This window comes from Macaca nemestrina, chromosome 5, assembly GCF_043159975.1.
Source record: "Macaca nemestrina isolate mMacNem1 chromosome 5, mMacNem.hap1, whole genome shotgun sequence".
In the NCBI taxonomy this organism is placed as follows: Eukaryota; Metazoa; Chordata; class Mammalia; order Primates; family Cercopithecidae; genus Macaca; species Macaca nemestrina.
Window position 1 is genome coordinate 105,511,722 of NC_092129.1, and position 243,793 is coordinate 105,755,514.

The window sequence follows — 243,793 nt, forward strand, 5'->3', positions numbered from 1 at the left end:
ATCCAACACATCTCCCAAAGTCTTTCTTTTCCCTCCACACTCCAAAATATCCTCAAACCTGACTGCATAGTCAAAACACTTTCAATTCCAAGTCTTAGATAATTAGATAATAAACCTGGAATAACTTATACTTTTTTAAAAAAGCAAAAGAAAGTGCATTGGTTTATACAACTAAAAAGTTCAAGGATGGTTTTGACTTCAGGCATAGCCAGCTATCTTGTCAAGCTGAGTATTTTTCATGCCCTAGAGGGTATAATTTTTTGAACCAAAACAATTATTGAGAATTGGGGCATATTAATATTTTATTTTTAACAGTTATCAATTTGATATACCTTTTCCTAACACTTTTAGTTCAATTTACAAATCTTACATTCTATTTATCAATTAAGTCAATTTTAATAATGATTTATAACAGAGGTTTTACAGTTTAATTATGTCTACTCCCTTAAATATTTAAACTGTGGTTAAAAATGTGGTACACATTCTTTTTTGAAGTACACCAGGATGATTAAAGAAGTCTTCCTATGTACTTCAGAAATTCTCAGGAAGTTATACTAATAAATATAATGAGCTTTGGGATTTCCCACATGTTGTAATATTTTAAAATGCTGTAGAATTTCAACTAAAAACCAAAATTTAAACAAATTACTCAATTTATTACTCTAATAAGATAAAATCTTCCATAAGCTTTGCAAAAGCTTAAAATGCTTAAATCTGCACAAATTATAGTTTATCACACACACAAAATAGAAGTATTGTGGTTTAGTTTACTTCACCACTTCAGAAATATGATTTTAATTTTCCTTAAAGACACTTAAACCCCTAGGAGGCAACTACCTTCTCAGTTGGCTTAGGCTGGATTTGCTTGAGGATCAGAGGTTTTGACTTGGGTATGAAATATGGAATTGTACACTTCCAGTGTAGCTCTTGTCACAACCTTGGAGGCCATGCAAAACTTATTTTTATGATAAGTGTATCATGAGGTTTGCTCTATGTCCACAAAGTTCACAGCTATCATTCTCTAACTCTTCTACCTTATCCTAGTGTCGCAACATCCTTTGGGTGTTGTTTGGCCAGCCAGAAACCTCTGTGGCCAGCCACGCCTTCTGCCTGAGTATTGCTCGTGCCTGCTGGGCTCATACTACCCACTTAGGCTGGCAGGCTGTGCTCAGCTTGCGCTACCAGCCTAGATCTCATACCTGCCAAGGGCGAGCCAGGCACATAGCAGAGAGCTGTGTGTGGGCAAGCAAGCACAGGGTCCAGTCACTGTCCACAGCCAGGCACACTGGCTGCTATGGCAGGGTGGGCAGCTTCAGGCACCAGCACAGGTGCCAAGTCTGTGCAAGGCTGCAGCTGCATCAGATGTACCACATGTGGCTTGCACTGTGGACACCCATGTCTGGATGAGGGGAATGCAGTGGTGCCCAGGAGCTTGGAGACACCAGGAACTTCAGAGCCCCAAAGAGGGAGTCACAGCCCTGACTCAGGGAACCCCTAGGTGGGGGCTGCCCAAAGGGCCACAGCTCTTCTCTCCTCCTCATCACCTGCAATGTGGTGGCGGAGGGGGGCGGATTGTGGGGTGTGTTCAGCCCTGTTTGTGTTACAGCTCTTTCAGTCCCACCATTCAGCAGGTCCTGAGTTCTTGTCCCCCATCCAGAAAGAATGAGGTACACAACCAACCAGGAGGTGAGCAAGGCAGAGAGGAGCTTCACTGAGCAACAGAAGAGCTCTCATGAGACCAGCAGTGCGTACCTCCTTTCTGCAGGCAGGTAATCCCAAGGAGTGTTCAGCATTCAGCAGAGAGGAGACCCACAGTGGGTAGCTCCTTTCCACAGGCACGTTGTCTGGATATCTTTCCGAGTCTGGCTGAGTCCAGGATTTTTATGGGCTCAGAAGGGAGGAAGTAGGTGCTGATTGGTCCTTGGGTGGCCATGGTTGGGCCTGGAAAAAGCAGCATAATTTCTCACTCCAGGTCAAGGATTCCACACAGAACTGGCATCCTGGTCCACAGGCTTTAGGCCATCCCTGGCTTGAAGGTGGGGTTTCACCAGGGACCTGCCCTTTTCCACCTAGTAAACTGTCTGCCTCCCACCATCAACATGCTGTCCATGGCACCCAGATTGCTCATGCCAAGGAGCACCTGCAGGCCCACAACAAGCTGCCCTCAAGCCCCGCCCGGCCTCTCTCCCCCTGCTCCTCATTGCCAAAGGTTCAGAGTGGTCCAAGGTGGCAAGGAGCACTGGCGTGTCAGCACCGCTCCCAGTGCAGGCACACCAGCGCTGGGTTGGGACAGTGTCCAGGCTGTCCAGGCTGTCCAGGCTGTAAACTTCAGTTACAGTTTATAGCGTCATTCTAATGATAACCACAGAGTAAATTAAGAGTCCAAGGGAGGTCTGTCTTCAGACACAGCTTGGCCAAGTACAACAAAGGCTGTCTCTTTCCATCTCTTAGTTCTGGTTTGTTTCTCTAACTCCTTCATATTTCCTCTCTTTCCCTCTCTGCTAGGTTTATTCTAAGGCGATCTCTTCAGACGTGGTTTAAGAAAAAACAGTGGACAACCCAGTAGCACTAGGCTAGAGTAAATTATTTGGAGTTAGATTCTAAATTAGAATCTCATACCCATCACTAAGTAGCTGAGATTTGAGGCAAGATATTTAATCTGTCGATGTCTTAGATTTCTCATCCATAAATGAGAATAAGAGTTCTTCCAACATATAATTTGTGATAGAATTAACAATGTATAGTCTTTGGCAATGTGGCTGACACATATTTCCACAAAGGGAGGAATGTGAGGGAGTTAGGAATATATATCTAACACAGGACCAAGAGTCTTGTCCACTCCTCCCTTTACCTTATAGATTGTCCCTTTGTTTTACCAGTTTCTTTCTTCTCCTTCTCACAGAAATCCCCAAACCATTTTGATTTCCTCTTTTTTTCACTGTGTTTATTCTTAGCCAATCAAGAATTTTTTATGCTGACTTTTATATTCAGAAAATATAAACACTATAATTTTTAAGCAACACAAATATCATTCTTAGAATAAATCTCTAAAATTCTTTCCAAAATCATAAATTGGATCCAAGAAAAAATTTTAAAAGAGCAAAATTTTTGAATATCATATCCTAATTTAATTTACATTTAGTTGGCTTTCTTTAAAACCATGAGCCTTGCTGGCATAGATGTTTATGGGGTAATGTTAGCCTTGTATCATATAAAAATCACTATTTTTTAGTTACTATATTATCTCTCTCTCTTCCCAGTAGACTCTAAGGAAGTCTACATTGATGTTAGGTACCATGATTTTTATTCATTTTTGTATTTCCTCCAAGACTTTGCACAAGACCTATCACATACTAACATGTGCCTACCACTAATTTAAAAAATGCAATAAAATACAGGTAATGTAGTTAACAAATTTTTAAAAACCTAGAACCAAGAGGACCATTCATTTGATTAACTACAATAAAATACAAAGAGGTCCTAGAATGTCATGGAATGGTGAGAAAATCTTGTAAGATGAAATGTTAAATAAAGTTCTATCATTTAGAAAATATTAAGTATGGAGAAGTATGTGTTTAGAAATCAAAATTAAAACCAAATCTGTAAACAAGAAAAGCTTTTATTCGTGAGACAAAGAATATCCTAATAAATCTTTGGAGATTGGTCAAGACAATTTATTATAGGTTTCTTTATGTTGAGAACATTCCTTCAATCTCTTCCTGCCTGGTTGCCACTCTACTCCTTCCAAACTCAGTCTAAGTTTAAAATCACTTGTCTTAAATTCAGCATCATTTTCTAAGCAGTTTTCTATCTGAGGCCAGTTTTTCCATTAAAGATAAGAAATTAGTTAAGTAATAATATACTTGTATAGCATTTCATGGATTACATAATTGTTTTACAAGTGCCAGTTTATTTGCTCTTCACAGTAACCCTTTGGAGTATTTAATAATGACAACATAATACTCATTTTTAGATGAAAAATTTAAAATTCAGAGAGAATGGGTTTGCCTTAGAGTATAGCAAAAGACACAGCCAAGATTGAAGCCAAAAGTGTTAAAAATAAAGTTGATATTAGACTCCTAATGTGGTGTTTCTTAATAAGAGGGGAGTGAAAACGTATGCTCTCCTGCGGAAATATGGATAGAATTCATTGACAGAAGCACAGAGAAAAGCTTCCCAGAAAAATATACTTTTACTAGCACCAAAAATGACGCTAAGTAAATTATTTACCTTTCAAATGCCCTCATTTGCTTTCTTGTCAGGCCATAAAACTTAACTATGATATAACTAATAAAAAACCAGTGGTAATATACTATGTATCAGCCAATAAAGAAGGTAATAAAATATTAATGATGCAAAAAATGCTTTCTTGAAAATTCGTATTTTCCATATGGAGAGGTTTTTTATATAATATCTACATGTGATACTACTTGAAAACAAATCTAGCCCTATAAATAACTCCATTAAACTAAAATGATATATCGCTATAGTAGTAGTGATCAGTTAACACATAAATAGCTACAGTTGAATTTGAGAGAATTCCAGCATATAATTTGAGGACATGGTTTGGCTCAGATTGCTAGGTTATCCTACCCACAGACGTGACCAGACCATAGGAACTAAGAAACACATTTATCAAAAGTGAAATGTTCAATGACTCCTTTTACTATGTACTGAATACACTATGTACCTATCATGATTTTGAGGTTATGACTGAATGTTCAGTCTCCTGTTTTTGAACATAAACAAAGTTCTTCATTTATATGCCAGATGATATTTTTCAGGTGATAGGTAAGATTTCCTTGAGGCAAGTAAATTGAGAATATATAGAAACCCTTGTAAATACCAGACAATTAGTGATACCAAATCCACCTGTTTTTTCAGAAAGTCATTTTTATAGAAACTCAAGAGAAGTTACAAAGTTGTTAAATAACACACTAGAGGTATACGGGTTGTAGCTGAAGTAATCATTACTTATATTTACTGTAAGTTTTTTTTTTTTTCTCTGTGATTCAAAATACCAAGTCCAATCTGGGTAAGTGGGTCTGACTCATTTCTTTCCTTAATATTAGGTTCCATGTGTGAAAGAAATGCTTTTGTAACATCAAAATACATTTAATGATCATTCACTATACCTTTCCTTGTATCATTTGGCATGGCTGGAAATTTATATTTGTGTGATCATTCAATTAAGTCTTATACATTTCCCTTTTTCCACCAGACTTTTTGCATATGATTACATTCCAGAACATAGCAAAGGTGTTAAATAGGTGGGTAGTCAGAATGACAGTGGACGTGGCTTAAGGTAGGTCTCTGTGCACTGAATGCAATCATAGTACACTGAAGATGGCCCACTTGTACTTGGTAAAAGTGGTGATTGGACCCACAAAGACAAAAAAAGAAAAAAAAAAGCCATATATGTGCAATGTCACTGCACATTAGCGCTGCTGGAAGTACTTATTCAACTTTTTTATTTGCCGTATTTTTTAATATTTTACACTGACAAATAATATCTATTTCTGAATTTCTATAATTGCCTGCGGGAAAGGTGAGGTTGAGGATACTGGAAACTGCAGCAGTACTCATGGAGGAAAAGTAATTTGGGACTTCATGGGAATAAAGAAATGAATGGGTCAACAGAGTCCTGTGGCTGGAGGAAGAACAGGGTGGAGTTTTGTGAAAAACTGAAGCACTGTGTGAGGAATAAAAGGAATCCCAGTACAAACTGTACCTAAAACGGACTGAAGTGGCCTCTGGTCTGCACTCATCTCTCATAAAATGTACAGTGAACTGGAGGAAATCTTCTAGCTTCTATATACTTCAGTCTCAAAATCAGCTGCAGAAGGCATGTTGTATTCCTTATAAAGAGACACAGCTTGTCATTGTAACCCACGTGGTTTCTTCACAATTTTGAAAACCTTGGTGCTGTAGACAATGAGTCCTCCTCCTATAGTTCTCAATTCATTAACCATATGTTTTAAAATAACACATTCATACACAAAAGTTTGCAAGGGTAGTTGCTTGTGCTTGGATCCACATTTTCCCAACCCTGTGCCTTTATTTTCTTTCCTTGTCTTTTACCACTGCAAGGAACCTCCAGCTGCCTCAAACTCACAGTGGGCTCAGAAATCCAAACTTGCACAAGTCCCACACAGATATTCCTATGTCCAGGCTCACAAAATTTTCTTTCCCCTCATATGTTTTATTTCTTTCTATTTTCTGCATTTTCTATTTCTTCAATAATATGTATTATAGTTTTATTTTCTTTTTTCTGTGTTTTCCATTTCTTCAGTAATACGTGAGTTATATTTAGTAGGAAAAATCAAAGTAAAAATACATAATAATAAGTGTCTGTTTAATGTGAAAGTATCTGACTATGTTCAGAGCCTTTACCACCCATCTCCTTGCCAGGGATTCTCTGTAACTGTGCCTTGAAAGGCCTCTTTCTCTTGCATGCCATGGCTGACATTTCACTTCTATCATTTTTTCTCATCCACCGCAAGTCTTTCAAGCTAACCATGGCCTGGCAAGGCAAATGTGCCTGACAAAACACTAACTTAAAATGCCTCGATCCTATGCCCCACCTCAATAAACACTATGAGGTACAATCTTTCTCAATTCCAAACTCAGCATGTTTCTACATAACAATCAATGTAGGATTTACAGTAGGTGAAATAAAGATCTAGGATAGAGTCTAAAATCTCTATTGAATACTTTTTTAAAGGTACTGTGTGATGTGAACTGATTTAATCTTTTCATTATTTTACTCTAACACCTGGAACTTTTCTGAAAATTTTCAAAATACATTACATTTTAATAATTAACAATTGCATGGGTTAGTCATTGTCAAGCTCATATAAAGAAGAAGAATAAAGGGCAACAAAAATTTACTGTAGAATTTAACTATTTTCTTATACATTTTGGAAGTTTAAATTTAAAAAGTGTGAACCATGGCCACATAATTCCATTTTCAATTTTCATAAGGAAACCCTACAGATGATATTACATCCATGAAAAACAAAGTATGACATCAGTTATTTACAGTGTTATCACCTCATCCAGCTTGTGAATTATTTGAAATATAAAATATATATGCCATGTTAGACTACTGCTGATAGATTGCTGATGATTTCAATAATGTTATGAATTTGAATGTTTGCTGTGTCTATTAAAATATGACAGAAAATTATATACTTTCTAAGAAAAAGCAGCCACATTTAAGGCAAACTTCTGTAGATGTTTTCCTCCCCTACTCCTACTTAATTTATATTTTAGAGGTTTATGAACAGAGCTGAGTATAAAGTCAGGTGCTTAGTATTAATTGTCTGATGCTAATCAACAACCCTATAATCTTTTTAACCTTCAAGTGCCAAATTCTTGAAATCATGGCTAAAGCAAAGGTAACTCATGTAGAGAGAGTCCTGGAAATGCTAAGTATGGCAAGATGGAAGACCCGAAGGGACACAGTAACTCATAGCAAGATACTCATCAAAGGGTGAAGCATCTGCCAAACTACAATCACTACATGAAGTCCCTGCCTGTGTCACTCCATGAGATACTTGCTAAGAATTCAAAACAGAGATGACATCGCCAAAATTTCACATTATCTAAGGACCATCCCAAAATCTCTTGAAGGCTGAAATAGAAAATTTCCCTAACTTAATTATTTCACCTTAACCGAAATTACCATTGGGAAAATGCATGACATTAGTAGAACTATGTTTACTGGTGTTGACTCCTATTGATCTGTATGACTGGAAAACATATCTAGAAAATTTTTGAGTAATAAAAGGGGCAGAAAAACACTTTATACTATACTATCATAGGACAAGAGCTAAAATGAGATTTTTTAAATGCAAAATTATTTTCTGCAAGTTTCTTAACTAAACAGGGCTCTGCATCCCTCTTACAAAACACACAACAGCGTATTTTTACACCAGAACCCCTGGAAAAGCTGGGGCCTATCAGGAGTTGCATATTGAGACAATCTGTTAATCAATGTTTAGTTACAGATTTCATATGTTTACCCAGAAAAGCTTAACAGTATTTTCATGTTACAGAATCTGTTGCATATAATTTACAGTCTGGCAGATATTATATTCTACCTTTTAATGAAAGATAATTTGTCAGATGCTTCTAAAGTATATTATTTACTAGATTTTACTGCCTTTCATATTTAATACAACCCAGTCACCTAAGACAGAAATTTGGATGTCATCCCATTTTCTTGCCTTTCTCTCATTATCTATTTTTCATAGATCATGAAGTCTTGCCTGTTTCCCTCGTTAGGATTTCTAAGATCCCTCCTGTCTTCATCCTCACTACCCAGCATGAAATCAGTTTGTCCCTTGAACCATTGAATGGCCTCCTAAGCCTTCATCCTGCCTCTAATATTTCCCCCATTCCTTCCATTATCTATATTGTCCCCCAGTAGAATAGTTCTAGAACTAAAATGTGATTATCTTATCCCTTCATGGTACATTTGATTTATGATATGATTATGCCTGACTCTCAGCTTTCATTCCTGTCTCCCTACACTGTATGCACTACACCCATAATCTACTGAAATTTCTATCATACATCAAATGTACCCTGTTCGCTCATACTTTGCTATTCTCTGTAATGTCCTTCTCTCCATTGTTCATCTTTGCCTTCCAACTCTTGCTTATTTTTCAAAACACTACTCAGAGAGCTCTTCCCTATAAAACCTTTCATGTCCTCTTGTTTTTCTGAATTCGTTTTATTTCCTCTGTTCTCTCAAACCCCTAAACATCTTTAACCATAGCATTTAAAACACTCTTCACTAAGAACTAAGAGAAGGCAGGATCTTATTCACCTGGCTGCGTTCCCATAGCCCATAACATATGACAAAGTAGATACTTAATATTTGCAACACTAAACTGAATAAATGCAGTTGAATATTTTATGAAGACGGTTCTTAAGTAACACCAAGTAAGCGAAACAAACAAAAAGCGATAGAAACAGAAAAATAATAATCGACTAAAACTACAAGCAACTGAAATTTCATCTTCAAATTATTTTTAAATCCATGAGCTAATTAACCTAAGTTATATTCAATACCCACCTAGATAGTATGTCCATACAATACATTTATAGTAAATAAGGTCCTTTTAATGTAAATATGTCTAATGTGTTGGCTGGCCTTCTGAAATTACCATTGTTTCTAGTATCATATGACCTGAATCCTATACCCAAATTCATGCAGGGTCAACAATGTGCCTAAAAACTCAGCCTATTTTTGTCAGTCTGTGATAGCTGTGGGGTGAAGTCCAAAAAGGCCTCAAACTCAACCCCAGATTTCAAGCCCAGGTGCATTATTCCACAGGAAAGCTGTGGTCTAGTTCTTAGCTCCAGCTAATCCTTTTATAAAAGGTTTCCTGAGGTCTTTAGAACTATCCATTCATCCACTAAGTGCCTTCTGACCACTCCTTTAAAATATTGCCAAAAGGAATGCTTTCCAGTACTGCTCCATGATAAATGTTAAGTGGGAGAAGAGCAGACATCTTTCTTCCTGATTAGTTTGTGGCTCAGGATTTTGGATGTCTTTTTAGTAATTTTTTCTTATATGCTGGATACAGAAAACATAGTTGGATACATGACAAAGTTTTAAACTTTTACAAATCTTAATTTTTCTCCTTCTCAATATCTTAATTCCCATCTTCACATAGAACTCAAATCTGCTAGGATCCTCCTTTCCTTATTTGTTTTAGAGTACAAAACTCACCAAACATGCCCTCCCCTCCCATTTATGTACCCTATGGTGCTAAAAGACTCTAGGAGCTACTTTGCAATTATACTTTGCAACCTGAATAGCTCTGAAATATTCAATTTTGTATAATTCACATTTTAAGGAATTTTTAAATAACACCTGTAAGCATTTTTTTCTTTAATTTAATAAAGAAATATTGGTGGGCCAGGTGCAGTGGCTCACGGCTGTAATCCCAGCACTTGGGGAGGCTGAGGCAGGTGGATCATTTGAGGTCAGAAGTTGAGACCTGCTTAACCTAGTGAAACCCCATCTCTACTAAAAATACAAAAATTAGCTAGGCATGGTGATGCATGCCTGTAGTCCCAGCTCCTCAGGAGGCTAAGGCAAGAGAATCACTTGAAACTAAAAGGTGGAATTTGCAGTGAGCCAAGATCATGCCACTGTACTCCAGTCTGGGGGCAACAGAGGGAGACTCTGTCAAAAAAAAAAGAAAGAAATATGAAATATTGATTATTCAGTTGTTCCCTCTGATGTTCATTAATCCTTCGAAAATGTAATAATTCTTTCCAGAAAGAAGTGTATATATATATATATATGTGGGTGTGTGTGTGTTTATATACACTAAGTGCATATATATACTATATATATATACACACACACACAAATCTATTCACAAAAATTCTCACGTATAATTTCAAGTGCTCTGAGGATCTTCTGGAGCTTGACCACACAGTGGACCTTTTTTTCAAAGTTTTGATATCCTTGATTCACTTAATGGGTTTTGGTTCTCAGGCAGAAAAATCCATACCAATTTAGAAAAATTAAAATAACACCGAATTTTAATTTTTTAATAACTGTTTCATTTAGTTGGAAAAAAGCAAAGCATATGGTCTCTGTGAGATAGTGTTGCATAATTGGATAGACATCGACTCAGAAATAGCAGAACAATGTATTTCGAAAATCCATTAGCTGATAAATGGATGACTATTTCTTATTTAAATGCTGGAAGGTTGACTATCTTAGGCTGGGATTGACACAGATCTATTATCTACTTTCTGATTATACTGAGTTCTGGAAAATTACTTCATATTCTGTAAGAATATTTGAATAGGGTTTTAAATTATGACCAGTAATATAACTTTATTTTTTAGATGAGTGAGGAAATGTATCAACCCCTGAGCATGTGCCTTTGGCAGATGCTGGAATACCACCAAATATGCCCAGCAATTATTCTCCATTTCCCAGCTTTGCTGCAATAAGGGTAGCATGTGACTTATTCTGGCCAATGAAATGAGAGTGACCTTGAAGCACTATCACTTCCAAGCACAAGCACTTTCACTGAGGCAGCAAAAAGCCTGTTTGTGAGTATCCAGTCTCTTTTCTTCTCTGCTCTAGTGACTGGGAAGTCACGCTTCAGATGAGGCAACAATAAGATGCTTGAATTTCTGTCAGTTTTGATTCTCTTGTAGAACCCAGGAATTTGCATCCAAGTCCAATCTAGTTTAGAAATCTTGATAGCCTCTGCTTCTACAAAATACCAAAAAATCATGTCTTGTGACTGCCCATTGGATATCTTTTTATTAGCTTTAATGTCACTCTAAAATATTTTAATTTTTTTCTCATTTCCAAACATTTTTGTACCTCTTTGCCTTCAACATTGGGCATAGTTAAGTGTCAAAGGCAGAATCATCTTGAATTGCAACAGTGTCTTTGCATTTTATGTTAAAAAATACATATGCTTAGTGGTCAGATTCTGATTAAATTCTCAATTTTCATATTTTTTTACACCACTGAATCAGAATCCAGAAGCAAATTGTCATTGTCATCAGTGGCTAATCAATGTATGGATTGGTGTTTAGGTTATATAAAACAAATGCTGTGACTATCAGCCCACCAAAAATATTTGCTTATCTTCAAATATGCTAGATTTCCAGAGACTGGAAAGTGGTTGTCCAACCAGATCCCGCATTTCCCAGGCTACTTGGAATTAAGTATGGCCATATCATTGAGTTCCAACCAGTGGACTGTGAATGGAAGTAGTGAGTGCCACTTGCAGATCTAACTCATTCTTCAATATTGTGTTCTTTTTTGTGCTTTTCCTTTATTTGCAGGCTAGAATGAAAAGGATCCCCCAGAGTAATCTTAGAAGCTGCATTTTAAAGAGGGAAGAGACTATACACCTGAAGAACTGTATAAAGCAAGGATGCCCCAATATTTTCACCCATTGAGTACTACTAGAACAAAAAAATTCTATTATAAGCTAAGATTATTAAGTATTATTCATATTTGGGTTTGTTACAGAAGTTAACTTATTTTTGCTAGTATGGAAAAATTTATTTTGTTCAAAAGAAAAATTGCATTCCTTTCTGGAAATATAAATGGTGCCAAATAGATATTATCTTACACCTTTTAAAGTATACTAAATAACATAATATATATTTTAAACTAATTCTTTTTTTTTGAGACGGAGTCTCGCTCTGTTGCCCAGGCTGGAGTGCAGTGGCGCGATCTCGGCTCACTGCAAGCTCCGCCTCCCAGGTTCACGCCATTCTCCTGCCTCAGCCTCCCGAGTAGCTGGGACTACAGGCGCCCACAACCGCGCCCGGCTAATTTTTTGTATTTTTAGTAGAGACGGGGTTTCACCGTGGTCTCGATCTCCTGACCTTGTGATCCGCCTGCCTCGGCCTCCCAAAGTGCTGGGATTACAGGCGTGAGCCACCGCGCCCGGCCTAAACTAATTCTTTAATTTTTTTCTTCTGTACAATCAGCTTTGAGTGATTAATAAAACAAAAATATGGGATGTATTAATACTACTTTATCATATAAGTACCAATATACCCGCAGAAGTGATTCATACTTAGGGTATAGTCATTCTTATAGACTTCATACACAGTAGTTTTCACTGGAGTTCTATCATTAGTCTTTGCTCAAATAATTTTCTAAATTGTAGCTTTTCGAGTACTATTTCCATGATGATGATTATAAAGGTTTAATTAGTTATTTAGTAGTAAGTGCTGTTTGAGGCATTAGAAACACTAGCAGATAAGCAGGTGTTTCTAATCCAGTTTTCTAATAGTTTCTAATCCAGACTTGCTTACAATCTAGCCCAGACAGTTCTTAAATGTCTTTCCACACACACTTGTTCTTGGAAATGTTAATTTTATGTGAACAAAATCCTACTGGTAAAATAAACTTAGGATGCTATTAAGAGCATAAGCTCTGAAGTTAGACTAAAAACCTTTTCCTATCTAACTTCATGACTTTGGAAAAACAATTTAACTATTCTTCCATTTCCTTATTTGTAAAATGGAAACAAATTTTTACCCATTAATTTGTGGGTAAAATGAAAAAATGAATTTAAAGTACTTAGCACAGCACTTGATATATATAAATGGCTCAATAAAAGTACTTATTACTGTTGTTCCCCTTTAATCTCCATATTGGTGAATCACAGTATACAATAGCATAGTATAATAGCATATCTAAGAAATCCTGCAGTACAGTAAGCCATGTAAAAATCCTACGATAAACTAAACCAAACTGTGAAAGAATAAACATAAAATCTTTATATATATATATATATAATATATATATCTCCACAGATATATATATCAAAGGATGACTTTATTGTTTTTATCATTACACTTACTAAAATTCAACAGAACAATTTTCCACAAGCAAATGTTTGGGATGCACTAGTCAATTCATATACGAGAAACGCACCAGCCCAACGCAAAAACAATCCTTTTGGAAAAAGAATGACTTCCAAGTTAACTGCACCTTGAAATATTCCCCCTCCCTCAAGACTGTTAAGTTAGCTGGACATTTAGTAACAGCTAAGTTGGAAAGCTGCATCATGCTCACTTCTGCTTCATCAAAGACCTGTTCCTTCATTCAAATACTAAATATATCTTTGCAAATAACCTCAGGCTGGATCCAACATGAGCTTTCCATGTTTGCTCAGATTTGACATTCTAGACAGTTTTCACCTAATCAGCTCACTACCTCCTCCCTGGTGAGAGCTCCTAGAATGCTTCACTACTCAAGGCCTTGTGTGGTATATTTCATGACATGTATATGTAGTTTACCTTCTAATTTTCTCTTGCAAATTTCCTGGACAAATTTGCAAGAAAAATATTTTTATTAAATAAAGTAGTGTATTTAAGTCTATGAGCATATCTAACTTAGAGTAGACACTCAATAAGTGATCCCTTTTCTATTTCGGGCTCCCTTCATGTATCCTATTAATAATTGCTATAAGGTGATGTCATGATTATAGGAAGTCAATATAAAATAGGTATGGATGATTAAAAATTTAAGAGTTCCTGGTTAACTCCTTTATGCAACAATATATTTTATTATTCAGTTTGGTTAAATGATTGGAATATATTTAATTCATTTTCACTTTATTGAAATTATGCTTGACACTGTCATTATTACAAATGTCAGTTATAGTTAAACACCTGCAGAAACTAATTAAAAGACAGAACTTTGCTACTGAACTAATAAGTCTAAATCACTTTATTGTGACTCTGTTATTATTCATTTCATTGAGGTTGTTGTTGTTTTTGTTGTTGTTTGGTTTGGTGAGACAATTAGTCCTGACTTTGGGGTTGATTTGCATTTTCTTATACTGCTTTCCACATCTATCATCACTGCCTTAGGTATGCCTGGCTATGTATGCCAGCTGTCTCAATTGCTAATTGTGTTTCTAATTTTTGGTTATTTTGTAAAATAAATAACCGGGTTGTTAAACTTGAGGTTTATATGTACATAAATGAGACATGAGTGTGGGCCTGAAATACTACATCTACAAAGTATGTGAATTTTGGGCACATGGGGTTTGGACCATCTTAATATAGCTACCAAAGGTCTCTTTTACTAATGTTTAAAATCTTGGTGGAATTCCAAAACGTGATGTTGCTATAGACTTGATTTGTAGATAGGAGCTATTTATAGTACTATTAATGGAACAGAAACACTAGAATTCAGAGTGATGTAAAATTGGAGTAATTAAAATGGGAGGTATAAGGTTATTTTTGGCGTAACTTGTCTTGCTGTTTTACAGCTAAAAACAAAAACTGTGGGTACTAACCAGATGTGTTTTGTTCCATAAATATGAAGATTTCCTTCAAGGCATGAAGTATCACTATCATTTATAAATCATTTCCCATTTATTGAATATAAACAATGAAAATATGCCTTGAAAGTTTCCAAAAATGTTTCTTATTTTAGTATTTTTTTCAGAGGAAGTTTTATCAGCAAACAAAAGCAGTTTTACTCCTCGCTGTGGATAATTTCCTTTGAATGTAAAATGTTTTAATTTGAAGCAGTAGGATATAAAAACATAAAATATAGTTATCTTGTAACCTATTTCAAAATGTCTTAATGTTGATTATAACTATATTTTGATTTGTACTACATAAAAATTTGTAGTGGAATCAAGTTATTGAAAAATGTCCTTAAAGCATGTAATAACCTCACATTCTAGCAAAGTAAAATAGGGTCAATGATTACTAACATATTTAATTTGAACTCTAGTTGACTATAATTTGTCATATTCCAAAGTACCAATTTACAAAAGAATTTAATTAGAAGGTAAATTGTGAGACAATTTCTACACCTTACTTAAGAGTTTTTATTATCAACTTAGACTCCTTACTATATACCTTTAGCCAGACATTTCTACAACATATTTTAATGACATAAACACAATTAACTATCTTGGAAACATAATGTGGATAATTAGAATAGCCGATTATCTTAAAGATGACTAGTTTTGCTGCTTAGAACTTTGGGGGATTATGTAGCAAATTTCCCATCCGACTATACCTTGAGAAGGAAAAATTTTTTGGTATTTTTTTTTCTCAATATATATGAGACAGTCCAGAAGCAATTATTCAAACTCAGTAAAACCCATAATTCACATGCGTATAATCAAGATTTTACCAATTAATTTATTGTGGTCCTTAAATATAAGTGTTTTGGTAAAGAGCAACAGTTCTAAAACAAATTTTCTGAATCAAACAGTTGCTTTTCCATTTCAGCCATTTATTTCACAAATAATTATAAAGAGTTTTTTACATGCCAGGCATCATGCTGAATTTGAAGATATGTACATGGTCCATACACTCATGAATCATCTATTAGTCAAATGGATGCTCAAACAAGTAGAGATGCATAATACCATGAAAGCATATGGTATCTGAGGAGGCCCTGCCCCACGTGAGGTGGGTGGCAGCAGGCTTCCCAAGAAGATGAGATCTGAGAGGAGTTAAGGTTTACTTGTTTACTTTGTGGCTTTGGGAAAGTTACTTATATTAAATAAGCCTCAGGGTTTTTTTAATCTAAAAAGTAATAGCACCTGTCTCATAAGTTACTGCAAGAATTTGTATTATGCTTATACATCACTTAATATAGCAACTGATATATAGTAAATGACACGATTAGAAAGGCTGTTCCTCAAACTCTTTGCTAGTAATCGTAATTATTTCATTAATAATCAATATCTTAAATTACCATAAATTATAAGACACGATCTAGAGACCTCACTGATTCATACATATTGGCCCATCTCAGACAACTTGTTAAGAAAATATGTTTTCTAAAAGAAGTCAGAAATTTTCATGTACTTCAAAGTATGACCAAATTGACTAATCACTTGGGACAAAATAATGTTGTTGTTGTTGTTGTTGTTTTTAAAAAAAAGGGAGCCTGCAATTTCCTTACAAACTTGGATTCAACTAATAAAGTCACTTTCTTGAAAAAAAATTAGAGACAATCTACGCATAGAGAAATTGCCTTAGGATTCCCTGTTATGGAGTAGTTAAGGGAAATTATTGTCCTCCTCACTATTCTAAGTTCATTTGTCTATGTGACTCCAGTTGTGAAAAAGAAAGTTATATATACAAGTCCCTAAGATACAAATGAGAATAAGAATATGAGAGAGATCTATTTATGTAATGATAAATTTAGTACATGATGCATAATCAATGGCACACTTCCACAAATGTAAAAGCAAGGGCCCTGTAGCAACAAAGACAAATCACTAATGTGTTTCATATCAGCTGTCGAAAACATGTAAATCTGGGCACGGTGGCTCACATCTGTAATCTCAGCACTTTGGGAGGCCGAGGTGGGTGGATCATCTGAGGTCAAAAGTTCGAGACCAGCTTGGCCAACATGGTGAAACCCCCCCCCGTCTCTAGTAAAAAAATACAAAAATTAGTTGGGTGTGGTGGCACATGCCTGTAATCCCAGCTACTCAGGAGGCTGAGGCAGGAGAATCGCTTGAACCTGGGAGGCGGAAGTTGTGTGAGCCAAGATTGCACCACTGCACTCCAGCCTGGGCAACAAGAGTGAAACTCCGTCTAAAAAAAAAGGAAAAGAAAATCCTTTCTCTCATAGTTCAGTGAAATATTTCAAGGTATATGTAATCTTCTGAGTAACTGATAATAATTTGAGGGAAAGTATTGTGCTAAAAGACATCAGAATTATATTTCAGTCCTTATCAGTTTCAGAAATTTCAGTTACACTTAACACATCTCAACATGCATCCAGTGTGTTTAAATTTTCAAATCTACTAATTTCCTTGGAGAAAATGGCTTCATTAAAAAAAATGTTAGATTACACAGCAGACATATCAAACTTACGGTCTTCATTTTAAAAATTCATAAGTAATATTATTTTTCAATCAGAATAATAAGGCTATTAGTTTTTGTGTTGTGGATTTGCTAAAGTGTTGCTCTAGAATATATCCTGGCTTAAATTGGCAGCATGCAAAACAAATGAAGTACAAATGGCTGAATATAATGTGCAGTGATAGTTCATTATTTTATGTACCACAATAAACATTTATCAAACACTACTTCAAGGGCCAATACAAAGGTAAAGGCTGGGAACATATAAACAAATGCCATCTATAAACCTGAGTAACAGTCATGTAAGCATCAGTACCGCATTATATAATCAAGTCTCATTATTTGTGGTAGTTCTCTTCTATAAAATTGTTGAGAACACTGGATTAGCAAACACAATTTATTGTTGCTAAGGGAAAAAAGGGTTAGATTCCTGTGAGTCTTTGATCCCATTATCATCATCAAATTATATTTTGTGTTTTTGTTTAAAGACACTTTAATATATATTGTTGATTCAGTAACATTGAACTCACAGCCAATAGCACTATAACTTCCATCTAAATGAAAGTATTTAACATACATATTTTCTCCATAAGGTGCATCACATCCTTCTTGCCCTTAGAAACATTAGACAGCACTTCAGCACTACACGTGGGGACCATTATTGGGAGCGAAATCTCCCAACAAAAAGCACAAACGGCCGAGCGCGGTGGCTCAAGCCTGTAATCCCAGCACTTTGGGAGGCCGAGGCGGGCGGATCACGAGGTCAGGAGATCGAGACCATCCTGGCTAACACCGTGAAACCCCGTCTCTACTAAAAAAAAATACAAAAAATTAGCCGGGCGTGGTGGCGGGCGCCTGTAGTCCCAGCTACTCTGGAGGCTGAGGCAGGAGAATGGCGTGAACCCGGGGGGCGGAGCTTGCAGTGAGCCGAGATCGTGCCACTGCACTCCAGCCTGGGGCACAGAGCAAGACTCCGTCTCAAAAAAAAAAAAAAAAAAAAAAAAAAAAAGCACAAACATGCAAAAACAAAAATTTGGTACTAAAGAGATCACAAAAAAGACACTTTTTATAAACCTAATGAGATCTGAAACAAGGCAGAGGGTCACTCTGTTAGACCTTAGCTAGTAACATACATGCCAGATGACTCTATTTTTAGTACTCTGTACATATCTGAGAATGACCACAAAATGCCAGGAGTACTAAGTGACATAACACATTTTAGCAAGCAGGCAAATTTGCAGATACGAATCCATAAATAATTAGGATTGACTATAATTGCACATATTAACAGTGGCGTGCAATTGTATGCATCTAGTAATTGCATATGCAAAGTGTTACATAACAATCACTAGTCATCTCAGCTAACAAAATAGCCCAAGATCTTTTCTGCTTTAGGGTCTTCAAAAACACAATATGCTGTTCTTTCTTTCTATAAGGTAGTTCTCCAAACTCTTTGCAAAGTTGCCTCTTCCTCATCTTCTATGTTTCCACTAATGTGTATCTCTTCAGAGTATAGTTCTCCAACAGCCCTATAACATAATTCTATTATCTGTATCCTTTTGTTTTATCTCCCTTATCATACTTATTGTATCAGAGGATCCCCATCTACACTGCATATTTCTGTAGCTTCAGAAGCAGAGGGAGCTTAGATCATGCACAGGGTAAAGTAAGACAATACATAAAATATGTTTCAATACATAATAAAAACTTACTGACTAAAACTTTGTAGATATGTTATAAAAAGTTGTTAAAATCATTCTATCTACTATAAATACCTATAAAATTTTTTAAATGGTAAAAAAAAAAAAAAAAAAAAAAGTGACTTTATAAAACAGGAATTTGTGAATTTGGCAAATTGATTAACCTAAAAAATGTTCAGCGAATCCCCCAAATTTGGAAATTCATGAAACCAAAAAAATGACTGTAAAAGAGATTTAAAAGAAAATAACATAACTAAAAAGTTCACATTTAAAATACCCTGGTTATAATTTCTTAAATACTAGTGTATTAGTTCATTTTCATACTACTATGAAAAAATACTCAAGACTGGGTAATTTATAAAGAAAAAGAGGTTTAATGAACTACAGTTCTACATGGCTGAGGAGGCCTCACAATCATGGCAGAAGGCAAAGGAGGAGCAAAAGCACGTCTTACACGGTAGCAGGCAAGAGAGCATTTGCAGGGGAACTGCCATTTATAAAAACCATCAGATCTCATGAGACTTATTCACTATCACAAGAACAGCAAAGGAAAAACCCAAGCCTATGATTCAATTACCTCCCACCTGGTCCCTTCCATGACACACTGGGATTAGGGGAGCTACAATTCAAGATGAGATTTGGGTGGAGACACAACCAAACCACATCATTCCACCCCTGGGCCCTCCCAAATCTCATGTCTTCACATTTCAAAAAACCTGTCATGCCCTCTCAACAGTTCCTCAAAGCTTTAACTCATTTCAACATTAACTCAAAAGTCCACAGTCCAAAATCTCATCTGATACAAGGAAAATCCCTTCCACCTGTGAGCCTCTGAAATCAAAAGGAAATTAGTCACTTCCAAGTTAAAATGGGGGTACAGGCATTGGGTAATTACACCTGTTCCAAAATGGAAGAAATTGGCCATAACAAAGGGGCTACAGGCCCCATGCATGTCTGAAATCCAGCAAGATATTCAAATCTAGAAACTCTAAAATGATCTCCTTTGACTTCATGTGTGACACATCCAAGTCTCATTGATGAAAAAGGTGGGCGGACTCCCATAGCCTCAAGCAGCTCCACCCCATAGCTTTGTATGGTACGGGCCCCTCCCAGCTTCTTTCATGGGCTGGTTTGAGTGTCTGCAGCTTTTCCAGGTGTATGGTGCAAGCTGTCAGGGGATCTACCATTCCGTGGTCTGGAGTACAGTGGCCCTCTTCTCACAGCTCTACTAGGCAGAGCCCCATTAGGGACTCTGTGTGGGGGCTCCCACCCTATATTTTCCTTCCACACCACCCTAGCAGAGGTTCTACATAAGGGCTTCATCCATGCAGCACATCTCTCCCTGGACATCCAGGCATTTCCATACATCTTCTGAAAGCTATATGGATGATCCCAAACCTCAATTCTTGACTTTTGTGCACCCACAGGCTCAACACCACAAGAAAGTTGCCAAGGCTTGGGGTTTGAACCCTCCAAAGTCACAGTCTGAGCTGTACCTTTGCCCCTTTTAGTCATGACTGAAGCAGCTGGGATGCAGGGCACCAAATCTCAAGGCTACACACGTCAGCAGGGCTGGGGGCCAGGCCTACAAAACCTAAGCCTCCAGGCCTGTGACAGAGAGGGGCTGCCACAAAGATTCTGACATATCCTGGAGACATTTTCCCCATTGTCTTGGTTATTCACATTCAGCCTCTTGTTACTTATGCAAATTTCTGCAGTAGCTTGATTTTCTCCACAGAAAATTGGTTTTTTTTATTGCATTGTTAGGCTGCAAATTTTCCAAACTTTTATGCTCTGCTTTCTCTTGAACACTTTGCCACTTAGAAATTTCCACTGCCAGATATCCTAAATCATTTATCTCAAGTTCAAAGTTCCACAGATCTCTAGGATGAGCACAAAATGCCACCAGTCTTTTTGCAAAGCAAGAACGACCTTTAATCCAGTTTCCAACAAGTTCCTCATCTCCATTTGAGTCCACCTCACCCTGGATTTTATTATCCATATCACTATCAGCATTTGGGTTAAAGACATTCAACAATTTTCTAGGAAGTTCCAAACTTTCACACATTTTCCTATCTTCTTCTGTGCCCTCCAAACTGTTTCAACTTCTGCCTATTACACAGGTCTAAAGTTGCTTCCACATTTTTGGGTATCTTTACAGCAGTGCCCACTCTCTGTGGTACCAATTTACTGGATTAGTCCCTTCACATTCTGCTAATAAAGGCATACCCAAGACTGGATAATTTATAAAATAAAGAGGTTTAACAGACTCACAGCTCCACAGGCCTGGGGAAACCTCAGGAAACTCACAATCATGGTGGAAGTCAGAAGCAAACACATCCTTCTTCACAGGGTGGTAGCAAAGAGAAAGGCCAAGCAAAAGGGGGAAAAACCACACATAAAACCATCAGATCTCATGAAATGTATTCATTATCACCAGAACAGCACAGGAAAAACCCACCCCTGTGATTTAATTACCTCCACCTGAGTACCACCCATGACACATGGGGATTATGGGCACTACAATTCACGATGAGATTTGGGTGGGGACATAGCTAAACTATATCAAATAGTGACTGAAAATATTCAAGAATAATACATTTATGAATCTATTTATAAAGTCTACATTAATGAAATGACAAAACCACATTTAACATTATTCAAAATGACAAGAAAGAATTTATCACAATATTCTAGAGAAAGTTCATTTCTTTGTTATACTCAAAATAATTATTTCCTGTAAAACAATTACTAAGTTCACTAGGGGAGCTTAAAAGGAGATTTGAATAGATAGAATAAAGAATCAACAAACTTTAAGTCCATTGAGATTATCTAGTCTGAGGAAGAAAAAATAATAATAATAGGTAACACATAGGAACACATCATGGGAATAATAGGACAGGGTGAAACAGGCTGAAAGAATATTTGAAAAAATAATGGCTGAAAACGTCCCAAACATGATTTAAAACATTTTGCTATACATTCAAGAAGCTTAGCAAATTCCAAACAGGATAAACTCAAAGAGATCCACACCAAGCACATTTTAATCAAACTGTTAGAAACCCAAGACAAAGAGAGAATCTTGAAAGCAAGAAAGCAGTGACTCATCACATACAAGGGATCCTCAGTAAGACTAACAGTTCATTTTTTCAGAAATCATGTAGGCCAGAAGGCATTAGGTTACATATTTATTTAAAGTACTAAAAGAAAAACAAAAAAGGGTGTCTAACAAGAATTCTATATCCAGCAGAAGTATCCCTCAAAAATGAAATAAAAATTAAGATATTCCCAGATAAATGATATCAGAGTTCATCACTAGCATATCTGTCCTATAAGAAATGCTAAAGGGAGTCCTTAACCTGAAGTAAGAACACTAGACAATAACTCATGTAGAGCTTAGTTATTGTCTAGTGTTCTTTTATTTCACCCTGAAGCAATGAAAAAAACACTGAGACATGTAACTACATAGGAAAATATAACAAACAGTATAAATGTAAATAGTCAATCCTCAGTATCCATGGGGGATTGGTTCCAGGAATCTTTGTGGATCCCAAAATCTACAGATGCTCAAGTCCCTTACATAAAATGGTACAGTATTTCCATATAACCTATACATGTCCTCGCATACACTTTAAATCATCTCTAGATTATTTATCATACCAAATAGAAGCCTACACATTCCTTTATTTGTGAGGATTTAACACAGTACTTGGTACATAGCAAATTCAAAATTTGTTCTTTGCAACTTTACTCTTTGGAATTTTTTTCTGAATATTTTTGACCTGCAGTTGGTTAAATCCACAAGTACAGAATCTATGGATATGAGGGCCAACTGTATTCTATCTTTAACTCCCTTTTTTCTCTCTGATATAGAGAAGAATTACATAAAAATGACAATTATAGGAACAGCTCCAGTCTCCAACTCCCAGCGCCAGCAACACAGAAGACTGGTGATTTCTGCATTTTCAACTGAGACTCCACCTCTGGGGACAGGGCACAGCTAAACAACAACAACAACAACAAAAAGCAGCAGAAACCTCTGCAGACACAAACGACTCTGTCTGACAGCTTTGAAGAGAGCAGTGGATCTCCCAACACGGAGGTTGAGATCTGAGAAGAGACAGACTGCCTGCTCATGTGGGTCCCTGACCCCTGAGTAGCCTAACTGGGAGACATCCCCCACTAGGGGCAGTCTGACACCCCACATCTCACAGGGTGGAGTACACCCCTAAGAGGAAGCTTCCAAAGTAAGAATCAGACAGGTACACTCGCTATTCAGCAATATTCTATCTTCTGCAGCCTCTGTTGCTGATACCCAGGCAAACAGGGTCTGGAGTGGACCTCAAGCAATCTCCAACAGACCTACAGCTGAGGGTCCTGACTGTTAGAAGGAAAACTATCAAACAGGAAGGACACCTACACCAAAAGCCCATCAGTACATCACCATCATCAAAGACCAGAGGCAGATAAAACCACAAGATGGGGAAAAAGCAGGGCAGAAAAGCTGGAAATTCAAAAAATAAGAGTGCATCTCCCCCTGCAAAGGAGCGCAGCTCATCGCCAGCAATGGATCAAAGCTGGACGGAGAATGACTTTGACGAGATGAGAGAAGAAGGCTTCAGTCCATCAAACTTCTCAGAGCTAAAGGAGGAATTATGTACCCAGCGCAAAGAAACTAAAAATCTTGAAAAAAGAGTGGAAGAATTGATAGGTAGAGTAATTAATGCAGAGAAGGTCATAAACGAAATGACAGAGATGAAAACCATGACATGAGAAATACGTGACAAATGCACAAGCTTCAGTAACCGACTCGATCAAATGGAAGAAAGAGTATCAGCGAATGAGGATCAAATGAATGAAATGAAGCAAGAAGAGAAACCAAAAGAAAAAAGAAGAAAAAGAAATGAACAAAGCCTGCAAGAAGTATGGGATTATGTAAAAAGACCAAATCTACGTCTGATTGGGGTGCCTGAAAGTGAGGGGGAAAATGGAACCAAGCTGGAAAACACTCTTCAGGATATCATCCAGGAAACTTCCCCAACCTAGTAGGGCAGGCCAACATTCAAATCCAGGAAATACAGAGAACGCCACAAAGATACTCCTCGAGAAGAGCAACTCCAAGACACATAATTGCCAGATTCACCAAAGTTGAAATGAAGGAAAAAATCTTAAGAGCAGCCAGAGAGAAAGGTCTGGTTACCCACAAAGGGAAGCCCATCAGACTCACAGCAGATCTCTTGGCAGAAACTCTACAAGCCAGAAGAGAGTGGGGGCCAATATTCAACATTCTTAAAGAAAAGAATTTTAAACCCAGAATTTCATACCCAGCCAAACTAAGTTTCATAAGTGAAGGAGAAATAAAATCCTTTACAGATAAGCAAATGCTTAGAGATTTTGTCACCACCAGGCCTGCCTTACAAGAGACCCTGAAGGAAGCACTAAACATGGAAAGGAACAACTGGTACCAGCCATTGCGAAAACATGACAAAATGTAAAGACCATCGAGGCTAAGAAGAAACTACATCAAGTAATGAGCAAAATAACCAGTTAATATCATAATGGCAGGATCAAGTTCACACATAACAATATTAACCTTAAATGTAAATAGACTAAATGCTCCAATTAAAAGACATAGACTGGCAAACTGGATAAAGAGTCAAGACACATCAGTCTGCTGTATTCAGGAGACCCATCTCACATGTAGAGACATACATAGGCTCAAAATTAAGGGATGGAGGAAGATCTACCAAGCAAATGGAGAACAAAAAAAAGCAGGGGTTGCAATACTAGTCTCTGATAAAACAGACTTTAAGCCATCAAAGATCAAAAGAGACAAAGAAGGCCATTACATAATGATAAAGGGATCAATTCAACAGGAAGAGCTAACTATCCTAAATATATATGCACCCAATACAGGAGCACCCAGATTCATAAAGCAAGTCCTTAGAGACTTACAAAGAGACTTAGACTCCCATACAATAATAATGGGAGACCTCAACACTCCACTGACAACATTAGACAGATCAACGAGACAGAAAGTTAACAAGGATATCCAGGAATTGAACTCATCTCTGCAGCAAGCAGACCTAATAGACATCTATAGAACTCTCCACCCCAAATCAACAGAATATACATTCTTCTCAGCACCACATCGCACTTATTCCAAAATTGACCACATAATTGGAAGTAAAGCACTCCTCAGCAAATGTACAAGAACAGAAATTATAAAAAACTGTCTCTCAGACCACATGCAATCAAACCAGAACTCAGGACGAAGAAACTCAATCAAAACCGCTCAACTACATGGAAACTGAACAACCTGCTCCTGAATGACTACTGGGTACATAACGAAATGAAGGCAGAAATAAAGATGTTCTTTGAAACCGATGAGAACAAAGATACAACATACCAGAATCTCTGGGACACATTTAAAGCAGTGTGTAGAGGGAAATTTATAGCACTAAATGCCCACAAGAGAAAGCAGGAAAGATCTAACATTGACACTCTAACATCACAATTAAAAGAACTAGAGAAGCAAGAGCAAACACATTCAAAAGCTAGCAGAAGGCAAGAAATAACTAAGATCAGAGCAGAACTGAAGGAGATAGAGACACAAAAAACCCTCCAGAAAATCAATGAATCCAGGAGTTGGTTTTTTGAAAAGATCAACAAAATTGACAGACCGCTAGCAAGACTAATAAAGAAGAAAAGAGAGAAGAATCAAATAGACGCAATAAAAAATGATAAAGGGGATATCACCACCGACCCCACAGAAATACAAACTACCATCAGAGAATACTATAAACACCTCTACGCAAATAAACTAGAAAATCTAGAAGAAATGGATAATTTCCTGGACACTTACACTCTTCCAAGACTAAACCAGGAAGAAGTTGATTCCCTGAATAGACTGATAGCAGGCTCTGAAATTGAGGCAATAATTAATAGGCTACCAACCAAAAAAAAGTCCAGGACCAGATGGATTCACAGCTGAATTCTACCAGAGGTACAAGGAGGAGCTGGTACCATTCCTTCTGAAACTATTCCAATCAATAGAAAAAGAGGGAATCCTCCCTAACTCATTTTATGAGGCCAACATCATCCTGATACCAAAGCCTGGCAGACACACAACAAAAAAAGAGAATTTTAGACCAATATCCCTGATGAACATCGATGCAAAAATCCTCAATAAAATACTGGCAAACCGGATTCAGCAGCACATCAAAAAGCTTATCCACCATGATCAAGTGGGCTTCATCCCTGGGATGCAAGGCTGGTTCAACATTCGCAAATCAATAAACATAATCCAGCATATAAACAGAACCAAAGACAAGAACCACATGATTATCTCAATAGAAGCAGAAAAGGCTTTTGACAAAATTCAACAGCCCTTCATGCTAAAAACTCTCAATAAATTCGGTATTGATGGAACGTATCTCAAAATAATAAGAGCTATTTATGACAAATCCACAGCCAATATTATACTGAATGGGCAAAAACTGGAAAAATTCCCTTTGAAAACTGGCACAAGACAGGGATGCCCTCTCTCACCACTCCTATTCAACATAGTGTTGGAAGTTCCGGCTAGGGCAATCAGGCAAGAGAAAGAAATCAAGGGTATTCAGTTAGGAAAAGAAGAAGTCAAATTGTCCCTGTTTGCAGATGACATGATTGTATATTTAGAAAACCCCATTGTCTCAGCCCAAAATCTCCTTAAGTCGATAAGCAACTTCAGCAAAGTCTCAGGATACAAAATTAATGTGCAAAAATCACAAGCATTCTTATACACCAGTAACAGACAAACAGAGAGCCAAATCAGGAATGAACTCCCATTCACAATCGCTTCAAAGAGAATAAAATACCTAGGAATCCAACTTACAAGGGACATAAAGGATTTCTTCAAGGAGAACTACAAACCACTGCTCAGTGAAATCAAAGAGGACACAAACAAATGGAAGAACATACCATGCTCATGGATAGGAAGAATCAATATCGTGAAAATGGCCATACTGCCCAAGGTAATTTATAGATTCAATGCCATCCCCATCAAGCTACCAATGAGTTTCTTCACAGAATTGGAAAAAACTGCTTTAAAGTTCATATGGAACCAAAAAAAGAGCCTGCATTTCCAAGACAATCCTAAGTCAAAAGAACAAGCTGGAGGCATCATGCTACCTGACTCCAAACTCTACTACAAGGCTACAGTAACCAAAACAGCATGGTACTGGTACCAAAACAGAGATATAGACCAATGGAACAGAACAGAGTCCTCAGAAATAATACCACACATCTACAGCCATCTGATCTTTGACAAACCTGAGAGAAAGAAGAAATGGGGAAAGGATTTCCTATTTAATAAATGGTGCTGGGAAAATTGGCTAGCCATAAGTAGAAAGCTGAAACTGGATCCTTTCCTTACTCCTTATACGAAAATTAATTCAAGATGGATTAGAGACTTAAATGTTAGACCTAATACCATAAAAACCCTAGAAGAAAACCTAGGTAGTACCATTCAGGTCATAGGCATGGACAAAGACTTTATGTCTAAAACACCAAAAGCAACGGCAGCAAAAGCCAAAATTGACAAATGGGATCTCATTAAATAAAGAGCTTCTGCACAGCAAAAGAAACTACCATCAGAGTGAACAGACAACCTACAGAATGGGAGAAAATTTTTGCAATCTACTCATCTGACAAAGGGCTAATATCCAGAACCTACAAAGAACTCAAACAAATTTACAAGAAAAAAACAAACAACCCCATCAAAAAGTGGGCAAAGGATATGAACAGACACTTCTCAAAAGAAGACATTCATACAGCCAACAGACACATGAAAAAATGCTCATCATCACTGGCCATCAGAGAAATGCAAATCAAAACCACAATGAGATACCATCTCACACCAGTTAGAATGGCAATCATTAAAAAGTCAGGAAACAACAGGTGCTGGAGAGGATGTAGAGAAATAGGAACACTTTTACACTGTTGGTGGGATTGTAAACTAGTTCAACCATTATGGAAAACAGTATGGCAATTCCTCAAAGATCTAGAACTAAATGTACCATATGACCCAGCCATCCCATTACTGGGTATATACCCAAAGGATTATAAATCATGCTGCTATAAAGACACATGCACACGTATGTTTATTGTGGCACTATTCACAATAGCAAAGACTTGGAATCAACCCAAATGTCCATCAGTGACAGATTGGATTAAGAAAAGGTGGCACATATACACCATGGAATACTATGCAGCCATAAAATAGGATGAGTTCATGTCCTTTGTATGGACATGGATGCAGCTGGAAACCATCATTCTCATCAAACTATCACTAGAACAGCAAACCAAACACCGCATGTTCTCACTCATAGGTGGGAACTGAACAATGAGATCACTTGGACTCGGGAAGGGGAACATCACACACCGGGTCCTTTCATGGGGAAGGGGGAGGGGGGAGGGATTGCATTGGGAGTTATACCTGATGTAAATGACAAGTTGATGGGTGCTGACGAGTTGATGGGTGTAGCACACCAACATGGCACAAGTATACATATGTAACAAACCTGCACATTATGCACATATACCCTAGAACTTAAAGTATAATAATAATAAATAAATAAATAAATAAATAAATAAATAAATGACAATTATAAATTTAAGTTGATAGGCATACAATCTATAAAGATGTAATTTATGGCAATAACAATACAAAGATGGGATGCATGCTACATGTATGTGAGCAAAGTTTTTTATATTATTAAAATTAATTGGTATGAATTTGAACTAAATTGCTATAAATTAAGATGAATATTTTAATCTCCAGATGAACTACTAAGAAAATAACTCAAAAAATTTAGTGAAAGTAACAAAGAAATTAAAGTAAATAATATATATTTAATATAAAATAAGGCACTAATAGAGAAACTGAAAAATGAAAAAGACATATGAAATTGAAAGCAAAATCTAGCATATGACCATCAGGATAGATAGATGGTAAAGAGTATGGGGAAAATGATTGTCAAAAATGAAAAGTTTAAGAAATCAACAAATTGCAATGTTAGATATTTTTCCCCCTAACATGGCCGTGATGGATGAAAAGCGTCTTAGAGGAGATGAAGGTCCAGAATCTAAAGTCTCCACTAGGTATAGAAGAATGACAACAGGAGAGAAGGTGACATCAACAAGAAGAGAAAGAGAATGTTCTAGCCCCAAAGGAGTAGGTTGACAGTGACAAAGTTAGGGTCTGGAGCCCTGAAGGGAAGCAAGGAGGACATCACTCATAAGCATGGTCTGTGTGATGTGAGAAAAAATAAGCTTCTCAACAAACCAACTGGAAAGCAAGTCCTCTGGGGTGGGAAGGTGTGAGGTGGGTTTCAGCTAAAGCTAGTAGGTTATGGGAATCTATACACACACACACACACACACACACATTTCCCTATCATATCCCTCTGGTAGCACTATTTTCTCAATGTTTCCTTTTCCACATGCAGCAGTGGTAGGAATTAGGTTCTTCAGGCAATAACCATTAATTAGCATATATATCTATATATCTATATCTATATCTATCTATCTACCTATCTATCTATGGTCTAACGATGAATTTTGAAGACGCACAAAAACATTGAAATAGCATAGGTTCAATCATTAGCATAGTGTTTTAAGTAGCAAAACTAAAAAAAAACTCTGTCATGACATAAATAAATGAGAAATTCTCAAGCACACCTATATTAAGACACCAGCTATTGTAGTAAAAACAAAACAAAACTATTTGGCAACAAGTAGGTATTTCATATTCAAAAGATAATCATGTAAATTTTAATTGAAAAAGGAAATCTGAATAGTAAAACAGTTTGGTACACTGAGTAGTCATGTGGAGAAAACTGCAGTTAAATAAACAAAGGCATTCATTGAAGATGGCAATAATTATGTATTATTAACATTCAAAAAGCTAATCAGCTTAAATGAGCTGACAAGGCTAAAATTGTGCAAAAGAAAAGCTAAGGCCATGCAAACAAAAGGTCTCTGCTGTTCTGAGTAGGGAAACATTTAAATGTTGTCTGCTTCAGTACTTGTTCTTGAAACTCCTAAACACAAATAGCATCAAATCAGAAATGAGTTTTGTTTATTTTCCTAATGAATTATTCAAATCCCAGAATAATCTCCATATCCTAGTGTGTTCTATTCTAATATTGAAACAGCCAGCTTCTCCTCATTCTCTGGTATGATTAGTACTAGAGATGCAATTGCCATCTCTGGTACTTGCAAAGATGCAAGTACCAGACAGGCAGTTGCCATTCAGTATATATGTAACTTTGGTCTAGCTTCTTAACTTACCTAGAACTTCTTTCCTCATATGTGTGATGCACAAATTAATATTATATATCTCATAGGATGTAGCAAATTTTTGAAGACCATCTATCTGACTCAGAGGATGTGGCAAAATTAAACAATGTAATTTATGTTAAATATTTTCAAGGTGCTCAGCACATATCAAACTTCAAATTAATGTTGTCTGATCTTATCTTAATAGACAAATATTTTAATTTATTTTCTATTTTCTTTTTACCTAAGTTGTAATCACACGGCTAAATAACATTTTTTAAACGTTCTGTTCTATTTGTAGACCAATTCACCAAAAGCAACACTTTAGGCCAAGGATAAAAGCTCAATTTAGTGAGGTTACATATTAACTAGTAGATTTTTTTCTGATAGAGAATGCAACCAATTTGATCCAGTGGAAAACATAATATATACAGTTTATTGTCCTGTGGGACATTATGCAGTTCTATATCTGATCCAGCAATCAGATCCTAACATTTCTTTCATAAATTTCCTAACACTGTTTAGCAATTCAAATACCCTTTGTACTGTACCTTACTGGTTCCCTCTTTAATTAATGAATTGGATTAGATATTTGATACATCTTTATGTTTGTTTGAGAGTCATAATTTTAGCTTTTTGAAAATTATACTTTAACACAACTAACTTTAATTATTTAACTATTTCCTCCCGTGGTTATTCAATATACATAGGAGTTATTTTGAGTGCTACTTCTCAATTTATCAGATTTTGATATTATCTAAGGACTTCTTGCTATGACTGATGAGTATTCAGTCTTCTTAGGCCTAGAGGTTTAATGTATTTTTATCTGACTTTATGATATTTTAGCTTCTCTCTGGCTTACCCTTGCAACATTTAAGTAATACATTTAGTTTTTGTTTCTTTAATTTAAATTATCATTTGATCCTTTTACAAGATAAGACTATTAATACCAGGCCTACCCTTCAGATCTTCTTCCCTTTCTACTGCTTTCATATTTTCTCATTATTTAACGTTCAGTGTTTGAATAGGATATCATAGGATTTGCTTTGTATTTCTTCTGCTTGAGGTTCTCTGAGATTCTTTAGTCTGTTGTTTAATTCTTTCATTATTATGAGAGAAATTCTCAGCTATTATCTATTCAGTATTTCTTTACTATGTCATCTTTCTCTTGTTTTGAAATCCAATATGATAGTTTGATATTGGCCCATGCCTCATGGATGCTGTCTTCTTTTAAATGTGTTTTATTTTCGTATTTCAACTTTAGTAATGTCTGCTAAATTATTTTCAAGCTCATTGATTGTTTTCCTCTGCTGTGTAAAGTTTGCTAATAAATCAGTCAGCAGAATGCTTCCTCTCTGATGTTATATTTTTTTAAAATTTATAATCATTTCTATTTGACACTTTTATAGTTTCCATTTGTATTAGTCTATCTTCACATTGCTGAAAAAGACATACTCGACCGTGGGAAGAAAAAGAGGTTTCATTGAACTTAGAGGTACATGGCTGGGGAGTCCTGAGAGTCATGATGTGAGGGGACAGCACTTCCTACATGGCAACAACAAGAGAAAATGAGGAAGAAACAAAAGCGAAACCCCTGATAAAACCATCAGATCTCATGATACTTATTCACTACCATGAGAACAGTATGGGGGAAACTGCCCCTATGATTCTAATTATCTCCCACTGAGTCCCTCCCACAACATGTGGGAATTATGGGAGTATAATTCAAGATGAAATTTGGGTGGGGACACAGAGCCAAACCATATAATTCCACTCCTGGCCCCTCCAAATCTCATGTCCTCACATTTCAAAACCAATTATGGGCCTTCCCAACAGTCCCCCAAAGTCTTAACTCATTTCAGCATTAACCCAAAAGTCCACAGTCCAAAGTCTCATCTGAGACAAGTCAATTCCCTTTTGCCTGTGAGCCTGTAAAATCAAAAACAAGCTAATTTACTTCCTAGATACAATGGGGGTACAAGTATTGGGTAAATACAGTCATTCCACATGGGAGAAATTGGCCATAACAAAGTGGTTACAGAGCCCACACAAGTCCAAAATCCAGCAGTGCAGTCAATTTTTAAACCTCCATAAAGAACTCCTTTGAGTCCAGGTCTCACATCCATGTCACACTGATGCAAGAGGTGGGTTCTCATGATCTTGGGCAGCTCCACCTCTGTGGCTAGGCAGGGCATAGCCTCCCTCTGGGCTGCTTTCACAGGCTGGTGTTGAGCATCTGTGGCTTTTCCAGGCACAAGGTGCAAGCTGTTGGTGGATCTACCATCCTGGGGTCTGGAGGACAGTGGCCCTCTTCTCATAGCTCCACTAGGCAGTGCCCCAGTGGGGACTCTGTGTGGGGACTCCAACCCCATATTTCCCTTCTACACTGCCCTAGCAGAGGTTCTCCATGAGCACCCTGTCCCTGAAGCAAACTTCTACCTGGGCATCCAGGCGTTTTCATACATCTGAAATCTAGGTGGAGGTTCCCAAACCCCAATTCTTGACTTCTGTGCATTTGCAGGCTTAACACCACATGGAAGCTGCTAAGGCTTGGGGCTTGCACCCTCTGAAGCCACTGCCTGAGCTGTACATTGGCCCCTTTCAGCCATGGCTGGAGTGGCTTGGACACAGGCAACAAGTCCCTAGGCTGCACACAGCACATGGACCCTGGGCCCGGCCCACAAAATCATTTTCTCCAAGGCCTCTGTGCCTATGATGGGAGGGGCTGCCGTGAAGACCTCTGTCATTCCCTGCATAAATTTTCCCTATTGTCAGGGATTAACATTCAGCTCCTAGTTACTTAAGCAAATTTCTGCAGCTGGCTTGAATTTCTCCTCAGAAAATAGATTTTTTTTTTTTTATCACATTGTCAGGCTGCAAATTTTCCAAACCTTTATGCTCTGCTTCCCTTATAAAACTGAATGCCTTTAACAGCACCCAAGTCACCTCTTGAATGCCTTGCTGCTTAGAAATTTCTTCCACCAGATACCCTAAATAATCTGCCTCAAGTTCAAAGTTCCACAAATCTCCAGAGCAGGGCAAAATGCCACCAGCGTCTTTGCTAAACATAACAAGAGTCACCTTTGCTCCAGTTCCCAACAAATTCTTCATCTCCCTCTGACACCACCTCAGCCTGGACCTTATTGTCCATACCACTATCAGGCTTTTGGTCAAAACCATTCAACAAGTCTCTAGGAACTTCCAAAATTTCCTATATTTTCTTGTGTTCTTCTGAGCCCTCCAAACTGTTCCAACCTCTGCCTGTTACCAGTTCCAAAGTCGCCTCCATATTTTCAGGTATCTTTTCAGCAATGCCCCACTATACTGGTACCAATTTACTGTATTAGTCTGTTTTCACATTGCTGATAAAGACATACCCGATACTGGGAAGAAAAATATGTTTCATTGAACTTACAGTTCCACATGGCTAGGGAGGCCTCAGAGTCATGGTGGGAGGCAAAAGGTACTTCTTACAGGCTGGTAACAAGAGAAAATGAGGAAGATGCAAAAGTGGAAACCCCTAATAAGGGAATCAGATCTCATGAGACTTATTCACTACGGTGAGAACAGTATGGGGGAAACTGCCCCTATGCTTCTAATTATCTACCACTGGGTGGGAGATTATGGAAGTACAATTCAAGATGAAATTTTGGTGGACACGTAGCCAAACTATATCACCATTTCTCTGCTCAAATATCCTTTCTATTCATGAATTCTGTTCATCTTTTCTCTTAGATTATTTAGTACATTACTTATAGCTATTTTAATGTCATCTCTGTGTATAGTTCTGTTTATTATTTATCTCTTGAAAATGTGTTAATTTTTCATCCTTTTTGTGTCTATTTTTTAATGAATACAGTTCATTGTGTATAGGACAGTAGGGACTGAGTTAAATCATATTTATGTATGTGTATGCATCTTCTTTGGGAGGTTCAATCACTCTATCCAGGGGTTGAGTTAGTTTATAGTTTTGTATTTCTGTCATTACCTCCAGTGCAACACAAGCATCCCATCTTTCCAGAATTGGACTGCTATTTCTTGTGCCCTAGGGTAAAGACTGCAGTGTTTGATTGTTTTTTCTTTTTTTCACCATTTGTGTGTTACTCTAAACTTTCCGTCATCTTTGCACTCCTGGACCCCACAGTGATATCATCTCTTTGCTCTTGTTTTCCCTAAAAAAATCACTACTATTTATTGTTACTCACTGCTAGAATTGTTTTTGGAGGTTAGGGGATTCTCAGTTATGTTTGTCCGGCCTTGGTCACAGAAAGGACATATGAGCCTGGGCCTCGATAATGGAGCTTTCTCAGTATCCCTGCACTTCCCAACTTTACACCTTGTATCTGTGGTGGTTCTTCTGTGAACGTTTTCTGCCCTTCTCTCCGTGGGAGGAAATTTCCGCCTAGTTTCTACTTGGTTCAGAATCTTGAGTCTAAGAGCATTTTCTATCCCTCCCCACAGGTGCAGACCATTTTTGCTTCTATTCCTTTCCAGAACCAGTGGCTATTTACCCAGGGTTCTAGAGGCAGGTTAGTTTTTTTCTGTATCACTCACTTGAGGGTCCTTTTCTTAAGGGTAATAAATTGTCTTTGACCTTTCTTGTGAGAACCTGCTGGGACTCATGGAAAAGTACTTGTAAGTAAATGTGGACTCCCTTTGACCTGGAGCTCCCAGTTATGTTAAACTGTCAAGCTGGCCCACATTCGGCCTTTGAGAGTTTGTTTAAAATATCAGCTGTATTCTTTTTATCTACTTTTATGATGACCACCTCTTCCTCTTGTGCTCTGCCAACTGCAAAACAAACTATGTTTTATTTCTCCTGAGGCATTTGAGTTTTGAGAATATAGCTTACTTGGCTGCATTATAACCTCAGTTTTCTAAGGAAATTTAAAACATTGGAGATTATATGGCTCTCATTTTTAGAGTAAAATCACATACTGTGTTGAGTTTCTACACCTTAAGCAAAGAAGAACTATTACTTGGCTTTGTTTGTGAAAATATTTTAAAAGGTGAATAACAATGTTTTTAATAAGACACCTATTTTCATTGGAAAAGTAGACCTTATGTCAATTATTTCAATGATCTTAGAATTATTTTTTGTTGCCATTAATAATACTGTTACAATTAGTAGATTGGTGCAAAAGTAATTGCGGTTTTTGCCATTACTTTCAGTGACAAAGACAGCAATTACTTTTGCACTAACCTACTATTTATACTTTCAAAACGTGAACTGGTTGCTCCCTGCTATAATATTAACAAAAGAAATTTAGTTTGTATAATTACTTGTATTATACTTAGAACTATTTTTCTTTTCTAGAAACATCCCTCATGTTGCTATTACAATCTTTTAAACAACCTGAAATGAATTGCTAGAGCTTATAAATTTTTTTCTAAAATTATTTTATACAAATTTAAGTTTGTTTTGTTTGCAGGTAAAAATAAATTATCAACAATATCTCCTTGATATTTCTGGATGCTACAAAGGAAGTACCCACTATGCCTATAGTTCAACACCAGTATAACTTCATCTGTGCATAAATATTTCTGATTAAATAAATCAACTTGGAAATACTACTTCTATATTCAGTAAATCATGAGGAATCTTAGATTAATATTTCTTTCCAAAAATTCCTTTGCTTAATCTCCTGTAAAGAATACAGATCATGTTATGCCTGTAATCCTAGCACTTTGGGAGTCTAAGGCAGGCAGATCACCTGAGGTCAGGAGTTTGAGACCAGCCTGGCCAATAAGGTGAAACCCCGTCTCTACTAAAAATACAAAAATTAGCCAGGCACAGTGGCGTATGCCTGTAATCCCAGCTACTTCAAAGGTTGAGGCAGGAATTGCTTGAACCTGGGAGGCGGAGTTTACAGTGAGCTGAAATTGTGCCACTGCACTCTAGCAGCCTGGGCAACAGAGCGAGACTCCATCTTAAACAGAGAAAAAAAAAAAAAAGTCGGGGGGTGGGGAGGGGGACATAGAACAGTCTCCAAGGTGAAATAGATGACATGAAACAAATCTCAATAGCATTGAAAGGATTAAAATTATAAAAGGACATTCTCTGATCACCAGGTAATTAGATTAGAAATCAATTACAGAAAATGATCTAAAAAATCTCTAAACATTTGGAAATTAAATACAGTTGTAAATAATCAATGGATCAAAAAATAAATCACACAATAAATTAGAAAATATCGGCCGGGCGCAGTGGCTCAAGCCTGTAATCCCAGCACTTTGGGAGGCCGAGACGGGCGAATCACGAGGTCAGAAGATCGAGACCATCCTGGCTAACACAGTGAAACCGCATCTCTACTAAAAAATACAAAAAACTAGCCGGGCGAGGTGGCGGCGCCTGTAGTGCCAGCTACTCAGGAGGCTGAAGCAGGAGAATGGAGTAAACCCGGGAGGTGAAGCTTGCAGTGAGCTGAGATCGGGCCACTGCACTCCAGCCTGGGCGACAGAGCGAGACTCCGTCTCAAAAAAAAAAAAAAATTAGAAAATATCTTGAACTGAATGATAATGAAGACTAAATTTACTAGATTTTGCTGACTTGAGCTAAAGATGTACTTATGAAAGAATTACATCAATAAATGCTTACAACGGAAAATTACAAAGGTCTAACATCAATGACTGACGCTTTTTAATGAAGGTTGAAAATTAAAATCACATTAAATGCAAAGTAGGTAGAAATAAAGAAATAAAAACAAAATCAATGATATTAAAAAACAGAAAAATAATCAAAAATCAAAACTGATTTTTGGAAAAGATCAATATAATTGACATACTTCTATCTAGACCTAGCAATAAAAAGGAGAACAAAGAACACAGAAATGGCTAATATTAGAAAGATAAAGAGGAATCTGATTCTACTCTAATATTAAATGGTATTAAGGCAATATTATCAATAATTAAGTCAACAAATTCAACAGTTTAGAGAAAATGGACAAATTCTTTGGAAGATACAAAGAACTGAAACTAATACAGGAAGAAATACAAAATATTCATAGATCTTTAAATAAATTCAACTTGTAATTAAAAGCCTTCTAGCAAAGAAAACTACAGAGCCAGTTTGCTTCACTAATAAATTCTATCAAACAGTAAAGAAATAATAGCAAGCCACTAAAGAATCTTTTGTAATATAGAGAAGAGAACATTTCCAAATAATTTTATGACGATATTGCCTTGATGTCAAGATTGGGCAAATACACAAGAAAACCATAGGCTTCATTAACATAATATGAGAGATGCAGGGGAAAAGAGAGATACTCATGAACATAGATGTAAACATCCTTAACAAAACATTACCTAATTAAATCCAGCAATACATAAAAAGGAATGTATTATTATGAGGTAGGGCTTACCTTAAAAATGAAAGTTTAACATTTGAAAAATATTCAATGTATTAATTGAGTTTGAAAGAATGAAGAAAATGACATCATCATCTTAATACAGAAAAATCACATCACAAAATTCAATCAATATCCATTCATACAAAAAAAAAAAAACTTGACAAACTAGAAACAGAAAAGACTTTCCGTGATATTATATAGAGCATCTATGGAACAACTACCTAAAAATCTTACTTAATGATGATAGATTGAACATTGTTGCCCTAAAAATAGGAACAAGGCAAACATGTCTGCTCTTCTCTTTTCTATTCAACATAGTACTGGAGATTCTAGGCCATACTGTAGGCGAGAATAACAAATAATGACGTACATATTATAAAGAAAGAAGTAAAACTATTGATTTGCATAGGAAAAAATCTTACACCTGAAAAAAACTAAGGCATATACAATCAAAAGCTACTAGTACTAAGAAGTGAATTTATCAAGAAAACAGAATACAAGTTCAATATACAAAACAAACATTATTTTTCATACACTAGAAATCAACAATTGGAAAATAAAATATTTTATCATTGCATGAAAAACACCTTAAATACTTAGATAAACAACAGAAATTGGTGCAAACTTCCACAAAAAAAAACCTACAAAACATTCTTAAAAGTGACTAAAGACCTAGAAAAAAGGAATATATCATAATGAATTGGAAGACTCAATATTATTAAAATATAAAATTCCCCCAAATTATCAATAAGTTCAAAACAATCTCAATCAACATCCCAGCAAGATGCAAATATTCACAAGCTGAATTTAATATTTACATGGAAATACTAAAAACCTAAAACCAAAGTAATTTTGAAAAGAACAAAACTGTAAGTCTTACGGTACCTGATAAACCTATGGTAATCAAGACAGTGTGGCTCTAACACAGAGATATATAGGTAAATGAGAGAATAGAAAGTCTATATACATACACACACTCATGATCAATTGATTTTCAAAAGGATCAATTTAAAGAGGGAGGATAATCTTTTCAATTAATAGTACTGGAAAATCTGGTATCTGTTCACATGGGGGAAAAGTGAATGAATCCTCGCCTCCAATATGCACAAAAACTAACATGGGATCAATTATATATCTCAATATAAAGCAAAAAATATAAAACTGAAAGGAAAACAGAAGAGAAAATCTTTGTGACATTAGGGGAAGCAGGGATTCTTAGCTAGGACTCTGAAAGTTTTAATAATAGAAGAACAAAATTCATAAATTGCACTTATTCAGAATTTAAAACTTTGTTTCTAAAATAAAAGAACAAGCTCTATATTTGGAGAAAATACTAGCAATATATATATCTATTACAACATTGTTATCTAAAGCATAAGAAATACTCTTTAAACTCAGTAAGAAAAACAAAACAAAAAAATGGGCAGCAAATTTTAACAGAATATATAATAATAAAATATAATAAATGTTAAATATTCGTGTGAAAAATTATCATCATTAGTCATCAAGGAAATGCAAATTAAAACTATAATGACATACATCTATACTCTATCAAAAAGGCTAAAATTAAAAAGATTGGGAGGGCACAGTGGCTTACACCTGTAATCCCAGCACTTTGGGAGGCCAAGGTGGGCAGATCACTTGAGCTCAGGATTTTGAGACTAGACTGGGCAACATGGTGAAACCCCGGTTCTACATTTTTTTTTTTTTAAATTAGCTGGGTGCGGTGGCACCCTCCTGTAGTCCCAGCTACTTGGGAGGCTGAGGTGGGAGGATGGCTTGAGCCCAGGAGACGGAGATTGCAGCGAGCTGAGATGGTGCCACTGCACTCCAGCTTGGGTAACAGAGCCAGATCCTGTCTCAAAAAATAAAATAAAATAGTAAAAAATATATTAAAATAATTTTGAAAACTTAAAAGTGTTGACAACTGAGCATTAAGAACTCTCATATATTGGATGATACTACCACTTAGGAAAATAATGCAAAATATTCTAAAAACAATATTAAATATTAACTTGTGATGTATCTCCAGGTGAGACTATTAATCTTTTTTAGGAATTAGTCAAGAGAAATCAAGACATACACACAGGGACTTGTACTCAAATGTTCAAGGCAGTTTTATAATGACCAAAAACTGAAAACATACCAATGTCCATCACCATTTAAATGAAACACATGGTTTCAGGAGACAAAATATGGGGCTATTTCTACAAACTGGCTTAATATAGACTAAATGCAGTCTCACCAAGAAATAGTAAATGTATTGAATGAATCTAAAATCAAACATTTATTGCTTGAGTATAAAGACTGTCAGTAGTATGTGTCGCAAAAAAATAGCACTTAACAGTCCAAGTATAGTGAGAGCCTGAAGTTCAAAATTTTATCTCAAATGTAAGTCCCCATGGGCATTTATAATGCGTACACCAAGTTATGGCAATGATTAATACAAAGCAAAGTGCTATGAATTGTGATCAGTAAAGATTACGTGAGGGCAGTGATGCTAATGGTTATAAAGATTCATGGGCATGAATAGAAGGAATAGATGAACATGACCCAGTGTAATACACATCTTTGTGGAGACTTGACCTTCATGCATCTGAACACACACATTGACACTTCCTGTTAATGCTCAACTATCTTTATTCAATATAAATGACCATCGGTATACCACAAAAAGAATAAAAAAGTGTTTTGAGTTTCATTAAAGGATAGAAAAAGTTTGCTCTTCTGAACTGTAAATATGATTTGTTCTCTCCTCACCTCAGAAAATACCATATACTTTTAAATTATCCAAAACAGTTACTACATGCCATATATTTTCTAACACTGCTTATTTTACTCATTAGCATTTTTACAAAAAGGACAGTAGTTGTCAGGAAATTTCCACATTCCCAGAAATGGCAGGCAAAAGCAGTGGTAAGTAAGGGAATCCAAGTAAATTGAATGAGTCTTATTTCTGTGAGCTATACTCAAACTTATTAGTTCATGTCTATTCACCAGAATCATGATAAACTATTTCATCTAATGCCAATCTATTAAATAATCTCTCCACTAAAATAAACTTGCCAGGCATAACCCAGTGTGATGCCTCAAATTAAAAAAAGGAAAAACTGATTCAGAAGTCACTGGTAGTATAAACAGTCGGGCAACACTTGTAGTCCCTTTTCCCTCATAGTCATGGTGATAGATGGAGAGAACTAAAAATAACTGCACAACAGATGGTAAGAAGCATAGCAACAGCACCTGATTTTCTGCAATGCTTTTCGCAAATGTTAACATGCATAAGGCATAATGAGAGAACTGATGCAACTTCGAAAGAGGCACTGTTTGTAAAATCCTGAATATTAAAGAGTAACCTAATAAACATGGATGCCTTGCCCCTGGCTACTGGCTAAGCTTCTAAATTCCAGGAGCTTAGTAAATCCAGCCAGAGGATGCAGCCTTTCTCCAGTGTCTGTGACAGGATCATGCAGTTGCTCCAGGGAAAGCACACACCACATGATCCATGCGTAGAATCGCATCTTGGCACTACACCATCATGTGAAAATGTAACAACTTTGATACAGCATCCAAGAAAAACATGAAATTAAATGAGATGTAGAAAAACAAGCTTGTGTGAGCATGAGAACAGCTTTTGAAAAAATTAGACTCTTATTTCACAACCTGCTTGGGCCAAAAATCCATTGAAAATTGGTCCCATTGTGACCAGTTTCAATGACAACCCTACTTACTAAATTGTCTAATTTCTGCCTCCCTTCTGCTGTGCTTTCCTGCTCTTATTTGGCCAGAAATATAAACACTATAGCATCAGGACGACCTTGTACTTTGGGGAAAAAAAGATTTATGGCATTTTTTTATGATTAAAAAAGTGCCTGCTAATTTAACAAAGATTGAAATGAATGCAGCTATTTATTAAGTGCTCATTACTAGTCCTATGTGTGACAAATTTGATGAGTGGGAAAAAACTGTACATAATAGTGCAGTTGTTCACATGGATACCCAGCCAAAGGGCAAGTGGCGGCTGAAATCCAGGCAAGCTCTATTTATAGTGCCTTCTCCCGAGATGAAGAGACTTCTGCTAATTTTCCCAGCCACTGGTGGCATCTATTAGCAATTTGTGTGCTTGAGGAAGGATGTCTTTTCCGAATGCACACAAACATACTGGTATGCAGACAGAGACCCCAAATATGAAAAGGAACCTAATGAAATGGAAAACAAAAAACTTGACAGATATGATAATGGTCAAGAAATAAGAAAAGAAACTGAAACCGAAGAGTTTTTATAAAAGATCCAGAAGGCTGTACCTTGAAGAAAAAGCAGGATTGGGTATTAGGAAAAAGACTGTAGACATCACAGGCATTGGAGTTAAATGGGATCGCAACCAGCGTATTCCCCAGGAGCTACATCATTCATTTAAAACTGGGTGAGATTAGAGTTGTGCTCAATAACTGAGAAGACACAACATGTTCTTATTCATGTACTTCCATCACTGTGGAAAACAGTTTTCTATTTTTAAGAAAAATATCCCAAGAAAGAGAAGAAATTTTTATTTGCGTAACAGAAAATACATTTCCACTGTGAATTTTGCTTTCAAATAGTACAACAATTCAGGATTGTGTAAAATTTTTTAAAAATTGTCAAATAATGGATCGATGGTAACTTTTAAAAAAGTACTGATTCTATTGAATCACATGTATTCTAAATGTACAGATTAAATAAGGAAATCACAAAGTATGGAGAAAAAGATAAAACATGGGCCATAAAGACATGGAATGTACCAATGTGAATTTTTTTATTATACTTTAAGTTCTAGGGTATATGTGCACAACCCACAGGTTTATTACATAGGTATACATGTGCCATGGTGGTTTGCTGCACCCATCAACTCGTCATTTACATTAGGTATTTCTCCTAATGCTAACCCTCCCCTAGTCCCCTACTCTTGACAGTATCCAGTGTGTGATGTTCCCTAGCCCTGTGTCCAAGTGTTCTCATTGTTGAATTCCCACTTATGAGTGAGAACATGCAGTGTTTGGTTTTCTGTTCTTGTGATAGTTTGCTGAGAATGATGGTTTCCAGCTTCATCCATGTCCCTACAAAGGACATGAACTCATCCTTTTTTATGGCTGCTAGTATTCCATGGTTTATATGCGCCACATTTTCTTAATCCAGTCTATCATTGATGGACATTTGGGTTGGTTCCAAATCTTTTCTATTGTGAATAGTGCTGCAATAAACATATGTGTGCATGTGTGTGTATAGTAGCATGATTTATAATCCTTCGGGTATATACCCAGTAATGGGGCCACTGGGTCAAATTATATTTCTAGTTCTAGATCCTTGAGGAATCGCCATTTTCTTACACAATGTTGGAACTAATTTACACTTCCACCAACAGTGTAAAAGCATTCGTATTTCTCCACATCCTCTCCAACAAATGTTTCCTGACTTTTTTAATGATCGCATTCTAACTGATGTGAGACGGTATCTCACTGTGGTTTTGATTTGCATTTCTCCGATGACCAGTGATGAGCATTTTTTCATGTGTCTGTTGGCTGCATAAATGTCTTCTTTTGAGAAGTGTCTGTTCATATTCTTTGCTTACTTTCTGATGGGGTTTTTTGCTTTTCTGTTGCAAATTGGTTTAAGTTCTTTGTAGATTCTGGATGTTAGCTCTTTGTCAGATGGGTAGATTGCAAAAATTTTCTCCCATTCTGTAGGTTGTCTGTTCACTCTGATGGTAGTTTCTTTTGCTGTGCAGGAGCTCTTTTGTTTAATTACATCCCACTTGTCTATTTTGGCTTTTGTTGCCATTGCTTATGGTGTTTTAGTCATGAAGTCTTTGCCCATGCCCATGTCCTGAATGGTATTGCCTAGGTTTTCTTCCAGAGTTTTTATAGTTTTAGGTCTTACATTTAAGTCTTTAATCCATCTTGAATTAATTGTTGTATAAGGTGTAAAGAAGGGATCCAGTTTCAGCTTCTTACATATGGCTAGCCAGTTTTCTCAGCACCATTTATTAAATAGGGAATCCTTTCCCCATTTCTTGTTTTTTGTTTCAGGTTTGTCAAAGATCAGATGGTTGCAGATGTGTGGTATTATTTCTGAGCCCTCTGTTCTGTTCCATTGGTCTATATATCTGTTTTGGTAACAGTACCATGCTGTTTTGGTTACTGTAGCCTTGTAGTATAGCTTGAAGTTAGGTAGCATGATGCCTCCAGCTTTGTTCTTTTTGCTTAGGATTATCTTCACTACGCAGGCTCTTTTTGGGTTCCATATGAACTTTAAAATAGTTTTACCCAATTCTGTGAAGAAAGTCATTGGTAGCTTAATGGGGATGGCACTGAATCTATAAATTACCTTGGGCAGTATGTCAATTTTCATGATATTGATTCTTCCTATCCATGAGCATGGAATGCTCTTCTGTTTGTGTCCTCTTTTATTTTGTTGAGCAGTGGTTTGTAGTTCTCCTTGAAGAAGTCCTTCACATCACTTGTAAGTTGGATTCCTGGGTATTTTATTCTCTTTGTAGCAATTGTGAATGGGAGTTCACTCATGATTTGGCTCTCTGTCTGTTATTGGTGTATAAGAATGCTTGTGATTTTTGCATACTGATTTTGTATCCTGAGACTTTGCTGAAGTTGCTTATCAGCTTAAGGAGATTTGGGGCTGAGACAATGGGGTTTTCTAAATTTACAATCGTGTCATCTGCAAACAGGGACAATTTGACTCCCTCTTTTTCTAATTAAATACCCTTTATTTCTTTCTTTTGTCTGATTGCCCTGGCCAGGACTTCCAACACTATGTTGAATAGGAGTGGTGAGAGAGGGCATCCTTGTCTTGTGCCAGTTTTCAAAGGGAATGCTTCCAGTTTTTGCCCATTCAGTATGATATTGGCTGTGGGTTTGTCATAAATACCTCTTGTTATTTTGACATACATTTCATCAATACCTAGTTTGTTGCGAGTTTTTAGCATGAAGGCTGTTGAATTTTGTTTAAGGCCTTTTCTGCATCTATTGAGATAATCATGTGGTTTTTGTCATTGGTTCTGTTTATGTGATGGATTACATTTATTGATTTGCATATGTTGAACCAGCATTGCATCCCAGGGATGAAGCCAACTTGATCATGGTGGATAAGCTTTTTGATGTGCTGCTGGATTCAGTTCGCCGATATTTTATTGAGGATTTTCACATTGATGTTCATTAGGGATATTGGTCTAAAATTCTTTTTGTTGTGTCTCTGCCAGGCTTTGGTATCAGGATGATGGTGGCCTCCTAAAATGACTTAGGGAGGATTTCCTCTTTTTTTATTGATTGGAACAGTTTCAGTAGGAATAGTACCAGCTCTTCTTTTTACCTCTGGTAGAATTCAGCTGTGAATACATCTGGTCCTGGACTTTTTTTAGTTGGTAGGCTATTAATTATTGCTTCAATTCTAGATCCTGTTATTGGTCTATTCAGAGATTCCACTTCTTCCTGGTTTAGTCTTGGAGAGTGTATGTGTCCAGGAATGTAGCCCATTTCTTCTAGATTTTCCAGTTTATTTGCGTAGAGGTGTTTACAGCATTCTCTGATGGTAGTTTGTATTTCTGTGGGATAGGTGGTGATATTCCCTTTGTCATTTTTTATTACATCTATTTGATTCTCTTCTCTTTTCTTCTTTATTAGTCTTACTAGTCATCTATCAATTTTGTTGATCTTTTCGAAAAACCAGCTCCTGGATTCATTGATTTTTTGGAGGGATTTTTGTGTCTCTATCTCCTTCAGTTCTGCTCTGATCTTGGTTATTTCTTGCCTTCTGCTAACTTTTGAATTTGTTTACTCTTGCTTCTCTAGTTCTTTAATTGTGAGGTTAGCATGTCGATTTTAGATCTTTCCTGCTTTCTCTTGTGGGCATTTAGTGCTATAAATTTCCCTCTACACACTGTTTTAAATGTGTCCCAGAGATTCTGGTATGTTGTATCTTTGTTCTCATTGGTTTCAAAGAACATCTTTATTTCTGCCTTCATTTCGTTATGTACCCAGTAGCCATTCAGGAGCAGGTTGTTCAGGTTCCATATACTTGTGCAGTTTTGAGTGAGTTTCTTAATCCTGAGTTCTAATTTGATTGCACTGTGGTCTGAGAGACAGTTTGTTGTTATTTCTGTTCTTTACATTTGCTGAAGAGTGGTCAATTTTAGAATAAGTTAGATGTGGTGCTGAGAAGAATGTATATTCTGTTGATTTGGAGTGGAGAGTTCTGTAGATGTGTATTAGGTCTGCTTAGTGCAGAGCTGAGTTCAAGTCCTGGATATCCTTGTTAACCTTCTGTCTCAATCTAATATTGACAGTGGGGTGTTAAAGTTTTCTATTATTGTGTGGGAGTCTAAGTCTCTTTGTAGGTTTCTAAGGACTTGCTTTATGAATCTGGGTGCTCCTGTATTGGATACATATATATTTAGGTTAGCTCTTCTTGTTGAATTGATCCCTTTACCATTATGTAATGGCCTTCATTGTCTCTTTTGATCTTCGTTGGTTTAAAGTCTGTTTTATCAGAGAGTAGGATGGCAACCCCGGCTTTTTTGCTTTCCATTTGCTTGGTATATCTTTCTCTATCCCTTTATTTTGAGCCTATGTGTGTCATGTGAGATTGGTCTCCTGACTACAGCACACTGATGGGTCTTGACTCTTTACCCAATTTGCCAGTCTGTGTCTTTTAATTGGGGCATTTAGCCCATTTACATTTAAGGTTAATATTGTTATGTGTGAATTTGATCCTGTCATTGTGATGTTAGCTGGTTATTTTGCTCATTAATTGATGCAGTTTCTTCATAGCATTGAGGGTGTTTACAATTTGGCCTGTTTTTGCAGTGGCTCATACTGGTTGTTCCTTTCCATGTTTAGTGTTTCCTTCAGGAGCTCTTCTAAGACAGGCCTGGTGGTGACAAAATCTCTCAACATTTGCTTGTCTGTAAAGGATTGTATTTCTCCTTCACTTATGAAGCATAATTTGGCTGGATATGAAATTCTGGGTTGAAAATTATTTTCTCTAAGAATGTTGAAAATTGGCCCCCACTCTCTTCTTGGCTTGTGGAATTTCTACCAAGACAGCCACTGTTAGTCTGATGGGCTTCCCTTTGTGGGTAACCTGACCTTTCTCTCTGGCTGTCCTTAACATTTTTCCTTCATTTCAACCTTGGTGAATCTGACAATTATGTGTCTTGGGGTTGCTTTTCTCGAGGAATATGTTTGTGGTGTTCTATTTCCTGAATTTGAATGTTGGCCTGCCTTGCTAGGCTGTGGAAGTTCTCCTGGATAATATCCTGAAGAGTGTTTTCCAACTTGGTTCCATTCTGTTCGTCACTGTCAGGTACACCAATCAAACATAGATTTGGTCTTTTCACATAGTCCCATATTTCTTGGAGGCTTTGTTCATTTCTTTTTACTCTTTTTTCTCTAATCTTGTCTTCTCACTTTATTTTATTAATTTGATCTTCAATCGCTGATATCCTTTCTTCCACTTGATCGAATTGGCTATTGAAGCTTGTGCATGTGTCACGAAGTTCTCATGCCATGGTTTTCAGCTCCATCGGGTCATTTAAGGTCTTCTCTGTAATGTTTATTCAGTTAGCCATTCATCTAACCTTTTTTCAAGGTTTTTAACTTCCTTGTGATGGGTTAGAACATTGAATGTTTTTTAATGTGAAGAATTCATGAGGAAAACATCTTTTTTTTTTTCCTTCACATAGATACACATAGTAGTTTAGAATACTGAAAATAATCAAAACATTGACAAGGGATTTCCACATTTACAACTGTGTTAATACTCAAAGCCGTGATTATAACACACTTTAAGTTCACCCATGCAGGAAGCATACTGTTCATTTTCTTTCATACTTTTCATTTTTAAATTATCATTAATCCCTCCTTTTCCACTTAGTGTCTTTATTTTCTGACTGACCACCACTACATTTTCTCCTCCCTAATTTCCAATGTTCTAACTCACTTCCTAACAATGAATACTCTCTTAAAACCCAACTTAGTACACTGTCTTTCTTGCACCTAAATATTTGTATAAATAAAGTATACTATTTGTCACAGAAATAGTTAATTTTTTAGGTTAATTTTTTTAACCTACCAACAGTCCTAAAGTGTAGTCAGACTGGGACAGATATGAAGGGAGCAACCAGGATGGAAAAAACAATATAAATGAAGTTCCTTGAGGAGTAAAAGGGTTCCTGCAGGACCATGAATGTTATTTTCTCTGCTTAGAAAGACATTCCCCAAAGTCACCTCCCAGTTGGCCAGGTTTTTTCCTACCACTCATTCTCTACAACTTGGTGCCATCCTGCTGTGAAGCCTCACATAACTTATTTTGTGAGCCCTCACGGCACTCTACTTAACTCGCTGCTAAAGCAATTACCATGATTCCTTGTAGAAAGGGGATCACGTCAATCCCCCACCTACCACAAAAAACTGGTAGAAATGGAAGAAAGGAGAAAGAGGAAAGGAGAAAAGGAAGAGGACAAAAGGAAAAAAAATAGAATATTGAATTCTAAAGAGAAGCCATTAAAAATATAATTTCTCAAAACATTTAAAGAACTGTCTTGTAAGAAAGAACCCTCATTTCTAAATGGTTTGGAGAACAGAAGAGTGAACAAATGCTAAGAAGAGTTATAGAGTCAGTTTTTGACTCATAAGAATGAGCTCTATGAAATTATAGTTGTCTGAAATGGGATAAAGTACTTCGTTCTTTGTCTCTGGAAATATCCATATAAAGTCTGGAAAATTACTTTCAAGAGATACTGGTATGGGATTTATATAGAGAGTACACAATGGTTGGACCAGATTGACATCTTAAACCTGGATTATATTCTTTCACTGAATTTCAACATCTTCAGGGGAGGTAATACATTGATTAAGTCTCTGTTTTCCTCTATTTTTTAACCATTAAATTTTGCATGGAAAGCATTGTTTTTAATATTTATTTTTATAAATCTGCTTTGGTCTTCTAAAAGTACTAAAAACATTTCATGAAATCCTTATGGTGAGTTATCACATTACACAGATTGACATCTGAAAACAGTTTTAAAAAGTACAAGGCAATGAGACATACAACAAATATTTTTATGTCTACTGTACATGGGAGAAAAACAAATTCAAAATATATGAACCATACTTCACAGAAAAGTGTCTGTGACATATACACAAAAGCTATGGATAGACTATGTACAAATAATTATCACAATTTCTAAATATAGTCATTACACATTTATATCATGTTTTTAGTTTGTTACATGTGGAAATATCTAGATGGTTGATCAAATGTTGTGCAACTTTTTTGCCAATATTTGAAATTTGGCAAAATTTAAATTTTTCCATTATTTATTAGGCCCATATGAATTTCAAGGATTATTTATTAGAATTGCTTGATTCATTTGGAAGGTTCCTAGTGATGGATTTGTTTATAAAAGCATGTTAATGCCTAGAAAATGTACTCAATTAAATACATTTTTGAGGTGAATTTTTCATCAAAAGGAATACTAATTCTGAACTTATCCTAAGAACTTAGATTCTAATCCCTCTTTGGCCATGTTTCCTCAATAAAGCAGCTATTTCCTGAGTACCCACTCCATGCCAGGGACTTTACATTGTACCAAGGAAGCCCTGGCTGAGTTTGTACCTTAAGAAATTTCTTTCTTTATTGAGAAAAGACTAACAAGGAACTGGACTGGGCTTGATGTAGCCCCATGTGAACTAGACAGCTTATGTCCCACAGATGGTCTCACTTAAGACTAAATAACCTAGATTTTGTGGAAATAAACTGATGTTCAATTACCATGGAAACTGGATACTGTACTGTTAATACCATAGGATCAAACAGGGAGTCTTATCAAAATAAAGCAATGATGAAAACCTAGTATTTTCCTATAGACCTTGAAACTATACCTTTCATTCTAAAATGCCAAAGGGTTCAAGACTATCAGTTATTAAAAATAACACAAAAATATCAAGCTGGCCAGGCATGGTGGCTCATGTCTGTAATACCAGCACTCCAGCACTTAGGGAGGCTGAGGTGGGTGGATCACAAGGTCAGGAGATCGAGACCATCCTGGTCAACATAGTAAAACCCTGTCTCTACTAAAAATACAAATATCAACTGGGCATGGTGGTGCATGTCTGTAGTCCCAGCTCCTCGGGAGGCTGAGGCAGGAGAATCGCTTGAACCTGGGAGGTGGAGGTTGCAGTGAGCCGAGATTGTGCCACTGAACTCCAGCCTGGTGACGGAGTAAGACTCCAAAAAAAAAAAAAAAAAAAAAAAAAAATCAAGCTATCCATAAATGTTAATGCCCACAAGCTTCTAAAACTAAAGGAGACTTAGATCTACTCCTTACATATAATGTAGAAGAATGATTATATGAAGATTATATGTAATGTTATGAAGAAATGGAAACAAATGTTTTGTAACTTTAAAAAAAAAAGACTTATTTTCCATGAAAACTTTGTAGTAAATTGATGACCTGACTTTCAATAGAGGTCATCTTAAAAATAAAAATTAAAAAATTAGCAGGTAATTCAATTAAATATTTTGGTCTATAGTTTTTTTTTTTTTTTACCATCTCGCTCCCAAAAAAAATGTTTATAGACATACTAGTGGTATTTTATTCATTGTGGGATTCATGACAGCAGCCATGGTCTGACCACTATACAATAATTTCTATCAGCTACAAACTCAGAATGAGCAACAGAAGTAGCTTTAAATAACACAGTTTTGATAAGAGTCACTACACATAGTAATCACAACTAACATGCAGAATACATGGTAAACTGGGATGTGGACTAAGAGGCTGAAGATTTTAAAAATTCAAGATATCTCATGATTTTGAATATTTCTTTTTCAAGGATTGTTTTACATTTTCCTATCCTCTAAGTTATTAGTTTCCATTTTTATTTATTTATTTTTGCCCTTTTTCTCTTTTTCCTCCCATGTTAAAGTGTTATATGGTCTCTCTGGAAACACAGTCTTTGTAATATGAGTAATATTTAAGAACATGATCTGATTCAGTGACCATGGGATCAGATCCAGTTTTCTATTCATGATTTAATGTAATAAACACCTATTATGTACCAACAAAACTTGAGAAGTTAAATAAAACACCAGGACCAGATCTTGAAAGTTTACTTAGCTATTTTTTAGTCAAAAAACAAAGTTTTCAATGGCATGAACATTCTTCTGCTGCCTCTATATCTATCTCAATTTGCTGAGGAGTTGGGTTGATGGCAGGGAATGAAATTAAGAAAACCGTATACAGGCCATTGCCACTAGCACATTCCTTTGTCTGAACCCTGGCATCCTAGGGACGAGGAAGATGTCTGGACCACGGCTTGAGTCTGTACTTGATTTACTACCCATAATCTTTCATCTTCCTTGTGCATGCTACGCTGACTGCTTATTTTGTCCCTCCTTTCTGTATTTCCACTATATACTAAATTTGTTAAGGCCATAATGGTGTCTTCTTTTTCTTCTGAGTCTTTGTCAAGTGGTCCAGCACTATGCTTTGCACATAAATGCTGACTGAATTATATAGAGTTTGCACTAATGTAAGGGAAATCACAGATAGCATCAAAAGAATAAAACAAGAGGGAAAGAAAAAATTACTTTCAGAAGGATACATGGTCTTAATAGTGTAGTGTCCCTATTAGAAACCTCTGTATTTGTACTTAATTTCCTATAATGTTGTGTGCACAGTAAGCCCACCGGGTATTGCATTTTCTACTGGCTAAATGATGCATGTGTAGTGGCATTAAAACAAATGAGGAAAAGAAAGAGGCACTTTAAACACTTTAATTAAATATTTCCCCTCAGGAAATCTAAAAGTAAAAAAATAAAAAAATCTATTTTTCTTTCAGCATATGTGGTAAATACTGTAGGTTGCTAAGCAAATGCCATTTCCTTCCCCCAGTTCTACTAGTCACCTTTCCCATGACAATCTGATAATGCTAGCTGTTCAATTTACCAGCTTCATTTGCCAGTAGAAGAGCCAAAAGGGGATTCCATAGAGATGCTCTGGGTAACAATTTTCACTCCCTAATTTAAAAAGCAAGATCCACCAGGATGTTCCTCTCACTCAATATCCCCTCCCTTTTTGTCTTTCCATGAATCCTGTTCTCAAGCAGCAGTAGTCATCTTGCAACAAGGAACAAACATGCTGGGGATGAAAGACAACACACAGAGTCAGCAAAGTGAGAACTGAAAGTCTGGGCCTTCCAGTCCTGGATTTCTGATGTGAGACTATACAAATTCCTGTTGTTTAACTGACATTTATCTGAGTGTTCTGCACGTTGTGTTGGGGCTCTGCTAAACACTTTATATGCATCCCTCATTTTATTCTTAAAAAAAACCCTATGGGGAGATATTTAAGCCTGTTTCAATGAATGAGAAAATTGGGGCTAGGAGGCTCAGTCCCATCACAATGCCATACTAAGTAGCAAGCTTGGAGGTCAAAACTAATGCTACCGAGACAAGATAATCTAGACTTTAACTTCATTTTTAACTCTAACACTTATCAACTCAGTACTCTTCATTTGTCAATTTAAAAAGAAAAATATTCATAGCAACTAGGTCAATGCTATGAGAAAGAAAGAGATGGCTTAAGAGCAGTATTAGTGAAACATCTTGGGGGATGCCTGATAAATCATGATACACCATGATGAAGAGTGTGACAACTTCATGTACTATAACCTGTATAATAACATAATCCCCCAAGAGGCTTGAGTTCATCTCAGCCCTGAGACCATGCATTTCTAGCATTCAACAAGGGCAGCTTCCTAGGAGGCACTCAGTCAATATCCATGAATTAATGAATAAGTGAATGAATGCCAACTATTGGGATAAGTGAGGAAGTACACACATGAGGATCAGGTTAAATTAATTGTCTGAGTATTCACCAGAGTCTCAAGTAGCAAGTCGTATGTCAAGTATTTGTTGAAGAAAGGAAGGCAGGCAGAGAGGAATGGAGGAAGAAAAGAAGGCACCAAATAGAAGCCACTGCAATAATTTAATTCCAGCCACATCTGGATATTGTAGCATTGGTCTGGACCCCTCACATCTCATTGATTTTTAGGGTTCCAGCTGTTACACAGACAAAGACACCTCTTGGACTTCAATCTTGCAGTGTCTATCAGTGGGTTTCCTGATCATGGCTTTTGTTTTCTTATGGCTTCAGGTATGACCCTGCATCTAGTTACAAATTGGCTCCTTACCTTTCTCCTTAGGTTACTCCCTTCTGAGGGTTGCTTATAAACCTGTGTCCCACCATTTCCCTAGGTATTCTATCTCATTCCCATCAAGGTGTTGCTTGAAGCTTAAAGCACACTATTACAGTGGTTCTTGGAGTGTGGTCCCTGAACCAACAAAATAAACATCACCTAGAAATTGGTTAGAAATGCAGATAAGATCCGGCATGTTTAGGGTAGTATAAAACCCAAAGGAAGGGATTGAAACTGCCACTGCAAAATTACAACTGAGACAGTGAAAGAGATCTGACCTAACCAACTCCATCTTGCTTCTAACCTCCAAGCTGTCCTTGTTCATGCTTAGGCGTAGGCTGAACTAACTTTGGGAGAAACTTACAGTTTAGAACAAAGACGATAACAGCCCTTTCCCAAAACAAACCCTGGACTCAACTGCCTTTGTAGGACTAATAAATTAGACAAAAGTTTAGAAATTATGGTTTAGGAGTTATACAGCTAGAGGCTGCAAGATTCTGACCCTCCTCATATTGCTCCAGGGGATAAAATTCACTGTTGTAAAACCTAAGACCAGTGCTTGAGACATTTTGCAGACCCTGCATTTGATGGATCAACTGGCACCACCCAGATTGATAACCTGGCTCATCTGCTCTTATGGTCCCCACCCAGGAAATGACTCAGTGCAAGAAGACTCTCTATGATTTCATCTCTGACCTGACCAATTAGCACTCTCAGCTTCCCCACCATCCACCAAGTTGTCCTTAAAAATTCTGATCCCCAAATGCTCAGGGAGACTGATTTGAGTAATAAAACTCCAGTCTCTGCCAAAAAAAAAATAAACTGTTTAGAAATGCAAATTCTTAGGCTCTACGTAAGTACAGTAGTTTTTCCAGGAATAACACCAGGAAGCAAGAGTGAGGAGGCAGGGACAATGAGATTAGGAAGGAGAAAACAAATGAATCCTTGGGGGTCACTGTCATCATCAGCAGCAGTTCAAATGTCTCGTACTCTCAAATAAGTACAAAAAAAAAAACCCAGAAGATTTCATCCAGACTCTGGGAGGGTAGAACACTTATCCACTGATTCCTGTTTACCATTATTTGAGGGTTTGCCCTTGCACTATGGGCTGCACCAGCATGGAACCACAGTCTATTAGCTCTGGAGAGAGCCCTGAGGCAGAAGAGTAGGATGATGGATGGGAGGCACTTGAGGCCGGTGTTCCCTGTACACAGATCTGGCCCCTAAGTTGGGACTGTTATTATATTGGGCTGAGCGAATTGAATATTGGGCACCAAATGCTTCTGATATTGCAAAATATTAGGGCTTTGTCCTAGGAAAGAAAAAATTGTTAAGTTACTGGGTTTTTTTATTTTTTTTTAACTCACAGTAATTTCATTTTTGCTTATATTTGAAGTGATTGATAAGAGGCAAACTTCATGAACAATTACCATTTCTTAAATGAACCATGTTTTACAACTAACTATGGTTATCTGACACATGTTTCACCAACTTCAACATCCAAATTTAGATGCGAGTCAAGGTTTAAGAATATGGCTTAGATAATTGTGGATAGTTACAAAACACAATTAAGAAGTCTGACAATTAAAGGGATATGTTCATTGCATAAAAAAATTCAGTTTACATAGACACAGAGTAGGACCTTTATGTACAGAATTAGAAGAGAAAAATTGTGTTAAATAATTTGTTTCATGTTTACTTTAAAAGTTTCCCATTTACATAAAAAATATGTTTCTGACTTTTGTTTTTCTCTCAAGGAGGAGGCTTATAGGATACTGTTTTCAGAGTAGACATTGTATCTATTTTCTATAAAAAGATAATTTAGTGACACATTATTCATGTCCAGTGATGTAGTTAGTGAACTCACTTCTGCCCCTTCACCCCTAAACTCTGTACACTGGATGCCAGAGCCTGCTGGTTGTCCCATAGCATTTATTTTACCTTTTCTTTACAGAGAAGTCGCAATTTTTAACCAGGAAGTTTAACTGATCACAGTAAAGTATACTACTTATCCCAGCTTCTCTTGCAGCTAGGCATGACCATGTCACTAAGTTTAGCCAATGAGATACAAGTGGGAATGCCATGTGGCAGCTTTTGGCAGTTTTTCTTAAAAATCCAACCTGCATAAAATATACCCTTTTCCCCCTGTTTTTTCATCCCTTCCTCCTGCCTGCTGACTAATGCAGCTGTGATGACTTAGCAATTATTTGATCCTTGAGATGATCTTGGGCAGGAGTCAGCAAGCAATAGCCCTTGGAACAATTCAATTCAGCTGTTTTTATACAGCTGACAAGAAAATGAGTTTTACATTTTCTAGATGCTAAAAAAAATCAAAAAAGGAATATTTTATGACACATGAAAATAATATGAAATTCAAATCATCAATGTCTATAAAAAATTTACTGGGGCACAGCCACGTTCATTCATCTTACTGTTTACGGCTGTTTTCATACTATAGTGGCAGAGTTCAATAGTTCCAACAGAAACCATATGGCTTACACAATGTAAAATACTTGCTATTTGGCCATTTATAGAAAAATTTCATTAACTCCTAATCTTGGCAATGGAGGCCAGACTAGGCAGGGCAATGGTATATAAAATAGGAGTCTCAACCCTTCAAGGCTTCATGGAGAAGAGCTGTCATACAATCCTGGATCAAGTGCCCCCAGATCTTCATATGAAAGAAAAGTAAATTCCTATCTTTTTTTTTTTTTTTTTTTTGAGACGGAGTCTCACTCTGCCGCCCAGGCTGGGGTGCAGTGGCCGGATCTCAGCTCACTGCAAGCTCCGCCTCCCGGGTTTACGTCATTCTCCTGCCTCAGCCTCCCGAGTAGCTGGGACTACAGGCGCCTGCCACCTCGCCCGGCTAGTTTTTTGTAATTTTTAGTAGAGACGGGGTTTCACCGTGTTAGCCAGGATGGTCTCGATCTCCTGACCTCGTGATCCGCCCGTCTCGGCCTCCCAAAGTGCTGGGATTATAGGCTTGAGCCACCGCGCCCGGCCTAAATTCCTATCTTTTAAAGCCACTATTCCATAATGCAGTAGACTGAATATTGCCCTCAGTTCCTCACCTTTCCCTGTATCCTGCCAGCTATGTCTTTACAGTTCCTCCCACAAAAAGCACAGTACACTTCCCTATCCCTTGCCTTTGGCCCTGACAAACTGAATACCAGCAGATAATACACAAGCAAAAGCTTGAAGTGTGTTTGTAATTTAGAGCTGAGTTTGTCCTTTTATGCTACTGTCATTGCCACGAGAAAAAATTTAGCCTAGTAGCCCATTGATTCCTGAAGAATGGGTAATAAATGGATTTGAAGCTCTCCTTCAAATCTGCAATTTAAGAAGAATCACCCCAGCTGACCCACAGACCGTCGGTCTTGGTTTGAATCACTCCAGCTGACCTGTGAGCATAATAAATGCTTGATTGCTGCATGTCACTTAGTTTGGGGGCGCTTTGTTCTGCAGCAACAATTTATGTTAGACATGGTTCTTTTGCCTCTGGTACTTATACTCAAACCGAAGCCTGCACTGTTGTTTATGACAATTATTCCATAACTAAAAAGAGAAAATTCTAAGCCTTCTAAAGATTTGCTAATGCTGTGGAACCTAGTGGACCTAGATTTAAAAAGAAAAAGTCTATCTCTGCCATGCAACATTTGTGCAATCATGGAGATGTTATTTGACCTCTGTGCCTTAGTTTCCTCATCCAAAATATGAAAATTGTTCTATCTGCATCATGGTGCTATTTTATAATTTCATAAAATTATGTGGAAAAACAGTAGGTAATACAATTATAATATTAGCATTTATTGAGGATTTACTATGTGCCAGCCACTGTGCTCAGAGCAAACCCATGGGAAACATTCTGTTTTAATCCCTATTACATAGGAGGAAACTGAGGCTTAGTGGGTTTAAGCAACTTTCCCAAAGATATACAGTGAGAAACTGGGACAGTTGAGGCTCATCCCCTAGAAGTCTCAACTCAGAACCTATAATCTTAACTCTAGCACTTGGCATCTTCTCCCCATTTCCATTCTTATAGTACTCAGCCCAGTTAATATTTACTTTCAGGAGAAATTAACTCTCTATGCCTGGCAAGCTAAGTGTACCAACAGAATGTTTACTATGAAATAAAAAACTTAATTACCATTTTTTAAGGTCAGACTTTGTAGCGCTCAGGTATATTCTCAAATGTTTCTTGGTAAATGTTTGACAACTAACTCACCTCCCTTCCCCAAGACCATTTATAGCAGTTGCAGATTTCTATTGTGTAAATATCACCAGGACTGATTTCATGCTACCAACCGAAGGGTCTCTGATCATGGATTGGAAAGAAATTGGAAAGTACAGTGGATTGCTAGGAGTTGCTCCAGCACACCATTGCCTCAAACCCACTAAGTAATGAGACTACTCATGTCTAGAAAGAGTCAAAAGAATGAGAATAGCATTATCATAAAAACCACCACAAAATTTAAAATGTTTAAAAGTAACAAAATTGACAAATGTAAGTCATTAAAAGTAGTTGTTAGGAAGATTTTTAAGTCCTGCGGTTTTAAAACTTTCTTACAATGTTTGCATTTTAAAGATCTTCTCTAGAAACGCTTTTAAATAAAAGTTTAATTGGAGAAAAATAGAACCACCACGTACATAGGATGGTTAACAAGGTGAATAAAATTCCTAGAAGTCCTCAATCTGGATAATTATTCTTAAACAACATTTTGGAAAAATCAAGTACAAGTATAAACATTGCTTTATTCAAATCCTCAACATCAAATCATTTTATAAAGTCAACATGAAATGAGACTAGACTCTCATAGTAAGATGTTCCTCGAAGTTTTTTGAACCCAGTTCCTGAATCCGCTTGAATGGTCTGAACATGTCTAGCCATACTCCTGAAACTTTTGATGTGTAAACAAGCATACAGTTCAGGAAATCAGTTTATTCTATTCAGGCATCTGTATCTAAATATTTGAGAAGTTTGTTTGCTTTTTAATCTTAGTATCCATAAATCTTTTAAAGTTAGCTGGTTTTTGTTTTCATGACCACTCTGTTTCATGCTGTGAATGGCAGGAGTGTTACAAGCATGTTCTCTTCTCTTATTTACATAAAATTGCTGAAGAAAATTGTTCATTAAAAAGAAAAAGGCAGTTAAAGAATGAGAATAGCAACCCAGCTTCCCTTCAGATGCCAGAGGCAATAATTAGTCTATACGGTTACAAATCGGTAGATATAAATACCATCAGAGTTGAGACAATTAATATGCATGTAACATGGGCAAAAGTGTGAAGAGAGTAGAAACAGTGGGGCCAGTGATGAACCAAAGAGGCAGTGTAAGCTACTGCAAAAAAGCATTTAAAGTCAGTTTAAAAAAAAAAGTGTTGACTCTGCACATTCCTAGACACACATGCACACACACAAAAATTAAAAATCAATAGACTAGATTAAGCTGTGAGCCACCAGTTTTGTATGAGTTTCTGTGACTCAAAAGTTGAGGAATTAGACTATGTTTAAGGATTGTGCACAAAGCAATTATCTAGGAACCTTCAAAATAAATTTTGCTAACATAACCTTTCTCATGTCCTGTGACATTACATTATTCTGACTGTAACAGAAACACTCAAGTGACAAAATTCTATGTATGTCTTTATCTCCTATTGTCCTTATTAACCCCATATAACTAGCTAAAATGTCCAATTTGTATTTCAAGCTGCATTTTTTGATAGATTCTATATTTCTTGTGAACACAAAGGTGCCCTGCTTGAAAATGTTAATCTCCAAAGCAGTATTAGTTACTAAGCTACCAACTCTATTTCTATGGTTTTAAAAAAATACCTCAGACAAAGATTTGGAATGAACACCTCCAAAATCTGGGATCAATCAACTCCCTAAAAATCTTGTTAGCTCCAATAAGTGTTTCCATCTAAAAAATGAGTTTTACTTTAGAACAATTCCAAATTCTCTGAATTAAATTTCCATTTCCTCTTCACTGTTTCAGCACTTCTTTTCATATATGCCTCTTTTTTTCCAGGCTGGCAGATGTTTAAAATTTTTAATGAGTAAATTCAAGTTCTTAAGTTAATTCAGAAGGATAGGATTATACCAATCTATTCTGGCCAATAAATTGTCACTTTAAATTAAAACACCAAGCAACAAGAGTCATATTTCTATACAAATCAACGAAATACACCAGAAATTATCTAAGAATTCCATAATTTTTTTGAAATGTGCTATTGTGAGTCTTCATAATCTATATAAATATGTGGGGTTTTGCAAAAAATATATATAAATATATATATGTACACACACACACAGTTTTGAGTGGCCAGCCGTCTGAATCTTATCAAAGTTACACTGACGAAAAGTGGTATTTATGACATACGGTTTGAAGAATATACAAGACACTCATTCCTCAAATCAGGGACTTCTACCTTGAGTTCTCGGGTTCTACAGTTGGATTTTAAGAACAAGGACAGGCCAGGTTGAAAGATGTCAGAGCCTATCACTCCCACCTAAATCAAGAGAGTTGTTTTACGTATCAGCGTTGGCCACACATTTCAGTTGAAAATAAAGGGGATTCTGATACTTAAAAACTATAAAATTCAGTGCTGTGATAATGCTAAATTTTATGCTTAATTTTGTACTTAAATTAATCCTGAGCATTAAGCATTGTAATTCTTCATGATTACACAATATCACATTGATTCCAGGACAGTAATATTATTTTTGTTTGGTTTTGTATGTGCGAGACAGAGTTCTCCTCTGTCACCCAGGCTGGAGTGCAATGGCACAATCTCAGCTCACTTCAACCTCTGCCTCCTGGGTTCAAGCAATTCTTATGCCTCAGTCTCCTGAATGGCTGGGATTACAGGCATCTGCCACCACACGCAGCTAATTTTTGTAATTTTAGTGGAGACAGGATTTCACCATGTTGCCCAGGCTGGTCTTGAACCCACCTTGGCCTCCCAAAGTGCCCAGCCTGATTATTGTTATTAAGAGACACACCCAGCAACTATACTGTGAAACTCTTAATGCAATCACTGTAAGTAATTATTGAGCTCTCTGCCCACTGCCTATCTTAATGCCCCACATATGTAACAACACTTGAAAAAAACTTTAGAGGTGAAGGATAAGCAAAGTTTTACCTTATGATATTGGAGAAAATATATCTAATCATATAATCGTGTTTCCCTTTTTACTTCTACTTTCTAGAAACTTGAAACCAAATGCATGTCTAAGAGATAACCACTATAAACAACTTTGTGACTTAAGATTCTGTTTCCTCTTTTTGTCTTCATATATTATGTTTCACTAAGCTGTTTTTAACTATTTTGCTCTTTTATTGTATTCTATTATTCAAGATATGAGCTGGAATATTTATAACCGATCTGAATGGCCAGGTAAAAAGGTACTTCTCTCCTGTGAAAGGGATAATGTCCAGGGATTCGGGCTCCTTCAATCTTGCTGCTCCCTCAAATCTGCAGTCTGGTCCTTATTTGCATGGCCTATGATGGTGCACCCACCATGTCCACATCCCATGCAGTAAAATAAAGGCAGGGTTGGAAAAGCAGCACAGACTTTCTTCACAAAACACCACCAGGAACCTGTACCCATCAGTTCCACATATCTCATTGGCCAAACCTAATCACACATACAATCTTTATAAATGTGCCTTCATCTGTGGGTTCTTCTAATGTAAAAAGAAAGCAAGGAATAAATATTGGAAGAAGGAAATAAACTGCTTAGCTTTCTTAATATTATAGCCTCAATCACTGGTTCTCACATGTTAGCATGCACCAGATTCATCAGTAGTCAGCTTATTCGAAGCAAAATTCCTAGGCAACCAACACTGTTTCTGAACTAGAATTTCAAAGAGGCCTGGTAAGCTGAACATTTAACAATCATTTCAGGTTATTCTGATCATTGAGTAAATTTGAGATGCTGTAAATTATTTTTCTTGTTTTCAATAAGATAACTATTCTTAACTAGGTGATTCAGATATAATTATCCCTTTAAATCATGTTGGAGGATAAAAGGCAACAGGACAAATAACATCATCTCCAGTCTTGTCCTTAATATCCAACACATAACCTCCAAAGGGCCTATTCTATTCTCCTGTCAATCTCTCTCTTTTTAATGTATGCCTGCCATTTCCCCCAAATTATGGTTTATGTCACAGTTCTACCTGAATTCATCTCTTGAGCCCTAAATGCAGCTGCAACAGAACTCCAACGTTATTCTTGACCAAATGTAATGCCATGAGGAACAGCCAGATTAATAATTACATGGCAACATGACAGTTGCCATGTTGGAGGCATGTGCAAATTATTCAAGATGACGAATAAAATGGTAGCATCATGAAAGTCTCAGAACGATCCTCAATATTAAATCTAGCTGGGGCAAATGGAAAAAATAGAGAACAAAGAAGCCCAGGTTATAGGAACAGCAGAGTCACAGAAGGCCCAAGATGTGCAAAGGCTTCTTGTCACAGGTCACATCAAAACTCTGATCAGAACCCTGTGGGCCCATACTATAGCCTAATTCCTTCTAATCACTGTCTTCCTGCATTTTTCAAGATGGCTCATAGACTGGCATCCTTCTGAAATCCTCTTCACTGGCTTCTGATGCTGATTTGGTAATAATCAAAATGAATCTTCCCTGTTGAGTTCTTAAGCCCAGCTATGCAAAGAGATCAAGAAAAGTTCTCATAGACAGGCCTTTGAGTATGCTCGCCAATCCTGTGGGTTATACACCAGCAGACATCATGGTCAGAATAAACTGCTCCCTCCTGATGCCCCATTAGCCAATTCCTGGTTTTCTCCAGTAAGTTTGTACTTAATCACATTGATTGTGTGTTTATGATTCCATAGCATTATAAAGCATGTTTATCTCCAGTTGAAAATTCTTATTTCTAACTTCACAAAGAAAGGATGAGAAATTGGAATAATATTACAGAAATGTGTTTAATGCCGCATTTTTAGGTTCACACATCTTCCAGATCTACTGATTCTTGTATCATCAGATTAAAATAACATGCACTCACTCTCCAAACCATACTTACTAGGAGGTTAACAGTGAGTGTGAGTGTGTGTGTGTGTGTGTGTGTGTGTGTATCTATCTATCTATCTATAGTAAAGAGTTAAAACTGTCAATAAACAAGTGATCTAAAGAAAAGCAATTTCCACTATAGGTCTCTTAATGGATCGCAGCATACAAAGTGGTCATAAGAAAGCAAAATCTTCTGAGAAATAAGGAGGATATGGGAGATGAGGTCTGCAGCTACACATTCAGAATAAGCAGGTCCACACTGCCCTTGATTTTAAAAAAATAAAATAAAAAGAAAATAAAAAGAAAAGCAGCTAATGACAGTGTGATTTTCACGTGCTATTGTAACTCTTAAGAAGGTGATAAAACACACAGGCCTTTGCAATAATTAAAGCTGAATCTCATTTTCTACTGAGAATTTGGCATACAATATATACATTAGAGCTAAAATAATTCAAGAATACTTAGCCGGTACTATTTCTGCAATAAAATAGAATGAGTTTTAAAAATTAAAAATCAGAAATAAAAAAGATCATTTTAAGATTACAGAATTATTTATTTAAATAATTCCAGACAATCAACATAAAAATCAGTACACCTAATAAGAAAATGTGGCCAGGCATAGTGGCTCATGCCTGTAAATCCCAGCACTTGGGGAGACTGAGGTGCGAGGATTGCTTGAGGCCAAGAGTTTGAGGCCAGCCTGGGCAACATAGGGAAACCTTTTCTCTACAAAGAAAAAAAAAGTTTACTGACTGAATACCAAAATGTAAAAATAAAACAAAACTTTTACCCATATATCAGGAACTACTGCATACAAAACAAATTTTAAAATTAATTTAAACACAAAATTTTAAAAACACATACAAAATGTTCAGAAACCAAAAAAAAAAAAATTAATTTTAAGAAACTTAGACCCAATAAAAGTTCAATATTTTGGGATTTAAAAACACTTGAATAAATATTGAACCAAATTACGTTCAATGTAGGAACACTCACTATTCCAAAAATGTTGACTCTCTAACATTAATTTATACGGTTATCTAAAATAATTTCTATACAAGTCAAAACAATTTTTGGATGTATTGAGTTAATTCTAAGTTACTTAGAAAAATAAATAGACAAAGAAGAAATTTTGTGGTGAAATGAGCAAGGAAATATTAATTAGCACTTTCATATTTTAAAATATAACATTTTGATATACACACTGAAATAAAAGAATGCTGAAAATAAAATTAAACATAAAGTACTTATTTTTATAAATCAATAAGACTAGTAAATATTCTAACCAGTTAACATAACTGGTTAATAATATTAAAAAAACAATAGCCTTCACAATACTTGCCAAAGATCTCTAGGAGGTTAAAGTGCTAACTGTAAAAATTGAAACCATTTTTCAAAGAGGAATAAACTATGGATAAATAGTTACATAATTTTGGAGAAAGAAAAGACTTTAGAAGCAAAATAACAAAACTTTACTAGTTCTTTACAAAAGTTTTATAGTTCTGTGTATTAAAAAACACAATGAAAACATTAGAAGGAAAATAAGCTGGGGGCAAAACATTCATAAAATATGACTGAAACAGGGAAGTCTGGCATTGAGTGATCACAGGTTGATCTGTAGGTTCAAAATATGTCTATGTACCACTGACCATGTAACTACTACCATATATGAGACAGAACAATTGGAACAGCTAGTGCTTTTCTCTTAATCCTTCTGTCTCCTGAGAGATAAATCATTTTACCAAAACTCAAAGTGACAGCCATTCTCTGCAGTCCTCTGCTACTACCAGGGCAGCTGAGGAAGGCACTGACTCAGTGACCAACTGCATAACAAACCGGTAAGGGAAATACTGAATCACTAGACTTGGGAAAGGATGAAACAGTAACACATAGCTTGGAATCAACCAAAAGTTTATGTCCAATTAATTCCAGGGCTATTGGAGATATGCCTTTTCTGTTGTTGCTGCCTATATTTCTTCTGTGTTAACTGAAGTTTATGTTAAAGAGTCATAAATTCTATAAATTCTACCTTCTATATAACTGCATTTCCATTGCCCTAGTTCAAGATGTCATTGTTTTTCATTTGCCTACTGCCATGACCTTCTAATCTATCTCCTTCCTTCCCTCCATCACATCTCTCATCTAGAGATCTCTAAAGTGAGGCACAGATGCCCTAGGAGCTATAAAGTCAATCTTCTGAGTATTGGAAGAAATATTAGTCTATTTATTTTTATTTTCACCCCAAAAATTCAATGAATGTAAAATTAAAAATAATTTATTTGTATATAATGAGCAGACAATATAGTACTTTTTTCCACAGAGCTGCTGTGAAGATTAGTTAGGGTAGAACAGTGCTTAGAAAACAGTAAGTTGTAAATGAAGATTACCTGTAATTATTAATATGTAAGTCAATGCCAGCCATTTCCTCTGATATGGTAATAATCCTGAGGGCAAAGAGGACATTCAACAATGTAAAATAATTGACAGTTTCAGCATATTGTCTTACAAAGCAGTTGAAGTCAGGTTTTGATTATTTTGTTTTAATCAAACTGGTTGTCATAGAATAGTGATTAAAAAAAGATTTCAGCAACAAAATAGTAAAATAAAACACTAAATTTAAGATAGCATTAAAAAGCCAAGAAAATCACAACACATGCATTTAATCAGCTACATTCTGGCGCAGAACATGATGAACTAATCAAATCCAATATGGTTATGTAATTTTCTCCCAATATTAATATCAGCAACTACAAAACTTCTTACCTATATATTTAAAAACTCAGGAATACATTTTGCTCACCTATTAAAAGTGTTTGCAAATTCTATTAGTCGGTATAGAGCTGATTTATTAAAAATCTGACAACTTCCAATTAATTTGTAACTTCTGTGTGCCATCAGGAAAGATGGGAATTTCCTAAGTTTTAATACAAAACTTTGCATAATTGAAGGGTAAGATTTGAAAGTGAAGAAATATTCTAAAATTGAATAAAATCATGGATACGGAATAAATCTTATAACAATTATGAAAGTAATATGATTAAAGAATCAAAATAAACTGAACTAAGATAAGCACATCACAGCTTTTTCACAAAGGGTAAATAAACTACGGAGTTGTTTTCTTTTTAGGAAATATATTTATTCACATTGTTCTCAATGTAAGCATACATAAATTTTATATAGTGGTGAAACTATTACTATCTTAACTTTATATTAGGAAGCAAAGTATTTTACTGTTAATAAAATAAAATTTAAAAGAATTAAGAGTTGAATCCTATCTTTATTTTCCCCTTTTGTGTAATCTTATACATAACTTTAGTACTATGGCACTAGCAATGTAACTTATAAACAAAAAGTATATGTTATATTATGAAAAAATCCAAAAAGCTGGGAAAACAAACGCTGCTGTAGTCTAATTCTCACAGCTGCTAAAGTTATTCTCTTAACACACACTCGAATCATGACTTACGCTTCTTTAAAAATCTGTTAATGTCTCCCAATGGCCTAATGAACAAAATGCAAACTCTTTAACAAAATATATGAGTGACCGGGTCAAATATTTGCAGTCTAATATCTATGAGGCTTTTCCCCTCTCAGACGTGACTAATTCCCCATATTTCTATGACACTTAACCTGTAACTTTAACATAGTACTCACTTTTCCTTTTTCAGTATTGTTAGGAGTTTCTGTAGAAGGGTGAATAGAGCACTGGACAGAGTCAGGAAATCTCTGGATCCACCCAGCTGTACTGCTGTATAACCAGGAGACACTGATTTGTCATTTTCTGTATCTGAGCTTCAAGTCTTTAAGATGGAGATAATGGAAGACTGCTGGCAATAATTTACCTAAATTTTGGAGTTAAGTCACCTGTCTCCAGCAGTTAGTAAATACTAGTTCATTAAATACTGGTGGACCTATGTGTTATTCAGAAAAATACTAATTTTCAAGTAAATATAATAAAACTAACATCCATAGCTACATTTAACCTTGATTTTCAAGATACATTTAAATTTTATTCCCACTTAACATCTAAAGCATTTGATTATTTTTCCTGTATTTGACTATTTCATTTTAGGATTAATACACATCTCTATTTGGACTGTAAAAATATTCACCACTTCTCACCATTTACTCAAAGGAGAGTTTGGATGCTAAATGATCCCAGAAGTCCCAATCTAGAGTAGAATTTCTTTCTAATGCTTAACACATGGCAGAAATCACTGCAGGTAAAGTTAATCTTAGATCCATCCTAGGAGACTTAATTAATCAAGTAATTAAATGAAATTATTTTAAAGTATTGTGACCATGTAGCCTGGTGAAAGATGGAAGGTTCTGGGAATTGATTCAGCTCTTCCACTGATGTGCATCACCAGAGACACCACCTGTGAACCACATTAATTTGTGAAGCTTTGAGCCTTCTGGCAATCAAAGAAAGCAGGTAAAAGAAATGGGCTCTGAGAAAATTGGATTTGGTCTTTCTCTACACCCTACATATTCAGACCAGAAAGCAATTTCTTAACACACAGCTTTCCCAAAATTCACACATATGTAGAAATAAGGGAAGATACCCAATGAGCATGTGTGTGACTTATAGGACACAAAAAGCTTCAAACTCAGCTGGGCTCATGTTGACAACTAAAAGCAATGTTATGGCATATCAGAATGACATGTCTTTGTATATATTTATATATTAAATATAGTATAATCCATATTTTGAGTAAAAGAATAATAATGTGCATCTACAAATATTCTATGGGCATTTCTCTAGGTGTATTGCATGAATATGTTTCACATAAAGTGTCACAGAAATTCATGTGTGGGTGGGGTCAATACAAAGGGAAAAGCAATAACTCAGTCCCTACAGAATATTGATTGGTTTTAATAGCTTTGTTTGAATCCCAGCCTAGAATTTACTAAAATATTCTGGCTGAAAACATTATTAATAAAATCATTTACCTTTAAATTCTTTCTTGTTTCTAAAAATGCTATAAGATCCTGGGGAGTCCACCACTGCACCTTACTGCATACTTTAGACCTGAGAGTACTCACATTTAGTTACCCATCAAGCAGAGAAAAGACAAACGCTAAAACTCATGAATTTTGGAAACAGAAAAATAATGAGGAGAAATAAAAGTATACAGTGAAGGTCTATGTCATTTATAGGCTCAAACTCTCAATTTTCCTTTCAGTAGGTGAAAAGAAGAATTCTTAATCATTAATTTAAGAAACCCTCTAAGAATACTAGCTCTTAAGGTAAATAATTAAGACTTTTAAAATATTGCAATACTAACCTGGGGGAAATAAGTATTAAGTTTCTGATGCATTCTGATTTTTTAAATTTGAAATTTTCAAATGAATTTGAGCTTGCTGGTGTTGAAAATCAACATGTAAAAACCAGTTCTTTTTACAGAAAAAAGAAATTTGAAGATATTGTCTGACCACCCCTGGCCCTGCCACTGACAAAACTATCTTTTCATGAATAGTTAATAAACAAATAATTTTTTTCTAAAATATATACGGAAGAAAATATCAAGATGGATATATAATGAAATTGAGTTTGAAAATTTTTAACTCACTTTCTGTGACCCCAGGTGTTAATCGTTTGATAAATCTATCAAAACAAGTTTAGTGTAGCAGGGCGGGGTGCCAGTAATGGCATTGTTTAACATCTCTCATGTTGAAATAATTTATGAAATTGAAAATAGTGTTCTTACCAGACGTGCTCAAAATTAAACAAAATGTTATAGAACAAGACTCTTTATGCTTTAGAGATACAGTCAATACTAAAATATTTACTGGTGAGAGAATACACTCCCCAGAATTATCTTCAAAGAAACCCAGACACAAGGGTTAAAGTTGGAGGGAGTAATGGAGGAAACAAGGTTTGTTATGTAAGTGGAATAATAGGTACATGTGGGTATATTATACTATCACTCTCTATTTGAAATGCTACTTAATTGTTTAAATCTTATGCAGATATTAAATATAGCATTGTTGAAGTAAAAGAATGAAAATAAGCGAAATATTCATCAATGCAACTGAGAACTTATAAAAAGGTATCAAAAACTAATATCAAAATCATGCAAACCTCTTAAATGAAAGAGTACATCATGGAAAATGGGATTCCATAAATATATACACTTACTATGTACCCACAAAAAATAAAAACTTTTAAAAAAGTATATCTGCTTCAGCTGTTATGACCATATTGTAAGGGAAAAGTGAATAGTTTTTATTTGTAGAAAAGGTAGAAAGGATTATATATATTATATAATTTATTATAGAAGCATTAGGAAACTAATAAATTTATTTATATCTTTATATCAACATATATGTATGTGTATATAAAATGCTGCTATAATAAATTATTCCAAACTTAGGGGCTTAAAACACAAATTTACCTTATAATTATGGATATCAGAAGTCCAAAATGGATCTTACTTGGCTAGAATTAAGGTGTTGGCTGTTACATTCCTCATGGAGGTTCCAGGGAAAAATTCATTTTCCTGCTTTTGCCAGCTTCCAAAGGCCACCTGAATTCCTCGGCTTGTGACCTCTTCCTTCATCTTCAGCTCTATCTCTGACTGAACCGCCTGCCTCCCTCTTATAAGGACCCTTGTGATTATATTGATCCCACCTGGATAATTTAGGATGCTCTTGCCATCTCAAAATCCTGAGTATAATCACATCTGCAAAGTGTTTTTTTGCCATGTAAGGTAATATATTCATAGGTTTAAAGGATTAAGATATGAACATCTTTGGAATGGGGATGCAATGGGTATTCTTCCTATTACAGATACATATCTTTCTGATGATGCACAAAGTCTGGTAATATTGGATTAATCTAAGGAAGACCATAGGACAGGTGGTCTGGGGTAGAAAAAAAAAGATTCCTATTTACTGTCCTATTCTGCGCTTTGTTTCCCGTGCATATGTATTATTTTAAAGCACCATGTTTTAAAAGTCACCCAAATGGATAACCCATTCTAAGTGATATTTTAGAAAGATATCATTGAACCTGCCAAACTAAGTCAATAGTAAAAATTATAGTTAAAAAGACGACGTTAGTATAAAGAACCTTTTGGGACTGGGCATCAGTTTTAAATATTTCTTAAATTATAAAGTTTTAGCCTATGTCTACATTCATGTTAAGATAACTGGAGTCTCCTTTAAGCATTACTGTACATTTAGAAAATCTAGCCATAACTTTAAAAATAGTCATCATGAGGCTTGCATGTACTTTGTCACTAGCTTCTTTATTAAGTTTAATACATTCAAATGAATATGTTTCTTGGAAATGTGGAAAAAGAAAAACTGACCAACAATACAAAGGGGTTTATTATGGTCTATCCCAGATATCACCTCTTCTCTCAGGTACCATAAGATAAATAGGTCCAGCATTGTAGAAGAGCAGAAATGTGCACTTGTTTGTGGTAAAGAGAACAAAAGTGGCACTCACAGCCACTGTGTGCCATCAAAATGGATAGCATCTGTGGAAGCAGTCAGAGAAGTTGAAGTGAGCTCTTTAATGGCCCAGGATTATAGACAGAAGTGTCAGAACCAAGCATACATGGGCATGAGCACATACTCTGGTTTTTCTTGAGATCATGTAAGGCTTTTGTCTTTTACAACGGGCATGAGCAACAGTGAATAGACAGGCAGCAATACTAATGTATGCCATGTCCACAAGCTTGGTTTGCTAAGTCCTAATGAAAAAATAACCAGAAGACATTTACTTGATTTCCTTTCCTTTAGTTTTCAGAACCTTAGTTTTTGACAATGATCAAGAAGTTGCAACAACTATGTCTTTTTTCCATCGTTTTACTCTGATTTCCCTAGATATTAAATGTTGCAAAAGAAACATCGGTTTTAAAGGTTGCTCTATTTCTGCTTCTGATCATTAACATTATGCACAGCATGCCTCAGGAAGTGTAAAATGAAATGTGCAGATTCTAATTCTTATTGATAAAATAATGAGGGAGCCAGAAAAAGGTCATAGCTTAAATACCAGATTCATGAATGTACAATATCATGTCTCATTCTGGGACTGATATCTCAGTTGCAATTTCTCTTGTTAACTTAATTCTTAAATCTCATTAAAATATTTCTTGTGTTTTATAAAAGGATAAAAATTTATTCATGGATTCCCGACACATTTGTACTTATGACAATTTTCTGTTCCATCCCATATGTGGAGATAAACAAATCATTATTACATTTTTTTTTAATTTATTTATTATTATTATACTTTAAGTTGTAGGGTACATGTGCATAATGTGCAGGTTTGTTACATATGTATACTTGTGCCTTGTTGGTGTGCTGCACCCATCAACTCGTCATTTACATCAGGTATAGCCTCATTATTACATTTTTAAAAATCAGTAACACTTCTGAGATTTTACAACATGACTTATACATAAATTGAAGTTTTCAGTTGAAAATATTTCTGGAGAAAAACACTAAGAGTTTTATCCTATACAATATATAGGGGCAGATGGGCTATTTCTCAGTGGCACAGTTACTCTTAATTGCTATACTCTTTTCTCATTCCTTATTAATGAATTGAGACTATATGGATTTTGCCCTAGAGAAGGAAATAGAAGACTACATTTTGTATCTTTACTGTATGCCAATATTTTCTTTTTCTATGCACATCATTTAATTCTCATGGAAAGCTTGTGAGATGGTGGCAACCTCAATTTACAAATGAGCAGTATAAAACAGAGGAATTAAGTAAATTGCTTGAGAGTGCTCAGCTGGTGACTTAAATGCAATCTAACAGATTCCAAATCTACACATCTCATCTCTACTACAACATACTCATTCCCATAGTACTTTTCATGTGGAACCAGGAATATGTCTACTAGAAATTTTAATATTGTTTACTTATTCAAGATGAAAGGACAGGAGTAGTGTCTCAAACCTATAATCTCAGTGCTTTAAGAAGTTGAGGTGGGAGGATCACCTGGACAACAAAGCAAGACCCATCCCTACAAAACAAAAAGGTCAAAGTGCACACTCGCAAACCAATACAGGTAGTCTTCAAAAACATTCTGCTGTATTAAAATTGTAGAATCTTTGTCACTGTTAAAGTTTTCATTAATAAAATGATTGGAAAACTAACAAGTGTTTAACCTAGATATCACTTTGATTCATTATCACAAACTATATTGAGAGTAAAAGTTACATAAAATCTGAACATAGACTAAAATTAGGTGTCAGTTTGTAAGGTGTAAGGTTGAAAAGTTCAATAGACTGATGTATTCTCTAAAGGGTGTCTTAGTTTAAGGGGCAGAAACTGCTGGCTCCCACCAGAATGAACATGCTGTTGATGGAGTCCCTCTCATCTCTACAGAGGCTATTTGGTTTTATTCCTCCTGTATGTGTGGGAGACTCTCAGCCAACCAAGAGCTGCATGCAGCATGCCACCCCCCTTAAGAAGTGAGCAACTATCATCATAAGATGATTCCCAGCATACTGGAGAAAAAAAATGTTTCAATTCAATTAACACTTAATTGCTATTTTTTTTTTAATTATTATCTTTTACTGTGCCCTTTCCTATCGGTTTCTTACAGCCTTTGAGACAACTTTCACTCAAAGCCTGCTGAGAGAACTCAGGAAAATCACAGGCATTTCCCACAACCAATATGCCCAGAGTGCAGTGAAATTTTACAGCTGAGATCTGAGCTGTAGGCCTAATGTGTCTGCTGGCAAACAGTATTCAGTATTCTACTTTTTCTCATCCCTTCCCTCCTGGCCCCAGCCACACTGTGGAATTCCAAAAGTGTCTCATAACACTATTCAATTCTAAATTAGTCTTCGTAAATCTTTTTCATAGCTTCATCTACTTTCATCAGCAATTTGTGATTGCCCCTTCAAAACCTTTTTACAAATGTCTTTCTCATAGCTGTCCTTATACAGCAATTTTCACTGACAGTTAAGATGGGGAAGACTATTGGACGTCCAAATAGCAGCTCTTCCATCAAGTTCTTTTGTCATCATTGTTACAAACTCATCTTCCCAGCACATATTCTCTGTAGACAGGCCAAAGACGCTAAGATTTCCAAGTGGTATTACTTAGTTGTATGTGAAAGTGATATGCATGCCATTATTTGAGTTGACGTTTTCATAAAAACAATGGTCTGCCTTACATTCGGAAGAGGCTGTCAACCATACTAACCAGTTTAAATAATAGTCAGTAAACTAAATAAGAAGCTGGGAAAACTCACCTTCCAAGCATTGCCGAATAATCAGGTAGGGCTAGTTAATGCCTAATTACTCACCTAAGCAGCCTGAAAAGTTCTGAACCATCAGGGTGGAAGTTCTTGTTAAAAAGGTGTAGGGGTCTGGGCGCGGTGGCTCGCGCCTGTAATTCCAGCACTTTGGGAGACCGAGGTGGGAGGATCACGACATCAGGAGATTGAGACCATCCTGGCTAACACGGTGAAACTGTAAATCGAACCATTGTAAATCAGAAACTGTCTGTTTAGGGTTCAGTACTAGCCAAGATTTCAGCATCCACTGGGGGTCTTGGATGGTATCCCCCATAGATAAGGGGAAACTACTGTACGTGCAGTTAATTATAAATACCATCCCTTAGAACACATGTTTGGCAGTTTTCTTGTTTCCCATAAAGGAAATCAGCAGGTAATTGAAGCCTATAATTTTTTTTCTGAGTGAGTTTTGCATATTGGGGAAGTGGAAAAAAATTATCCCTCTTGCATGATAACTAGCAAACAAATCTTCCTAGGGTCCATAATGCTAATGGGCCAGAGCCTGGCAAATGTATTCATGTACATAAGAGACATGAAAAAGTAAAACTCCGTGCGTTTACTACTCAAACCCACAAAGATTTCAACAGACTTTCCATCATGTTTTGGGTTATGCCAATGCCCAGAGAACACCTACATATAATACAAAGTCATAAAACCCCACACCACATCTGAATGTGATAATTCAATCACAGCCAGATTTCAGGGGTTAGAACAATGTTCTAAAAAGTGGTGATGTTTCTGGTTGCCAACAACTTTCTCCCTCATACTCCAAGAGTAGAGTAGATGAACTAATCTAGGGCTCCTTAGGAGAGACTCCGGTGAAAGAAAGATCAATTAAGCCTTTAATCTAAAAACTAGGGATCTGCCATGGCCTCTAGTAATTGTGCTTAATTACCTCAACAGCAAGGAGTATGCCATTGCCAGAAACATAACCCAAGATAATGGTGCTAGAGTTTGTATGGTTTAGTTTAAGCTTCAGTTATATCATTTACCTACCTTTCACAAACCTTCACCTTGGCAAATTTGGATAAGTCAAGTTGGAATCGAGTTTGCATTAGGAAATCTGTGAAGCTCATGAAGTTTGACTGCAAACACTCTCAACTGTCTTTCTACCATCATATTTTTGTTTTCTCTTTTTTTTTTTTTTTTTTTTTTCCGAGGTGGAGTCTCACTCTATCGCCCAGGCTGGAGTGCAGTGGCACGAACTGGGCTCACTGCAGCTTCTGCCTCCTGGATTTAAGTGATTCTCCTGCCTCAACCTCCCAAGTAGCTGGGACAACAGGTGCCTGCCACCACGCCCAGCTAATTTTGGTATTTTTAGTAGAGACTGGGTTTCACCATGTTGGCCAGGCTGGTCTTGAACTCCTGACCTCAAGTGATCTCCCCACCTTGGCCTCCCAAAGTGCTGGAATTACAGGCGTGAGCCACCGCGTCCAGCCTACTTCTGTTTTTATAACCTTCTTTATAGCTTTGATGAACCTTTGGATTCATTCCATGTACCTAAGAAAAATCTAACTTAGATTTCATTTTTCAGACAATTGATTAAATTGATTTAATCAATAACTTGTTTCTTCCTAAGCAGCTAATATGTTCTGAGTCCACTGGAAGGCACTAGGAATATAATATTTCTAAGACATCATATTACCCTAAAGGACTTTAAGTCTAATTTGGAGGAGAAGGTAGACGTATGAAACAATTGCTGAAGAACAGTGTACAATAAAATGTTAAAGTAACTCATACTGTATATGCAAAAGTACGTAGAGAAGTAGCAAATCAGTGTGAAACTGCAAAGTGGAAACATTTTTGGAAGAGGTGAAACTAGAACTAAACTTTGAAGTCTGAGAAGAATGTGGTATGGGGAGAAGGCATTGTAGATGGAAAATAATTAAATTATGATAATATTTAAATAGAGGCTAGTGAATATAATACCATCCTGCTTAAACAAAATGTGGCTTTTTATTAAGCTTTCATTTCTTCATCTCAAACAATAGTTATATACAATCAGGTGTCACTTAATGATGAGGATGTGTTCTGAGAAATGAATCCTTAGGTGATTTTTGTCATTGTAGGAACACCATAGAGTGCACTTATACAAGCATAGATGGTATAGCCTACTACACACATAGATTATATGATATAGCCTATTGCTCCTAGAGTACAAACCTATACAGCATGTTACAAATTTGTATTTAGTACAGCATGTATCAAATATTGTAGGCAATTGTAACACAATGGGAAATATTCGTGTATCTAAACATAGAAAAGGTACAGTAAAAATATGGTATAAATGATAATAAATGCTACACCTGTAAAGGGCACTTACTATGAATAGAGCTTGCAGAACTGGAAACTGCTCTGAGTGAATTGGTAAGTGAGTGGTAAGTGAATGTGAAGGCCTAGGACATAACTACACTACTATATAATTTATAAACACAGTACACTTAGGATACACTAAATTTATAAAATAATCTTTCACTTTCTTCAGTAAGAAATTCACCTTAGCTTACTGTAACTTTATTTTTTAAATGTCTTCATTTTTTTAACTTTTTGACTCTTGTAATAACACTCAGTTTAACATACAAATGCATTGTACTGTGTTTTCTTTCTTTATATCCTCGTTCTACAAGCTTTTTCTTTCTTTCTTTTTTTTTTTTTTTTTGAGACGGAGCCTCGCGCTGTGTCACCCAGGCTGGAGTGCAGTGGCGCGATCTCGGCTCACTGCAAGCTCCGCCTCCCAGGTTCACGCCATTCTCCTGCCTCAGCCTCCGAGTAGCTGGGACTACAGGCGCCCGCCACCTCACCCGGCTAGTTTTTTTTTTTTTTTTTGTATTTTTAGTAGAGACGGGGTGTCACCATGTTAGCCAGGATGGTCTCGATCTCCTGACCTCGTGATCCACCCGCCTCGGCCTCCCAGTGCTGGGATTACAGGCTTGAGCCACCGCGCCTGGCCTCTACAAGCTTTTTCTAAATTTTTTATTAATAATGAACTTTTTTAGTTAAATTTTTCACAAGCTTTATTTCATTTAATACTTATACATGTTTAATGTCATTACGGTTATTGTCAGTTAAAGAACTGAGTTGTAAGAAGGTTAAGTATTTATCAAATGCTGTTATCTACATTGCTACCATAAGTGGTGAGCTAGAATTTGAACCATTTGCTCTGACCCCAAAATCAACGTTTTAAAGACAAAGTAAAATTATGGGTTATCTTTGTGGCATAAAATTAGGGAAATGGGAAAAGGAGAACATACATGAAAGAAAGGTATGAACTACTATATAATATTTTAAGATTTCCTTCAATACATTCTTTTTATTATTATTATTATTATACTTTAAGTTCTAGGGTACATGTGCATAACATGCAGGTTTGTTACATAGGTATACTTGTGCCATGTTGACGTACTGCACCCATCAACTCGTCAGCACCCATCAACTCGTCCTTTATATCAGGTGTAACTCCCAATGCATTCCCTCCCCACTGCCCCCTCCCCATAATAGGCCCCGGTGTGTGATGTTCCCCTTCATGAGTCCAAGTGATCTCGTTGTTCAGTTCCCACCTATGAGTGAGAACATGCAGTGTTTGGTTTTCTGTTCTTGCGATAGTTTGCTGAGAATGATGGTTTCCAGCTGCATCCATGTTCCTACAAAGGACACAAACTCATCCTTTTTTACGGCTGCATAGTATTCCATGGTGTATATGTGCCACATTTTCCTAATCCAATCTGTCACTGATGGACATTTGGGTTGATTCCAAGTCTTTGCTATTGTGAATAGAGCCACAATGAACATACGTGTGCATGTGTCTTTATAGCAGCATGAATCCTTTGGGTATATACCCGGTAATGGGATGGCTCCGTCATATGGTACTTCTACTTCTAGATCCTTGAGGAATTGCCATACTGTTTTCCATAATGGTTGAACTAGTTTACAATCCCACCAACAGTGTAAAAGTATTCCTATTTATCCACATCCTCCCCAGCCCCTGTTGTTTCCTGACTTTTTAATGATTGCCATTCTAACTGGTGTGAGATGGTATCTCAATGTGGTTTTGATTTGCATTTCTCTGATGGCCAGTGATGAGGAGCATTTTTTCATGTGTCTGTTGGCTGTATGCATGTCTTCTTTTGAGAAATGTCTGTTCATATCCCTTGCCCACTTTTTGATGGGGTTGTTTGTTTTTTTCTTGTAAATTTGTTTGAGTTCTAGTACGTTCTGGATATTAGCCCTTTGTCAGATGAGTAGATTGCAAAAATTTTCTCCCATTCTGTAGGTTGCCTGTTCACTCTGATGGTAGTTTCTTTTGCTGTGCAGAAGCTCTTTAGTTTAATTAGATCCCATTTGTCAATTTTGACTTTTGTTGCCATTGCTTTTGGTGTTTTAGACATGAAGTCCTTGCCCATGCCTATGTCCTGAATGGTACTACCTAGGTTTCCTTCTAGGGTTTTTATGATATTAGGTCTAACATTTAAGTCTCTAATCCATCTTGAATTAATTTTTGTATAAGGTGAAAGGAAAGGATCCAGTTTCAGCTTTCTGCATATGACTAGCCAGTTTTCCCAGCACCATTTATTAAATAGGGAATCCTTTCCCCATTTCTTGTTTTTCTCAGGTTTGTCAAAGACCAGATGGCTGTAGATGTGTGGTATTATTTCTGAGGTCTCTGTTCTGTTCCATTGGTCTATATCTCTGTTTTAAAACCAGTACCATGCTGTTTTGGTTACTGTAGCTGTGTAATATAGTTTGAAGTCAGGTAGCATGATGCCTACAGCTTTGTTCTTTTGACTTAGGATTGTCTTGGCAATGCTGGGTCTTTCTTGATTCCATATGAACTTTAAAGCAGTTTTTTCCAATTCTGTGAAGAAAGTCATTGGTAGCTTCATGGGGATGGCATTGAATCTGTAAATTACCTTGGGCAGTATGGCTATTTTCACGATATTGATTCTTCCTATCCATGAGCATGGTATGTTCTTCCATTTGTTTGTGTCCTCTTTTATTTCACTGAGCAGTGGTTTGTAGTTCTCCTTGAAGAGGTCCTTTACATCCCTTGTAAATTGGATTCCTAGGTATTTTATTCTCTTTGAAGCAATTGTGAATGGAAGTTCATTCATGATTCGGCTCTCTGTTTGTCTGTTCCTGGTGTATAAGAATGCTTGTGATTTTTGCACATTAATTTTGTATCCTGAGACTTTGCTGAAGTTGCTCATCAGCTTAAGGAGATTTTGGGCTGAGACAATGGGGTTTTCTAAATATGCAATCATGTCATCTGCAAACAGGGACAATTTGACTTCTTCTTTTCCTAACTGAATATGCTTGATTTCTTTCTCTTGCCTGATTGCCCTAGCCAGAACTTCCAACACTATAGTACATAGCCTACCAACCAAAAACAATTCCAAGACCAGATGGATACACAGCTGAATTCTACCAGAGGTACAAGGAGGAACTGGTACCATTCCTTCTGAAACTATTCCAATCAATAGAAAAAGAGGGAATCCTCCCTAACTCATTTTATGAGGCCAACATCATCCTGATACCAAAGCCTGGCAGAGACACAACAAAAAAAGAGAATTTTAGACCAATATCCCTGATGAACATCGATGTAAAAATCCTCCATAAAATACTGGCAAACTGAATTCAGCAGCACATCAAAAAGCTTATCCACCATGATCAAGTGGGCTTCATCCCTGAGATGAAAGGGTGGTTCAACATACGCAAATCAGTAAACGTAATCCAGCATATAAACAGAACCAAAGACAAAAAACACATGATTATCTCAATAGATGCAGAAAATTCCTTTGACAAAATTCAACAGCCCTTCATGCTAAAAACGCTCAATAAATTCGGTATTGATGGAACGTATCTCAAAATAGTAAGAGCTATTTATGACAAACCCACAGCCAATATCATACTGAATGAGCAAACACTGGAAGCATTCCCTTTGAAAACTGGCACAAGACAGGGATGCCCTCTCTCACCACTCCTATCCTTCAATACATTCTTACAATAGGCTAGAGAATCTCCTGTTCAACATCTTCATTTACCATTTTTCCAGTTTCTGATTTACAGACCATTCTATTACTCTAGAGTGAAGTGTACAAACCTCCTTCTGTCTTCTGCAGCTCACCAGTCACAGAGCCCAAGACTTTCTGCAGCTGGGTGTTGTTCTCCTCTTTCAGTCTTCAGGGACTAAATTTAGTGCTTAATGAGATGAATTGAATGCACTCACTTCTGCAGGTGATCCATGCCAGAGCTTATGTACATTCATGTAAATGAAGATAGTCCTGGGAATCCCGAGAAATCAGATGATCATGTTAAATGTTCTACATGTTTCCTTAAGAAGGAGTTTACAGTGACAATAAGATGCCTGGACCATGACAAACATTCCATAGGAAACATTTCCAAACAGTTCAGATTTGAACAAGTTATTCTGAAGCAAGTTAAGTAGGTTTTGCCATTGGAATGCAAAGCCATGGGGTCCGTTTTGTTTTGTTTTGTTTTGCTTTAGGGGGGCAGTGGAGGTGCTGCACACTTTTTAAAAACAATTTTTTATTTCTATAGGTTTTGGTATCTCGTTACATGAGTAAGTTCTTAGTGGTGATTAGTGAGATTTTGGGGCACCCATCACCCAAGCAGTATACATTGAACCCAATTTGTAGTCATTTATCCCTCACCTCCTCCCACTCTTTTAATTGAGTCCCCAGAGTCCATTGTATCATTCTATGCCTTTGCATCCTCATAATTTAGCTTCCACTTATGAGTGAGAATATACAATGTTTGGTTTTCCATTCCTTGTAGTTCCATCCAGATTGCTGCAAATGCCATTAATTCATTCCTTTTTATGGCCGAATAGTGTGTATATATATATATATACACGTGTGTGTGTGTGTGTGTGTGTGTGTGTGTGTGTGTGTGTGTGTATCTCACAATTTTTTTATCTACTTGTTGACTGCTGGGCATTTGGGGTGGTCCCATAAGTACGCAATTGTGAATTGTGCTGCTATAAATATGCATGTGCAATTATCTTTTTCGTATACTGGCTTCTTTTCCCAGTAGTAGTGATAGATACCCAGTAGTGGAATTGCTGGATCAAATGGTAATTATACTTCTAGTCCTTTCAGGAATCTTCAAACTGTTTTCCAAAGTGATTGCACCAGTTTGCATTCCCATCAGCAGTATAGAAATGTTCCCTGTTCACTCCATCCATGCCAACATCTATTATTTTTTTATTTTTTTTATTATGGCCATTCTTGCAGGAGTAAAGTGATACTGCATTGTGTTTTTGATTTGTATTTCCCTGATCATTAGTGATGTTGAGCATTTTTCCATATGTGTTTTGGCCATGTGTATATCTTCCTTTCAGAACTGTCTGTTTATGTCCTTAGCCCACTTTTTGATGGGATTGTTTGTTTTTCTCTTGCTGATTTGAGTTCCTTGTAGATTCTGCATATTAGTCCTTTGTTAGTTGCACAGATTGCAAAGATTTTCTCCCACTCTGTGGGTTATCTGTTTACTCTGTTGACTGTTTCTTTTGCTATGCAGAAGATTTTTAGCTTCATTAAACCCATCTATTTGTCTTTGTTTTTGATGCATTCACTTTTGGGTTCTTGGTCTTTGCCTAAGCCAATATCTAGAAGGGTTTTTCTGATGTTGTCTTGTAGAACTTTTATGGTTTCAAGTCTTCAATTTAAGTCCTTGATCCATCTTGAGTTGATTTTTGTATAAGGTGAGAGATGAGGATCCAGTTTCATTCTTCTACATGTGGCTTGCCAATTATCCCAGCACCATTTGTTGAATAGGGTGTCCTTTCCCCCACTTTATGTTTTTTATTGCTTTTTCAAAGATCATTGGCTGTAAGTATTTGGGTTTATTTCTTGGTTCTCTATTCTGTTCTATTGGTCTATGTGCCTATTTTTATACCAGTAGCATGCTGTTTTGGTGACTATAGCCTTAGAGTATAGTTTGAAATCAGGCAATGTGATTCCTCCAGATTTGTTCTTTTTGCTTAGTCTTGCTTTGGCTATGCAGACTCTTTTTTGGTTCCACATGAATTTTAGGATTATTTTTCTAGTTCTGTGAAGAATGATGGTGGTATTTTGATGGTAATTGCATTGAATTTTTATACTACTTTTGGTAGGATGGTCATTTTCACAATATCAGTTCTGCCCATCCATGAGCATGGAGTGTGTTTCCATTGGTTTGTATCATCTATTATTTCTTTCAGCAGTGTTTTGTAATTTTCCTTGTAGAGTTCTTTCACCTCCTTGGTTAGGTGAATTCCTAAGGTTTGTTTTTGTTTTTGTTTTTGTTTTTTGCATCTATTGTTAAAGAGGTTGAGTTCTTGATTTTGTTCTCAGCATGGTTGGTGTTGGTGTATAGCAGAGCTACTGATTTGTGTACATTAATTTTGTATTCTGAAACTTTGCTGAATTCATTTATCAGTTCTAGAAGCCTTTTGGAGGAGTCTTTATGGTTTTCTAGGTATAGGATCATATCATCAGCCATAAGAAACAGTTTGACTTCCTCTTTACCAATTTGGATGTTCTTTATTTCTTTTTCTTGTCTGATTGCTCTGGTTTCTTGTCTGATTGCTAGGACTTCCAGTACTATGTTGAATAGAAGCAGAGAAAGTGGTCATCCTTGTCTTATTCCAGTTCTCAGAGGGAATTCCTCTGAACCTCACAGAAGGTTACATGCTGAACCCCACAGAAGGTAACATATCTCACCACAAATGGTAACATGTCTCAAATGTAGATCTAACCCTATTTGCTTTTTATTTCTTTATCAGAGCAGAGTGTTTTCTCTTTTAAAACAAACCAGTACACACACACACACACACACACACACACATGCTTTAGTTGTATATGTTTTGTCAAGGGTCATATTCTAAGCATCTGGACAAGATTTTAAAAAGCAACTTTGCATAACATGACATTTTCATCTCAAAAATATTAATGCCTTCCTATATACCAGCCATGACACTCAAATAATAAGTTGATAACTGAAAATTTTAGTTAAAACCTGTTTTGGTATCAGATAAAAAAATTAAAATCCAGTTGCTTTTCTGAATTCAGAACCAATTGAGAGGTTAGTTTATTTTTAAAGCTGAATTTTATCAAATAGCTATTTGTTGGAAAATACGCTTTCCAAATGGAACTACTTGTGGGACTAAAGGACACCTTTATTGTGGGAAACTTGGTAAAATGCAGATTCCAATTTAGTAGGCCTGGGGTGGGTCTGAGAGTCTACAAGTCCTAACAAGCTCCCAGGTGTTGATGCTGCTGGTAAAACAGCCACACCTGGAGTAGCAAGACTGTGGAATGTGGAGCGTGGAGCATGCTTTTAAATCTTTCAGAGACTTATCTTCTCATCTACCACCACATTCTGTATGAATCAAGTAAAATATCTACTACTTTAGTAAAATATATCTACTTAATATACAACTGTGCAATGGTACAAAAGAAAAACTGTGACTGCTTAATAAAATGAGTATTGATGGTTTGTTATAATTAGTTAATATTTTTCTCTTTGCGTTTCCTCCCAAATGAACAAGCGGCAGGGTCGGGGGGGGGAGGGGGAAGCTTATTTTGACTGTAATGAACGCTGACTCAATTTCTAACTTTTGACTACCAACAGCTGTCAATCCCACCCACTCCTCGGTTCCTTCTGCCCTACAATTGGCAAACAAAGAAAGCCTGGGTTCTCTCTCATTTGCTACCTGCAGGAAGTTGAAACCAGGTAAGTCTCTGTCTTCCTGGGAACCCTCAACTGGCCCTACACTCTAAACCCAGTAAGCACCCCAAGCCAGTCTCCTTTCCCAGATCTCTCAAGTCATTTTTTAACATCCTTGGGAGTTTCACTGCTGTCCCCATAAAGCCTCATGATATAAGCAATTAAGCTTTTTATACTTTGTGGTACATGTGTGCTATCATTATTCTGGACATATGAATCAAATTTTTGGTGAGGATTCATTTTGTCTCTGCAGAATGTCCCAATAGACTGCCTTCAGACATATGTGTAACTGGTAACAAAACAGAGGAAAATGTTTCATTTGATTTCAAATTGGTATTTGAACTGGAATGGATGGATTCCTAAGAATTAAAAGTAATTTTAAAAAGTATGTAATCTGCTATTGTTTAATTAAAGGATTGGAAGTAAATAATATGATAGAGCACAATGGGAAGCAATGATTTTTTTTAAAAAAGTATGTACCCCCCTTAAGTTGTGGCTTCTTAATTTTATATATATATATATAAATATATATATATATATAAGGAGCAAAAGCAACTTCAGTTCAATTTATTTGATGACTGTGTTTTAAGTATGACAAGATTTGTTTTACTTGAACAAGCACTTTGTGAAAATTAGTGAACAGTATCACAGAAGTCTCTCACGGAAGATCTACATTTTGAATAATAACACAGTCATTATGTGATCTAGAAAAGGGTCAGTTATGATTTTGGGTGATCGATCACAATTGTGCAACCTAAATCATCCACAAATCAAGTTTCCATGGAAGTTACTGGTTTCTTTATATAAATCCAACATATTCATCCATTTATCTCTCACAAAATACATCGTTTCCAAGAATGAGTGTGTTTTCTTAATCCTTACCTCATCTCCAGAACCTAATACAGATAGTACTCACCCAGTAAGTCTCTGTTGAATGAAACTCATCCCACTGGAATTTACTGAATGACTAAATTGTCAGGCAATGTTCCAATTACAGAGGCTAAAGATGTTGGATACTTTAGACACAAAATATTTTAAATTAAAATTATCTGAGTGCATTGGTTATAATAATTTTCCTTTCACTAAGAATGTTCCAGAAGTACAAAGATAGATGGCCAAAAGTCTGACTTATTTCATGACTCCAAATTTCAGGCCAAATGTTGAAAGTGTGAGGTTTAGGCAGCTGACCAAGCCAACCCCATTAGGATTATTCTCCAGAGACTTTCCTAGGGCGATCAAAAGGAAGGTGGCCAATCCAGCTCTGAAGTGGAGAATAAAGGATGTAAAGATCGAGAGCTAGAGATAGTCATGTTCTTTATCCTATGGAGGATAACGACTTTCAGACTACTTGAAAGATGGATTCAACCATACCTTTAGGCCCACAAAAATGACGTATTAATTCTTTATGTTGGCTTTGGAAGGTGTGGACTGGGGAAGGAGAGAGGGAGGTATTTACCAAGAACAGGTGGTGATTGGGAGTACTTTGGCAAAGAGTGTTCCTTTTACACAGGAGGGATGAAAGAGATTGAGTGTACTTCGACCAAGAGAGGAAAGTGCAGCTAGGAGGAAGAAAGATCAAGAGGTTCCAGCTACATAGTTTCTCCACACTCCAAAACTGAGAATTACCCTATTGGTTTTCAGAAATTGTGAGGCCAACAGTACTGGGGAAGTTTGTGGTAAGTGCCAATCTCTCAGCCCTGGGCCCCAGAGATTCTGAATCATGTGACTGGGAAGGACAGGGTTGAGGTGGAGTGGAACAGATGGGCCATATAAATATTATTTTGAGATTTACCTCGAGTATAAGTGATACAGATGATTCACAGATATGACTGGTTCCTGTATTCTTTTCCGTTCTGTTATCACACATGTGCTGACCACAGAAATGTTTGCTTATGATTCCAAACTCAGTCCATTCAGTCAGCCTGTGCCATCCACTCTTTCACCATCCCAAACACTAATCTTATATGTCTCTTTTCTAACAACATCTGTCTCTATTGCTCTTTTATTTTCAGAAAATACACTATACTATGATTTGTTTCTCTTCCCAATTTACTAATAGATCTTGGAGTTCCTTCTACAATAGCAAATATATATATAATATGTATATTATATATATACCATTCTTTTCAGTGGCTGTATATAAATACATAATTGGATGCATCAAATATTGTTTCACCATTGCTTTTGAGATATAACCTCAGAATTTTTTTTCTATTTTTTTCTATTACAAGAAACCACGCAATGAACATTCTAGTACCAGATCTTGATGAACGTAGATAATATGTTCATAAAGTAAAATTTTAGAAATACAAGTTATTGGATTAAAGAATATGGCATTTAAAAACTTCTGAATGTTCAAATTTTTTTCTCCAAAATATTTACTCTAAATCCTATTACAAATTAGAGAGAATAAACATGCCTTTTCCCTTAAGCTTCATCAGTATTGCACATAAACAAGCTTAAGAATTTTACTCATCAGATAAGTTTGAAAAACTCAGTTTTATTTGCATTTATTTGATTATGAATAAGGCATATCCTTTATATCATTTATAAGCCTACTCTATCTTGTAAAAATGTAAATTATATGTTCATATTTGAATGTTTTTCTGTTGCTTTAGTTTGTAATATTATTTTATAAAAGTGCTTAGAAAATTAATAAACTAATTCTTTTGTATGCCATCTAGGCTGAAAACACTGTTCAGAAGCAGTTTTATTTTTTATTATCTGTAACATAAAATGGTCTGTCAAAAAATGTGAAGAGTCTGCAATTCTACCCTGCTACTTGAAAGTTTCACAGAAACTGTGAGAAGAGCTGTGGTTCAGTGGCCCTTTGCTTTGATTCTTCTGAATGCTCACAGTTGCAATTGCCAGAGAAGTTTCACAATATTAAAAGATCTGCTTCTAAGGTCTGCCCATCTTTGCACTATTTAGCAATTTTTTCTATCACTCAATTTAGATTGATATATCATTTTACTACCATAAAAATTGAAAGTTTATTCCCATTAACTGCTAAACATTTAAAACATGTTCCATTTAGACCCATTCCCCTTTTTTCTTTGATAGGTATTTGAATTCTGATTTTTGGCACTTTTAATACTAAAATGTTAGTTGTTATGTTTTTAAATGTAATGTTCTTCAAGAAATTAATTAAAAGTGATGTCCATCAGACCCAAATACCTATCACTCAGTGCTCTTCCCAACTTGTAAAGGTTTACTGGCTTTTTCGGTCAAATTTTTCTCACTACACAGTGTAAAATAGCAGTGCTTCTCCTGAGCAACTGGTTTGTTTTCATCCTATAGACACTGAACCAATAATTCATCATATTGTCCACTCTACCTTTATTACCTAAAAGCTCAAAGACAAATCTATGTCCTACCACTAGGATCTGTAAAGGAAAAACCTCCGTCATGCAAACTGTGACTAACCTCACCGTGTATTTGTTGTTTTTTCATTATTATTTCCTCTTTTGCTTACTTGCTTGTATCACATACTCTTTCATAGAGTGTCTTAAATAATTGTGGAGACTAAGCAGAATATAAATTAATTAATTAAACTCAAGCATTGAGAGAGTTCCCAGTGAACCAAAGTTTTGCCTCATTATGTTCACCTTCTAGTGGTTGACACAAATCATTCTTAAAAATAAAAATGTCCTTCAGTGAACTCTTAGCCACTCATCAAGGCATCAGCATCATTTGTTAAGCAACATAAACTTGAAATTAACATTGTTCCCATTAGCAGCCCACGTACACAAAGTGCGTCACCTCCTTCCCAGGGGCTGATCAGAAATCATTCTGTCTTCCATCTGCTGCTTTTGGCTATTTATTTGATGCTGTGAAGCATACCCAGGAAAGCCTTGAAGCCACAAACTTCTCCCTTTTCCCATTTGTAGCATCCATGATTAGGAAGGTACGAAACAAAAATAAACTAACAAAACCACACAGAGCCAGGCTCCCATGCGGCAGCATTCAGTGCTTCCCTACTTTTGGCTGCTTAGTGGTTCTCGTCATTACCTGACTCTCAAGGGCATGTTTATTTACATTTGGACAGAAAAGCAGACGTTCTCTCAATCCTTTTTGTTTGACTTTCTGGTCTTGATAAAGCAATATATATTAAAAGAGTGCTCTTAGTGTAATATTCATTTAAGAGCAAGTATTTCAACCTGAATGCAAACCCCCAGAAAGGGAATGTATGTGCGCAGATTTCATAAGCACAAACCAGTGCACGTCTTCAGATCAGCATCTCTCCCAGCAATGTACAATTTTGTGACTGTGACTTTGACCCAGGCTGCTAAGGAACAAGTATCTCTGCAGTGACGCAGGAGGCTGAACAGGAAGTGCCCGCTAAGTGTATTTGGTGACTCATATCCATTTGCTCTCCAGCTCACTGCAGTTTGCTCATTAGCATCGGTGCTGGGGGCTAATGGATACTCAGTAGGAAGTAATTTTTCATTGTAAATGTCTAGTGAAAAAAACGGAAATGAAAAGCCAATGAGCACTCGGTTCCTGACAAAGCTTTCCAAGACTGACAGAGATTGTGTTTTGAGAGGTCTGGTTACAGGCTTCAGTAGTGAATTTCAGGTTCTTAGGACTGATTACCTTCATCTTAAAATAGCCTTTCAATCTCGACACACACAAAGTGTGAAATAAATGAAGCTAAGTCAGAGAGTTATATTTATCTCTATTGTCTGTTTCCTTTAAAACTATTAGAGGGAATGTTTTAAATACCATTTATTCATTATGTGTCCAAGCATCCAGTGGTGTGTTGGTAAATGTTTAACAACTGTCTCTGGGTAAAAAGAAAAGGCCCTGATTTCCACTGTTTGCTGATTCCCATGGTGTAAACACTCCCACCACAGCCAGTTTCAAGCTACAACTTGAGTCTCTGAATGCAGAATTGGGAAACAATGGAAACAATTATCACTCCTTTAAGCCAGTAAGCACCAGTTCCACCTTGCCCTGCCACTCCTCTAAATGCAAATGGGGGCTCATCTTCATGTAGAATGAAAAAGCACCGTCCTTTTTCACAGAGTATCCCCCAAATCAAAGCATGATTCTGTTAGACTGCATGCCACATATATATGTATTTATATAATTTTATTTAGCTTCTGCTTTTTAAATTCTCATTCCTGGCTCATTTAGCTCTCTTGGGTTTTTCTAGTGGCCCTAGGAGTAATATTTGAAATGTTATAGGAATAGTCAACTCACTAAAAATAAAAACTGGAGTATTATCTAACACTAAGCAGTTTTTTAAAAATTTCCTTGCACAGTAAGACTTTTGCAGTATGGCACAAAATCATTGATATATTAACCATGCAGAGTACCTTATTGTTTGCCATTGTAAGCTCTTTAGAATTTTGTTTTGTATCCAAATGTTTAATGCTTTTAATGGTGACTATTTTTCTGAGTTATAAGAGAAGATGAAATATTTCTGGGAATACGTCTATACTTACCTTTGGAAAGTGAAGTGAAAATCTTGCTATTTAAATGAATGAAAGTCTAACACCTGATCAATTTAATGCCACAAATCATGAATCTATTGCCTAAAAAACTAGATTGGCTATAGCTAAAGTACTACCAAAATATTCTATATTAAAACTCCAGAATGCACAGGAACTTAAGACAAAAGACATCTAAGAATAAAAATTGTGAGGCATTTTTATTTTGTAAGGCAGTCTAGTTGTATGTTCCTCAAGGCCTGGAACAGTGGGTTAGAGTTTGACTGCTGGAGTCAGACTGCTTGATCTAAAGGCCAGTTCTGACATTTACTAGCTGTGTGGTCTTGGGCAGGTTGCTCAAGAGCTCATCCTCTCCACCACAGTTTCCTCCACTGTTAAGTGGGGACAATAATAATTCACTGGGTTATAGTAAGGATTAGCTCTGTCAATATTTATAAAATGCCTTTATAGGTACATAAGTGTTTGCTAAATAAATTTAAAGGAGAATTTTCAAAGACTAAAAAACAAAAAGAAAAAAAACTAGTGAATTAGAGATCAAATCTAAACCTTTCAAGGGAGTTGATTTATAGAAGAAAGTGTAATTTCACCTAATAATTACATGAATACTCAATATTGCTCCTACTCCCCTGACCATGTAAATTAATGCTAATGTATCATACTGAATTACAAGTAAAAAATTTAACAGTCTAAGTAAAAGAAGCTACATCTTCCTATTTCAATCAGCCTGGAGAAAATCTTCTTAAATGGGAACATTCAAGTAGTCAAAAGGGTATCATTCTGATTATTAATAAAGACATGCATGGAACTATAAAACATTCCCATCTTCATAGTATTTAATGGCAGTGGCAGAGGCAGGGGAGCATGGATTAAGGCTCTAAGGAACTCTGAGGGATTACTGATATCTGAAATATCACTGAAAGTATTTCATGGAGCTATGATTCACAGCTCCTGTCAAATATCAGCGTCCTTTCAAAATTCAGAGTTGGATTTAAATCAGGCATTACTTTCATTCTATAAACCCTGGGTGATGACAATGAAGTGCTATAGTGTTAGTATTGAACAGCAGTGCACTGAAAGGAGACAGGCCTAGGTTCTCTACTGTGTTTGCTCTTCCCAATCCTAACTTGCCCTCTTTTGGTTCCTCCTAGTCTCATTCTGCTGACCTCCCGCTAAGCATCAAATCTTCCCTTTCTCAACCAACGTAATAGACCTGGCCTCTGCCCAGTTTCACAGCAACCTGTTGGCAATATTTCTACTACTATATTGTGTGGCTGTTTAAGTCTTTTTATAGGTCTAGAAGTACTTGTTTTATGAATGTGGGTGCCCCAATGTTGGGTGTGTATATATTTAGGATTGTTAAATCATCCTGTTGAAATGAAACCTTTATCATTGTATAGGGCCCTTCTTTGTCATGTTTAACTGTTGTTGGTTTAAAATCTATTTTATCTAATAAAAGAATTGTGACCCCTTCTCTTTTTGTTTACTGTATGCATGACAGATCTTTCTCTAACCCTTTACTTTGAGTTTATGAGTGTCATTACATATGAGATTGGTCTCTTGAAGACAGCAGGTGGATGGGTCTGGCCTTTTTATCCAGTTTGCCACTGTGTGCTTTTTAAGTGAGGCATTAATTGGAGATTTCTCAAAGAACTTAAAGCAGAACCACCATTTGACCCAGCAATTCCATGACTAGGTGTAATTGGATAAGGAAACATATACACCATGGAATACCATGCAGCCATAAAAAAGAACAAAACCATGTTCTTTGCAGCAACATATATGCAACTGGATGCTATTATCTGAAGTGAATTAATGCAGGAACAGAAAACCAAATATTGCATGTTCTCACTTATAAGTGGGAGCTAAATACTGAGTACACATGGACATAAAGATGAGAACAGCAGACACTGGGGACTACTAGAGGGGCAAGGTAGGAGGGAGTCAGTGGTTGAAAAACTACCTATCAGGTACTCTGCTGATTTCCTCACAGGCTCCCATGCTCCTTTGAAGTTCCATTCTTCTTGTCTAGAACGTGAATACTACACTTAGTGGTAGCATAGTAAAAATGAAAACCATACAACAAGGATGTTGGAGGAAATAAGTGGAAGAAACCCAGTATAAATTTAATATGAAGGAACAGACAAATCAGCTCTGAACCACCTTTCTCCAGACTTCTCAATAAGAGAGAAAAATAAACCTCTTGTTTGTTTATGCCAGTGTAGTCATATTTCTGTTACATGTAGCCAAATACAATAATCTCTTCTATATTTCCTTTTTACATGTAAGAGAATACAAACTTGAAGACATTAAGCAGCATGCCCAAAGTCACAGAGCTCCCAGATTTGCCCTCAACTTGTCTCTTTGATGCAGAGCCCATTCTCTTTCCACTCTTCCATACTATTTTATAGACATACCAATATTCTGTGTAAAATCTGGAAAAGAACTCAGAAAGCATACAACCAAAATCCTCATGTTAATCATGAAAAACTTGGAATCCCGAACAGGTAAACGATCTGCCATTCTAAATTGTGATCAAGAGTGAAATGTAACAATCCGGGACTCTACCACTGAATATACTCAGGAGTCACTGAGACAAAACAGATGGAAAATTAACTTGAAACCAAAATTAAATGTCTACGATTCAGGGAAAAGAAACTGAGATTTAGAATCCTGAAGAACACAAGAAAAAAAAGTTCACTACAACAGATTGTATTGGCAATGGTGAGGCACGGTGTTGCAAGAATCAGGTATTTTGGTATCAGGGAGGAGGATCTGAGGATTTCCAGGAAACAGAAAAATGTAACTGAGGAACACAGCCTCAAAATGACCCAGGAATGAGTTTTGCCATGAAGGCCCTGTTATAAATTTCACTTGCATATTGTTACACCAGGCAAAGTCACTCAAAAATTAGCTTTTAAAATTCAAAAGTCGGCATTTGCAATGTGTCTTTTGAATATGTTTGCAGTCCAAGACCCCTCTGTGGCTTCACAAACATATCACTCTACAAACTCGGTTTTTTAAAAAATTGATTAAGTAATGTACACAATAACACACACTCATAAAGATGCATGTAAGTACATAGACACAGACACAGGAGAAAAGCTGAAAGGTAATACATCAAAACGTCAATGGGCTATTTCTGGAAGCTAGAATCATTAAGTAATTTTTTTATTCTCATTGCTTTTCTGAATTTTCTAAATTTCTATCCTAAATATATGAGATTAATAATAGAAAAGTAAATGAAAACATATTTTAAAATCCATTTGGTGGTTATATCATACTATACTTACAACACTAACAGCCAAATGCAATTTGGAACTTCTAGCTATATTTTCCCATTAAATGTACATTTAATTCTTACAATGAACCAATACATTAAGTGTTCCAATGAAACCATTTAAAGATTAGTTAATTAAAATTTATTCACTACATTTTTGATGGCATAAGGAGTAAAAAAATAGTATCTGACATGGTAAAAAAATGCTTTCTTTAAAAATTGGATCATTATTATTTTGTCCAATTTTCTAAGCTATATGCTAAATTACAATCCTATGTTATATTTGAACACATAATTGCTACACCAGAATTTAACTAGGCACTGACAGTCACTTAAAAGTTTATTTAACTCATTAGTACAATTATTAAGCACTAATATTACTTATTGGTAGCTCCTTGTTTTAGAAAAAAATGCATTTATACTACAAATTTTTAACATAATGTTGAAAAGTAACATTACAAAAAACATACTATCTCAAAATATTTGAAGAAATGTTTTCATATAAACAGTGGGTTTTTTTTTTTTAACTTTTAAGTTGAGGATTACAGGTGCAGGTTTGCTATTTAGGTAAATTTGATGTCACAGGGGTTGAGGTACAGATTATTTCATCACCCAGCTAATAAGCATAGTACCCAATAGATAGTTTTTTGATTATCTTCCTCCTCCCACCCTCTACCCTCAAGTAGGCCCTAGTGTCTGTTGCTCCCTTCTTTGCATCCATGTGTTCTCGATATTTAGCTCCCACTTACAAGTGATAACATGTGGTATTTGGTTTTCTGTTCCTGCATTAGTTTGTTTAGGATAACGGCCTCCAGTTTCATCCACATTGCTGCAAAGGACATTATTTCATTCTTTTTTATGGCTTCATAGTATACCATGGTGTCTATGTACAACATTTTTCTTTATCCAGTCTATTATTGATGGGCATTTAGATTGCTTCCATATCTTTGCTATTGTGAATAGTGTGGCAATGAACATACATGTGCATGTGCATATGTCTTTATGGTAGAATGATTTATATTCCTTTGGGTATATACCCAGTAATGGGATTACTGGATCCAAAGGTGATTCCGTCTTACATTCTTTGAGAAATTGCTATACTGATTCCACAATGGCTAAAGTAGTTTACATTCCCATCAGTAATGCATAACATTCCTTTTCTCTGCAATCTTGCCAGCATCTACTATTTTTTGACTTTTTAGTAATAGCCATTCTGACTGATGTGAGATGGTATCTCATTGTGGTTGTGACTTGCATTTCTCTAATGATCAGTGATATTGAGCATTTTTTATGTGCTTGTTGGTCATGTGTACGTCTTCTTCTGAAAATTGTCTGTTCATGTCTTTTGCCCACTTTTTAATAGGATTGTTTGTTTCTGGCTTGTTAATTTCTTAAAAGTTTCTTATAGATTCTGGATATTAGACCTTTGTCAGATGCACAGTTTGCAAATCACTTTTGAATGTCTATTTTGAAAAATATTTACTAGTAAGAAAATTAACAATAAGCAAATATAGTACAAATATTACTTAAATGCAAAAAAATTCAATTCATAGATTCACAGGTCCAGAGATCTTTTATCTTTAACAAGAAGGTATAAAATACAAGAAAAAGACAACGACTTAAATAACAACTCTTTATATATTGATGCAAGAAAAAAATATGCTATACTTGACCTTTGTCATTTTGGGTTTTCCAGTTGTTTTCTTATTTGAGAGAATCCAAAACTGACTAAAGAAGCCAAAGTGGTTAGACATTTCCTTTCTCAACTCCTAGACCTGGCAAGTCTTGTGCTTTAACTTAGGACTTCAACTCTGCTGCTAGTGACCCACAGCCTCAACAGAGTCTGACATAATTTTTAGTGCCTGCTGATGAATCGAAAGTGCTGTGCCATAACAATCAGTGTCCAAGAGGAGCAAGGTCCATAGTTGGCTGCAGTAAGTGGCCATTGGTGACGGCATCAGTGTTGACATACCAGACAGGCTATGCTTATGGTCGCATCCTTGGCTGGTTTTATGTCCATTAATTCCTGGCTAGTTTCCTAGTCTAGTTAGTTAGAGTTCTCATCAATTTTGAGAACTGCTCAACACATATTATTCTCCTTTTAAGAAAATTCTCATACTTTTTAAATGGGATAGTCAAGACTGAACAATTGATCATGAGATATTTGTGACCATATGACCAAAATTATATTAGGCTAGACGAAAGCTTTTGAATGGGCAAGAGAAGCTGTAAGATAAAAATGTTTATGTTGCTTGGGGAAGCCAAATCTTTGGACTGTGGTAAACATTTGTCATTTCTGAAGTCCAGAAAGCAACACTCTTTCTGTCTGGTGTCAATCCTAAAACAAATGGGATTCAGGACTCCAGTTTCCAAAACAGAAGCCAAAGAGGTTTTTTTCCAGATCCCTGACAACAAGTCCATAAGCCTAGGCTCAGCCAGTCAGGTGTTGCCACCTAAGACTTGGGATGTGGAGATCATGATCCAGAACCTGAGGAAAAGGCACAGGTTATTCATTATAAGTTTAGCAGAGCTGAAAGTACACCCAAATGGCAACAAGTATCCAGGAATGGCAGAATTGATAGTCAGTCATGACAGCTGCACTTCAGTGCAACAGTACCAGTGGTGTCCTGAGCATAGCCATGGAATGATCTTGCACGCTAATGGGCTTTCTTTGCGCCTACCCACTTCCAAAGTCCCCTTGATTTCATGAGCTACCCACTTGACTTCTAACAACATTCCTTTTCCACTTTATTTAGATAGCTGTTTCTGTTGCTTGCAACCAAATACCTTGATTGTTGAAAAGCCAACAACTCAAAATTCCAAAATTTACTAAATATATTTTTCATAAATATTAAGTTTGTAGATGTTAGAGTCAGCATAAAATATTACAGTTATAGTTTTACAATCAGACAATCAAGTGCTGTAACCTCTTCTTTTGCCCTTGCTACACGTATGACTGCACATGAGTTTCTTTACTTTGCTGTACCTCAGTTCCCTAACATGAAAAGTGACAACACTGTCTACCATATGTGCTGCACCACATAGGCAGTGCACAGCACAGGATGAAATGTATATCCACTTAATTTTCTCCTCTAATCACACTTTAAAAAAAAATTGGATTTTTTAGTTTTAATGTTTTACTTGTGTGGGTACATGGTAAGTATATATATTTATGGAATACATGAGATATTTTTATATAGGCATACAGTATGTAATAATCATAACATGAAAAATAAAGTCTTCATCCCCTCAAGCATTTATCTTTTGTAATACAAGTTATCCAATTGTACTCATTTAGTTATTTTTAAATTTACAATTAAATTATTATTTACTATAGTCACCGTGTTGTGCTATCATACACTGGGTTTTATTCATTCCTTTTTTTTTTTTTTTTGTACCTGTTAACCTTCCCCACTTCCCCTCTATACCCCCACGACCCTTCCTAGCCTCTGGTAACAATCCTTCTATTCTCTGTCTCCATGAGTTCAATTGTTTTGGTTTTTATACTCCACAAATAAGTGAGAACATGCAATGTTTGTCTTTTTGTGCCTGGCTTATTTCACTTAATATAATGACATCAAGTTTCATCCATGTTGTTGCAAATGACAGGACCTTATTTTTTTCTGGAAGAATAATATTCCATTGTGTATAAGTAACACATTATCTTTATACATTCATATGTTGATGGACACACAGTTTGCTTCTAAATCTTGGCTACTGTGAACAGTGCTGCAATAAACATAGGAGTGCAGATATCTCTTTCATACACTGACTTATTTTCATTTGGATATATAACCAGCAGTGAGATTCTGGATCAAATGGTGGCTCCAGTTTTTAGTTTCTAGAGGAACCTCCAAATTGTTCTCCATAGTGATTGTACTAAATGATATTCCCACCAAACATGTACAAGTGTTCCCTTTTTTCCACATCCTCGCCAGCATTTGTTATTATCTATCTTTTGATAAAAGGCCATTTTAACTGGGGTGAGATGATACCTTATTGTAGTTTTGATTTGCATTTCTCTGATGATCAATGATGTTTGGCACTTTTTCATATTGCTGTTTGTTATTTGTATGTACTCTTTTGAGAAATGTCTATTCAGATCTTTTGCCCATTTTAAAATCAGATTATTAGATTTTTCCCTATAAATTTGTTTGAACTCTTTATATATTCTAGTTATTAATCCCTTTTCAGATGGGTAGTTTACAAATACTTTCTCCCATTTTGTGGGCTGTCTTTTCACTTTGTTGATTGTTTCCTTTGCTCTTTTCTCTTTTTGCCACATCTTCATCAGCATTTATTACTTGTCTTTTGGATAAAAGCCATTTTAACTGGGGCGAGATATCACATTGTAGTTTTAATTTGCACTTCCCTAACGATCAATGATGTTGAGCACCTTTTCATGCAACTTCTTACTATTTGTATGCCTTCTCTGAGAAACGTCAATTGGAATCTTTTGCCCATTTTTAATCAGATTATTATACTTTTTTCTCATAGAGTTATTTGAGCTATATTCTGGTTATTAAGCCCTGTCAGATGGGTAGTCTGCAAATATTTTCTCCCATTCTGTGGGTTGTCTCTTCATTTTGTTGATTGTATCCTTTTCTGTACATAAGCTTTTTAACTTGATGTGATCCCAGTTTGTTCATTTTTGCTTTGGTTGCCTGTGCTTATGGGGTATTACCCAAGAAATCTTTGCCTAGACCAATGTCCTATAGAGGTTCCCCAATGTTTTGTTGTAGTAGTTTCATAGTTTAAGGTGCTAGACTTAAATATTTAATACATTCTGATTTGATCTTTATATATGACAAAAGACAGGGGTCTAGTTTCATTCTTCTGCGTATGGATATCCAGTTTTTCCACCACCATTTATTGAAGACACTGACTTTTCCCCAATATATGTTCTTGGCATCTTCGTTGAAAATGAGTTCAATGTAGATGTATGGATTTGTTTCTGAGTTATCTACTTTGTTCCATTGGCCTATGTTTCTGTTTTCATGTGAGTACTATGCTATTTTGGTTACTATAGCTCTGTAGTATATTTCGAAGTCAGATAATGTGATACCTCCAATTTTTTGTTTGCTTGTTTGTTTTTGTTTTAATTTTTGCTTTTTTTGCTCAAGACAGCTTTGGCTATTCTGGGTCTTTTGTGGCTCCGTATAAATTTAATAATTGTTTTTTCTATTTCTGTGAAGAATGTCATATTTTAATATAGATTATATTTAATCTCTGGCTTGCTTTAGGTAGTATAGACATTTTACAGTATTTATACTTCTGATTCATAAACATGGAATGCATTTTCATTGTTTTGTGTCCTCTTCAATTTATTTCATCAGCATTACATAGTTTCCATTATAGAAATCCTTCACTTATTCAATTAAGTTAATTTCTAATTATTTTATTTTATTTTAGCTGGTGTAATTGGGATTACTTTCTTGATTTCTTTTTTAGATTATTTGCTGTTATCATATAGAAATGCTACTGATTTTGAAATATTGATTTTGTATCCTTCAACTTACTGAATTTGTTTATCAGTTTTAATAGTTTTTTTGGTGGAATCTTTAGGTTTTTCCAAATATAATATCATATCACCTGCAAGCAAGGATAATTTGACATCTTTCTTTCCAACTGAATACCTCTCTTTTCTAATTGCCCTAGCTAGGGCTTCCAGGACTATGTTGATAACAGTGGTGAAAGTAGGCATTCTTTTCATGTTCCAGATATTAGAAGAAAGACTTCAGTTTTTTTCCCATTCAGTATGATATTGGCTGTGGGTCTGTTAAATATGGCTTTTATTGTGTTGAGTATGTTTGATCTATACCCAGTTTTTTTGACAGTTTTGATCATGAAGGCATGTTGAACTTTATCAAACACTTTTTAGCACTAATTAAAATTATCATGTGTTTTTTTCCTTTATTCTGTTGACATAATGTATCATATTGATTGACTTGTGTATTTTGAACCATCCTTGCATCCCTGGGATAAATCTTATTTGGTTATAATAAATGATCTTTTAAATGTGTTGTTAAATTAGGTTTACTAGTACTTTGTTGAGGATTTTTGCATCAATGTTTATCAAGGATACTGGCCTTTCGTTGTCTTTTTTTTTTTTTTTTTTTTAATTTGTCTTTATCTGATTTTGGTACCAGGGCAATACTGGCCTCATAGAATGAGTTGGAAATATTACCTCCTCCTCTATTTTTTTGGAATAGTTTGAGTAGGATTGCTATTGGTTCTTCTTTAAATGTTTGATAAAATTCAGCAGTGAAGCCCTCAGCTCCCAAGTTGTCTTTACTGGGATACTTTTATTATGGCTTTGATCTCATTTCTTGTGATTGGTATGTTCGGGTTTCAGATTTCTTCATGGTTTAATATTGGTAGGTTGTATGTGTCTAGGCATGTATCTACTTCTGTTAGATTTCACAGTATTGGAATATAGTTGTTCATAGTAGCCATAATGATCCTTTGAATTTCTGTAGTATCAGTTGTAATGTGTTCTTTTTCATCTCTGATTTTATTTATTTGGATCTTCTCTCTTTTTTTCTTCATTAATCTAAGAGTTTGTAAAGTTTATTTACTTTTTTAAAAAAGCAGCCGTTTTATTTCATTGATCTTTTGTATTGTTTTCTTCATTTCAATTTCATGAACTTCTGCTCTGCTCTTTACAGAAAAAAAAAATTTTTCTTCTACTAATTTTGGGATTGGTTTACTCTTGCATTTCTGGCTCTTCAAGTTGCATCATTAGGTTATTTATTTGAAGTTTTCTTCTTTTTGATATAGGCACTTGTAGCTATGAATTTCTGTTCCAGCACTGTTTTCGCTGTGTCTCATAGGTTTTGGTATGTTGCGTTTCCATTACAATATGTTTCAAGAAATTTTTCAATTTCCTTCTTTTCTCATTGACCCACTGGTCACTCAGGACCATGTTGTTTAATTTCCATGTGTTTGGATTGTTGCCAGAATTCCTCATTAATCATTTCTAGTTTTACTCCACTGTGGTTGAGAAGATACTTGAAGTAATTTCAATATTTTTGAGACGGAATCTTGCTCTGTCACCCCGTCTGGAGTGCAGTGGCATGATCTCAGCTCACTGCAAGCTCCGCCTCCCAGGTTAATGCCATTCTCCTGCCTCAGCCTCCCCAGCAGCTAGGACTACAGGCGCACGCCGCCATGCCCAGCTAATTTTTTTGTATTTTTAGTAGAGACGGGGTTTCACAATGTTAGCCAGGATGGCCTCGATCTCCTGACCTCGCGATCCACCCTCCTCGGCCTCCCAAAGTGTTGTGATTACAGGTGTGAGCCACCGTGCCCAGCCTCAATTTTTTTAATGTTTTAAGACTTGTCAGCACTATTCACAATAGCAAAGACTTGGAATCAACCCAAATGTCCATCAGTGACAGATTGGATTAAGAAAATGTGGCACATATACACCATGGAATACTATGCAGCCATAAAAAAGGATGAGTTTGTGTCCTTTGTAGGGACATGGATGCAGCTGGAAACCATCATTCTTAGCAAACTATCACAAGAACAGAAAACCAAACACCGCATGTTCTCACTCATAGGTGGGAACTGAACAATGAGATCACTTGGACTCGGGAAGGGGAACATCACACACTGGGGCCTATCATAGGGAGGGGGGAGGGGGGAGGGATTGCATTGGGAGTTATACTTGATGTAAATGACGAGTTGATGGGTGCTGACGAGTTGATGGGTGCAGCACAGCAATATGGCACAAGTATACATATGTAACAAACCTGCATGTTATGCACATGTACCCTAGAACTTAAAGTATAATAATAAAAAAAAAAAAAAGAAATTTCACTCTTGAAAAAAAAAAAAAAAAAGACTTGTTTTGTGACCTAACATATGATCTATCCTTGAGAATGATCCATGTGCTAAAAGAAGAATGTATATTCAGCAGCCGTTGGGTGAAATGTTCCATAAAATATTTATTAGATCTATTTTGTTTATAGTGAAGACTAAGTCCAATGTTTCTTTGTTGACTTTCTGTCTGGATTATCTGTCCAATGCTGAAAGTAGGCTGTTGGAGTCTCCAGCTATTTTTGTACTGAGATCCATATCTCTCTTTAATTCTAGCAATATTTGCTTTATATATCTGAGTGGTCCAGTTTTGAGTGAATATATATTTTAAATTGTTATATCCTCTTGCTGAATTGATCTCTTTATCATACTATAATGATCTTCTCTGTCTCTTCTTAGAGTTTTTGTCTTGAAATCAATTTTTTCTGATATAAGTATAGCTACTCCTGCTATATACATATATATTTTTGGTTTCCATTGGCATGGAATCTTTTTCCATCCTTTTATTTTCAGTCCATATGTATCTATTGGTGAAGTGTGTTTCTCATAGGCAATATACCATTGGGTTTTGTTTTTTCATCCATTCAACCACTCTATATGTTTTTATTGAAGAATTTGATCTATTTACATTCAATGTTATTATTGATAAGTAGGAAATTACTCCTGCCACTTTATTGTCTTGTTTTCTGGTTGTTTATTTTTTGACTTCTCTTTCTTCTTTCCTTCCTTCTTATCTTCTTTTTAGTGAAAGTAATTTTCTTTGGTAGTATGATTTAATTTCTTGCTTTTTTTGTATATGTATCCATTATATGTTACTCAATTTAGGTCACCATGAGACTTGAAAATACTATCTTGTAACCTATTATTTAAACTAATTATAACTTAACACCGACCACAAACATACAAAAAGAAAACTAATAAAAACCTTACCCTTTAACTCCATCCCCTGACTTTATTATTTTTCCTTCACCACTTTAAATCTATCATGCCCTCTCCTTGCCTGAAAAGTTTCCATTGAAAAGTCTGCCAGACATAGTAAAGCTCTATTGCATGTTATTTTTTTTCTCTTGCTGCTTTTAGGTTCCCTTCTTCATCCTTAACCTTTGAAAGTTCGATTATTCAGTGCTTTCAGGTAGTCTTTTTTGGGTCAAATCTGCTTGGTGTTCTCTAACCTTTTATTTGAATGTTGAGATCTTTCTCTAGATTTGGGAAGTTATCTGATATTATCTCTTTAAATAAACTTTCTACCCCTTTCTCTTTCTCTACCTCCTCTTTAAGGCCAATAACCCTTACATTTGTCCTTTGCAGGATATTTTCTAGATCTTGTAGTTGTGCTTCACTCTTTTTTATTCCTTTTTCTTTTATCTCAACTGACCATGTATTTTCAAATAGCCTGTCTTCTCAAATAGCTGGTGATGCCAGGTAGGTTTGTGTGCTTCCCTTCAGAGCCAGGTTTGTGCACTTCCCTTCAGAGCTGCGTGTAGGTGCACTTCCCTTCAGGCCCCAAGTGTATCCAGAGATACTCACTAATTATTTATTTGCTTGACTAGTTCTGCTATTAAGAGGCTCTGATGCATTCTTCAGTATGTCAATAGCATTTTTAACTCTAGAATTTCTGCTTGATTCTTTTTAATCATTTCTATATCATTGTTAAATCTATCTGACAGAATTCTGAATTCCTTCTCTGTGTTATTTTGAATTTCTCTGAGTTTCCTCAAAACAGTTATTTTGAATTCTCTGTCTGAAAGGTCACATATCTCTCTTTCTCTAGGATTGGTCTCTGGTGCCTTATTTAGTTTGCTTAGTGAGGTCATGTTTTCCTGGATAGTCTTGATGCTTTTAGATATTTGTCAGTGTCTGGGCATTGAAGAGTTAGGTATTTATTGTAGTCTTCAACGTCTGGGCTTGTTTGTGCCCATCCTTCTTGGGAAGGCTTTCCAGCTACTCAAAGGGACTTGGACCTCAAGTCCAATAACAATGTGGTTTTGCAGACTCATAGATATACTGCTTTGGTGGTCTTGGATAAGTTGCAGAATTCTCTAAATTACCAAGCAGAGACTCTTGTCTTTTCCTTACTTTCTCCCAAAGGGAGTCTCTTCCTCTATGCTGAGTTGCCTGGAACTGGGAGTGTAGTGATATAAGCACCCCTGTGGCCACCACCACTGGAACTGTACTGGATCAGACCTGAAGGCAGCATAGAACTGTGTCCTGCCCAAGGCTTACTGTAACCACTACTTCGTTACTATCTATGTTCACTCAAGGACCTATGGCTCTATCATCAGAAGGTGGTAAAGCCAGCCAGGTTTGTGTCCTGCCCTTTAGGGCTGTAAGTTCCCCCAGGTCACAGGTGGGTTCAGAGATCCTATCTGGGAGCCAGAGATTGCAGTCAAAAACCTTATAAATTTGCCTGACATTCTATTCTGTTACACTTAAGCTGGTACTCAACCACAATACAAAGTCCTGCCTGCTCTTCCCATCCCTTTCCACAGTCAGAGAAGATTCTCCCTGTGGCCTCCACCATCACTTGCCCTCGGAGGGTTCTGCCAGGCCAATCACTGATGTTCACTTTTAAAGCCCAATGGCTCTTCAGTCAGCTGTGGTGAATGTTATGAGGCCTGGGACTCACCCTTCAGGGTAGTGGACTCCCCTCTGCCCCAGGGGAGGTCCAAGAGCCTAGGCTTAGACTTGGGGGCCCCAAGAGCCTGATTGTTGCTCTACCCCACTGTGGCCAAGCTGGTACTTAAGGTGCAAGACAAAGTCTCCTTTACTTTTCCCTCTGCTTTTCTCAAACAGAAAGAGTGTCTCCCTGCAGCCACAATAGCTGGGAATATGCTGGTCACTCCCGAAGTCAGCATGTCTTAGAGCCCAAGGCCCACAGCATAATCCCTGGGTATTGCTGCTTGTTATTCAGGGGCCAAGGACTCTTTAGTCAGCAGGTGAAGAATCCTGCCATGACTGGGTCTTTCCCTTCAAGGCAGCATGTTTTCTTTTCATCCAGAATGTGTCTAGAAATGCCATCCATGAGTAAGGGCCTGGAATGGGGGCCTCAAAACTCTGCCCAGGGACCAATCCTACTGTGGCTAAGCTGGTGTCCAAGATGCAAGACAAAGTCCTCTTTACTCTTTAGTCTGCTCTCCGTAAGCAGAAGGAAGGAGTTACTTTAGTTGCTGCAAGGTGCACTGCCTGGGGTTGGGGGAGGGATGGCATAATCACTCCCTTAGTTGCCCTAGCTAGTGTCCCTCTAGGTCACATGTCAGCCTAGTCCACTGGCTTGAAGCCCAGACTAGCACTAGGAGTAGCCTAGGAATTGCAGTCCTTGTGTCCTAGGCTGCCTTTCAAGTTTACCTAGGACCACAGAGCCCTTTGGCCCATAGTGGCGAGGCTTGTGGAGAAACTCAAATTATGACTGTTGGGATGAGCAATTCCCTTCTGGCTAGGGCTGGTCCAAATGCTCTCTCTATGAGCAGGTGCTGGCTGAGCCCAGCATGGCTTTATTCTCCACTGTGACGAGGCAGCACTGAGTTCAACGTAAAATCCCCCAGTCATTGTACTCTCCCTCTCCCAAGAGGATAGGTTCTCTCTCTCTGCGCAGTGCAGCCACTGCTGGGGGATAAGGAAGTGGTATCGGTGATTCAAGCCTGTCTCTCGTACCTACCCTGTTCAATGTCTTTTTCAGTGACATGAAGTTAAAACCGCACACTTGATTTCAGGTGATTGCTCACCTGATTTTTGGTTCTTGTGATAGCGCTTTTCTGTGTGCAGATAGTTGTTAAAATGTAGTGTTCCTGTGGGGGAGACTAATGGTGCAGGCTTCTATTCTACCATCTTGATCCATTCACAGAAATGTCTAATTTTAAATGTCTCAGTAGCCACATGTTTTCAAAGTAAAAAATACATGAAGCTAACAATAAAACTATATTGTATTTGAACCAATATATCAAAGGTATTATCCTTTCAACTAGTAAAAACTATTTGAAAATTAATGACATATTTTGCAATTTTTTACTAAGCTTTGAATTCTATTATATCATATATATATATATATACACATACATACATACATATACAAACATATAAAACACATCTCATTTGAACTAGCCTTCTTCCAAATGCTCAATAGCCAAATGTGGTTAGTAGCTACTATATTGGATAGCAAAGCAGTAGATTAGGTTGACCTTTTAGGTCATTGTAAAGTTTGGAATTTAAATAGAATGAGAATCTGTTGAGTGAGTTTCAGTGAAGAGTAATAACATATAAATTATCCACTGGTAATTGTATAGATTCTTTTTTATAAATTTCAAATATAAGAAAAACAGAAAATATTTGGTATGGTAAATAAACCTAACATTTTTGCCCCTATATATAATCAATTATACTGTGCCACTTATTAGAAATAATAGAATATATGTGGAAACTAACCAATTGTCACCATCTCACCACTGGCATCCTGGTCAAATCTACCATTGCCTCTAGTCTAAATCATAGATGTGCCTCACCACTGCCCTCTTTCCCCTCTGCAGTCTATTCTCAATACAGCAGTCAGAATGATGTTATTAAGATCTAAATAGGATAATAAAAACCATCAATGACTCCCCACCTACATCTCTGTGTGTCCCACTGAGGTCCTACCTGCCCTGGCCTCCTGTTACAACCTTGACTTCAGCTTATACTGGTTACACCCTTGCTTATTCTTCCTCAGCCTTTCTGATCTTGGTCTGAGAACACACTATTCTTCTGTCTCAGAGCTTTGCCCTTGTTCTCTTTCCCTAGATACACAAGACTCTTGCCCTCACCTCGTTTTGTTCTTTGCTACAACATCACATTTTTCAGTGGTGCGTTGCTGACCACCTGATATAAAATTGTACCCACTCCACTCCTGCTTTATTTTTCTGCATATAGTTGATTATCTGAAATATTATATATTTTTAGTTTTTTATTTTGTTTAAGACTCTGTCCTCTCATAGGAATATAAACTCAGGCCAAGGATATTTTTGAGTTCTTTATATAGAAATAATAAATATTTTTAATAAGGTATTATTTTATCAATGTCTCTCATCCCCACTATGTTCTAAACCTCCATGAGGAAAGGGCCATGTCATGTTTTTGCTCACAAATGTATTTCCAAGGACTAGTGCTTAAAAAATATGAATTTATTTTGTGAAAACTCAATAAATATGTATTAAATAAATACACTCATCCCTCCATAGTAGGTATTACAAAGAAAAGAATCAGTATTTTATGATCGTTGCAAACAATTGCACTATAAGAGCAACAGTACTATAAATGGGAATTAAATTGGCTCTAGCACCTAAAAGGTGATTGTGGTTCATTTATGTCAGCTGTTCATTGCTTTGATTAGAAAGGATGAATCTGAGAAATATTAAGTTGGATTTTCTATATTTTTCTACAATTTTGGAAGGCCTATTTCAAGCCTATGAAAATGAAGGTAGTCTCATAGATCACCATCATTCGCTCAGATGCAAAGAATGTATTATGAAACAGGAAGAAAGTGAATACCCCAGGAAAATATGCTCAACTGACTATTAACTATTACTATCTAGACAAGTGAATGATTTTCTTAAAACTGAGGGTATCGCTATACTTTCTTTTTTATTTGTGCCTAAATCTGTTGTATCTCAATGTTTAACTAGTTTAAAATGCAGTCAAAGTAATCTTCTAAGGAGATTCAAATTTATTTATGATTCATGACACTTTGTCACATAATGAATTTTTCAGGAGAGCTGAAAACAATCAAAGATTTAATAATGTGCCCTGTTTCTCTGCCAGTGGCATTAGGACATACATATTGGGTAATTTTTTCCAAGTGTGGGAAGGGATTTGCACTTTTCCATTCACATTGCACTTTGCTTTCAGATAATAATAGGCATTAGTAAGGAGGTTGGCTGAGGTTAAGAGTGCAAGCATGACTAAATAATGTGGCACACACGGGAACGGAATTCATGAATGTGACTTCATTCATATGGTGCGTGAATCACCCCAATTAAACAACCACAGTTAATTAAAGATCTACATCTTTCTAACACTCGCATACCTCTAACTTACAAATCAATCCATTCATTGTCTCTCTGCATCACTGAAACACTTTAGGTTATGAACGGGTTTCATTAACAGACAATATCATAAAATAGACATAAAAATAATGTCATGTAGTTTTTTAATTTACTCAGAACAAAAGCATGCAAACAAAATAGTTGCCTTGCCAAATTGACAATTTCATGAATGACCAGAACAGTAACATTAATACAAAGAGCAGCATGATCTGATTGACTTGAAGAAGAAGCATAGTGCAATAGAAAAGCAAACTGGGTTTCAGATCTTGAGGGTTCAGTTCCTGGCTCTGCCTCTTACTGCCATGTGACACCTGGGCCACTTGGCTTCTATCAGCCATAATTTCCTTATCGAACAAAGTAGAGTAATGATATTACCATTAGAAGTAAATGACCTTATCAATATTAAGTGCCTGGTATATAGTAGTCACTCAATACATTTTATTATTATAGACATATTACTCTGGTAGCTGTTTTAAGTACAGATTTAAAAAGATCAAGAATGGAAGAAGAGGAACTAGTAAGAGGGTCATTGTAGTAATCCTGGTCTGAAAAGATGACACACCCCACTGCCCCCAAAAATACAGATTTGAGAGACATTGAAGAGACAGAATTGACTGGCTTGTGGTGGCAGGAGTGCTGGGGGTAGTGAAATGCAGGGAAAAATCTAGAGTGGCTTTCATGATGAGGATATTCTATAGATTTCTGGAAGATAAGGTGACAAAGCCAGTGAAGGCTACATAAAATATTGTATTTCTTTTTTAAGTGTTAATTTATCATTATTATTATTATACTTTAAGCTTTAGGGTTCACGTGCACCATGTGCAGGTTTGATACACAGGTATACACGTGCCATGTTGGCTTGACGCACCCATCAACTCATCATTTATATTAGGTATTTCTCCTAATGCTATCCCTCCCCCAGGCCCCCACCGCCAGAAGGCCCTGGTGTGCGATGTTCCCCAACCTGTGTCCAAGTAATCTCATTGTTCAATTCCCACCTATGAGTGAGAACATGCGGTGTTTGGTTTTCTGTCCTTGTGATAGTTTGCTGAGAATGATGGAGCCCACTTGATCATGGTGGATAAGCTTTTTGATGTGCTGCTGGATTCAGTTTGCCAGTATTTTATTGAGGATTTTTGCATCAATGTTCATCAGAGATATTGATCTAAAAGTCTCTTTTTTTGTGGTGTCTCCACCAGGCTTTGGTATCAGGATATGTTGGCCTCATAAAATGAGTTAGGGAGGATTCCCTCTTTTTCTATTGATTGGAATAGTTTCAGAAGGAATGGTACCAGCTCCTCCTTGTACCTCTGGTAGAATTCAGCTGTGAATCCATCTGGTCCTGGGCTTTTTTTGGTTGGTAGGCTATTAATTATTGCCTCAAATTCAGAGCCTGCTATTGGTCTATTCAGGGATTCAACTTCTTCCTGGTTTAGTCTTGGGAGAGTGTAAGTGTCCAGGAAATTATCCATTTATTCTAGATTTTCTAGTTGATTTGCATAGAGGTGGGCTTCATCCCTGGGATCCAAGGCTGGTTCAACATACGCAAATCAATAAACATAATCCAGCATATAAACAAAACCAAAGACAAAAACCACATGATTATCTCAATAGATGCAGAAAAGGCCTTTGACAAAATTCAACAGCCCTTCATGCTAAAAACTCGCAATAAATTTGGTATTGATGGAACGTATCTCAAAATAATAAGAGCTATTTATGACAAACACACAGCCAATATCATATTGAATGGGCAAAAACTGGAAGCATTCCCTTTGAAAACTGCCAAAAGATAGGGATGCCGTCTCTCACCACTCCTATTCAACATAGTGTTGGAAGTTCTGGCTAGGGCAATCAGGCAAGAGAAAGAAATCAAGCGTATTCAGTTAGGAAAAGAAGAAGTCAAATTGTCCCTCTTTGCAGATGACATGAATGTATATTTAGAAAACCACATTATCTCAGCCCAAAATCTCCTTAAGCTGATAAGCAACTTCGGCAAAGTCTCAGGATACAAAATTAATGTGCAAAAATCACAAGCATTCTTATACACCAGTAACAGACAAACAGAGAGCCAAATCAGGAATGAACTCCCATTCACAATCGCTTCAAAGAGAATAAAATACCTAGAAATTCAACTTACAAAGGATGTAAAGGACCTCTTCAAGGAGAACTACAAACCACTGCTCAGTGAAATAAAGGAGGATACAAACAAATGGAAGAACATACCATGCTCATGGATAGGAAGAATCAATATCGTGAAAATGGCCATACTGCCCAAGGTAATTTATAGATTCAATGCCATCCCCATCAAGCTACCAATGACTTTCTTCACAGAATTGGAAAAAACTGCTTTAAAGTTCATATGGAACCAAAAAAGACCCCACATTGCCAAGACAATCCTAAGTTAAAAGAACAAAGCTGGAGGCACCACACTACCTGACTTCAAACTATACTACAAGGCTACAGTAACCAAAACAGCATAGTACTGGTACCAAAACAGAGATATAGACCAATGGAACAGAACAGAGTCCTCAGAAGTAATACCACACATCTACAGCCATCTGATCTTTGACAAACCTGACAAAAACAAGAAATGGGGAAAGGATTCCCTATTTAATAAATGGTGCTGGGAAAATTGGCTAGCCATAAGTAGAAAGCTGAAACTGGATCCTTTCCTTATTCCTTATACGAAAATTAATTCAAGATGGATTAGAGACTTAAATGTTAGACCTAATACCATAAAAACCCTAGAAGAAAACCTAGGTAATACCATTCAGGATATAGGCATGGGCAAGGACTTCATGTCTAAAACACCAAAAGCAACGGCAACAAAAGCCAAAATCGACAAATGGGATCTAATTAAACTAAAGAGCTTCTGCACAGCAAAAGAAACTACCATCAGAGTGAACAGGCAACCTACAGAATGGGAGAAAATTTTTGCAATCTACTCATCTGACAAAGGGCTAATATCCAGAACCTACAAAGAACTCAATCAAATTTACAAGGAAAAAAAAAAAAAAAACCATCAAAAAGTGGGCAAAGGATATGAAAAGACAGTTCTCAAAAGAAGACATTCATACAGCCAACAGACACATGAAAAAAAGCTCATCATCACTGGCCATCAGAGAAATGCAAATAAAAACCACAGTGAGATAGCATCTCACACCAGTTAGAATGGCAATCATTAAAAAGTCACGAAGCAACAGGTGCCAGAGAGGATGTGGAGAAATAGGAACACTTTTACACTGTTGGTGCGATTGTAAACTAGTTCAACCATTATGGAAAACAGTATGGTGATTCCTCAAGGATCTAGAAGTAGAAATACCATATGACCCAGTCATGCCATTACTGGGTATATACCCAAAGGATTATAAATCATGCTGCTATACAGACACATGCACACGTATGTTTATTGAGGCACTATTCACAATAGTAAAGACTTGGAATCAACTCAAATGTCCATCAGTGACAGACTGGATTAAGAAAATGTGGCACATATACACCATGGAATACTATGCAGCCATAAAATAGGATGAGTTTGTGTCCTTTGTAGGGACATGGATGCAGCTAGAAACCATTATTCTCAGCAAACTATCGTAAGAAGAGAAAACCAAACACCACATGTTCTCACTCATAGGTGGGAATTGAACAATGAGAACACTTGGACACAGGAAGGGAACATCACACTCCAGGGCCTATTATGGGGAAGGGGGAGGGGAAAGGGATTGCATTGGGAGTTATACCTGATGTAAATGACGAGTTGATGGGTGCTGACAAGTTGATGGGTGCAACACACCAACGTGGCACAAGTATACATATGTAACAAACCTGCACATTGTGTACATGTACCCTAGAACTTAAAGTATAATAAAAATAAATAAATAAATACATTAAATAAAAATACAAAAATACAAATATACAAAAAAAAAAAAAGAGAATGATGGTTTCCAGCTTCATCCATGTTCCTGCAAAGGACATGAACTCATCCTTTTTTATGGCTGCATAGTGTTCCACGGTGTAAATGTGTCACATTTTCCTTTTTGTTGTTGTTTTGAGACGGAGTCTCGCTCTGTGGCCCAGGCTGGAGTGCAGTGGCCGGATCTCAGCTCACTGCAAGCTCCGCCCCCCGGGTTTACGCCATTCTCCTGCCTCAGCCTCCCGAGTAGCTGGGACTACAGGTGCCGCCACCTCGCCTGGCTAGTTTTTTGTATTTTTTAGTAAAGACGAGGTTTCACTGTGTTACCCAGGATGGTCTCAATCTCCTGACCTCGTGATCCACCTGTCTCGGCCTCCCAAAGTGCTGGGATTACAGGCTTCAGCTACCACGCCCGGCCAAATGTGTCACATTTTCTTAATCCAATCTATCATTGATGGACATTTGGGTTGGTTCCAAGTCTTTGCTATTGTGAATGGTGCCGCATAAACATACATGTGCATGTGTGTTTATAGTAGCATGATTATAATCCTTTGGGTATATACTCAGTAATGGGATTGCTGAGTCAAATGATAATTCTAGTTCTAGATCCTTGAGGAATTGCCACACTGTCTTCCACAATGGTTGAATCAATTTACACTCCCACCAACAGTGTAAAAGCGTTCCTATTTCTCCACATCCTCTCCAGCATCTATTGTTTCCTGACTTTTTAATGATGGCCTTCTAACTGTCATGAGATGGTATCTCATTGTGATTTTGATTTGTATTTCTCTGATAACCAATGATGATGAGCATTTTTTCCTGTCTCTGGTGGCTGCATAGATGTCTTCTTTTGAGAAGTGTCTGTTCATATCCTTTGCCCAATTTTTGATGGGGCTGTTTTTTTCTTGTAAATTTGTTTAAGTTCTTTGTAGATTCTGGATATTAGTCCTTTGTCAGATGGGTTGATTGCAAAACTTATCTCCCATTCTGTAGGTTTCCTGTTCACTCTGATGATAGTTTCTTTTCCTGTGCAGAAGCTCTTTAGTTTTATTAAATCCCATTTGTTTATTTTGCCTTTTGTTGCCATTGCTTTTGGTGTTTTAGTCATGATGTCTTTGCCCATGCCTATGTCCTGAGTGGTATTGCCCGGGTTTTCTTCTAGGATTTTTATGGTCCTAGGTCTTATGTTTAAGTCTTTGATCCATCTTGAATTGATTTTTGTATAAGGTGTAAGGAAGAGGTCCAGTTTCAGGTTTCCACAATTGTTAGCCAGTTTTCCCAACACCATTTATTAAATAGGGAGTCTTTTTCCCATTGCTTGTGTGTGTCAGGTTTGACAAAGATCAGATGGTTGTAGATGTGTGGTGTTATTTCTGAGGCTTCCATTCGGTTTCATTGGTCTATATATCTGTTTTGGTAACAGTACCATGCTGTTTCGGTTACTGTAGTCTTGTAGTAAAGTCTGAAGTCAGGTAGCATGATGCCTCCAGCTTTGTTCTTCTTGCCCAGGATTGTCTTGACTACATGGGCTCTTTTTTGGTTCCATATGAAGTTTAAAATAGTTTTTTCCAATTCTGTGAAGAAAGTCATTGGTAGCTTGACGGGGATAGTACTGAATCTGTAAATTACTTTGTGCAGTAAGGCCATTTTCACGATATTGATTCTTCCTATTCATGAGCATGGAATGTTTATCCATTTGTTTGTGTCCTCTCTTATTTCCTTGAGCAGTGGTTTGCAGTTTTCCTTAAAGAGGTCCTTCACATCCCTTGTTAGTTGGATTCCTAGGTATTTTATTTTCTTTGTAGCAATTGTGAATGGGAGTTCACTCATGATTTGGCTCTCCGTTTGTCTGTTATTGGTGTATAGGAATGCTTTTGATTTTTGCACATTGATTTTGTATCCTGAGACTTTGTTGAAGTTGCTTATCAGCTTGAGGAGATTTTGGGCTGAGACGATGGGGTTTTCTAAATGTACAATCTACAATCATGTCATCCTCAGAGACAATTTTACTTCCTCTTTTCTAATTGTATATACTTTATTTCTTTCTCATGCCTGACTGCCCTGACCAGAACTTCCAGTACTGTGTTGAATAGGAGTGATGTGAGAGAGCATCCTTGTCTTGTGCTGGTTTTCAAAGGGAATGCTTCCAGTTTTAGCCCGTTCAGTATGATATTGGCTTCTCTCACTTTATTTCATTAATTTGATCTTCAATCACTGATACTCTTTCTTCCACTTGATCAAATCGGCTATTGAAGCTTGTGTATGCTTCACAAAGTTCTCATACTGTGGTTTTCAGCTCCATCAAGTAATTTAAGCTCTTCTCTACACTAGTTATTCTAGTTAGCTATTTGTCTAACCATTTTTCAAGACTTTTAGCTTCCTTGCAATGGGTTAGAACATGCTCCTTTAGCTCACAGAAGTTTTTTATTACTGACCTTCTGAAGCCTACATCTGTCAGCTCGTCAAACTCATTCTCTGTCCAGTTTTGTTTCATTGCTGGCAAGGAGATGTGATCCTTTGGAGGAGAAGAGGCATTCTGGCTTTTGGAATTTTCAGCCTTTCTGCTCTGGTTTCTCCCCACTTTGTGGTTTTATCTACCTTTGATCTTTGATGTTAGTGACCTACAGATGGGGTTTTGTGGTGTGAATGTCCTTTTTATTGATGTTGATGCTATTCCTTTCTGTTTGTTAGTTTTCCTTCTAAAAGACAGGTCCCTCAGCTGCAGGTCTGTTGGAGTTTGCTGGAGGTCCACTCCAGACCCTGTTTGCCTAGGTATCACCAGTGGAGGCTGCAGAACGGCAAATATTGCTGTCTGATCCTTCCTCTGGAAACTTTGTCCCAGAGGGGCACCTGCCTGTATGAGGTGTCTGTCAGCCCATACTGGGAGGTGTCTCCCAGTTGGGCTACACAGGGGTCAGCGACCCACTTGAGGAGGCAGTTTGTCCATTATAGGAGCTCAAATGCCATGCTGGGAGAACCACATCTCTCTTCAGAGCTGTCAGGCAGGGACGTTTAAGTCTGGAGATACTGTCTGCTGCCTTTTGTTCAGATATGCCCTGCCCCCAGATGTGGAATCTAGTGAGGCAATAGGCCTTGCTAAACTTGTGGTGAGCTCCACCCAGTTCAAGCTTCCCTGCCACTTTATTTACTGCAATTACCTGGAAGAATCTCTACTCAAGTACTTGTTGGAAGTTGAGCATAGAACCACCACAGGTGAGCATAGAACCACCTGCTCAAGCCTCAGCAATGGCAGACGCCCCTCCCCCACTAAACTCCCACGTCCCAGATCGATTTCAGACTGCTGTGCTAGCAGCTAGCAAGGTTCCAGGGGCATGAGACCCACTGAGCCAGGCATGGGAGGGGATCTCCTGGTCTGGCAGTTGCGAAGACTGTGGGAAAAGCAGAGTATTTGGGCAGGAGTGTACCGCTCCTCCAGGTACAGTCACTCACAGCTTCCCTTGGCTAGGAAAGGGAAATCCCCTGACCCCTTGCTCTTCCTGGGTGAGGCAATGCCCTGCCCTGCTTTGGCTCACCCTCTGTGGACTGCACCCACTGTCCACCCAGTCCCAATGAGATGAACCAGGTACCTCAGTTGGAAATGCACAAATCACCCATCTTCTGTGTAGATCTCGCTGGCAGCTGTAGACTGGAGCTGTTCCTGGGGACTTTTGTGTTCCTCAACAGACTCTGAAAACTTTCTGGTCAATTTGAAGCTGGAAGACTCAATTTTGAACCACTCTCAGGCAGAAGAGAAGAGTCACTATCCATTGTGATCGAAAGAATACCTGTTGGCAGACGAGCCACACGCCTCTGTGGTACAGACTTCCGTGGCGACCTCCATGGGCAAGCCTATGCACTAGGTGCCCAGCATGCCCTCAGGAGTGGCTGAGGCTGCTGGCTGTCACAGGGCAGGGTGGTGGGAAGCCTGGAGCTGGCAGGAGGAGCACACCCAGGCAGGACTGCCCCAAGCCTGAGCGAGAGCTACATTAAATATTGTATTTATGTTAAAACCCACTGTTCTTAGACTCTGGGCTCCAAGTCTCTGGGAAGTAGATTTATCCTAAGAGATATGTAAATCTATATGAACTCCAACCTATATTTTTAAATAAAATCAATATGATTCCCCTTGCATATTTTACCACTTTCTTTCTAATTCATGTCAATGTTCCACTGATTAATAAATTACAAATTCTTACATAGAAATTTATAAAATTTTATATATAAATTTATACAATTTATAGCCTTTTATTATTACTTACATGTTTAATTGCCAAGTATTCTAAGTCATGTTTTGGTAGATGGGCTAGAATACAACCCTTTCTTTATATTTTCTTTAAGAAATGTCCTTATTCTAGAAAATAATGATAATTAGTGCATACCCAGTTCTTGATAACTACTTTGTAATTTCAGAAATTTTTCTAATTATTTGAGATTTAATGAATACAGTCATAATGGAGAATTGAGAAGGATGCCATGGAATATTCTGCTGCATCTAAACAATGTCATGTTTGTTTGGTAATTGTTTTTCTTTGCACCGATTATTTTAGTTGCTGTGGCTGTTCCCATAAATATTTGTACACAGCTGGACGTAATTCTGCAGTGCTTATTTCCCTGTTAAAACCCCTACTCCACCCAAACAACTTCCAACAAGTACTTGAGTAGAGATTCTTCCAGGTAATTGCAATAAAATCTGTATTCCCCTGTGAAAGGACTTAGCTTGATGAGTTAAGAGGAAGCTAACATTAATCTGGAAACAGAGAGAAATGCTAAATAGAGAGATGAGTTGTAAACACTGCCTGCATGCCATTTTGACACACCCGAGACATTAGTCATTGGGTCTGCATTTTCATTTAGGTTGTACATAGCAAAGCAAAGTTGGTATTATTCAAGTCAACAAGGACATGGGGAAATAATTGCTACTGGCTCATTTTTCACCACCAACCCATTTCACAGCCTATTTAATAGCTCTTCAAAAAATGAATTAAGAAAAAATATTCAACAATTACTTTAATGGGATGACAGTTTTACTTTTATTTTGTTTTTTCCTGGAACCCCAAGATGATAATTTCTTTCTAGCTTAGGTAAGTCAATTAGACTGTGCATTTCCCTTCCCCACCCACACCATCACCACCACCACCATGACCCTACACACACACATACACCCACACACACACACACACACAGAGGTACCACACTCACTTTTTTACTTAGAAATATATTGATACAGTTTAATCATTTTAAGGCATTTTTTCCACATGGTATATATTGTCAGCTCTATAGCTGTGCTTTTCAAAACCAAGGTCAATGTTTTCAAGGCTGTGGCTTTGTGCTCTTGGTGAAAATAGTAGAGATGAAGTTGAGGCAAGGTCTGACTATTCCACCAGAGGCATAAGAAATAGCAGAAGCCCTAAGTATGGCAGAAATCTTAGAGGACGAAGACTTATAAGGCCAGGTTTAAATGCAACTATACCACAACTGCCGCCTAATCTGAGGCCGGTCATATTGGTAACCTGGGCCTCTGATTACTAACACAAAATGAAAGGTTAACACTACATGATATCTATGGTCTCTTGCAGCTATTGAATTGATTGCATTTCTGAGCTGCTTGCCCATTCACTGAAGGTCCTGCACTTTTGGTATTTTTCCAAACAGGAGACAGCCAGGCTCAGCACCATCCTGGTCCTAAAAAACTGCCTATACCTTACTTTAAAAATACATGTTTAGGGTGGGCTACAGGCAAAAGATAAAAAATTAAAAATTAAAAATAAAATAAAATAAATATGCATGTTTAGATCCTCTTGCATTTGCCTTACAATATGATGAGAACCTAATGCAAACAAATATGTGTAAAAAATGCACATAAAATTGTGAGTAGAATAGTTACATATGTATGCCATATCAAAAACCCTGATTGACTCAACAGAACCAGTGCAATTCCTGGAATATTTATTGAGGGGAAAATTGGAATAAATGACTCATTAAATCAAAAGTACTAGAGAGTTTAAACCAGAGCAGTTACCAAAGTGTGTTCCACAAGATGTTAAATGTGTTCCTGTGTCCCTGTTTGAAACAAAAAGGAAAGGGTAGTTATTGTGGTCAAGTTAGTTTGGAAATGGGTCAGTTAAATAAGTTAAGCAAAAACTTTTTGCTGCAGCGCCTCTGAAAACAAGGTAGAAAGCCAAGCTCACTGACCATGGAATCTTTCTTTCCCAGAATACCTTATGGGGATCACTGTTTAAAAAAAAAAAAAAAAAAAAAAAAAAAAAAACCTATACCGTTTACTGCCTGAGATAAATTAGAGAAATGAATACATTGAAAAAAACATGTCCACTTGCTCTTTGATATGCATTAATAAATTGACATATCATCTTTAAGAGATACAATCAAATGTGACATCTGCTTTAGATTTTATTCAGCCAATAATGAAATTTTTTCAAAATGACATTTGTCAAATGTCTAAACAGCTCTTAAAATCCCTCCAATTATATTCCAACACAAATATGTTCTGTGTACCTTTTGAAAGTGGGCTTTAATATTTATGAACTGATGAGGGGAATAGAAATGGAAGAAAACGATTTTTTTAAAGTGATCTATGTTTGTCTTCCATGGAACCTTTTTCCATCTTTTCAAAAAGAATTCCCTTGGCCAATTCTGGCATCTCTCAGGAAACTACAAGCCAGGGTAAAGCAGGAGCCTGTTGTAACACTTCATTCTTATGCATCATTTAAAAGGCATGCACTCTTTGTGTGATTTCAATAACACTGGACATATTGAGAATGGGGGTTATGTTAGGACCCCATAAATGATGCTTCATCTCATCATTTAAGTTTGATAAACAAAGGAACCCTGTGAAAGAGAGAAGTTATATTTTAGAATGAAGTATCCCAATTTTTCAATAAGTTGAAGAAAACTTCAAGCCTACGATCAAAAAGACAAGAAAAAGTCGATAAAATAACACCCTTACTTTAAAAAAATTCAGAATTTTTTTTTTTGTTTGTTTGTTTGTTTGCAGAAGTGATATTTGGGAAGGCCGTCTCTGATCTGTTAGTATATGAAGTACTTCTATAAAAATGAGAGAGACTTCTAAGACCCCAACTAAAGGAAAAGTCTCAGAGTTACCATAATATAGATTTTATTAGGGGGTATTTTGGGGTATAGTATGTCAGTTTAAGCCTAAAGAACTACCTGTGATTGGTAGGGCTATAAGGTGTGCCTCCTAGGGATTATTAGAGAAGAGACCGAAACTCCTTCTGGGTAAAACTATAGCAAAATTGAATTGAGACACACAGGTTTGGTTCAAGGACTACAAAATCAAAGGCAAGACAAAATTATTGGGCAGTACAATGTCAGTCACTCATATTCCCCTTACTTCAGAACTTGCAGATTCATGGCCAAATACCAGAATAGTCTTGACCAAATACCAGAAGGGCATTGACTGAAGAACAAGTAAAATCAAGAGCGACCAGGACAGATATACAGAACACAACACAACTACAGCACTGGGGCTAATCTCATCCCCCACAGCAGGAGATACTGGTGACTAATGCTAAGACTTCGTTGACACATTTGGCAGTCAGCACTAGCAGCCTGGGAACAGACACTGTTCCTTCTAGAATCATCTCCATAGGATGGCACTGGCAGCAAAGCTGCTGTTTTTTTATACCAGAAGGCAGGAGACATATTACACTGGCATAAGATAAGAGAGAGAGAGAAAATCGAGCATAGGATGTCACTGGGTAGTTAAAAGTCTAAATTTTCTGATTGTAGATGACATACATCTTAAGAATGCTATAATTATTTAATAAAAATGCAAGAGTAATCCAGAGTTCTCACATGGTGAATAGGAGCATGGCCAGAGAAACACCAGTTTGCAGCAATCATAATGTTCTATTTTTATCCCCATGCTGGTGTGGCCTGAGAATCAAGAATTACATAAGAAAGGATTGCATAATATTGAAACTGCTTGTATTGGAATGAAGTGCTGGCTGGCCATGGTAGTCTTTATAAACAATGGAAAATCTCTTTTAATCAAATTGGCTTAGGTTTGGTCCATTGTAAGAGGTTGTGAATCTGATAACCTGTCAAGGTCATCTCCCTAATCACCATGAATGTCCTCAAGAATACTGCATTATTTTCATCTAATTTCCAAAGATTAGTGCACTTTGGCTTATTCTTAGTTAAGATTTATTATTTCGGAGCTGTGTATTCTAGAGTGTAATTTTAAAAATCATTCAAAACTACCATGATGATCATCTGCTTGACTATTTTTAATACCAACAAATAATTTTCATAAAGATAGTCCATATTTTTATAATATGCCAGGTTTTTTCAGTTTCTTCATTTGATCATGGGATCCTATAAGAAGAGCAGATGAGAAAAAATTTGCTGAACTGGCCACGGATAAGCAATTACCGAATGATAAAGTTGGGTCTATACAACTGACATGTCTGGGCTGCTGATTCAAGCCAGCTCACTGAACCATACCACACCACCTTCTCTTCAGCACTTTCTCCCAATCCGTGAATCACTTAGCAAACTCCAACGTTATCCATACTCACACAACCAAAAAAGCTAAAACAATGGACTTCTTTAAACTGTATTACCAAGAAGCACCAGACAGTTAAATCTTCCTAAAGGTTTAATTCTTTTAAAGTAAAAGGTACTCTTTAGACTTTGAGTTTTCAAACTTTGCTTTTTTAGTGTCTTTAATGAAATGAATGCCAACATTGGTTTATTTGTTTCTCTTCTGGATGTTCTTACAAAACACTTGGTGGAGCATTTTCTTCTCCAAGCTGTAATGCTGTTCTTTCCACAGCGTAATCCAACCACCCAGCCAGAGGACAGAAAAGGTGTCCCATACAGAGTTCCAGTTACTCTGTGAATTTATGCCTCTGGCACAAGGAATAACCACATTATGCTAAAAATTTTCTACAGAGTAGAAATAGATAATAGAGAGAAGAAAGGATTTTTATGACAGATAGACAGATTGTTTCTTCCTAGAGAGGCAAATATATTGTTGATCAGTCATACAGACACACACAATGTGTCCAATCTACTTCCTCATAAAATAATTTTATTAGTCTCAATCAAAGAACCCTTCAAATGACAGGTTTTTAATGATCAACTGAAATAACTAAATCTAATATAATTCTACCTAATATTAGAAATTACAAGTGAAGAGAATGCCCATCATGCTATGATATCTGGAAATTCCCAGAGTTTGTGTTATATTTCATTAGTGTAACAATTTATACAACCCCAACACAAAAGAAACTAAATTGTCTTCTCTTTAAAAATGAAATATGCTACAAATATTTCTTTTTCTTGATATCCTCTAGCAGAGGAATAAAGTGATTCATATTAAACTCATATTAGCTTTGCATCATCACATATTTTTATTATTTTTTGCTTCTTCACTTCCCTTGTGGCTATACTTTAATATAACTTTATTGAATTTAGGGGACAGTTTTGGAAACAAGATATGATACATCCAAGAAAACCTTATACTGAATTCATCTGAAAAATGCAAGAAATGACATTCTTAAAGCCTTGCAAAGGGTGCTGTAAATCGTACAAGAGTCTTTGGCAATCTTCATGTTTATATTTGACAAAACTGTCTAAGCCCAAATACCCAAGATAATGAGAAGCTCCTTTGACCTATAATCTTTAAAAGACATTTCATATGAAAATATGAGCACATATTATGTACAGTATATGTGTTAAATATGCGTATGTAGATACTTGCATGCATATATATTTTTAAAACATTATTTTCAGAGTGACCATATCTGTGATATTCCTGATCATATAGAAAATATACATTGATTCTGAACGTAGTAAAAACTCCATTATAGGCCGGGCGCGGTGGCTCAAGCCTGTAATCCCAGCACTTTGGGAGGCCGAGACGGGCGGATCACGAGGCCAGGAGATCGAGAGACGATCCCGGCTAACACAGTGAAACCCCGTCTCTACTAAAAAAAAAAACAAAAAAAACTAGCCGGGCGAGGTGGCGGGCGCCTGTAGTCCCAGCTACTCGGGAGGCTGAGGCAGGAGAACGGCGTAAACCTGGGAGGCGGAGCTTGCAGTGAGCTGAGATCCGGCCACTGCACTCCAGCCTGGGTGACAGAGCAAGACTCCGTCTCAAAAAAAAAAAAAAAAAAAAAAAACTCCATTATAGTGTGAAAAATCTCTTGAAAGATTTCAGATAACACCAAACATAGCAGAAATTTATTAATCATTTACCTAAGCAACAGTTAGAAAGCTAAACTTTTTATTCATTCAAAAATCCCTTTGCCTTACTTCCTAAGCCACCTAGAAGCCTAGAATTTTAGTCCTAGATTTTGAACAGATTTAATGTTTCCACTCAAAATTGGGGAAATAAATCCTGCAGGTACAATCTTTTAGAACTGGTTTTACAGGCACATGGTAATTATATGGCAGAATTTCTACCTCAGGATTAGAATATATTTTTAAAATATAGCCTCGCTTTAGACAGCAACCATCAAGGAAGGTCCGCAAGCAGAAATAGAAAAACTTTAATATCTCTTTTGCTCCCTCTACTGGTTGGTTTCATAGAATGAAGACTGGGAGCTTTGAACTCTCCTTTTTGCCAGCCTCATTACCAGCCTCAAAAACGCTAATATATTTTAATTTTCCGGGACTTTCAGGATTTGGGTGTCAGGACTTGTCTAGTTGATTAATGCTGTAATTGAGTTGTTGGATCACTGTTTGCTTGAATTATAAATGACTAGATAGAAGGATACCATAAATATGGAAGTTCCAATAGATTAACAGTCCAGCAGTTACTGAGCATGACTCAAAAGGGAACATATGACATTCTCGTCTTAAAGCAATATGATCTCAAGGAAGAAAAAGACACATGTATATAATATTACCCAATATTGAGGCAGTGTATAATTCAGGACTAAATTGTATGGTATCAACTGCATGTTCAAAGATTTGAAAAAATTCATAAACAAGAGACAGGAGTTGGGCTGAAACTCAAAAATGACTGTTATAGAACACAAACTCAAAGGTAATAGGAGTAGCTGTTGCAGGAGCAAGATACAGTGTCATCAATAATATGCTGATTTAAAATACAGAATATTGTGTTTTAAAAAACACTGTAATTGTGGAGTATAAATGACTTGTATCTTGAGCAGAAAGACTAAAAGATGAGCCAATCAAAAATAATAACTACAACAGCTTTTCAAGACAGAGAGAGAGACAGCACAATCAGATATAAATAGAAAGATCAAAAAGTTAAAAGGCAGAGGGACAAAATTAAGTGTAGCATTGTTACTAGTTTTCTCTTTGCTTTTTGTAAGTTTGCTTGTATCTTTATGCAATCAATGTTAAGTTGTCATCAGTTTAAAATAATGGGTTATAAGATATTATTTTCAAGCCTCAGAATAATCTCAAATAAAAAACATACAACAGATACACAAAAAAATAAAAAGCAAGAAATTAAAACATAGCACCAGAGGAAACCACCTTCACTAAAAGGAAGACAGGAAGGAAAGAAAGAAGAAAGAGAAAGTCCACAAAACAACCAGGAAACAACAAATAACAAAAATCCTGACTTACCAATAATAACATTGAAAGTAAATTGACTAAACTATCCAATAAAGACATCGAGTGGTTAAACTGATTTTTTAACAAAGATCTAGTGATCTGTTGATTGCAAGAAACACACTTCACCTATAAATACAAACAGACTGAAAATAAATGGATAGAAAAAGAGATTCCACACCAATGGAAAGCATAAAAGCACAGGAGTAGCTATGCTTATATCAGACAAAAATTGATTTTAAGGCAAAAACTCCAAAAAAAGAAAACAAAGGTCATTATATAATGATAAAGTGATCAATTCAGTAAGAGGATATAACAATTTTAAGTATTTATGCACCCAACACCGGAGCACCCAGATATATAAAGTGAATGTTATTAGAGATAAAGCAAGAGATAGACTTAAATACAATAATAGCTAGAGACTTCAACAGTCCTCTTTCAGCATTGGAAAGACCTCCCAGACAGAAAATCACAAAGAAACATGCGACTTAATCTGCACCTAGACCAAATGAACCTAATAGATATTTACAGAACATTTCATCCAACAGCTGCAGAATACATATTCATCTCCTCAGCACACGGATCATTCTCAAGGATAGATCATATGTTAGGTCACAAAACAAGTATTAAATCATTCCAAAAAATTGAAATTACGTCAAGTATCTTCCCTTTCCACAATGGAATAAAACTAGAAATGAGTAACAAGAGGAATTTTGGAAACTGTACAAACACATGGAAATTAAACAACATGCTCCTGAATGACTAGTGGGTCAATGAAGAAATTCAGAAGGAAGTTGAAAAACGTCTTGGAACAAATGAAAATAGGAACATAACATATTGAAACCTGTGGGATACAGCAGAAGTTGTACCAAGGGGGAGTTTATAGCTATGAGCACCTTCATCAAAAAAATAGAAAAATATCAAATAACCTAATGATGCATGTTAACCAGAAAAGCAAGAACAAACTAAACCCAAAATTAGTAAAAGAAAATAAATAATAAATATCAAAGAATAAATAAGTGATGTTGAAATGAAGAAAACAATAGAAAAATAAAAGAAACAAAAAAATGTTTTTTGTGAAGTTAAAGTCAACAAACCTTTGGTTACACCAATGAAGAAAAAAGGGAGAATATCTAAATAAAATCAGAGATGAATAAGGACACATTACAAATGATACCACAGAAATTCAAAGGATCATTAGTGGCAACTATGAACAACTATTTCCCAATGAACTGGAAAGTCTAGCAGAAATAGACAAACTCCTAGACATATAAAACCTGCCAAGACTGAACCATGAAGAAATCCCAAACCTGAAGAGACCAATAACAAGTAATAAGATTGAAGCCATAGTAAAAAGTATCCCAGCAGAGAAAAGCCCTGGCCCCAGAGGTTTCACTGCTGAATTTTACCAAACATTTAAAGAAGAATTAATACCAGTACTACTCAAGTTATTTCAAAAAATAGAGGAGGAGGGAATATTTTCAAACTCATTCTATGAGGCCAGTATTATCCTGATAGCAAAACCAACAAAGACAAATTTTTAAAAGGCAACTACTGGCAAGTATTCTTGATAAACATTGATGCAAAAATCCTTAACAAAATACTAGCAAACCTAATATAACAACACATTTATAAGATGGTTCATTGTGATCAAGTAGGATTTATCTCAGGGCTGCAAGTATGGTACACCATATGATGTCAATCAATGTGATACATTGTATCAACAGAATGAAGGACAAAACCCATATGATCATTACAATTAATGCTGAAAAAGCATTTGATAAAGTTCAACATGCCTTCATGATCAAAACCATCAAAAAAGTGGCTGTAAAACAAACGTGCCTCAACACAATAGAAGCTATATTTAACAGGCCCACAGCCAGTATCAAATCAAATGTAAAAAAAAAAACCTGAAAGCCTTTCCTTTAATATCTGGAACAAGAAAAGAATGCCCATTTCACCACTGTTATTCAACATAGTACCGGAAGAAGTACTATGTCTAGTACTAGCTAGAGCAATTAGACAAGAGAAAGAAACAAAAGACAATCAAGTTGAAAACGAAGAAATCAAATTATCCTTGTTTGCAGATGATATGATCTTATATTTGGAAAAACCTAAAGACCCCACCAAAAAACTATTAGAACTAATAAACAAACTGAGTAGAAGTTGAAGGATACAAAATCAATATCTAAATATCAGTAGCATTTCTATGTGATAACAGCAAACAATCTAAAAAAGAAATCAAAAAAGTAATCCCAATTACAATAGCTACAAATAAAATAAAATACTTAGGAATTAATTGAATTAAAGAAATAAAAGATTTCTATAATGAAAACTATAAAACACTGATGAAATAAATTGAAGACGCACCAAAACATGGAAAGATACATTCCATGTTCATGAATTGGAAGAATCAATATTGTTAAAATGTCCACACTACCTAAAACAATCCACAGATTATATGCAATCTCTACCAAAATATCAATGACATTCTTCACAGAAATAGAAAAAAAAATCCTTAAATTTATATGGAGCCACAAAAGACCCACAATAACCAAAGCTCCTCTAAGCAGAAAAAAACAAAACTGGGGGTGTCATATTATCTGACTTCAAATTATACCATAGAGGTATAGTAACCAAAACAGCATGGTACTCACATGAAAACAGACACATAAACCAATTGAACAAAATAGAGAGCCCAGAAGCAAATCCATACATCTACAGTGAACTCATTTTCAACAAAGATGCCAAGAATATTGGGGAAGGTCAGTGTCTTCAAAAAATGGTACCGATGGTGCTGGGAAAACTGAATATCCATATGCAGAATAATGAAACTGGACTCCTTTCTCTTGTCATACACAAAGATCAAATCCAAATGGATTAAAGACATGTCTAACACTTTAGCCTATTAAACTCTCAAAAAAAAAAAATTGGGGGAAATTCTACAGGGCATTGGACTTCGCAAAGAGCAAGGCACAGAAAGGCAAACTTTGCGTATTTTCACTTATGTGTGGGAACTGAAAATTAAAAGAAGTGAACTTATGGAGATGGAGAGTAGAATGATTGTTACCAGAGGCTGGGAAGAATTCTAGGTGAGTGGGGAAGGTGGGATGGTTAATGGGTACCGAAATATATGTAGCTAGAATGAATAAAATATAGTATTTGACAGCACAACAGGGTGACTAAAGTCAACAATAATTTATTGTACATTGTAAAATACTAAAAGAGTATAATTGTATATGTTCATAACACAAATAAGGGATAAACCCTTGAGATGATGAATACCCCATTTACTTTTATGTGGTTATTACACACTGTATGCCTGTATCAAAATATCTCATGTACCTAATATATACTCCTACTATGTACCCACAAAATTAAAATACAAATAAAAGAGAAGTCAGATAACTATTTTAAAATAAAATAAAGAATCTGCCTTTTGACTTCTCCCCACAACACTGCCTTCTTCTCATACATATAACTTCAAAACAAAGCAATAGCAATGACAGCATACTCAAACTTGACATAATGAAATTATCTGTATTCCAAATGAAAATATATGCATCCTCTTCCTCAAAGTGAATATCCACATTCAGTCACCATAATTATCTCTGAGAGATATTCAGTCCTTTTATATTTAGTGCCATCGCAAGCTAGTTTTGATATCCTGCTATTTATGGATTGCATAAAGTTAATAACCAGTAATACACTCTCTCTAAAATACTAGAGGAAGACAAGAAGACAGACATACTAGAGATTACTATGGGGCGCTTCTCAATGATGTAAATCTTTCCCTTTATTTAAGGAGCTCTGAGTCTATTATTTGATTAGGTCAGGCAGGCAAGTTGGGAGGGACCATGAATTTCCAATGTGGTGCATCACCCAAGTCACTGCCAAACCTAGAAAGTTTTTAAGTGGGACCTTAATGGGTTATTACCAGTTTCAGTTCTAGGATCCTCATGATCAGTTAGTCACTTCCAAAAGTTTTCTCAATGTCAAATTTTATTATCATCACTCTCACCCAGTTGATAATTATGAAAACCACATCACCTAGCTTGACCAATTAAGTGTTGCTGTGTGGCCTCAGTCAATATAGGATGCCACTATATATGGTAGTATCATCCCAGCAAACATACAACAAACACTGCAGTCTTTTTCAAGAATGCTGCATTCCCCTTCTCAATGAATTTCTTAATATCTAATGAAGAAAGTGTTTCCTTTTTTATTTTTATTTTTTAAATTTCACTCTAAGTTCCAGGATACATGTGCACAACATGCAGGTTTGTTACATAGGTAAATGTGTGCCATGGTGGTTTGCTGCTCCTATCAATCCATCACCTAGGTTTTAAGCCCTGCATGCATTAGCTATTTGTCCTGATACTCTCCCTCCCCACCAACCGACAGGCCCCGTGTGTGATGTTCCCCTCCCTGTGTCAATGTATTCTCATTGTTCAGCTCGCACTCATGAGTGAGAACATATGGTGTTGGGTTTTCTGTTTCTGTGTTAGTTTGCTGAGGATGATGCTTCAGGCTTCATCCATGTCCCTGCAAAGGACATGATCTCATTCCTTTTTATGGCTGCATAGTATTCCGCGGTGTATATGCACCACATTTTCTTTATTCAGTCTATCACTGATCGGGATTTGGGTTAGTTCCATGCCTTTGCTATTGTGAACAGTACTTCAATAAACATACGTGTACATGTATCTTTATAATAGAATGATTTCTATTCCTTATAATACCCAATAATGGGATTGCTGGGTGAAAGGTATTTCTAGTTCTAGATCCTTGAGTAATTGCCACACTGTCTTCCATAATGGTTGAACTAATTTACATTCCCACCAACAGTGTAAAAGTGTTCCTACTTCTCCACAGTCTCGCTAGTATCTGTAGTTCTTGACTTTTTAATAATCTCTATTCTGACTGGCATGAGATGGTATCTCATTGTAGTTTTGATTTGCATTTCTCTAATGATGAGTGATGTTGAGCTTTTCTTCATATGTTTATTGGCCACATAAATGTCCTCTTTTGAGAAGAGTCTGTTCATACCCTTTGCACTCTTTTTCATGGGATTGCTTTTTTCTTAAAAGGAACTTAAATTTTTTAAAGTTCCCTGTAAATTCTGGATACTAGACCTTTGTCAGATGGGTAGATTGCAAAAATTTTCTCTCATTCTTTAAGTTGCCTGTTCACTCTGATGACAGTTTCTTTTGCTGTGCAGAAGCTCTTTAATTTAATTAGATCTCATTTGTCAATTTTAGCTTTTGTTGCAATTGCTTTTGGCAATTTCATCATAAAATCTTTGTCCATGCCTATGTCCTGAATGATAGAGTCTAGATTTTCTTCCAGGGTTTTTATGGTTTTGGGTTTTATGTTTAAGTCTTTAATCCATCTTGAGTTAATTTTTGTACAAAGTGTAAGGAAAGGGTCCAGTTTCAGTTTTCTGCATATGGTTAGCCAATTTTCCCAGCACCATTTATTAAATAGTGATTCCTTTCCCCCTTGCTTGTTTTGGTCAGGTTTGTCAAACATCACATGGTTGTAGATATGTGGTCTTATTTCTGAGGTCTCTATTCTGTTTCATTGTTCTATATGTCTATTTGGTACAGTACCATGCTGTTTTGGTCACTGTAGCCTTGTAGAATATAACCACTGACCCCACAGAAGTAGAAACTACCATCAGACAATACTATAAACACCTCTAGACAAATGAACTAGAAAATCTAGAAGAAATGGATAAATTCCTGAACACATACACCCTCCCAAGACTAAACCAGGTAGAAGTCGAATCCTTGAATAGACCAATAAGAAGGTCTGAAATTGAGGTAGAATAAATAGCCTACCAAAAAAAAAAAAAAAAAAATGCCCAGGACCAGACAGATTCACAGCCTAATTCTACCAGACGTACAAAGAGGAGCTGGTACCATTCCTTCTCAAACTATTCCAAAAAATTAAAAAGGAGGAACTCCTCCCTAACTGATTTTATGAAGCGAGCATCATCCTAATACCAAAACCTGACACAGACAAAAAAAAAAAAGAAAACTTCAGGCCAATAACCCTGATGAACATCCACGTGAAAATCTTCAATAAAATATGGGCAAACTGAATCCAGCAGCACATCAAAAAGCTTATCCACCACAATCAAACTGTTTCATCCCTGGGATGCAGGGCTGGTTCAACATACACAAATCTATAAATGTAATCCATCATATAAACAGAACCAATGACAAAAACCACATGATTATCTCAGTAGATGCAGAAAAGGTCTTCAATAAAATTCAACATCCCTTCATGTTAAAAACTCACAATAAACTAGGTATTGTTGGAACATATCTCAAAATAATAAGAGCTATTTATGACAAACCCACAGCCAATATCATACTGAGTGCGCAAAGCTGGAAGCATTCCCTTTAAAAACCAATGCAAACAAGGCTGCCCTCTCTCACCACTCCTACTCAACATAGTATTGGAAGTTCTGCCCAGGGCAATCAGGCAAGAGAAAGAAAGCAAGGTATTCCAATAGGAAGAGGGGAAGTCAAATTATCTCTGTTTGCAGACGACATGATCCTTTATTTAGAAAACTCCATCGTCTCAGCCCAAAAGCTCCTTGAGCTGATAAGTAACTTAGGCAAAGTCTCAGGCTACAAAATCAATGTGCAAAAATCACAAGCATTCCTGTACACCAGCAATAGACAAGCAGAGAGCCAAACCATGAGTGAACTCCCATTCACAATTGCTACAAAGAGAATAAAATACCTAGAATAAATTAACTAGAAATACAGCTAAAAACGTACGTGAAGGATCTCTTCAAGGAGAATTGCAAACCACTGCTCAAGGAAATAAGAAAGGACACTAACAAATTGAAAAACATCCTATCCTCATTGATAAAAAGAATCAATATTGTGAAAAATGGCCATACTAACCAAAGTAATTTATGGATTCAATGCTATTCCCATTCAAACTACCATTGACATTATTCACAGAATTAGAAAAAACTACTTTAAAATTCATATGGAACCATAAAGAGCCCATCAACAGCCATGTCAATCCTAAGCAAAATAATAAATAGCCAAGTCAATCCTAAGCAAAAAGAACAAAGCTGGAGGCATCATGCTACCTGAAGGAACTGTTTTGAATATCCTTTTGAGGAATAAACCTAGAGAGTACCCAGTCTCCCTAAATTCTTTAGATTTATCTTTCTTCAATATACAAATTTATTTCTGTCATTTCAACTTCATTTGATACATTCCACTGATGAGTTCAGGCTTCAGACAAACAACCAAATGATCAATTAGAACCACTTTCAGGTGCACAAGCTGATGCCGTGCATTGAATCTATTTATCTATTTCTACAGATATTGATGTGTTTATGCATTCATTCAACAAGGATTTATTCAGCATTTGCAGGCTATCAGACAATATTGTAAGCATTAATAAAGCGAACAAAACTTCTGAGTTTATGAAGTTTACAGTTGATAGGAGAAGAGTGAAGACAATAAAACAAATAAATATTTTAAAATATGTAGTGCATTTGAAGGTAATTAGCACTCCAGAAGGAAACAGAGCATTCCAAGGAAGGTTAGAAGCATTGAGGTGTATAATTTTACATAAGGGGGATCAGATTAGGCACTTTGAATAAAATGACATTAAGTAAGCAGAGAGAAGAATTGTTCTGTAGGATTTTCTTTAGAAAACTCATAGTTTTAGAAAGACCTCATTTTCCTCATTTACATCCTTTGTTAATAAAATTTGCTAAAACTTACCAACATTTTACATTAACAAATACTACATAGCAACTGGTTTTTCACTGGCCCTCTAAAGTTCATGGAATACAAGAATTCAAACATGTTATTTCCATCTTAGTCAACTCATAACAAGCTTATTCATTGTCTGACAAAATTCTTCCTAATCACCACAAACTATGGTAGAATTATCACTGGGAGCTAGGTGTGTATTATGAAATAGAAATATAATGTTAAGACTTAAGCACCTTGATCAAGGGGAGTTGAAATTTCTTTTCAAATAAAGCATTAATCTTCAGAGAACGCATGAAAAAGCCTAGCAACACCTTCCAACTTGTCAGTAAATATACATGTATTGGCTCTTCTATTTTAACTGGCACACTTTAAAGGAAACATCCAAGTCATAGCTTTTGAATTGGAAAATTAATTACTGATTTGTCTCTGAGCAAATAATTCAATTAAAGCTATTTTCTCAGAGAATGGTTAGTTTAAGAAATTTAATATAGAAACTCATTTATTGTTTAAAGTTTTTGTGGATCACCTCAAATACCAAAACAGGTAACTTTTATGGAAACTTTAAATAGGTTATAATGTAGAATAAGCACACTAATAAGAAGTAACTCCAATGACCTCCTTTTTTTTTAATTTATTTATTATTATTATACTTTAAGTTGTAGGGTACACGTGCATAACGTGCAGGTTTGTTACATATGTATACTTGTGCCATGTTGGTGTGCTGCACCCATCAACTCGTCATTTACATCAGGTATAACTCCCAATGCAATCCCTCCCGCCTCCCCCCTCCCCATGATAGGCCCCGGTGTGTGATGTTCCCCTTCCTGAGTCCAAGTGATCTCATTGTTCAGTTCCCACCTATGAGTGAGAACATGCGGTGTTTGGTTTTCTGTTCTTGTGATAGTTTGCTAAGAATGATGGTTTCCAGCTGCATCCATGTCCCTACAAAGGACACAAACTCATCCTTTTTTATGGCTGCATAGTATTCCATGGTGTATATGTGCCACATTTTCTTAATCCAATCTGTCACTGATGGACATTTGGGTTGATTCCAAGTCTTTGCTATTGTGAATAGTGCTGCAATAAACATACGTGTGCATGTGTCTGTATAGCAGCATAATTTATAATCCTTTGGGTATATCCCCAGTAATGGGATGGCTGGGTCATATGGTACATCTAGTTCTAGATCCTTGAGGAATCGCCATACTGTTTTCCATAATGGTTGAACTAGTTTACAATCCCACCAACAGTGTAAAAGTATTCCTATTTCTCCACATCCTCTCCAGCACCTGTTGTTTCCTGACTTTTTAATGATTGCCATTCTAACTGGTGTGAGATGGTATCTCATTGTGGTTTTTATTTGCATTTCTCTGATGGCCAGTGATGATGAGCATTTTTTCATGTGTCTGTTGGCTGTATGAATGTCTTCTTTTGAGAAATGTCTGTTCATATCCTTTGCCCACTTTTTGATGGGGTTGTTTGTTTTTTTTCTTGTAAATTTGTTTGAGTTCTTTGTAGGTTCTGGATATTAGGCCTTTGTCAGATGAGTAGATTGCAAAAATTTTCTCCCATTCTGTAGGTTGCCTGTTCACTCTGATGGTAGTTTCTTTTGCTGTGCAGAAGCTCTTTAGTTTAATGAGATCCCATTTGTCAATTTTGGCTTTTGCTGCCGTTGCTTTTGGTGTTTTAGACATGAAGTCCTTGCCCATGCCTATGTCCTGAATGGTACTACCTAGGTTTTCCTCTAGGATTTTTATGGTATTAGGTCTAACATTTAAGTCCCTAATCCATCTTGAATTAATTTTCGTATAAGGAGTAAGGAAAGGATCCAGTTTCAGCTTTCTACTTATGGCTAGCCAATTTTCCCAGCACCATTTATTAAATAGGGAATCCTTTCCCCATTTCTTGTTTCTCTCAGGTTTGTCAAAGATCAGATGGCTGTAGATGTGTGGTATTATTTCTGAGGACTCTGTTCTGTTCCATTGGTCTATATCTCTCTTTTGGTACCAGTACCATGCTGTTTTGGTTACTGTAGCCTTGTAGTATAGTCTGAAGTCAGGTAGCGTGATGCCTCCAGCTTTGTTCTTTTGACTTAGGATTGTCTTGGAGATGCGGGCTCTTTTTTGGTTCCATATGAACTTTAAAGCAGTTTTTTCCAATTCTGTGAAGAAACTCATTGGTAGCTTGATGGGGATGGCATTGAATCTATAAATAACCTTGGGCAGTATGGCCATTTTCACGATGTTGATTCTTCCTATCCATGAGCATGGTATGTTCTTCCATTTGTTTGTAAGAAATAACTAAGATCAGAGCAGAACTGAAGGAGATAGAGACACAAAAAACTCTCCAAAAAATCAATGAATCCAGGAGTTGGTTTTTTGAAAAGATCAACAAAATTGACAGACCGCTAGCAAGACTAATAAAGAAGAAAAGAGAGAGGAATCAAATCGACGCAATTAAAAATGATAAAGGGGATATCACCACTGACCCCACAGAAATACAAACTACCATAAGAGAATACTATAAACACCTCTACGCAAATAAACTGGAAAATCTAGAAGAAATGGATAATTTCCTGGACACTTACACTCTTCCAAGACTAAACCAGGAAGAAGTTGAATCCCTGAATAGACCAATAGCATGCTCTGAAATTGAGGCAATAATTAATAGCCTACCAACCAAAAAAAGTCCAGGACCAGATGGATTCACAGCTGAATTCTACCAGAGGTACAAGGAGGAGTTGGTACCATTCCTTCTGAAACTATTCCAATCAATAGAAAAAGAGGGAATCCTCCCTAACTCATTTTATGAGGCCAACATCATCCTGATACCAAAGCCTGGCAGAGACACAACAAAAAAAGAGAATTTTAGACCAATATCCCTGATGAACATCGATGCAAAAATCCTCAATAAAATACTGGCAAACCGGATTCAGCAACACATCAAAAAGCTTATCCACCATGATCAAGTGGGCTTCATCCCTGGGATGCAAGGCTGGTTCAACATTCACAAATCAATAAACATAATCCAGCATATAAACAGAACCATATAAGACAAGAACCACATGATTATCTCAATAGATGCAGAAAAGGCTTTTGACAAAATTCAACAGCCCTTCATGCTAAAAACGCTCAAAAAATTTGGTATTGATGGAACGTACCTCAAAATAATAAGAGTTATTTATGACAAACCCACAGCCAATATCATACTGAATGGGCAAAAACTGGAAAAATTCCCTTTGAAACCTGGCACAAGACAGGATGCCCTCTCTCACCACTCCTATTCAACATAGTGTTGGAAGTTCTGGCTAGGGCAATTAGGCAAGAGAAAGAAATCAAGGGTATTCAGTTAGGAAAAGAAGAAGTCAAATTGTCCCTGTTTGCAGATGACATGATTGTATATTGAGAAAACCCCATTGTCTCAGCCCAAATTCTCCTTAACCTGATAAGCAACTTCAGCAAAGTCTCAGGATACAAAATTAATGTGCAAAAATCACAAGCATTCTTATACACCAGTAACAGACAAACAGAGAGCCAAATCAGGAATGAACTTCCATTCACAATTGCTTCAAAGAGAATAAAATACCTAGGAATCCAACTTACAAGGGATGTAAAGGACCTCTTCAAGGAGAACTACAAACCACTGCTCAGTGAAATAAAAGAGGACCTCCTTTTTTACATAGCAAATCCTTATTGAAAATGCCAGAGCCACAACCTCATGTTAATGAATGATATGACAGAGAAATGATTGTTTCAATAAAGATATTCCTAAGGCAATCAGCTTTTTCTAGGACTAATTATTGATCTATAAAGATTAAGTAAATCAAGATGGAGATGATATAACTTCTTATGGCCCACTTCAGTGGAAAAATTTATTTTCAATGTATTGACTGAAACTAGCGTTTGCTTGCTACCTTCCTGTCCCTTACATTGTATTATTTTAAAACATAATCTGATGTCATCATCACAGAATTCCTATTGAGCAGGTATAATTACACCCCTTTCAAAGATGGGGGATCTAAGGCTCCAAGGTAGATGGACCTCGCTGAGATCATACATACAAGTGATTAAGTGGTAGGACCACAGCTAGAGTTCAAACCCTTTGATCCCACTTTACCACACTCTACACTGCCCTGTGACTCTCTCTCTGCCAGCCTGGCACTAGGATAATCCCTCGTAATACCTTCTTTTCTTATGACCCACCTATATTTACTACATTTTTTTCAGTTTACTATTGATTAGGAAATCACATCCATAACAGAAAACTTATCTGTCATGTTTCAATCACCAAATTTGCCTATAGTAGAGTAAGAATTTAATAAACACATAAAATAGTCACACTTTTTCAAAGAGTGAAAACTTTTTCACAGTCCTGTTTGTTTTTAATAGAACGTGAAATATACACTAATTCATAGAGAAATGTGGGAAGAAGTCTTTTGCTTCAAATACTGAATAAAATATTTCTCTATATATGTTCAGATACAAAGTCTCATAAAATATTAATGTCTTGGCCACAACAAATAAGAAATTATATATAACTTTCTTGTGCTTATATGCCACCATATCATTAATTATATTACAACTAGTGCTATTCCTGAGAAGAACATCAATTCCTTGGTCTCCGATACTGTGATTATGAAGATCCCTAATAAAACTTACACATAATTGAGATATATTGCTTATGTTGTTTTTAGATGACTAAATCACTGCTAAATAACATTCATGGTGCTTAATTATTTTTAAAAGGCCCACCTTAATTAGCAAGTCCTTAATGTATAATATGAATACATTACATAATTTCAGATGTCTCTAAATCTTAAAACTGTAATTTCACAGTCCTGTAATTTCCTCCATGTTAAAAATGCCTGTTCTAGTAACATCGTCTCATTCCAGAGAAATTTCCTCACTAAACAATAAACTTCTTTAAAAGACAAACCACACAAAGAGAGTTCTATCACCTTTGTATAAGAAAACCAGTTTCTCTCCAAAAACAAAATCAAATGGAAAACCGCTTTTCAGGTGAAAAATATTACATTTTGAAAATTTTAATTTGGTCAAGAATTTTAATTTTTAAACTAAATATCTTCCATTTCTTCTTTATTAAATGTTAAAGCATATCTCAGAGTAGAAATTGCATCCTGATACAATTATCATGTTTGAAATCCTCAAATTCTCCTCTTGGGAGGATATAAGAGGCCCAAAATTAAGGGTATGGCTCTTTGAGTTTCCTCACAGCAGTCTCTCCTTGAGCCCTGTCTATAAACTATTCAGGATAAAAAAAGACCAGATTGATGAATAAGTAAAAAGTATCTGAGTGCCACTAACTGTACATGAGCCAGGATTATGCAGGTGTTAAAAAGCAAGTTCACAACTGTGCTCACAACAGTGTCTCACAGCTATCCACACTGCACAGGTTACCTCAATTAAGCTCCCTAAGCAGCCTAAACATTAAGCAGAGCAAGTATTTTTATCCTCATTTCCCCATTAGAAAACTGAGGCTCAGAAAGATTCAAATGACTTGACCAATGTTACTGGCAGTATCAAGGCTTGAATCCAGATCTCTAATTCCTGGTAGATGCTATGCCACTGCACTGAGTCAGATTTTGAACTGAACATGTCTGATACCAAAGTATGTGCTTTTACCACTATATTGTATTGCATTACCAACATATTAATAAACCCTTATAGATATTCTTAGTTCTAGCACTTGTAATCTGTGGTGTAAATTTAGAAGGCAATATTACGAATGATACCATTTCAGTAAAATCAAAGATCACAAATGATATCTGGGTTATATTAAACATCTATTTATATTACCTCTATAGTATTACACTTTCGTATTTTATAAAAACTATCGTCCCAAGACTTAAAACAGTTTGTCTTATTACTTATTTTTGTATTAATATCTAACTTATAAAAGGAAATGTTATTTCCAATGATTTAGAGCTTTATGAAGAAAACATATCCTAGTCATGAATTTTACATGAACATAGAAGAGAAATAAAAAGACCAGAAAAAAATAGATTGTATAGTCTAAACATCACAGATACTGAAGAAAATCCCTTAGGAAGTGAACCTTCACTATTAAAGAAGACCGAGGACCAGTTTAGGCCATTGACAGGCAGCTCAGGTAAGAAAAACCACTTTTTCTCCCATCTTTCACCTATATCCATACATGTATCCCATTTGCATCCCAATTCCCCTAGTTTTTTCATTCTCTCTTCTTGGTAACAATATTTCTTCAGTCTAATGCTTTTGTCTTTCTTTCTATTCTTCATTTCAAATTCATTATTTTTGCATGACTTTATTGTTTCCCAGGCCTTCTGAAGTCATCCTCACTCCTTGTTTAGACCCTTGATCTTTGAGATGTCCATCAATGCTTGACCATGTTTGGAAATATGCCTTGAGATCAAACATGATTTAGTAACCACACACACTTTGACACCTGTGCATGGGATCAAATAAACTGGAGAGAGAAGGAAACATGTGTAGAAATTGGGAGGAGGTATAACCCTTGGGAACATAAAATTTTTACATGTCAATCTGTTACTCAGAATGAGGTCTCAACAAAACCAGCAAAGTATTGTCAAATAACTTTACCTTATTTTCCTTGGAGATAACACTTTCTAAATTTTTCAGATGTGATTTATTTAGGCTAATCATAATTTTTATCTGAATTCAATAAAAAAAGAATTAGTCAAATCAGGCATTATCATTTCTTTTTATCAAAGTAAAAGCTAGTAGTTTCCTGGATAAGAGGATAAGAGATAGAAATAAAGTACCATCCAGTATTAGCCTGACAATAGTGTAAGATAAAACAAATTAGCTTTACTACAAATAATGCTAATTAAAATTTTTCTTTAAATCGATTATTAGCACCTTTTTTTTTCCTTTCAAAACAAATAGACTTATTCAAAACTGACATTATAGATATCAAACACTATCCATAACAAAGGTAACCAAGATAAGCAGTTGTACTTATATAAATTAATGGTGTACATCTGAGTGGGAGAAAACAAAAGGTGTTTGTACTCTATTTCAATATGGTAATTGTAAGTGCAGAGATAAGAAGCACATTACCCTAAAGCCCAGAGGTAGCATTTCTGACAACTCAGATGCATCTCTTCAGGGCAGGTAGTTAAAAGGTGAGGACAGCCCTTCTATTAGACCTGGCAAGTGTGCTGTTAATTGAAGAGTGCAATCCAAGATCTATAATTGCTTCTGAAAAAAAACAGGCAGCAACAAAGTTTAGTATACTAACTGTCAACAAACATCTGCTGAAAGAAATAGTTAACACCACAAGGCCCAAGAAACACAGAGTAGATGTTAAGATCAGCCATGTTGCAGCACAATAAATGCTTTGCTGGGACATTAGACCAACTTACGCTTGTCTGAAAGTTTGCATAGTTAACTCTGCTGTTTTAGAATCTAAATTGACTGCTTCATAAAAGTGTTAAGTGTCAAAAGTTCACACAATTGAGATGTTTCAAAAAAACTGAGGTCATTGAATATTTGCCATCAAATACCAGATATCACATAATGCAAAAGTAATCAAGTAACAGAAAGGGAAAAATAACTAAACAGTCAAAGCAGCCATCACATAATCTATCTCCTAATGCCCTGAAGTTATCTTATAGAGGAAACAACTCAGCATCTGCTTGCTATTATTTAAACACTCTTTCAACAGATTTTTAGCATATAGCTTCAGAGTCCACATATGAAATTGGAGAGTTACATTCAGAAGGGAAAAAAAAAAGTCAGGTGACAGACAATGGCCACTCAGGAATAAAGGAATGAGAGAAAAGTCATAAAAATAACACAAAGAATACAAGTATGAGAGATGGAGTCCACTCAGTTCAAGCAGCAAACTAAACTATTTCACTAACCTTGACTTTCTTGTTCTTGTTGCAATTGTAACACATTGAATTACATTCACACTTACATGTAGCTAATAGCAATAGGATATTTTTAAGAGAGTAAGTTCAGAAAGTTTTAAGAGAGTAAGTTTTGAGAGAGTACGACTTCCCAAGCTAATTGGTACCTCCAGAAAGTAGAAACCCAAGGTCAGGATGCAGCTGAATTTTGGAAATTTCACCTGTATATTCCTCTCTTTCATTGATAAATTACATAAAAATGAGCTTCTCCTCAAAGCCCCAACTACATATCACTAATGAACAGAAGTCTCATTTACAAGCCAAATATAAAATGATAGCATTTGCTCTCAGAGTAAACTGTGACATGTTACATGTGGGATTCAAATAGCCCTACTTGAAGCTGGCTAAAGACTATTGGGTCAGATGGAGAAGACCTAAACTGCACACAGATAGGTAAGAAACAGTTAAACAGCAACCTATAAAGAAGGATAAAGTGGACATATCTTTATCTCCTCTTTATTCCAAGTAACTGAAAATGGTAGGAAAGAATTAAAGAAATGGGTATTTCTAAATGTAACCTACAAATCAATGCTAAAGGGGGGAAAGCTTCTAGATGATGCTTGTCTTTGATGTAATTATTTTACCATCTAAATTCAAGTTATAGGAGCTCTTCCAAATTAAGGAAGTGCAAGAAAGATTTTTTTATATACGCAATAGCTAGAATGCATTCTAACTGAAGCATAGTGTATTTGTCCATTTTTATACTACTAGGAAGAAATACCTGAGACTGGGTAATTTATACAAAGGATTAATGGACTCACACTTTCACGTGACTGGGGAGCCCTCACAATCATAGCAGACAAGGTGAAGGAAGAGCAAAGGCACATTTTACATGGTGGCAGGCAAAAGAGCATGAGCAAGGGAACTGCCCTTTATAAAACTGTCAGATCTCATGAGACTTATTCACTATCACAAGAGCAACATGGTCAAAACTCACTCCATGATTCAATTACCTTCCACCAGAACTCACCTACAACACATGGGGATTATGGGAGCTACAATTCAAGATGAGATTTGGGTAGGGACACAGCCAAACAATATCATTCTGCCCCTGACCCCTCCCAAATCTCATGTCCTCACATTTCAAAACCAAGCATGCCTTCTCAACAGTCCCCCAAAGTCTTAATTCATTACATCATTAACTCAGAAGTCCACAGTTCAAAGTTTCATCTGAGACAAGGCAAGTCCTTTCCACCTAATAACCTGTAAAATCAAAAGCAAGTTAGTTACTTCCTTCATACAAGGGGAATACAGGCATTGGAAAAATACACCTGTTCCAAATGGGAGAAATCAGCCAAAATGAGGAGACTACAGGCCCCATGCAAGTCTGAAATCCAATGAGGCAGTCAAAACTTAGAGCTCCAATATAATCTCCTTTGGCTCCATGTCTCACATCTGGGTCACACTGATGCAAGAAGTGGGCTCCAATGGCCTTGGGCACCTCTACCTCTATGGCTTTGCAGAGTACAGACCCCCTGCCACCTGCTTTTACAGCCTGGCATTGAGTGTCTGAGCTTTTCCTGGCCCACAGTGCAAGCTGTCAGTGGATCTACCATTCTGGGGTCTGGAGGACAGTGGCCTTCTCATAGCTCCTCTAGGCAGTGACCAAGTGAGGACTCTGTTTGGGGGTTTCAACCCCACATTTCCCTTCCACATTGCCCTAGCAGAGTTTCTCTATGAGGGCCCTGCCCCTGCAATAAACTTCTGTCTGGACATCAGGCATTTTCCTGCATCCTCTGAAATCTAGGTGGAGGTTCTCAAACCTCAATTCTTAACTTCTATGCATCCTCAGATTCAACACCAAAACCTAGCTGCCAAGGCTTGGGCCTTTCACCCTCTGAGGCTACAGTCCAAGCTGTACCTTAGCCCCTTTTAGCCATGGCTGAAGCAGCTGGGATGCAGGGCACCAAGTCCCTAACCTGCACACAGTAAGGGGGGCGGGTCTGAGCCCAGACCACAAAACCATTTTTTCTCCTAGGCCTCCAGGTCTGTGATGGCTGCTGTGAAGGTCTCTGACATGCCCTGGAGACATTATCCCCATTGTTTTAGTGATTAACATATGGCTCCTTGTTACTTACATAAATTTCAGCAGTTGGCTTGAATTTCTCCCCAGAAAATGGGTTTTCCTGTTTTAATGCATCATCAGCCTGCAAATTTTTGCAGTGAGCCAAGATTGCACCATTGCACTCCAGCCTAGGCAATAAGAGCAAAACTCTGTCTCAAAAAAAAATTTTTTTTCAAACTTTTATGCTCTGCCTCCTCTTGAACACTGTGCTGTTTAGAAATTTCTTCTGCCAGATACCCTAAACAATCTCTCTCAAGTTCAAAGTTCCACAGATCTCTAGGGCAGAGACAAAATGCCTTCAATCTCTCTGCATAGCAAGAGTGACCTTTACTCCATTTCCCAACAAGTTACTCACCTCCATCTGAGACCACCTCAGCCTGGACTTTATTTTCTGTATCACATCAGCATTTTGGTCAAAGCCATTCAATAAGTCTCTAGGAAGTTCCAAACTTTCCCACATTTTTATATCTTCCTCTGAGCCCTCTAAACTCTTCCCACCTCTGCCTGTTACCCAGTTCCAAAGTTGCTTCCATATTTGGGGACATCTTTAGAGCAGCACCCCATTATTCTGGTACCAATTTACTCTATTCGTCCATTTTCATACTGCTATGAAGAAATACTTGAGACTGGGTAATTTATACAGAAAAACAGGTTTAAAGGATTCACATTCCACATGGCTGGGGAGGCCTCACAGTCATGCCAGAAGGCAAAGGAGAAGCAAAGGCATGTCTTACATGGCAACAGGCAAGAGAGCATGTGCAGGGAACTGCCCTTTATAAAACCAACCACTATCACAAGAATGGCACAGGAAAATCCCACACCCATGATTCAACTATCACCCAGTGAGTCCCTCTTAGGACACATGAGAATTATGGGAGCTACAGTTCAAAATGAGATTTGGGTGGGGACACAGCCAAACCATATCACATAGTAAACCTCCTGCACTGCATGGACTTGAATAGTATCTCATAGAAACTGACATAACCAAAGTATAATTTCAAGAACTGTGTATCACATAAACTAGTTCATTCAGACACTCAGAAGTCTTTCATAAACAGTCCTTCCATAATCCAATAATTTGGAGAAGTTCATTTCATGGAGTATGTAAAGGCTTTGGGAAGCCCTATATTCAAGTAGCCTGTTTACCTTTCTATAATCTGGTGTTCTTAAAAAATTATCTGACCATGGAACTACTTTTTCATATAAAAAGTATTAATACCTTTCGCAATAATGCTCCAAGGAATATAATTTTAAAACCATATACCTAGAGAAATTAATGAAGTTTACCTAAATTCTAAATGTTTAACAACTATAGACATGGAGATACCCTTTTCAATTTGCATATGATACTAAGTACAAGAAAATTATAAGTTCAGTCTGAGCTTTAATGAATTAGTTTGAAATGTGGCATCATTTAAGAAACAAAGTTCTAATTCTGTTTGGCTTTGAAATTGGAAAAGTTACTCTTGATGTATCTCAGTATGTAAGACTGAGAAAATTATTAAGTAAGATTTGTGTCTTAACCATTTTACACTCTATCCAGCACATAATATGTACTCAAAATAGTAACTGTATGATAAGAAAACCAGTAGATAACAAAGAACTGGGTCTACAGACAAAGAAAATGACCTAGATTGAATAAGGACAGAATTTTCCTTAAAAAGTCCACTTCACACTGTGGTACATATATGCCATGGAATATTATGCAGCCATTTAAAAAAACCACAATCATGTTCATTGCAGCAACATGGATGTAACTGGAAACCATTATCCTAAGTGAATTAATGCTGAAAACAGAAAACCAAATATTACATGTTCTCACTTGTAAGTGGGAGCTAAACACTGGGTACACATGGATACAAAGATAGGAACAATAAACACTGAAGATTCCTAAAGAGGAGGGAAAAGGGAGCAGGGAAATGGGTTGGAAAACCACCCATCAGGTGCTATGTTAATTACTCAGGCAACGGGATCTTTTAGAAGCCCAAACCTCAGCATCATGCAATTTATACATGTAATAAACCTATATACAAATCCCTAGAATCTAAAAAAAACTTTTAAAAAATTCATTTTACCAGTACCCTTATAATGAAGAATTGGTGCTTAACAACAGACCAATAGGCAAGCATACCTAAGTGTTATTTATATGTGTTCATTGATTTATGTAACACTCCATTCAGCAAAGTCTTTGAAGTTACTATGTATTCCTGTGTGTTAAAGAGGCCAAGTTTTCTCTTGACTTCTGTCTTTGTCACTTCCCTTTGTTCCCTTGTTCCCTCACCTCTTTCAGAATATTAATCTGTGAGGAATCTCACCTATGAGCCCTTTTGTTGTCACCTTATATAAAATAGTAACAGTCTTCACACACCCACCCACCCACCCAAAACAGCATTCTCTGCTATTTTTCTTTACAAGCACCTAACATCATCTGACATACTGTGTATTTACTTATCTGTTTATTGTCTGTTTTTCCTACAGAATAGAAGGTCTATGAAGTCTCACCTGTTCTGTTCATTCCTGTGTCTTCATTTCCTTGAACAGTTCCTGAATTATTTATTAATTCATTATTATATTAATATTACCTTTATATATATTTATATTATTTTATATATGACTGCAATAGCTATTTTTATTAAAACATTTTTGTTTCTACATTAATCAAGTGTAGACTTTAATTTTTGCTTTAATTGTAGCAATGAACATTTATCCAGTGATATTCAGAGAAATTCCAGTGTTGGATCAGTTTCTGCTCTTAATTTTTTAAAATATATATCAAGTACACATTATGTATATGTGAGATACAGCAAAACACCCATTTCTAGTACATGAAAATTTATGTGTTTATCCACATAACTGTACAATTAAGAATTGTTATAGTTCTGTATGACACAGTTTAGAAATGAATAGAGAACAGAGGCATGGGTATACGTAACTCTTGTGACATTAAAAGATATTAGAAGTGTTCTGCTGTGGCTGAAAGGGGGACATTTATGTATAACAGGAAATTAAAACAAAATTATTGTAATTGATATAAATATTTTTTAACTTTTATTTTTCTTTGAGAGATGGGTTTTTGCCATGTTGGCCAGGCTGATCTCAAAATCCTGGCCTCAAGTGATTCTCCCACCTTGGCTTCACAAAGTGCCGGGATTACAGGTGTCAGTCACTGCGCCTGGCCTGTAAATGATATGAATCCTTAGTTACCCATTCAATAGCCTAAACCTTCTCTCAGGTCTGGGAGTCTAGAAGTAATAGAAATTTATTTTTTCCAGCCATTTTTGTAGCTCAGGGGGCCATGAGACATAATTCTGGAAAATACTACGTAGAAAAAATCTGATTGCTTCTGGAAAATATTCCAGCCTTAAAAAAAGAGATACACAAGTTGAGTGATCCCATTTAACCCCTGCTCTTTCTTTTTTCTCTAGATGCCATTACACTGGGACTAGTGCCAGGAGCCTTAGCAGTCCTCTGTGACTGCACTTGAGCCAAAGGACAAGGCCAGCATCCTGACACAGGCTGAAAGTGCCTGGATTCTTTGCTGACATCACCAAGCTAGTTAACCATTTCCATACAGCCTACTTCTGGGCTTCCTATTCATCAACTTAAACATCCCAATGGTTTAAGACATCCTTAGTTTTCTGTTACGTGTAATCAAAGCAGTCTTTTATTTATTGAGCATCTATTTCCTGCATGGATCTCAAACACAAATCACTTTCCCACTAAAGAAAATGAATTATAAACCCTACCTTCACATAGTGAACCAGAGAAAGTAGAAAGCAGAAAATACGTTGACATAGATACACAGATAAACAATTGTTCAGAGATCTACCAGGTCAAGTAAACACACTAAAATGATTTATTAGGTTGAGCAGTCAGGATTTCTGCAGAGTATATAAGGGTGAAGCAAAGTGATTGTATAAATTAATCGATAAAGACTATAATTTGATCAATTGCATTAAAAAATTAGAATAAAGACCTGAAACTGAAAAGAGACAATTCCAAGATTTCCATGGGATTGCCAGGCAAAAAAAGGAAGAACTATGATAACACAAAAAATGAGAGTCCCAACTGATCAGAAAAGCCTCCTTCTTGGCCCCTCTAGTCTTATCTCCAGTCCCTAGCAATATCATTAGTCCATGAAGAAGTATCTAATTTTTTTAAATTGTGTGTTTAAATTAATTTATAATGAAACTAACATAGGTATTATTCTGTTTTAAGATTTAGGCATATTAAATAAATCACTTCATTAATCCCAAATTCAAACACCGCTGTTTATTTTTTTACATTGGTATCTTGATGGATTGAATTCTACCTAATAAAAATTTCCCTAATTTTGTTACATTTAGTAAATACCTCCTCCCTCTCCAAATTCTATATCTAGATAAAGTTATTTCTCTTATTCATGTCCATTCAGAACATCTCTACCTGAACCAAGAAGTAGAGTTTGGGTCTTATGATAACTAGTTGGGCACTTCATGAAACGTCTGTGAAATGAGGTGTGAGCTCTCAGCCCATAAAACAATAATTCCCATTCTTTACCACTAGAATCAGAAAACATGGACTCATGTTTGAAACATTTCATGAGGTAGAGGAAGAACTCCTAACATGTGATATATTATATCCAGCTTCTTGGTGTGCTGAAGCCAAGATAGATTTCGGAGTTTGTTAAACAAAATTATAATAGTTAGCTGTAGTGAGGTATCAGCCTGTGTCCCAAACATTCTCTCACTTTCTTTCTCACTGTATCTCAGAGCTTGAATTTTCACATGGCAAAATCGAGCACAGAGAATTATTGGATGCACAGTGGAGAGCACTGGAGAAACGGATGACTTCTTGTCTAAGAAGATGTATTATTGCTGTTTTCCTAACTACATCGAGACTATTCAACATCTTTTCCTGGGCATAAAAGGATTATTTACAACACGTATCAGCCTGAGCCACTAATAGAGAAGAGCGAGTAATGACAAAATTTCATTATTCAGAGGTCTCAATCATTTTTTTCATGTCAAATGCAAAATATCTCAAGTTCCAAGCATTTGCATGATGCTTCTATTATTGTAATATGCCCAATTTTAATATGTAATTTAGAAATCTGAAGCTAAAGTCCTTTGTTCTCAATCTTTTATGTCCAAAGTAATTCATGTTATTCAAGTCAAATTTTCCATCACGTAGTGAATTTTTCTACTGCTAAAGGGAACTTTATTTTTCCCATCTCTAGGATCTCTTGGACTACAGTTAAAGTATTAAAAAAATAAAATATCAGTACTTTTACTGGAAAATCTGCTCAAATCTGAGTTCTGGATATGTAAATTCACAAGTATGACATTCAATGACAAACCATTGTCCATGAATCCTAAGAATATCGATAATAAATAGAATGTATTGTAAACTGTGTGCCAGGCACTTGCCAAGCCATTTCACTTGGCAATGTAAATTTACACTTATGCAAGGCCTTTATTTCCAAGTATTTCTACTAATACTCCATTGTATTTTCACTTGATAACTCAAAGGCAAGTATCATCTCTCTTTCTTTTATGTATGAAAAAGCTGTGACAAAGTCCATGCTTCTGTTTATGTAAAAATGAAAGCAACAGCTTAATGTTGGAAGGAAGTCAGGATGGAGAACAAAGTCTGATATCATTATATGCCTCTAATTTTTGCTTAATAAAATATTTTCTCTGAAATTACAATACACTATATATACTGTGCATTAGCATTCTCAAAATGCTTTTTCATACAGTATCTCATTTGAACTTCATAATCACCCTTTAACAGGTGTGTGTGCATATGTTTTTCAAATGGGACAATAATATTTTGGTCATTGTCCAAAAGTAAAAATAATCCAATTTTTAAGATAAAAGCAGATACTAAAAGATGTCAAAGTGACTTACCCAAGTTCACATAGCTTCACTTCTGGACTTCCAGTAGGTACCATGCTCTTCTCACCATAGCAAATCACAACCAAAATTTGGCTTTTTCCTTTTCTATAAAAATGTTAAAATATATTGCTCTCATTTCTTAAAATCACCAAGGAATATTTACTAGACATCAATATTGTTCTACTTCTCTCTCTTTATAAGTTAAAACACCATGAGACTGGTTTTCTAATCAGCATACCAGCTACCAATTCTAAAACTGTCCTTCAAGGCAGTCACCTTGAAAATCTTTAGTCCCATTACAAGCATAACTGACTGATCAAAACATGTTTAAAATGTTTTAGGAGTTACTTTGAAAATCAGGTTACAAGCCACAAAAGAATATCGCTTTCTTTACTTAATAGTTATACCTCATTTTAAAAAAAAATTAATAACAGTTTAATCACTCACTTTCTTTACCAGATGAGCCTCTGATTTCTTTGGACCTTTCCCAAATATAATATTTTTGCTCAAAGCATGAAAAATTTTTACTGTGAAATACAATTTTCAAGGTTTGCATGGTCTTGTGGGACAATTCCACATGAGAAATTCCAAGAATGAGTTGTCCAAAGGCGGCATCCCTGAAATGAGTATGAAGCCTGCCAAGTTGATGACTTTGATGGAACTAACTTTTCCTTAGTGTGTAAGTTTTTAAGTTTTATTTCAAAATAAGTTTTATTAAAAAATAAGTTTGTCACACCTCATGTACTATATGATTTTGTATGCACACAGTGCCTAGGGAGATTTTACATAGATTTTGTCTAAAAAGAGGAAGCTATTCACATGGCTGCCAAAATTAAGTACTCTAGAGGGTGATTTTCTAAACTAGCAATGATTCAACTGCCAAATAACTTCTGTTTCGTACAATTTAGCAAGTTTCAATTCAATCTACCAATTTTCCCATTATGCCACTTTTAAGAGAGGAGATCGTTTTAACCCCAGTAGAGCATTTCAGTAAATTGCCCACTATAGAAATGCTAAGGATATGTTATAACACCTCTTTTCTTCCACAGAAATAATACCTTTCTGACACTTTGACAAGTTAATGAAGCATTTCTCTCCCATATGAAAAAATCAGTTGGCATTCCTTCATCAAGCAAGTAAGCTTCCAAATGTTTCTTCATTTGACCCTCAAAACACCTTTTAGCACTTTTCTTATGAGTGATGTCATCTGGCATGCAAGTCACTTGGTACATTCCCAGACCTTTTAAAAATAATTCCATCACATTGGTTAATCCTAGGGGGTCTCTCTAGAACTAAGTGCACTTGTAAAACTATTCATAAAAAGGTCTCCTATTTCTGTCTCTACTTCCTTTAACACCCTAGTTATATTTTACTTGGACGAAGAAAGACATCAAATTGCAATGCTTAGAATATTGGTCCATTTTTAACTGCTTCAAGGAGCCTGTTCCCTGCACCTTCATCCTTCTTACTAATAAATTTGATTAAGGTAAATCCTCTTTTGTGAAACCAGAAACCAAATTTTTCTGCTATTCTCCCAATGCTTGCATTTGGCTTCAGTCTCCATTAATTAGCCACTTGGATCTTTAAAAGTCCTCACCTCTTTTTCTTGTCTATGTGTACACTCTTTAAAAGCCTGTCAGTAGTCAGTTGAAATGTTTAGTCTTGCTTGAAATTAATTTTCCACTTTTATTGTTCCAATTATTTGGCAGGTTTTATGGCTTTATAATAATTCCCTGGAGCCCTTTGAACCTGTTACGCCTTTTATGTTTATGCTAGAGGTGTTTCCTTAGCAACACGATTCTGCTGACTGTCTGTTACATGACATATAGGTAGTGAACATGTCCAAGCTGTGAATATGAAGATAATTGTCATAGGTTGTGATGTTTTGAACCTCCAAAATAGTTTTTAAATTTTGGTTGCAATCAGAAGATTATTTTTTAAATCAACCTTATATTTCTTCAACCAGTGTGCTTTCTCTGTATCTTTGATTCAGTTCTACTTCCTTTGCTAAAACAAGTTTGCAAGACTTGGTTAATTAATAAGGTCATGGAAATATTTCAATAGGAAGATTTTATCAATTTCAGAAAAATAACAGTTTCTATAAATCCCACTACTTTGGTCCACATGCTTTTTAAACTGGTGAATTGATAATACTAAAATCCCATGATATTATCATTTGACTACAGAAATACTATCTATTCATTCAGTCATTCAACGAATATTAATGTAGCAGTGCTGTATATAGATTTGTGAAATTACAGACTACACATTACTGTAAATTTTGCATGGTCTCTTATAGGCCTTTAGACTATACTAGTATGTATGGCTCCTATAGAATGGAGTCTCTACCTAAACTAACTGCAGTTATGTTTAGTAGTTCTCTAGAACAAAAGCAGTTAACCAACAAATGGCATTCCCTTCTTTTCCAGTCTCTTTGATGATTCAGGGAATGATGGTCACTTACATTCACACACAAATTCCAGTTCAATTATTTTTTATTTTATTTCAAGTCATTGTGTGTTTTCGAGAGAAAGAATGTGATATGGTAGAAAGATCACAGACTCAACAACAAACAGATCTGAGTTCAAATCTCAGCTCTGGCCTTTCCTGTGTGACCTTGAGCAAGTACACAATCTCATCATGGCCCAGTTTCCTTATGTGCAATAAAGGTTATTGTGTAAATTATATAGCATATATAAAATACTTGGTATGTAGTTGGCATTTTTGAATAAACATTTTAATTAATACGCTTTAGGTGCCCATGTTGGAGTTAGAATTTTGTCTTCACAAAAACAGTGTTTATATTAATGGTTTAGATGTCATACATTAATTCCTTCTTATCCATCTGAGCTGAAGGCAAAAATAGAGATTGGTTTATCTAGGAAGGATCTGTAGAACTAATACAGATTTTGGTAATTGGCAGTAGGATGCTCCTGTATAAAACATCTAAAAATCTCATCCATGGGATTTAGATGCTTAAAAATTCAAATAGTTAATAGAATTGTTATTGCGGAGCTTAAAAGTTTCCAACAAAGAAAAGGATTCAGTTGTATCAGTTTTTCCTCAAGTATTTTGAAGCTGAGATGTTAGTTGTATAAACATTTAGAACTGTTTATATTCTCATAGTAGATTGATCCTATCATTAATATGTAACGTCTTTATTCCTGGTAATATTCTTTGTTCTAAAGTCCACTTCAACACTAACATAGCATCTTCTGGCTTCTTTTGACTAGTGTTTGCTTAATACTGTGTTTTCCATTCTTTTACTTTAACTCACCTGTGACTTTATATTCAAAGTGGATCCCTTATAAACAGGACAAAGATGGGTCTTGCTTTTTAGTTAGTCTAACAATTTGCATATTATGTGTAATATAATTGCCTACTTATGTATTTATCAACATATAATTATTAATATGGTATGGTTGAAAATCTATCATCTTTCTAATAGTGCTCAATGCTCCATCTTTTCTTTGTACCTTGTTCCTCTTTTCCTGGCTAGTTTTGGATTAAGCATTTTTGTATCCCATTTTATCTTCACTATTGTCTTATTTGCCATACCTCTTTGTTTTACCTTTTTAGTGACTTCTCAGGGTTTACAACATACATCTTTAACCTATCTCATGCTAACTTCAAGTGATATATCATTACGCAAGCTATAAAAAGTTTACAATAGCACACCTCCATTTCCCTCTCCTATCCATTATGCTATTATTGCTATGCATTTTACTTCTACATGTGTTATAAACCCCACAATCAATTGTCATTATTTTGGCCTTAAGCAATGAAGTATCTTTTAAAGATTTTTTTAAATTCTTTTAGTCAAAAGAATGTAGAGTGCCAGAAATGATGAAAGATTGGTAAAGATAAAAGACATTTTATCTTTAAAAGAAGGGTCTAAATTTTACCTGGTATCACTTCTCTTCTGCCTGAAGAACTCCCTTCTTTTAATGAAGTTCCAAAAGCAATGAATTATCTTGGTTTTTGTCAGAAAATTTTTCTTAATTTTTGGAATATAATTTCATTAGATAAAGAAGTCTAAAGAATTAGACTCCAGTTAAAAGTTCTCATTTATTTCAAATGTGGATTAAAATAATCTACCTTGATGAGAAAATCTTTTAACTAACAAAAAATTCCAGGTCGTTTTCTGGATAATTTTCAAACTAAGAATTGGCTTCCAATTTTTTCCCCATTCTCCACAAAAAAAGAAAAAAAGTCACTTTAGGAATCCATGTGGATTTTGTTTTATCAAATACTTTGACAAGAAGACAGATTATTTTTCTTTGTTGTTGTTGTTGTTTTAAGACAGAGTCTCCTTCTGTTACCCAGGCTGGAGTGCAGTGGCGCAATCTTGGCTCACCTCACCGCAACCTCCGCCTCACAGGTTCAAGCAATTCTCTTGCCTCAGCCTCCCAGGTAGCTCTGAAGTAGCTGGGATTACAGGCACCTGCCACCATACCCAGCTAATTTTTTTGTATTTTTCGTACAGAAGGGGTTTCACCATGTTGATCAGGCTGGTCTTGACCTTCTGACCTCAGGTAATCCACCCACCTCAGCCTCCCAAAGTGCTGGGATTACAGGCATGAGCTACTGCACCTGGCCCAGATTATTTTTCTAATAAAAGAATCTAAGCATTACTTATGGAAACATGCTTGGCTAGATTTCAACATTGCTTAAAACCAGTGACCTTTTTCCCTTCTATCTTCTCTTCTGAACCAGAATGCCTATAACTTTTATATTCTGAAGATATTCCAAGGGAAATGATATGAATTGGGCATTGCTGTCGCTATCATAGCACAGTCAAAAGTATGGTATTCTAATTATGCTATTAAATGAAATAAAAACAGAAACCCCAGTCTTTTGAGCTATAAAGTGGAATTAATAAAACAACATGTAAAATTGTCTAGCACAATGTTTGTCATATGGCAAACTCTCAGTAAAAGTTTTTTGAAAAAGTGCCAAATGAGGAAGGCATTAATTTACTATACTTTGAAGTTTTCGTTATTAGCTTAAAATAGAACACATCAAAAATAAAAAACCTCAATTTTTATTGGAAATGTTAACTTTATCTGAATTATTACTCTAAAATAGAAGGAAAAGATATATACTCTGTTTTAGAACTAAGTGATACCTGGTTTCAGAATAAAGAGGTTAATAAATGTGCATGTCATATTATTTGTTCTCTGTTCTAACTAAGCATCACTTAGGAGCTATGCAAACTATCAAGAAGGAAAGTATAATATTGTGAGTTCAACAGATAGATACCCAAAAGGACTAGCTGCCTACTTCTTGTTTTTGTTTTTGTTTCTTTTTACTCTGGCTTTCTGAAACAGCTGTATTGAGACATAATTTACATATAATAAAGTCCACCTATTTAAAGTATACAATTTAATCATTTTTAGTATGTCTACAGAGTTGTATAACCATTACCACAATATAATTTTAGAACATTTTCATCACTCCAAAAGGAAATCTTTCAACCATTAGTTGTAATTCTCCATTTCCCCCCTTCCAAAGCCCTAAGTAACCAATGATCTCTGTCTCCATGGATTTGCTATTCCATACATTTTGTATCAATGAAATTACATAACATGTAGCTTTTCGTAACTGGATTTTTCCTTAATTCTCATGTCACCAGCTCAAACTTATTTCCTAAAATGGAAGTTGATGGGGATGCATCATGAATATAGAGTTAAAATTATAACATTTTAGACATTTCTCCAAATAAGATATTAAAATAGCCAATATGCACTTGAAAACTGTTCAACATCATTAGCCACCAGGGAAATGCAAATAAAAACCATGACGAGATACCACTTTATCCCCATTAGAATGGCTATAACTTTAAAAAAAGACAGAGACTAACAAGCGTTGATGAGAATATGGATAAATTGAAACCCTCATAGATTGCTGGTGAGAATGTAAAATGGTAGAGCCACTTTAGAAAACTATCTGTAAGTTCCTTAAATGGTTAAATATACAGTTACCGGCCGGGCGCGGTGGCTCACGCCTGTAATCCCAGCACTTTGGGAGGCCGAGGCGGGCGGATCACGAGGTCAGGAGATCGAGATCACAGTGAAACCCCGTCTCTACTAAAAATACAAAAAATTAGCCGGGCGCGGTGGTGGGCGCCTGTAGTCTCAGCTACTCGGGAGGCTGAGCCAGGAGAATGGCGTGAACCTGGGAGGTGGAGCTTGCAGTGAGCCGAGATCGCGCCACTGCACTCCAGCCTGGGCGACGGAACTAGACTCCGTCTCAAAAAAAAACATATATACATATATACAGTTACCATGCCATTCCATTTCTAGATATATTCCATTCCTGGGTATTTAAACCCAAGAGAAATGGAAGCATACACCAAAAAATTGTGCATAAATGTTCATAACTGCATTATTTATAATAACCAAAAAGTGTAAAAAACTCAAATGTCCATCAACTGATGGATAGGTAAATAAAATGTGGTATATTCATACCATGGAATATTATTGGGCAATAAAATGAAATGAAGTACTGATACATGCTATCACATGGATGAACCTTGGACACATTACGCTAAAGGAAAGTGGCCAGTTACAAATGACCGTATTGTCTGAGCCCATTTATATGAAATGTTCAAAACATGCAAGTCTATAGAGACAGAAAATAGATTATTGGTTGCCTAGGGTCAGGGAGATTTGGCCTAAAGGGGATGACAGTTAAGAGGTGTAGGGGCATGAGGTTCCTTTTGGAGTAATGAAAATCTTCTAAAATTGTGATGATGGATGTGCAACTCTGAGAATATACTAAAAGCCATTAAATTATATACTTTAAAAGAGTGAATTATATGGCATGTAAATTAAATCTCATAAAACTATGTTTTAAAAGAAAAAAAGACAAAAATAAAAAGTCAATTTGCCTTTCCTTTAATAAATATGCAATATTGATGAACCAAAATTAAAATTATGACATTTGTATTCAGACTTGTCATATGTTGAAATCTTATTGAATAATCGGATGTCCAATGTATGGCAAGATACACATCATTGCTTGAAAATTTCAGGATATTTCTAACCTTTAAAATAAAATAAGACTGAGACCAGAAGTATGCTCACTTCAGGTCTAAATTAGTTCAAAACAAGAGGACATACATTAGGGAATATTTGCTCAAATCTGGTAAAGTATTACAGAATCACTGGTTATTTTATTTCTGGAAAGAACAGCTGGAAGTAGGTACCCTTTTATCTCCAAGTAAACACAATTATTTTGTCAGTTTCCACTGTTCAGGACATCAATATTTTCCATAATTTCTGTTATTAAACTCACATTCAGCTGATGGATAACTTTTTTCACTATCCTCATAAGGGGATATGGGTAAGTCTGACTTCCTATTTCTACCTTCATTTTCAAAGCTCAAAAAGTCAAAAATAAAAGAAAAATATTTTTATTGTTTGATTAGCCAAACTATAAAATGGAAGTTGAGCTTTCTGGGAAAAAAATATACAGATCTGCCAAATAAATTCACAAAAATTGGCATATGCTGATACATTGAGCAGAGATAATGTACACTATACATTCTCCATTCAAGTCCAGATATTACTTAAAGCATTCAGTGCCAATATTAATTTTGTTTTCTACCCAGAACTTACTGGGTATTAAAAAACAGTTTTATATAGATTTTGCTAAATAATCAATGTAAATAATAGTCACTGAATTATACCTGGTCAATTTTGGTAATGTTATAGTAGAAAATAAATTGAGGGTTGGGACGAGGGAAATCAGTTGACAAGACCAGAAAAGGGGCACAGTATTTCCAGGACTTGATTCTACTGCAAAGATAAGTACATACGATAAGGCTAATATTTTTCATTCAACAGTTACTAACATTGTTCTGGGTGTTGACATACACCAGTGAACAAGACAGACAAAATCCCTGTCCTTAAGGAGGTTTTGTTTCTAAGGTTTATAAAACTAAAACACAAACACAAACACAAATCCATCTCTCTTTGCAGTTTCAAAACATATAATGGAATGTAACCAGGGTAACCATGTCCCAGTTTGACATTTCATCTGGTGCCACTTAGGAATCTTGACATCATGAAAATAGTAATAAATCACTTTAGACCAGTGCTTAGATATGTAGACAAATTAGATGTACTCAACTTGGTAACCACCTCTCTATATTAAATGCAAATCATAGGCCTAGTAACAGTGTAAGGGAAAATAGTAGCAAAACTGTTTCCACCACTGACCACTCAGGAACAGGAACTAGTCTTAGAAGCAACAAGAGTGTGCATGTGTGTGGATATAGTCAGGGGATTGGTACACACACAGATGGGCACTCAGTATTTTGATGTAGTGGAATGGAAATTTCATGGTACTGGGAATCAGAAGACCTGCCATATCTTGTGAAAGTCTCAAATATTTGGGGATGCATTAAATTGTACCTTTAAGGAAAAAATCTGAACTACAGTCAAACTTAGCTCTAAAACTGAGTCTATGATTTCCTATGCAAAACCTTGGGGCTTCAACTCCTGAATTTTATCTGCAGAAAGTCATAGATGGCAGTCTTTCACACTACAGGAAGAAGTAAACAATTAGGTTAAAAAAAATCAGTAATCTCAGATATACTTTTCTTTCTACCTTTCAGTTCCTTCCCATAGCTTGTGTATTTTGAAAGTCGGATCAAAAAACAGGTGATAGGGAACAGAGTTCAACATTAGTATGTGCAGAGGATGAGGAAATTAATTAACAGGAGTGGGGAGTGGTCATGTCAAGGAATCCTTAGATCTTTCCTGAGGTAAGGGAAAGACTGCAGGGTACAAAGGGGCAGTAGGGAAAGTGGAACTATGATAAAAACAGACACAAGCAATGACATGAAATGAAAATCTCCTACTGTGCCTTCTTCATCTCACTCTGTTCTCGTTATTCTCCACCATGGGCCACTTGTTGAGAATCTGTAGGACCCTCTCAAGGATCTAGAGCACCTTCTTGATGCTACCAGCTCCACAGGACTTCCTCCTGTGGCCATTCTCTTTTCCCTCTACCTACCTCCAACTACCATTAACCCTAGTGCAAGCCCTTCCCTAGTATGTTTACCTGAGAATAATCTAATTAATTAATTCTCACTAGGTATTACTGATTAGGCCGATCCTATGAGGCTGTGCATTTTAACAGGCATAACCATCACCCAAAGGGTTGTTAAAGGTGAAAAGGGCCTTAAAAGTACCAGAAACGGAAGGCAGGTCCATCCTCTGCCCTCTGCACCTCACTGGCCTGCTGTACCAGACACACCAGCCCTGATGTTTTGTGCATTAGTTCTTCTCTGTACCATTCTGCCTCAAATGGAGGAGTTCCCAGAACCAGAAGATTTGTGTTATGAAGGCTTTTGAAGCAAAACAGCCTATCCAACACCCTTAAACATTTCCTATAGACTCTCCTCTTTTTGACTCACCCATTAGGCTTCCCAGAGAAAGTAGACAGCAATATCTTTAGCCCTGGATTTAAACACCTGTGTGTAAAGTCAAGCAAGCTCACCATGGTTTTTAAAATATTAAAAACTTGTCCCCAGAGGTGGAGTCTACAGAGGCAGGCAGGCCTCCTTGAGCTGTGGTGGGCTCCACCCAGTTCAACTTTCCCGCTTTTGTTTACCTACTTAAGCCTCAGCAACTGTGGGCGCCTCTCCCGCAGCCACCCTGCCGCCTTGCAGTTAGATCTCAGACTGCTGTGCTAGCAATGACGGAGGCCCACTGGGCGTGGTACCCTCCAGGCCACGTGTGAGTATATAATCTCCTGGTGTGCCGCTTGCTAAGACCCTTGGTAAAGCACAGTATTAGGGTGGGAGTTACCCGATTTTCCAGCTGTTGTGCATCTCAGTTTCCCTTGGCTAGGAAAAGGAATTCCCTTCCCCTGGCGCTTCCCAGGTGAGGCGATGCCTCCCCCTGCTTCAGCTTGCTGGTCTGGATGCACCCGCTGACCAGCAGAGTCTTTCTAACCTGCCCCAGTGAGATGAACCCGGTACTTAAGTTGAAAATGCAGAAATCACTGGTCTTATGTGTCAAGCACAGGCTGGGAGCTGGAGGCTGGAGCTGTTCCTATTCTGCCATCTTGGGTGCCCCCTCCATCTGAGTCCTTTCATGTAAAGCAAGTCCTTAGAGACTTACAAAGAGACTTAGACTCCCATACAATCATAATGGGAGACTTTAACACCCCACTGTCAACATGAGACAGATCAAAGAGACAGAAAGTTAACAAGGATATCCAGGAATTGAACTCAACTCTGCACCAAGCAGACCTAATAGATATCTACAGAACTCTCCACCCCTAATCAACAGAACATACATTCTTCTCAGCACCACGTCACACTTATTCCAAAATTGACCACATAGTTGGAAGTAAAGCACTCCTCAGCAAATGTAAAAGAACAGAAATTATAACAAACTGTCTCTCAGACCACAGTGCAATCAAACAAGAACTCAGGACTAAGAAACTCAATCAAAACTGCTCAATTACATGGAAACTGAACAACCTGCTACTGAATGACTACTGGGTGCATAATGAAATGAAGGCAGAAATAAAGAAGTTCTTTGAAACCAATGAGAACAAAGATACAACATACCAGAATCTCTGGGACACATTTAAAGCAGTGTGTAGAGGGAAATTTATAGCACTAAATGCCCACAAGAGAAAGCTGGAAAGATCTAAAATTGACACTCTCACATCGCAATTAAAAGAACTAGAGAAGCAAGAGCAAACACTGAATATTCAAAAGCTAGCAGAAGGCAAGAAATAACTAAGATCAGAGCAGAACTGAAGGAGATAGAGACACAAAAAACCCTTCAAAAAAATCAATGAATCCAGGAGCTGGTTTTTTGAAAAGATCAACAAAATTGATAGACCACTAGCAAGACTAATAAAGAAGAAAAGAGAGAAGAATCAAATAGACGCAATAAAAAATGATAAAGGGGATATCACCACCGACCCCACAGAAATACAAACTACCATCAGAGAATACTATAAACACCTCTATGCAAATAAACTAGAAAACCTAGAAGAAATGGATAATTTCCTGGACGCTTACACTCTCCCAAGACTAAACCAGGAAGAAGATGAATCCCTGAATAGACCAATAGCAGACTCTGAAATTCGGGCAATAATTAATAGCCAGCACCCAAAAAAAGTCCAGGACCAGACAGATTCACAGCTGAATTCTACCAGAGGTACAAGGAGGAGCTGGTACCATTCCTTCTAAAACTATTCCAATCAACAGAAAAAGAAGGAATCCTCCCTAACTCATTTTATGAGGCCAACATCATCCTGATACCAAAGACTGGCAGAGACACAACAAAAAAAGAGAACTTTAGACCAATATCCCTGATGAACATCGATGCAAAAATCCTCAATAAAATACTGGCAAACCGAATCCAGCAGCAGATCAAAAAGCTTATCCACCATGATCAAGTGAGCTTCATCCCTGGGATGCAAGGCTGGTTCAACATACACAAATCAGTAAACGTAATCCAGCATATAAACAAAACCAAGGACAAAAACCACATAATTATTTCAATAGATGCAGAAAAGGCCTTTGACAAAATTCAACAGCCCTGCATGCTAAAAATTTTCAATAAATTTGGTATTAATGGAATGTATCTCAAAATAATAAGAGCTATTTATGACAAACCCACAACCAATATCATACTGAATGGGCAAAAACTGGAAACATTCCCTTTGAAAACTGGCACAAGACAAGAATGCCCTCTCTCACCACTCCTATTCAACGTAGTGTTGGAAGTTCCGGCTAGGGCAATCAGGCAAGAGAAAGAAATCAAGGGTATTCAATTAGGAAAAGAAGAAGTCAAATTGTCCCTGTTTGCAGATGACATGATTGTATATTGAGAAAACCCCATTGTCTCAGCCCAAAATCTCTTTAAGCTGATAAGAAACTTCAGCAAAGTCTCAGGATACAAAATAATGTGCAAAAATCACAAGCATTCTATACACCAGTAACAGACAAACAGAGAGCCAAATCAGGAATGAAATCCCATTCACAATTGCTTCAAAGAGAATAAAATACCTAGGAATCCAACTTACAAGGGATGTAAAGGACCTCTTCAAGGAGAACTACAAACCACTGCTCAGTGAAATAAAAGAAGACACAAACAAATGGAAGAACATACCATGCTCATGGATAGAAAGAATCAATATCGTGAAAATGGCCATACTGCCCAAGGTAATTTATAGATTCAATGCCATCCCCATTAAGCTACCAATGACTTTCTTCACAAAATTGCAAAAAACTGCTTTAAAGTTCATATGGAATCAAAAAAGACCCAGCATTGCCAAGACAATCCTAAGTCAAAAGAACAAAGCTGGAGGCATCATGCTACCTGACTTCAAACTGTACTACACGGCTACGGTAACTAAAACAGCATAGTACTGGTACCAAAACAGAGATATAGACCAATGGAACATAACTGAGCCCTCAGAAATAATACCACACATCTATAGCCATCTGATCTTTGACAAACCTGACAAAAACAAGAAATGGGGAAAGGATTCCCTATTTAATAAATGGTGCTGGGAAAATTGGCCAGTCATAAGTAGAAAGCTGAAACTGGATCCTTTCCTTACTCCTTATACAAAAATTAATTCAAGATGGATTAGAGACTTAAATGTTAGACCTAAAACCATAAAACCCTAGAAGAAAACCTAGGGAATACCATTCAGGACATAGGCAGGGGCAAGGACTTCATGTCTTAAACACCAAAGGCAATGGCAACAAAAGCCAAAATTGACAAATGGGATCTAATTAAACTAAAGAGCTTCTGCACAGCAAAAGAAACTACCATCACAGTGAACAGGCAACCTACAGACTGGGAGAAAATTTTCGCAATCTACTCATCTGACAAAGGGCTAATATCCAGAACCAACAAAGAGCTCAAAGAAATTTACCAGAAAAAAACAAAAAAACCATCAAAAAGTGGGCAAAGGATATGAACAGACATTTCTCAAAAGAAGACATTCATACAGCCAACAGACACATGAATAAATGCTCATCATCACTTGCCATCAGAGAAATGCAAATCAAAACCACAATGAGACACCATCTCACACCAGTTAGAATGGCTATCATTAAAAAATCAGGAAACAACAGGTGCTGGAGAGGATGTGGAGAAATAGGAATACTTTTACACTGTTGGTGGGACTGTAAACTAGTTCAACCATTGTGGAAAACAGTGTGGCGATTCCTCAAGGATCTAGAACTAGAAATACCATTTGACCCAGCCATCCCATTACTGGGTGTATACCCAAAGGACTATAAATCATGCTGCTATAAAAACACGTGCACACATATGTTTATTGCGGCACTGTTCACAATAGCAAAGACTTGGAATCAACCCAGATGTCCATCAGTGACAGACTGGATTAAGAAAATATGGCACATATATACCATGGAATACTATGCAGCCATAAAAAAAGGATGAGTTTGTGTCCTTTGTAGGGACATGGATGCAGCTGGAAACCATCATTCTCAGCAAACTATCGCAAGAAGAGAAAACCAAACACCGCATGTTCTCACTCATAGGTGGGAATTGAACAATGAGATCACTTGGATACAGGAAGGGGAACATCACACACCAGGGCCTATTGTGGAAAGGGGGGAAGGGGGAGGGATAGCATCAGGAGATATACCTAATGTAAATGACAAGTTAATGGGTGCAGCACACCAACATGGCACATGTATACATATGTAACAAACCTGCACGTTGTGCACATGTACCCTAGAACTTAAAGGATAATAATAATAAAAAAAAAATTTAAACTTTTTGGATAAAAGGCTTTGGTTAAATAATTCATCCTTGTGTTATTAATTATATTCTGAGTTTTAAAAATGCTTCTCATTCACCAATCCTTTTTGTCTCTGAAGACAATCATGTAAGGTGGTTGGAGAGTTTATAACATTAGATGATCATTTAGAACATTAGATTACATAACATTGTCACTTTTGCATATTAAAAAAATAGTGGTTTAGAGTACAGTATCAGGACTAAACTGCCTAAGGATGAATCCTGCCTCTACCACTACTAGTGTGTGACCTTGAACAATTTATTTTACCCATCTGTTCTTCAATCTCCCTGTCTGTAAAAATTAGCGTAAAAATAAGACTTACTTCTTAGAGTTATTTGATAACTAAATGAACTAATGCAAGAATAGTGCTCAATACATTGCCTGACACCTGATAAGTACTCAAAAAGTGGTAGTTTGGGTTAGTATCTTCACCACAACCACCACCACTACCATCATCATCAACATTATCATCAGAAATGACTATGTACCCAGAACAAATTAATCGTTTGATTACCACATCCTTACTTCACTTTGTGCCAATATAGACATTGTCTTGATGTTTCTGCTCACTGCTAACATCAACTCTTTGTCTTCGAAACTTGTTTTCCTCTACTTTTGCCACAGCTGATCTCAAGAAGCATAAAGTAGTTTAATGAAATGAAATGAATTCAATGAGTCATCTTCGTCTCCATTAAAAAGAGGAAAAGTAATATTTGAAACGGCAACATTCTGAATAGATGTATGGAGACTCTCTCCATATCTGGAATGTAATATCAAAATATTTCAGGGCTATGATAAGTGTTGTATTAATAGAAGACCTAAAAGCTTTTAAATATCTTTACATGGCTTTCTGCTCCTTAGGCACTAAACATATCAATAATTCACAATTAGCACAATAATAATTATGACACTGATAGAAATTATATTCATTTAATAAAGTTAGTATTCAATAAATAAGGTTACCTCAACCAATGTTTTGCATCAGGGGTGAAAAGCTTTATGGGAACTGTTTGATTTTTAACACAATTCCAAAAGATACAGGTAACAAAATCCATATCTCTAATGAAGGTAAAATTAGAATATTTACACTTTATAACTTGACCGAAAAAAATTTACCAGCATAATCAAACTACAGGTGACAGCCCATAAACTAAACATCTACTATTTCCATCAAAGACAAATTTCAATTAGTTGCTTTATCCATTCTTAACTAACTACTTTTACTGTAACTTTACCTTTAATGTAAATTCACATCACATCCTCTCACTAAGGAGGGGTGACCCTGACTAGAAACTGTCTTTCTTGACTGCCTTCATTTTCACATAATAATATAAATTCAAAGCCAGTGCCTCTTACCTATTAACAAGAATGGGTCTGATACCTATTCTTCAGGTTCTTTTCAGGAAGCCTAATCTTGAACCTAGTAGAAAGGCTTTACATGGCTATCAAAAAACAAATTAAAAAAAGCAACAGTTATACAATGTTGCCTGAAAGATTCCAGTAGTCAGTTCTACCATATACTCTAAAACCTGTCCTCAGATTAAAAAAGATCAATAGAACATTGCCCACATGGATTGAATTATTAATTTCCACACATCCGCAGTCTCCTTCATACCCCATTGGCTTGCCCTGAGGGACATTCTTGAAAAAAAAAAAAAAGAAAAGAAAGAAAGAAAAAGAAAAAACAGCAACATGGGAAGTACTTTTTACCACCAGAATGTTGGGGAGGTCATTGTTTATTATACGACAAGAAGCTTTCATGGGTAAAGAGGGTGGGACAAGAATTTAAGACAAGCAGTTCAACAAGCACTAATCAAAATAAGTTCAAGATGGCAACACTGCTTGATGTAGAAAGATTCATGTCCCCAAAGGCACCCATCTAGCCTCCCAGAGGGATCATGGCATGTTCATCCCAAAGATTTCTGTTCTGGGCTTGAGGTGCTACCAGAGTGGTAACCCCCCTCCATTGAATTCATTCCTTACCTAGCCTTCAATATGTCCCCTGGACTTCAGGTCATGCTGAAGAACAATCCGGAAGAAAGTTTTATGTTTTTATAAATCTCATCTTATTCTCAGCCTCACTTTCCCATCAGATCAAGCAAGTTCTACCTTTGGGTAAAACTGGATTCCTTACCATATTGTTATAAATTACAATTGACTCAAATCACAGTAGCTATGGCAACAAGGCAAATACCACATTCCCAGATGTTGTGCTTCCCTGTATCTTATGCTATTTACTTTTTCCAACATAGTGACTTTCTCTGGTTTACCATACTCTCACTTCTTCTGGATATCCCACAGTAATAAGATTTTGGTGAAAATAAAATTGTGTGTGTGTGTGTGTGTGTGTGTGTGTGCGTGTGTAGACAGAGAGAGAGAGATAACATAGCATTTTGGGGGTTACTATCTTTAGATGGGTCTGCTTGCAAAATTGGTCTTTGGCTGGCATCTGAGGACTTGGCTTTCAGAATATTCTCTATGTTAATAAGGCTGTTTTGTCTACATGAGTTACTGTACTGTTATTGTACCAGCTTGCCTACACTGATTGTACAAGAAAATGTGATTGATGGTGAATACTTGCTTCCCTTCTGGAAATTTGCTACGTGTGGCTGGCCACACCAGCAAAGGGTGGTTATATAACTAGCCCCAAATATCTGGGAACATCCTGAGACTCTGGACTCTTGAGTCTCAAACAAGGTTTCCTGGGCCAAAACACTGCACATATATTGCTGCATTTCACTGGTGGAGGAGAAGCATTTCTGTGTGATCCCTCTTGACAGAGAAAATGTTGGAAGTCTGTGCTGGGATTCCTCCAGACTACCTGATGAATCTTTTTCCATTGTGGATCACTAAAACAATATAGTCAGGAATACTGTTGCTTCTGAGTCCTGTGAGTATTTCTAATGAATAACCAAATGTATGAATGGGCTTGGAATCTCGGAGTTATATATGTAAAAATTTTAAAATAGGAAAAATTGTTAAACAAATACTTTATAAAAGAAGATACCTGCATGTCAAAGAAGCACAGGAAAAGTATTTCAATGTCATTAAACATTAAGGAAGTATAAATCAGAAGTGCAATGAGATACCACTACACAGCTAAAACTAAAAAGACTGACCATACCAAGTGATTGTCAATAATAGGGAGTAATTACAACTCTCAGGCACTGCTTATAGAACATAAAATGCCACAACCACTTTAGAAAACAGTTTGGCCAGTGATGATGAGCATTTTTTCATGTGTCCGTTGGCTGTATGAATGTCTTCTTTTGAGAAATGTCTGTTCATATCCTTTGCCCACTTTTTGATGGGGTTGTTTGTTTCTTTCTTGTAAATTTGTTTGAGTTCTTTGTAGGTTCTGGATATTAGCCCTTTGTCAGATGAGTAGATTGCAAAAATGTTCTCCCATTCATGCATATGTAACAAACCTGCACGTTATGCACACGTACCCTAGAACTTAAAGTATAATAATAATTAATTAATTAATTAATTTAAAAAAAAAAAGAAAACAGTTTGGCCATTTCTTAAGAAGTGTAACCTACACCTACTGTAAGATCCAGTCATTCCACTTTTAGGTATTTACAAAGGAAAATAAAAGCATATATCCATATAATGACTTTATCAGTAAAAGCCATAAAATGGAAATAATTCCAATAACCACCAACAGATGAGTGGATAAACACATTGTCATATAGCCATACAATGGGGAAAACCAATTAAAAGAAACGAACTATCAATACATGTAACAAATCTCAAAATATTTATGTTCAGTGAAAGAATTAATATGAAAACTTTAGTACATACAGTACAATCCCATTTATATTAAACTCTAGAAAATGTAAAGTAACCTATAGTCACAGAAAACAGATCAGTGGTTGCATGGGGACGAAAAGAGTGACAGGGAAAGGCAGGAAAGAGGTATTACCATGGCACAGGAAACTTTGGGACATAATGAATATGTTCATTATCTTCATTATAGTGATGGGTTCACAGGTATGTATCTATTGCAAAGTATATCAAATTGTACACTTTAAATGTTTGCAGTTTATTATATGTGAAAAATACATAAGCTTTTCTTAAAACTTTCCATAACAAGTCTTTTCAGGCTTAGGTTACAGGCTGTTAGAAACACCACCCATCCTAGGTTTCCTATAACATTATATGCAAATTTGTTAATAATAATTGAAAAGCAATAGGACATAATCTTTAGGAATTTCAGCAATGAGCATAATATAATACCTACCAAAAAAGAATGTATCTGAAAATCAACTCATAAAAAGAGATAAAGGTAAGAAAGATAATGACTGGACATGTAACAGATTCCTAATAAAAATTATGCAGCACAATCATTAGTTACTTTAGGCTACATAAATCCAAAACAATCTTCTAAAGCACTGAGGTCTCAGAGTGTGGAACTTGTCTAGATATACACCTAGATCTATGATATGCACTATAGTGAACATAGGGAGTTCTGTGATTGGGTAAAACCACCCAAGTCTTAGCCATACTCAGAACATTGATGTCTCCAAAACCCTTCGAGAAATGGTTGATTACCAGGTATGTAAAAAAATACATCCTTAAGGGAAATTCTTACAAATTACTTGAGCCATGCTTTTAGAGCAATAAAAGATTAAGTTCAACTGCTTTAAAAAGTAAGAAAAGCTATATATATATATACACACACATACACACACACACACACATATATATATATATATTTAATTCAAAAATGTAATTCAATAGTTCTCTCAATGGTCTTACAATTATGAAAAAAGTTAGGATGTCATAAAATCAGCTCCAAACACTCTAAATGCATTCACAGAATAGAATCTGCTCCCTTAAGTGAGCATTTCTTTTTTTTTTTTTTTTTTTTTTTTTTTTTTTTTGAGACGGAGTCTTGCTCTGTCACCCAGGCTGGAGTGCAGTGGCCGGATCTCAGCTCACTGCAAGCTCCGCCTCCCGGGTTTACGCCATTCTCCTGCCTCAGCCTCCCGAGTAGCTGGGACTACAGGCGCCCGCCACCTCGCCCGGCTATTTTTTTGTATTTTTTAGTAGAGACGGGGTTTCACCGTGTTAGCCGGGATCGTCTCTCGATCTCCTGACCTCGTGATCCGCCCGTCCCGGCCTCCCAAAGTGCTGGGATTACAGGCTTGAGCCACCGCACCCGGCCAAGTGAGCATTTCTAGAAATTGACAGGCAAAATCCTGAAGGTTTTTGTAATTGATATTGTTGAACTTCTGCTATTGGTGATTTCTCACTTGAAACATTCATTATTTAAAAAATTCCAATCACCTAATAGGTTATGTAAACATTTCTGAGCATATCAACATATGGTAATTAATTTCTCCTTATTAATCCTTTAAAGGTACTTTATAAAATAGTTTACAATCCTATCTATGAAGCTGATCCTAGTATCAAATAAATGTTCCAAAATCATTTTATACATTCACATAGGAAATAGAGCACATTTACTGAAATTACAGCAATGTTTGTCAGCACAATATTTTTAGCTGAGAAAAATCAGATATGTAAAATGATATTTGTCTTTATAATTGAGCTTAGTTGCTGGATGGCAGAAACTTAATTTAAGTCAATTCCACATTTTTGTTTTTGTTTTTCCTCAGCCACTTCAGAGTTTTTTGGTCAAGTGAAGCATAAACTCAGTTCTGAACTGACCTTTTCCCTCCCCTGAGGTGTCTAGTTGTGAGAAGTGGGTGGAGGTGTCTGGTGTTAAGTTGGTGGTTGACCTCAGGCAGGACCATCCCTCCACTAGGGGTAACACAAGCAGACACCGTGTCCACCAGTTCTGCAGCCACTAGCCCAACCCACTTCTTAGAATCCCTTTATCACAATGGAGAGAACTCTTCAGGGACAATTGGCTTCTAAATAAACTATTCTCCCTTTTGAGAGCCAAATATATTGGTGCCTTACAATGTGCTCAGGCACAGTGGTGCCTTACAATGTAGTCAGGCAGTGTTCATACTCATTTTTCCAGGCCCTAAGAAAGAGATAAGTCCTCCAGGATCTCATGTTCCAAACATCTCTTTATCTGGTAGGAGTGGAGCCAGAGTAGGGGTGGATTTTATTGTTCCTCTAAGATGCCTTGCCCACAAGAACCTCCAAGTCTTACCCTCTTGCGTTAATTGAAACTCCACCTTGGAATCCCCTCCTCTGGAACTAAGCCTTACCATCTAATCCATCAGTTATGGTTTATAACAAAAGTTATTTCCCTGATATCATCTGTAGGCAATGTATTCAATAAACAATACTTTCAAACAAAATGGACACAGTCTGAATGATTTATACCATAATCAAAGTGCATTCAGTGTAAGTGCCTGATGCAGATTGCCATAAGCCTTGAAAACTGCTAATAAATGGCTAATTGCCTTTATATTTTTCTAAAAGCAAAAGTCATAACCTCTCAGCAAATTCCATCAATTTAACTTTCCAAGATAATATGTAAACACTATTTTTCTCTCTTTTAGCACACAGTGCTTCATACATGGTAACTCTCTGATAGATGATTCCTAGATGAATACTTTTTTCTTGAAGAAATTTTTTCCAAATAATTTATCTTAGTGTTCTAGTCAGAACCTGAACAAAATATATATATACACACACATATATTTATTATATATACACACATATATATGTTATGTATATATATTTTTTGTATATGTCCATTTTTATAGCAATTCTAGTTCGGGGTCATATGAGATCCAAAACAGCTTGGTCGTCCAGATAAACAGACCATCGGTGATTAGGTGTGTGCTCATTTTGTTTAGAACTAAAGCATCAAAATGAAAGACTAGGCATTTCCAAAAAATCCCAAGTGTTTCCAAAAGAGAGGAAATGGAAAAGTGAAGATTCTGCTGTGATCCTAAAAATAGAAGATCTTTAAGAGGCACTTAAAAAATTCACTACAATCCAAGCTATTTTGCCATGTTACTCACATAACCAGAAATTATAGGCATCATGAATTGGAATATAGTGGGTGCCCAATGAGGTAATTATGCCCACTTTCCTATTCATGGTGGCCTTAGGAACTACAATCCTTTCATTAATGGCCTTGGGAACATCCCGAGTCAATATTTTTATTTCCTGTTTTCACCTGCCACTGGTGAGTACCTTTCTCCATTTTCTGAATATATGACTAAATTTAACATGGGAGTTATGACAAGACATGCAGGAAGCTGCCCAGGCCAAATGAACTGAAAAACTCAGAACAATTTTAAATATGCTTTTTGTTTTGAAGGAAGTCTTGAAGTTCTGCAGATCTTCATCATACTTTAATTTTATTTTGATGCTACAATTAAATTTGAAAGAATTTACATATTCCTACAAAAAACTAAAGCATTTCAGTTCTATGAGATTAAGGTAAAACTTTTTATGAATAAATTTTGATAAATGAACTATAAAACATCTGTGATATCAACCACTTTTTACTTTAGCTTACTGGAGCAACATAAAGCAACATCTGTCAGCTAAACTTCAAATGAAATCTTTTTGAGTTCACACTCCTAAAATGTATTTTTACACAAATAATCTTTAAAATATTTGCAGTTCATTTTAGCATCTGTTCATAACCTAAACCCAATTAAACTCAGGAAGGAGTATTAAGCCATCACATGTATATTTTCTCAGTAATTCATTTTTAATCAATTCAACAACATGTAGCTTTTTTATCTGAAATGAAACTTTGCTAGCATACAGGTATGAAGTGTATTGATTTTCATAATCATTTTTGCATTTCCTTTTTTTTCATTTTTTCAAACAAATAGATTTCATAAGGTACATGTAAAAATACAAGCCAGCAATCCTTTCCTTTGTTTAATCTGTCAGAATATTAACCAGAAAATGTCCCCGCTGTGGACTGAACAACCAAATGGTAGAATTGGGTCTACCGTATGAGTAAATAGATCTTCCTTTTGGTGCTTTTTAAAATATGCATTATGTAAATGTGCTTAATTTCTCTGCCAGAGTAATCCAGAAAAGAATTAGAAATGAACAGCTGGGTCAAGGGGAGAAAAAAGAGTTAGGAGGGACGATACATGGGGGTTCCTCCTGGGATAGATAAAGACAATGGCAACAGAGAAGAAAATGTCAGTATAAGTTGCCAATTGTATAGCAGATGATTTGCAGTCGTGTGGCAAACAGACCTTGAATTTCCAGGCACACCTACAGCCAAGGGTTTCTAATAGTCCTGAGCTGTGACGGCCTTTCTTCAATTGCTGCTTTCATCAAACTTAATTTCCATCTACTTCTATCATAAGGTGTCTGTGTGTATTTGTACTTTTCTCAAACTTTACTCATATTTATTTATTTTTGAGATGGAGTCTCACTCTGTCACCTAGGCTGGAATGCAGTGGCACGAGAGGCTCACTGCAACTTCTGCCTCCTGGGTTCAAGCGATTCTCCTGCCTCAATCTCCTGAGTAGCGGGGATTACAGGCGCCTGCCACCAAGCCTGTCTAATATTTTGTATGTTTAGTAGAGATAGGGTTTCACCATGTTGGCCAGATGGATCTCGAACTCCTGACCTCAGGTGATCCACCCCCCTTGGCCTCCCAAAGTGCTGGGATTACAGGTGTGAGCCTCATTTTTTTTTTTTTTTTTTTTTTTTTTTTTTTGAGACAGAGTCTCGCTCTGTCACCCAGGCTGGAGTGCAGTGGCTGGATCTCAGCTCACTGCAAGCTCCGCCTCCCGGGTTTACACCACTCTCCTGCCTCAGCCTCCCGAGTAGCTGGGACTACAGGTGCCCGCCACCTCGCCCAGCTAGTTTTTTTGTATTTTTTTAGTAGAGATGGGGTTTCACCATGTTAGCCAGGATAGTCTCGATCTCCTGACCTCATGATCTGCCTGTCTTGGACTCCCAAAGTGCTGGGGTGAGCCTCATTTTAAAGAACAGGAACCTTGTCTACCCGTTGGCATGGCCTCTTGTGCAGCAACATAGGCTCCTGTTCCTGCCGCAACTCTCTCCCTCCTTCTCTGGCCATCAGAGTCCAGAGTTGGTCCACCATGGCTTTACTCACTGCTGCCACCCAGTTCTTGGGAACAAAGGATGTATCTTGTCTTGTTCTTGCTGCCTGGCATGCCAGTACCTCCTCTAGGAATTTGGAAGACATATTGACTTACCTGATACCCAAGGAGCAGGCCAGAATTAAGATCTTCAGACAGCAAAGTGGCAAGAGGGTGGTGGGCCAAACCACTGTGGGCAGGATGTGTGGTGGCCTGAGAGGCACGAGGGGATTGGTATATGAAACATCAGTTCTTGATCCTAATGAAAGCATCCATTTCTGAGGCTTTAGTGTCCCTGAGTGCCAAAAACTGCCACCTAAGGCTAAGGGTAAGAAAGAACCTCTGCTAGAGGGCTTATCTCAGCTGCTGGTAGCTGAACATATCCCAACAGAGGAAACAGGTATCCTGGCTTTCAAAAAAGTGGTCAAAGAGGGCAGCTCTACCCTCCCATGTGGTCACCATGCTGGACAACTTTCCCACCAATATACATCCCATGTCTCAGCTCAGTGCAGCCTATACAGCCCTCAACAGTGAAAGTAATACTACCTGAGCATATGCAGAGGATATCAAGTTCTGGGAGCTGATTTATGAAGACTGTGTGAATCTGATCACAAAGCTACCTGTGTTGCAACAAAGATCTACCAAAATCTCTACTAAGAGGGCAAAAATGTTGGGGCCATTGACTCCAAGTTGAACTGGTCCCACAATTTCACCAACATGTTAGGCTATACTGATGCTCAGTTCACTGAGCTCACGCACCTGTACCACACCATCCACAGTGACCATGAGGGCAGCGATGTAAGTGCCCATATCAGCAACTTGTTGGGCAGTGCCCCTTCAAGCCCTTATCTGTCCTTTGCAACAGCCATGTATGGATTGACAGGCCCTCTACATGTACTAGCAAATCAAGAACTGTTTGTCTGGCTAACTCAACTACAGAAGGAAACTGGCAAAGATGTGGCATGTGAGAAGTTATGAGACTACACCTGGAACACACTCAACCTAAGATGAAGTTATTCCAGACTGTGGCCATGCAGTATTAAAGAAGACTGATCCATGAGATACCTGCAGTGACAGTTTGCTCTGAAACACCACATACTGACCCCATGTTAACTTGGTTGCTCAGCTACACAAGATTGTGCTCAATAGCCTCTTAGAGAATGGCAAAGCCAAGAATACTTGGCCCAATGTAGACACACCCTGGGGTACTGCTCCAGGACTATGGCATGATGGAAATGAATTACTACACTGTTCGGTTCAGAGTGTCTCGGGCACTGAGTGTACTGGCACAGCTCATCTGAAGTCATGCACTCGGATTCTCTCTAGAAAGGCCCAAGTCTTTCTAGATGGTCTGATGAAGTTCATGGACTCTAAGTTGGGATAAAACTGGAGACTGGGGGGAAAGTGACTACCAGAAAGTGAGGACACTTAAAAAAAAAAAAAAAGTCTACTTTTGTTTTAAGGGGGCTTTAAAGACTTAGAATTAAATTGTATCTGAGGCACTGATAATAGATTTGAGGTTAAAATGTAAATTAAAATTTTTAAAAATGAAAAACCTAACTAACTCCCTTCACTTGCCTAGTATGAGTTGCCCATCAACTGCAGAATGACCACGACTAATGCATGTGTAATGGGTTAAGTCTGGCCCCTGCACCATCTCAGAGTGAGAATCTGGCTCCTCTTTCCCTTGGTCAAAGCTGTTTGCAGAGAATGTGGAGTCACTTCTGAGATTTTGCTTCTACTCTGCCAAGTGCACAATAAGCCAGCAAGCCAGGACTCTTCCCTTTCTGTTTCCATAGGAATGTCGTTGGATAGTCAGCTGTACCGAGTCCCTCAGCCCTCTCTCCTGCACACTAACACCTCCTAGCAAGATCTATTGGTTAGCTGGACATGCTTTGGCAATTTTTTATGCTACCAGGTGAGCATAAAGTAATGATATTTGTTGTAACTGGCACCTAGTGTTTGATTTGATTTCTCTTTTCAAAACTATCCTATTAAAATTAAGGTCTCAGAGTGTTCTGTCTCCCATTACTTTAATACCCCCATTCAGACTTTCTACACCTGTTGCACCTCAAGATAAGGATGTCTGGGACCTCCCCATCTTGGCCCTCACCAGAGACCTCTTTCAACAGATCTGTCTTATCTGTGGTCCCAGTCAATGGGTTTTTATCAGTGCTTAATGTGAACTAAATATTTTACTTCCACAGAACACAAGCCACTACCCTCTGACCTTCCCCTGCCCTTCTAAGGTGCTGTGGGGCATAAACAGGGACTCAGGAATGACAGCATGATAGCTTCAGGGTCTGGTCCCAGGAGTATTAGCTCCTCTTTTGGAGCAAGAAAATGATTCAAGATTGGACATGGTCTCCTCTGATTATTGGGTCCTGGAGTTGAGAGGATTAAAAACAGTAAGCCTTCCCCTTCATCCTTTGCCTCAAGAAAATGCTCCCTTACTTATCAACCTCCTTTTCCTGTCCTGCCTCAAGCGCTCACAATACAGTGTTTGTCTTAGAAGCCCCATTTGCACATGTTTTCAGAAACTCAGAATGTTCTACTGCCTTTTCTTGAAGAACTGATTAAGATACATTCTTTCTGTGCCCCTTTCTTCCTTCCAAATTCCTGCCTGTGTTTCTGTGGATCCACCATCCCCAGAACTACATTGTTGAGATGAACACAGTGTAAGCCCCTAATAACTGTAAGGTCATGATGCAGACTTCAGGTTGCTCTGTATAAAATGCAAAGTAAATGTTTTTATTAACAATGAAAAAAAGAAAAATACCAGACACTCTGAGCTGGCTTTGCAGGTGGTCATATATATCTGAAATAACTTCCCATTATAGTAGAAGACTGAGAAATTATCCAAATAATGCAATCATTTAGGGCGTTAAAAAGAGTTTCTATGTAATGCATTTATAAATGTTATGCATGTATGTAATAAATATGTACTCACAAAAGGGTTTCTCTGCTACTGAGAAAAGTATTTTCACCTACACAATAATAAATAGCTAGTGTTTCTTAAGCACTACTAGATGCCTGACATTGTTCTAAGTGTTCTACATATGTAGTCTCTTCATCTTAACAGCAGCCCTCTAATTTGGTCCTATTATTATCTCCACAGAGCACAGAAAAATGAAGCATTATGTCCAAGGTCAGCCAGCATTCAATCCCAAGCAGTCTGGCTCTGTAGTATATAGTCTTACCACGACAAAATATAACATCTCATTTGACCTCGTTATATAGATACTATTATATCCATTTGTCAGATGAGAAAATTGAGGCTTAGTGGGATTATATAACTTTCAAAGTTCCTCTGCTAACATGATAGATTCAGTTCTAATCTTTCTGATTCCGAAGTCCATGCTTATAGCCAATTATAAACTTATAAAACCACTACAGCCTCCTAAATGCAGGACCACTGTGTAAGATTTGAAAGTTATCATGACCCTCAAAAACAATACAAGTAAAAGGGAACAAATTATATTAGTGACCTGAACCACACCATCTCACTGAGGTGGCTCAGCCCTAGATAGCACCAGGATTTTTTCATCACTAATCACAGGGCAATGGTCCTAGGCCCAACCTCCCATCTGGCTCAGAGCTACTACTGTCAAAACAAAAGATGGCCTTTGTTTTCTGGTCTTTACAAATCCTTGTAGCAGTTTCTCTATCTGTCTCCAGGAGTGGTCACAAGGCTAGCCAGAAGGAAATTCAACCCAGAGACCCAAACCTGGATTCAAAACAGAAACTGCTCGAAGGGTTGAGTCAGGAGTTGTGTCCCCACAGAGCTCTTTGATCCTGAGAGAGGAAATCATTGGCACAAAGGAAAAGAGAAGCAGATTATAGACGAGAGGGCTTTTGTTGCTGAAGGTCTTTTCCTTCTAGATGAGCATTCTGGATTTCAGAGTGGCTGTTTCCTGCTGAGCTTCAATGGGCCGGGCCTCTGCCCCTGCACAAAAGAGTAGGAGAATTTTGAACTCAAACATAAAAGCAGAGCAGCAGGCCACAGCGTCTACAGCTCAGGCCTGCTGGGAGCCGCAGCCAGTTCAGATACCATATGTGTCCTGCTTATCCATCTGGTTCTTTGGACAAGGCCAAACAAAACAGTGGAAATAAATGGCAGAGTAAAGTCTTTTGCCCTGGCCCTGAAGCACATACTGACCTCACCTTGCAGAGTTTTTCTGTAAATCATTTGGATTATAAGTAGTTTGATTTAAAGTATAAGAGTCCAATCTATATAAAACTTTAAAGGGGGAGAAAAAAGTTCCAACATTACATCTGATTAGCAGGCTAATCACCTTATATCTGTCCCTCCATTTACCAATATTACTTCATAAATTAAAACCTGAAATCCAGTGAAACCATAAAAACATGTAGCTTAACCACATGTGAATCCAAACCAAATCAGCCACAGTTTATACAACCACTACAAAAGCTTCTGCATTATTAAACTATATTTTATGAAGAATTGGACTCACTTATTTAAGCAAAAGTCAGCACAGTAAATTTTTATGTAATAAGAAGACTCCATAATCTCTGATAGATTATTCTACATCTTAATTTTCTATGTAATTTCAACTTTGATTAACTGTAGACTCTTCATTGAAACTAATATATCTCTGTGGCTAATACTTTCAATGAACTTAGTTTGTATATATAGTTATGAGTTGCTTAACCACAAGGATACATTCTGAGAAATTTATCTTTAGGAGAATTCTTTGTTATGGGATCATGGAGTGTACTTACATAAACCTGTATAGCAGTGGTCCCCAACATTTTGGGCACCAGGGACTAGTTTCGTGGAAGATAAATTTTCCACAAACCTGGAGGGGGAGGAGCGAGGATAGTTTGGAGATGAAACTGTTCCACCTCCATGATTCTCATAAGGAGCAGCAACCTAGATCCCTCACATGCTCAGTTCACAATAGGGTTCACACTCCTATGAGAATCTAACGCTTCTGCTGATCTGACAGGAGGCAGAGCTCAGGTAGCAATGCTTGCTCGCTGGCCCACTGACCTCCTGTTTCCTGCTTTGTGGCCTGGTTCCTAACAGGCCACAGACCACTACCAGTCTTGATAGAATGGGGGCGTGAAGGTTGGGGACCCCTACCCTACTACACACCTTGGCTACATGGTATAGCCACGTTGTTGCTAGGCTACACACCTGTTCAGCATGTTACTGTAGGGAATACCGCAGGCAACTATAACAATGGCAAGTATTTGTGTATCTAAACATAGAAAAAGTAATGCATTGTCTTGTGACTTCATGATGGCTTCATCACTAGGGGAGAGGAATTTTTTCAGCTCCATTATAATCTGAAAGGATCACTGTTATCTATGTAGTCCATTGTTTACCAAAACGTCATTATATGGTGCATGACTGTATTTCAGTTACTTTCAACAGACCGAACATTAGCCTTGTACTATACCCAGTTTCTTAGTCTCAGCACTATTGACATTTTAGACCAGATAAATCTGTTGTGGGGGATTATCCTGTGCATTGCAGGACTTTTATCGCCACACTTAGTCTCTCACTTAAATGCCACTAGCACTGCCCTCCATTTGTGAAAACACCAAATGTCTCTATATATTGTCAGATGTCCCTGTGGAGTGAGTTGAAATCACCCCTGGTTGAGAACCACTGGTTTATATGATACAGAGAATAACTTTTGAATGCTGATCTGCTCCTTCTCATTTATACATAATCATTCAGTAACAGCTAATACTCAGTATTAAAAATATAAGGCAATGACTAGACCCATTGGATTTTTTAATCTAAGTTATAAATTTATCTTCTGAACTCATAAAAGTAATGTTATAATAGTTTCTAAATATCATGAAAATTCAATCATACACAAAACTCTATGTATTATATAATGGTGAGGTTTATTCCAGGCCCACTGACAAGTCTGTCTTACTTCACTGAAGTTAACCCTCCATACACAGATAATGACAGATGACTGGGCAGGTGGGAAAGATGGATGGGAAGAAAGAAAAAGCAGCAAGAATGTGGAGTCCCGATAAATAAGCAATAACAAGGAAGGGGACCCAGGTGGCAGAGGGCCCCAGGTGAGGAAGAACAATGAACAATTGTTTTGAGAGATGGCTAACCACAAATAACCTGAGGGCACCACAACCTTGCATGTAGCCCCCCTCCAGCAGGACCCTATAAAACTTCCCTCCAGCCCCTGCCTCTTTGCAGACAGCCTCTTCTCTGCTGTCCTGCGTATTGCAGTCTTGCCACATATTTTCATACTTTCTCTAATAAATCTGCTTTTCTTTACCTACAACTGTCTTGGTAAATTCCTTTACTGTCTGCACCACTCACCCTAGATAGTTACTACCCATGACAAAAAGACTAGAGAGCAGGCTATGAACAGTACTGAAGGTGGCTGAAATCATATAAGTAACGTTCCTTAAGAAAACTAGAAAAATACGTTTTCATGCAAAAGCAAACTATTTTAATAATGTACTTAGTTTGAAAATAGTCTTCATAATTAAATACCATGCATAAAATCCCCATTTAATGTTCTAAACGTACTATTTTAACTTAGGACCATTTTTTTAGTAAACCTCTTTTAATGTTGCTTCACTTAAATCATTTGTCTCTTTTTCTCCAGATGTTATGCTTCCTTTAAATAATTGCAAAGAGGTCATATTAAATTAGCCCTCTGTTTCAAAAGTGAAAAGCTCCAGAGAGCAAAGACAAATGTTTATGGCAAATTGGTTAGTAAAATGCTGTCTCATGAGAACTGGACATTAAACTGGAAATGTTTAACATCTCCTTGGTCAATCTCAATTCTTCCTTCAGTCACCGAAAATTATTTTTAGTTTAATCACAACTCATCACACTGTACACATTGAGATTGCTACTTTACTCCTTTAATTAAAAACAAAAACAAATAAAAATATTTTTATTTGGCTTTGCTAAAAGAAACTGGTTTAGTTCTATCACTGTGTATCAGAATTCTACTTCAATCTCAGTGATTATATTTTCTTGACATTTAATCAGACTGTAGTGATTTTCAACCATAGATTTAAAAAAAATGCTTATAAATTAATATAAATAAAGTGCTTAAAACAGTGTCAGAAATAATGCCTTACATAGTAAGAGTTACATAAGTACCTGCTATTATTACTGGGCTCCACTGAAGACTAACTAAATCCAAATCTATGGAGATTAAGTGTAGCCATCAGAATCATCAGAATATTTGGGCTAAGGCACTGGTACTTTGCCAAAGCCCTCTATGTGATGGCAGTGAGCCATCAGCATTGAGAAACATTGATTGTACCGTGTGCCAATGAAGCAAATTTAATAGCTTAAATGTCAGAAAACCTGATCAGTCTCATTCTATGTACCACTGATTTAAAAAAAAAAAAAAAATCTACCATTTTCTAGGCACTGTGCATGTCAAAGACATTGAAAATGAGTAAGACAATCTTTACCCTCAAGCAGCTAGCAATCAGTTAAATTAAACAGACTATGGCCCAATAAATACAGAGTAATTCTTTAAGGGTAAGAATAGTGATATTAACTAAGGGTGTGGGCCAAATAAACTATTAGCCAATTCTACTTGAATAAAGTAAGGAAGGCTCCCAGGGAGAGAGAAAATTGAAGTGACCCTTAAAGGATTAATGAAGTTGTGTTGGGTGCAAAATGAAGGGAAAGACACAGAAAGAAAGGGAAATCACATGTTTAAGAATTATTATGTAAAAGTTTAAGCAGAAGATGTGATGTGGGTGAAACTGCATAGATTCGAAGGGCTTGAAAACCGGGCCAAGAAAGTGTGATGTTTTCCTGTAGGCAAAGGGGAACCAAAGACGCATTTTAAGAAAAGGAGTAAAATGATCATACCTGCAACTTATATCTCTCTGTCTTCATGTACTAAGAGCAGCAATAAACACACCCATACAGACTTAGGTCCTCACATGATCATGCTAGATAGACAGAAACCAAGTTTGAACCTCAGCCAATCTCATTTACATGGCAGAGCTCTACCCTAAAATATAAGAAAGCGAAGCAAGTGGGACATTCTTAGTTTTGTGGAACTTGAAAATCCAGATCTTCCAGTCATTTAAGAAGAGGATGAACCAAAAAGCCTTCCAAGGATCTTTAATTGTCGACATTGGCTAATAATTTCTTCTTTCTAAAGGGAAAATAATAAAAACTATATTCTCCAGAAAGTCATAGATCTCTTTATGCTGTGGGGAAAGTTTTAAGGACATAGCAAGCATAATATTGCCAGGAAAAAGATAATCTAGGATATTCTTGGATGTTGTCTCCAGATGTTGAGTTTTAATTCTATCCTGATTTAGACAGTGAACTATTAAAATATGGAAAATATGATTATAATTTATGTTCTTCCATTATTTTGTTATTAGAGGGGAGCAAAGCTATTGTTTTAAGTAGGACAAAAGCCCACATCTGCTCTTGTGCAAGTTACTCCTGGCTGCATCAGGCTTTCTAAGCATTGACTGTGGATGTGCGTGCAGCCGCACCCTCTCCTGGAATTCCTATTGGTCTCCTCCTTGTCCTAAGCTGCTGCTCAGGAGCTCACTGTAAATGAAACTATGTTGCTGCCGTTTGAAGTCAAAGTGAATTGATAACTGACTCAGTAATTGGCAACTACTCCTCTATCAATGTGTATGCACATGGAGACTCGGACCGTCAGATAAGGGTAAGTGGCTAAAATTTTATCATTGCAATGTGGACTGCTAAAGATAAACAGTGTTTACCGGCCCCCTAAAAGAGTAATCTTGACTTGGAAAAGGAAAATGGTTTCATCTGATCTTAACATGGAAACATTCAGAATAAGCCTCAGCAGAAATGCTCACTTGCAGAGTTTTAGACAAGGCTATTCTAAGGCCAAAGATTTATTTCTGCATACTGCAAAGGCCAATTTCCTGTTTCATGCTCTATATACAGACGTCCACAACAAATAATACCTGATGGAGATCCCTTTCTGTTTCTGAGAAACAAAGTGTTAAGACTGACATGGGTCAGTGAAATCATTTTTTGCTCTAGATCATGCCCCAGAAGAAGAGGATATTGTCTCTCTTCCAAGATTTGAAATCTGTCCTGAATCCGTGGCCCATGCAGATGCTGGTATGCTGCTTGGTATTTGGGGATTTCTTGCTGATGAATATGATATTTGCTTGGCTGCAAAGAGAAACCAGAGAAAAATAAAGAAGGGCTTTTGTTGGTAACATATTGTGGGGTCAGAATGTTGTTTTAGTGACTCACTTGAAAAAAAATGTGGTAGGAAACTAAATTCAACCCCGTGACAGAGTGCTATGGCTTTTGTTTAACAATAACTCCAGCCAACTCACTGGTGAAGACGCTTTTTACATAGGCTGGTTTTACATGATTCCAAAATATCCAGTATTAATTCTAAAATCTAGTTCAATAATCTGGCTATTTTGCTCGAGAAATGTTAAACCTGAAGTAAACTGCTTCGGACAAATACTATATAAAACCAACATTCTGAGTAACAGATTAATTGATTAATGAATAGTGACCTGAAATTTTGGGATGCTTTGGTACTGTATTAGTCTGTTCTCACATCGCTGTGAAGAAATACTCAAAACTGGGTAATTTATAAAGGAAAGAAGTTTAATTGACTCCCAGTTGTGCATTGCTGGGGAGGCCTCAGAAAACTTATAATCATGGCGGAAGGCGAAGAGAAAGTACCTTCTTCACAGGGAAGCAGGACAGAGGGAGTGCAAGCAAGAGAAGTGCCAGACACTTATAAAACCATCAGATCTTTTGAGACTCACTCACTATCACGAGAACAGCATGGGGGAAACCACCCCCATGATCTAATTACCTCTACCTCATCCTGCCCCTGACACATGAAGATTATGAGGATTATAAGGATTACAATTCAAGATGAGATTTTGGTTGAGGACACAGCCAAACCATGTCAGGTTTTTTATAAACAAATTAATACAGCTCACAGTTCCTGGAACCCACCACTTTATTATCATCTCTGCTTCTTGGCCTCTAGGTTAGACAATATATTTCTCAACCAGAATAGCCCCATTGTCATTGGAATACAGGATGAGCTGGTAGGAGGGTATAAGTGACCATCTCAGAGCCATGCCCTCCCTCATTGAGGCATTCTGTCACTCACTTAGTTTGTTTTTGGTTTTGTTAAAATCCCTTTATTAGAGTCTTCATTATAGTCTGACTTTTTTCTTTATACTAATGCATCTTCCACAGCCATAATTCATGACATCTGCATTTCTATCTGCACACTTACCCACCTCTATTACCTTCATCTGATACAGAATTTTATTCCATCTTCATCTTTCAAACATTATTCAGATTTTAAGGTCAAGCCCAAAGCTATTTCTTCTATAAAGAAACGCATACATTCCCTCTTGTTTCATGCAATGGCTCCACTAAAACTATATTTATAGTTTTATTACAGCACATTCTGACTGTGTTATGATTCTTTGTGTCCATGTCTGTGCCACCACTAAATTGTTAGCTCCTTGAGCACTGCACTTCTGTTTACTCATGGGGACCCATTCCTCTTCAATTTCATATTTCTATACCAAGCACAGTTATTCAGCTAGTAGGTGAGTAACACATTTGTTTAATTGATGATGCTCACATCCTTCAAATAAATGTATCAGATGACAAAGTGGTGTGGGGGTAGTGGGAAAGAAAGAGGGAAATGAGGGAAAACAAAGAGAGAGACAATGTCAAATTGGAAATTCAACCTGATTTAACATCTAATACATAATTACTCATGTTGGCAAACATCATAAGGAAAAACTCAAATGTGATCGCTCCGCATGTTTTCCTTTAATATATTTATTCATGCACAAACAATATCAAGGTTTCCCATGATTAAAACATGGATATTTCTACTTGGCTTCCTTTTGGACACACTGCTTCAGAACAAACCAAGTCTGATAATAAAGTAAATCTTCTCACTATGCCTTAACAACAACCCCATCCCTTGTTTTAAAACAATAATTTGCTGTTGAAATACTATACTTCCCTCAAGGAAATGAAAGGAGAATACAGAGCCAGGGCACACTAATGTAAAACAGCACCACAAGTTAAAATGCAATTCACATCAGCATGGAAATTAATGAGTGGGTGGTTACTGCTACAAAATAAAAGGACATAGTAATCAGAAATTAACTATCTATACCATAGGAGTGAAGCTTTTTCATAATGAACCTATAAAAAAGGAGTGAGATTTTTGCATAATACATTTACAGAGGGAGTATTCTATTAAATGCATTTTTTTCCCAATAAGATTCAGTATTCTTGGGAAATTCAGGAAGGATATTGGTTTTTGGTGGCCATAACTGATCCACTGGGAATTTTATATTCAATTTTGGGAATGTTCAGGATTTGTGTTTTACTATCTATATAGATAGTTGACCTTGCTTTTTTTTTTTTTTTTTTTTTTCCCCCAAATGTATGACACTGGAGGTTTAAGGGTCTTGTCTTTTTAACAGAGATTTAACTGGCCCCACCATTTGGATTTGGTTTGACTATTAAAAATAGAATCTAAAGATTTTACACTATGCATCCCAAATTGTGAACCTTTGTTCTCTGCCAATACTATACTTAAGATTTCTAACACTTAGCAATTTTCTAACATTGTGGTTGAGGTCATCTTTGAAAAACCTACATTTATATTTTCCCCTTGTGATGCAGAATCAATACGTTACTGGCTGAGAAAAAGTGAAACACTCCATTCACGTTAGACTGTTGAGTGAAAATGCAAACGAGCAGGCAGCAAATCTTGCATGTTATGCAAACACAGAAGCTAAAAAAAGTATTTCTGATCACTGGCTCTCTTGTTGGAAATATTAAATTTGTCCAGGTTTCAGATTTTTTAAGTCTCAATATCCTGCACTTTTTAAAAGAGGAGTTTCATAAAGAGCATGCATAATTACCAGAAGAAAACCTGTACTAATCATGCAACACTTCACATAAGAATTTCCATCTAACTTTCCACATGCTTTCTACAAAGCCAAGCCTTTCTTTTCTTCTTCTTCTTCTTTTTTTTTCAGGCCAATAAGACAATCAAATAATATCCACCTTATATAGCCATGAAAATACACATGACATAATGGAAAATCAATTGAAACACCAGGACTAAAAGTAAAGTGAAATCTCTAGATTTTAGGATTTTCTTGAAAAGTTACCCACAATGTCAAAACATTTAAATTTGGTTTAGATGTGGAGAGAACTGTTTGGAATTTATACAAGAGAGCTTGAAAATTTAATAATGGACATCAGTGTATTTGTTTTTTATAAAGGACAGCAGCACTCCTCACAAGACACTTTTGTTTACTTCAGCCTTTCTTGCTGCCTGTCACGGGATGCTACATTCTTAGTGTTTCCTTTCAGAACAGGAATTCTCAAACATAAGAAAGCCTCCAAGTCCCCTGGCGGGCTGGGGTCCAGCTGCAGATTTCTGATCCAGTAGGTCTGGAGTTGGGTCTGGAAACTGCATGTCTAACAAGACTCCAGGATTACTGAGCTGCTGGCCTGGGGACTGCACTTTGGACTTCTCTGATTTAAGAGGGGGCAGCGTGAAGAAGCTTGGAAGCATGAGGGAGAAGGAGGACAGGAGCCAGGAGAGAGATCTATGGAAAGAAGCTGAGTCTGTGAAGCTGTAGAAACAAGGGGCTGCCTCAGTAGCTAGTCTATGGAGAGTAGGGTCTTGAAAATACTCCATGTGGTCAGACTGAACCAAGAGATATGAGAATGAAGTAGCCTACAGAATAAGAAATAAGTGCCAGAAAAAATTTAAAAGGGAAAGATAGATCATAGACCAAGCCCTTTAAAAAATGACAACAACTAAGACAGATAGATTACAAGGAAAAATCATCCTGCATCTTAAAATATGATCATTTTCCAGTCCTCCTGTCCTCTACCCTAATGGAAAGTGGTAGAAGCTTCCCCTACAAACTAGCAAAACAGGTGTGAATTTCATTCCACTGACTGTAGTGGACAGGAAGCACCATTCTCCTGATTATTCAGTACTTAACTTTATTGCCTAATCCAAGTGCTATCCCAGCTTGGAAAATGCAGCCTCAGTTATTTTTGAAGTGTCTTCTCTCCTCCAGGTTGGGATGTGGCTCAGAAATCTTAGACTAGTCCCAGGCACAGTGTGGAGTTCAATGTTACGTGTTCATCAAGTATCAATCCTCAACCCACATGAGTCATCCTCAGTATGTCCGTGGGCTTTCTCCCTATCAGTTGCTTCCTCACACTGTTACTATGAGACTCTCTTATGAAGCATCTATGGCTCAGTCTGACTAAAGGCACTGCAGAGCAACTCCTTGCTAGATTCTTCTGGGTTCTCCATCCCAGGAAGCAGAGTTGCCGCTGCTCCAGCACTCACAGACTATTTGCTCCTCTCCCCCTACAGGCTGGAGGGGAATCTCATTTCAGTTTGTGACTGGGGTCCCCTAACTCCTCGGCTTCTACACATAATTCTCTGGGACTTAAAAATGTTTTTCTCACTTTTACTTATTTCACAGTTCCCCAATTTTTAGGATTTAGGCACAAATGTCTGAGAGTCCGACACTTATAGGAGCCATAGGGACAGAATACATAAGAGAACCAAGTTGTAATATAAAAAAGACTGTTTTTATAAAAAAGACTGTAATATAAAAAAGACTGATAGTGACTGATAGTGGGAAGGGAAAGAACCTCAAAAAGCATTAATATTAAAAAATTTTTAACTGTGGAGGCCAAACAACACACTTATTTGGGTCAATGGTACAGCAGGCTTCGCATTTGTGAGCATAGTTGAGATTAATGGAAAGCAAAGATGTTTTCTGCTTTCCTCCTGGCTATTCATGAGGAATTGAGTATAGTGCATGCTCTATTTTCATGAAGACAAGAATTGTTTTGCTAGTCTTGTTCACAGTTGTATCCCCAGCAGGTAAAACAGTGCTTGGCACACTATAGATGCACTCAGTAAATATCTGCTGAATGGCTGAATAAATAAATAACTAAATACGTAACAGAAACAAGTACATTATGATCTTAAAATATTATCCAGCCCTACTATCTTTAGTCTGTGCAAATCACACTGATGATTAAATGCCACATTGTATAGAAGATATGTGTGTGTGTATATATATATATATATATATATATATATCTCCAAGGGCCCAGCCCTTTTCCTTGCTGATATGGTTTGGCTCTGTGTCTCCACCCAAATCTCATGTCAAATTGTAATCCCTAGTATTGGGAGAGGGACCTAGTGGGAAGTGATTGAATCATGGAGGAGGACTTGCTGTTCTCGTAATAGAGTTCTCAAGAGATCTGGTTGTTTAAAAGTGTGTGGCACTTTATCCTTTATTCTCTCTCTTCCACCTGTTCCAGCCATGTAGGACGTGCCAGCTTCTCCTTTGCCTTCCACCACGATTGTAAGTTTCCTGAGGGCTCCCAGTCATGCTTCCTGTATAGCCTGTGGAAACGTGAGCCAATTAAACTTCTTTTCTTTATAAATTACTCAGCCTCAGGTAGTTCTTTATAGCAGTGTGTGAATGGACTAATACACTTGCACTACCCCCCATACCACTCTCTGGACACAGCAGTAAAACTGTAACTTCCTGATAAAATGTGGAATGTACTGGACTGAGGCTAAATTAGACAAATATGTTTACATCTGATATGTGGTGGCTAAAATAAAACAGAAGCTTAGGGTATTATTACAGATTTCCGTGGTTTCAAAGAAGGTCAAGAAATAACCTGAGGAACCCAAGCTTAGAAGCTGATAACTTGATCTGAACTAATTTGTACTGTGCTTCTCTTATTCACTAAAAAGCTGTTTAATTCCCTTGGGAAAAATATTATCATTATATTTCTACCACTTATTCACTTGTCTTCTACAGTCAGGCTCAGGAGTTCATGGCTTTCTGCCTGCAGCTTCCTCTTTTATCTGAGGCTATTCTATGAGGTCCCAAACCACTGGAAAGAAAGAAAACTAATCTTCTCTGATCTGCACGGTTGCTTCCACCCATGAATTGCTTCCCTTGGTGAAGCCTTAAGCATTAAGCCAGGAGCACATGAGCTCTGATAAAACACTCTGGAGGAAGAGATTTGCTATTGCAGCTGTTCATTATTTGTGAACTTCTCCAGTGTTTGTCCTATTAATATGTCCAGTTCTAGGAACATTTTGATAAGAGAAAAGAACATTTTGAAGTCCATGTGCCCTTAAGCACGAATAGTCACTGCTCATTCCTACTTTGTAGTAAGGATCATCTCCAACTATTTGGGCCTCATGGCCTCCATTTCAATTTAGTGCACTTTATAACCTCCCTTCTCAGGTACCCACTAATCCAGGACTTTTCATCCTTTCTACTGCTGCTGTTGGGAGACAATATACAAGAGGTGTGGCTTGCAGCATACTGTGATAGAAAGAGCATGACATGTGAGGTTAGGAGATCTGGGTTGGACTTACATTTCTACCAGTTACTCACATGGATTTGTTTAATTGCCAACCTTCTAAAACACATGCTGTAGTGAAAACTGAAAAAATATAGCAGGATGACTGTGAGGTGCACATGAGATAAAAATATGAGAAGGTACTTTGTAAGAAGTAAAGAACAATAAAAATGCTAGTCATTGTTGTTGATAATATTAACACTCTGAGTAGGAACAGAGTGGGAGGCAAGAAGGAAGATGGTGAGTGGGAAATTAAGTGTGCTGGTAACAGAAAAGACAAAACTGGGAGTCCTAGGACTCTTTGATACATGGTAGTTGGTTGGGGGAGGATGTGGCATCAGAGAACAAGGGCTGACTAATCATCATGTGAGTAATCTTCTAGTTATTGCCCCAAAAGAAGAGAATGAATGACTTGGCCTGCAAAAGGGAGGGTGTGGAAAGATGAGGCATTCAATTTGAGACTTTAACAGTTTGTGCCCTCTTTTCAACATAGCAGCCACCCTAACATTGCTGGAGGAGGAGGAAGAAATTTGAACATAATATAAAGAATATAATAAGTAAGCCTGAGATAAAATGATGACTGAGACCATGCTGGTCCTTCCTGTAGTTTATGGTTAATAACAGAAAATACTTCTTAATCCCTTCTGCGGTCTGCCCAGACTCACCAAGACCTAGGTTGTGACAAAGATAGCCAGTTGCCTACAGAAAGACCTGTTCTCTCCTATCCTTCTCAGTGTCCTTATCTTTCCCTGGGTATATTGCCACCCAAAACAAAAGGCTACCTACCCAGACACTCTTACACTTGGATGTGGGGACAAGGCTAATTTCTGTTCATGACATATAGTGAGAATGTTTGTCAGACTTTAAGTAGGACCCTTTTATGGAACTGACTCAGTTGGGAGGGTTTCTTTCATGGCCTTTTGCCATTCTTCCTTTCTCTGGCCAGCTACATGGACATGATGTCTGGGTATCCAATCCTCTACCACCACTGTGCTGTTTCTTACATAGTTGAGCTCCCATCAATCAATCTACATTTGCTCAGACACCATCCCCAGAAAACAATAATGTATTATTACGCTATTCTTTTCTGGGGATGGTGTTTGAACAAATGTAGACTGATTGGTAGGAGCTCAACTATGTGTGAGCATAATGACCATCACACTACTCGAAGCAAAACCAAGGCAAAGGGAAAAAGATCCTTGGTGGCAGTATGTATCTTACAAAATAGAGCTTTTCCAAAGATTCAGGTTATGAGGATAAGAGAAGATTTATATATCTTCTGTAGATTCTGACAGAAGATAATTACCTTAGTTAGGTGAAGGCTTTCTACAATCTAGAGATTAAGATGGGTACCAGGTCCAACAAACATCCTTATAGTCTTATAAAGCAATGCATGAGATAAGAAAGAAATAGACCTTTGAGTCTGTGATGGTTAATATTGAGTGTCAACCTGATTGGATTGAAGGATGCAAAGTACTGTTCCTGGGTGTGTCTGTGAGGGTCTTTTCAAAGGAGATTAACATCAAAAGGTGTGTCAGTGGACTGGGAGAGGCACTCCCACCCTCGATCTGGGTGGCCACCATCTAATCAGCTGCCAGAGTGGCTAGAATAAAGCAGGCAGAAGAAGGTGGTAGGAGCTTACTTGCTAAGTCTTCCAGACTTCATCTTTCTCCCATGCTGGATGCTTCCTGCCCTTGAACATCAGCCTCCAAATTCTTCAGCTTTTGGACTCTTGAACTTACACCAGTAGTTTTCCGGGGCTCTCGGGACTTCGGCCATATACTGAAAGTTGCACTGTCGGCTTCCCTGCTTTTGAGGTTTTAAGAATTTGGACTGGCTTCCTTGCTCCTCAACTTGCAGACAACTTATTATGGGACTTCACCTTGCGACTGTGTAGGTCAATTCTCCTTAATAAACTCTCCGTCATATAAACATCTATCCTATTAGTTCCAACACTCTAGAGAACGCTTATTAATACAGAATCTGAAGACAGGAAAGAGAAGTTCACCTCTGACAATTATCTACTATAATGCACAGAAAAATACCTGAAAAATTAACCAATTTTTTTTTTCTTTCTTTGCAGGGATTTTTGTTGTTGTGGGGGTTTTTGTGTTGGTTTTTTTGTTGTTGCTACTGTTGTTGTTTATGCTCTTGTGGTGATACTATTGTTTTTCTGACTGTCATCCCCCAAAAGATACAAAGAAGGTAGTCTCTATGACACAGGAGTAGAAAGCTATAACAAGTGCAAAAGTTAAGGTGTAAAAGCTTTAGAATGAGTTTTAAAATAAATACAATAGGAGAGTTTCAAAAAACTTTAAAACAGTAGGGTTCAAAAAACTTTAAAAATAGTAAAAAACTGTAAGCCACATTGATAGTGGCAAATAGTAAAATATATGCTGGAAATTGAAAAAGATGATATAATAATAATGTAATAATAACACATTTAAGAAGCTCTCAATATGTAGAAGCTGAGGAAAAAGAGGAAAATGATAGAGGAAAGATAATTGATATGGCAGACAGAGACTATGGAACCAACATTCAAATAATTGTTACTAAGAAAAAAAGTAAATAAATTGACAAAAACAATAATCAAAGATGTTACAAAATAAAAGTTTCCTGAGTTTAAAAAAAGGGCCATGAAAAAGAGAGAAATAATGATATATCATACCTATTTTTATTTTTAAAAAGTAGTGTATAAAAGTCTAGGTACAAAATATATATACATGTAATACACTCAAGCACAAAAGTGATACTGGCCTCAAATTTCCCCTTTAAAATACAAAAAGCTAAAAAGCGATGGTGAAAATGTAGTTTTTTAAAGGCTATAAAGATATAATCAAATACAACATTTACCCAGCTAAAAATATGGGGAAAGGTATTCCGATATGCACTAATTGAAATTAAATAATAAGGAAGAAAATTACTATAAAGGAAATATCATGTAATTACTGTGATAATAAGATTACAACAGTGGAAAAATGGAAAAATCTAGGTTAAATATAAGATTATCTAAGACATTATCAAAATTATTTCAAGGAGCAAAAATATGCTAATAACCATGAAAAATAATGAAAGAGTTATCAAAATGTACCTCTGAAATAACCACTGAGACCAGTAAATTCAATATAAAATTTAATAAATAAATATCATGCTGTTTAAATATTTTCAGAATACATAGAATAATTTCAACTTCCCACATCTTTATATAAAACTAGCCATAACTCTGGTGGCAAAATTGTTATCAATAGTTCAAATAGAAATTATAATATAATGTGTTATAAACATATACACCTAAATGATATAAAATTTTAAAGTAGTTACACAACTCTAAATAAATGACATAAAATATATTTCAAGATAGATTAATGTTTTAAATTTTTAAAAAATTTAACCAAAGCAGTATATATCCACAGTAGAAAAAAAATTTTAAACAATTAAACGCATATCTGCCTGTCTCATAAAAAAAGATAAAAAGAAAAACAAATGGAAAAATAGTTTAGACTTCCAAGGTGAGATAGTAGAGATAAGCCTGATAAAAGAATGTTCCTACCCCAACGCTTGATGAAAGGAACAAGAAACACAAAAAACAAATTTTGAAAAGAAGTGCCAAACGAATGAATAAAAATTGCTTTCTTGGTTCAGGAAGTTTTTAAACTTATCTGCATCTTTCAGAAGAAATGATAGGAAAAGTAGATAATTAATCAATGCCTCAAAAGTCTTAATGGTATTCCTAAAAATGAGGAGAAGCTGAAGAAGTGAGTTGTTGGAAAAAGAGTCAGGAAAATAGCTATGCAAGCACCCCTACCAAAGGTACTAAATAGAGGAAGAGAAAAATTTCATTGACTGTCATTCTACGCTCTACTAGCAGGGGAGAGGAAAAGAGAGGGCTCTGAAAAACACCAGCAATAAGTTGCAGAAATGAAAACAGAAGAGTAGATAAATAGGAACAAACAAACAAAAACCCTGTGAGCACCAAAACCTGACAAATTAAGCAGAAGATTATGTCACCTCTACCCTAATTAACTGTAATGTAATCAGAAGACTGAACTGAAGTGAGTAGGAAGAGAACACATCCCTAGTTTGGTGGAGTTGATTGTAATACAGAAAATTTGCTCAACTCAAAGAAGAAAAAGTGGAGCCTAAGTTTTCTGCCTTCTCCACTCTCATACTTGAGGCTAGAGAAAAATTCAGTGATATCAACACTCAGGCATCAGAGTACAGCTCTGAAAGAGGCCAAACTGGAGAGACCTAGTGGCAAAAGTATCCTAGAGAATTCACTTAGACACACTTTCAGAGCAAAAAGAGAGTTTGGGAACTGCCCACAGTAAGCATGAGCAAGGCTAAAAGAAATGACATTGCAGTTATGCATAACTACAACAAAAATGCAGAGAGGAAAAGTGACATGGCGTAGGAAAGAGACAGCAAAATTTGAGACAGAAATAAACCATATTTAAGAGCACAATAAACTCCTTGAACTTGCTTCACAGTGTGCAAGAACTTAGAATAGGAAGCCAAAAATATGAAAGCTCATAAAACAACAGAAGTAGATATAAAGGAAGATGACAGAGATAAATTGAGAGTCCAACAACATCGTTAGAACCATTACATGTCTCTTTGATAAATTAGAAATAGCAAGAAAAAAGACAAGCAAGCTGAATGTCATATTAATGGGACTGAGGAAAGGCCTGGGATAATATTAACAAATTAGAACTAAACTTATAGAGGGCAAAGTAACAGGATACTTTATGTCCTTATCATTGTAACCCAAGAAAATGAAACAAGAAATAAAAATATTAAAAAGAAAAGGCTCTGAAACTAAAGAGAAGCACAGTAGGGGACAGACCATGTCACCTAGGAAATAAATGTAGACAGAAGGATCAACCTGGCAGCCTATCCTGGTTAAGTTGTTAAGATTCAAGGAGAAGGAAATATTTTTTTCAGCCATCCAGACAGAAAGAGCAAGTCAAATAAAAGAGAGGAAACCAGGTTGGTTGCTGACCTCCCCACAGCAAGAAATTAACCCAGAAAATACTAGAACAAATATATAGAATATATAGAAAGTAGAAAAGTTCCTCTTCAAAGCTCGTCTTGGTTTAAAAATGAAATAATAGACACTAGAAATAATAGCTTCTTACTCTAAAGCCTCCTATCAAATATTAGTTCTTACACTTTAGCACAGTTAGTTGCTTTGGCTCACTCAGGCATGTCTGAATAGGCCCAGACAAGTCCTAGCTCATAGCTTATGTGTCTTCCTCTTTTGGAAATGTTATTGCTTCCTTAAACCTTTCATAAGCAACTTCCTCTCCTTCCTTGTTCTCCCTTGCACTTACCTATTTAGGAAAGTTTTAGGTTATTAGCAAATTGGGTATCAGTTTAAGACTGTGAGGTCCAGCTCCAGCCAATGGATGCAGGACACAGCAGTAGGGATGACCCAAATGCGTAAGGGATAAATATGTTGCTTTTCCTTTGTTGAAGTGTGCTCTTGCCATTGTTCAATCTACAGAAAGTAAAAATGGCCTTGCTGAGAGATTGTTTGTCTCCATGCTGACTCTTCTTAACAGCACCAATTATCTATTTCTAACAGAATATCCTGAAGGAAAAAAAAAAATTCAAGACATATTGTAGCCAGACATGTTAGTTTAGGAATAAGGGCAACACTCAGACATTCTGAAATATAAGAGAACTTAGGAAACATTATGCATGAGAACTTTCTGAGGAAAAAAAAAAAATGCAAATAAAGCCCACCAAGAAATGACTGGAAAAGCCATAGCAAAACGACTAGTTCAGTACTCAGTGCCATGAAATGATAGTGCAATGTCAAAAAAATTATAAGCCTGGAGATGCCAACTCTAATGCCTATATGGGTGAGATATAAAAGTAATTGAAACAGGTTGGATTCAGTGAAGTGGAGAGCATACATGCGCTATCAAAATGAGGTAGCCACAGACAATTTTGTGTTAAGAAAATGAAAAATGTAGTTAACAAGATGTCATATTACTACATCGTTGATTTTTTTCAAGAAAATCCAGAAATCCAAACTTTGTATTAATTCTCCCAACTTTTGAATTCCAGCAACAAAATTAACTTTATTCAATTTTGTTGGGGAAAAAGTTTATCTGTTGGCTGGACAAACTGGTAAGTGACTAGTTTGTCACCTGTGGAAAATAAAATGAGACCCCAAAATGGTGCTCCCAGTCAATCTAACTTTGAAGAGAGACAGTAGACCCATAGCCACCAATGTGAAATAATTCAAAAGACAGCAATATTTATGGACCTGCCTTGAAAATTCTACTTGATGATAGAAAGTGGGCAATAAATGAAATGGAGAAACTGTGATAAGACTGTTGGTGAACACTAAATCAATCCAAATATAGAACTAAACTTAAATGACTATAGGAATTATACTTACTGAGAAACAATACAAATATTGACAGTGTAAAAGCAATGTTTATATACATATATGACTAACAGGTGGTGGGAAGAAGTGTAAGCATACAAGACTAATCTATAATTTTTAGAAAGATATTCCAACATCCTAATGTTTACACAATCACTTCTTTCTTAACCCTTGAAAGAAACTCAAAAGTTAAGGGATTATAATATATTTTGGTAAAGAACCTGTTATGGGCTGAATTGTGCGTCCTTCCCCCCCTCTAATCTCAGAATGTGATTGTTTTGATGGTAGGGTCTTTAAATAAGTAATTAAGTTATAATGGAGTCATTAGGGTGGGCCCCAGTCCAGTATGACTGGTGTCCTTATAAGAAGAGAAGATTACTGCACTCCAGCCCGGGCGACAGAGCGAGACTCCATCTCAAAAAAAAAAAAAAAAAAAAAGAGAGAAGATTAAGACACAGATAACACAGAAAGATGACCAAGTGAGGACACAACAAGAAGGTAGCCATCTTCAAGCCAAGGACAGAGGCCTCAGGAGAAACCAAAGCTGCCAACACTTCGAGCTTAGACTTCCAGCCTCCAGAACTGTGGGAAAGTAAATTTCTGTTGTTCAAGCCACCCAGTCTGGGGATTTTTTTCCTGGAAGTGCTAATGCAGAACCAGAGTCTGATGTTGAGCAATCTATTCAGTTTTACTTAATTTATCATCATTTCTTAAATGCAAAGAACAAAAAAATTAAATAGCATATAGAATATGATTAAAATTTTAAAGGTATTTCTACTCTCTTACTCTATTCCTGATACTATTACATAACACCTCAGACTGAGTGATTTATAAACAAATTTATTGCTCCACAATTGTGGAGGCTGGGAAGTCCAAGATCAAGCCACCAGCAAATTCAGTATCTGGCAAAGGTTCAGTCTCTGCTTCCAAGGCAGCACCTTGAACAAGGGGCCAAAAGCTTTGTCTTCACATGGTAGAAGGGATCAAAGGTGATAGGTGGCTCCCTCAAGCCTCTTCTATAAGGGCATTAACTCCATCCATGAGGCTCCACATAATCACCTCCCAAGGCCCTTGCCTTGGAGATTAAGTTCCAATGTATGAATTTTGGAGGGACATATACAATATAACCATAGTATCTGTTCATGTATCTTTCTAATTATATGTTTACTATACATAAGAGATATATGGAATGATGTTCACTTATTGTTAGCAATGTTCACTTCTGGGTTGGAATATTAGAAGAACTTCTCATATTGAGTGTATGCAATTTTTAGCAAAAAAATCTATAACATCATTTTTCTAAAAAATAATAAAGAAACAAATAATATAATCTCTATTTATCTGGAGAAACCTCATGCTGTAGTTAGAGCATAGATCTTTCCAAATGTATGTATACACATGCATACACACACACAGACCCACTTATTCACACACAAATGTGTCACAGACCTACTCGAACACTTACACACACACATACAAATGTGCTTTTAATGAGTTCATTTAATATTTACTACTCTTTTACCAAATAATATAAACATATTAGGAAATATAGCTTTATAACATCATTTTGTCTGCTTATTCTCTGCTGGGGATATGTGCCTTAATTTATTTAAGTAATATCTAGTTTGGGACATTCAAGTTGTTTATAAATCTTTGCTTTCATATATACTTCTGCAATAAACAAACATTCTTGTAGCTACATCCCTGCCTACATTATAATTAGGAGCTAGTTCAGCAGAATATTAAACAAATAAAAACCTAGGGCCAGAAAAGATTTAAAAGAAATGTAATAATGACTTAATATGAATAAATATATTAACATAATTTATCATATAAGAGATTTAAAGAATAATCATATTATGATTATATAAGCTAAAAAAGCTTTGGTCAAGCTTGATATCCAAATGCCCTTAACCGAAAGAACAATCTTTTCCTGGAATAATATCTGTCTTAACTGAGTAACTATTACAATTAACAAGTGAAAATAACTAATAGGTAACTACTAAGTAAATACACAAAACTGATAGTTTTTTATATGCCAGCAATGATGATATAAAAAATTCAAGAGAAAAAAGATGCTTTTCACAATAGCAGCAAAATATAAAATAGCCAGAAAATTTTAATAAGAATGTGTAAAACATAAATAAATAAAACTATTAAACTTCCCTGAGAGATGTAAAGATTATTTAAGTAATAAAAAATGTAGCATGATGCCAAATAGCAAAACTCAATGTAGCAAAAACAAAAAATTATCCCAAATAAATGTATACAATGGGGTTATTTTGGAACCTAAGTAATACCAAGTATTTTGTAGAATGTGATTAAACAATAATTCTTATGTACCTGTGGTAGAAGTGTACATAGAAATAATCTTTTTGGAAGATGATAATGAAATTTATATCAAAAGGCCTTTTTAAATGTCCATGTCTTTGCCCATCTATGACAGATAAATTTATATGTATGAAGAAAGATTTATTCAAAAAGCCTACTATTGCATAGAATGCAAAAATAAGCATTACACAGTAGCTATGCTCAAAAATCTCAGATCAATACTAGAAAATGAGGTATATACATAGTTAACTGAGGTATATATGTATGTGTGCATGTATATTCGCACACTTAAGTATTATAAAGAAAGTAGTGTAAGTTAATTTCCTCTGAAAGACAGGTGCAAACAACATACTACGAAGGTCTTTATAGAGAAAAAAGAACACATCATTAGAGAAAAGGGTGGGTCTGGGAGTAGAGAAGTGGATTTACTGTGAAACTAATGAAACCAAAACCTCGGGATTCCTCACACACACAGGATCCCTCCAAGGCCCTGGGAGTGGGGATTAACAGTGTGTTCACATAGTCATATTTTTAAATAAAATTTGCAAACATGGCATATTTTAACCTCAATTAGTAGGCCTTCTACCTCTTTCTGCTTAGTTTCCCTGCTGGCTAACTTCCCCTCCTCATGGGAGTGGCTATGAGTATTTGTGGTTCAGTTCAGTTAAGAAGTTGGGGTTGCATTTGTTGGGTTTACTAGGCTATATTTATGTGATTCACGGTCACTTCTATATATTGTTAAGAATAGTGCTCTCCTTCATAGCATAGAAATGGCTCCAAATACTCCTCTCATCCATTGTGCCAACTCGATTATTATTCTGACACAAACATGTAGGCTTATAGGATACAAGCATTCCCATGGCACACAACACAGGAAATATGTGAGTCATACAGGGAGAAGAAAGGGAAATGTATAGACTCAGTCTGCAGTCAAAGATTATACAGTTCACTAAGGAACAAGAATTGAAACCAAACACACACACACACACACACACACACACACACACACTTAAATAGTTATAGAATTATGAAGAGTCTCTCACTTATGGTTTCTGGTTTTGCTTTTTCTTTTTAATCCAGGCAGAATGCCAACAACCAAGGCAAGAAGAATGTGTAAAAGGATTCAGTATGTTCAAGAACCCCAAGCCTGGTAAGTTCCTTAGTGTACACCATTATTTACATAAACATCAATAAATTCAGAAGATTAAAGATTCGAAGCAATAGTAAAAAATGACCATTGTTAAATATGCCTATTAAATTAAAAATAGTTACAGCATTATTGAAGTTTTTACCTAAAAACATAACAGGAAGTCATTCTAGAACTTTCTAATATAGACGCCATTGTAAAGCTCAGACATAAGATGGCTGCTTTAAATTTTCACTGAAAACTCAATACATGAAAGCTGGTTGCAATTACTTTAATGTTTTCCAGGATTAAAAAATAATTAGTAGTACAAAAAAAACTACATGTACTTATAAAATGTCAACATTTAATATTTCTTAATTATTTGAGACATCAGTAGCAAGTAGGATTATGCAATGCCAGGATATAAATGGCTCAGCTACTCTTTGGTGTATTTTAAACCTATCTTCTACTGTTTGTTTAAAAGACATGTTATTATCTAAAAGTCACATGTGGAGGTCTTAAATCATTGTATCTACAACTTCAAAGAATAAGATGTTTATTAGTGAAGAAGTCATTTAATTGTATACGTTCCAAGACATGAAGTTTCCAGCTGGAGTTGTCTAGTCCATCACTCTGCTTCAAAGAGCACAGAAGCTCAATATCTAGTCTGGAATGGAGGAGGATGAACAGCAATGTGTTTGGCTAGATGCCACATCAGGAAGCTAGTGCAGTTTTGAAGTTACCTATATCCTTCAAACAGCATTCACTAAGTAGTAACTGAGCATCTACTATATCCCAAAGACTGAAAGAAGCTGAAACTAAATATATATATGGGGAATGTACATTTTCAGTTAGGTGGGACTGGCTCTGTCACTTACAACCCTAGTGGCCTCAGATAACTTAGCTTCTTGGGGACCTGATTTGCATTTCATAACCACTGTTAATAATATCTACTAAGGAGTGTTGTTGTAATGGTGAAATTATTGATATAAGTTTATCAAAACAAACCCTCAAAAATGGTTTCATCTATTTAAAAACTGTGCTTGAATATAAGCCTAACAAGAATCAGACTCACCATTACATTTGAGTGCCCCCATGATTTCTCCAGAACAACACACTGAGTAAGACCCAAACTAAAATTGTTTCCAGAATTTGAGATGAGAAAGTGACCACATCGAAATGGAGAGAAAAGTAAAAGGTGGGTGAGAGAGATAAAGGCCAGACATTTTCTTTTGTTCTATCCTGTGGCATTTCAAAGCAGAATACTATGCCTCTAACTGTAGATTATTCTCATCTGTAAAATCTGGAAGGAGAAATGGCAGCCACCTTCCAAAGTCTATTCACATGCTGTGGTAAAATATATGCATCTCTGTGGGACTGACTGCAGCCTTTATTAATGTGCTCAGATTTCTCCTTGGAGTAAATGCTTATTAATACATAAAAACCTGTTGAAAGCTCATAATTATCCACATATATTGCACACACTTTAAAGACCATCCACAGAATATTCAGGCTGGCTTTGCTCCAGGAACTTACCACAAATATGGCTAACTAACAACTGGTGCATTTTCAAGAAGCCCAGATTTCAACATCAGCATAAGGCAAAAGAAGCTAAAATGAGTTTTACAAAATCAAAGAAAAATGATTTGAGAGTTATCCATTAATTGTATTTATCTATGCCAGTAAACTCTTCCCTTATTTGAATAATTAACCATTGTCATTGTTTTGTTTTGTTTTTTCTCTCTAATGTCAAATGCAGATAACAAAAATTACTTCAAAAACTGGAATTTAGAGATGGCCTATTTGGTTTTCTGATACCCTAATAGAGTTCTTTTCCCTTCTGGACCTCTTCAGATTGTATGTAAATATGTGTGTGCAAATGCTTGTCGGTGGGTGAGCCTATACAACATCTCAAAAGCTTTTCTTAGTCTCTAAGTTCATTATTTTAAAAATAATTTTAATTATTTTTAAACTACTACTTCTTATTTATCCCAAGGTTTTAGTGCCTTCTTTTTTCGTATTTGATTGCCAGGACGAATGTAATAAAGCTTTTTCACTTTGTTTTACTAGCTGTCCTCTAAACTTATTGTATTTTCAAAACTTAATTTTAGAAAATATACGACAACGAAAATATCACTTAAATCAGACTCCTGCAGAAAGGATTTCCTGGCTACAGAAGAAATAAATGTAAATTTTCCTGTAAAACCTTGCTAGCCTTGAGAAATCTCTTGAGTTTGAAGCATGCAAATTCATGCATCTTGTTCATAGAACCAGCAGCCTTCAAACTTTTGTTTAAGGAGCGAAAGTTTACTATCTGAATAGCACAAATTTGCAATAACTACAGAGCATTCAGAGAAGTTGGTACCATTTCTAACCAAATATGATTAGAAAGCAGAGGACGCACCTGAAGTGATGGTGAAAATATCTTCACTTTTCTTGGAGTAAATTTTAGAGCTGGAAGGCTAGAAAATACATTAATTAGACATTGCAATGTTCACATTTAGTGAAAACTGAGGCCTCTAAAATTTAAATGAATTTTCCCAAAGTTTCATTGTTTGTTAGTGTCAAAACTCAGGACTATAACCCAATTTTCTTCCTTCTAGCCCAGTTCTTAAAATTTAAAATATTGGAATAAAATATAGTCAAAGATAATGTGAGCCATTATTAATGACAAAGATTAGTAATCATTAAATTCATTTCTAATCAAGTTTTCCAAAATCTGTTTTTTGAAATTAAAATTGTAAGTACATATTCTGCTCCAAACCACCCAACTTCTTAGAAAATGTAATATCTGAACACCATCTTAACTTTTTCTAAACCAAGAAACTTAAGCCTACTAGCTACTGATTCTATTCTTGTGACCTACTCCATGGATTTTCTTTGGCAGCCCAATAAAAACCTCACATGTTGAAATAATTTATTTCTGAACCTAATATCCCTCTGCAAATTCTTCCATTTGATTAATTTTTTTCACTTTATCATTATCTCATAGATATTTTAACAGAATAGGAAAATTGCTCATTTCTCCAATTATGAAAATAAATTAAGGAATTTGAGAGAGAAATGGAGAATTAACTTCTATAAATTTCTTGGATATTATACAAGTTTTAACTAATTTAAAAACAGCTTCTTAGGGTTTTTACTTGTAATCTAGTTACAATCTGTTTAAGAATAGGTGGGGTTCAAAATAGTTGTTTCTCAGCCATTTGGTTAAACTTTAAAAATAAACATCTATAAGCAGTCCCTAAAGCCCTTGGCTGGTGGGTGCTGGCAGAGTTGAGCCTTTGCACTGTGCTGTAGGTATTTTTTTATACCTACAAAGTTTTCAGGTTAAACATTTGTAAAATAAACTTTTTTCTGAGTGCAAACAAGGGACAGGGTACAAGGCTGATCTGGTGGTAATTAAGGGAAATTAACCAGGAACAGATGTAGGCATCAGTTCTCCCCCTTGTCCCTGACTTTCAGAAGCATTTTTCCACCAAGACAGAAGTGGGCAGTGCCTTGCACAGACATTGCTTGTTTATCTTATCTTCATTGCAGCCACTCTGGAACAAGAACGGAAAGGAAATCCCCTGCTAGCTCTGTCCCCCAACTCTCTAGCTCTCAACATCACTGGTGGGAATGGAATAGCAAGAGAGGCATTACTGAGACCAAACTCAGTCATTCTATGGCCCATGGAGTACCATGGCAAGAACTGGGTACTTAGCACCAAATGACTTAGTTTTGAATGGAATGAATTGGCAGTACTGAAAAGGGAGAAGGTTGTTTATAAATATTTGATGGAGTTAGTGCAAAAGTACTAAAGAGAAGCAAACAGTGTCACAAAATGCGCCTGGTAGACATGATGCACCACCTGAGGCATTTTCAGTTAGCTTTGCCTTTTTGTACCTTAGGTTCTAGGAATCAAGTAAGTTCTTTTCTTTTCTCATTATTGTTGGTAGATTCGTTTCACTATTTACATTCCCATCACCAAACATGTTTGGCTGATGCCTTTTTGTGAGAAACCAAGAGCACGCATTTTCTGGAGCTGCAAAAAACCTCTCTGACCCAGGGTACACCTTTAGAGATTTTGAAATCTGTATTTACACATAAAGGTACGTACACTGTGTAGAGCTGTAACTAAGCAACTATCATGTAATCTAATCCTGGAAGAGAACAAATGACGACTGTTTACTCTCTCTCATCCCACTTACATTTTTGAAAGCCCAAATAGAAAGTACTTATAAAAACAGCATTGAACCTGAATAGATAGGCTATTGGTGGTAGTGACTTATTCACATGTTGCTCAAATTTAAGAAGACCTTAGAGTATTTTAAAATGCATCCTCTATACAAGTGAACTTTAATCTTGATAAAGCTCAAAACAATTACTTTGTATAATTCATCTGTCCAAATATATTCATAACTAGTATGTGAATGTGGAGTTTAGTATGAGTGACAAATCTAAAAACGCAGCATGCTATTTCATAGAGTGCATTCAAAAGTAAAGTCAAGGAGAACATTCTCCATGGGAGGCCTGTTCAGACATCAAAGTTCTGGATAATATTGACAAGGCTCATAAATTTGGAGGGGAAACCTAGTGTATTGCCTAAAAACTAAATCACATATTTGGAAATAATTGAAAATATTTGTACAACTATGATCAAGTATCAAAAATTAATCAACAAAAGAAATAAGGAATTTAGCCAGAGTAAGCAAACTAACATGATTTGAAATTCAGACAATCCTATTTGACAAGGAAAATATAGAAAACAGATTTTAATTCAGGTCCAATCTCTGGGACCAACCTCCACTTTTGATTTATACATGGAAAGCTCTTCAACTGGAAAAGAGTAAGGACTGAGCAAAAGGTGAAATAGCAAGAAGAGTGCTGAGGGAAGAGACGCTTGTGGGTCTTCTATACAGTGATAGACAATTTGGGTCCCGGAGAACCTAAAAATGGACAAGCTGTGACCAAAGCTTAGCCCATGATTTGTTTCAGCACCCTGCTGACACTTCTTGAAGAATAATTCCAACTGTGTCGCACAGGGTTTTGCCAGATGAAAAATGTAAAATGTCTTTCACATTAAGATTACATGTGCTATACAGAAGTCACTGAGTTTACTGAAACTTTTATTAAGCATATTTGACAGCCCAGAAATAATTTTCAGTTACCACAGCCTCTTAAAGACTGTGCTTTTTTCTAAGCTATGATAACTGAAAAGGTCCAAGGACATCAAGACTTCTCTGGGAAAAGTTCTAAAGGGGAGAAATACTGGTAATTCAGTGCATTGTTGATGTTCCAGCTATAAGAGTTTCCAGATGAGAATGAAGGTATCTACATAGAAAATATTGGTAATTCTAATTCCAGTGTTAAATTTGAGTGATTTTCCAGGCTCAGTGTCTCATCCCTATAATTTCAGCAGTTTGGGAAGCAAAGGAGGGCAGATCACTTGAGTCAGGAGTTCAAGACCAGCCTAGCCAATGTGGCAAAATCCCCTCTGTAAGAAAAACAACAAAATTAGCCAGGCATGGTGGTGCATGCCTGTAGTCCCAGCTACTTGGGAGGCTGAGACAGGAGAATCACTTGAACCCAGGAGACGGAGGTTGCAGTGAGCCGAGATGGTGCCACTGCACTCCAGCCTGGACAACAGAGTAAGACTCCATCTTAAAAAAGAAAAACAAGTTTGAGTGATTTCAGAGCAAACAATTAATTACTGAAAAATACAAATATAATTATCTTCTTTTGTCATGAAGAGATACTGAAGCCATGAACACATGGGAAAATACCTTTTTCCTGAGGATACGGCCAGCCATGCTCCCTAGATGGGGGCATATTGGAACAATTTTCCCACAAAAGCCCGTGTTCTGGTTTCCAGAACGTCAGAAGCCATTCTGCGGTAGCTTCAAAAAGAAGATTCTTGGAGAAAAGCCTCATGTGCCAGTGAAGACTTTTAAAGAGATTTCTTCACCTTTCAGTTTTGATGAAAAAATTCATAATGTTACAGCTGTGACACCAAGAATTTTCAAACATGCCAGCATCCACTATTAGAAAAGCTATCATATCTGCTGCTCCTGCTCCGTATCACTCTTTGGCCTCTTTTCTGTTTTATATTCATATGGCACATTTTTAAATCACTTAACATACTATGTACTTTTTACATATGTTTATCATCACAGCAAAGACTTTGTTTTATTCACTTTGAATAAAACATCTCTAGTGCTTAGATTATGGAAGAAACATAATTACTCGATATGCTGCTTTTGACTAAATGGATATAAAATTCATATTCTCATTCTTATTTTATAAGAAAAAAAAACTCTGAGACTCAGAGAGATTAAGTAATCTACCCAAGGACATATAGATGTAGATAATCATGTGGCAGATTCACTTGCTTTTTCCAAAGTGTTAACAACTTCAGCTACTTGGAGAAAAAAGCTTTCAGCAAATTAACGCTGTATTTGGAAGAACACATAGTTTAGATATCTCATATTCACTGCATGTATTACATCTGCTGAGCATTTCCTAGCCCATATATATATATGTATATATTACTACATATATATATTACTATATATTCCTAGCCCATATATAAATGTGTGTATATATATATTCTACACTTTTAAAAGAGAGATGCCTCAACAGGGAAGATTTGCAGGAAAACTCTAGAATGATTTTTAGATATCATTTTGTTTTATTCACTTTGAATAAAACGTCTCTAGTATCTAGATTATGGAAGAAACGTATTAGTTACTCAATATGCTGCTTTTAACTAAATGAATATCAAATTCATATTCTCATTTCTATTTTATATGGAAAAAGAATCCCTGAGGCTCAGAGAGACTAGGTAATCCACCCAAGGACAAATAGATGTAGAATAGTAATCACTGGGTGTCAACATAGGTTAAATACCAACAGACCATGATGTGATCACTGTTTGGGGAGGATCACTCTATGATGATTATGACAATGACAATAAGAACAGACACTTGGACAGTACTGACTGTGGACTCCGTGCTTTCTGAGCATACACAGTTGTCACTAACTCATCTCATCCACACAGAAACCCTCAGAAGTGTAAACTATTATCATCCCCACTTTACCGATAAGAAAACTAAGGCAAGAAAAGTAACTTGCTCAAAGACATACAGTAACTGTACATACTTAAGCCAAGATTAAAACTGAGGCAGGCTAGCTTGGAAGTCTGTGCTTTAGCTCTCTGCTTTCTTGACTTGAAAATGATAAAGTGTGTCTTTATTCAGCAAGCCACTTGGCAAGTCTTGGTCTTGAAGACAACAGAAGATGTGTGGATTGAATTAAAGCAAATTAGCAGGGTTTATATTTTATTAAACAAATTATGTTAAGCAATACTGATTAATTAAACAGTGTCACCTTAGAGGAAGGCTCCTAGACACATACCACAAGGTCCATTCTGTTCAGTATTTACATCACTTGAATGAATATACAGATAAGCTCACCCAGTTAGCTGATTTCACCAACCTGCAAGGCTCTGCAAAGGTATAGAATGACATAGCTTTAAAATAACTGTGAAGCACCTCACTGGAAGGAGAGTGACAGTGTTCAGAGAAGGGCAGCAAGGCTTCTTTTGAATCCTCCACCAGTGTTAACGCTCTTCTTTTCCTCTCTCCTCCTTTAGCACCACTTCCTTTTCCTGTTTTAAGCTACAGCCTGTATCATGGTCTACTGGCGAATTGGCACTTGCAATGGGTTTGCTCTAATTTAGAATCACTAATGATGGTAACCTTTCTGTTACCCTGCTCCCCACTAAATACTGAATAGTTCTCCTATACCCAGGTGGATAAAAAAATAAAAACAGCTAAGGCAAAGTATCTTTCTAATTCCCCACCTTCTCATAATACCTTTAAAATCATTCTATCATAGTCACCTGGTAAACAGCGTTCTGCTCCCACGTCATTCACATTAATATTTAATGTTTGATCGATTTAAATGCGTAGAGTTGCAAGTGCACTCACAAATTCTGGGTAGTTTCCATTTGAAAATAGAAGGATGACTCACCAGGCTCTCCTTTTCCTGTAAACAAGCTTAGTGCAAAACACTTGAGCCCTGTGTGTTTTTAATGTCCCTGACTTCTGAATGTTCCTGCGTGATAGGGGTGGATTAATGGCTCAAGCCATGTAACAGTAGGTTGAGGACAAACCTTGCAACTGCAAGCGGTGTTGTTTCCTGTAGACAGGTGGAAACCTCCTCGGCTTAGGGCCCAGGGATGCGCCCTCTGCTGGCTCTGGGCCTTCTGCGCCTTTGTTCAAGGGCTTCGGATGGCATCCACAGCTGGAGAGAAAGTGGAAAATACTAAGAGGAAGTAGCTAACGAGCTCCGGAAATTCTGCCATTTCCTTGACAGAGGTCAGCATATATAATAGAGCTCCTTCACCCCACCACATCTGCCCTGTCCACCTGAACCTCCTGCGCCATAAAACAAAACACAACCAAGACCCAATGTGGACCGCAGAGAAATTTGTTAGAGCTGTTGTTTCACTGGGTTTGACATCGACTTGAGGGAGCGGGACGTCTAAGCTACCTTTAACAAATAGCATCATTTATTAATGCCTCTCTGTGCCTGAAGCAGCTCATTTGTTACAGTGCCTGGGAACACGGCCGTTGAGCTCATTTTCAAAGAAAAAGGAAGGAGGACACTGGAAAATGTTTCCTCTCAGGCAGACATGCTGATGAAAAGTTGCTTGGTGCATGTCCAGATTTCTGTCTCTTGCTGAATTTTTAATCTTGTTTCTCTTGGACGAGCCTCACCTCTCCGGTTTTCACCACTGATACATGTGTAGGGGTTATGCTATTCTGCAACTATAGATTTTGTTTGAGAGGGGCAGCACCTGGAAAAACTGGCTAGGGAAATAGTGGTATTGTTTTATTAACTCCCTTAGCACAGTCTCTATTCTTTACAGCTTACTTGAGAAATTGTGTTAATAATAAAGCACGTTTGCAGGGAGTAATTATAGTTCATAGACTTTTCCTTGCTTTGCTGAAAAGGCATTACATTCAAATGGATGCCACATAGCAATGTTGTACATTCAAAGAGGAAAAGAGGGTTAGGTGTCTTAGAACTACCTAAATCACTCCTGTAATTTGCGATGTGGAAAAGGGAGTAAATGTCCTCATGTAAAATTCAAAAGAAATACTGGGACAATATCTCCCATAGCAACAGCTGTTTTAGAAGTTCCGGCATGATTAACAAGCGTCTGTTTCATCTTTTTTTCCTTTGTTTAAAATCAGATTGCAGCCTGCTAAATCAGCAGGTCAAAATAGTACTAAGGCTTTCACCAAAGAAAAATGTGACTTCTATGGAATTGCTTCGTTTTTCTGTTGAGATCAATTATTTGCAGTATTGTTCATCTGTTTTTAATTAATCATTAGCTAACCATGATTAAGTGAAGAAGTTGTTTTAAAGAATCAAAAAATATTACTAAAATAAAAATTCTCTATCTTCATTAATATTTACACCAATTAACTGACCAGAATACATTTCAATGCAATAATAGCTGCTTGAATTTACTGTTGATACACAATGACATTTGACTTTTGAGTCAGTGGGCACATTCCAAGCCTGAGTTCCTCAGACAGCCTACTCTGAGATGGAATGTTTATTTGAGATAGCTTTTAGGAGCAATACCTGTGGAAAGAAGAAGTAAGGAGCAGACTTTAACAGTGACCCTGCAATACCAACACTAACAGTCTCAGCAGACCCCACAGGTGCTCTGAAGCTAAAAAGCCCTTCAGAGACTGGCTAGTCTTCCTACTCTACAGTGACCAATGTTTGAATGTGGGCTGCTTCAGACAGGGGATGTGGTACCATCCCCAAAGAGGATTGATAGCTGATGACCTTCTTCCAGCAGCACTATCAGCAGCTAAAAGAATAATTCCTGTAATCCAGAAGAGAGATTGGGGTGGTATGTCACTAGTCCACCATAGTATATATGCATAAAATCTAACACTCATCTTTTTAATAAAAGTCATAGAAATTAGGGAATGTAACACAAAACCAAACACAATCAATATTATACGAAAATTATTAAACATTTTGGAGCTGGGAATAAAGCACTTGATCAGAGTTACAGTACCTATTATTTTCTTAACATATCTGGAAAAATAAGAAATTTAAACTTATTAAATTCCCATAAAAAATGAAATAACCACTTCTGGGAAGAAAAGAATATTCAAATACAATTACTCAAAACATGAAAATTAAATGTGTTCGTTTCTAAAGTAAATTTCCACGCAGAGGTTATTTTAATTATTCAGCATCCACATGTGCTATAAATGTGCTTAACTTAATAAATGTACCTTCTATAAATGTCTTGCATTAGTGCAATGTCAGTTACATTAATTATCATTTTAGAGTCTGCTTTTGATTAAACTGTGTATGGTTAAAATACAATTAGGATACACAAACATCGTGTCTCACTTATGAATATTTATAGATGTCATTTTTAGCAATTACTTGCATCTTTATTTGATAGCAATAAAATGTAAACATTCAAGAGTACTGGGAGTTTCTATACAGATTTTTTTCTGTAAATAGTATTTGATAAGGACTAAGCATAATATTTTCATTAACTATATACTTGAATCATCATCATGTAAGTGATATGATTAAGAATTCAGTATATAGTATTATATCGAATAGTCGTTTACATATAATTAATGTATAAATTGCATTGCAAGATAAAAAAGTCATGAAGAAAATGTGTGACTCTCTTTTGTATGCTCCAGGAGGCCAGGGCAGTGTCTACATCTGTTTTGCTTACCACTGAATCCTTGGGTCTTAACGCATCTGGCATATAGCAGGCTCTCAGTTTTAAGAATTTGGTGAATATTGAAGGGATTATAAATCTCAGTTTTAAAAAAAGCAAGTTTTCTTCCATTTCCAAAAATGAAAGAATCTGATTCATGGTTGTTTTCAGGTTTAGATAAAAAAAATTAAGAATAAACATTTTAATGGCAAATTTGAACTTACATATTTAAGTTAATACGTTCCTTTCTTTCTGTATTATTTCACACATTGAAACTGATCTTCCTTTTACTTAAAAGTTTTATTTTCATTGCAAGATATCAAAATGAAACTCAACTCCAATTTTAATACCATATTACCTAGCAAACATACTAAACAGCAAGTGCTAAAATTTTGTCAGCAGGATAAATAAATAAATCCTTTTAACAAAAAGGATATTTAAAAGTTTTATATATTTGCACTAAACTTCCAAATTTCCCAAAATGTTCTTAGAACCCAATTGAGTTTCTCCAAGAATAAGTAGGAAAAAATTAAAGAAAAAATATAGAATGTGTATATAAATGGAATTGCCAAAGTCAGCCATGTTATTACAAAACACCAGGATAAACTCAGAATGAAAATGACCCTTAAAAGTTGCAAATGAGTATGTTTTGCTGATTTGGAAATACCCAAATCCAACCACCCCCATGTCTTAAGTACTATAGTTTACTACACTTTTTTCTAGAAATAGAAACATAGCCACTCTATATTTATGTTCTATTAGTGGCTGAGTTTTGGAAGTCATGCCAAGAGGATTCCAGAAATGAAAAAAAAAGATTTTGTATGAGTCATCTATTATGAGCCTCCATAAATCTACATCATTACCAAAATATGACCAAAATTGCTATGTAAATACCCACGAATTGGAACAGATGAGAGAAACAGGGTATTATGTTAGAATTCAATTAGTTCTAATATGGTAAGAAAGCTACATTCATCTTGGAGTCCATGAAAAATTTTTTGCTGTTTTGGGGGATCTTCTTTTTAATGATATGTTGACTTGAACAGAAGGCTGATGCAGGAGAAGATCTGTGGCACGGGCTTGTTACCCTGTAGTGTAACCACAACAGTACGTGATGGCATGCTCCATCCTCCCTGCATTTCAAGGCTTAACTTTAAATGGTCAATATTTACATAGAATACATGAAGACAAGACTGGAAATCATTTGAATCGCAGTCCTCAAAAGAATAGCTTTCCATTATTTTCTAACATATGTTGGATTAATATACCTCTAGGAGTTCTTTAACCAAATTATAGTCGCAATAGAGTTTTGAATACAAATAAATATCTCATTTCCTTAAGTCTATGGCTAAAAGTCACTTAAAAAAGACATATTTTACACTATTTTAATAATATTTTACTTCTAATTTTATTTGTTTCAAAAATTTCACTGAAGAATCCTTTTAGAAAAAACTATTCTAGAAATTCAAGTAGGAATATTTCAGGTCATTTCCATTAACTAGTTACACATTACATATTTCATCTACTAAAAACCTAATGCCATTCCCCCAAAACACACACATATGCACACACCCCAATCTGGAACCTAACAGGAGGTTAGTAAATGTTACATCAGAAGGTAGTGGCAATTCCTGCTAGTAGCTTGTATTAAAACCAACTGATACAGGCCTAAAAGTAGGAAAAAGAGTTATTTCTTTAACTGATCATCTGAAATATATCACTCTAAGACAATTTTTTGAGAGACAAGCACTTAAACACAATTCACTAGCTCAGTTCTAAGACCAGAGTCATGTTCATGAAAATGTGACAGAACCACATATAAAGGGTGATTTTGGAACAGAGTATAATAAGACTAAATGCCTCATTAAGACAAAAAGTCCTGAGCACTTTATGTGTTTGTTAAATTTTGCCATGACCTCCATTTTACAGATGGCAAATCAAAGCTTAAAAGAGTCAGGTAACTTACCCATAAATCCACTGCTTATAAATGGTAGCTTCAATCCAAGCTCAGGCTGTTTGACTCCAGTGCTCACATTTTCATACAGTGACTATACAATGGAAAGAAAGACACAGACACAGACACAGACACACACACACACACACACACACACACACACATATTGTCAACCATTTCTATTCTGTGGTATTTTTACTATTCTAGGATTTTAAAAAATAACAGATGAAACTGCCTTTTCATTGGCACATGCAATTTTTTAGACAGAAGATACCACAAATATGTGGAACAGATAAAATATAAAGTACTATATAATTAATATCCATGGTAAATAATATAGACTAAGAACAACATAGAGATAAGAAAACAGGGCAGTGACGTGGACTGAAATAGTTAGAAAAAGATTTTCCAGAGGCAGTAGACTTGAAATGGATTTTGACATTTGAGTGATAATTAGACAGTTGTATTTGAGAATGGAGACTATTCCCATCTGAAAGAAAACCACACAATTAGCTGTACAATAAATAAAAATTAGAGTAGATCACCTTAGTTGTATAAAATGTAAAGAGCACATAAAGTTATACAACATCATAATAAGATTATTAATACCAATTACACTTAAAGGTTATCTATTTTGAATAACACTAACGACTAAGTTAGAGAATACTGTGTTTGAATACTTTGTGATTTATGTATATAAAATTCAAGAACAGGCAAATAAAATTAATCAACTACTAAAATAGAAGTCAGGCCAGGCAGGGTGGCTCATACCTATAATCCCAGCACTTTGGGAAGCCCAGGCTGGCATATCACTCAAGGTCAGGAGTTTGAGACCAGCCTGGCCAATATGGCGAAACCCTGTCTCTACTAAAAATACAAAAATTAACCAGGCTTGGTGGCACATGCCTGTAATCCCAGCTACTCAAGAGCCTGAGGCAGGAGAAATGCTTGAATCTGGGAGGCAGAGGTTGCAGTAAGCCAAGATCACCACTGTTGCCTGGGCAACAGGGCAAAACTCTGTCTCAAAAATAAATACATAAATAAATAAAATAAAATAGAAGTCAGACTAGATGACTACTAGACAAGAGGGTATTGACTGGGAAGGGGCACAGGAAAACCTTCTGAGGTGCTAGAAACATTTTGTCTTGATTCGGGTGGTGATTAGACAGATGCACATAAAAATTCACTGAGCTCTCCACTTGAGATTTGTGCACTTACAAACTTCCTCTTTGTGAGTTATATGTAATTAAATAAATCAATAAAGATTAGAGTCTTTGGCAGGAAACAGGGTTATTTAGTGTAATATATATTTACCATTAGAAAAATGTTTACTGACCACATGGACTACAGGGTAAAAAATGAAAATAAGAATTTTTAAAAATCTCTCAAGATTACCAATTCCAACTGTGGCCTTCACAGATAAGAAAACTGGCACCAAATGGATGCAAAGACTTGCCCCGGGTCACATGGCATTCAAAGGCTAACATGGATTAACATGGTTGAAAGCTTTTCTATCCTTTGGTCATGCCTCCATAATGTATTTCATGCACCACATATTTCTAAAAAGAAGCCTGATACATTCTTGAATTCTTAGTAATATTTATTTTCCGGTTTCCATATTATTGCTTGCTTTGGTCACACTTATTTTTCCTCCCTCTTCTTGACCTCTCTAAACTGAATTATTTCAATCTTTCCTTGAAATTGAATTTTACTCATTTTATAGAAATTTGGCAACTGTATTTCTTCTGAGACTTCAAAGAAATTCCCTCCATTACTGAGACTTACGCCTGAGTCATTTCGTGCTTATCAGCATTCTTTCATGTGCATAATCTTTGCTCCTTTGCTCCTTTGCTCTCCGTTTAGAGAAAGAGGTGATGTCGATATTGATGCAGACAACATCGCTCCAGGTAGATGTGTTCTCCCAGATCCTTTTGCCTAATTTACCTACCACTGATCTCCAGAATAGCTGTTCACAATGGCATTCCCTACCCTCCCCCCAACAACCATCCTCCTGCTATTCTCAACTACTTCTGAGACTTCAACAATGAAATTTGCCTATGAGAAAACTGCTAAGTGCTTTTTCTTTGTATGTTTTTCATTCAAGTAACTCTCAACTCAAAACAGCATTCTCTAAATTCTATGTGTGGGGCACAAGTGTCTTTTTTGTAGAGATCTTGACACTACTTAGATATGTTAAGATTTGTTGAAAACCTTTAGGCAAATTCACATGCCATGACATAATTGAATTACCTGCAGAGCAATCCCTTGGCATATTAATAAACAACTGTAAATGGCCCAAAATCAAATATGTATTCCTGAAATAACTAGATGCAATGCATGGGTACATTTCTTGTCATCATATTCACAGATGAGTACAATCTATGTTTCTTTTTTTTTTTGCAAGTCTACTATTTTACCTATAATTAGAGATATAGCAATCTGATGAGCTTTAAGCTATTCCAGCAATCTTCAGAACAGTTTATAGTCAAAGGCAACAGATCCCAGAACTTTGTTATTCACTGCCAACTTTTCCATGGGCCGATTTGGTTCATATTCCTCTTTGTTGACGTAAGTATGACAATTCAGATGAAGGCAGATTCAGAGACCTCTGATCCATAACAGCTGAGAAAATTCTATCATCACTCTAGATGGGCTGTGCCAGATTTCTTCCATCTACCGTTTCAGATCCACTTCCACCCTGATCCATCCTACTCTGTGTTCCAGGAGGCTGATTCGAATGGACCTTTTCAAAGAGTCCCCTTGCCTTCTTGTTTCCTGTTGTATTGGCCAGTGGAGAGCACCAGTAAGACATAGGGGGAAGTAAGCAGAATAAAGCCTGAGCATTTTTGCCCCTGGCTCCTTGGAGGGAGGACCACCTCAGCTTGCTCTATCCCATGAATGAAGATCATTTTTCTGTCAGGCTGCCTTTTCCAGACAATCTGCTCTGTCTCTAGATTCTATCACCACTTCCTTCCCTTACTCCTTTGGGCCTAGGAATAACAGTCTCCACTAGTTCTGGGTTCTTGACTTCCCATATGGTTTTCCTTGCCCACATCTTTTCAACTGACCCCTGTATTATACTTTCTTCCGATTACTCAATTTGAGTGTATCTGTTTTGTGCGGGGACCTTAATGATCATTCAGCTTCAATAAGCCAGTGAAAATAACTTTGGAAATGTGGCCCATCTGGAAAAAAGAAATGTTTCATTTGCTTTCTTTCCATCTCCAAGCACACAGAGTAGTAGAGTATTAAGTGAGCATCAAACTGCCACATCAACCTGACTGTCAGTCCCAACCTTTTGCCCAAAGTCTCCTGATAGTAACCACCTAATATAAATTGGAGTGTTTTAGCACTCAAAAAAGCAATTGAGACATATTACAAGCTTGTCTGAATTTCTGTTCGAGAGGAAATTGCTTTAAACCATAAACCCCCGAAGCTGAGTAGTATGTTGGTTGTTTAATCTTCCCTGTATAGTAGGATTTATGGACTAACTCATGATGGTGATGATTGATGAGAAAGTGAAAATAAACCCTGCTCATAATTAAACTGTGCTTCTCCTAATAGAATGTTTTCAATTATACCTAGCAAGGTCAATAGAAAACAATGTTTTCAGTATAACTCCAAGTCCATCTTCTGAGTCAACTGCTGCTTTCCCACCAATGACATCTCAGCCCTACTGCAATCTTTTGCCTCTCAGACAAAGATTATTGAGGTACCCAATTGCTGAACTGCTGCTGCTCCTCAACAGCATCAACAGAAACCTGGTGGCCACTTCCCTAAGCCCTCCTGAGAATCATTCAGCACAAGCCTGAACCCTATAAAAAGCCCCTCCCCATCCTCTCTTATTGAAATACCCCACAGTCCCTTTTGTAGTATGTTTTCTCAGGCTCTGATAAGCTACATAAGCCTCACTTTTTTGATATAGCAATATTATAGAACCATCAAGAATTGAATCCAGGAACAGATGCTCCAGTCTTACTCCCTTGACCTCTTTACCATTATTGTGCAACTCTTGTGAAATGTGCTTTCACTCACACAAGCCAGTACACATTTACCTGTTTACACAAATGGCTGAGAATTTACATTGTCCTGGAGGGTAGCCCTTAACAATAACTGCAGGAAGCAGAACTATAACTATTTCATCTCCTTTATGCCAATCAAGACAACTCTGAGATGTGACCTACATGTTTTTCTTTTCAGAGCTTCCCTGTGAGACTGAGCCAAAGTTACTGTAGAATTTTGCTTGATAACACAATTTTATCTGTCTGATTCCTTTTCCCTATTAGTTCAGCTTCCTCATTTCCCACTTGGTTTTTCCAGGGAATGCTTCTTAACACTTTTCCATGAATTTTCCTCTGATAGGTTGCTTCTAAAGAACTCGAATTATGACAAAGGATAACAGAACTTAAATGGCAAATCAATACAATGAAGGCTCCTGGAGGAAGTGATCATCTCAACTAAGATTTAAAGAAGCTGTAGGATTTATGTAGGTGGAGAGGTAAGGAATGGCACAAAAGTTCAAGGAGATAGCAAGAACAACAAATGACACAGAAAAGTAGTTTGCTGTGTGCAGAGGCCCAGAAGCTGCTGCATAAAACTGGAGCACTCAGGATGGACCATGAGTGTTCAGTCAGTAGCAGATCATGGAAGGCTTTTTATGTCACCCTAAGGATTTGAACTTTTCCTTATGGCTGAAAGAAACATAATAAGATTTACATTTCATATCCACCATTCTGGTGGCTGTGTGGAGAATGGATCTAGTTAGAAGGCTACTGTAAATACAGCAAAAAAAAAAAAAAAGATAATGCATGGAAGTTGGACATAGACTAGAAGACACAGATTCAAGAAATAAAAAGTAAAATTGTCAAGTCCTAATGAATGTGGAAGCTGAAGGGGAGGAGGGAACCACAGATAATTCTAAGTTGAGGAACAGATGCACAGTGATAACACAGAATCTACAGAGATGGGAGTTTGCTGAGTTGGTACCATGAAGATTTTAATTTGACATGCACTGAGATTGAACAGCCCATGAAACTCATTGACAGAAATAATACAACCAGCAGTTGGAATGAAGAACGTGAGTGTCAGGGGAAATATCTGAAAGGGAGATATAGGTGGTAATGAAGATTCTGAGAGTAGATGAGATCACTCCAGAGTGTGTTTAGTGAGAAGAGCAGTGGTGTAAGGAAGGAACCCTGTAAATCCCCATGTTTAATGTTCTGGGAGAGGAACAGGACTCTAAAGGAGATGAGCCAGCAGAGTCAAAGAGGTTTGAGGGAAAAAACAGGGACACACCTTCTTTCTACTTTTCCAATCACCACACTGCCCTTTCGTCCTCCTAATACATGGCCCATACATTTATGGGACATTGACTCAGAATAATGGCAAAGTTCCCTTTACATTTTTGGACTCTGAAATGTTCTCATGGCCTGAAAACTCATTGTCCCCTAAATTGGACAAAATTCAGTCCTGTTCTCAAAGTCTGGTTAGGTCAACAAACTGGGTGGGCTGCTCAATTATTTCTATATAGGTGGATCCTATGCCCTGAGAGGATAGGCAGTGTCACTTACCTACCAACGTACATGAACCAAAATTAATCCACAGCCTAATATTTTCATACCTGGTTGTGAAGACCCAGCTTTCCCTTTATTGTCCCTTTAAAGCAAAGTGGGGACCAATTCTGCCAAAGACCCGTGTATACAGGGAGGGCTCGGAAACTGCCTTCCTCCCTAGCCATCAACAAATTAATTACTTGTCAAATTGCATCATGACAGAAATACATCAGAAGTCTGGAGAAATAAAGAAATAAAAAGAAAAGTAGGGCAATACTAGAGTGATTCTTGTTGCCATAGAATTTTAAAATATAAGTTAAAACAATACCGCCACTGAAGCAAGTAACTTGTACACGATGGAGTTATTCTTTATTGAGGGCTTGCTCAAAACAAATATTTTCACATTTAATAATCAAAATAATGCTTTGAATAGCAATTTATATAATCCCATTTTTAAAAAATAAGCAACTGAGACTAACTAGGAATTCAAAGCCAGACAATCCAGCAATCCCATGACTGAGTCATAATAGTTTGTTTTTGCATTGCTTTAAAGAAGTATCTGAGACTGGTATCACTTTTAAAAGACAGGTCTAGTTTTATTTTTCATACTGCTGGAACAAACATATCCTTACATCTCAGCACAGTTAATTCTGTGCTAGAACTTTTTAAAAGGCAAAAATTAAAAACAATGGATATGAAAACTGAATATATGATGAATGCCAAGTCAAAACAAAAAGAAATGGCTATTTCATTGGGAAAGCAGTGTGAGTTTATTTTAAAGTTAATATAGACCAGGAAATTTCAGCCATAAGGCTCAATGGGATCATGATGAAAAAAATTTTTATAATGTCAACTGTACTCAAAAAAGGCATTTAATAAAAGGTTGTCAGAGTAATAAAGAAGAAAATTAGTTAAATACATTAAAAAGGTGATTGCATACTTTTTAAGCAATTAGTCATGAACTTCGGATGAGCAGATGATGAAAGAAAAAGGTGCCAACACACTCACTGCCCCACCAGACCAAACAGAGGATAAGCTATGCTATTTGTAGACTAAAGTTCTTGTTCTAATTGTGAGCCCTGTGCTTCCAGAGTCTATATGTAAACTACAAACCTTCCTAAGGCAAGTGGAAACCTTGCATACAAAGGGCAATCATCCATTTATACCCCTGGAAGATCCATCTTGTGAAAACATATTCTACACTCTCACCACTCTGGAGAGATTTTTGTTCTTGTAAAATTTGAGAATACATTTTTACAGCCTGGAGTCAAGTCCTCCTGTGAAGATGGTGACTTTTTAAGAAACACATCAGCAGTCTGTTGTTTGTCTCCTGCCAGTGCTGACCCTTCTTGGGTTTAGGATGACCATTTTCCGAGAATAGAAAATCTGGGCTAAATAAGAAATACTCTTTAAAATTGCTTTATTGCTATGTTGGTTTTTCTTTGTAATTATGGTTGAGTTATTCCATAAAATTTGCTGCTACAATAGACTTATAATGGCAATACAGTCCAACCAATTTGTTTTTTACTGGAGTAGATGGTAAATGGGCCACGGAATATAAACTTGTTTTGCTGGAGATGCTGGTTAGGTTTTCCAGAAGCTGTTGGTTGGGTTTTCCATCAGAATTGGACTACAAGCAAGGCTGAATTTGAGGTATCCTAGAAATAGCATGAGAAAAATGCCTTTTTAGCCATATTTCCATCTTAAATAATGAGCAGAACCGTGCGTTGAAAGGGAATCATTTGTGTTGGACTCAAGCAGTGAAGGAGGGAAAAAGAAAAAGAAAAAAAATATGGAAAGACCAGAACAAAAGTAGGCAGAATGCCTGGAAATAAATATGAATATACATATAATTTTAAAATTTTAAAACTATAGACTTGAAGAAATAGAACTCTCAAACTCTGAAGACAGGAGTCAACTGGCATAATTTTGCTTTGCAAAGTGATATTGCAGAAAGTGTGGATCCATCAGTACTTAATTTGAATCAGAATTATAGCATATTAGAAATTTGGATCTGTCCATTGTTATAAAGGCTTTTATTCCATTCATAGACAATATTTTATATATTGAAACTTAAAATTTGTTTTAGTTTGTCACAAATAATATTTTTATTTTGCCTGCATATTCATATCTTCCTGTATTCTAATTTCCCTCTATCCTTATTAAAAGTGAGATAATAGGCTTAATAAAGTGTCTATCTCAGGTAGGTCCTGAATAAATGTTAATTCACTTTCATTCTTCCAAATTTCTTTTGCTTCAGTCTCTGAAATTCAAGTTCATAGTTATAAAGAGAGTGTAGCAATAATTGAACATATGACACAGGGCCAAGGACCACTGTGTCTAAAACATGTAATAAAAATTTTACCCACTCCCTCTCTGAAATTTATATTCTGCCTATTATTATAAATGTTTTATTCCATTCACAGACAATGTTTTACACATGAATGAAAAAGTAACAAAAATGCTGACTCAGGCATGAATATAGCACTTGCTGTAAATAATGGAGGAAATAGGCCGGGCGCGGTGGCTCAAGCCTGTAATCTCAGCACTTTGGAAGGCCGAGATGGGCGGATCACGAGGTCAGGAGATCGAGACCATCCTGGCTAACACAGTGAAACCCCGTCTCTACTAAAAAATACAAAAAACTAGCCGGGCGAGGTGGCGGGCGCCTGTAGTCCCAGCTACTCGGGAGGCTGAGGCAGGAGAATGGCGTGAACCCGGGAGGCGGAGCTTGCAGTGAGCTGAGATCCGGCCACTGCATCCCAGCCTGGGCGACAGAGCAAGACTCTGTCTCAAAAAAAAAAATAATAATAATAATGGAGGAAATAATACGTAGACCAAAACTCCACCTTCTGAAATAAAGCACAATCAAATGCAATATTAGAGATAATCCTAGATATCAAAGGAAGGATACCAGAAAACTGTAGGTACAAAAAAGACTTCCCTCTTGTTCTTTTTGACACATTATTTGAGTGATCTTGGGACATCTATTTAACCCTCTGAGGCTCAGAGTCTACTTGCATAAAATGAGAATAATGATGTGCATTGGTTGTGATAAAGATTAACTCATGAATGAGAAATCACTTTATTCAACACTAATTACATGTCAGTAGTGTTTGAAGTGAGATCTTGCACCAGCAGTTTCAGCAACATGTTATTAGAAATGCAACTTCTTAGGTCCCACCCCCAGACCTACTGAATCAGAAACTCTGGGGATGGGGCCCAGCAATCTGCTTGAAAAAGCCTTCCTGGTGTAAGAACCATTGCTTTTCCAAAAATCTATATCTTGTCATTTTTATCATGGTGAATCTATACATGAGGAAATAATAATAATAACAGTTCAATTATAAAAATATAAAATATGCATAGATTTTTATCATTTAATACATGTAAGAACTAATAAATTGAATTTACCTGATTTTATACAATTTTTTAAAACAATTTTAAAATTATACACATACACGTAGAATTTACTCATTGATTTCACTTATAAATTTGGAGATACAGACCTATCAAACAGTAGAAAATTATTCAAAGGATCGGGTTGAAAACCCTTTAGCCAGTGTCAGAGCTTGCTGGGCACTATGGTCACTTAGTGCCTATGTATCACCTGGAATATGAAGACCTGTCTAGCAGGCATTTTGTTGTGCTAGAGTTTCCAAATTCTAGATTCCCTCCTCTTTCAACACTCTCAATTTCTTTCAATTAACATGACTTTTCTCTTGTCTTTAATGATCTCTATGTTTTACTCTTTTTTTAATAAAATAGATTTTATTTTTTAGAGCAGTTTTAGGTTCACAGAAAAATCAAGTAGAAAGTACAGGGTTCTCCCATACCCCCTATTCCCACACATGCACAGCCTCCCCTGCTATCACCATCCTGCACCAGTATGGTACATTTGTGATCACTGATAACCCTACATTATCCCATCAGCACCCAAAGTCTGTAGTGCTGTACATTCTATGAGTTTGCCAAATATACAGTTGACCCTTGAACAACAATGGGTTAGGTACCGTATGGGGCCCCTGCACAGTGAAGAATTCACATGCAACTTTTGACTCCTCAAAAACCTAACTACTAATAGTCTACTGTTGACCCAAAACCTTACCAATAACATGAACAGTCAACTCATATTTTGAATGCTATATGTATTATATGCTGTATTCTTACAATAAAGTAAGCTAGGGAAAATAAAATATTATTGAGGAAAGTTATAAGAAAGAGAAAATACACTTACTATTCATTTAGTGAAAGTGGATCATCATAAAGGTCTTCATCCTCATTGCCTCCACATTGAGTAGGCTGAGGAGGAGGTGGAGGACAAAGGAGGTGCAGGGGTAGAAGATGTGGAGGAGGTGAAAGGGGAGGCAGTGGAGGCAGGTATATGGTGTCACTTTATGGAAAACGATCATAATTTCTCTCTGACATTTTTCTAAAAATGTTTCAGTATGGCACCAATCCTTTTATCATTTGCTTCAGATTTAGTGCCAGTATCATCGAAGGGTCTGTGCTGTAAAAGAGGTAGTTTTGAATAATCAGAACCATTCTGCTAGATATCTAACGTCAACTTGTTTTATAGTGCTGCTTCTTTTTTTTACATCTTCTTCCCCATCATCTGCACTGGTTTGGAAGTATTCATGTCTATCAGGGAATCATCTGTTTGCTCTTCTGGTGTGGTGTTTATTCACTCTTGAATTTCTCCGAGACTCATATCTTGAAACTCTTCACCCCACCCCCTGCAACCTCTTTTGCCATCTCCACAATCTCTTTCACGATTTCCTTTACTGGCTCTGTTATAAATCCTGTTAAGTCATGCACAACATCTGGACACAGTTTTTCCCAGCAGGAGTTTATTGTTTGGGGCTTGATGGCTTTTATGGATTCTTCTGCAACAACAATGGCAACTTTGATGGTGTATCCTTTCAAACTTTCATTATATTCTCTCTCTCTCTCTCAGAGTTCTTTCCTCTATAGCGTTGGCAATCCTTTCCATAGAGGACCATGTGTAATGAGCTTCAGAGATCTTTATGACCCCCTGATCTAGAGGCTAAATTAGACACATTTGGGAGCAAGTAGACCACTTCGATGACTTCATTATTGAGCTCATGTGGTTTTTAATGATCAGGGGCATTGTTCAATATCAAAAGAACTTTAACAAGCAGTGTCTTACTGGCAATGTACTTTCTAACTTCAGGGAGAGAATCAATCCATAAAAAGAGTTCTCATTGTCCAGGCCTTTTCAAGGTACAACCAAAGGACTGGAGGCTGGTGTTTATCTTTTGCCTCGGAGGCTCATGATTTAGTAGCTTTATAGATAAGAGTAGTCCTGATTATAAACACAACCGCATTTGCTTAAAAGAGTAGAGTTAGCCTGTCCCATTCTGTCTTAAATCCTGGTGTTCACTTCCCTTCCTTAGTAATAAATGTCCTTCTTGGCATTTATTTTTCCAGAATAGGGCAATGTTGTCTTCATTAAAACCCAATTCAGGCAGATATCCTTTATCCTCCATGATTTTCTTAATGGTGTCTGAAAATTCTGCTGCCTGTTAGTCAGAAGAAGCTGCTGCTTCTGTTGTCTTAACATTTTTAAAGTCACCTTTTTCTAAAATTATCAAACCATCCTTCACTGGCATTAAATTCTCCAGCTTTAGATCCTTCACCTTTCTTTTGCTTTAAGTTGCCATACAATGACTTCATTTTTCATATCATATTAGGGTCTCTAGGTATGCCTTTCTTTCCTGCACCCACATAATAGCTGCATTTGGAATATGAGATAAAAATTTATTTTGTAAAAAGTGCAAGGTTTTTGTGCCTGATGGCACAGTGCAGCAAGGGCTTCACAAATTTTCTTTTCTTTTTTCACAGTGGCCCTTAAGCTGGACTCATTTATCTTGAAATGGTGGGTAAACGCAGTCACGGACCTCAATCTACAGTATGTATGAAGCAATTCAACTATTTATTGTAAGTCATGGCTTTGCTTCTGGAGAGCACTTCCAGCATTACTACTGGCACTTTCTATGGATCCCATGGTGCTGATCAAGGTTTACAGTATTGCACTAAACATGATGAAAAATACATGAGAATGGCTAGAAGGTACTTTTTACTATGATACACAATTTAGTGGAGACACAAACTGCCCAAGCAAAGATGATTAGGCACAAACAGCATTTTTAAGTGGATTCTCTCAACACTTGGGCTCACCAAAAAAGCAATAGTCAGTAGGTAATTTTTTTTTTTTTTTTACACTGGGTCTCACTCCCATTGCCCAGGCTAGAGTGCAGTGGAGTGATCACAATTCACTGCAACTTTAACTTCCTAGGCTCAGGTGATTTTCCCATTTTAGCCTCTCGAATAGCTAGGACTGCATGCATACCATCAAGCCCAGATAATTTTTTGTATTTTTAGTAGAGACAGGGTTTCGCCTTGTTGCCCAAGCTGGTCTCAAACTCCTGTGCTCCAGCGATCCACCCACCTCAGCCTCCTAAAGTGCCGGGATTACAGGTGTAAGCCATTGTGACTAGCCCCAACTTTTTATTTATTTATTTAGTATAAACTTCAGGATACAAGTGTAATTTTGTTACATGCATACCTTGTGTAGTGGTGAAGTCAGGGTTTTTAGTATATCCTTCACTTGATTAATGTACATTATGCCCATTTAGTAATTCATCATCCACTCTCCCTCCTCCCCCTCATCCTTCAGAGTCTCTATTATCTATCACTCCACACTCTACATCCATGTGTACACATTATTTAACCTCACTTGTGAGTGACAATATACGATATATATATCTCTGTATGTATGTATATAGGTGTGTATCTATATGTATATATCCATATATACATATACATATAAATCATGTACATATTCATGATCTATACATGTATACATATGCATATGTATATATGTACGTATATATGTATATATATAACATTTTCTTTATCTAATCATATGTTGACAGACACTTAGGTTGAATCCATGTCTTTGTAATTGTGAATAGCACAATAATAAACATACAGGTTAAGATGTCTTTTTGATAAAATGATTTATTTTCCTTTGGGGATATAGTCAGTAGTAAGATTGCTGGCTATCTATGCTGGCTATGGTAGTTTATGTTTTTGGTAAACTACCAAAAATATGGTAGTTAGAACTTATGGTAGTTCTATTTTTAGTTCTTTGAGAAATATTTATAGATTTTTCCATAGAGGTTGTACCAGTTTACATTCCCAACAATGGCATGTGAGTTTCCTATTCTCCACATCCTTGCCAACATCTTTTACTTTTTGTCTTTTTATTGATAGCCATTCTCACTGACATAAGTTGAGGCCTCATTGTGCTTTCGATTTGCATTTCTCTGATGATTGGCATTCTGAGTAAGCCTGTTGGTTGTTTGCCTTCTTTTTAAAAATGTCTATTCATGTCATTTCTCCATTTTTAATGGGATTATTTAGTTTTGGTTGCTGTTCTTGAGTTCCTTTTAAATTCTGGATATTAGTCCCCTGTCAGATGCATAGTTTGCAAGTATTTTATTTTATTCCACAGGTTCTCTGTTTACTCTGTTGATTATTTCTTTTGTTGTGCAGACACTTTTTCATTTAATTAACTCCCATTTGTCTATTTTTGTTCTTGTTGCCTGTGCTTTTGAGGTCTTAGTAATAAATTATTCCTTAGACCAATGTTTACAAGAGTTTATTTCTAGTGTCCTTCTAGTATTTTCATAGTTCCATGTCTTACAATTAAATATGTAATCCACCTTGAGTTGATTCTTGTATACCTGGTGAGAAATATGCGTCTAGTTTCATTCTTTTGCAAATGGTGATTCAATTTTTCTTTCCCAGTACTTTATTGAAAAAGGTGTCCTTTCTCCAGTGTGTGTTTTTGTTGGTTTTGTCAAAGATCAGTTGGCTGTAAATGTGTGGCTTTATTTCTGGATTCTCTATTCTATTCCATTGATCTATGTGTCTGTTGTTATAGTATCATGCTGTTTTGATTACTATATCCTTACAGTATAATTTGAACTTAGGCAGTGTGAGGTCTCCAGCTTTTTTTTTTTTTTTTTTTTTTTGCTTCCATACGAATTTTAGAATTGATTTTTCTAATTCTGTGAAAAATGACATTGATATTTTGATAGGAATTGCATTGAATCCATAGATTACTTTGGGAAGTATGGTCACGTTATGATTTTTATTCTTCTAATCCATGAGCATAGAATGTTTTTTCATTTTTCTCTGTCAACTACAATTTCTCTCATCAGTGTTTTGTAGTTTTCCTTATAGAGATTCACCTCCTTGATCAAATATACTTCTAGGTATTTTAATTTTTTGTAGCTATTCTAAATGGGATTGGTTTCTTCATTTGGTTGTCAGCCAGATCATTATTAGTGTATAGAAATGCAAATGATTTTTGTACATTGATTTTAGATTCTGATATTGACTGAATTCATTTATCAAATCTAAGAGTTTTGTGGTGGAGTCTTTAGATTTTTCTAGTTATAAGATCATATCATCAGAGAACAGGAATAATTGGATTTTGAGAGTTTTCACCTGCTTGAAGAGCACAGATTGCACATTCCTTTCCATGGAATGCCTCTTATGATCCTTGGAGAGGGAATTTAAAAAGCTGTTGTAACTGGGTTCCCCTTCACCTGTGAAGATGCTGTCTCCACCATGACAGTCCAATCCACTGTAGTCTCTTTCAAGCATTTCACCAACCCTGGATGCTGAATTAGCTCCTGATTACTATGACAGAGATATTTAAATCTTTTAGTTCTTTATAGTTTGTGGTGTATGTGTTTGTGTTAATAAAGCATTTCTTTAACAGAGAAAATAAAAACAATTACAAGTTGGTGGGGATGTGGTGGTGTGCACCTGTAGTCCCAACTACTCATGAGGCTGAAGCAGGAGAATCACTTGAACCCGGGAGGTTGCAGTGAGCAGAGATTGCGCCACTGCACTCCAGCCTGGGTGAGAGAGCAAGACTCTGTCTCAAAAAAAAAAAAAAAAAAAAAAAAAGTGAAAGGAAGAGATTTGTGGAGGGTCAGGGAATGGAGCGGACTGGGGAAATACACACACAGGCCCACACAGACACATGCACCCACACAGGCACAGAAGGAAAGGGTTGAAATAGGGATAGAGTGCACAGCAGGACAGAATAGGACCCCCATATATTCTAAAACAGCCTCTCCTTCTCCTTTATATCCCCTTTCTCCAGTCCTTCTGCACACTAGAAACACAGTATGTTTATATTTTATGGTCAAACTATTTGGAATTTTGTTGTCTGGCCCTCAGTGCCTTGTTCTTATCCTTACCAGGATCATGGTTCCATTTCTCTTGCCCCTGGTCCTCTCTGATCTTCTCCATGGTTACTTAATGTAGTTGATTCTTTCCTCTGTGGTCTTCCCCTGACCCATTTTCAGCCTCATGGCCCCATCCCTCTCTCACTGTCTGTGGCAGTTTCATATTTTTTTAGATGAATTTTCTCATTAAACAATTTTTTTAAGTGCCATGCCTGATGTGCTTTCAGGTGCAGATGGGCGGCCACCCAACAAAGGTCCTGTGCCTTGTGAATATGGTGCTGCCTGAGAAGCTGCTGAACATTGAGGAGTATGAGGAGATCATGGAGGCCATGCAAGATGAGTGTCACAAGTACAAAATTATTACAGTTAATTTTATGCAGTTATAATTTAATACTGCATCTTTAATTCTGTTATCTCTTAACTGAGAATGGCACCATGTATGGTCTGTAAGTGTTTGTATGCATATTTTTTGATAAATGTTAACTTTTTATAATATATTTGTGTATATTTAATGATTTTAAATGATAAAATAAACTGGTATCTACATATATATTTTATACATTCATAAAATAACGTTTTCTTAATTGTTTTATTTTTAGGTCACACAGTTCCCCTGCGAGTTTTTTTCACATTGTCACAAAACTGAAAAGTATTTTCAATATACTTATTGAAAAAATAATTCCTATATAAGTGGATCTGTCCATTTCAAATCCATGTTGTTCAAGGGTCAACTGCATAATGATATACATCTGCCATTAGAATATTCTACAGGGCAGCTCACTGTCCAAACAATCTTCTGTGCTCTACCTATTCATTCCTCCCTCTCCCTAACCTCTGAAAAACACTGATCTTTTTACTGTCTCCGTTGACCATATGCCTATTCCTGAATGTCATATAGTTTGAACCATATGGCATGCAGCCTTCTCATATTGGCTTCTTTCACTTAGTAATACACATTTAAGATTCTATCACGTCTTTCTCTAGCCTGATAGCTCATTTCTTATTAGCTCTGTATAATCTTCTATTGTCTGAATGTACCATAGTTTATTCTTCCATTCACTTACCAAAGAACATGTTGGATGCCTCCAGGTTTTGGTACTTATGAATAAAGTTGCTATAAACATTCATGTACTAGTTAATATGTAGACATAGATGTTTGACTTATTTGGATAAATATCATGGAGTGTTGTTGCTGGATCATATCATAAGGGTATGTTTTGTTTTATAAGGAACTGCTGCACTTTCTTCCAAGTGATCACACCATTTTGCATTTCCACCAGTAATGAATGAGGGTTCCTGTTCTACGTCCTCACCAGCATTTGATGTTGTTGGTGTTTTGAATTTTGGTCATTCTAATAAATGTGTAGTTGTATCTTATTGTTTTCATTTGCAATCCCTTTAGGCATATGATGTTGAGTATCTTTACAAATGATTGTTTGACATCCCTATGTATTCTTTGGTGAGGTTTCTGTTCCAATCTTTTGCCCATTTTTAATTAGGTTGTTTATTCATGTGTTTTATTTTTAATCTCCAAATGCCATTTAAAAGAGACTACAGAATCACACTAAATGTTCCATATTTTAATACAGCTTGAATATTACTTCAAAAAAAGCTTCAGGTAAAATAAATAACATCCATACTTCCTCAATGCTATAAATTTATCAAATTAAGTTTTCACTAAGCAAAGAGTTATTCATTGAATGTTAAATAGGCATTTCCATATAATAACTCTTTCCATCCACTTTGTCTAATTCTTTCTCAGCAAGATATAAATTAATGTAAGGGTTTTTAAATGTAATTTAGCAATCATAGCAAAAACTTGAAAAATAATCTGGGTTCTAAATACAGAAATTGAAGTTACATAGGATTGAATTCTATCTCCAAAATCAGGCAAGAAACAGGAAGAAAGTAAACAGCAAGAGCAAAATCAGAATCCAGACTCATTTTATGCTTTACTTTCTAATGTACTAATAAAAAGAACTTCCAAATTTCTATATATGAAAGTTGAGAAGGTGACAAAATAGAAGATGGATTCAGAATCACTGTAATATATCAAGGTTTCTCAATCTCAGCACTACTGACATTTGAGACAGATAATTCTTTGTTGGATGGACTGTCCTGCGTATTGCAGGATGTTTAGCAGCATCCCTGGCCTCTACCCACTAGATGCCAGTAGCATGTCCTTTAGTTTTGACAACCAAAAATGTCTCCAGACACTGCCAAATGTCCCATTTTTGTGGCGGGGGTGGGAGAAAATTGCCACTTTACTATATTAGATAATTATTTCTTCTCCTAGAAAATAAAGGTCAAGAAGTTAAAGTTTAAAGAAAAGGTAACCAAAAATATATCCGATACTTTTCATCTTTTATTCTATATCAGGGAAACTGTATGAAATGTATAAGGAACAATCCATTAAATATAAATCTGTCATTTGATTCAAATAACTGGTCACAACATGTGTGCATGAGAAATGTGTGTTCTGTGGTTTTTCTATGATTGGTGTCTCAGAGGCACAGCTGAGAGGCATAAATCACAGGATGATGTCAATCACTGGTTTGGCAGTACAAAGGAACAAGACTGATCTAATACCCAGACAAAAAATGACACTTTTCAAAAATATATCAGTTACTTCCAGTTCTTTACATGTTTTAATTGATGCTCAAACTTTTGGTTTCATCTTCCTCAATTGTTATTACTATATTTTACTAGCATAGTTCCAAGGATGTTTCCTGGGAGAGATTATTGGCATAAATGGAGGAAAGCGAATGGGCTTTCAGGAAAAATAAATCTAGCTTTGAATTCAAAGTTTATACTAGGTCCTTGGGTCTCCTCTTTTCTCTCATCGGTTTCCTTTTCCCCATTTGAAAGAAAATAATACTAAAATCATGGGTGTATTAGTCAGGGTTCTCGAGAAACAGAAACAATAGGAGAATTGGTTTATGGATTATGGAAGCCAAGAAATTCTTCAATCAGTTAAGCCAGAAAGGGAGAGAGAGCAACACTGGTGTAAGTTCTGGAGTCAGAAGGCCCAAGAACCAAGAGGTCCAATGTCCAAAGGCAGGAGAAGATGAATATTATAGCTTGAAAAAAGGGACAATTTGCCCTTTCTCTGCTTTTTGTTCTTTTCAGGCCCTCAGTGGATTGGATGATGTCCAGCTGTTTAGGCAAGGGCATCTTCTTTACCCAGTCTACTAATTCAAATGCTAATCTCTTCCAGATGTGCCCTCATAGAAACACCCAGAAATAATGTTTAACTGGCTATCTGGGCCTCTCTTAGTCCAGCCAAATTGACACATCAATTAACAATCACAATGGACATAACCCAGGATTACTTTGAGGATTATATAGAGGATTATTAAATGTTCCTTCACTTAATAACATTTTACTGAGAACCTATTAGGTACTAAGCACTGTTCTGCTCTTGTGTGACTTACAAAATAGTATCATGGAGACAAAAGTAAATAAGTAAATAAATCAACAAACGAGTTTTAAATGAAGGATACAGAACAATGCCAAGTTCCAGAGAGGGAGGGTTCCAGTTGAGACATGCTTTAGATATCATGGTTAGGAAGACCTACTACCCTGAGGCCACTGACTGGCTACCTGACCCCAGGTAAGCTCCTCTCTTTCCTGTGTTTCTATTTAAGTAACTATAAGATGAAATAAATTTACAGAATTGTTGTTAGCACACAATAAGGGGCAAGTAGCACACAATAAAGTATTGTCTATTATGATTACAGTATTAAATTTTATATAATTCTCAACGTAAAGTTTGGATATCATCACTCCCAACAACCTCTTTCGTGGATTTCATAAAGTTCAAGTCTGAAAAACTCCTCTCTGGATTAAATCAATAACTCTATCTTTATATTTAACAAGACTGATCTCTTTTTTTTTTTTTTTTTTTTCTTTTTTTGAGACAGAGTCTTGCTCTGTCACCCAGGCTGGAATGCAAGTGGCATGATCTCCACTCACTGCAACCTCTGCCTCCTGGGTTCAAGTAATTCTCCTGCCTCGGCCTCCTGAGTAGCTGGGATTAACAGGCGTCCACCACCACGCCTGGCTAATGTCGTGCATTTTTAGTAGAGACAGGGGTTTCACCATGTTGGTCAGGCTGGTCTGGAACTCTTGGCCTCAGGTGATCCGCCCACCTTAGCCTCCTAAACTGCTGGGATTACAGGCATGAGCCACCGCACCCAGCCAACAAGACTCATTTCTGACAATGTGTTAGATGCCACAGTAACATTTATCACAAGTTATTCAACGTGTGACAGCCACCTTGAGGACAGTCCATAGGGTTTACAACTCATCTCTTGAATAGGTTTTTTTTTTTTTTTTCATGTTGGTTGAATGAACAAAGAAGGAACCACTGACAAGAGAAATTTCCTGCTATATTTTCTTTAAGATCCACCTCCATTCTCTTCCTCCTTTGCTAGATCTTGCAGATGAAATAGACTCTATTCCAAACAAGACAAAATAATTATAATATCTAATCTTTCCAAAAAAGGCTTCAGTAACAAAACACACATATTTACTAAAGTTTCCAAGTACTTCCAACTAAGGTGTAGTGTGATCATTAAAGGAAAAACATCAAAAAGTGTAAAAAATATTAGGTAAATACAAATTAGGAGTAGAAGGCTTAAAATTTTAATCCCATTTTTATCAAGAGTAATCCACTAGGTAAGGCATTCTATATATCTGTATATAAGATGAGGATAAATAATTGTAAGATGAACTAAATCTATAGAATTGTTATTAGAATTGTCTCATATTATAGACACCCAAGGACCTGCAGGACAGTTGACCCGATTTTACACAGTGCAACAGCACAGTTGCATTCTGGCCATTTTGACCGTATGACTCTCAAATGATCCCTTCTTCATCTTTACAGACTTGTGACAGGATAATAAGCTTGAATACCTACTGTAGTTAGATACAGGCTATATATACTCTTTTCTTGTACCAGTAACTGACCAAAGGCATAACCTAAACATCCTATTTATACTATAGAAGAGGGATGTCCAATCTTTTGGCTTCCCTCGGCCACATTGGAAGAAGGATTGTCTTGGGCCACACATAAAATACACTAACACTAACCATAGCTGATGAGAAAAAAAAAATTCAACAAAATATCATAATGTTTTAAGAAAGTTTAGGAGTTTGCATTGGGCTGCATTCAAAGCAGTCCTGGGCCGCACATGGCCCGTGGGCCACGGGTTGGACAAACTTGCTCTAGAACAACCAGTTGTTCTCATCAGGATGACTATCTAGCTGCCTCCAGAGTTGCCCTAAATGTAGCTGACTTGCAGTGTCAACAAATTTCAGTATAGTTAGATACACGGGTACAGTGCCTGCATATTATTAAACCATTGTTCATGATACCGCCTCCTCTAATTCTGCCTGTTAGAAGTTGTATATTTGAAGGGTGTGCATCAATCATGTTAGAAGTTGTATATTTGAAGGGTGTGCATCAATCACTGCAATGTAAAAAAAAATCAAAACGCTTTTTAAGAAGAAAATTTTTTAAAGCCGTAACTAGTTAGTACACAATAAAGTGTGAGCTGTTATGATTGTAGTATTACATTTTACTTAATTCTCAACATAAAGTTTGAGTAGTATTACTCTCAACAACACTTTTGTAGGGGGCTCACGTGTGTAATCCAAGCACTTTGGCAATCCAAGGTAGGTGGATCACTTGAGGTCAGGAGTTCAAGACCAGCCTGTTCAACATGACAAAACCCCGTCTTTACTAAAAATACAAAAATTAGCTGGGTGTAGTGGCATGCACCTGTAATTCCAGCTACTCAGGAGGCTGAGGCACAAGAATCGCTTGAAACCAGGAGACAGAGGTTACATTGAGCTGAGATCATGCCACTGCGCTCCAGCTTGGGTAACAGAGCGAGACCCTGTCTAAAAAAGAAAAAAAAATAGTAACAACTCTTCTGTAGATTTTATTAATTTCATTTAATTAATTAATTCACTTTTAATTCCTAGAGCATTCTAAGAAAATCCTAATTTTAATAATAATTATGTATTGGACACATGTAACTTACCATGTACCAGGCAACCTTCTAAGTGCCTTACATTAATTAACCATCATGTGGAAACTATTGTTATCTTCATTGTATAACCAAGCAAACAGGCACAGAATCGTAAATAACTGGATCAGGTTCACACGCCTAGAAAGCAGTGAAAGGGAGACAGATTAACACCTAAGTAATTTGGGTCCTGAGTCAATGAATTTAGCCCCTATACTATTCTGCCTTAAAAAAGCAAATTACTTCAATATCACCTTCAAGTCTTAGTGTTATACAAATCACAGGACTTTTACAACTGGTAGTAATATTGATATTTTGGTCTGAAAAAACTCCAGAGAAAACAGATATCAATTTATTACTTTCATGGACAATAAAGCAAATATTTAAAAATAAATGCCCCTAATCCCTCAAAGAGACCTTCACATGTGGCTTCAGTTTTGCTTTTTGTTTTTGTTTTAACATGGTGTAAGTGTAAACAAATTACACAGTATCGTAAATTAATTGCCTTGGGATAGTTTGGCCGACTTTATTAAGAGCATCAAGTCACTATTTCAGTGTTTTTGTTAGCTGCTAGTACATAGGATTGCTGGGTTAGAGAGGAAAAGAAAGAAGATGTGAAGTCAAGAGGAATACGACAGAAGTGAAATGTGACATTTACCAGCAAAGTACAAAACCAGACACTTAAGACATAAAAAGGAGAAAAACCTATTCACGGCAAAAAGTATTATTAGGGAAGAAATATAAAGAGCTCACTGAAATAATAGAAACTGAGAAATTATTTTAAGATATTCAGAAAATACTGAGGTTTTTTTTGTTGTTGCAGAATTTGCTCTGTTTCGTCACATATGTCTTCAAGGCCCTATAGATCAACATAAAGGCTAAGCAGTGTCTGGTTTCCTCTGCAGCTGACCTCCACCCAGTCATTACCTTTTATGAACCTTTAGGATGTGAAGTAGGATTGGAATGACAGTGCATCATTTCAACAAATCCTTTGCAGTATTTCTGGGAAGAGCAGATACATTGGCTTACTTCATTCAAATGATATATTTTTTGCATAAGTAGTTTAGAAAAAGGAATACAAACTGGTCCATTTGAAAAAATATTTCTGCATAAAACAGCAAATTTTTATGTTATATAAATGTCACTGAAAGGAAAGATTTGTGCTGAAAGTGGAGCAATCCCAATGACTTTGGATGAAAGCACATTTTACCTTTGAGAAAGTTACTATGAAGTTAAGTATTGGGAATCTCACTGTTATTTGAGATGCTAGTCTCCAAACGGTTTGAAGAAATTGCAAGGTTGAAGGAAACTACAGTGAAAGTTCCAATTCAGTTTGAAGGAAAAAAAATGAAGCATAGAGGGAAGAATACAGCAAATATTTCAAAAGAAGAACATTTTCTTCCAAGCTTGGTAGCCAAAGCTAACTTTGCTCCAAAGACCTCTGAGACATGTGACCTATGGCCTGTGAAAGATTTATATTACTTATACTTTTGCAGGTTGTTTGAAAAAGTTTCAGTGCAATGTCAATCGTGGTCAGTATATAAATATCTGAGTTTTCTTTTTATAAATAAATCCCAAACTAATTTTGAGAGTACCAATCCCTACTCCTTTCTTCTATTTTTTCATTGTCATGTATTGTCTTATATGTGAAAAATAAAAAGTTAGAAATCAGACAAATATTCTCCACCCCAGATATAATTAAAATTAACTAATTCAATTATTGCTCAATGCATTTGTCCATACATAATTGAGATCACACACCATGAAAACTGAAAAAGTGTTTTCCAACATCATCTAATGACTGAATAATATCTCATGCTATTTTAATAGGAAATATTTGGTTATTTTCAATTTTTGACTGTAACATATAATGCTATGGTGAACATATTTTCACATGTATTATTTCCAGCATTGTGATTTATTTTATTCAAATAGATGTATAGAGGGGAGAAAATGCTTAATGTTCACTCAATGAGTTCATTTATCTTAAAATCCTGTATTGATGAGTTAATGTATATCTTCAAGTAATTTTTAAAGAGGGTATAGTTTTTACATTTTTTTGAACCTATGGGAAAATGATATTTCTCTCTTGTCTTCACTCATAGATGACTCTGTAGAGATTACTTCATAGTTTCCTGATATTTAGTGTCAGGGTGGTGAAGTTTGACGTCAGCCTGAGTTTTATACCAAGATGCTTGTAAAAGCCTTTTGTAAAATATAAAACAAAATAAACTTTGTAAATCCAAAATGTTACAGGATGAGATAAAGTCTATTTTCATTGATTTTTTTCTTTTTTTTTTTTTTTTTTTTTTGGAATTTAACTGGTCCTTTTGATTTGTATTTCTAGGCCTTTTTACCCTTACAAAAATTCCACCTCAAATATCTTTCTTCATCCTCTGTCTCAACTGTGACTTATTCAGAAGCATATGTAATTCTTAGGCTGGATCTCCATTATCTGACCTCTGCATCAGCATGTCCCTTTATACTTCACCTTTTTGTTTAACAGTAATAGTTTCAAGGGGTCCTCCACATCAGTGATTCAACTTTTTTAACACTATCAATTCTGTTGTTTCCTCTAATAAATGGGTTCATTCATATAATTAATTATATTCTTGATTTTTAGTTTTTTAGAACTCTTCTTTATGTCACAAATCTACAGTGGATATCTGCATAGGTTCCTGAATCCAGCTTTACTACTTCCTAGCTATGTAACCATAAGAAAAGTTTTTAGATATAATAAAGTTTTCTCTAAACCTTCTTTGAAGAGGATAACAATAGTACCTTCCAATGTTTGTTGTGAGGATTAAGTGAAATAATCTCTGAAAATGCTTTATATAGTGCCTGGCAGTTAATAAACAGCAAATACTACTTCTGATTATTGTAATCATCATTGTTGTTAGGTCATCGTATATGCACGTCAGTGTATTCTCTCTGTAAGGTTTTCTCCTCCCATTTCTGCTTGAGTTTATAATACAATACAGCAATTCTATACTGTTTCCATTTTTATTGTTTCAAGTCTATTTTGGTTGCAAAGTCCAAGAAGATAGGTTTGTAGCATTTAAGCCTGAAGTCTCTATACCTCTTCATCTTAGTTTGCCAGGCTTTGAGTAAAATGGAAGGTCACTTGATTTATTCTACATCTCAGGAATTCATTCTGGATGAAAAATATTCTGTGGCCACCACCACAATTGTTATGTGAATACAAAGTTTCAAGTAAATTAAAATCACCAATTTTAATTGGTAATCCCAATTAAATAATAATACCAATTAAAATTGGTAGAATACATTCTACCAAAATGTATTCAATAGAGTGACAAGGAATACATCTAATGTAAAAAAGAGTTTGTCCTGACATTTTTATTAAGAGTGGATAAAAGTATACAAAGTACGCTATTAATTCCATTCAATAATAAATTCAGCTAGTATTTATTAAGCGCTTATCATTCGCCAACCTGTTAAAAGAGCTTCCTGACTTCATTAGTGTTTTAAGAGACATGGTTTTCTTGTTCTCAATAATTCCTGGAATGTAAACTTCCTGGGAGGATTTAAAGCATGTGACTGGCCACCACAATACTACTTGGGACACATGTTTTCCTAAATGTTGCTTCTCCTGATTCAACCAGTGTTATGCACTACTTGTTAGAAAGAGAAGAATATCATCATTCAGTTGATTTATTGATAGCATATCAAAGAAAAGCAATAACCAGAGATAATTAACAAAAAAATCCTATACTTTTAAAGCTCAGAGAGTGTACATCTTTACTTTCAAATGATGGAAATACACTTGCAAAGTGATGATAAGAAGTAGAAACATACAAAGCAGAAAGATTATAGTCTGCCTTATGAATTTCAGAAGTTGACAAAGTGGTGACTACTTTAACAATAATAACAACTAGAATGAACCAGAAGATAATACTTACCTCCAAGGCCCTAAAATCATAAAATCTTTCTAAATTTAATGAATGTCTATGATCTAAAAATAGGTTAGGTCTGCATTAATTCTGGTTTAAACATCATGGGGAACAAGACAGAAAATTTCATAAGCACTCTATAAAATATTCTGAGGTCATCCAATATAGCATTATTTTTTGCTGAGTCCAGACTTAAATTTGTAAGTTACTGTTCTCTCAATGAGAGAAAGCCCTATAACCAAAGTATATAAAGAAGATCCATTCCTAACAAAAGCAAAGAAAATTCTTCGTGAGAAATCTGCTGAATTAGGCAATGTGCTAACAATTTAAAATACTTCACAAAGCAATCAAAGCAAATATTATATATTCATGGGATATTAGAACCAAAAGTGACTTTGTGAAAAACATTTAGTCTAGTCCTTTTATTTTGCAGGTGGAGTCCCTAAGGAGCAATTGTAACACAGTGCCTTGCTTAAGATTCCTGTCATTTTGAGTGAACCAGGACACATCACAAAGTTGCCAGGACTACGAAGTGTAGACTACACCTGAAGCCACAACACAATTATACACTTGCTATCTGAGGTCATACTTACCCTAATATATCTAAATGGCCTGTGATTGAAGCCTTTGGCTAAATTGTTATAACCAGTTCTTCAACAACTATACGTTGGTAAAGAAAAACCTTCAGAATAAACTGGAATTATATTGCTAGTCTAGAGTATCAGTATCTTCTGCAAATAAATACAAAACGCTTAACAACACAGGACACTCTAATAAGTTTCTCTAAATATATTTATGTGCATTATCTCCAATCCAGGCTTCTCTTCTGTAACTCATATTTAGAAATTCAAATTCCTTAACAACAACTCCATGTGAACACATCCTCCCCTCTTTCAGGTGGTAACTCAATTGACATCTCTCAGTAAGACCTTCTCTGACCGTCCTTTCAAAAATTGCAACATACTCCTAGAATCCCCACCCACCTTCTCAAATTTATTTTCCTCCAAATCACTGATCACCATCTAACACATTTTATATTTTACTTACTTCTTTTATATATTGCCTCTCTCCCCACCTATATTCCTGCACCTAGTACAGGTTCTATTGTGAACATGCAATAAATATGTTTTTGATAAATACATGAGTAAATTAATTAATTAATTTCCAAGAGTCATATATTTACAAGTAAAGAGTGTTTGATTCTCCTGTTCTTCTAAAGATTCTTTGTGAATATTGGTTGATCTGATTATTTAAATGGAGTCATTTTTTTCTAGACTAATGTCATTGTATAAAGCAATATTGCTCTGTAGATTGAGCTATAGTACATGCCCACACTATGTAATTACATGATGATATTGAGCCCTTGAAGAAAAGAAAAAAATTATGCTCTTGATAGAAAATACATAACGAAAATGACAATTTTTCTAGTTATTTTCCTATTTGATTTCAGTCTAGAGTTAATCTGTCTTCAAACTAAGATGCTATTGCCCAGCTTAGGACTTTCCTCTTTATTTATATACTAAAGCTAGAATTATCTTCAAAGTATCAAAATGTCTTTGAAGAGGTGGGACGTGAAGAAGTACTTCTGTTCCGTGACAGCACACAGGGTTTTCTTCATGTTTTGCCCACTAAAATCCACAGTGAAATAACAGGAAGAAAAACGCCACTTTCTAAAAATAACATAATTCAATCCAAATGTCCATTCATTTTCTTTATTCATGTTAGAATTTATTTCAAAGCACACTTTGAGGTATTTTAGATTCACAGGAACTTCAATATGTTGGGACATAGAAAATTAAAATTAACTTTTCTCATAGTACTCTGCTCCTCACTTCAAGGTTTATCTTTTTTTATTCTGGAACAAAAAGTCTGTGACAAGACTTCTCCGAGTAATAAAAAGAGCCAAGAGGGCACTAACTATAGATGAAACCTTTTTCCTCTACCAGAACTTACTACTTCTGTAGCTTTATTATAAAAAAGTGTTTTTTCTTTTATTTGAAGGAAAAATATCGATATTCCATTTCATGAAATCTGATTTGAAATTGAGAAGTTCTCAGATATATAGTTTCAAAAACTATGGAAAGCTTCAGTGGGTGCATAGCTGAGATGCTGAAATCATGTGGAGAGTATTGAGCAAGGTGTGAATGAAGGGCAATTAGAGTAAGTTGCATGTGAATATGTATGACGTATATATGCAGATATTTGGATGGGTGTGTGTTGTGTATTTGTGTACGTTTCTGCACTATAAAGAAAACCATCCGCCCAGGCACAGTGGCTCATGCCTTTAATCCCAGTACTTTGGGAGGCCGAGGCGAGCGGATCACCTGAGGTCAAGAGTTCCAGACCAGCTCGACCTATGTGGTGAAACTCAGTCTCTACTAAAAATACAAAAATTCGCCAGACATGGTGATGTACGCCTGTAATTCCAGCTACTCAGGAGGCTGAGGCAGGAGAAGAATCACTTGAACCCGGGAGGCAGAGGTTGTAGTGAGCCGAGATTACGCCACTGCACTCCAGCCTGGGCAACAGAGCGAGACGCCGCGTCAAAAAAATAAAAATAAAAATAAAAAGGAAAGGAAAGGAAAAGAAAAGGAAAGAAAAAGGTCCAAGACCATCACGGAGATGAGGTGTTTGAAAATCAAATTTTAAAAACATAGTAACATTTATTGAGCACTTTTTCTGGACAGACAAGACAAAGTACTTTATATATAATATATTGTTTCATTTAATCTTCATATTAGCTCTTTTGAATGGGTTGGTATTAATCATTTTACAAACGAGGTTTGTATTAGTTTCCATGGGCTGCTATAATGAAGTACCACACACTTGCCTTAAAATAACAGAAATTTGTTTTCCTGGTTCTGGAGGTCACAAATCTGAAATCAAAGTATCAGCAGCTTCAGGTCTCTCTGAAGGTTCTTGGGGAGGATCTCTCCTAGCTTCTGGTGGTTGCCAGCAAGGCTTGGCATTCCTTGGCTTGTAGAAGAATACAATCTCTGCCTCCATTTTTACTCAGTATTCTCCTCACATGTTTGTCTTCACAACTTCTTCTCTGCGTGTGTTTCTCTTGTCTTCTCATAAAGATAACAATCACTTTGTATTTATGGCCCACTCTACTTCAGTAGGACCTCATTTTAAGTTAATTAATTACATCTGCAAACACCTTATTTCCAAATAAGATTATATCCTGAGGTTCCAGGAAGCACATGAATGTTGTGGGAGTGGCGGAAGTTTGTCAATCCAATACAAGGTTACCGAGACTCAGAAAGACCTCAGGTAACAGAATTATCAATTTAACAAAATCATATAAGTATGTTTTATATGTTTAAAGAAACAAAATCTGAGATTTAATATATGGATTAGAAAAAAAGAGATTAAAAACAAGCCTTGAAAAATAAAAACATAAAACTTTTTAATTTTATTTATTTATTTGAGATGAAGTCTTGCTCTGTTGCCCTGGCTGGAGTGCAGTAGCGCGATCTTGGCTCACTGCAACCTCCACCTCCCTGGTTAGAGTGATTCTCCTGCTTCAGCCTCCTGAGCAGCTAGGACCACAGGTGTGCACCACCACGCCCATCTAATTTTTGTATTTTTAGTAGAGACGGGTTTCACCATATTGGCCAGGCTGCTCTTGAACTCCTGACCTCATGATCTACCCGCCTCAGACTCCCAAAGTGCTAGGATTACAGCCATGACCCACCACACCCAGCCTTATGTTTTTTATTTCAATAGGTTTTTAGAAAACAGGTGGTGTTTGGTTACATAAATAAGTTCTTTAGTGGTGGTGATTTCTGAGATTTCGGTGCACCTATCACCTGAACAGTGTACACCAAACCCAGTGTGTAGTCTTTTATCCCTCATCCTCATCCTATCCTTTCCCTGAAGTCCCCAAAGTCCATTGTATAATTCTTATGCCTTTCTGTCCTCATAAGTTAGTCCCCACTTATGAGTGAGAACATACGATGAAAAACATAAAACTTTAAAAATAACAACTATAACAACATGTAAAATACTCAATGCACAACACATTTGCTATAGCTGAAAATAAAATTAATCAATTATCTTAAATTTTCCATAATGTAGCACATCTAAATATACAAATAGAAAATATGATAAAGAGCTAATAGACATGGAAAATAAAGTAGGAAAGTTCAATATCCACTTAAATATTTGTAGAGAAAAAGAGACAGAAAATTAAACACAAGAAACATTTAAAGGGATCATGGGGAAAATAATTACAAAACTAATAATTAATTAATAGTTATAGAAAAGGTAATGGATATCAAGTAAGATAAATGAAATGAAAAACACATCCAGGCATGCCATAAAAAATTCTTACAAGCAGCCAGAGAAGAAATACAGATCATCTTCAAATGAACAACAATTATGACAACTGATTCCTCAACAGCAACCATGGAAGTTAGAAGAAAATAAAATAACTTCATTATGTTAATAAAAAATTAATGTCAAACTAGAGTCATTAGTGTTTATGTGTTACATCTGTTTTAAATTCTTTCATCTTCAGCCTTTTTGTGTATTCATATTTAAGGCATATCTTTTTAAAAACAGCCAATAATTGAATTCTGTTTTACTCTACAGCATATTACTCATTTATTAGAATATTTAGTCCACTTACTATGTAATGTAAACACTGACATATTTTATTTTAAATCTATCATATTACTATTTATTTGTATTTATTCCTCTTGTTTTGTCTTCCTCTTTTACTTCTTTCTTGCCTTCTTTGAGTTAAAAAAAAAAAATTTCCACTTTCTTTCCTCTATTGTTTTTAGTGGCACATTTATTTACTATTCTTTCAATGAATACTCTAAAGTATATGATTTTCATAGCCCCAAACTGTGAGACTAACAAAAGCTTTGCTCAACTTCTCAGTTTTGCAGACCTAAGGTTCGTCAAATGCTTTGAGAAGAACAGTAGTGAGTAATGTTTGGCTCACCTCAATTCAATTCCCTTCTCTTCGGGATCTTGACCACTCACATTTTGGCTGCTTCAGTACCCCTTTAATGGCTTCAAACACATGTTTTATATTTTACCCAGCTTTTTTAGTTGCTCTCGGAGGGAAGATTGGGTTTATACAATCCAATCCATAATTCCTAGAAATAGAGACTTCAATATAGAATTTGATACCTAACAAGAATATACTTTTAAAACAATAATAAGATTAAGAGTGTTATAAACAAACAAGCAAAGCCTGAGAGCATTTAATCTAAGAGAACTTCATTAAAGAAAATTCTAAAGAATGTGTTATAGGCAGAAAAAAGGTGCTATTTCTTCCAAACTCATAGAAATTCAAAGAATATAAATGAAAGAAAACTTTTGATTTATCTAGTTTTTAAGGGCAGTAAAGGATTTTAGAAACTAAGAAAAAGAGAAATACACAAAAAGAAAAACTAAGATGATATAAATAAATCCAAATTTATCTAAACCACAGTAAATATAAATAAATTTAACACCATTTAGACACAGTTGACAGATTTTTAAAATATATCTATATGCTGAAGATATACACCTAAAAGATACAGAGTGGATGAAAGTTAAAGCACAGAAAAAGATATATTTCAATACTAGCCAAAATAAAGTGGGAATAACTATATTTCAATCAAACAAAATAAACTCTAAGGCAAAGATATTATTGGATATATAAAGACACTATACAATGAGAGAAGACTAGATTTACCAGGAAAATAAAATCATTCTAAACTTATATCCACCTAAAATATAAAAAAATAGAAACTGAAAATATTTGTAAGCAACAGAAATACAAGAAGAAATTTGCAAAATTTACTATCAGAGTGGAATATTTTAGCATTTTTTTAGTAACTTCTAGATTTAACAGATAAAATGTCACTGAGGACATAAAACACTTGAACAACACTATTAATCAGGCTATTTTAGGTTACAGTGTAGAAACAGTGCAGAAACAAGTAAATCCTGAAGCCTCAGTGACTTACAACAGAAGTTTGTTTCTCCTCATATTAGTCATCAAGAATTAAGAAATTGTGATTTCATCCATTTTATGGCACTGTCATCTTCTAGGGCCCATTGGAATTCTATTGAGCCTACTAGGTCCTCTGCATTAAACTGGCCAAAAAGAGATGAGAAAGAAGGAAGAACTTTCATGACATTGTAAAGACAAAGACAAAAGTGCCTTATGTTACTTCTGCCCATTTTTCTCATGGACAGAATGCTGTCATAGAATCCTAACTTAATTGAAGGAAGACTTAGAACTGCAGTCCTCCTTTGTATCCAAGAAAAAGAAATAGGATTGTTGAACATTTAACCAGTCTTTGCTACAAACACAATTGCTAAGTTTGATGTAATGGAAAAACACAGAACATTTCATCAAGGTAGAGAACATGCTTTCTTTTAAGGACACATAAAGCATTTAGGAGAGGTGATCTCATACTTGAACACAAAACAAGTCTCAAAAATTCCAAAACACAGTATCGTATAGATTATACATTAAGAACTCAATTTAAATAAATTAGAATTAATAACAAAAACACAACTAAAACACTCCAAGCTTTTGAAACTAAGAAATGTAAAAAACCCGTAAGTTAAAATAACTCTTATGGAAATAAAAATATTTAGAATGAAACAGCAACTAAATATTAGTACAATACATACAATAATGTTTCTAGAAATAAATTTGTAGCCTTAAATACTTATAGCAAAAAAAAGAAGAGTTTTGAAAATGAACCAGCTAAGCATTAAGCATTATATATTAGAAAAAGGACAGAAATTAGTAAAAAGTGAAGGAAAGCATAAAGTATATAAATTAATACATTAATAAATATATGTACCATGTAAAGATTCAACAAAGCCAAAAGTTAGTACTTCAAAAAGACTAATAAGACCAGTAAGTTTCTAACATGACTGATGAAGAAAGGAAAGACACAAAAAAGGTATAGCCTGTTTGTGCTAACCAGAGAGCAATTCATACCAACTTATCCTGGATTCCTGTCATAACACAAAGGGAAACTTTCACAATATGTGAAGCCCTTGATGTTCTGTAGATGAAGGAGGAGAATGTTCTCAAATTCCTTACATCAGGAACTTACTTAGATGGTATCAGCCTTGACTTGCAAATGGAATAGTACCTCTGTAAGAGGAAAAGTGATGGCATTTAAATTATAACTCTGAAGAGGACCTGGGAGGAGTTCTGCTGGTGGCTCATGCCATTGAAAACCCAGGTGATGTCAGTGTCAAACAATCCAAGAATATCAGCCAGCAGCTGTGCTGAAGTGGGCTGCTGCCACTGGAGCCACTCCAATTGCTGGATGCTTCACTTCTGGAACCTTCACCAACCAGATCCAGGCAGCTTTCCTGGAGATAAGTCTTCTGGTTAATGAGATAATTTTTCAATCAATTATGCTAATTTGATATGCAGTTAGGAGAAATAAAATTTAATCTCTGCTTCATACCATAAACAAAAATAAATTCCAGGCAGATTAAAGATTTAAGTATGAAAGGCAATATTCTAATCGACAACATTTAGAAAACATGTCTCCGGTAGCTTAATGGGGATGGCATTGAATCTATAAATTACCTCGAGCAGTATGGCCATTTTCACAATATTGATTCTTCCTATCCATGAGCATGGTATGTTCTTCCATTTGTTTGTGTCCTCTTTTATTTCACTGAGCAGTGATTTGTAGTTCTCCTTGAAGAGGTTCTTTACATCTCTTGTAAGTTGGATTCCTAGGTATTTTATTCTCTTTGAAGCTATTGTGAATGGGAGTTAATTCCTGATTTGGCTCTCTGTTTGTCTGTTACTGGTGTATAAGAATGCTTGTGATTTTTGCGCATTGATTTTGTATCCTGAGACTTTGCTAAAGTTGCTTATCAGCTTAAGGAGATTTTGGGCTGAGACAATGGGGTTTTCTAAATATACAATCATGTCATCTGCAAACAGGGACAATTTGACTTCTTCTTTTCCTATCTGAATACCCTTGATTTCTTTCTCTTGCCTGATTGCCCTAGCCAGAACTTCCAACACTATGTTGAATAGGAGTGGTGAGAGAGGGCATCCCTGTCTTGTGCCAGTTTTCAAAGGGAATGCTTCCAGTTTTTGCCCATTCAATATGATATTGGCTGTGGGTTTGTCATAAATAGCTCTTATTATTTTGAGATATGTTCCATCAATACCGAATTTATTGAGAGTTTTCAGCATGAAAGGTTGTTGAATTTTGTCGAAGGCCTTTTCTGCATCTATTGAGATAATCAATGACTTTCTTCACAGAATTGGAAAAAACTGCATTAAAGTTCATATGGAACCAAAAAAGAGCCTGCATTGCCAAGATAATCCTAAGCCAAAAGAACAAAGCTGGAGGCATCATACTACCTGACTTCAAACTATACTACAAGGCTACAGTAACCAAAACAGCATGGTACTGGTACCAAAACAGAGATATAGACCAACGGAACAGAACTGAGCCCTCAGAAATAATACCACACATCTATAGCCATCTGACCTTTGACAAACCTGACAAAAACAAGAAATGGGGAAAGGATTCCCTACTTAATAAATAGTGCTGGGAAAATTGGCTAGCCATAAGTAGAAAGCTGAAACTGGATCCTTTCCTTACTCCTTATATGAAAATTAATTCAAGATGGATTAGAGACTTAAATGTTAGACTTAAAACCATAAAAACCCTAGAAGAAAACCTAGGCAATACCATTCAGGACATAGGCAGGACAAGGACTTCATGTCTTAAACACCAAAAGCAACGGCAACAAAAGCTAAAATTGACAAATGGGATCTAATTAAACTAAAGAGCTTCTGCACAGCAAAAGAAACTACCATCAGAGTGAAAGGCAACCTACAGAATGGGAGAAAATTTTTGCAATCTACTCATCTGACAAAGGGCTAATATCCAGAACCTATAAAGAACCCAATCAAATTTACAAGAAAAAAACAAACAACCCCATCAAAAAGTGGGCAAAGGATATGAACAGACACTTCTCAAAAGAAGACATGCATACAGCCAACAGACACATGAAAAAATACTCATCATCACTGGCCATCAGAGAAATGCAAATCAAAACCACAATGAGATACCGTCTCACACCAGTTAGAATGGCAATCATTAAAAAGTCAGGAAACAACAGGTGCTGGAAAGGATGTGGAGAAATAGGAACACTTTTACACTGTTGGTGGGATTGTAAACTAGTTCAACCATTGTGGAAAACAGTGTGGCGATTCATCAAGGATCTAGAACTAGAAATGCCATTTGACCCAGCCATCCCATTACAGAGGATATACCCAAAGGATTATAAGTCATGCTGCTATAAAGACACATGCTCACGTATGTTTATTGCAGCACTATTCACAATAGCAAAGACTTGGAATCAACCCAAATGTCCATCAGTGACAGATTAAGAAAATGTGGCACATATACACCATGGAATACTATGCAGCCATAAAAAAGGATGAGTTTGTGTCCTTTGTAGGGACATGGATGCAGCTGGAAACTATCATTCTCAGCAAACTATCGCAAGAACAGAAAACCAAATACTGTATGTTCTCACTCATAGGTGGGAATTGAACAATGAGATCACTTGGACACTGGAAGGGAAGCATCACACACTGGGTCCTATTGTGGGGAGGGGGGAGGGGAGGGATAGCATTAGGAGATATACCTAATGTAAATGACGACTTAATGGGTGCAGCACACCAACATGGCACATGTATACATATGTAACAAACCTGCACGTTGTGCACATGTACCCTAGAACTTAAAGTATTATTAAAAAAAAAAAAAAGTCTCCACCTCTATAGTAATGAAACCATATAAAATTTAAAAATACTTTCTCAGGACTGTAAGTGTATGTTTTAAAATTATAAAGCAAAGCTTAAAGATAACATACAGAAAATTTCAGATAGTGGTAATCATTGGGGTCTAGAGAGAAAAAGGCAGTGGGGGAGGACTAGAAACTGTTTTTAAGTTACCAGTAATGTTCTATTTCTGAAGCTAGCTGGTTGGGTCTATAGGTTTCATAAGCAGGATCATTATTTGTATAGGATTTAATGGGATTATTGTTTCATACTATATACATATATATATATATATTTAGAAATATACCTATCTAATTATCTCCAACAAATTCTAATGTTTTAAAATAATTTAAAAAAAAAAAAAACTTTGTTGGCCGGGTGTGGTGGCTCACGCCTGTAATCCCAGCACTTTGGGAGGCCAAGGTAGGTGGATCATGAGGCCAGGAGTTGAAGACCAACTTGACCAACATGGTGAAATCCCCTCTCTACTAAAGATATAAAAAATTAGTCAGGCGTGGTGGTGTATGCCTGTAATCCCAGCTACTCAGGAGGCTGAGGCAGGAGTATTACTTGAACCCAGGAGGCAGAGATTGCAGTGAGCCAAGATCACGCCACTGCACTCCAGCCTGGGGGACAGAGAAAGACTGTGTCTCCAAAAATAATAATAATAATAAAAAATAAACTTTCTTAATGCATACAGATAAAAATATACATAAAATGCCAAACCAGTGAACTTCAAGACACTAATGATGACTAACTGGAGAGTACAATGAGATTTAGAATAATGTGTGAATTAGCCATATATATTTATTGCCATAAATTGCAAGCATTCTTTATAACAATAATGTATTCAGAGTAAAAATGTATAATATAAGCACATAATGGAAACTTCATAGATACTAAAATTATGCTGTAGAAGATTATTTAATTATATGAAAGAATATTCAAGATATATTTTAAAATATGATAAAACAGGTTATAAAACTATTACAGTGTGATGACATTTATATTTCTTTTTAATAGGAAAAAATAAAGCATAATAAACTTCCAAAATTCAACAATATGGTGGTAGTTTTGTGTGGAGGCCAACGTTAAAAAGGGGAAAGTTATCCATACATTGCTGAATTTGTATATCCTTGACTCCTATTAATCTCAAGTAAACAAACTCATGCCGATCCTCAAATGAGACACTGGACAAAGCTGAGCAGGGTTTTTCAATTACATCTGGCAGATTTCCAAAAGTCTAACTGGGAAATAAGAAAGAAATAACATACAAACCACCCCTCTTGCCTGAGCCATGGGAAAACATTTACTCTCTGAATCTACTTTCTCTGAAGTTTGAGTTCTTAGAGAGAAAGCTGTAGGTCTGATACTTCGGTTAAATATCAACCAACATTTGTGCTCCCCCTATCTATGAAGGACTGTATGGTTCTATTGCACAGATAGATCTCTTAGATACATAGATGCTATCTAAAAAAATAGATAACATCACATTGACCTCAAGGAGGTGACAGTCTTGTTAGGCAGGCAATGTAGATGCAAATTTAATATTGCACAAGGGCTACCTTTAAATTAGGAAAATTGTGGGTCACTGTATTCTCATTGTTTAAATTACCTAGATAGTAAATTAGACAAGTGAAATAAACAGAAGTGAAGGCAAGTTGAAAATGTAGCAAAAATACTGTCAGCTGCTGAGGAAAGTATCACATTTTAGATTCCGAGGAGAATCTCAGAACTTTCTGATGATGGAGACTATTTAGCTCCCTAAACGATGTGTCCAGTAAAAGGTAGATTTTTTTTACCTTATTCAATTCTCTGCAATAGGCTTCCAGAGTTTTTCATCAAACTTATGAACCAAAAGTATAAGTCCATGAGTATTTGGCATAGAGTGTGTGGAAATTTTGTTCTGAAACACGGCCTAAAATGATTCACCCACAATGGCACCTTAGATTCTCCTGGGTGTTAATCTTCCTCAGATTTCTTTCAACCTACACCACTGGCTTCAGTTTGCCACAACTCTGAGGAACTTCTTTGGATCACCTGAGCTTAGAATCACATAATTAGATAAGAATAGCATATGAGGGGCCTTCAGCTATGGTATTTTCTCTATTGAGGACAACTTACTTTAGCATCTCTACCTTTCTAATCCTGTCTTTCCTTCAGGTCCAGAGCAAATTCTGCCTCCTTCATGAGGCCCTTACTAATCCCCTCTACATGCACAGAGCTATTATATCCCATGAACACCCACTACACATTTTGTGCTCTTCACTCACAGCCTATTAATATCAGGTATTATATTCAGCACTTGCAAAGATTTGTGCCATGTACCATTGTCTCTCCAGAGCTGACCTCAGGAGACAAAACATGCTCAGAAAATGTTTGTTGAATGAGTAGACAAACCATATACATGTCTTAGCACTCTAGAGAGCAAAATCCATGGCACAGTTATCTTTGTAGAGTTCATAGACTTGACCCAAGTGTTGAATAAATGAATTGAGTCTAATTATCCTCATTTTTATTCTGAAGAGACTACTTGGCTTACCCTGAAATGTCTGCCTCAGATGCTGCAATAATGATTGTGCTCAGTTCTAACACTCATAATTGCCATACATTTTTTATTCCCCTTACTCCCCCTAATTTCACTAACAATGCTTGCATAAGTAACCAGTTAGGCATCTTGCTACAAAAGGAAAAAATTAAGGCATCAAGTCCACTCGATGACAGGTTCACTGGGAACATACATTTGGATGAGGTAATGCTCATGTCAAGTACAGTTTCTCTGAGGGATCAAAAGCCTAACACCTTATTGGTAGAGAAAATTACATTTTAATGGGAAGAGAATATGTTACATAGAAAAATTGTGAAACAAATCTGACTCTAAAATGCCCTAACCTTTAAAATTTGAGCAAGACCCTTTTAAAACACAGCCAAAAGAAAAATTGTTTCTTGGTTCATTAGTTGATAAGTCAATTCGAAGCACATAAATAAGCACATTTCTGAAGCTGACCCCAGATAGGAAATTGGAATTTCCATAGCTACATTGAGTTCATCAGGGAGATAAAAAGGCTTTTAGAGATGTTTCTGGCAAAATATCACTTCTGGAGTCTAATTTTTTCACCAAAGATAGGTTTTCTATGAAGAAGCAATTTAATAATAATATGAAGGAATGGCAACTCCCTTGGAGTAGGTTCCTGAGAAGTAGATTTTGACAGTTGGAATGAAGTCTTGTTTTTCCCAACTTTTTTGGGGTATAGTGGACAAATAAAAATGGTATATATTCAAAGCATACAAAGTGATGTTTGATATATGTCTATGTTGTGAAATGATTACCCTAATCAAGCTAATTAACATGTGAATCACCTAACATAGTTATATTGTGTGTGTGTGTGTGTGCGTGTGTGTGTACAGTGAGAATCCACTCTCTTAGAAAACTTCAAATGTATAATATATTTTTATTAGCTATAGGCAAGGTGACAGCATTTACTTACTTCTTATGGCAATTTCTAAAAATCCCAAACTCCCAAATCTGACATGCTCTTTCTCATAAAATTTCAAATGCCTACATCGTCTTATTTCTACAATCTTCTAAAAAGTTTTTGTTAATAATATATGTAAATAAGAGAAATAGAAGGTGTAACATAAATATATGTGTATGTATAATTAGGGAAATACAGGGTATACATATAAAGATGAGAAAAATACATGACTTCCTCCTAGAACTTCTCCCCTGCATTGTGACAGAAAGCAGAAGTTACCTGGTAGGAACTTAAGACGTTTTACAAGATGCCAGCACTGGACTGAAGGTCCAAGACATCAACTTAAGTACCTCTGAGATTCTTCTATCAAAAATAGATAATTATGACAAATTAATACATTTCATATCCTTTTAAAACTCTCCTTTGATGTTCTTTCTGGTTCTTTCCATTTTGCCAGCAGTTCCAACCATAGTGGCTTGTAATGTGAGGTCACGGTCACAGGAAGTAATGGAGACAGGAAGTACCTAACCTTCACAATATCCCAGTGAAAGCTTCTGTGTCCATCCAATGTGTCTGGGTATTTGCAAAGCTGTACTTGGTTTATTGTTTTCCTTATTTCCTCTCCTACTTCCCTAGCAGCAAACTTAGCACTTTCCACACAAATGCAGCAGCAAGCTGAAAAGCAAACAGATTTATTTTATTCAAACTCTCACTATATGTGCAATTTGTGCCAGAGAGTATCCTCATCACTGCTAACAGATTGCTAATATTTTTACATGATAGGCTCTGCCTATGGGTGGAAGGAGGGATGGAATCAGAGATAACTCTGAAGTTCTGATGTTTCAACCCAAGTTAATACAAGCATTCATGTCTCCATGAAGAGAAGTGACAAAAATCAGACAAGGAAAAGGTTTTGACAGAACAGTATTAGAAAATTTGGTTTTAGACTTGTGCTGTGGTTGAGTTGCCAGCATATTTTCCTGGTATACAACATTCGGACATTTTGACCAGTTGTACTATAGTTTGGAAAGCTGTGAGATTTGTGACAGAAAATGGTGTAAAAAGAGAAATAAATCAGATGTACAAGGTGGAAATGC

The 243,793-nt window shown here is 36.4% G+C and overlaps 3 long non-coding RNA genes and 1 pseudogene across 5 annotated transcripts; 2 read left to right on the forward strand and 2 right to left on the reverse strand.

The window, feature by feature from the left end:
* Positions 1-63,286: 63,286 nt before the first annotated feature.
* Positions 63,287-166,191, reverse strand: LOC105495666 (uncharacterized). 2 transcript variants are annotated; one of them, XR_011623594.1, is made up of 6 exons: positions 163,281-166,191; positions 158,961-159,046; positions 158,130-158,364; positions 143,796-143,888; positions 72,321-72,486; positions 63,287-64,484 (listed from the first exon to the last, which is right to left on the reverse strand). It is a non-coding gene; the product is annotated as an uncharacterized lncRNA (long non-coding RNA). The 2 variants fall into 2 exon arrangements; XR_011623593.1 differs by lacking the exons at positions 63,287-64,484; positions 72,321-72,486 and adding an exon at positions 140,325-141,081.
* Positions 166,192-166,621: 430 nt separating this feature from the next.
* On the forward strand, positions 166,622-168,005 carry LOC105495659 (citrate synthase, mitochondrial pseudogene; annotated as a pseudogene).
* A 7,163-nt stretch (positions 168,006-175,168) lies between these two features.
* On the forward strand, positions 175,169-216,396 carry LOC139363362 (uncharacterized). Its single transcript, XR_011623598.1, has 3 exons — positions 175,169-175,296; positions 191,866-191,935; positions 216,045-216,396. It is a non-coding gene; the product is annotated as an uncharacterized lncRNA (long non-coding RNA).
* Positions 209,455-235,951, reverse strand: LOC105495642 (uncharacterized). 2 transcript variants are annotated; one of them, XR_011623596.1, is made up of 3 exons: positions 234,379-235,951; positions 225,526-225,651; positions 209,455-211,837 (listed from the first exon to the last, which is right to left on the reverse strand). It is a non-coding gene; the product is annotated as an uncharacterized lncRNA (long non-coding RNA). The 2 variants fall into 2 exon arrangements; XR_011623597.1 differs by lacking the exon at positions 209,455-211,837 and adding an exon at positions 219,207-225,382.
* Between the last annotated feature and the right edge of the window lie 7,842 nt (positions 235,952-243,793).